A 222149-nucleotide genomic window follows, 5' to 3' on the forward strand; every position below is an offset into this window, starting at 1 on the left:
GGAAAATCCTTCTCTCACTACAAGCATTTTTTTCATTGAGACAATTTTATTTTTCTTTGCCACAGCAGGAGCAAGAAATTTCCTCTCACTTTACATCAAAGCAACCTTTCTACTACAAGCAAGAGACAGCATTTCCCCTTCCCCTCGCAAAGGAAAAGGATGTCTTCACTCATAAGACTCCTAAAAAATAAATTCACTAATGTCTTTCTTTATGTTGTTTAGAAGGCCACAAAAGACAAATCAGGAGGGCATTGGATTGCTGAGGGGAGGGGGGTAAGGAAGGAAATGGAAATTAAGCAGCACAGAAATTATAAGAAGCAGCTTTCATTCATCCCTGTAGGTTTTTGTTCCCAGCTGGTCTATTAGTTACTTTCCCTGTTACATCAGAATTTTGCAAATCAATACATTTGGAAATATCTCTGAAACCCAGAAATTAACTTGATGCACAAGCAGTTTTTTATATGGCCTTATAGCCCTTGGACCGTGACACTGTGGTATATTTTGGTTTTACTCTCCTACCTATATGCACTTTGTTATTATTTCAATTATTTGTTCTATGCAACAAAACAATCTCCTGGATATTTGTTAAGGTTGTGCAACTTTGAAAATGATTTGGAAGAAGTGATTAACATCTGCAGGGCTGCAACACTTATCTTCTGTTCATTAAATAGTTGGCTACATTCTGAGTCTGAGAAAAGTTATTTAATAAATAGTAAAGAAGACCTGCACTTGTGAAAATCTGAAGCACTTTTTTCAAATGGTTTCTGAAATATGCCTGGCCCACTTGTTTACACTTAAGCCATGTGATCAGTATATAAGGCAGTTACCTCCTATATATCTTTGCACTTGTCATATATAATAATACATGTGATCCATGCAGACAAAAAGAAGTTCATCAAAAATCAGAAGAGACCTATCTTTGGCATTTAAAATATACACACAATTGTGGCTCACTTTAGCATTTAAAAATTGAAATTAGTCTATGATATTGTTTCTTGGCTCTATATTACAATGTTTTATTTTCCAGAATTAAAAAAAACCCCAATAATAGATTAGCAAAACCACAACCAAGTAGATGGTTGAGTGAATAAGAATCCATGTGTCAAGCCTGTCTATTTTTTGCTTTTACTTCTTCATTGTTTCTCCTCTTTCTATCTTGTTTTTACACATCAAAGTTCTGCTTAAAACAGCATTTCTCAATCTTAGCAACTTTTAAGTTTTGTAGACTTCAATTCCTAGAATGGCTAGTTGCAAAATGCTGGGAGTTGAAATCCAAGAATTGTTTTAAGTTTTCAAGTTGACAAAGATTGCCTTAAAGGAATAAATTCTTGGGTGCAGAAAAATCTCTTGGCTAAATTTCTCAAAAAAAGAGGCTGAGCTAAAGATTGACAGTCAACGTCTTGGTGTGGGTTTGGTTGGGTTTAAATAAGTATTGTACTGTAGTAAGGCAGTCAGGGAAAAACAGGACAACCATACTTGACTGCAGAGTGTTCCTCTTGTCCCTAGGACTCATTTCACACTATAGATTACATACATATTTATAATATTTATTGTTTTATACTTGCCCAAGTCTATGTATGTTAAAAAAAAAATCTAATTCTATTCTCAGAATTGAAATGTTGCCATTTCCTTGGGAGAGTTAATGTACACTTGCTTACATCAACCAAAAGGAGAATTGGAATTGACTTGATACTAAACTACATTTGAGTGGTAGTAATTGAAGTTAAGTTAGGGAAAATAGAATTTTCAAATATCATATCTCAGAAAACATAATAATATTGAAAGATTTTAATTCTATTACTAATTTAAGGACCCAAACAGCTCTATCAGAGTGGGAACCTCTGGCACCAAATATTATAAAATTATAATTCCCATCATATGTCATTTTAGATCATGGTCCCAGAAGTTTCATAAAATCCATATGTTCTTCAACATTTGGGATGTCCCAATCCTGATATATTAAAAAATAAGGGATGATTGACCCAAGTTACATCATACTACTTTTTTACACCTCCGTCACTTCTGTAAAATTTAAGAAGTGTGACATTCTGATAAAAGATAATTTACTCTTGAAATTTCAGTGGAATTCTCACGGGAAAAGATGTTGTTTTGCATTTATTATGAGATAGCCAAAGGATTCTTATTAATGACTTTTTCTTTCACTGTTCAGCATACCCCAACAATATGCCGCTTCTCTAACTTTTCATATTTCAGTTAAACACAAAGACGTCAGAATGATATTTCTCTCCCTTAGCTTGTTTTGGAAGCAGAAAATATGGCAAAGCAAAGATGCTTCAGAGTACTAGAACAGAAAACAGCTGGATCAGCAGTAGCAGTTTCTGATAACTCTAAGAATAAAGTAGCTCAAAAATATCATACATAAAAAATTGAAAGAGAAGCATCTGTGAAAAACAAAGCATCAAAGAAAAACAAAGAAAATGTCAACAAATCTGCAAATCAGTTTTGGAACAACAATTTGTTAAATCGTACTTATAAATTCTACACAGATAATTATGGATATCTGCCATCAACTCAGTGCTGACTCTTATTAACCACATAGATTTTCTTGATGGTGATCTGTCCCTGATCTGGTCCTTCAAGCCTTCTGGTTGTCTTCTTCTGCTCTTTCCTTCCATCTTTCCACATTATAGAATTTTTCAGAGAGCTAGATCTTCATATAATGTGATAATTTGAGGCTGATCATTTATGCCTCAAGTAATAATTCTGGGTTTATTTGTTTGATGATCCACTTGTTTGTTTTCATAGCTGTCTGCAATACTCCCAGGAGTATAAACTTTCAACCAACATTCAGAAGTATCATAATACACTTCCTATTCTACTAAAAATTCAATTCATCTGTAGGGTACCAGTTTAAGAAGGCTATTAATTAAATAAGGTCAGCTAAATATTATGTTAATAATAAATAATATGAATTAGTTGCTACAACAATTAAGAGTACACTTAAGCATACTAGAATCAAGAATTGCCTTAATTTAAACATATTTTTAAATGAATAAGGCAGTTAATCAATTTAGAAAACCACATAATTTAAAAATAACTTGTAAAGTTAAACAGTGACAGAAATGTTTTCACCTGAAGAAAAAAAAATCAAAACATTCATCTGCTCAGCTAATCTCAAATGGAATTCAGAACATCAAGCTCTGATATGGTGAAACAAAAATGCAATGTTCTCTCTGGAATCTGCAGATTAAGATATGCATTTTCACAACATGTTGTGGGGTTTAGTGAGAAGAAGACTTCTGTAAAGTCCTCTAGTTGGATGTAAGACTCCATTCTAGACTCAGAAAACATCGATCCAACAGGTGTGTGAAACACCTAATATCATCATTTTGACTCAATTTATTGGCCCCACTAACCCAACCAGATATTAGTCTAAAACATGCATGGATTCTAACATAATAGAAAGAACCTATTGAATATCAATTTCCATCAGCCGTCATTGCAAAATAAGTCAGAGGAGCTCCAGTTTAACAAGCTTTCATTAGAGCTGCTTGTATAAATGCTGTTGATTTGGGTACAAGGGCCAACCAGATGGCTGTGCTGACAGATCTAGTGTCCATTAATTTGCTGAATTACTTTTTCAAAACATTAAAACCAGTGACCATCACAGCATCACATAAAACTAGGCTGTATAAAATTTTAGCTGGCAGACTGTTGCTGATTGCTGACAACATTTACAGCAACATGACCATCTTTTCCAAGTTTTCTTCTTCCCATCAAATAAATCCCTATCCAACATTTTGCTGCCCTTTTAGAGAATTTGTAAAAACCACAGGGCATAAAGTGGTACGACTTCAGATTCTAAAATTGAATTTCTAACTGGATTTCGAGTACCAAGTTGTTTTGATTTAGAAGAGAATTCTAGCTATCGTGTCAAAATGTATTACTTAATACAAGGTGCACTTCTGACTTATGGCATTTGACCAAAGGAATCTGCAAGCTCTAATCTCATTTTGCTTGCACAGGCATGAATCAAATGAATTATGAATCTGAACATTGTAAATTATGTGTATCACAAAATACAAAGCACAATGATCAACCACAATCCAGATTTTCAGCTTAAATAGCTTTACATTCATGCAAGCAAATTAACCATAAAATGGGGGGGGGAGTTGAAGGAGAGAAAAACAAAATATCCCAAGAAAGAATAAACTGCAGATAATAAGCACCAATCTGGTGTTGAATGCTGCCCAAGATACCAATTGTTTTAAGTCACGACAAAGACAGCTGAATGCTCATCTTGTGGATATAGAGCATGGATGATTGCTTGCCATGAGTATCTTCTCTCACAAATAACAGTTTTTTCGCTCTTAATTTTCTGCTAAATTGGAAGCTAACTGCTTCCCACATTGTCATTGGAACACCTGCAGCTGTGCTGGATTTCTGCGCACCATTTCTTTTAGGTAAAACAGCACTCCGCTTTCCTTCAGCTCCACATTATGCTTATGTCTTTCTTTCATTGCACTACAGTACTAATGATTCAGGCAGGCTGGTCAGTCATTAAGTGACAAGCAAATGATACTGTAGGCAACGTGTGACTAATCGGTCTGAACAAATGAAATCACAGACTTGCTTCTCTCATCATTCATTTCCCAAACAGTAGCAATGTGGCGCACAGCAGGTAGTTCGGTTAAAACCAGCCTTGTAAAACAAATTTCCTGCCACAGTTTTAAGTGTGCGCCACTGTGATGGGTTTGAGAAGCTGCAGTTGGGAGACCCAAAGGAATGAAGAAAGGTTGGGGAGGAGGGGAGGAGAGGGAGGACACAGTGGAGGAGGAGGAGGAAACTTTAGTACATACATTACTGTAATTAAGGGTTTTGTATCTTATTGATGTGGTTTCTGTTTGGATGATTCTCAAAACTGACTATTGTATTAGCAAACCTCAAACATGTTACACTTAACATGGAAACGATAAAAAATAAAACAGGCATTTGTTTCAACCAAAATTTCAAAGATGCTTTGTTAGTATTGTTTAGAGGTGGAACTAAAATCCTGAAAGTATTTCCTGCATGCTAAACCATGACATCTTTTTTAAAAATAGTGCAGAATTGAGGGGTTGAATCTAGCTTTATTTTTCATGTAGTTGGCTTATTTTCTCTCTCTTATAATTGATTTTATTATGATTGTACCTTTCAGTTGCCTCACTTGTCAGTGCTTATGCAAATTTGTGCAGAATATGCAGATCATACAGACTATGAACAGAAATGAGATTAGAACAGTGATAAATAATACAGAGTCAGGGCATCCATAGTCAAAATGATGAAAGAAGCATTGCAATAAGGGGAACAACTTCTGTGCCTTTCATAAATGTATGCACTGTCTCTACCAAAGGGATAGAGCCTGTGATTAAACCAGTAATGGAACAGGAGCCACACATGTACCACAGGCACACGAGCTGCACACACATGCGCACCCACTGCCTGCGACGGCGGAGCATTGCACAGGTGCTGTACGCTGCGTGCGCGTGCGCAGGTGGCCCATTTCCTTCAAATACAGGTAAGGAACAAGGGAGGGCAGGCGGGCCCTCCAAAGCACCATTCCGGTACGGTGGCTGCTGCTTCTGGCAGGCATCAGTGTGTGCATATTGGGGCGTATCACCTGCAACCCACCATTGAATTAAACATACGGAGTGCTGTACATCTATGAGATACCACATAACATCATTTAGCACCATGTCAATCACCTTCTCCCAAAATACAGACTGCATGCCACTTCCAAGTTGTTGGATTCAATGGTCCTCATTTCAGTGGCATTTTGGATTTTGCTGTAGTGACTGAAAATTTCAATGTCTCTCTCCTCATTCTAAGCCCTCCTAAAAAAAAAAAAGATCAACCATACGATAATAATAGGAAGATCATTTTAAAATCAGGTTTAGATAACACTGAATCAAAGATAGGCAATCTAGAGACTTTTTTCCCTCGGCTTAATGCATATTAGGATTTTACAAAATGGTTTTTTTGTCCTGTGAGGCTAGCTATTTTGCACTTTAAAGTCTCCTACCATCACCACGAAACAAATCCATAAATATTGCCACATTATCACCACACCCACTGAGAGGCACTGAAAATAATTTGAAATGAGTGATGAGGTTCTTGTTTCCTCTTTCTCTAAAACAGGGGTGCCAAACTCAATTTCATTGATGGCCGCATCAGCATTGTGCTTGACCTTGGGAGGTGGCGTGGGGGTGGCCAGCTATACGTCACTTGTGTCAGGGGTGCCTGTGGTGGCTCAAGAGCTCTGCCAGTAAAAATGGGCTGTTTCTAGGGTGGCCCTGCAGGTCAGATCTAAGCACCCCATGGGCTGGATCTGGCCCCCAGGTCTTGAGTTTGACACCCCTGATCTAAAGGGAGTTATTCATAGAAGGTTCACTAAGAATCATTTCTGGAAATAAACAGATTGTCTGAGTCTGATACTTTGCTTTGTAACATAGCAACTTGATGTCGAACTTTTTTTTTAACTGAAAGAATTTAAAAATAAAATCTTGGGGTTGAAGAAGCAGACAAACCCTGTTCACTTAGTGAGAAGATACCATATTAACCGTTATTGATGTTGATCCTCATTTAGTGGACCAGGAAATGAAACAATGAACTAGTGGAGATGACAAAATTGACTGTATTAATTAGGGACAAGAATATAAATAGTTTTGTGGTTATTTGGAAACCACTTTTTAACTTTCTGCATGAAAGAAAAAAAGTGAAATTTTGGCTTTGGGTTTTGATAATTAAGTGTTATGGAAATGACTTGTGATTATTATTTGGCATAACCAAAAAGTTGTTACTATAACTTTACTGTGTATTTTACTGCACCGAAGAAAGTCAAAAGTCACTGCTTTTTGTTTTTTTAATTTCTCCCGCCCTTTCTTCACTTATCTCCTCTATTCCTTTCCTTTCCCGTTTTCCCATTTTCTTTATTTCTGTTTCTATTTTCTAACAAATAAACTGTTAATTATGTGTGTGTGAGTGTGTGTGTGTGTGTGTGTGTGTGAAACTGTAGTTGTGTTTACAATCTTATTAAGTTTTCCTTTGTTTTACAGACCTGTGAAAGTTATAAATGTGAGGATTCTTCATAAAGTTATTTTTTCACCACCCTCGTAATTACAGTCATTAAACCAATTGTTCTTATTACTGATTCTTATATTTTACATTTCTTATAAGATGGGCAGTCATACAAATTTGAATGATCAATAAACAAATAAATAAGCCAGGCAGTTTCTAAACAAGTTCTAAATGAAGGACTTTATTCAGCAACTTTTCAAAGACTGAAGTTATTTAACCATAAATTTACAACATTAAAGTGAAGAGTGTCTGACTACAAGAAACAAATGTATGCTTTAAGATAGAAACAGGAATAATCCTACTTTTCACAATAACCATAAACATAATTTTATTATAATCATAAATTTATTCAAACTACAGTCTAGAAATCAAAATTTATAGTTTTCATCCATGCATGTACACATTTACACCTACTACTGGCAACTGGTTGAGAGGTAAAACCGGAGGGTAAGAGAAGTTGGAAACTACATGGAGCGTGTGATGATTCCTACCAACCACGCAGCAACTACTTTCTTTATAAATTACCATCAATAATATGCATACTCCTGATCCATACAGTGGTTTAAAAAATGAGCCCTTATAAAATCAAGATGGGTGCCAGGCAGAAAATTGTATTCCCTGAAAGTGTGCTAGTTTATATAATGTAAAATGTGGGGTTTTTTAAAAAATTAGGTGTTAGAAATCATTTACTCAATGCAAAATAATCATAGTCCTTCATTTCAGTGTTTAAACAATTAGGTTTCATTACTGTTGCTAATTGCCTTAACCATCATACTTCAATGAATAGACAATGTCTTAATTCAATAAATAGTAAATAAACAAAATCAAAAATCACACATTTTTAATATCTAAATATATTCTTTTATATTTAGTATAGTTTTTAGACTTCCCAAAATCTTAAAAACTCTCTCTTCATAAAACTTAATTTCAGAGCATGGGAAAATTTCGACAGGGAAAACATTACACATTAGATTAGAGAAGAGATTCACTCTTCTCTACTTATTTAGGTAAGAAATCAAACAAAGGGAATTTTCCAAGTCTTCCCTTCATTCTTATTCCTAATTCTTCAGACCAACTTCCTTTTGGTAACTATAATTCCAGAATTTAGATTAAATACTTTAAAACTGTTTCCAATCACATACATTTAAAGTTTAGCAAAAGAACTATTTTCTGCTCTTCCTCAGTGCAAGTAGATTGCAGATTAATGGATAGAAACAGAAGTGGGGCTTATGAATAGCAACTTCCCATCTAATGAAGCTGAATGCCACGTGCCACTGATTTTTTTCCACTAATAGAATAGAATAACAGAGTTGGAAGGAACTTGAAGGTCTTCTAGTCCAAGCCCCTCCTTAGGGAAGAAACCTTACACCACTTCAGACAAATGGATATCCAACTTCTTCTTTAAAATGTTTGAGCATTCACAACTTCTGGAGGCAAGCTGTTCCACTGATTAATTGTTCTAACTGTCAGGAAATTTCTCCTTATTTCCAAGTTGCTTTTCTCCTTGATTAGTTTCCACCCATTGCTTCTTGTCCTACCCTCAGGTACTTTGGAGAATAGTTTGACTCCCTCTTCATTGTGGCAACCCCTGAGATATTGTAACACTGCTATCATGTCACCCCCTAGTCCTTCTTTTCATTAAATTAGACATATCCAGTTCCTGCAACCATTCTTCTTATGTTTTTGCCTCCAGTCCCCTAATCATCTTTATTGCTCTTCTCTGCACTCTTTGTAGAATCTCAACATCTATTTTGCATCATGACGACCAAAACTGGATGCATTATTCCAAGTGTAGCCTTACCAAGGCATTATAAAGGGGTATTAACACTTCATATGATCTTGATTATATTCCTCTTGTTAATGCAGCCTAGAACTGTAATGTTGTCTCTGTATTTAATTAGCAATTCAGCATAAACCTACCTGTCTATGTCTATTAAATCTGAAATCAATACCCATTCAAATTCTTCATAAAACATGCTATTTGAAGAACTGGTGAATGATTTACCTGAATTTCATAAAGTACAAAAAAATTCTTACTGGCTAAACATTCCCATTAGCATTGTGACTGAAAAAGCTCAACAGGAAGTGGTTGCTCCAGGTATCTTTTTGGGAAATATCAAGGAACTGTGAAAACCCAGAGAAGTAGCAGGCCAACAGAAAGACAGTTGTATCATGAAAGTCAAAATATTCACTTATGCTTCATGGCCACTTGATTATTAAATAAGGGCAGCATCGCAGATTGCATGTGAATATTTGTTTGGAAATGTTATTTTCAGTTTTGAAAGAATTCAATTTTACTTTTATGAAATTGAATAAGAATTGGTAGGAAAAAAGGCAGAAGAATTTATCTGCCTATCTCTAAACCTCATACATATTTTAAGTTCTATATGCGGTGAACACAATTCTAATTTCTGTCTGGGGTCTTTTTGCTTTTCCATTAAACTTGTATTTCGGTTCAGTAACCTCAGTCTTTTGATGTAAGAATATTGAAAATAAATTCTTTTTAAAATGAAATGTAATTCAATTAAATAAATGCAATAATTTGATTCGTATGTCTTTAACCAACCTTCAGATACTTTTACTGATTTGTTTTTGTATATTCTTTTGGCAGACAGCTTTGCATTCTGAAATCAAATTAAAATCCCTGTGGGTTACATCCTGAAAATCATTCTATATTCAAAGAGTGAATATAGAATGATGATGAATTATTTTCATTTCATGGAATTTATTAATGTTACATATTGCAAATGAAGAAGGCTACTGTAGCCAGTCACAATGAAATGAACAGAAAAAATAAATTCCCCTTTTAAAAATGGCTAAAGACATCTCTTCTATACTTCTTTTTCTACAGAAAATTAGGTCCCCTCATCTCTTCCCCAAACCACTTCTGGCTCTTCTGGATTTGACACCCTTTAATTAACACTTTCCCTTTCTCCCTCTCTCTCCCTCTCTCTCTCTTTCTCTTCTTTCTTTTTGGCTGGCAGTGCAGGCTGTAGGTTGCTTGCGTGACTGGATTCCTACCCCTGCAGCGCGATTAGGCTCCCTGCGGTGCACAAACAAAAAAAAATCTCCCAAGAGCCTAACCCAACCATTTTCCTATGAATAGAACGCTGCGTCTTTATGAGGATAGAAAAAAGCTGTGAGTTTGCCTCCGATGCATATTGAGAGGAGGGAAAGGGACGGCAATATGCAGAGAAATAATGAGCATGCACCTGTTTGAAGCAATATTTGCTAATACACTGGTTGGTGGGGGAAGGGAAGGTGAACAGCAGTAATGTTTGATAGCCTGTTGGCCTTCAGTCCTCATCATGAAGTGCATTTAAACGATAACATAATACATATTCATTTTTGGGGGCAGATTCTCATTATGGCCATGCATCTAAAAATATGGCTCCTATCAAGAACAATTTGGAAACATTGGGGAAATAATGCAGTTACCTTCTTTTGGACAGTTTTTTTTCTGACCAAAGTCTTCCTATTGTGTAAAAGCATTCAGAATGCCTAACCAATCAAATGGATACACTTCTCTGAGCCAAAATCACAACATGGAAAAACAAAACATATTATTTTGATTATTTCTCCTTTTTCCTATAGTTCACCTCTCTGTAAAATATGTAAACTACTTCACGTGGCAGTCAATCTAATTTCAAAGATCTTTCATAAAATATAGTTCAGACAGGTAATATTTTTACCCCGACCCTTATAGCAATAGCAATAGCAGTAGACTTATATACCGCTTCATAGGCCTTTCAGGCCTCTCTAAGCGGTTTACAGAAAGTCAGCATATTGCCCCCAACAATCTGGGTCCTCATTTTACCCACCTCGGAAGGATGGAAGGCTGAGTCAACCCTGAGCCGGTGAGATTTGAACCGCTGACCTGCTGATCTAGCAGTAGCCTGCAGTGCTGCATTTAACCACTGCGCCACCTTGGCTCTTAATTGGCTCTTGGCTTCCTTATTGTTGTCTTCTTGGGATAGAAAGTAGCATGTGACAGAAAAAAAATTAGAAAGGAAATCAGAAATAAAGGTAATCCTTAACTTAAGATCACAATTAAGCCCAATATTGTTGCTAAGTGAGAAAACTTGTTAAGTGGGTTTTACCCCATTTTATGACTTTTCTTGCCAAATCTGTTAAGTAAATCACTGCAATTCTTAAATTAATTATACAGTTTTAAGTGAATCTGGTTTTCTCATTGACTTTGCTTGTCAGAAGGTGGCAGTAGGGAATGATATGACTCCTGAAACAGTGGTGGGATTCAAATAATTTAACAACCAGTTCTCTTCCCTAATGACCAGCTGGATAGGCATGGCTGGGTGGTCATGTGACTGGGTGGTCATGTCCAACTCAACATCACTCACATCAAGCAGCGCTTCACCTAATTGAACCTCTCGTGACCGTGGGGATGCTGCAACGATCGTAAGTCACTTTTCATAAGTCACTTTTTTCAATGCCATTGTAACTTTGAATGGTCAAAACACCTTGAGGAATTAAAATACTTAAAATGCAATGATAACTATCAGCAGCCAACTCTTGCTCATAAAGTGAAACCCTTTATCAGAGAGGTCATTTAATCTCTCCAGAAAGTGGGTGGGCATACTTGGGCTACAAAATGCCAAGCTAAAGAGACAAATTAACAAAGTATATAGGGGACCCAGTGTCTGCCTTCCCAAGCTTCTCAGAATCACAATAAAAATTAGTACATGCCACAGATATCTAATTAAACCACATTTACTGGTGCCATGTTACTAAGCTCATGAGAGAAAACTAAAATGAATTGAAGGATCCACGCCCTTACCTCCTGTTTAAAAAAATCTTACTCTCAGTGAGCAATCATGTGCCTTGGCCACTCCAAAGCAATGAAAGAGACTCCTGTCCCAAAGGTGCTCTTTCAAGAGGCAACTGGACTTTCTGTAAACCAAGAAAGTCCAGTTGCCTCTTGAAAAAAGCACCTTTGGGACAACCATAACTTGGATGACTGAAGAATCTCCATAGACAAGAGACTCCTATGCTCAGTGAACTGACAAAGCACCCTTTCCCACCCAGGAGAATGTTGAATGCTGTTTCTCTGTGCTGTGCACTTTCTGGATGGGACTTAGAGAAAAGTGGTGGCTCACAGCTGCTAAATTGCACAAGAGACATACTCTCTCTCAGCAAGAGCAGCAGCGGAGAGAAGCAGCCACTGCCCCAGAGAGCAGAGATGAAGTGGAGCAGGCCCCGAAAGGCTGCTCGGTCAATCTCCACTGCATGGCGGAAGCCGCACATGCACAGAAGCTGTGTGTGTGCGCACTCATATTTTCGGCAAACTGGTTGTTAAGTGGGTTGAATCCCTGCACTGGTTTTATTGTTATTTAGAGCTAATAGTGATTGTTTTCCTATCGCATAAAAATGTTTATGCTTTTAAAATGAATCTTCAACTTCTGAAACTACTTTCTGAACACCACTATAGACATTAACCAACAGACACTACAATTTCCAAGCACAGATTTTGGCTATGCTGGTTCTGGATAGTTCAACAAAACTATAAGTAACAATAGGCATAGCTTTATTCTCAACATCTTGTTGCTTTTGGGTCTCCCCATAGCTATAAAGTCAGCCCTAAGAATGATGAATTGACTCTTTTCTTAGAGAGCCAAAAAAAAGTTGAACTGAATCAGGATGAGCAGCTTGTACTTTGGTTTACTCTGTCCCATCAGTTGTATCCAGTATGGTCGATAATAAGGAGCTGCCCAATTGCAATCCAAAATGTGTAAAGAATATCAAATCCATTATTCTTACATTTCTTTTCCATTTAATAGGTTATCCCCTGCTCTCTTCACTATGTAGATATACATTTTGCAATGGAATTTTATCCTGGAAGACAATTTAATGAAGAACAAAGTCTTGGGCACAATAGAGAATAAAGTGCATGCTAAATAAAAGATAAGCCTAAACAATTACTAATTATGCCACAAATGTGTTTTGAAAGGGAATAAATACATTTTAAAAAATTTAAAAAATGCTAAGTAATTTGAAAGAACTGAACATTTTGCATTTTATCCTTGAGACACATTGAATCTTTGAGGAATGGCAACTAGAGATTAAAACTCCCTGGAAGCAGAAATCCCTGGGAGTTATTTGAGTAGGTCAACCCAGTTGATAGCTGAGAAAAAACAGTGCTGCCATAATACTTTACTGAGAATAGAATCAAGCCTGCGATCAGTTGGCAGCTGAGGTTTACAAAACACTTCACTGCTGTTTAAGTAGCCAGAATAAGGGAGAATAATTAAAAACTGCTACTTTAGCCCTCAGTGAAAAGTGAAAGATTAAAAGCTGCTTTGGCAGCCAGCAAGTGGTGCTGAAAGACACAGCTGGGCCAGGTGGGTGTTTGGCAGGAGCATCTGGCCAAACCAATGATCAACAGGAGATGGCGGGGGGGGAGCCGGGGGGGGCAGATAGAAGCAAAAATCACCGAGGCATTTCTTCTGCTTTGCGTAGATGTTGATATCATGGTCAGCCAGCCTAGATGAATAGGGTGTACTTGCAGATTCTGAAGCTATAGAGTGAAATTCCTTAAGCACTAAGGGTATCTATCTTATCAGTCTGACAAATTGTTAAAGGACTAAGTGAGCTACCTACAATAAAGAGGCGATTTGCTTCAGCCACTTGTGTCATTAAAAGTCAAATACATTTGCAATCAAATACTTTTCACAGCAAGTGAAAAAAGTGTTTTTGGGTTGAATATAACTAATTTATATAACATGCATGTTGGGGAGAAAAGAAGGGCTCACTTGAATTCAAGCTTGAGAGGCATAGTGAAGCAGGAACAAAACCATCAGAAGAACTCATTGACCACAACTACTAGTGGTAATAATATTTAATAAAATTATGCCTTGCTCCTATTTCAGTTAAACAGGACAGAATCGTTTTAGAAAGGAGCCTATGTCATGAAGACATAGGTTCTGGAGTAGATTCGTAGTAATGAAATACATGTAGGGAAGATCAAAGTAACATTCCATAAAATGTTTGTAGTATGTTTTAATTTGATAGGAAATAGTTTCTATTACTAGCTGAAAATAATACATATTATTCGATGCACATACATAACAAATACTTTCTGGAAATTTGGGACTTTGTAAAAATACTTATCTTTCCCTCTCCTGCAGTTAATTGAAGGAAAATGTGGGGGTGGGTTTTAATAAAACAGTTGTTAAAGGGGGGGAAATTATTCCACAAGTTCACATAGTCCTTGACTTACTTCCATCTGTTCAAAAAATAGTTCAAAGATATGACAGTGCTGAATGAAAGAATTTATGACGTCAGCCCAAAGTTATAACCATTGCCCTGATATCTTCATGACCCCACTGCTTAGTAACCAAAATTCTACTCCCAACTGGGTCATAAATCAAGGACTTCTGACACAGAATTCTTACAAATTCCCTCAAAGGACAGAAGTAGGTCAACCTGTGATATGAAATTGGAGAAGCAAGGACTTTATTTAGGCAAATAGGACTTCAGATTAAGCTTTTGGGTTTTTTTTTTAATTTTCTGGTTTGCAAAATGAATACAATGGGCCTTGATATTTTTAGGAGATAAAAATTGGACCTGACAAAACATATTGGATCAATAGGACAAGATTTAACCTTCAGATTTAAAAGAATTACTGGCTTATTTTATACCATAAAACATTTTCTAATGAATCCAAGGTAAAATAGATCCAGGCATTTGTGGCAGCTACAATATATTAAAAACAATGTAGAGATGGGCTAAATTGATAAATCTGGTTTACTTAAATTCCTAATTTTTTTGTTTTGAATTCAGTCTGCTCTACTTTTATATTAATTTTAAAATCTGTTTTCATTAAATCTGCATGCATTTTATCCCAATTTACGCGTGTTTTACCACTGTGCACAGTTGATAAAAGCATTTTTTTCCTGTCAATATGCAATGTAATCATCATAGTTATGAAGGATTGCAATTTTTTTTGCAAATTTTCTTCTAATTTGATGGCCTTCTGAATGAAAGCCTGTTTAACAAAATTTAAAGAAATGTGATTTGATAGTAGTTTGTTGAAAAAAAAAGTGATTCCAATATCTTCACATCATGTCATTTACTACTAAATATTGCAATGAAAACACAAGCAACAGGGAAAGAAATGTCATTTTTGCAGTTACTTTGATTGCAGTTTGATGCAATGACAAAGAATAATGATCCCATTACCACCACTCTTGGTATGGTTTTGACTGATTTTATTCCTTAGATTTGTTTTCTCCACAAATAATCAAATGTTCTTAAGTTGCATTAATATAAGAGAGTCAAGTCCTGCCTTAGCCATGAAAGTAATCCGGGTGACTTTGGGCTAGTTACATTCTCTCAGCCCAGTCAACCTCAGATGATTGTTGTTATAGGGAAAATAGGAAGAGGAAGGAAGGATATGTTTGCCGCCTTGAGTTATTTATAAAAATAATAAAAGCGGCCATTCAAGCAACAGTCTTCTGCTCATTAGAAATTTGCTAATGAGATGCAACAGCCATCTTCAAGTTAATATGAGTACTTGTTACTAATCTTACCTATCTTGAAGATACCAGATTAGAAAGGGGCAATTTATAGGATCTTCTGAGGATTCCTTCTCTTCCCCTACTCAGACATTATTCATATTCTGAACCATCACATCTTCATGGCTTTGATGCATAGAAATGCACAACAATTATAAATGGCAGCAACAAAATCTAAGCAAGATCAGAGAGGATCTCTCCAAAATTTTAAATACCTCACTTGACAAAAAATATGTTTATATGGCATTTTATGGGGTTTTTTAAAGTTTTCCTTCTGCATTGTTTTGCAGCTGTAGTATTGACCACAGTTTAATGAAACCACACTTTCCCTACCATAGTGACACCTGCTGAGAATATCTGGTACATGAGCTGAATGATAACAAGAACACTGTCCCTCTCTGCAAATGTTTCGCACTTATTACTAATATACTGCACCAGCACAGCTGCTGTGTTATCAACAAACACAAATCTTAGACATTGTCATTATAAACTCACCCTTTGGAATCAGATTAAGGCTTCCAAAAGAGAAAGAATAAGTGTATGGAATATATTAACTGATAAGTGCATGGAATATATAAGTGAAGAGAAGAGTAAAACTAAGTGTTCCAGCAGCTGTTATTTTCGAGAATAGTTGGTGCACATGCACAGACACTGTTCAGAGGAAATAAAATAAAATATAGATGTTGCAAACAAAATTGTATCAGTAACAGTATCTGGATCCTGATTATCTATTCAGTTTATGAAGCAAAAGTTTGAAGTCTATATTCTACTAGAGTATTAGAACAAACACAGTTCCAGCACCTGAGATGTATTTTGGGTGTAGATCTGAAGGCATCTGCTGCTGAACTGGGAATTTATACAATTCACACATTGTCTAAAATTGGAGCATATAACTAGTGGCACAAAATCAGACTGGAGAATCTAGTTTATGTTTTATCATCTGACTACCAAAAAAATGATTAAATGAATGATTTTATTTTTCATACCTATTTCATCTCATTATCTCTATAATACACAATTTGGAATTTTCCCCATATTAAAAATAATCATCTTACATCTTTTATTAATTTATGCTTCCCACTCTCTTGTGACTTTTTAAGCCCACACAATAAAGCAGAAAAGCTAATATTATAAAAATATTGATATCATTGCTTAGTTTAAATAAAGATAATAAAATATAGTAGATATGTCTCTTTGCATAGAATTGGCAACTGCAAAATGAGGACTGCAGAGTTCACTCATGAATTTGTTAATTCAATCAATTATTATTGCCACATATTTTAATTTTTAAAAATAATTACGGAAACATTTTTTAAAAATTACAGTTATAAACCCTTTTTCTTTTGAGGTGTCTACACACAAAATCTATTAATTTCCAAATAATTAATTTGAAGAATTTTATTTAAATTACTTGCACACTCCAAAGTATACACATTTAAACTAAAACCCTTAAAAAACTTAATTAATTTTCCTAAGCACTGGTTAGAGCTTTCAGAGATATTAAAAGTAATAATTAAAATGTCTTTGCATTCTCTACTATAACATCTGTATTGTTGTAGAAGAGCAATAAATAAAAAAACCACTAGATGGTGCTGAAGGATTCCAATTACACAAAAATATCTACTTTCAACCTTAGTTTGAAAGAAAGGGAAGGGCCAGTCATTCGTCCTTCCTAGGAAGTCCCTTTCAGTCACATACTGAAGATATCCCTCTTCATACACATGGACCTGGACAATAACACTCATTCTTCCTTTCCCTTTGCTTGCCAGGCGAGAAATAACTGCAGTCTGTTCTGATTAAAGCGACCTAGAAACCCTATAAAATCAAAACGGTAGAGTTTTAATTTAAGGTAGATGGTGTTCTGTGGACCCATTGCTTGTAAAATTGGGTGAGGCTGCTAAATCACAGAGGAAAAAGATTGATAGAAAATATGCACCGTTAGAAATGCTTTGCCAATATGCAGTGCAGCACTTTTAAACAGAAAGGCTATAAATTTGGTAAAGGTTACTTCATAAAATAAGGAAATAATGTGAGAAGTTTAAAACTGAGCCATGTGGTAACAGACAATGAATCCTTACCCTCCAAAAAAGGAGGTTAGGTTTGATTATTACAAGGGGAGGAGACCCCCTGTTGCTTGGTTGACCGGTCAGCCTTCTGGCACCTTATTCCTGGCTAAATCATGTTATTGGACTTTCTCCATTAACTATTGCAAATTTACAACAGATATATTTTCAGCATCTATAAATCATCATTCTCCAGTTCAAGCCAGTGCGCTCTGAATTACATGGCACTAAGAGAGTTCCATATCTATTTTACTGTTTTCAGGAATTATGTGAACCAAACAAGTCAGGATACTGTGTGTGAGGAAACATAAAAAGAAGGGGAAACTGATGAATGGAGGAAGCTGGTTCTAGATTACATGCAACAATAGAAAATATATCCTTACAAAATTATTTTATAAGCAAAAAGATGCAGTTCATAGAGTCAGTATGTTACAGATAATAATATTCATCACATGATACATGTTTCTATATGTATGTATATTGTATATTTTAATATGATTTTCACACTTTTATCGTGCTATAGGTTTTATGTCAAACAATATAAATATATCAGGGGATTCAGGATGAGACATAGGAAAATAATAACAACAACAACAACAACAACAACAACAACAACAACTCTGCCGTTGCGGTCCCAAGCCTGGATGAGAAAGGAGGAGGGTTGGGGTAAGGTTGGCAACCTGGCCCCATAAAAAAAAAACCACCAACCCATACAATATGGTGAAAGAAACGAATAAAAATTTTATACCACATCGGTTGTCGCGCGGGTTAACAAGGGCCATGGCGGATGTTGGGGTCCCTGGACATCCATCGACAAGTGGGCTACAAGTGGACCAGCCAACAATATAGTGCAGATGAAAACCGTGCCATAATGGCCTGTTACTACAACTCAGAGCCAGAAAAAAGAAGTTATTTAAAGCGAACATATGAATTATGGAAACAACAATATCCAGATTCAAATGTTAGTGAACAACGACTAGCAGATCAAAGGCGATTTATTATACGGAATAAAGTGTTTAGTGAAGTTGAACTTCAGGAAATTCAGGCAAATTGCAAAACCAAAAAAAATAACCCAATATCACAAGCAAAAATAACTGATATTCAAGACACAACTAAAGACATTATAGTAGAACTCCCAGAAGAAGCTCTCGGGGAGGAAATAACATCACCACCACTAGAACCAGTTATCACTGAACCAACTGATGAACTAACTCAAAAACAAAAAGAATTGAAGGATAAGATCATGGAGCATTTTCTGCTTAATGGGGAAAAGCAACGTTTACCATCACTAAAAACTGTGCCTAAGAAAATTTTGGCCTCTATCATGAAAAGGGTTAATGCAGTGTTTTCAACAATTGAATCGGAATCCATCTTGGAAACAAACCAGTTAATGTACAACGCAGCTGTAATAGTCACTAATGAACTAGGTATTAAAATCAAAGTACCAACAGAAAAAGCATCAAAGCCAAAGTGGAAAATCCGATTAGAACAAAAAGTCAAAAAATTAAGGGCAGATGCTAGCAACGGCTTAAAAACAACAAAATCATAGATCGGCTAATCAGAAGATATAGATTGGATACAAGAAACATCAATGAAGCTGTAGAGATTGTAAAACAGCAGATAACAGCAACAGCTAGAAAAATTGAAAGATATGAGGCACGAATCATCCAATATAAACAAAATCAGCAATATATATATATATATATATATATATATATATATATATATATATATATATATATATATATATATATATATATATATATATATATATATATATATATATATATATATATATATATATAATGTTTTCATTCTATACAATCACATATTCACTGTGCTTAATCAGGGCATATAACATTGAGTAATAAACACGGCCCTCACTTATATAGAAAATGCCCTCTACAATACAAACCCAATATACCACCTTGGCCCACCATACACCCTCTTTCAACCCCCTCCAACTTTCATTCTTCCTTCTCACACACCCCTCTACGCCTACTTCCCCTCCCCTTCTTTCTAACCCTAACCCTATCACTCCCTCTAATCCATTCCCTCCCTCCCTTCTCCTCCTCCTCTCTCTCACCCTCTCCACCCTCCTTCTTCTTTCACTCGACTCTTTCCTTCGGTATATTTCTATTACCTTCCAGTATATTCGGTTTGTTCTATTTTCGCACTAACATTGAAAAGCCACAGTATACAAATACAATCATGGAATTTAACACATATTGTATTTCCCCCCTCCCCCCTCCCCCTAAATCCCCACCTCCCTTCCCTCCCCCCGACTTCCCAAAGACCATACGTGGTATAACTTTGGGACAATCACAGTCTAAAATGTCTCTACATTGAACTCAGCTTCTTACTGTTACCCAAATTTTAAACAATTTAAATTGTTACTGATACTAAGCATAAGCTATCTGGAATTTCTTAGTCCCATATTTACTTTTTATGTAATCAATCCATTTTTTCCAGTCTCGTTTATATCTCTCGTTTGAATGTTCTTTGAGATATGCTGAAATTTTGGGCATTTCGGCTAAGTTCATAACTTTCAAAGTCCATTCTTGAATTGTAGGTAAATCTTTCTTCTTCCAATACTGCGCCACCAAGAGTCTTGCTGCCGTTATTAAGTACAGAACCAAATTAGTCTCTGCTGCTGTAAAGTCAATACATATACCCAGTAAAAACAACTGGGGGGTGAATTTTATCCTTCTTTTGAGGATGTTTTGCAGGATCCACCATATTTTTATCCAAAATGCCTTGACATTACGACATGTCCACCATATATGAAAATATGTAGCATCACAAGAACCACATCTCCAACATTTAGGTTGAACATTTGGATACATAGAGGCAAGCTTTTTAGGATCTAGGTGCCATCTATAAAACATCTTATAAAAATTTTCTCTCAAGTTTTGTGCTTGTGTAAATTTCACATTTCTTACCCAGATTCTTTCCCATGTTTCAAGCATTATTGGTTCCTCGATATTCTGAGCCCATTTTATCATACAATCCTTAATCAGTTCCGTTTCAGAATCCATCTGTATTAGTACATTATATATCCTCTTTATATGCATTGAGCTTTGATCTCTTATTTGTTTAAACAAATTATCCTCAACTTTTACAAAGCCAATTTTTTTATCTGTTTTCCACCTAGCCTGTAGTTGACCATACTGAAACCACGTTTGAACTACCTTCTCTTCTTTAAGTACCTCTAAAGATTTTAGTTGCATCACCCCTCTTTCTTTTTTCTTTTTTTTTCTAATCTGATAAGCCAACCACCTACCAGGTTTATTTGCATTGCAGAAAGTATTATGTTTAGCATATAATAAACTGGTGGCTACCTGGTCAGAGATCAGCATATCAAACTGAGATTTTAATATAGCAATTGTTTCCCTAATCTTTGTATCTCCTGGATTCAATGTTAATTCTGACTCTTTCCCTTTAATTTCCTCTTCCAATTCTTTTCGTTTTTGCCCTTGTTTGTGTCTATGTATTTTGTTTATATTCATTAATACTCCTCTCATATACGCTTTGCTTGCATCCCATACATATTCCATAGATGTACCCTTATTCATATTGAGAACAAAATATTCCGATAGCAATTTTTTACAATCATTAACATACTTTTCATATCTAAATAAGTTTTCATTCAACCTCCAGGACCTTCTTGCCTGGACTACCCTTCCCAATTCCATCCAGACTGGATTATGATCTGAAAGAACTCTCGCCATAATCTTTGTCTTCTTCACCCTGCAAAGTAAATCATTTGTAATTAGTATAAAATCAATCCTTGAAAGAGATTGATGTCTGTTGGGAAAAAAGGTAAAGTCATATTCTTCTGCATGCCTCTCGCGCCAAGCGTCTCGCAATTCAAAGTCGTCCAGCATGTCAAAAAAGGGTTTGGGTAACTTAGCTCGGAATTTGGTGTTCGGGCGAGATGTCTTCTTATCTCTTTTGGTGTCGATCACGCCATTCCAGTCACCCAATAATATACAAGACTCAAAGTCCCACTGTACTAATTTAGCATGGAGATTTCTATAAAATCCATCTTGTTGTTGATTAGGAGCATAAATTCCCAAAAGTAACGTCTTTTTCCCTTCTAAGATTAAATCTAATGCAATATATCTTCCAAAGGGATCTGCTTCAATTAGCTCAGCTTTAATGTCTTTTCTTAAGTATACTACTATGCCGTTTTTCTTTTCCATGGCTGAGGTCGCAAAATGTTGGCCCAGTTTGGGGTTAAACAAATATTTTTGATCAGTTGATTTGATATGAGTTTCTTGCAAACAAATTATGTCATTCTTAAACTGTTTGAGATAATGAAATATTTTCTTCCTTTTCTGTGGAGAGTTCAGTCCGTTAACATTCCATGTCAAAATCTTAGTTGTCATTTTTGGTTGTCTGAAGCTTTTTTAGAGCCTCCCGCAAGGCCTGTCTCACCTTTGGTTTGGCTCCTCCCACAGCTTCTGAGCTTGTTGCAGTAGCTCCTTGATCAGTGGCCAACGATTGTTGAGATTGTTGCATAGTAGCTTGTTTATCCGTTTGTCTGGTGGTCATACGGTTGGATCTTTTTTCCTTGACTCCTTGCCCTTCCGGGAGAGGGAGATGATACATTTTATCTGATGGTTGTGTGGTTTGCTGTTTATCTTGTTCGTCTCGTGGTTTTTCACCATATCCCGAAGATTCAGGGTATCCCATAAGAATCTTATGATAGAAATCACGAGCTTTCCATACAGAACTGAGACGATATCTTTGTTTGTCCATTGTAACTATAATACCGAATGGGGCATCCCATCTGTACTGTATCTGACGCTTTCTGAGCTCTTCCACCAGAAAAGCATAATCTCTTCTGGCTCTTAGCATTTGAGGTGGTATTTCTTTCAAAACAATCAGGTCCTGTCCACCAATTTGAAGCTTAGTATTATAAGACTCTTGTAATATCATATTTCTAGATTCTCTTGTAACAAAGTATATTACCACATCTCGGGGAAGTTGCCTTTGTTTTGCCGCCCACGAGTTAACACGGAAAGTCTTGTCAATCTGCCAATCAAAATTGGATCCCGGTTTTCCCACCAGACGGTCAAAAGCTTCAGAAAACATTTGCTTTAAGTTCTCCTGCTTTTCTTCACGCAGCCCCCTCACTCTTAATGCAAGCTCCATCTGCTTATACTGTATCATAATAATTTGTTTTTCAGCATTATCAATTTTTTGTTCCACCACTTCAGTTTTGGATATCAGGTTAGTTTTAGCTTCATTGAGAATTTCTAAATTATCTTCCATTCCAGAAATATATTCTGTTATCACATTTACAATTCCCATCATATTATCATTCATTTTAGTGACCCTAGTATCGAATTTGTCATATAGAACTTCCATCTCATTCCTTATTTCATCTTTGAACTCTCTAAGCATTTCTAGATTCTGTTCTCTGGATTCTCTAAACATTTCTAAGTTCTGTTCTCTGGATTCTTTGAACATTTCCAAGAAAAATTCTTTTGTTAGTACGTCTCCACTAGGGGGCATAGATGGTGGGGGCTGCAACTTTGTGCCAGGTATGGGAGACGTTTTCGGAGGTAATTTCACAGAGGTTGATTTGGATGCCATTATATTTTGGTTTTAATTATTTATTCTAAATTGCTAATCCACTGTGCTCTTTGGAGAAAAAGAAATTCCTCCCCCCCCTTTTTTTTTTTTACAAAGGGTTTTACGGAGGGTTTCAAAAGAGAAAGTCCGTTTGGAATGTTTGGAATGTCTCTGTATCAACAACAAAGAGTCTTTGAAGGCTCTAAGGGAGTAGGTCTAATTAGATTATAAGAGGTTATTCCTTTGATTCTGTACCAGGAAGCCGGAGATAACAAATGCAGAAGCTGTAAATGCCATTTTGAAGACAATTAAACAAAAGAGATTTTTATAACATTGAAGCTGGTATTTCAGATAGAGAAAAGTTTTAAAGTTCACAAGTTTGGTCTTTGCTCGTATTGATTTTTAATAGTCTGTTTTCTAAAGATTGTCCTAAGGGGGACAAGGGGTTCCTGTCTTGTGCTGTAAATAACAGCTGCGAAGTTCAGGTCGGAGTTGAATGACTCAGCTTTGGGTTGATCCTCCCCCTCCGTCCACAGCCCAAAAAGAAACAAACTGTGAACTTCAAAGAAGATTCTTACCAGCTGAGATTCCTCACTGCTTTTTTCTTGTCTGAAAAAAGAGTTATCTTCTTGATATTGAGTAGATAACGAACCAGAACTCTGGGGGCAGCTCTGTTAAGCTGCCGACGGTGACAGGCCCCTCCCAGGAAGTCACAAAATCAGCAATTTTGATCAGACCAACGGCATTTTTATCAAAGTCTTAATGTGAATGGTGACACCAAAAATGAAAAACCAGAAAAGCAGGCCACAGTTGAATTCTGGAAAGAATTGTGGGAAAATGCAAAGGACTACAATAAGGAAGCAAAGTGGATACATGACTTTGAGAAAAGCATTGGCAACAAACAAATGCAAGTATTAGAAATAACAACTGAGATGGTCAAAAATCGAGTAAAAAAGGTGAAGAATTGGACATCACCTGGAAAGGACCAATTACATGGTTTCTGGCTCAAATATCTGACCAGTTTACATGCAATATTGGTCAGACAACTGAATGAAATTTTACAAAAGGGCCAAATTGATGAATGGTTGACAACTGGAAAAACATACTTGATTCAGAAAGATGCAACTAAAGGAACAACACCTGAAAACTACAGACCAATAACATGCTTGCCAACAACCTTCAAATTACTCACAGGCATTATTGCAGATAACATGACGGATTATTTGGAAACAAACAACATCTTGCCAGTAGAGCAAAAAGGCAACAAAAGATGAAGCAGGGGCACAAAAGATCAGCTCCTAATTGATAAAATGATATTAGAAAATTGTAAGAACAGAAAAACGAACTTGAATATGGTCTGGATTGATTACAAAAAGGCATTTGACTCACTGCCACATAGTTGGATCATAAAATGCTTAGAAACAACTGCCATTAGCAAAAATATTACATCCTTTACTGAAAAGGCGATGAAACAATGGAGAACTGAGTTGGCAGTAGGGAATGAGATCTACGGAATAGTTAATATCAAGCAAGGAATTTTCCAGGGTGATTCACTTTCACCTCTTCTCTTCATCATCGCAATGATCCCACTATCAGTAATCTTAAAAAAAAATGAAATTAGGCTACCAAACAGCCAAAGAAGCTGAAAAAAATTCACATTTACTATATACGGATGATTTGAAACTCTATGGAAAGTCAGAAATAGAAATCCAATCATTGACAAACACAGTCCGAGTATTCAGCACCGATATTTCAATGTAGTTTGGTATGGAAAAATGTGCCACTGTATCCATAAAAAAGGGCAAAAGCACTGCATGTGAGGGAATTGAAATGCCCAATGGCCAACTAATTAAATGCAACAAAAATGAAGTCTACAAATACTTAGGCATTCTGCAGTTGGATAACATCAAGCATGGAGAAGTAAAAACTATTGTCAGGCGAGAGTACACCAAAAGAGTTAGGGAAATTTTGAAATCTAAATTGAATGGTGGAAATACAATCAAGGCCATAAATACCTGGGCAATACCAGTTATAAGATACACAGCTGGTATAGTTAACTGGACACAAGCTGATTTGGACATTTTGGACCGAAAAACCAGGAAATTAATGACAATGCACTACAGTTTACATCCACGTGGTGATACTGATAGACTTTACCTGCCCCAAAAATCAGGTGGCAGAGGATTATTACAAGTGAAGCAAACAGTTGAAGAAGAAAAACATGCACTGGCTGATTATTTAAAAGAAAGTCAAGAAAATCTATTAATTGAAGTAAAGAACAAAAATCTACTGAAGGCCCAACAGACAAAACAAGAATACAGAAAAGATGTGATAAAATCAAGAGTGGAGAGTTGGCAGAACAAAGTACTGCATGGCCAATTTCTGGAAAAAAATAAAAGATAAAGTGGACAGTGAACAAACTTGGTTATGGTTAACAACAGGTACATTAAAGAAAGAAACAGAGTCACTAATCCTGGCTGCGCAAGAACAAGCTATTCGCACAAATGCCATTAAGGCCAAAACGAAAAATCCTCTGATGATGCCAAATGCAGACTTTGCAAAGAAGCTGATGAAACTGTTGATCACATACTCAGCTGCTATAAAAAAAATCGCGCAGACTGATTATAAATTGCAGCACAATTCAGTAGCACAAATGATCCATTGGAATTTGTGCAAAAATTATAATATTAAAACAGCAACAAACTGGTGGGAACATCAACCTGAAAAAGTCACCGAAAATCAGATGGTCAAGATCTTATGGGATTTCTGTATACAAACGGACAAAATACTGGCGCATAATACACCAGACATCACACTGGTTGAGAAAAATAAGGTCACAATCATAGACATCGCAATACCAGGTGATAGCAGGGTCGCCAAGAAGGAATATGAAAAAATCGTGAAATACCAAGACTTAAAAATCGAAATTCAATGATTATGGCACAAACCAGCAGTGTGCTGATTTCCCGTGGTAATCGGCACACTGGCTGCTATTCCAAAAGCACTGGAATTACATTTGAAACAGTTAAAAATTGACAAAATCACCATCAGTCAAATGCAAAAAGCCGCACTGCTTGGATCTGCATGCATATTACGAAAATACGTTATGACGTCCTAGGCCCCTGGGTGGGGCCCGACTAGTAACCAATACCAAATCCGGCGAAACAACTGGCATTGCAAAGGCAAATTCACCATAGGTCAATTGCAATCATGCAATTATACCTGTAATGCCATCAAACATCAACATTTGCCTATCCCAGGGAAAATAGGTGGATATACATGACAAATCTAGTCTGGACATCTAGCTGATAGTGCAATGAACCATAAAATAATAATATGCCGGGTTCTTTGGAAGGACTTGAGATGGAGAAATCTCCTAGCTTACTTCTTTTAGATGGACAATCTGAAGCTGTATAGAAAAACACCATCTGAAATGTAATTACTGTTCAATATCAAATATATAGTTACGTTTGGATTGGACAACTGTGCCATCCTTACCATCAAAGAAAGAAACAATAATGAAAACTAAAGGAATCAAGATGTCCAATGAAAAATATAATTAAGAGTTTAGATGAAGAAGAGTCTATTTAAGATTTCTTTTTCTCTACTTGGTTTCCAGCAAAACTGCAGTGCATTTACAACCATTTATTATTACTGAAATAATTATCTGCAACCAAAGGTTTTAGGAAAATACATATAAAATTACCACAATCATATCAATTTAATACAACTTCTCTAATATTAACAGTATTATTTGTCAGGGTGTGCCTTGTATTTTCCTTGCATCCATTGGAAAGCAATGCAACTTCTTTCTGTATATGTTTGTTTCCATGAGACAAAAAAAACCAATTATTTATTTATTAAGTCTTTCTAATGTTTTTAATTACCTCCAGGGGAATTGCTCATTTATTGTTTCACACACAAATACATGCACATACCTCTCATGTTGCTCCCACTGCCACACTGGCAATACAATCACAGTCTTTGTGCTTATAATGCCTCTTTTTATTTTTTTTATACAGAGACTCAGGTGTATAGAAATAAATATAGACATAGAACTTTTATTGTTCTCTTTCTCAAATAAAATCTACACTTTTTCACGTGTTCATAACTTTCCAGATAAAAATCTAGTTGGCTAGATTTCCATTTTGGTGCATCACCAAAATGGAAAAGTCATTGCAATTGATGTTTCTCGTTTTTTTATATTTTCCAGCAGTGCACCAAAGCTTAGTCAATCCCACCTGGGTACTTTTTCTCAAATTTTCTTGTATTTGAGTACAAATGCCATTGTTAATTCTGATACTTTTTTTCAGGTAAACTAAAATCTTCCTGAGAAAACTTCTTGGGCTTCTTGTTCTGCTTTGGTTGAGTCTCACGTTTGTTTTATCTTTAAACCATGTCTATTCACACAAATACATGACATTCAAATAATAGATCATTATAGCAGAGCATAACACAATGGTTCCCATTATAAGCTAGTAGCAATGCACTGGCACCCTATACTGATCCATGATTCATTAATTAATATGGTAATATGTAACTAACTCATTCAGGCAATACTTGGGGTCTAAAGATAGGGACGCAGAGGCTCAGTGGCTAAGATGTTGAGCTTGTCGATCAGAAAGATCGGCAATTCAGCGGTTCAAATCCCTGGTGCCGTACAACGTAGTAAGCTCCTGTTATTTGTCCCAGCTTCTGCCAGCCTAGCAGTTTGAAAGCACCTAAAAATTGCAAGTAGAAAAATAGGTACCACCTTTGGTGGGAAGGTAACAGCGTTCCATGAGCCTTCAGCTTTAGTTCTGCCAGTCACATGACCATGGAGATGTGTTCGGACAGCGCTGGCTCTTCGGCTTAGAAGCAGAGATGAGCACCGCCCCCTAGAGTCGGGAACAACTAGCACATATGTGCAAGGGGAATCTTTATCTTTAATGATATGGAGGAGCCTTAAAAATTTTATCTTAGAGACAATAATTTATGAATCAGCCATGGAGAATTGCATTTCCACATCAGCCAAGGAAAGGATCCTGGCATCTAAGCAAAATAGTGTAGTGTTAGATAGAAAGTAATTATCATCTTGTCCTTGAATGTCCAGTTTCTTTTCCAAGAGCTTATGAGAAGGCAAGGAAAGAGAAATAGGCATAAAAGCAGACAATTGTAAATCTAAGAGGAAAGCTTTAAGAAAACAATTTCCCTTTTCTCTGTAAAGAAATACTTGGCTGCTGCTTGGACTCTTTGAAAGAGAAAACAAAGCAGCTGTACAAAACTATAGGAACCAGACACTCCTGTATAAATCTCAACAGATCCTTCTACAGTCACTTTAATTCACATTTTAAACCCTGATTTTCATCATTGGGTATCAGTAACATAAGAATATTGTTGGCAGTAAACTATTGGTAAACTGTAATTCACCAATTAGGAAATCTGATGTGCAGCTGAATTTGGTCAAATTAATCAACAGGTTTATATCCTTCAAGTTTTCATTATATTTTGATTTATTTACTGCCAAGTTCCCTTCCATTTCATGAGAAATGTCAGAGTAGAAGAAGTACAGAAACTTTCCATTAGGTACCCGAGTCTTCTCTTATTTCATGCTATTAGTCCAGTATTTAGTTGTTAAATTGTTGTAGCCAAAGAATGTATTAAACTAAGATAATTAACTCTTGTGTTTTGCAAATGGAAAATTTTGAAGTTTTTTTAAAAAAATAAAGTATTAATTTTTACAAAAAATATGTACTTTGTTTTATTTTTAATCCTTTATATTGCCTCTCATCTTAAATAAAACTCTAGGTAACTCTAAGGCAATATAGGCAAACGATGAAATAAAAACAGTAAAAACAAACAGATCTGGCACAACATAGCTGAACTTTCTGATGCAGCCTACAACACATGCATGCCATTCTTACCCTATTCCACACTTTGGGGTAAATCCAGGCCTTAAAGGCTTTATGGACAGTTTTCCCTATTCTGAAGCACAACCCAGAATCACCTATTTGGTAACATAGGTGGTATATAAATTTAATAAACAAATGGTTGGGAACATGCCAGATTCCATAGGGCAGGGACTTCAATGTTTGACCTAGTGGAATTTTTCTGTCCACAAAAAAGTTGTGACAATGGGTAGAGATAGATTCAGAACAGCAACTCACCAAAAGGAAAAAAGTGAGACACTTATTCCTAGCCTCCCAGAAAACTCTTTATCCTTGGCTTCTCTGTACATCAGCCAAAAAAAGTATTTTAATTACAAAAACATTTCAGAAACCAAAGTCAGATTGGTAGACAAAATTAGAAGACAAATTGGCAGACTAAAACACAGGTCTGTGACTAAAGCTGTTTGATTATTTTCATCTAAGTTCCATGTATTTTGGTATGCTAAAAACAAATAAAATATTGAAAGAACTCCTAGACGACATGATTTGCCACAACATGCAAAATTGTCTTCAAATTTATCATTTTTTTAAAAAAAATATTTTTTGGTATTTTTTTATATTATGGGTTTTTAACCAAATTTAAAGTCCAAATTACTTTTAATTAATTCATATAAGTGCATTTAAGATATAAAATGCCAAAAAAAACCTTAAAGGGTTTGTCCGAGTTATGTAAAAAAAATATAGCACTGTAAATCTGATGGTCAGCAATATATACATAAGTTAAGCAAGTTGTGCTTTTAATAGTAGAAGGGGTTAATCTTTCCTGAAGAATCCAGTGGGAGAGAGACATGGCAGACTAAAAATTGGGGATCAAGATAAAGTTTGGACGCCTCTTAAAGTGTGCAGACGGTGTGTTGAGGACCTCCAAAACTGGTTCAAGGGTAAGAAAAAATCTTTCTGTTACGGGATTCCTATGGTATGGCAAGAGCAAAAGGACCATAGTGATGACTGTTACTTTTGTTCATATGATGTGAAAGGGTTTAATTCCAAATAGAAGCATTCCATTTCACACCCCAATCTTCACTCAGCAATTCATCCCATTTTCCTTGGCAAAGATATACCAGTACCCAAGCCCCCTGCTACCTTGGAAGAGATACCTAGCTCCGATGAAAGTGAAGTCATACTTGAACCAGATGACGAATCAAGTTCTGATTTTGAAGATGATACAAGACTAAAATTGTTTTCTCAGGAGGAGGTGAATGATTTGGTAAGAGATTTGAATCTTCCCAAAGATGCCGCTGAGTTACTTGGATCAAGGCTGAAAAGCAGGAATTTATTGTTGCCAGGAGTGTCATCTTCATGGTTCAGACATCGTGAAAAGGAGTTCATTCCTTACTTCACCCAGAAAGACAAGTTGATTTTTGCATCGATGTCGAAGGTCTGATGGGTCAATTTAAAATCCAATATGATTCAGAGCAATGGGATCTTTTTATAGATTCTTCAAAAAGAAGTCTCAAAGCAGTTTTACTCCATAACGGTTTTTACGCTTCCATACCTGTAGGTCATTCCATACACTTGAAGAAAACCTACGAGAACTTAGAACTGGTTCTTCGTAAAGTTAAATATGAAGACCATGGTTGGCAAGTGTGTGGGGACTTGAAGATCTTGTGCATGCTGCTCGGTCAACAAGCTGGGTATACCAAATACTCTTGTTTTCTGTGAATATAGGATAGTCGAGACCAACAAAATCACTGGAGTTGGCAGCCGAGGGTGCTAACAGTCGGTGAAAAAAATGTCCTCTGAGAAACTTTGGTATCTTCCCATAAAGTTTTTCTACCACCTCTCCACATAAAATTGGGATTGATGAAGCAATTCGTAAAATCACTTCCAAGAGATGAAGAATGCTTCAAATACTTGGTCACCAAGTTTCCATGCCTGTCGGAGACAAAATTGAAGGAAAGTGTGTTCGCCGGACCAGACGTTAGAAGGCTTATAGTTGATCAAGAATTTGTCAATACCATGATGGAGCCTCAAAAAGAAGGGTGGATTGCATTTAAAGAAGTTGTACAAAAATTTTTAGGCAATAACAAAGATCCTCACTACAAAAAGATCATCGGAAGAATGCTGAAAGCATTTCAAGCTTTAAGTTGCCTGATGCATTTGAAAGTGCATTTCCTCCAGTCCCACCTTGACTACTTTCCTGAAAATTTGGGAGCTATGAGTGAGGAACAAGGTGAAAGATTCCACCAAGACATTAAATAGATGGAAAGGAGATACCAGGGAAAATGGAGCATTACAATGATGGCAGACTATTGGATGCTTCAGAGAGGCATTCCAAATGCTATTCACAAGCGTAAATGCACCAAGAGGAGCCTCACAAGGAAAAATGAGTTCATTTCAGTTCAAAAAAGGATTTTCAGAAAAATATTGTAATAAAACTTTAATTTTATAAGTCTATTTCCATTTATTTTGAGGTATTGCCTTATTTAACATATTTACCTAAATTGTCAGAAAACATGATGTCCTATGACAAAATGGAGGTCATTTTTGGATTCAGCACACCAAAACACATAAAGATTACATGGAATAACCAAAACAGCTCTCGGATTATTTATTTTTTTTTATTTTTTTTGCAGACCTGTTATCTGTTGGAATATTATATTGATATCAGAGGTCGGTATATCAATCTAACAGTTGTAATTCTCACCTTCATATATGGCCTGGAGCAGTGGTAGGATTCAAAGATTTTTACTACCGGTTCTGTGGGTGTGGCTTGGTGGGCATGGCAGAGGAAGGATACTGTAAAATCTCCATTCCCTCCCCACTCCAGGGGAAAGATACTGCAAAATTCCCATTTCCTCCCGATCATCTGGGACTTGGGAGGCAGAGAATAGATAGGTGGGGGCAGGGCCAGTCAGACGTGGTATTTACCAGTTCTGCAAACTACTCAAAATTTCCACTACCGGTTCTCCAGAACTGATCAGAACCTGCTAAATACCACCTCTGACCTGGAGTAATTATTCACAATGTAGTAAACTTCAGTTGAGTGCAAGGCTAACGTTTGTGAGTCATATCAGAATGACAGTATCTTTTCCCATTAGCTTTTAAACTGCATCTATGTGTGCTACTGTCATCAAGATAGAAAAATAAATCTAATGGAAACCATCCAGGAAAAAAAGCTTATTCTCATTAGTTCCTGTCTTTTGCGGTATCAGGGCAATGGTAATGTGAACAGGCAATTAGTTATTTTGGATCCAGCAACAATAATCACACCAATAAATAAAGGGATTTTAAGCTTTATCAGACAAGAATTAAAAGCAGAATGTAAAAAGCATACATAGCAAGCAAATGAGACCCAAATCTTTTATAAGCTGCCAGGAGCTCCTTAATAAGGACAGCCAATTTCCACAATACCTAATGCCAAGTTCTGGTGCAGAAGCTCCCAATAAACCACACAACTCTTAAGGTGTTTTTTTTTAATCAAAACCTGACACTATGACTTCATGGCTCTGCTATGGTTGGAAGACTGTAAGATCTGACCTTGACCTGGCTAGCAAATGACTCTGGGATGGGAATTGAAGATTTGAGACTTTCACAGCTTTGAAGTTAGGTGAAGATAAACCCACCTTTTTTCCTTTGTTTAGCAAGCAAGGGTGGAAAACAAGGGGGCCAGCTCAGAATTAGCGCCGAACTTGCTGTATGTTGTTGTTGTTAGTTGCAAAGTTGTGTCCGATCCATCGTGACCCATGGGCAACTTTCCTCCAGGCCTTCCTGTCCTCTACCATCCTCTGGAGTCCATTTACGCTCACGCCTTTGGTGACTCCATCCAGCCACCTCATCCTCTGTTGCCTCTTCTTTTGCCCTCAGTTATTCCCAACATTAGGCTCTTCTTCAATGGGTACTTCCTTCTCATTAGGTGGCCAAAGTATTTGAGTTTCATCTTCAGGATCTGGCCTTCTAAAGAGCAGTCAGGGTTGATCTCCTCTAGGGCTGACTGGTTTGATCGCCTTGCAGTCCAAGGGATTCGCAAGAGTTTTCTTCAGCACCATAGTTCAAAGGCCTTAATTCTTTGGCACTCAGTCTTTCTTATGGTCCAACCTTCACAGCCATACATTGCAACTGGGAAAACCATAGCCTTGACTATACACACTTTTGTTGGCAAGGTCATGTCTCTGCTTTTTAGTATGCTGTCTAGATTTGCCATAGCTTTCCTCCCGAGGAGCAAGTGTCTTTTAATTTCTTTGCTGCAATCCAGGGGTTGGTTTCAAAAAAATTTACTACCAGTTCGGTGGGTGTGGCTAGATGGGGGGCATGTGACTGATTAGGCATGGGCACCTTGACGTCACTCATGCACACTTAGTCACATGACCCCCTCACCATGCCTACCAAAGCAGTGGAGAAAAGTTTTGATGGGGGGGGGGGTTACCTCCGGCCTCGCTGGAGCTAAGGGAGCACCTGCAAATTACCCAGTAAGAAAAAAAGATTTTGTCCTCCGCAGCCCCCAGAAACACTTTTCAGGCTTCAGCAGGGTTGGGGGAAGGCAAAAACCTCCCCTCTTTTTGCAAAAAAATGGGTGGAAAATGGGTTGTTTTTTGCAAAAACTGAGACATTTTTGCCTTCTCCCAGCCCTGCTGAAGCCTGCAGAGTGCAAAAATGCCCCATCCCTGGGACCTCTCTGGGACTAGCATGCACACACCATTAAAAAAGGGTGGAATTACATTTTTTCAATGAAGATTGTTCTGCGCATGTGCAGAACAGTAAATAAGGATGGCGTGCCCAGGATAGAACCGGTCTGAACTGGTAAGAACCCACCTCTGCTACAGTTCCCATCTGCGGTGATCTTTAAGCATAGGAAAATAAAATCTGTCACTACCTCCATTTCTTCCCCATCTATTTGCCAGATATTGAGAAGGTGAGATGCCAAAATCTTAGTTTTCTTAATGTTGAGTTTCAAGCCAACTTTTTCACTCTCCTTCTTTACCCGCATCAAGAAACTATTTAGTTCCTCTTCACTTTTTGCCATTAGAATGGCATATCTGCATATCTGAGGTTGTTGATATTTCTCCTGGCAATCTTAATTCCAACTTTTGATTCATCTAGCCCCATTTTTCTCATGATGTGCTCTGAATATAAGTTAAATAGGCAGAGCAACAGCATACAGCCTTGCCGGACTCCTTTTCCAATTTTGAACCAATCAGGGGTTCTGTGATCTATTCTCAATGTTGCTTCTTGACCTGCATATACGTTTCTCAAGAGGCAAATAAAGTGGGCTGGTACCCCCATGTCTTAAAACAATTTGTTGTGATCCACACAATCAAAGGCTTTAGCATGGTCAATGAAGCAGAAATAGATATTTTTATGGAACTCCCTAGATTTCTCCATGATCCAGCATATGTTGGTAATTTGACCTCTAGTTCCTCTGCCTCTTTGAAATCCTACATGTACTTCTGGTAGTTTTTGATCCATATACTTCTGGAGCCTAGCTTGTAGGATTTTGAGCATAACTTTACTAGCATGTGAAATGACTGCAATGGTGCGGTAGTTTGAACATTCTTTGCCATTGCCTTTCTTTGGGATTGGAATGTAAACTGACCTTTTCCAATCCTGTGGCCAATGTTGAGTTTTCCAAATTTGCTGGCAAATTGAATGTAGCACTTTTACTGCATCATCTTTTAAGCTTTTATAGACTTTCTGAACTTCAGACTGCAAGACGTCGGCAGCCGGCCTCTGCGTATTGGGTTGACTGGAGGCCTCCGGGGGATGGTGGCGCCTCAGTTGATCCAGGTGGCACCGCCGCTCACTGCCATCGGGTAGGTGGACCCTGTAGGAGATGGGGCTGGTTACCTCTGTGACCGTGGCAGGCACCCACCGAGGGTCTCCTGGGTAGTTACGGGCCCAAACCAAATCCCCAAGAGAAAAGGAACGGGAGGGTTGCCCCAGGTTGCCAGGCTGAAGTCCTGAATAGAGGGGGTGAAGTCTATCCAAGGTGGTCTGCAGGCGCCAACCCATCAACAGCTCCACAGGGCTTTGCTGTGTGAGGGGGCAAGGTGTGGAGTGCTGAGCCAACAGGTAAGCATCCACCCTTGCCTGCCAGTCGCCACGGTCCATACAGCCCAAAGCCTCCTTGGCCGATCGGACCGCCCTCTCCGCCCGGCCATTGGTTGGATGGTAAGGGGCGACTGGGGTGTGGTGGATCCCTTGGGCGGCCAGGTAGGCCTGGAAGACTGTGGAAGAAAATTGCAGGCCGTTGTCGGACACCACTGTGTCCGGCAACCCGTGGGTAGCAAACAAGCGTCGCAGAGCCCGCACCGTACTCTCCGCTGTGGTGGAGCGCATGAGGACTAGATCCACCCAGCATGAGTAGGCATCCACAGCGACCAGGAAGACCTGGCCGTGGAAGGGACCCGCGAAGTCGAGGTAAAGGCGGGACCAGGGCCTGCATGGCATCTCCCACTCCTGAGAGGAGGAGGAGGGGGGAGTAGGGCGGGACACCTGCCAAGGGTCGCACGTGCCGACCCAGGCCTTAATGTCACTATCAAGGCAGGACCACCACATGTAGCTCTGGGCCAGCGCCTTCATACGCACGACCCCAGGGTGATCAGAATGGAGCCGCTGGAGAACCTGGCGGGGAGGGCAGACGGGATGACCACCTGGTCGCCCCATAGAAGGTACACAGAGTGGAGTGACAGCTCCAACTGACGTGTTTTAAAGGGGTGGCACTCTGGAGAGATGCCCCCTGTAGGCCAGTCCCTCAGGACCCATGCCATGATCTGAGAGAGGACAGGGTCAGCTTGCGAGTGGGCGGCCACGTCAGATGCAGTGAGGGGGAGGTCCAGCTCAGCGATGGAGAGGACGGAGAGACAAGGGACTGGCTGGGGGTCGGAACAGGGTAGGGGGCAGCGGCTGAGGGCATCGGCATGCCCAAGCTGCTTGCCCGGACGGTAGCACAGCACGTAGGAATACGCGGCTAGAAACTCCATCCAGCGGGTCATCCTGGGAGACAGGATGGGGGGGTCGGCCTATCACCGGCCAAAAGCCCAAGGAGAGGCTTATGGTCAGTGTAGAGGGTAAAGTGCCGACTGTAGAGGTAATCGTGGAACTTTTTAACCCCGGACACAGCAGCCAGAGCCTCCTTGTTGATCTGGCTGTAGTTCCTCTCGGCCGAGGAAAGTGTCCGGGAGTAAAAAGCAATGGGGGCCTCCAAGCCATTGGGCAGAACATGGCTGAGGACCGCCCCCAAGCCCACGGGAGAGGCGTCACAAGCTAAAGTCAGGGGCATCTTGTCACTATACTGGACTAAGACTGCCTATGATGTCAGCAAGGATTTGACAGCCGCGAACACATGCGCTTCACGGCTGCCCCATTGCCAGGCCGCGGATCGGTAGAGCAACCGATGCAGCGGCTCAGCTAGTGATGCCTTGTGAGGGAGGAACAGCACGTAAAAGTTTAAAAGGCCGAGGAATGCTTGCAGCTGCGCCTTAGAGGTCAGGGCAGGGGCATTCTGGATGGCTGAGATTTTGGAAGGGGTGGGGTGGATTCCCTGGGCGTCAATCATGAAGCCCAGGAACTCCACCCAAGGCACAGCAAAGGAGCATTTGCTGAGCTTCAATTTGAGACCTGCGCCCCTAAAACGGTCGAGGACCTTCCGAAGGACTTCGATGAGCCCTGAGCGGCTGCTAGCAGTGATCAGCACGTCATTGAAGTAGGGGACAATGCTGGGGAGCCCATGGAGCAAGCGCTCCATGAGGCTCTGGAAGATCCCCGGGGCATATCCAGTTTGGTGAAAATGCAGCCCTGCCCCAAGGAGTGGAGCAGGTGCTGCACGACAGGGACTGGATAGAGATTTGCCTGGAGGCCAAGGTTGATAATTGACTTGTAGTCAGCGCAGATCCTGATGGACCTGTCGGCCTTCACGGGGACCACTATGGGGGTCTCCCAGCGTGAATGGTCGACGGGCTCCAGGATGCCCTGCGCCAACAGCTTATCTAGTTCGGTGGCAACCTTAGGCCTCAAGGCAAAAGGCACCCTGCGGGCCTTCAGCGTTATGGGGGCAACCTGGGGGTCTAAGTTGAGGGAGATAGGGGTCTCCTTATAATGCCCAAGCTCACCATTGAAGACATCGGCATAGTCCTGGAGGACAGCCGTGATGTCAGGGGCCTCTTCGATGGCTATGGTCAGTGAAATGTCGGTTTTACCAAGGAGGCGCCACCTGAGGAAAATGTCCTTAAGGCCACAGACGAACTGCTCGGTCAGATTGTCCTCCAGGTCGGGGAAGTCGCATTGGGAAGCGGCGACCCGTAACGCCTGGAGGAACTGGTTGATTGAGTCAGCCGTCTTCTGGACACACCGGCGGAACTGAACCGGCGCGTAATTTTGGAAGGTGTTGGGGCATAATGAGCCTTGAGCCCCGCCATCAGCTCATCCCACATCAAGTCATAGACGGCCCGCAGGGCCACGAAGGAGCGAGCCGTCGCGAACATTTCGGGTCCACAGGCAGTCAGGAAGAATCCACACTTTCTGGCCTGTGAATACCCCTGCCAGTTGTTTGCGATTAAAAAACATTCGAACCGCTCCAAGAAGGCAGCCCAGGATTCACCGGCCGTCCCGAAGGGAACGAAAGCGGGCATTCGAGCCATGGCGATATACTGTTGAGGCGAAGCAAGGCACGAAAAGATTTCCCGGTAACGGGGTGCCTAATAATTGTTTGCTTGCCCTGTAGGTTGAACTCAGATCCCGTGATCCCACCAGCTCGTCGCTAGTGTTAAATTCTCGGAAAGAACCAGGTGGGAGGCTTCTGAGGTGAGGTAAAGTCAACCAACACTTTATTTACAGGCAATGCGAAACAACAGAAGTAGACCGGCACCCCCACCCTGCCTGACAGCTATTTATATGGAGCTGTCAGACAGGGAGCCAATAACCACGCATTAGACAGCCCGGCAACTGCAGGTCGCTCCTGATTGGCTCTGGCGCGCCAGGCTGTTGCCAAGCTGTCATTTGTAAGTCCGAGGACTTACTCAGGACTTAACACTTAATATAAAGGAGAAATCAAAATATGTCACTAATTCCTCACAATAACAATGGTCTTCCTTCCTCGACATTCACTTCCTTACTCAAATAAGTCAGAGCAGACCCATTTCACTTATTGAACACTACAGAACTGCTCTTCCTAGGAATTCACATCATTAAAGCAGTCAAGTGAAGACTTTGTTTTTAGACACTAGATGTCGCTCGTGCAGCACATTAGGAAGGAGTCCAGACAATAAAAATGCCATTGCAAAATCTCTTACTTGGACAAAGGGAACTCTCTGGAGGAAGCTTACCCCTGTCTTACTGAGGAAATTTTATATGGGGAACAAATGCCACCATGCCCCATTGTGTTGAATTACAGCTCCTTTCCAATCTTTTAGCAAGCAAACACACCTGGAAATGCATGTGAACGTTACTCTTTGTGAAAACACCCAGGATGCAAAAGCTGACCCTAGTAAAAAAGTAAAATTCTTTTCTAATTCTTGTTATGGTCAGTCTTTTCATCTGCTATTTAAAGTCCAAATGTAGGATGGTCAGTTTTCAAAAGTCACTCAAAGGGTAAAGTTCCAGTCTCTATTTCTGTTTCTTAACATATCTAATATTCCTTCCTCATCCTATTTTCGCCACAACAAGAATCTTGTGGGCTGAATGCTGACCCAAGGCCACCAGCTGGCTTTCATTTTCATTCTATTGTATTTTACCTGCCTATCAGAAGAGATCCCTGCACTAAATCATATGCTGATTAAAATAAAAGGTACAAGTAGTCCTCAACTTACACCAGTTCATTTAGTGATCATGCAAAGTTACAATGGCAGTGTAAAAAGTTATGTGACCCTTTTTAATACTTATGATCATTGTAGCATCCCCGTGGTCACATGAACAAAATTCAGCTTCTTGGCAACTCACATTTATCATGGTTGCAATGTCCCAGGGTTATGACATTACCATTTGTGAGCTTCTGGCCAGAAAAGTCAATGGCGGAGCGCAATTCACTTAACAACTGTGTTACTAAATTAATAACTGCGGTGATTCACTTAACAACTGTGCAAGGAAGGTCATAAAATGGAGCAAAATTCACTTAACAATGGTCTCGCTTAGCGACAATTTTGGACTCATAAGTAAATTACTACCTGTGTACAATAGAATCCCCACAAACCTTCCTTTTTATTTTCAAAGAATACTGGAAAAGTATGATGTCAAATGTGGAAGGACATTGCCTTTGAAAGTGTGGAGCATGGAACAAGTTTGATGGGGTGGAGGGAGAAACTTGGTAATAATGGAGGCTAAGACCTACAAAAGAAAACATTTCTTTTAAAAAGCCCAGTGCGCTTCCTTCCTCCCTAGAGGCACATGTGGACTGCTCCAATTTATAGTCGGTCTTCTGTCTTCTTCCTCCTAGTCTAGTGACCTAGAATTGAGCTATCATTAAGAGTTAGGAACAGGTGGGATTCAAATAATTTAACAACCGGTTCTCTACCTTAATGACCAGCTGGGTAGGCAGGGCTCAGTGGTCATGTGACTGAGTGGGCGTAGCCAACTCAACATCACACAGGTCAATGGATGCTTTGCCTTAGCTCTTACAATGTAATAAGGGTTAACCCGAGAGGCAGTTTTTGTAAGCAGGGTAATAAATATTAGGCTAGAAACAACACCAGAATGTTTCCTTCCTGCCTTCTTTACAGGATTAGCCCTGTAAAGTGGGGAAAAAACAGAACAAGATTTCTTCCAACAACCAGTTCTCTGAACTGCTTAGAAAGTTAACAACTGTTTTTTCCAAATAGGTGCAAACTGGCTGAATCCCACCACTGGTTAGGAACAATTTCAGAAGTCATGCCCTGCATGGTTTTCCCACTTCATTAAAAAGTAATGTAATGGGCCAATTTAGATTAGACTATGTGGCCTTGAAGAATGAGAGGTTGTTTCCTTTGTTAATGTCTTGATTGAAATCATCCTTGCTAAAGCTGCTCTTTTCATTTGAAACTGCCGACACTCCTACACACACATGGATGCAGGGCTTTTGGGAAATGCATTTAGCTCATAGAAATTACAAGATAAAAAAATGAAAACCAAACCCAGAATGGAAGTCAGAATCCAGTTCAGCCTTTATATTTAAATGTTTATGTTAAAATTCTTGCATATTGTCTAATTTACCTTGATTATAAGAAACATGCAGTTTAACACAGTGGTGAAATTCAATTTTTTTTACTACTGGTTCTGTGGTGTGGTTTGGTGGACATGGCAGGGAAAGGATACTGCAAAATCCACCCCACTCTGGGGCCAGCCAGAGGTGGTATTTGCCAGTTCTCCCAACTGCCCCAAATTTCTGCTACCAGTTCTCCAGAACCTGCTTAATTTCACCCCTGGTGTCAGGCCTGCAGTTATAGCCTTTTTAGGATCTTTGGCCTGCCACACTCTCTCTTATTTCATTATGCTGTTTCATTAGTGTAGTAGTGGGAGGTGGGAATAGAAAGGAGTAGAATTGTGGAATGTGTTGTTGTCATTCTTTTCTAGAAGCCCAAGGTCATCTTTTATCTCCACACCTCTGCACCTGACCGGAACCATCTGGGTGGAGATGCCAGCATGAAAGAAGAAGATTGGATCATGTGATGGATTTGTGGGTATGGGGACAAGATCATGAACTTTCAACTGGGTGGGAATCCTAGGTAACATCCAGAATTGAGATTCCACAGATGTGCTAAGATGTCTGACTTATTAAATTGGAACTTTAAGGATAATTTTGCCTTGGACTTTGATTTAATTCTGCATGATACTTGGAATGCTGACACCTGGTTTAACTTAATTAAATCAGTCCTGATGCCCGGGATCTGTATCAAACCTTGAAAATTAACATATAGGCCAGAATGGTCCAAAATAGTTTCATGTTTAGCTATGAAACTGTTGGTAATCATTTCAGCAGCATGATTACTCAGTGATAATTATAAACAGGCCAGTTTAAATCTACAAATAGTTCAAGCATCTGGCAGACTTTGGCAAAAATAGCTCCTATAATTGTAACCAAGAGACAATTTAAAATCTTCCATGTGATTTAATATAATTTGTCGTAGTAACTTCATCCTTTCTTGATATAGAATACAACCTGTTAGCACAAATGATGTATCAACAAGAATGAGGAACATTGGAACACATTTGAATATTTTCACACTGCTTTTTACAAATTTCTTATAAAATATTTTGTCCTATGACAAACTGTATCTTCTTGCGAACTCTAAGCAAGGTGTCACGATCCAACTTGTGACTGCATCCAGAAAAACAAAAATGCCATTCACTCAATGTTCCACCATTTCAGTTTGTGTTCCTTTTCCTCTACTCATGCTATTTAGATTGAAAGGTCATTATGAGGAGAAAATTCGAGGAGAAAATTACAAACTTGGGAAACATTCTTATTCTATTAAAGTTTCTTGCAGTCTATGATGCTGAAATTAGCAAATGTGCCTTATTTTTACAACTAGGAAATTTCCCCTGTATTCCTATTCATAATAATTGGATGCTACTAAGGCAGCTGAAGTGGAGGAAAAGCATTGATTTTTGAAATGATAGTAAGAGTGTAGCAGTTGGTAAATGTGGGTCACCTGGAATGGCAGAATTCAGTTGCATCATTCATTAAAGTGAAAGTTGCCAATGTAAAAGCAAAGTAGGGTCCAACCTATTCAATATAGGTTGGACCTTACTTTGTTAAGGAAATCACAGCACTATAAATGTGCTATATCAGAAATCTGTCTGATAAAATGATCCCCCCTCATGTCAATGCAAGAAATTTTACTTGGACCATAATAAATGACCTGAAAGATAGACGATACCTTACAAGTCCCTCAAGCCACATCAAGCCTAATTCTAAAGTATCAGGCAAAAATCTTTCACAGTATCTGCTCCAGTCCCTTTAATTATAAATATTTGGGAATTTGAAGTTTGTATTATTTATTGCCCAAAGAAAGTAGATTTGTCAATTATTTTGTTCATTAACAAGAATCAGGTTAAACTATAATGTACACTTTCCTGCCTACTTGTCAAGTGAGCAAATAATTATTTCATTGCTTGTATGATTAGATGCCAATTACTTTAGTATAGATCCAATATGTGCTTTTGACAAATAACTTGAAATACAGATTGTATTAGAAGGCTGTAATTGGGCCTCATAATTGGATCCTGAAGATGAAACTCAAATATTTTGGCTACCTAATGAAAAGAAAGGACTCACTGAAGAAGAGCCTTATGCTGGGAAAGATTGAGGGCAAAAGAAGAACGGGACAACAGAGGATGAGGCAGGTGGATGGAGTCACCGAACCAGTAGGTGTGAGCGTAAATGGACTCCAGAGGATGGTAGAGAACAGGAAGGCCTGGAAGAACGTTGTCCATGCGGTCGCAATGGGTCGGACACAACTTTGCAACTAACTACATTGGGTAATATGCAATGGTTATGTATTCTTAATAGCAGAAGGCTTTCTCTGTAGGATCTTTGCACCCTTGTCATAATTTTTATACTGCAGACCTTAATCTTTTAGATGGGGATGTGAAACTGGTGTTCCACAGGCCAGATATGTCAAGCCCAGGCCACAGGCTACCCCAGCTCTGCGAATGGGAAAAACGTAGCAAAACATCATGTGAAGCAATGTGATGGTGAGTTTGACATCCATGTTTTAGATTTCTTCCTCCATACTGTCTGATCCTGGGTAGGGTAAAAGAGAAGAGCAATGGGTTGTCCAAGATCACCCAGGGACATCATGATGTAAGACAGTTCAAGCACACACAATGAAACATCCGTTTATGGTAGACGTTAAATAAATACCCAGAGACATAATTTGTTAATATGATTTGTATTTTGAAAAGCATATCAAAAAAAGTTTTAAGTGTAACATTTTGCTTTTACAACTATTTTTTTGTATTGCTTATTATTCTGACATACAAATTGCTTGCTAGCTCTCATAAATATGCTAAACAATGATATATACAGAAATCAAAACAATTTAATTTGTAAAGGACTCCATTGTCAACTGTATTCTTGTTAAACCAGAGTATTTTATATATGCCAATAATGTTAGATAAGTACAAGTATGTCCCTGAGAAGTTAGGCAAATAACCTTAGCTTGGACAATCTTTCTGTTACCTTTAATGCAGATTGAAAAACAATGGTCTGAAGAAACTAACATTTGAAGAATTAAACCAACCACATCAGGGCTGCAAAAGTACAAGCAACGGCTAGTAACAGCCAGCAGTTTTATCTTATAGTGCCATCACAATTATCCAAACCTGTGCAGGAGAGATGTAGGTAGCCTTTTCTTTTTATCTCGAGAGTGCCTTTGTTCCTAACAATGTAAAAAGAACTTAATAAATAGACTATGCAAATAAATAGTAATTGCTACAAAGGTTAGTATTTACAAGTTGTTTGCTTTTATAGTCATCCAAATGTTCATTTATAGTGCTCAATACACTCCAAGAAGTCTTATACTATTTTGCAACAGTGCCTTTTTGTATATCTCTGAGTTTTTTCCCTCCCCCTTTTTTTAAATTGCTATTTGTGCTCCTCTTATGGGGCTTATAGCTCTTACAGCAGTTTGGGGACCAATTTATACTGCAATCCTATGCAAGTTTATTGAGGAATAAGTACTATTGTATTCAGTGGGGTTTACTCTAAAGCATAAGAAACAACTGTAAAATTTCGATTCTAATCTTCTTCTGAAGCAAGCAAGACTTGGAGTGTACACAAAAGACTCAATGCAGGGACTGTTTCTTTGTTATGACAACACTATAACTTAAGGATCTCAAGGCTGACAGTCATTGTCTTAGAGTTGGTCTCCTTTCAGGAGAAAGTTACATGAATGTATCAGGAGTAGGATAAGATGGAAAATATACACTACATATCTGTCTTCTGCTTCAGAGTCCTCAAATTGTGGCAAATTGTGTTCTTTTTTTTCCTGAACATAACCTTGGAGAGAAAAATGTTCATTTTTACAATCTACAATCAGAATGCACTTCCACAGAAATGCAATTATCTAGTTATTTAGTTCTAAAATAACAAATGAAGTTACTGAACTTAAAAAAACTGCTTAGTAGGTAATATGTTATTGCCATAAATCAATATATTTGTTTTCCCTTGTTTTAATATAGCTTAAATTATCTAAAGTCCAGTTGACTGCTGTATAGTCTTGCATAGGTAAAATGAGACCCAAATTATAACCCATAGCTTACTTTTAGGAAATATTTGGCTCATAATTCTGAATGGTCCCTTTGGCTGAATAATGACCAAGATTCCACTGAAATGAAGAAGTCAAGTAATGCTGCTTAATACATTTGGCACCAGACAGTCCAGCTCATGAGGTTTGAAAATAGTCCAGTTTTTGCTTTACTTCACTAAACATTCAGCTTGCTCATTAAAAGCAGTGAACAGTTTTCAGAATGTTAGCAAATCAGAAAAGCCAGATTTGAATTCCTATTAATCTTCTGTAGTCTTAAGACTGCAATTGCATGAAGCTGTTAATGGATCTGTAAAGGCAAGACAATGTCTAGAAATAAGAATCAGCCACCCCATGTACACATCATTAGTTTTTTAATCTACTAGTCCTTCCCTGCAAATCTCACTTTTTTCAGTTAATTTATTCTAGAACTACAAATGTAGAAGCTTTATTTTATAAATTTAAACTCAACCACTTAACAAACAGAGGCTCATCCTAATACATGGATTAAACAAAAGCTCTAATTCTTCTCTCCAAATATATCCTCTTAAGTGGTGTTATGAAACAATACAAATTACAATGCCTTTTCCCAAAATGTTCAATTCCATTCCTAAAGGTGTGGTTTGTTTGTGCGCATAGAAAGCTTATTTACAATAGTTGAGACTTCTCCAACTGCAAATGCTATTTTTGTGTGTGGATAAAAATAAAGCTTATAACATATTTTTACAACAACTCCTACTGCCAAACCAAACAGTTACTCTTCAGTTAACAAACATACTGCTTCTTCAGCTAAGTTGCTATAAGAAAAACATCCTGAAAATTCCTAAATAATTTGTCTATGCTGTTTTTAATTTTTCAACTACTTAAGAAAATAATGTGATGACTTCTATCAAATAATTCTAGAGCACATTGAATAACCAGTATAGTAAGTTCAGAATGTAAATTGTTCTCTTTATATTATACCTGTACAGGGTTTTCAATTTTATGAGAAAAGCCAAATCTATTGGAAAAACTCTCTACTTCATTGCAAGCAAACAAAAAGCATTCATTATCACTTAAAACTGATTTTGTCTGCAACAATAGTCAATCTTCTATGAAGGATCTTGTGTAGAAAAGATTCTTGAATAAATGTGATCTAAGGCAGTACAACAAAGAAAATAATTCAGATGTTTTCAAAAGGGAGACCTAATTTTTAACACAGCCTCTCTTGTCTATCAGTATAGTCCTGGGATCCTATAAAAGTCTGTTTTGTATAAAGCTGCATATAAATAATTTTCACAGTGAAATGCATTCCTTTACGCACAGTAGAATACATTCTATTTACTGCATTATTTAGGCAATTTCTTGAGAATACTTAACAGAAGAATAAAGAAGACATTCTGAAGACAGGAACAAATTGCAAACATGATTTCAAGAATGTAAGCCTAGTTTTGATATCTCAACGTGAAAACTGAGGCACAAGAATTATTACACCAAAACTTTCACTTTTAAGTCACATGTTCAAATTACATTCAAATACATTGCAACAAATATGTGATTGTTTCACATATTTGTCACAGAGGTTTTAAATCTTTCTCTTCAGAAGACCTTTTTAAAAAAAATCATAATTACCATGATGCATCCAGAATGAAAATGCAGATTAAAACAGTTATGCAAGTGTCATACAAGTTGCTAGAAAGTGTTACTCGTGAAATCAGAATTTAGTTTTCTGTGCTGCATTAGGCTGTGACTTTGACAGAATAACTCGTCCTTATAGCAACTTGAATGAAAGTCTGCTGTCAATGTGAAACCCCCAAATTTTCACCTTTTCTCTTTCGTAATTGCCCCTAGACGAAAGAATGCTAACAAAAAAATTTCTCAGACTTTGAGAATCATCCATTTCATTTCTAATGAAAGTTCTCTTACGGTAGAAGCCTCCTCAGCTTTTAAACTTGCAAGGAAAAAACAACAATATGTCTGTTTCTCAAAGTATAATTCCTCTATAGTCAGATTCATGAATTTAGCTTAATATGTTGTATGAACTTTTTTTTCATTTTGTTTGTAAATTATATTTATGACTGATAAACAAGTTCAGATTTAATAGCTATAAATTATACCACTTTGAATGTTAATAATGGCAGTGCCGTAGCACTTTTACTTTCATTTTTTAAAAAGTAATTGTGAGGTTCCACTGTAATTTTCCAAGTTGCAAGCAACAGCCCCACATTATGATAGTTTGCCTTGTTACCAATTTAGTGCTTATTAGTGCTGCAATAAACTTGCACCAGTCTGAAGATAAGAATAATTAGTAATAGCACAGTGAAGAGAACACAGAAGTAAAACTATATTCATTGAAATAAAGCTATAGGCAAGACACTGTTGTGACATTTCTTGCCTCTAATACTATTACCATACTAAGGAAAAGACCAAAAAAATTGAAGTGGTTCTAAAGTTTAAAAAGAATTACCCATAAGAAGTATTAAAGGCAGAGTGATCTAAATTCTAATCCAGCATGAAAGCACATCATACATTACCATAATTAATGCTGTGATATTTTACTTTATTAGGCAGCACATTGTGGAATACTGTACAAGATGTTAAATCAAGTATTAACTGTGCTTGTTTTAAATTTTACATTTTGTTAAATTGTTTTAGGTATCTATATTTTAACAATTTGTCTTTCTTTAGATTTAGTCTTAAAGTGGATGCCAGCACATATCTTGGGGATGATTCATCAATACCTGCCCTATTACTTTTTTTTTTTGGCACCACAGTCAACATTTTAGGACAGCTTATGATTAGTGAGGTATATCCCCATGTGCCAAATTATGAACACCTTTCTCAAAACAGTGCTGCTAGACCTTATAAGGTCTTATTTCAATTTAACACTGAATTGGGACTGAAAGCTATTTTGAACAAAATAATTCAAGAAAAATGAGCTTTTTAATATGGCGAATCATTTCTTCATTTTGTAGCTAAGTAGATTTGGCATTTTTCTTCTTGTAAGGTTGTTGTGAAGATCGTTTCCTCTTGCTTTGCATGAGAGGCCAACGCGTACTGTGGCACCAATTACTGATAAAACTCAGTAATCATCAATTTCTTAGGAAAACATAATGCTTGGCACATAAATATTCACTGAACTGAAAGTGCTGGAATTATGTAAGTATGAATTCATATACGAGGTTCTATCCTGTGAGAAAGCTCAAATAACATCTGTTGGTTGTCAATGATATGCAAATGATGGACATAGGACTTCAGCTCCTCATGCTCTTTCGAGGGTATATCATTTCCTACAGTTTTAACAAGAGAAAAACAATAGATCAGTGAACCCTGCAGCATTTTTCTGAGGGTATATTTTGAAGTTTAATCAACAATTTATCTTAAGGGACTCCTGAACTTCACATTTTTTATTTGTAGAAAATAATGGAAATTTTCTAATGACTTCTAATTTCATAGTGGCCTACAAATACTCTTTTCATATGATTTCTACATTAACAAAGAATATAAAGTAGGCATGTTTATATGTGAAGGCTTGTCAAGCATGAACAAACTTTTCACCATGAACTAAGATAAAACTGCATCACAAAAAATCTATAAAGATTATATTGAAAAAGCAATTCTCCAGATCTTTTCATTATATGCTGATTCATGTACTAGATAAAACACTCATGATAATGGAAATGATTTGGTGCAAATTAAAAATATTAACAAAACTATTTATGTGAATATATAGGATTTTAATTTCTTGACATTTGTTTTATTCCATGATTTGCATGTATTCTGTGTATGTGTGTTTATGTGTAAAAAATATGGGAAGCCAAACGTCATGAATTTAATGCCCATCAGCCATATTGGAATTGGGAATATGGTGGTATTGGCTGCTAATGGATATTGTAAATTGAAGTTTAAATTCCAAAATGAATTATTAGCTTATAATATTAATGTGATAGAAATAATTATTAATACAAACAAGATAATCATATTATTTCTTTTTAAGTGTAATTTAAATAAAACCAAAAGTTTTTATAACTCATATATTAATCTTAAGAGTATAGCCACCAATAAAAAAAGTTTGTCTTTAGGGCTAAATAAATTTTGTATTCCTGCTCTAGTAAGTAATAACAAAAACACAGAGAAGGTAGGCTCTGATTCCCAAATGTTTAAGACAGATGTATGAAGGAGATGTGGGGAACCTCCCAAAATATCATTCACTTACCAAATTGGTTACGCCTACAATGCCTCAATGATCGGACTGTGTCAGCAATCATGTGCTGTGAAGATAAAATACATAGATTAATAAGCCAATAAACATTTAAACTGGGAATAACCAGTATGTAGGAGGCATCTGTTATAAAATGGAAATCTGGATTGTATTTGCTCCGGGAATCCCTATACTGATTATTTCAAACATTAACTCATGGTTGCAGATTTTATTACAGGAGCTATAAGATATCATTTCTGTTCTGCCTTTTGTGGGCATTTGTGGGGGAGAGGTAGCTGAACAGGCATCCAAACTTTGGTTTTTCCAAAAAATCCCCTAACTCCCATTCCTTTCAAAAGAAGAGTAGTAATTCATATTAGAATTAGAAAATATTTTAGCCAGCAAAAAGTAGGCAATATCGTATCAGAAATTGAAGAAACTATGAAATCTACCCAATATATCTAGGAAATGGAGTTAATAGTTTTTTTAACAAAAAAAGGATAAAATTTTAATTTAAAATTTAAATCAGTTTAAAAGAATGAGTCCTGCGCCATTTTTTTTCCTAGGTAGATCACAAAGATCTATACGTTATCAAACAGAAAAAAAGTATACATGTATGATCAGATGTCAGGCTGATCTCAACTGATATATCTCTATTAATATTCACTGATTTATTCCTGGAGGAAAAAAAAATGTATTTTTCTACAATTATTATTCAATCACAGTTAATCAATGTGGCCAAATAATTTAATTTATAGAGCAATGAACAGATAGGACTACAAATTAGCCATATAGAAGCATATAGAATAAAAAGACAAAATGCCTAACTTCCTAAAAATAATATTTTCCTACATTAATGTAAACTAACAAAACCATAATTATTGGTTCTCTGTTAATTATGCAGATGTTTTCATTTCTTCAAATGTCTGCCTTCTATTTATATATAATCATCTAATAATCCTTGTTATAAACATTTACTCCAACCAATAAAAATATGAATATTTCTGCAAGAGAACAAACCCATGCAAAACAGAGAACTAAAAATAATAGCAATGTCCAGGTATTTTATTTTGTGTATTAAAGGAAGTATATAATTAGGAATAACACATAGTGATCAATTAACAATGTGTGAAATTTATTATCTAAGCTTGAATATCAAGTTAATTATTTTATAGGGGAACACTCAGTGGATTCCCCCTGAGCTGAAGCAAAGGGAATTAAATTCAATTTTAATTTGAAGAAATAAGAGTAAGAAGAAAGGAGGATGAGCAATAATATAGAAAAGGTAGTTTGTATTTTTATTGTTGAACTTAGTGGGGAATGATACATACCAGCTTTTCAAAATTTACAAGGTTATCCAGAAATGTTTTATTTCCTTCATGTATAAATGTTACATCTAAAAAAAGACAGATATATTTTTCAACTTAACTTTCCATGTCTACACAGTAACAATAATAAAATCCAATGGTAATTGTTACATTCTCATGCATAAGTAAGCATTCAGAAAATTTACCTGTGATAAAAAAAATTAAAATATCCCAAACTGTTCAATTTTTGGACTTCTAAGTGAAATATTTGAAATCATCAAATATGCATAAGGTAGTTTTCTGAGAACATAACCTAATGTGCATCAGACTCTAGTTCTTGATGGTTACTCTTTTACTGTAATCTAGTGATTAGCATCATCAAATTTTGCATTCCCCATTGTCAGTAGAATCAACACAACCACACCATAATATCTAATAAATACTGATATTTATTCCTCTTTTAAACTACCGCTCAGTCCTATTCAAACAGGTGTACTTTGGACATAATTTTCATTCGTAAAAGCTCAGCACAATTAAGTTAGGGAGGTGACTATTTGCTTGCTATCTCAAAGAAACATTTTCTTCACTAATCCTTTAATCTAAAGATCCCAATGCCCATCTCTCAAATGGAACGATCCATTTAACCATCCATTTAATTATTTATTATGATGACTTCCTCTTAATAGCTTTCCTCCTCTCAAATGCTATCCCTCTGTCCCCTTTTCCACAATGACTGGCATTTTTCTCTCCTGGAATTTATATTGTATTATGATATCCTAATACATATGATATATATCTTTTCATCAGCTGTTGTGTTATTGTCAATGTTAATAATGAAAGCTTTAACAGCTGTTAAAAATTGTTCAAATCAAGATACAACTAAAAGCTTTGAAAAGACTTAGAAGTTGAAATAAGGAATCTGCATTGCTTACTACATTACAAGTAGAAACAAATTCTGTGGAGCAGAAAACTGCCTCTGAGCTATAGTATAAGAGCAGGATAAATAAACTAGAGTTAAAAAGCAATTAATTGTGATTTTATTATAGAAATTTGATTAATTTAAATGCTGTACTACAGAACTAATAATCTAAAAAGGTAGCTCAATTTTCCTTTTAATATTATTTGTAAAAATATTAGGAAAACGGGAATACATTTTACTATAAATCAATAAAGCTGATTGAGTAGCTGTGTAAGATTCAAAAGGGGATCCTCCCAGTTATTCAAGAAGACCAAATCTGAAATTGAATCTGACTCAAAATGAACACATATATATCATAGATACAGCCTAAAGATGTACACATTTACTTAGAAATACAGCTCAATATATTTTGCCAGCTTCACTGGCTAGTAAAGAGGTTTGCAGCCATGAGCTGTTTGGAACCAAGCCGCTTGCTGGCTGATTGCATGGAATCATACTGCCCCCCCTCCCCTGTCTGAAATAATGGGAATAGTAGATCTTACCCTGTGTAGGCTGTAGATTGCAGCCTACGCAGGTATGTCTTAAAAGTTACTTTACTTTTCAATGCCTGAATTATAATCCTAAATATCACTGAAATTTATTAAAACCGATTACACTTGACTGAAACGAGGCCTCTAAGTTTAGGACTGCAAATATGCTTAAATTTACCTTTAAGGAGTAAAGGCATGAAAGGGATCTTTGGGGACTTCATTTTCTTGAATGCATCCCTATAGGCTTTGTGGTTCAGAGAGGGATCCTGTTAAAATGATTTGACTCTATTAGGAACAGCAGTTTAAATTGGTATAAGCTTCAATATATGCAGATACAAATGTATTTACTTCTTGAAAAATAAGGCAGAAACAGTTTCTTAAAGAGAACTGGATGAAGTAATATATATTCTTATCTAAAACATATCACATTTGTGTAAAGCTAGATGTTAAGTGCAACACATCCAAACTTAGATAATAATAGCACTTAGATAATATTCTTCCATTTAGCAACAATAATACATAGATAGGGAAAATAATGACAATTTTACATAAAGTCAACTTACTGTCAAACTTTCAAGTTCAGCAAAGAGCTTCTTAAACTTTCCAGGCATTCTCTGCAATAAAATACGACATATTAAAAGACTAGAACCAGAATTAAACATTAGATTCTATCAGTAACTCATTTGTAGTATGTTAAACACAGAAACTTTCTCTGGTAATATCTTTCTTAGATTTTTTAAAACAAATGTTTATGTTTGAGAGTGACATAAAAATGTGTTCCAACCCACATGTATTATTTAATGCTGTTTATAAACACCTGGATATGCATTTATTTAGTAATATCTTTAAGATTTATGTAAGAGGAGGGGGAGGGGGAAGTCATCATCAACCACATTATCACTTTTCTTGAAGAAAGAATGCTATGATCATTGATTTTATCACAGTAGCCTTCCTGGAATATTGAAGGGAAAAAATCACTGATGTTATATTTATATGATAAGATCAAATGCAATTTTTCTCAACCAAAATATAAAATAAAAATGAAGATATAAATACAAGAAAACTGAAATATGCAGCAGAAATATTATGTTAGAAAACACTTGGAACTCCAGTAATCATTATGTAAGAAAATTGTCCTCTGCATCAAACTGAGTTCAATTAAGCTTTTGAACTTATACTGGTTATACCAAATTTCGTCGTAGTAACAGTGTACAAAATTAACTAGCAATATCTCTATCTATATTAATATCTATATCTCTATCTATCATACACACACAAAAACATACATGAAAACAAATATATCTATATCTACCTACCTACCTACCTACCTACCTACCTACCTACCTACCTACCTACCTACCTACCTACCTACTTATCTATATATCTATCAATAAAGGTAAAGGTTCCCCTCACACATATGTGCTAGTCATTCCCAACTCTAGGGGGCAGTGCTCATCTCCGTTTCAAAGTCAAAGAGCCAGCATTGTCCGAAGACATCTCCATGGTCATGTGGCCAGCATGACTAAATGCTGAAGGTGCATGGAATGCTGTTACCTTCCCACCATGGTGGTCTCTATTTTTCTACTTGCATTTTTACATGCTTTTGAACTGCTAGGTTGCAGAAGCTGGGACAAGTACATAATGGGAGTTCCCTCCACTACGCACCGAACTGCTGAAAGGTTTTGTCGTATAACTTCCCAGGAATTAACATTTGTTAAATGGATAGAATTTTCCATGGTAGTTCCATGTCATGCAACTCATACTAAAAGAAAAACAACTTAAAGCCATTATCAGCTTCTTAAACAGTTTATAAATTTTGTTTTGGATTTATTTTCCTAAAATGGTATTTCTTAAATCTGTTCTTTCTATATCAATATCAATGATGAGAAAGTCAAGAATACATGGTTGCACTAAAGTGCAACTTTTTCTTATATACCAAATTGCTGAAAAATATGATTAAAAATAATTATCTAGGGGAAAAAATAAAGCAATAAAATTCTCATATTACCTCCCATGTCTGAGAAAGCCGGCTGATAGATGCAGTGTTGAGCCCCATGACAATGGCAAAAAATGAATTCAGATTTCGCTGGGCTTTGCAGCTATGAAATAATATCAGAAAAGTAATTTACTTGTGGTATTCAAAGTCACTTAACACTGTTGTTTAAAATAAAGTGCTGAATTTATATATATATTTTCAGATAAAATGTACGCAAAGTTATTATTTTCTAAACTTTGTAAACCTGAGGGATTTTTAAAAAAGAAAATACTGCTCTATTCTTTAAAAATCACCCCCTAATTTTGATAATTCCAAACTATACAAATTCAAAATTCAAATTTATGGGGATTTGCAAAAGAAAGAACAGTTTTTTCTCCTGACTGCCAGTTGTAAATCTGCAATTTCTTCTTAGAGGTATACATAATTACACAGAAACACACACATCCCACACGCACAGATCCTGGCAAATTATTATTCCTTACTGCACAAATGTCCCAGCAAGCCTGGGGTTGAGTTTCCCCCCCCCCCCGCTACTCGAATTTGCTGTGCTTGCTGTGCTTTTTTAAAGTTGTATCACTGTCCTGTTTGTCTTACTTTCTGTATTTGTTTTTCCCCTTCCCCTGGTTTTTGTTCAGCCGCCCTGAGTTCCTTCGGGGAATAGGGCGGCTTACAAATCGAATAAATACCAATACCAATACCAAATTGGATTTATCTAAATTAAATCTTTATCCAATCTTGCCTGCACAAAGCTTTCCAATGTTAAGGATATTCCTGTGTTTTACAGTCTTTAATATACAGTATTTTATAGCTTCATGTTGAAAAATTAATTAATGTGCAACCAATATATTCTAGTGGATTATTAGATATTATTGATTAAAATCACATGATCAGACAAGTACTTTTCTGATAGAGGTAGTCCTCGACCTACAACCACAACTGAGCCCAATCACACTTGGCCAACAAAGAATTTTATGCTGTGATGTGCTGTGCAGTGCTGTGCTCTGCTATGCTATTTCCACAATGAAGGATGGTGGTAGCAGCATTATGCTTTGATGCTGCTTTTCTTCAGCTGGAACTAGGGCTTTAGTCAAGATGGAGGGAATTAAGCCCTGAAGATGAAGAGGACATTTTCCTTTCAATATGATAATAACCCAGTAACCCATATAAAAGAATGGCTTCACCAGAAGAAGATCAAAGTTTGGAAAGGGGCTAGCCAGAGCCCAGACCGGAATCCAATTGAAAATCTGTGAGGTGACCTATAAGAGCTGTGCGCAGGAGATTCTCTCACAATCTGACAGATCTGGAAAACTTTTGTAAGGAAGAGTAGGTAAAAATTCCTAAGGAAAGGCATGCCATGCTGATAGGCTCCTACCCCAAAAGACTGGATTTGTCATAAAAACAAAAGGTGCTTCAATAAAGTATTAATTTAAGGATATGCACACTTACGCAACCACAATATTGTAAGATTTTTTTGTTACTTTTCCTCCCAAGAGATTTTGATTTGTTTTTAAATTGAATTGTGTAATTTATATTAGACGTGGAAAAAATTCTGAAGTGGTTTATTTTGATCTGATTTTTTTATATTATAAAAACCTGGCATTTTAACAGGGGGTATAGAGATTTTTTTTTATATCCACTGTATATAACTGAAATATGTCATGGAGAAATTAAATTAAATTAATATACTTTTAATAATAGCTGGTAGTTCAGTAGGACTTTCCTTAGCATCACTATGTATACAAAAATAGAGTTCCAAACAGAGAAGCAATTGGGGAAATAAATCATGTATATGTAGGCAAATGAAACTACAGTGAAGCTTGAAGGAATTATCACTATACAGCAAATTTTGGATATAGCACATAATTATTTAATCAAGCATTGCATGTTTTAATGGACAAAGTCAAACATGTAGAATATTTTCTTTCATTACCCCTTGTTAAGTGAATTCAACAGGAACCAGCTATCAATATTCATTTAATTTTTAACTTACTGAGCAGCAATTTTAATGAACTTTTTCACTAGTTGTACACGTTTACAAAGCTGGTTGCAGAGTAGTATTTCTGTGGCAACCCAAAGTTGAACTTCATTGCATCTTTGAAGCAGAAGACTAAGATTCACGGTGTTTTTCCCATTGCCTTGTCGGCTGAAGGTGAAATATATCAGTTCTTGCTGGAAGACAGTTTAAAAGAATGTAAAATGCAAATTAGAATTTAATAATCTGAAAAATGTAATTATTGTTGCTTGGTCAGATAACCCATATTACTTACTAACTTGAACAAATCTATAGTGATTCAGTAAAGTATTTTTGCAATTACTCTTTTAATTAAAACTATAAAAAATGTAATAAATGTAATAACCAGATTGTTTGTTACTTAATACTATTAATCATTGCCAGTTTCAGTTTGAAAAGCTTTTGAGAACGGGATTAAATTTATTTTTCTTTTTTTGTAAAAGACGTAACAGAAGGGTTCCCAATTCTTGGGCCGTGCCCCCCAGAAGCCATTCAGGACCGGGCTGTGGAAATGGTGAGAAAGCCTGCGCACATCCCCACTCACACAAGCAGCGGGTGAGTGTGTGCTCGCCATTTGCACGAGCAGCAGGTGCATGTGCCGTACAAATGGAATTTTGTGCACGTGCACACTTCTACATTACACAGACAGAACCATGCCATTGTCCTCCATCACCACCCCCGCAGCCAGTCCACAAAGCTGAAAACGTTAGTGAACTCTGAAGTAAAAGCTGCATTTGGCAATAAGCCTGTGGAATGACCCAAAATAATGACAAAGAAATAATTACATTAGAAAACATGTTGTGATTCATCAAAGCTAAACAAAACAAGTGTATACAATAGTTAGCATGCAGATTCATTATCTTACTTCATGAACCAAATTGAAAAGATTCCAGTCAAAAACTGTCAATTCTAAAGCAAGGTCCCAGGTGTTAATCCCCAGAATTTTCACCGATCGTTGTTGGATTTCTTCATTTTCAGTAAAAGGGATCTAAATCAAGAGATATATTAAAAAAGAAGCATATACAATTCAAAATTAGTTGCAAAGAAATGTTTTAAATATTTTTGCATTGAAATCATTATGGTCTCTAATTAATTTTAATATTAAGAGCGGTAGATAAATATCTATATTTGCCACTATATAAATATAAACAAAAAATAGTAATCAATAGGATAAATGAGAACCATTTTGAAGCAAACATCTCAAATTTGTCATACCAATAAAATTTTACTACAAGTAAATTATAAATTGTTTTTCTAAGACCTAAACAAGCTGTATTAATAGTATTCTGTTTTCTATTACTATATAATTAATCATGTGCCTTGGTTCTGCATCGGAAATATATCCCACTAAATTCAGTTGAATGTAATTCACAGTAAATCTGTAACAACATTAAAATGCCAAGGATGACTCAGAATCTCCATTAATATTTCCTTCAATACAGTTACAATAACATTTTTTGCAATGTGGAATTCCAGAATGATATAGGGCAACTAGTTAATCTGAATTATCATATACCACTATATAAGGGGAGTCAAACTTGATTTTATTGAGAGCCACATCAGGGTTGTGTTTGACCTTGGGGGCAGGATGGGAGTGACTATGGTGGGCGTGGTCACCTTGATGTCGGGGGCTCCTGTGATGGTCTGAGCACTTTGCCAGAAAAAATTGGCTCCTGAGCTATGTTTTCAGCTGCAACAGCCTCCTGCAACCTTCTGCCAGTGAAAACGGAGCTCGGGAGGGCTGTCCATTTTCACTGGCAGAAGCACTGCGGGCCAGTCTTTCACTGTTTCCAGGGCAGCCCTACAGGCCAGATCTAAGCACCTCATGGGTCAGATCCAGCCCTTAGGCCCTGAGTTTGACACATCTGCATTATATCATAGGCTTTAAAGCAAACTTTTCAGTAATATTAAAAAAATACATTTCTTCATATAAACTATCATTTTATATTAATAAAGATTTGATAAATTCATCTTAAACCTTCATATATTTTCTTAATTGGTAACAGATTTTCTTGATTATAAATACTTCAGGAAAATAGAGAGTCTGAATTTGTGCAAATATTTTTCTAGAAATGATATAATAAGGGAGAAAGGCACCCTTGGTTCTTCCTCTGGGATCTTTAGGTTCTGTGATAATCCATCTCTATAGCTGAATAGTGAGAGGCAAAGGAGGTATTCTTGCTTCCACTTTAGTCCCTGTCCTTTACATACATCAATTTCTACATAGACCTTTCGGAAATCCTCAACTTATCTGGCTAAATATAGTGGCAAAACAACAAGTAAAAGACCTTTGGGATTCAATAGCTCAGCCAAGTAGAAATGAATGATAGAGGCCAACTAGTTAATTCCAGGATTGAAATAAAATCAACTTTATTAAGGTTACCAAAAGGTAACACACACAATACACATTTTAAAAAGATAATATATAGAAGAATCCTAATGCAATTCAAATTATAGCTAAATAACTTTCAACCATGCCTGGGGTCAGCAGCTTCCCACTTCCTACATAAAACCTGACAGAACTCCGTTTCTTCCTTAACTGGAGATTCCTGGCAGTGATTCACTATGAACCCCTAAGACTAATTGGAAGTTTAAAGCACCAGCTGTTCCCCACCACATATGCATGTCACATATGAATAGAATAAGATATCTCGTTATCTAAAACATTGTCTATCCAAATCCAAACATTTTCACTGTTTAACTGTTGAAACCTCCAGCTCTCCAAAATGAATTCCCCACGTGACTTAGTTTATGATAAAATTTAAGTCCATATACCCTGAGGGGTCATATGGTGGGGAGAAACAGTCTAGTTAATGATTTACCTAGCCTCTGTTCATACTGAGTTTATAGGAGAGTAATGCAGTTAATACAGTTTCAAATTTCAAGCTACCTAAAAAAAGAACCACAAAGACTTACCAAAGTATCTGTAAGATCCCTTCGAAATACAAACATACGAGCAGATAACTCAAGAGATTTGGAGATTGCTAGATCATATGGTCGTAGTTCATGTTTTTCTTTAAGAGTAGTGAAAAGAATCATATAAGAAATCTTGATTAACTGTATCACATTTATAGCTACAGCCTTTTTCTGAATACATAATAGCAGTACCACGTAGATCTATTTACTGCTTTAGATGCCTTATAGCCCTCTCTAAGTGGTTTATAGAGTCAGCACATTCAACTATCTGTCAGAGTCAGTATATTCAACCATTTGGGCCTCATTTTACCCACCTTGGAAGGATGGAAGGCTAAATCAACCTTGAGGCTGTTGAGATTTGAACTGCCAAATTGCAGGTAGCCAGCAGTCAGCAGAATTAGCTCACTGTGCCACCAGAATTCATAATACTGGTCCCATAATATTGGGACCAGGATGATTCATAAATCAAGACTGAGTATTTCTGCGCTATATAATTTATTTCAAAAAGCAAATAATTCAACCTTTTTTTAAAAAAAATGGAGCACATAATTTATTTGTACACATTGATATCTGAAGTCTAAATTAAGAATTTAATTTTTTTTAAAAAAATATTGCTTACAATACAGGTAGTCCTCAATTTACAAAAGTTCATTTAGTGGACCATTCAAAGTTGCATCAGCACTGAAAATGTGACTTATGGCAGTTTTTCACACATACAACCAGTGTTGGGTTCCAACCGGTTCAGACCAGTTCAGCTGAACTGGTAGTGATTTGACAGCCTGGGTCACTGGAACAGCAGTGACCCAGGCCTGCCATGCCCCTGAATCGGTTCTCCCAGTGGTGCCATAAGTACCACCATCTTGCATTTTTATAGTACTGTGCATGCACGCACAGCACGCATCAAGCATGTGCGACCACGAACAATCCGGCAGTAATGGCTGCTGGAACTCACCCTTGCATATAATTGTTGCAGCATCCCCCTGGTCACATGATCAAAATTGAGATGCTTGGCAACTGAATCATGTTTCTGATAGTTGCAGTGTCCTGGGATCATGTGATCACCTTTTGCGACCTTTTGACAAGCCAAGTCAATGGGCAAGCCAGATTCATTTGACAACTGTGTCACTAACAAGAACTGCAGTGATTCAACTGTGACAAGAAAGGTTCATAAAAATGAAGCAAAACAAAAGTCTCACCTAGCAACAGAAACATTGGGCTCAATCATGGTCATAAATCAAGGACTATCTTTATTTAGAAAACATTCATTTTCTAAAAACAATATTTCCCACAAATATCTAAATATGACTTGATTTCTTAAAAATAGAAACCATTTTCCAGAATGCATTTTTGTTATACTGGCAGCTTTAAATTGCAAACCTTACAGTTTGCAAATCTTACAGTCTACAATTATCTGTAAATGCAAACCTTACAACATGTTTCTGAAGAAGTGAAATCCTTTTCGATATAGAAATGAAGCGAAATGTATTATACAGCAGAACTGAATTATTAGCAGTTGTCATGGAAACTACTTTTTGCTGAACAGCTCTTTATTGTAACTTTGGCCATCCAGCTGTGGGACCAACTGGAGGAGACCTACATCTGCACTAGAAAATAATTTACAGATAAGATACCAAATATAGTATTAAAATATTAACAGCTGAAAAGCATTTACCATCAGAGAATGAAAGAGCCACTAGAGCCAGATCTTCCTGAGAATGTTGGAGCTTCTCTGCTACAATTTTCAAAATCTCTTGAACTGAACTGGATAATTTAGTTTTTACACTGATGTAAGAATGTTGTGTTATATACACATGGCAAAAAACTGCAAAGAGAAAGGAAAATCATTCCATTAACAAAAGAAAATTCTTATTGAAAGCTGTAAAAACTTAAATTATTGCACTGTTTTAGATGGCTTGCCAGTCACTCTTTGATAAAAGAAATTACAGTTATTCTAAAATTTGGATTTCGAAAAGTGAATCTGCTTAAAGATCAGAGTACAGTAGTTGTGATTTCTGTAAAATAAATGATGACCTGGTGTAATATGTCATAATGTGATATGACATCATGTGTGGTTGTTCATTTGTGATTGTATTTACCTACTTTTAACAACTGGTATGAACCAGATGATTTTTATTATCTCCTGATATGTAAAACTATAGAACTCAAAAACAGTGTACTTCCCCCCCCCCCAAAATGAGTGTATTATAAAAGGAATTATTACTTCACCCATATTTTGTAAATGTTGTCAAAGATAGGTCTTACCTTGTTACATTTAATTTAGATTTGGAACCAGAGATGGGTTCCTACAAGTTCAGCCAAGTAAGTAGTAACAACCTGCTGTGCCCCCGAACCGGTTCTATCTGCAGTGCATGTGCAGAAGCATTTTTTAACTATTGTGCATGCATGTGTAGCACGCCCCTGAAGCACATCTCTGAGCAAACCGGCAGTAGAAGAAGCTGAAACCCACCCCTATTTAGAACCATTGGCCTACTGGTTTAAAAAGTTATAATATGCAAGAGAATGTTGAGTCTTATTAATAATGGTCAAGGCATGAATAATTATGTAGGAATATTCCTAATAAAACATATTGTTGCCAATTTAAATATTTCAGTCTTGTACACAAATTAATAATGATATTAACAGTGAAAATTCCTATGGTTTTAAAATGAAACATTCTTAAAATGAATACAACTTTAGCACATACACAATCACAAACATAAAGAGAGATCTTATCCCTCATATGTACTTAGTTTTATTGGATGGAACTATTTCCATTTATTATTCTACCTTGTATATAAGCATACTATCTGTACATGTAAAGGAGGAAGGTTAATTTATGTATTTTGAAGTTTTGCATTGGGCTTATATTTTAAGAATGTTTGTGTATACATGTGAGTATATGTGAACTACCAGTGGTTTTTTTTGCCAGAAATCATTTGAGCACAACTAAAAATTATTACTTGATTCGTCTTCCTTTAAGCAAAATTAACTTATTAAGGACTGAATACTCCTTCATGGATTACAACCTTGTTGGGGTGAAGGGGCTTGCATAGCTCAATGAAGCTAAGAGCTATACCCTGCCGGGGATACCCAAGACGGATAGATCATAGGAGAGAGCTCTGACAAAATGTGATCCACTGGAGAAGAAATGGCAACCCACTCCAGTATCTTTGCCATGAACAACAATGACCCAATGGAATACGCAACCCCATGGACAACAACAGTGTTGTCCATAGGGTCACGAGGGGTTGGACAGACGCTGTTAATATGATATTTCTTTCTTTGCAACTAATAACAACAAAAGACTGAATGATACATTGGGAAGGTTTTAGGATGAAGTTTAAGTTGGATACCAGATCATGAATAACATTTATATTATATATGGGATAATTGTAATTTGATAATTTTAAATAAATACACCTTTAAAAGTACTTGGGCAAAAACAGTATTAAATACTGTGAAGCTGTTATATTCATAATTCTTTCTTTGAAACAAGAGAAGTAATACAAGAATTTCGATTGTCTGAAACTGCAAAGTGGCAACACTTTGCATTAAAATACAAACAAACTAGCAGAGGCCAAATGGAGGCAACTGTAGGTCATTGGAAAACTCTCCAAGGACCTGTTGTAAGTCAAGTCAATTCATAAAGAGCTGGGGTAGACCAATCAAACAGGACTATCTTCCCGGGAAAACTACGAAACATTACAGTTGTTAATGTCCTCCACTTACAGACTATATAATTGTTCCAAAATGAAAATTATATCAACTGTGTAGCCTTCAATGTTGAGTTAAATTGGAAGGATGAGGGAAAAGTTGGAATAGGAATCAGTTTATTTTCTATCCAAATAGCAGACGCTGTTAATATGATATTTCTTTCTTTTTGTGTTTCATTCATTCTTACCTTCTTCTGTTTCATTCACAGATTCTCTGGTCTGAAGCCAGTTCTGCTTTAGGCTATATTGATGTAAAATGGCTTTATGCTATAAAAAGTTTAAAAAATGCAAAAAATTACTGGATGTTTTAAAAAAGGAAACAAAGAAAAAAGTCTATGCATAGTTTGTCTAAATAAACTAATCACATTCTGTTCATGAAAAACAGGAGATGTAAAGAAGAATACACAGAGAGAGAGGAGGGGAGAGAGAGAAAGACGAATAAATTTTATGAGAACATTCACAGAAACCTTATTTTCTGTTTCTGATACTTTTATTTTATTATTTATTCATTCATTCAATTTCCATAGCTGCCCATCTCAGTCCAATTTACTGCAGGCAGGCAGTGTCACAATAATTAAAAACATAAAAGAAAAAGGGTTACAAATTATATGTATAGGCAACAGAAAATTATCATAGCAATTACATAAAAATTAGCAATGCAATCAGATAATAAAGCCCCTAATACATTTGGAAACCTAGATTCAGGTGCATAGACAAATCCAAAGGAAGGATGTGTAAGGGAATGGGCTACTGCCAAGAAGGTATAACTCCTGTTTCCTACCAACCGACATTCCATGGCTAATGAGATCTGCAGCCAATCTATTAGACTGAATTGGATGGGTAGAAACTATTGAGAGAAGACATTTCCGTATGTACCCCACTCCGAAGCTATGTACCATTTGAAAAGTGACAAGCAGCACTTTAAATTGCACCTGGAAACACACCAGAAGCCAAAGCAGCTCCCATAGTAGTGATTTTACTTATGCTGCATACCTGGTACCATTAACTACTTGTGTAGCCTCAATTTGCACCAATTGAATATTCCAAATATTCATTAAGGGCAAGCCCACATAGGGAATGCTGCAGTAATCCAAATAAGAGGTAACTAGAAACAAAGCCCTCCCCTCCCAGTTCTGGAATGAGATTGAACTCATATTTTAAAACTATTCACAGTTACCCACTGTGTGTAGTGCATATACTGTATATAGTGTATACACACTGGAGAAGAGCCTAACGCTGGCATAGATTGAGGACAAAAGAAAAAGGGCACAACAAGAGGATGAAGTGGCTGGATAGAGTATCCAAAACAGTAGGCGTGAGCTTAAATGGACTCCAGAGGATGGTGGACAAGAAGGCCTGGAGAAACGTTGTCCTTAAGGTCATGATGGGTTGGAAACAACTTTGCAACTAACAACACAGCTAATCACACCCCTAGTCATTCCCCTCCCCCCATCTTGACTACTGCAAATGCGCTCTACATGGGGCTGACCTTAAAAATATTTCGAAGTTTCAAATGTTTAAAAATGAGGCCGTTTTGTGCTAGCCGAGATTTGCACATGTGTTATCATTCTTACAGGAACTGCGCTGACTACTGATTTGCTTTCGGGCCCAATTCAAGGTGCTGGCTGTCATCTTTAAACCCTTATATGGCTTGGGATCAGGTTGTTTGAAGGACTGTTTTTTTCTCAGTCATATTCACCCAATCTTTCAGAGTTCTCTCTTCTAAGGAGATCCATCTAGTGAAATCAAGAAGCCTTCTCCCTGATGGCTTCTGGCCCCTTGGAGAATATCGTCCCTGCAGAGATAAGACTGGCCTCCACTTTGACAATCTTTTACAAAGCCCTGAAGCCTATTAGAAGAATAGGCTTGGGGCCTCAAAGTGATAGGGAACTTTATTTACTTTTGTATGGAAGGTTTTACTTGGGGTTTTATCTTTGTAAGCTACCCAGAATTACTGGGAATGAGTTAGGCAGCCATATATATTTTCTACATAAATAAATATATTTTTTCTAAAAAGAACACACTTAAACATTAATTCTCTAAATTTGGGGATACATTACTTACACAGGTAAAGACATATATAGTATTTCCTTCTGTCGTTACTCCAAACATTTGCATTCAATAACTTTGTCCAGATTTTCTGTCAAATCCATTTAGATTAAACATTATCTACAGGAAATATGATGTGGCTTCCCCACAATGAATACCAACAAACTACACTTTAATTTTGCTAGAGACATCTTTTTTTTTACTTCTATGGTTGGAAACAGAGCCACATCATTAGCAGACAGATTTAACAACTTCAACAGAAAAGTGCAGCTTGCCTGTTTATTTTGGCTGTTTGTTTTCATTAATTAAAAAAATCTTAAGGTAAAGAAAAATGAAGTTATTAAATTAGAATTAAAATTATTTTAGTATCTTTTCATATTACCTTTCTGTGAGGTGAATATTCATCTACTGTGCTGAAAGAAAAATATGTACATTATTCATTTTTGTAATAAAAATGCTTTCGGTATTGGTATAGATTTCTATTAAAAAGTGGCACAGAATCTAATGGCCTGGAACTTCTCTATCTTTACACATTTAATTCAACACTTTTAACAATACACTACATTGACTCTAGCTGTATTACTATCATATATGACTAATAATATCACTTATTACTATATGTTGTTATTAGCAGTAATCTGTAACAGCAATTGTTGTGACAGTAATTGTTGGAAGAAGTAATATTTAAAGCCACCTAAAATAGCCCCATGGCAAGATAGATGGCAAATACATTTAACAAATAATAAATTCTATTTTTGAGTATCAGAAGAATATTCAAAATAATTGGGGGGGGGGAGTGGAGAGGAAAAGATCACTTGTTATACCCCAAAGGAAGCGCCTTTCAACCATGCATAGAACATAATTAATTCAACTTGTTTTTGAGAATCTCAGTTATGTTTACACAAAATTAATTGCCTACATAAAAACCAATCATTCCAGCCTTACTTTAGGGTGAATAGGATGCCTTTTTGTCCAGTATTGTCAACATTCAGTGGCAGGAGCTCTCTGAATTTCAGACAAAAGCTTTCCCAATCCTACACCGAAATGCCCTCCAATACTGTGCTATTTACCCAGTAAAATATATCAAAAATTATACATATACAGTATTATTTTCAGCCAGTCATTTTTAATAAATTATATAATAATTTATATAATAAATTACATAATAAATATATTATATAAATGAAAATATGTAATTACATTTAAGCAAATACAGTTGTGTTCATATAATAATTATGGGACAGAGGTTTTTTGTGGGTGGGGGTGTGTTTTGGGGATTGTTATGGGTGTTGCAACTGGTCTCTGGGTGTATGTATAAATGTACAATGAAAATAACAGCTATATGTTTTAGCCTCCAGTCCCCTAATCATCTTTGTGGCCCTTCTCTGCTCTCTTTCTAGAGTCTCCACACCTTTTCTACATTGTGGCAACCAAAACTTAATGCAGTATTCCAAATGTGGCCTTACCAAGGCATTATAAAGTGGTATTAATACTTCACATGATCTTGATTCTATCCCTCTGTTTATGCAGCCTAGAACTGTGTTGGCTTTTTTGACAGCTGCTGCACACTGCTGGCTCATATTTAAATGGTTGTCCACTAGGATTCCCTTTCACAGTTACTACTATTGAGTAAGGTACCACCAATACGGTACCTGTGCATTTTATTTTTCTTGCCTAAATGTAGAACCTTACTTTTTTCACCATTGAATTTCATTTTAGATAGTGCCCAATGTTCAGGTTTGAGGAGATTCTTCTGTACCTTAAGCCTATCTTCTGGAGTGTTGGCTATTCCTGCCATCTTGGTATCATCTGCAAATTTGATAAGTTCCCCATTTATCCCCTCATCCAGATCATTAATGAAGATGTTGAAGAGTACTGGGCCTAAAACAGAGCCTTGGGGTACTCCACTGCATACTTCTCTCCAGGTAGATGCAATTCCATTGAGGATTACACGAGTGCGGTTGGTCGGCCAGTTACGAATCCATCTGGTGATGATGCTGTCCAACCCAAATTTTTCTACTTTATCTAGTAGTAGGTTATAGTCTACTTTATCAAATGCCTTGCTGAAGTCCAAATAAATTATATCGATGGCATTTCTCTGGTCCACTAATTTTGTCACTTTGTCAAAGAATGCAATAAGATTAGTCTGGCATGATCTGCTTTTGACAAACCCATATTGGCTTTTGGATTTTACTTTGTTTACTTCTAGGTGTTCGCTAATTTGTTGCTTGATTATCTTTTCCAAAATCTTTCCTGGTATTGAGGTCAGGCTGATAGGTCTGTAATTTCCTGGATCTATTTTTTTTCCTTTTTGAAGATGGGAACCACATCAGCTCTTTTCAGTCCTCTGACAGTTCCCCGGTGCTCTGTGATCTCTAAAATATACAGTTCAGTGGTTCTGAGATCTCATCTGCCAGTTCCTTCATAACCCTGGGCTGTAATCCATTCGGTCCTGGTGATTTGAACTCATCTAGGGTAGACAGGTGCTTGTTTACCATTTTCTTCCCTATTTCAACTTGTGTTCCTAATCTGATTTTTTTGGGTGCCGTTTTTGGCCGGTTGGACTGTTTTTTCCCTTTGTGGGAAGTCAGATGCAAAAAAATATGTTAAATAGTTCTGCTTTCTCCCTGTTGCTTGTCACTTTCTTGCCATTTTCTCCCAGCAATGAACCAATTGTTTCCTTATCTTTTTTCTTGTTTTTAACATGTTGGAAGAAGCTTTTTTTGTTATTTTTTACTTTTGTAGCAAGCATTTCTTCATTGTGAGCCTTAGCTTTCCTCACTTCATCTCAGGCTATTTGCTGATATTCTGCCTTAGTTATGTCCCCCTCTTTCCACTTTTTATATTTATCCTTTTTGTCCTTCAATTTGTCAGAGAGTTCTTTATGCAGCCATACTGGTTTCTTTTGGGAGCTGTTATTTTTCTTCTTCATTGGTACTGTGCTAGACTGGGCTTTTATAATCTCACTTTTCAAAATTTCCCAAACTTCTTGAGTTGTTTTTCCCTTGAGGATTCTCATTCATGGAATCCTTCCCAAGCTCTTTCTAAGTTTATTGAAATTAGCTCTCTTAAAATCCAAGACTCTAGTCTGACTTTGTTCTACTACTTGTGGTTGCATAATGTTGAATTCCAGTATTGCATGATCGCTAGCCCCCAAGGTTGCTGTAGCTTCAACACCTTCTATTTTCTCTCTGTTAGTGAGAATTAAGTCCAATATGGCTGATCCCCTTGTTCCCTTCTCTACCTTTTGGGAAACAAAGTTGTCTGCTAGGTTTGTTAGAAACCTGTTGGATGTTCTACTTGGTGCAGAGTTTGTTTCCCAATTGATGTCAGGGTAGTTGAAATCCCCCATTACTATTATGGTGTGTTTCCTACATACCTTAGTTAGTTGACTAGCAAAAAGTTCATCTACTTCTTCTGCTTGATTGGATGGCCTATAGTATAGACCTATGGCAATGTCATCCCCCCCCCCTTTAATATTGACCTAAATGCATTCAAGATAGTTCTCATCATTGTTGTGCTCTATTTCTGTAGAGATGTAGTTATTTCTTATATATTACATTTTTACAATACTAGTAAAAATGGACTATTAGACTGCAATAATAATTTGTGTATCAAACCTATTATTTCATGTTATTCCCTTATAAACTATGCAAAATCAGTGCTTGACTATACAAACATTAAATACTTGAAACCAGATCACTTGAAATAAAAAAACCTGTTAAAATTAGGGGAAAAAACATAATTATAACTCTTTAAAGGAAGAAATACAAAATAGGACCAAAAAAGAAACTTACTGACGACGATGCATTCCAAGTAATTTCTGAAACTCTTTCAGGTCTTTCTCCAATATAGGGTATTCATACACATCGTCTAACACATTTCTATATATTGTCTATGGAAAGTGGGAGTTGAGAGAAAAAGGGAGGAGAAAGAATCAAATAAATAAATGCTACAGCTTTTTGGCAATTCAGTTAAAGCAATTACTCCAGAAATGTTTCACACAACCACCAGTCAATATTAGTTATCTTGAAAGGCAGTCTCTTACTTACCTTATTGCTGATGTATGCTGAAGAGGATACCTTTTCAAAGAATGCCTAAAAACAGTCATTGTGTGCTTCATTCATGATAGAAAGATCTTCAGCGTTGAGTATATTAAGATATGAAATGTTCTTAAGAAAGTGAGAATCCCAGAACACCTCACTGTCCTTATATAAAGCACAATCAGAAAGCATCATGGTGTAAAAGACTGACTGCATATTGGCAAAGAAGTGAAACACTGCTGCATGGTTTTATTTATTCATTTATTCAACGTATATACTAAACATATACTGAGGGAAGCTGAATTAGAGAAATGTTGCTTTAAAATTGGAGAAAGGAAATCAATAATTGTGCTGTAATGATGACAGTATTCTGAGAGCTGAAAACACAAGTGATTTGAATGCTTCAGTAATAAAAGTCAAGGAGTATGGTGGAAAAAAGGTCTATGATTAAGTATTTAAGAAACCAGCCTGATAACTGACAATGGAAACAACAAAGTGATAGACAGCTTCTGCCTTTTAGAACCACCTACTAATACAAAAGGAAATACACAGGAGACTCTCTGAGGGAGGCTAGAATGGTGGGAAAGATAAGAGGGAAACTGAAAAAGAGGATGACCAGCAGCAAGATAGATGGACTCAGTTACAGCAGTTGTGAAGGGATAAGTTGATGACAGATTGTCTTAGGAGAAAATCTATATACGTGGTTGCTAAGAATTGTTATTAATTTAATGGCACATAATCAATCAAATTTTATGACAACTAGTTTATCATCTATGTGCTTTCTACAACCGGTCAAGATTTATTACTCCATCTTAATCCTGTTTTTTGTATGTACGGTTACAATACCTTTTTCCATCTCATATAATTGTGAAAAACCATGACACTCCATGGACATTACATAATATGTAATGCATAAACCCATTATTAGAACACTAAATCCTCTGAACTCCGGAATCTTGGTTAATTGTTCACTTTTAGATCATAACAGAAGAGCAATTATTTGGAGATAATTTAAAGAAGGCTAGAAGCACCCAGTAGAGATATTACATTATAAATGTTGGTTCTATATTCAATAAGTGAGCTTACCTCAAATATACTATTACAGGTTGCACATATTAAGGTAGCTTTGGATTTTTAAAAAAATGTATAATTATTGTTCTGTATCAGAAAATATTTACGTAATCATACCTTAAGAAACTGCTTCAAATGCTCATCTTCATGCAACCAGTCTTTGTAGAGTGAAGTCCACTGTGACACCAAATGCAAGACTTTTCTCTTTCTACAGGGAATATCAACAATTCTTTCCTTGTCCTGATGGTTCTTAGCACAATAAGTGGAGGCAAGTTAAGGTTAAATCTCAAAAACAACATAATTTTTCATCCTATTGTCTGAATATACTTTTTTTTTCAATTTATTTAAGCAGCTTTGAGTACTTATTGATTTTACTGAAGCTTTAAAATATAATGAAATAAATAAAATGATTTGAATGTAAGGTTTATTCAGTAATAATTTAAAATATTTAAGTAATATGTGAAAGCATCTGTCTCTTGTCAGAAGCTAGATTTTAGTATACAACACAAATTTTTCTTATATACTAAGTAATGTAAGAATTTCCCATCTTATCTCTGAATAAAGAGAACATTGCAAAGATTGAAATTTCCCAAACATTGCAACTAATACAAGTATTAGTCTAGGTCAGTGATGTCAAACTCAATTTCATTGAGGGCTATATCAGGGTTGTGTTCTCAGTGGACTGGGGTGTGTGGCCAGGGTGTGGCCAATTCATCACTCAAGGCTCTGTTTTCAGCCATGACAGCCCACCCATGCTCTGTTTTCAGCCACGATGGTCTCCTGCATCTTTCTGCCTGCAAAAACAGAGCCCAGGCGGGCTGTGTGTGGCCTGCCCAAGCTCCATTTTCTCTAACAGAGTCACTGTGGGTCACTCCTTCACTTTTTCCAGGGTGGGCTTACGGGGCAGATCTAAGAGGGCCATCATCCGTATCCGGCCCACGGGCCTTGAGTTGACACCCCTGGTCTAGGTTGTCTTTTTTTTTCCTTAATACAAAAATGATAAAAAATAAATAAAACACAAACATAATTAAATATAATTATAAACCATTGAGAATCAGCACAAGTCTTTCAGAATGATTTACACAGTGAGATGGGTGGCATATAAATTTGATTAATAAATAATTTATGAATATATTTGATTTCAAATTATTAAACTAAAACTATGCTTCATGCAACACTGCCAAGTGAAATTCTCAAATGCTATTAGGCTGTGCTGAAAATTAAAGTAATGGCTGTATTATATTCCTGTAAGCTGAATAAAGGAAGTGGTATTATTGATTAAAGAGCCTATTGTCATTTTTATTGGGAATGGAATTACATTATTTTTTAATGCTAAATCTGACCTTCCATCAACTTTGGATGAAAGTTGAGATATAAGCAGTGGTACATAGATGTATCTACTCCAACGATTAATAAACTATCCTTAATAGGGCCAAAGAAGTTATGTAGACTTGCCCTATAGCTAACCTATAAAGATCACTAGACACAATGAGGCCTGAATGAATGGTTTCCCCTTGTTCTATAGAGAAGGATATTGTCTCAGCAGAGCTTGACACAAGTCATCTGTTGTCATGAAGACTGTGTATGTAAGGAGGAAGTCATCCAGAAGAGTTTCTACAAACAAAGCAGGAAAACAAAAAACAAATTTTAAAAATGTACAAGATAACTGGGAGTATTATGTAAGCATATTATTAATAAAGCTCAAACTATGACAGTGAAAAGTCACAATAAATATAAACATAGCAGTAAAGTTTCAGAAAAATACGGTATGTAAATCTGAAAAATGGATATGAACTTCAAAAGGATATGGGTCTCCAAAAACAAAATACAAGAGATAATTTTTCTTAAAAAGGAATAGCTACAGCACATATAAAATTTACTTCAGCTTTTTAAATACTTTACAAAACGTAATGTACTTTTTTGAAAGATAACTTATAATGTGGCATCGTGTATACTTATTCAAAAGCAAGCTCCATTAAATTTAACTGGGGTTACATTAGTATAGCAATGATGATTAACCTATATTTAAAGCCAGTCATCAACACACCCCAATCTACATCTAAAAAGTCACATATAATATTTATATATATATATATATATGTATGTATGTATGTATGTATGTATGTATGTATGTATGTATGTATGTATGTATGTATGTATATATATATATATATATATATATATATATATATATATATATATATATATATATATATATATATATATATATATATAGCATATGTTATATTTATGCTGATAAATAAATAAAGGGAGACTAGTATAGATCTATTTCAAGCTATTTAGCTCTCATCAGCTAGCCATACCCAAGTTTGGGAATCGAACCTGTGCTCCATTGCCTCCCAGGCAGGGAGTTAACCATTTGAGCTACAGAGAATGACTCCTTTATCAGCCAGCCAGGGTGGGAGGTATATAATTAAAGTCACAACCCCTGGTATGCCCAAGTATGGGCTATATATATATATATATAACATATATATAACATATATATAAATACCACACACTTGGTGCTAGAAGTCCCCAGAAGATGGGCTCTAGCATGAGTCCAAAAGATCAAAAGACAAAACCTCTGGTCTTCCAGAGGTTGATAGCTGCCTTCACCCACAACCACTGCTAGCTGGCTTCTTTACCATCTCCCTCAGGCTGGGGGCAGTGGGGACAGTGTGAAAGGCCACTGGGAAAGTGTGAAAAGGAGGAAGAGTGGCTGGCTGAGGCATCTGAGGCCAGCTCCTGCAAGGCCTTTGCCACTGACACTGATGTTGCTGCTGGGCCACCAAAAAGGGAGTGAGAGAAATGGAGGTTGCTCCTTCTTTGTCTTACTCGCACGCCACACCTCCATCTTGGAGATGGCAGTTAGGAGAGCTAGAGGGAGCATGGAGCAAGGGCCGGAGGGGATGCCAAAAGAGCTGCCACCTCTTAATCTCTTCCACTACCCCTCCATGGAGCACTCACCTCCCTAGGTGGCCCTGTTGTGGTGTTTAACTGCCACAGTAAACCTACAGCATAGGTATCAACATGGACAATAAGGGCCTTTCCAAGCCACATTCCAGCTTTTATTCACCACCTGCCTCCATCTGCCAGCCTGTCCCAGGCCGGCCTCCTCCAGAGGTGGTCTCTTGGGCTATGGATTTCTCTCTGCTCCTTCCCCCAAGAGCACTTTACATGTTTATATTGTAAAATAAAATGGCCTATTCTTTCCTTCCTTCTTTCTTCTTTTCTTCCTTTACTTTCTTTCCTTCTTCCTTTTCCTCCTTTCCTTCCTTCCTTCTTTCTTCCATTCTTTCCTTCCCTCTCCCAATGGCTCATATGTTTGGCTGCTGAGGAGGAAGGCCCCACTACTCTCCTCTACAGAAGAGGCCTTTCCCTTCCTCTGTGATTAAAAGTCCCCAAACCTGGAATGTGATGTGCACACACACACACACACACACACACACACACACACACACACACACTTGACTACTAGCAGTTTGGGAAGGAGAGGAGCTTGTGGGGCAAGCCATGTAGAGTTAGCCAGTGAGTGTTGGTCCATCCCAACACTGCAGTCTCAAGTCAGCTGCACCCAGTAAGTGGCTACACCCATTCAGCTATGCTCACCTGGCTACAGCCACATCTACCCAGCCATGCCCACCTGGCCACTGTGAGTCATCATAGTCTTACATCAACTGGCCCTTTGAGGACAACCATAATGCTGATGTGGCTGTCATTAAAATTGAGTTTGACACCCTTGATATACAGTATTCCTCACAATAACACTGTGGGGTAGCTTGGCTGAGAGAGAAAGTGACTGTCAAAAAGTGCACCCAACTGCTTTCATGCCTAAGGAAGGATTAGAATTAACAGTCTCCTGGTTTTAAGACTAGTATCTTAACTACAAGATCAAACTGGCTGTCTTGTGAAAATGAGGTATATTGACTGATGAAAACCAATAGAATTTCTAGCCACTTTGAATGAAAAATACACAGAAATCATAGCTTAACACTATTTTTAAAAATAATTCGAATTGTACCCATACTTCTGAAAACATAAAAATATCCTATTCCATTTCAACTAAGTTATTCAAAGCACAGAAACTAAGGCAAAATAGAAACCCAAAGAAATTAAAGATGAGATTAAAAATACAGCTAAATCTATCTTACATTACCACAATTCTGTTACCTTTTACCTTTCCAGAAAACTCTCTTTGCACCCACAATAACCACATTCCAAATTTGCTCTTAAATATCTTACCGTTTCAAAATATTTTTACTTTCTAAGTTATTAACTGTAAAGCACCTTGTTATCTTGATTACATTTATATTCTGAATTCTACTTTGTTTTGACCAAAATACAGGTAGTCCTAGAGTTACAGTTACATAATTGAGACCATAATTTTGATTACTAAGTAAAGCAGTTGTCTAATGAGTTGCATTCAATTTATAACCGTTTTGCTCATGGTTATTAAGTGAATCACCACAGTAAAGTGAATCATGTAGTTGTTAAGTGGATCTGACTTCTGCCATTTACTTTGCTTGTCAAAGTTGTAAAGATTGCAAATGGTGATCACATGACTCCAGAATACTGCAATAAGCTGCAATGTCATAAGTACATGCTGGTTACGAAGCATCCAAATTTTGGGGATGCTGCAACAAACATTAAGTGTGAGGAATAGTTGTAAGTCATTTTTTTGAATGCCATTGTAATTTTGAATGGTCACTAAATGAATGATTATACGTCAAGGACTACCTGTAGAACTAGAGTAGTCATTAAATATAAAACAGTATGTGCATACCAGCAATTGTCTTTACAATAAACAATTAAACAGGAACAGATCAAATGGATCAATTTATCAGACCAAGACCTTTGCAGGCTATAATAGCTATTAAGAAGAGAAGGGAAAGGGATCTGACCTGGATTAGGATCTTAGTATTGGAAATTGGAGTTAGTGCTAAGTCCCACACTGTATGTTTTTAAAAATATACCTCTATGAATCACCATACTGCAAGAATAAGAACCATTTTTCAAATAAAATGTCAAAGTTTGTTACTCCTAAGGTAAAAAAATCAATATTTTTACTAATAGTTTTTTGTTAGCTGCTGTCTGGCCAGAATATATGATATTATTTATCTATGTAATCAAATTGAAACCAGAGATGGGTTCCTACCAGTTCACACCTATTCGGTAGAACCAGTTCGTCAAATCTACCGAACCGGTTAGAAGAGGTTCCACCAGTGGACCCGGAAAGCAGGCCACACCTACAGAAGAGGTTCCAAAAATTTTTGAAACCCACCACTGGTCCTTGGATATGATTATTGTAACTATCATGCTCATATTTATAAAACTCAGTGCCTCTGTGAAAGGTAAGGATGACTACTGTGTTTGTGGTGCAATCAGAACATTGCATGTGTTGAAATTGTTTTAATGCAAACCAAAGATTCCTTTAAAAAAACAAGTTTACATCGGAAGAGGGGGGGGCTTAGCAGTGTGAAGATGGACTTTCAGGCTGCTCCTGAATGTCCATCTAAACTGGAGCATCTGGACGGTTCTTTTTGGACCCAAGCTGTCCCGAAGAGACAATGAAAGGTAGGGGGAGACCCAGTGGTCCCAGAGACGTTCGCAAAGTCTCTGGGGACCCAGGAAAAAACCCCTTTGCCAGTGACTTCCGGATTAGCCACAAGGCTATTGAAACTGCTGACAGCCCTAAAGAAAGAGAAAATATTTGTAGCTGGTAAGAACATTTTATTGTTTAAAGAAAAATGGACTGCCTAAAAATTCAAACTAATTTAAATTAAAGAATAGAAGAATCTAGCGGTAATTTTGATCTTTTTAATGGTTTTGGACAGTGGTTATCTTACTCTTTTAATGTTATTCACATGGATTGACTCTAAGTAAAACCTTTTCAAATGGATAGATTACTCCAACATCTCTTTTGATTTTATGCAAGCGGGCTGTAAACTAATTCACTACAATTTGACTGTTTACATCTTGACACTTTTATTGCTTGGTTGTTTTGGCTTAAGATCTGATAAGATTGTACAGCTTTCAGTCTGCTTTTACTTGCAAATACTTCAGAGCTCTTAAGAAAAAATACAACTGCCTATAAACATGGCGTCTATTCAAGCATCTCTTCAAGTGATACTCTCAGTTCTGAAGATGCTGTCTGATACAGAGGACAGAATTCAGAGAAAATTGGATTATTTGGTGTTTTTGGCAACAAGTATGAGGAAAAAACTGAGGATGTTTTCCAAATACAAAATAAGAATGAAAACAGAGATAAAGAATTTGAGCTTGTTGATATTCATGACAATTGGTTTACTTCTGAGGGAAGAAAGAATGGAATATTTGAAGAGGAGTTAAATGGAGAGTAAATTTACTTCAAAAGACAGGGCGCAGGAGGAGAAGAAAATATCAAAGAATTCATGGTTTATGAAATACTATTTGCAAAACATTTGATACCACTGCTGAGAATTAAAGACAAGCTGATAAAGAAAACAAAAAGAGGGCGTCAACATCATATGAGAGACACCACAGACAAGAAGGTGCAAAGATTTCTTCATATGGACCCACAAATGGCAGCAGATATAAGATTGTTCTGTTATTGGAGAGATACAGGTTGATAGATGGAAGAGTATAATCCAAAATTAGCTAAACTTAGTTAAATCCATTGGTAATAGGTATAGTTAAATAAAAATTGATAATGATAGTAATGTATACAATGTTGAGTTGATATGATAGTAATAATTGGATATGAGAAGGGAAGGTTAGAAATATCTTTGGACTATATATAAAGATTATTAATAACAATAATAATTATCATAAAAAAATAAAACTATATACAGTTAAATTTTAACTAATAAGGGGAAAATGCTATGATATAGGATATAATTAAATAAAGAAAGGATAATGATAATAAATTATATACATGGAGGATTAGAAATCTTTGTTATTAAATATTATGGATGTTTAGCTAAAACAGGATATGAGGACTTAATGTTAATAGAGTGTTTTATAAATAAGTAAATGAAATGCCAGCATATGGTTATGGATTGAATCTTGGTATATTTAAGGATGAAGGATGTTTAAATAACTGTAGTCAAAGAAAAGTGGAGGTATGATGATGTTAATATAGTAAATATTTAAGTTAAGACATTTGAATTAATATGAATTATATTTGATGACGGTAGAAGAGATGCACACAAGTTTTTTGTAACCAGCTGATATACTTTTTTACAACATATGTTTGTTGTGTTTTTTGTGTTTTTTTATTGTTGTGTGTATCAAATATATAAGTATATATACAACAGAGAGATACAAAGTGTGTCTGTGGGGGGAAATATAGTTAGGACAGATTAGCAAATGTAAGGGAATAAGAAATGATACTAAATTATGTCTGGGTTGGCGGAAGTACCATCCCAAGGAAACATAAACTGAGATTTAAAATAGACACACCAACAACAATAGAAAAAGAAAGGTAGAGAGGAGGAGAGAATGAAAGGAAGACGGGGGAAAGAAGAAAGAGGTAAGGAGAGGAGGATGGAAAGGAGAGAAAGAGGAGGAGAGAGGGTAGAAAGGGGAAGAGGAAGAGCAGGAGTAGGAGAAAGGTACGGGAAGAAGGAAGGGGAAGGAGAGGAGGAAGGAGGAAAGTAGAGAAGGGAGGGAGGGAGAAAGGAAAGGGAAAGGAAAGGAAGATGGAAGGGAGAGAAAAGGAAGGAGAGAGGGTAGGAAGGGAAAGAGGAAGAGCAGGAGTAGGAGAAAGGTACAGGAAGAAGGAAGGGAAAGGAGAGGAAGAAGAAGAAAGTAGAGAAGGGAGGGAGGGAGAAAAGAAAGGGAAAATAAGGTGGTGCTACAGCAGGAGGAAGGGATGGTAAACAAAGCAACCCAAATTGTACATTATAACCTATTAAATGAAATAATAAATGTATAAGAATGATAAATGTTAAAACACTTGTAACCAAATGACATGCTGTATGAAATGATGGGGGGGGGGGGTTTCGTGGTTTTTTTTTTTGTTCTGTTTTTTTTTTGTATGTGTATGTGTTGTCTATGTAATAAAAATAAAAATTTAAAAAAAACAAGTTTACATCATATTCTTATGCATGCCAGTTGGCATCTTCATATCCGGTCACATGGGTGGCAAGCCACTCCCATCCGGTCATATGGGCGGCAAGCCATTCCCACAAAGGAGGCCACACCCACAGAGTAGGTTCGAACAATTTTTGAAACCCACCACTGATTGAAACCAACTACTTTTCAATTGTTGATGGTTGCAATGTATCTGTACATGCCATCAAACTATTTCAAACAGCAAAATTTAAAATGTGATAATAGGTAAGCAGAAAAAAAATGTATTAAGTGTGGGCTATTTTCACAGTCTCACCAATCCCACTGATTTCAAAGAGAGCTTTCTAGTTTAAAGAATCAAAAGGCAGTCACTCTTTGGATGAAAAGTACCCTACACTGTAGCCATGAAACTCCATGGTTCCAATTTCCACATCATTGTGCACATTCCAGTTTCAACTGAACTCAACATGCAAGCGTGAAATTGGCTGGATAATAAGACCTCAGGAGGTTTAACTTTCAGGATTTCCTAATCAGCATTTTGAAAAAGAAAACCATGTTTCTCTTCAATAAGTGAGAGTGATTCTCAGAATGAAGAAAGAAAGAAAGAATTTTAAAAGATGCTCTTACATACATTTCAATCTATATTTTCATTCACTGGCACATAGTACTGAAACAAGAATCTTGCTTATTCCTTAAGAAAATACACAAACCCAATACTCAAAGAAGAAAAAATAGGAGTCATTTCCCACAATGTAAGGACTACAACAATCACTAAATGGGACAGAAAGGTAGAAGACTGCTGGACTGTACCCATAAACATCAATTGGCAATATAAAAACATGACAAAAATTCCATTTCTGCAACATATGGACAGCTCAATCACAGTTTCAACCAGAAATTTAAAATTTTAAATCAAGCCAAATCTAAAACTACTAAGGAATTTGTGGTAGCTTAGCTTTCAGACAAATCAGCTCTCCATGGACACACAGAAATAAACCCCTTTAAATACCATTTAAAAGATAGAACCAAAAGCCTAGGAAGGAAATAAACAGGCTAGATTTTACATCGTCCAGAAGCCCAGAGAAGCAAGAAATACCACCAAATAATCAATCAGGGAGGAAGTAACACCCTAATTAAGGAAACATCCAGGAGGAAACCATATTCCTACCAAGACTGGCAATAGCTTTTTATAAGATGGCCAACTATGCCCAGAATAGCATTTTTCAAGATGGACAACTATATAGAAAGTGGAAGGGGTGGAGGGGAGGGAGGGGGCGGGAGGGGTGGAGGGTGGGAGGGAGGGAGGAAGAGAGAGGGAGAAAGAGAGAGAGAGGGAGAAAGAGAGAGAGAATGAGAATGAAAATGAGAATAAGGCAATATCCTTACTTCCTTTCTAGGAAGTGGGCTTTAAAAAAAAGAAGAAAAACCTCTCTTAGCTAAATGTCCTCTGATGTTTTTTTCCCCCCTTTGCTCTTTAATGTTCTTTCATTCACCATCTTTTGCTGTTTAGCTATCTTCCAATATAACGATTCTCTTCCTATCTAACAAATGTTAGAAAAGAAAATAGCAGGGGTTTCCCTGTTTTAAAGGGTCCTATTTCTACTTTAGTTTATTTTGTGCTTTAAATAAAAGTATTCAAAACACAATTATTATCAATGGCATGAAATGGTAAGCCACATAAATGCAAATGTATCGTAATGGTGCATATATTAATACATAATTGTCAGAGACAACCTTTACAAATATAGAAGTATAATAAAATATGTATTTGTAGATAAGAATACAGTGACAATTTAAATTGCAGACTTATGTAAAAATTCATGATGATACTGCACTAGAGGGAATAATAAAACAAATATATTTGCTTACTGTGGAATGGTAATACTCATAGAATTAAGCAAGATAAATTTTAGTAGGAAAAGACAATTCACAACTGCTAGAGCTGCAATTTCAGAAAGAAAAAGCACAGTATTATTGTGAAAAAACCCCACTATGCACCCTTCATTGTTCCCTTTAGCCATCTGCTCTAGGCAATTGATCAATGTTACACCTTCATGAAAGAGCTCTTTTATTCTTATGTCAGTCAAGTTACATTTATATCTTTAAAGAGGTAGGAACTCAGATATGTGCCACATATGATATTTACTTAGAAGTATTGCTTCTACAACAGATAAAGCTTATTTAATTCAGAAATACATTTGTGATTTCATGTCACCAAGGCCTTAAAATTGATATATTGCAGTTAGTCATTTATGAACAAGGCATGTGTTTATATCATAGCCTGGGTAATATAAGCATAAACAATATTATATAACTTCTTCTCTCTATAGTTTTGCCATATAAAGTATCAGGAAGAAAATGTAATTGTAACGAAGTTGATTAGAGCAAAGAGTGTACATAGGACTATCTTTGAAGACTAAAATATAAACCTAGTTAAGAATCACTATTGCTAAACTTTCCACTATAATTAATTAGATAACATCTGCAATCCTATGCCCTGCTTCCTTTTTGTCTCTAAGGAAAATTCAAAGTGCTTACTTTAATTGATGAAAGTCTAACATCTTGGAGCTTAGATATATAGTTCCCAAAGAATCTCTTGTACTTTGAGATTTCATGCGATATCCTATATAGAATGGTACCTATACAAGACATATTGTGAAAGGCATAGGGTTTCCTTGGTAACACTCTGATGGAAGGTTTTAAGGATAGTGCTTGGAATTAAAGATATAATCCATTATTTTAATGTTATGGGCTGCTGTAAAATTATTTGTAAAATAACTAGCTACTATATTTTCCTCTTTGTCAATCACTTTTAATAAACACTTTTCAGGCTTTATTGCAGCACATTTAGATATAATTTGACTAAACCATCTCTAATTTTACAGTTTCAAAGATATATAACAAGATTTACTTTTCACAAAAGTGCACCCTTTACAGGAAGTCTGAAAATTAATATGCACTTCCTTTCTCTAACACATATTCCTCAGTAGTCTCATATATTTAAAAGTATAAAATATTCAGTCCAATGACTAGTTCAGGCTTTCCATTCAGATGTATGTATTATTCTCAGCAATTACCAGAGGGCTGAATACTTTATGTGCAAAATTCAACCTAGCTGAAGTTTAAAATTGTTGCATCTGAAGGGTCACACAGATCAAACACAGCAGAAATGGAATTTTGACGTTTTTAACATACTTTTAACCAGAACTAGTAACAGTCTGAAATAATGATGATTGGTTAAAAAGAAAAAGTGCAAGAAACCTGACAAGAAAAGGGATATATAATCTTGTTACATGGAAAAGGCAAAGGTTTCTCTAGCACATATGTGCTAGTCATTCCTGATTCTAGGGGGCGGTGCTCATTTCTGTTTTAAAGCTGAACAGTCAGCGCTATCCAAAGATGTCTCCTTGGTCATGTGGACAGCATGACTAAATGCCGAAGGTATACAGAACGCTGTTACCTTCCCACCAAAGGTGGTTCCTATTTTTCTATTTGCATTTTTTACATGCTTTTGAACTGCTAGGTTGGCAGAAGCTGGGACAAGTAATGGGAGATCACTCTGTTACGCGGCACTAGGGATTCGAACCACTGAACTGCTGACCTTTCTGATCGACAAGCTCAGTGTCTTAGCCACTGAGCCAGTGCATCCCTTTGTTATATGGTACCAATCGTTAAATCAGAAAGAGCAAATTGCAACATTCTTGCAAACTCCTGCTCTTTTTTGCAGTCCAGGAATCCCCAAAACTCATGCCAAAAAAGCTCAGTAGCAAGCTTCCAAAATACAACAGAACAATTTTACATCCTTTTTTAAAAATCCAAAATAAAATAAGGATGTATTTCATTTTAACTTTGACTCTAAAAGATTTTAAACAAAAAAGGGAATGAAACTCTGCCCGCTATAGAGTCATTTTGGAACGAGATGGGCAACAAATACATTTAACAAATAAATAGACAGAAACACAGCCAATATATCAGTCAAAATTCTGATGATAATAAGGCTACATAAACCAAGACGGAATCATAACTTTATTGAATTATTAAATCTTTGAGTAATCTGAGAATTTTTGGTTGATGATTACTACCTTTGAATAATATAAACCAGAACATAGGTATAAAAAGCATGTCGTTATATGTATGTATGCTAACTCAAAAAACAGATCTCTGACGATATATGTTGATATATATAGTATGTTAGAAAATATTCTATCCCCAATTGACAAAATTGAGATAATGATCTCAATTTAAAACCTATGCATAGACAATTTCAGATGGAAGAAATGGCTGAAAACATTGCAAAGGGGTGCTTTTTTAACTTTGCCATCTTTCACATGCTTTGGGAGGGAAATGAATATAGTCTTTTATTTTTCACAGAAAACATCAGAAACAAGAATATCTTTGTACTAAAAACCTTTGAGTACAGAAAACACTGGAAACACTGAAACAAATGCGCACAATGAACACAGTAACAGAGTTGTATTCTCTGCTTAAAAGTAAGGTTTTGTTCTGTTATTTGGTGTATTCATTATTCTTATATCCTGCAGTATTTTTATATATGATGAGTCAAGTAAGCTGGTGCTTTCAAAGCCCAAAAAGATTCCTTGCAGCTTTGAAAATTCTCAATCCCCAACTATAAATAGTTGAAAGATGAAAAGGAACATGTTCTACAATCTGTTGTATTTATTCATGCAACTTGCTCCAACTTAGAATATTGGTTAATATGAACAATGATATATATGTTGAATTTCAACAAAGGACATCCCTTTTCCAATGATTTCTGTCTTAAGACAGTTCATGCAGTATTTTAAGCACAGGAGCATTAAAATATATAAAGGAGGGTCACATATCAAATCAGCAAATTTGTTTTAATTAACAAGACAATTGTACTTGTACAACTAAAACTTTTCAGTGGGAATGCCATGTTAATGTTCAACTATCCCTGTTTAATTGCAATATCACAGAAAAGTAAAGGACCAAGGACCACGGGGAACAGCATTCTTATAAATGATCACAGCACCTTCTTCTTCAAATGTTTAACTAAATGCTTTAGAAAGAAGCAATGACAACTTCAAGGCAATTGACCTGATATGAAAAAATCAATATTCCAATCATTCTAAATGTCTCAATTAGCTATTTGAATTTTTCAATCATCTTTATTTTGAGGCTCAAAATAAAGGTGATTGCCATCACCTTTTGAGAGCCATTCTAACATAATTCAAAGGACCATCATGACATTTAATGGGGAATAGCATTTACATTTATTTAGCTTACTTCTTTTATTATATCCCAATTTCCTTGGATATTTCTACAGTGTTTTTAAGAAGATGCAAAGAAAGCATCTTCTTAATTATTATTCTGGAATTCTTTATACAGGTAATCCTCAATTTACAATTTACAATCACTTAATGATTGGTCAAATTTACGATAGCACTGAAAAAAGTGACTTCTGGCCATTTTTCACACTTATGACCATTGGAACATCCCCATGGTCATGTGATTTACCTTCGGATGTTTGACAACTGATTCACATTTATCCCAGTTATGGTGTCTCTTGGTCATGGAATCCCCTTTTGCAACCTTCTGGCAAGCAAAATCAATAGGAAATCCAGATTCACTTTACAATTGTGTTACTGATTTAATAACTACAGTGATTCACTTAACAAATGTGGCAAGAAAAGTTGTATAATGCGGCAAAACTTACTTAACAAATTTCTCACTTAGAAGCATAAAGTTTGGGCTCAGTTGTGGTTGTAAATTGAGGACTATCTGTACTCAGTTATTCTGCATGTCTATTTGAAATAGTCTTACCTAGTCTGTATTCTAATCTACATTCTAGTTCAATATACTATTATGAAACCCTTTATTTAATAAGCAACTATGTCTCTCTTCAATATATCTAGATGAAACTTTACATTGATAATAGGTAATTAATTCGGATTTTGGTCATTACCATATCAATATACCATTCAGTCCCATTTGTGGATTCTAGATGTGAATGCATACATTTCTGAAAACAAGAGCCAAACCTTATATATACAGTAAAATGCTGACAGAATGGTAGTACTGTCTGAAAAAAGACAACTGGATTTTTCGCTGCATACATTTACTAACAATCATTTAATATTATATGAAATTTCAATAATGTCATAAATCAAGCAGCAAACTGAATAGGTTTTTTATTCACATATGCAATTCACATACATACATACATTTAGACAGGTTCATAATTGTTTTAATACATTTTGGATTAAATGACAATATTGTCATCCGAAATAGTCTTACATTTCATGTAAGTCTCAAACCAAGAAAACTCTGTAAACTGTTATTATAATAACAGAATGAAATATATAAGAACACATAGTTTAATTAATAACACTATATACAACAACATGAAGACTTTTCTTTTTGTGTTATTATATTAGAATTGTGTTATTATATTCAATCATCAATACTATATCTCAGCAAATCCTTCAAAATAAATATTTCAGTTCACATGACACTCTATGTGGGCATGCGGTGTTTGAAATAGCTGTGTGGAAATGGCATGTCTATTTGCACAGCCCTGATAAATTGACACCAAATAGTTCATTCAATGGCATTAGTTCATTAAAAAACAAAATTTCACTTCTGAATAGAAGCAGCAATTCCCTAAAGCAGGATTAGTCAACCTTTTTATACCTACCACCCATTTTTGTATTTCTATTAGTAGTAAAATTTTCTAACCACCCACCGGTTCCACAGTAATGGTGACTTATAAAGTAGGGAAGTAACTTTACTTTATAAATTTTATAAAGCAGAGTTACAGCAAACCCCTACCGCCCACCATAAAAGCTGGAACGCCCACTAGTAGGCAGTAGGGACCAGGTTGACTACCACTGCCCTAAAATGTCCCACATTTTGAATATATTTTGAATTAATAGCAGTAGACTTATATACCGCTTCATAGGCCTTTCAGGCCTCTCTAAGCGGTTTACAGAGAGTCAGCATATTGCCCCCAACAATCTGGGTCCTCATTTTACCCACCTCGGAAGGATGGAAGGCTGAGTCAACCCTGAGCCGGTGAGATTTGAACCGCTGACCTGCTGATCTAGCAGTAGCCTGCAGTGCTGCATTTAACCACTGCGCCACCTTGGCTCTTGAATTAAACTTGTGTGTGTACCTGTACATCTAATGTACCAATTTAAAATCCCATAGTGTCTGACACAGCAGTTTCCGTACACATTTTGCTTATGTATATAAAATATGCATCATTTCTGCAGCTCAGAAATGAAGTATATTCACAATACACAAGTTGATTAAAAGAACTGAATTGCAATCTATTTAACATCCAGTTCCTTAAATATTGCAAAAGAAGGCATCAGATTGAAACATAGATAGAGTGGAATTTTGTATATGCACTATGATGCTGTAACTTATTATGATTCCCTTTCTGACAAATGACATCTGCTTGGTTCAGACTTGCCATTTACTCAATGGAATTGAGAAATTCTCTATTCAGTCAGTGCCAGATCTAATCAACAGTGTGATAACAGTGTAACAATCACAATACATTGAACAGTTCCAATAGAAAAGATAAATATCTGCAGCTCAGAATTGAATTATGAGCTTTTGGTGCAGTCTGAACTGCAAGTGTTTGCTTGCAGACAATTCATTGCCCACCTAAGTAACAACTGTCTTATGATGTTGGATAATGAAATGCCTGCAAACAAACAACCAAGCTCAGACAACATCAAAACTTTGCATTGAACTTTATAGGTCAGTTCAATGCCACTCAACGAACGTATAAACATTTTTTCCCTTTCTCCCTTTTTAAATCACCCTGAATACTTGCAATTATACAAAGAAATTAACTGGAATGAAAGCAAAAAATAAGCGAGCCAGTTTGGTTTAGTGGTTAAGGCACCAAACTAGAAAGTGGAAGACCATGAATTCAGATCCCGCCGTAGCTGTGAAAGCCAGCTGGGGAATGTTGGGCCAGTCCCTCTCTCTCAACACAACTCAATCCACCTCACAGGGTTATTTTGGGGAAAATTGGAGGAAGGAGTATTCAGTATGTTCTCCACCTTGAGTTATTTGTAAAAATAACAAGGGCAAGATGCAAATAAATAAATAAAAGAACAGAACAGAAACTTGTGATATATACATTCACAAATAAAAGGAAATAAAGGTAAAGGTTCCCCTTGCACATATGTGCTAATCGTTTCTGACTCTAGGAGGCGTGCTCATCTCCATTTCAAAGCCAAAGACCCAACGCTGTCCAAAGATGTCTCCGTGGTTATGTGGCTGGCATGACTAAACACTGAGGGCGCACAGATGCTGTTACCTTCCCACCAAAGGTAGTTCCTATTTTTTCTACTTGCATTTTTACATGCTTCCTAACTGCTAGGTTGGCAGAAGCTGGGACAAATAATGGGAGCTCACTCCATTATGTGATGCTAGGGATTTGGATCACCAAACTGCCAACTTTTCTGATCAACAACTCAGCATCTTAGCCGCTGAGCCATAATTGGAAAAACATTAAAATATCAATTTTCAATTATTTTTACCCACACTTTAACCGAGACAGATGAAGAAAAAGTAGCTGATAAGAAAAATCCTTAATAATATAGATAGGAGATTGTGACCACATCCAAAGAAAATTATACTATCCATAGGATACTACAAACTTCTTTGTTGTTGTGTTATATCTCAGTAAGCAATTTCTCAATATAAAAGATGCAAAAGATTTTGTGATTGGTTTTTGTGTGTGGAATAAATATAGCAGTTAAGAACAGAAAATTATTTAATTTATTTTACCTGGCATCAATTTATACAATTTGTTCAACAAACATATGTTTCACTATTTTGATTTCTAAAAAAAAAAAAAAAGCTATGTACTAGTTTGCCTACTATTCCACCACAACCATTTTAAAATATTACTATTTAGAGAACTAATTTTAGTGGATGTGTAATATGGATCATGGCCTTGTATGTTTGCTAAAACAGATTTAAACAAAATGCCTTATCACAAAGAATTTTCATATAATTCATCAAGTTCAATACTGAAATAATTATCTCAAAGATTTTGAAGAAAATCTCCTGTATCTTACTAGTATCTTATAAGAAACTTACATAATATTAGATATTATAAAAAGATTCCTTAGATTTGAATTAAAGATGATATACAGTACATTATATATTCTTCTAGTATTATAACTGGTTGTATCTGATAAAACATGGTAGGTTATGAAAAACCTTTGAACTTCTTTCATCTAAGACTTCAATCCTTTTCTCTTCCAAATACAATCAGTGGTGACAGGTTTTTCATTAGGGCTTTAGATTCAAACACAAAAAGGTGCTTAAAAATACATTTGGTTGAGTGGACGTCTTCAATTCTTTAAGCCAACTAAGTTCATGTGGCAGCTAGTTTACATAAATCTCTAATCCTCTTCCTTTTCATTTCTTATAATGAATAAATTTAATTTCATGCGGAAAAATAGCATGATCAAGGAATAGTGTAAAAGATCAAGAATCAAAGACTGTTTTCATTTTTTAAAGCATATACATCTTGAAACGGTGGACATAACTTAATGACAATTTATTTATTTGAATTTTCTAATGTCCAATATTTGTAATTAAACCTTAGGGTCCCAACTATAAATGACTTTTATCCATGGTTTTTAAAAATGTACCATCTATCAAAATAGTTAAAATTGGGTTATGTGAATAAACCTTAACTTTTTATGGACTTTCTATATCTTAATTCATAAATTTGCTGGGAAAATACTATGAATTTGCCTATGGTATTAAAACATGTAAAATGATTGCACAGATTTGATCTAGTAAACTTTTTGGAACTATATATAAGTATAAATATTGAGATAAATATTGTATAAAAGTTTTCCAAAAGATAAATTGGTGGTAGAACTCTGGCTTAAGTTTACTATATATTGTATGCACTCATTTGCTATCTTAAGGTAAATCTCAAATTACATAAATCACTGAGAAACAAAAAGGACAAAATGCTTCGAAAACATCATCAGGCTGTCAGGAAATAATCAGATAACATTCTGTGTGATTGGTAGTTAGGTTCTTTCCCAAGAGGGCCCATGCAACATAAGCAGAGAATGAACGTAAGAGAAGGCATAAGACAAATAAACCAAAAAGAACTGCAATGGCTAACCTCTACTGAAGTTAAAAAGCAAAAGGAGCATAAAGAATGCCTTCTAATACCTTCTCAGTGGTTGCATCCAGTTTATCATTTAAAAGCTCCTACGGCAGAGTGTTTAAAGTATAGTATTGCAAGCAAACTCTGCCCACAGGCAGGAGTTCGAACCTGAACTAATCAAGGTCAAGGTTGACTCAGCCTTCCCTACTTCTGAGGTCAGTAAAATGAGGATCTAGATTGTTCGGGGTGTATTATTGGATGGTATATAAACCTAAATGCTATTGGTATCATTTAAGTGTTCAAATCTTTCATCTCTCTGAAAGCTGCCTAAATGTATTGATCAAAGGCCCTAGAATGGATGTATTCCCAGCACTAATGAAGAATGCCTTACGTATTCTTTCTTTATTTAAAAGTACAGGTAGTCTTTGACTTACAACCACAATGAACCCAACATTTCTGCTATTAAGTCAGAAATTTCTGTTGTTAAGTGAGTTTTAAGATCTTTCTTGCCACAATTGTTAAATGAATCACTGCAGTTCTTAAGTTACACAGTTAACCTGGTTGTTAAATCTGGCTCCCCAATAACCTTGCTTCTCAGAAGGTTGAAAAGGGGATCACATGACTCTGGGGCCCTGCAACCATCATAAATATGGGTCAGTTGGCAAGCATCTGAATTTTGATCATGTGACCATAGAGATGATGCAATGGTTGTAAGTGTAAAAAAGTGGTCATAAATCACTTATTCAATACTGTTGTAACTTCAAATGGTTACTAAATGAATTGTTCTAAATCAAGGACTGCCTGTATTAGAAGGAAGTATAACTAATATGAGATATTGCTAAATGTACAGTGTAAGTTTTCACACTTCAACTGTTATGTTTGCAAATATACTGAGGCCAATCACTGCAGCTATTTAATTATTTTAATACATACATTTTGTGTTCTTTTACTATTATTAGGGCTACATAGATCATACATCAGGCCTGTCATTGTCAGCTCTTTTCAGAAGTAGAGGTATTTGCAAAAATGTTTAGGGAAGTATATCACTAAATATATTCCATTGCAGCCAATTAGGCTTGGATAGTTATTTTTCACCTTAATCTGAAAAAATGGCATTGGAATAAATGTGAGAAACGGGAGGGGGAACAGGAAAATAACAAAGGGTTACTGGAGAAATGAACATCAATTTATATTTTTTTCAGATGTTAAAAACAAATAACCATAATGCATAATTATTGGGGAGCTCAGTGTGTTCTATAAGATTTGTGAAAGATGCACAAATAAATATAACAGGAATCTATAGGAGAGATTACTCAATACAAATATTCAAATGTTAAGAACACAGTGGGGTTCATGGTACCTAGCTAAGACAATCCTGACATGGCCCACCACTTTTTATATAGCCTATGATTTGATGCTGGAGAAATTACATACAACATTACTTTGATTATGCCTGAGGAAGCACAGCTATTACACAGCCATGATTTCCATGCACAAAGTATTAATCCCTATTCATAGAGAAGTAGATCAGTGAACAGTACAATAAATCAAGCATTAGTTCTTTCTTTCTACTTATAATTTAGAAAACCTACATAGTAAGCACAAATACCTTATGCCTAACTATGTCCTATTGATTTACAGCTAGAAAAAAAAATCTGACACAGGAATGCCTAAAAATTCATCAATGTTATTTAATCTTTTTAATTCTTCCAAATGTGTTTATTTTTTTTAATAATCTCATTTGGGAAGCAGCTGAGAACAATAAAAAATATTAATTCCATTTCCAGGTTTCTGTATTTCACAACCCATCTTCAACTATGGAGGGAAAGCTTCAGGACAGCTAACTGTCTGCTTTAATTAAAACTGTAAATAAATTGTAGGTGGTCTTGATAAACTACCGAAAGAGCATTGGTGACAGTATTACTGTAAAATAACCTGCCCATCAATCAACCTGATCAATATAATAATTGTTCCAGGCTGAAACAAAAGTACAATCTTTAGCTGAAGGCAGCCAATTACTAAAGGAGATTATTTTGTTGTACATTATGTGATGTAGGTAAGCTATTTATGCTAAAAAATTAAGAAACAGTTGGAACTAAACAAGTAGCTTTGGAGTACTTTAAATAATTGCTGACTTATAAACCCTACAGCTATATAACTCGGCTTGCTATCTTCTGATTGCCTCATTATCCCACACCCATTGCTAAATTGTTTTCTTTTATCTATCAAGATATATATAGCTACTGAAAGTTAATGACATTTTTTTTAAAAAAATCCTCATTTTCAAGTTTAATGTTTTTACTGTTAAATATAGATGATGAACTATATTAGCATAACAAGATGATACTATGAATGCTATGTATTTGAAACAGCACTATACAAAACATTGTAAAATTTAATAATTTTAAATAAAATGCTGCTAGGAAAAATACCATATTATACATATTTGCATAGTAGCTGATCAACTGTGTCTGCTAAGAACACGAATGGATACAGAGAAACTGCTTTTCGTGAGCATGATGTTATTATAATGTACCTGTGTCTTTGTCCTGTACTTCTTCCAGGTGCAAGTCATTCAGGAGATGCTCCAAAATCTTCTCTGGTGTCCCTGACACCACAACATATCTGTCAGAAAGGAGAGAGTCCACAGAGTCATCCTCTGTTGAAGACTGAGAACGGCTGCTCCATTCATCTTCCTCATCTTCTTCATCAATGTATTTAAAATAAGGCACATCAAATGTGTGCAAAGGCAATTCTCTGCCTGGAAACAAAGCAGAATCCTTCTTCTCTATGTGAGGGTCAAAGATCCTCAGTCTCGAACTTCCCATACTGTACGACAAATGAAAATGACATTCCCTCAATGCTGCCCTCTCACTTTGGTTGCCAGCAACCAAATTCAGCCAGCTGCCGAGAGGTCTGCGTCAGCATGACTCCAGCTGAGTCTGAGCACCCAAGGAAAAACTCTTACCTCCAATCATTCTCGGCACTCCCAGATGTGGGGGTTGGGCTTTGTGACAACACTCTCCTAAGCACCAGCACATCTTGGTCCAGTTCCTTCACTTGAACAGTGGTCGCTTCATCATCCGGCTTTAATTTGGAGAGGGAGATAAACAACAAAGAGAAAAATGAATAAAATCTCAAGGGAGTGAAAGAAAAAGGGGTGGGGAATAGCTTTGATTAGAGCTGCATTTTCTCTCTATTGAGGCTGCCATCCGCAGCAGGCACTGCCTTTGATTTACATTCAGAAAATTCACAATGCACCAGAATTTGAGCAGTACCTTCTTTTCCCAGGAGCACTGATAGCATATAACAAAGCTGTTAATTACAAATTATTAGATTTAACACTTAAATGAAAGGATGACAGTTAATAGAAAAAGGAGCGTTCTTTAGTTTGCTTTTTGCTTGATGGAAGTTACATTCTGCTCTTGCCTACAACTTAAAATTGTTAAGGAAGTTATAACCAATTTACAGCATTTCAGTGAGTTTAACTGCTATGTCAATATACTAGACCATCCTATAAAACTACTCAAGCAATGAATATGTCAAAGAATACAATATTCACTCTTGCATACGGAGCTCACGTAACAAAAAATTAACTTCCAAAAACCAAAGCCCACTAAAAGCATGGGATTCACAAAAGATTGCCTCTTGGAAAATTAGTATTGCTGCTTGTTGTACTGACTTTTTTCTACCCCAAAGCCTAATAAATGAAGGGATTAGTCATAGACATACAGCCTATTAGAACAGGCTATTATAATCTTAAAAGAGTGACTGTATAGAGCCAGGACTGTTGACTAAACAGCCTGCAGGAACTATACTGCTTGGAGAAGAATTTTCATTTCTTCCAAGACCTTCCTAGAAAAATCTTGCATAAAGCACCTTCTGATATTATTTTAATTAAGTGTGGTAATCTGCACTCTTTCTGGCTATGTTCAAATGTAAATACTTCTCACATCCTATAAGACAATGCAAAACATAGATCCAAAATCAGATGACAGAAGCAAACTGGCTGAATATAACAGAAAATGCAAAGAATTATAAAGCAATGTTATTTGATGTTTAATCTTCTTTTAGTCATCGTTTTTCCATAACATGAAGGAATCTGAAAACAAATCATGCCAGAGGAGTCACAGAAATAGGAAGTCTTGTCTGCACACTTTTAATATTTATATATAGGAGAGAGAGAGAATAATTATTAATTTTTTGCAGGTTCAGATATGCCGGTACTAAACCAATTAACATAAACCTTTTGTTGAAAAATTCCCTTGGGAGATCAAGACATCATGTTTCAGGAATACCAATGTACAACTGTAATTTTCTATTTCACGGTATATGCTTTTGTTGCCCACAATATGCAAGACAGACATAAAACAGTAAGCTATGTAAAATCACTAACATTATTCAATTAAAAAAGATTTCTCCATACAGCCAGTTCTCATTTTATTGTTTTCCAACCATCCACATCAATCTTGTGCCAGGGTTTCCCAGGAGATGGTGTCGATATCCAGGGATTTGAAAAAGGTTTTTAGCATGTCCTTGTATTGCTTCCTTTGTCCCCCCCCCACCCTCCATGCAATTGCTTTCCTTGAGAAAGCTCACCATAGCTCTTTGGGGATGCGATCGTCTGGCGTCCTTACAACATGGCCTGCCCAGCATGTCTGGGCTTTCATCAGCAGGGTGTAAACTGATAGCAGACCTGCTCTGAAGAGGATTTCTGTGTCTGGCATCTTGTATTGCCATCGGATCCTCAGAAGTCTGTGGAGGCAGGTCATGTGGAAGTGATTGGGTGTCCTAGTGTGCCTCTTGTATACAGTCTAAGTCTCCACTGGCATACATCAGGATAGTTAGCACTACTGCTTGGTAGACTCTGAGCTTTATAGCAACGCTTATTCCATGGCCATCCCACCAGTTGGCCAGTACTTAGCCAAATGCAGAGCTTGCTTTGGCGATTCTGCAGTTGACCTCACCATCTATTGTCACCATATAGGAGAGCATTCTGCCAAGATATGTAAATTGTTCCACTACTTGCAGCTTTTTACCCTTCACTGTGATGGTGGGTTCTTGGTGTTGGGCTTTCGAAGCTGGCTATTGCATCACTTTGGTTTTCTTTGTGTTGATAAGGAGGCCGAAGTTGTCACCTGCTGCTTCGAATTTGTCCATACTGGCTTGCATTTTCTGCTCTGATCCAGCATTCAGGGCACAGTCATCAGCAAAAAGCACAGTCTCCTTTATCTTGGGGACAGCCTGGAATCTTCACAGGTCCTGTATCTCAGGCTAACTCCCAAGGAACTGTTCTGGAAGGCGTCTGACAGCATGGCTGAAAACATTCTACTGAACAGCATTGGCGCCAACACGCACCCTTGCTTGACGCCATTGTGATGGAAAAGGCCTCTGAACCTTTTCCGTCATCCAGAACATGAGCCATCATACCATCATGGAACTGATATGCCATCAGGATGAATCTATCAGGGCACCCAAACTGATAGATTTGGGTTCAGACAGGCCTTCATGACTTACAGTGTCAAAAGTCTTGGTGAGATCCACAAAAGTGCTGTACAATTCGCGATTTTATATTTACTACACTAAGAAAGACATAAAATAGTGCTTAACTATGGATCACATAGATCCCATCCAAGAGCACCTATATAATACTTGCCTGCCTGTGCTGTGCTGGTTATAGTATCTGGCAGTGCCTTGTTTGTGTGTGTGTGTGTGTGTGTGTGTGTGTGTGTGTGTGTGTGTGTGTGTTGTGTTTGCGTTTTGAGTTGTGTTTATATTAACTATGTTGTGTATACCACAGATATTGTGCCTATTTCTCTGGAACTTGCCAGGTAGATTATTTTTCTTTTGAAATATTGCTTTTTGTGAAAACTCTTAAATGGACAGAACAGAGAAAATCTCACCCTGCCTATTTAAGAACTAGCAAAAACAAAAATAATTTAAATTATTACTTTAGTTAAATATTTTCAAACTACATAAATTTTTCCTTAAATTTCTAAATCATTAGTGATTTCAAAAAAGGCTTTCCATGAAGGACTAGCACAATAATTGTTTAGGAACATAAATTACAATATGAATTCATTAACTTCAGTGAGACATTTAGTATAAGGACACAGAGAACAGGAAAATTTATTTCACTGCTGCATTAACTAAACTAACACTGATACATCTAGCAATAATCTATTTTTTATCTTCCCACAATGTGATGCTGGTACCTGGGCATGACCTTCGGCTCAAAGCAAAGGGTACATTTGCAGAGCATGCCAACAGCTTCAAAATTTATAGAGGGCCCCTATTGAAAAGCAGCATGTTTAAGAAAACAAAATATGCTAATACAGTCTTGTATTTCTCTGAAAGCAATGTGGAATTAAATTTCTGTGTTTATAAAATTTGCTGTTTTGACTTGAAAACTCAAAAATATATTTCAACCTGCTTTGTGAAATTACAACTTTTCTTATTTGTATTCTAAAAAATTACCCTGGAAAATCAGGACCATAGTTCACATTTGCAATTTTATCATTTTTAGGGAGAAGTAACTAATAATGATTTCTAATTGTGAATCAAGGACTAGAAATATTGATGGTAGTTGATATTAGCTGAAATTAAACAATAGTTTCTCTTTGATGAGAGAATTCTGTTTGTTCACAAGCAACTCCTCCAATGAAGAAAATGCATAAACTTACAACCTGCATTGGTAGTAAATGTAAACATGTATACACAGAGACATACAGACCATATATACGCATGAATACATCCACCCACAATTTTATTCATATTTTTAAATCTAAATCCATAAAGTATTTGAATCAGTTATAAATAAGAATCCTTTTATCTAATATCCCAAACATATTGCAAACATATTCCAAATCAGAAAATCAATAATTATATGACAGACATATCAATGATAATAATCATTATTGCCTCTATTGTGACAGATTTGTAAGCATTTGCTGATGATAGCAATAATCATATAATAATAGTCAGACTCATATACTGCTTCATAGTTTACAGTACTCTCTAGGTGGTTTACAAAGAGCATATTGCCTGCAAAAATCTGGGTCCTCATTTTACTAACTTCAGTAGGATGAAAGGCTGAGTCAACCTTGAGCCAGTCAAGATTGAACTGCTGGCAGTGAGCAGGGAGTTAAGCCTACAAAATTGCATTCTAATCAGTGCACCACCACAGCTCCTTATGATAAGGTGACCAGATTTTCAGATTGGTAAAGAGGGACACCATTGACTGGGGAGGAGGGGGGATTGATTAAAAATTTTATATTTTGTCAAAAGTTCACAAAAGGCGATTAATGACCACAGGACACTGAAACCATCATAAATACAAATCTGTTGCCAAACAAAATTTTGATCACGTAACCATGAGGATGCTGCAACAGTCGTTAAGTATGCAAAAATGGTCGCAACGGTCGCTAAGTGTGAAAAATGGTCATCAGTCACTTTTTTCAATTGTAACTTTGGTCACTAAACGTTTTCCTCCTCCTCGAGACACCTCACTTCTTCCTTCCTTCATTCCTCTTGCTTATCTACCTTCACCTTATCCATCTTCTGCTCTTTCCCTCTCTTCCTTCCTTTCCCCTTCCATCCTCTCTTTCCTCACTCACTCCCTTCCTCCTTTTCTCTTCCCGGGTGCCGTTTGGAAGGCATTGTGACCCAGCTTGGTTGGAGACGTTTGGGTGACACCATTTGGGAGTTTTTACGATCTAGTTTTTACGATCCAGCTGGCCGAGAGAGCTTCGACCCTTCTCTAACTGCTGGCTGAGAGAGCCTCGCCCCCCCCCCTACTGCTGCTTTGTCTGCCGCGACTGCCGCTGTGCCCTGGTTTGCTGAGGCCGTTTTGAAAATGCCGCGGCTCAGCTTTAGAGAACACCGTGGCCTAGCTGCAGAGGGGGCTTGGTCTCCTCGCGACTACCATTCTGGCTTGGTGACTACGACCATTGCAGGGCTGCTGTTGGCTTGTTAGACCTTGGTTTGCCGATGTAACTGGGAGAACGCTGTGGCTAAGTTCTTTGGAGGACACCCCCCCCCCGTTTGTTGACTGCTATGACTGCCGCCCTGACTATCTTAATCACTGTTATGCCGATGTTGGCTGCTGCTGGCTTGCTGTTCTATTGGCTCGCTGAAGCCACCCTGAAAACGCCCCGGCTTAGCCGTCTGGTCTGTTTTGTCAGCGTGGACTGGGTGAAGGGGTGGCTAGCCTGGATGGGTGGGTTAGGGCCTAGAGTGATCGAGCGGCTAGTCTGTAGCCGCCATTACGGCCCTTTTGAACTTTTCCCCCATCCAGAGTTTTTCAATCTACAACAGCCGTCTTTCCATCTTATTGGGCGTGCAAGGCCCCCCCGGTTTGCCCTCCTTTGTGGCTGGGGGGTGGCTTTCTTGTTCACCATCTTTACCATCTACCCTAGCTGGCTCCTCCAATTACGTTTCATCTTTATGGACCTAGCCCGCTGGACTTTTAGTTCTGCATCTCTCCCCCTGGACTGCGTCTATTACCGTGGCTATCATCGTCCACTATTACATCAGAAACTTTACCCTAGCCATCTCGACTATTATTCTTTCTATATTAGACCTTTAGAGAAAGAGGTCTTTTTAGCTCCCTCATATCGTGCCGGCCTTGACGGTTTATTGTGCTGTTGCTCTATGGACTTTATATCTTTATGTACGGACTGCTCGCTTATTTTATCACCTTTTTTATACCTGCGCAATTTTTCTTTGTAAGTAGTGAGGATGTGTATGATTGTAAGTGAATGATCCCACTTTTTTAAACTTGTGTAATTCCCTTTTATATTATATTGTTGCATTTTAAATCTTTGTGGGGGTGTGAGTGAGTGAGTGAGTGTTTGGGTGTGTAAGCGAGATTGGGATGGGAACCGGGTTCCTCCACACTGAGTGCTTTGCAGAAGTGTTGGGGGGATCTGGGCCTACTCCAATCTCAGGATGACTGATTCGAAGGGCCTGTTGGGAAATGCGGGGGCTATGGGGGTGGGTGGAGGGACTACGGACACGGGAGTGGGCCGGAGCATTACGGTCTTAACAGGGAAGGGCAGATATGGCGGGGACTTTAGGGCTGGCCATTACCGGGGAAGGAGGGCTCACTATGTTACAGAGATCCCTCCTTCCGGCCCTATGAGTCCCACTCCAAGGCCAGATGGTGTGAGTAATCAGGACCCTGGTCTCAGGCTGCTGTCGCTAAATGCCAGGTCTGTAGTTCACAAGGCTCCCCTCATCCGGACCTAATTTTAGACGAGAGGGCAGACCTGGCATGTATTACTGAAACCTGGCTGGGCCTGGAGGGAGGAGTCCCCCTCACTGAAATGTGCCCAGAGGGTTTTCAGGTGCTTCATCAGCCACGACCCTAAGGAAGGGGTGGGGGTGTGGCTATTGTTATCCGAGAGTCTCTAGTACCTCGTAGGATCCCTGCTCCAGAGCTTGTTGAGTGTGAGTCCTTGCTGGTGAAGTTGGACCTCAAGGGTCAAGTGGGCTTGCTGTTAACGTACCTGCCTCCCAACAGCGTTGCAGCAGCCCTCCCCTCGCTCCTCGAGTCAGTAGCTGAGCTGGCAATTGAGTTCCCCAGGCTTATGGTTCTGGGGGATTTCAATTTGCCTTCACTCGGTGAACACTCTGATGGAGCGCAGGAGTTCATGGCTTCCATGACAGCCATGGGCTTGACCCAAGTAATTCGGGGCCCAACTCACTTGGTGGGTCACACGCTCGACCTCGTATTCCTCTCGGAGCAGTGGAGTTGTGATCTTGGTTTGAGGGGTAATGAGACCTTACCCCTGTCATGGTCGGACCACTACCTACTGAGGCTTGACTTTCGGAGACCAAACCCCCACTTTAGGGAGGAGGAACCGATTAGGTGGTTCCACCCCAGGTGCCTTATGGACCCTTTGGGCTTTCAGACGGAGCTTGGTGTTGTTCCTGATACCCTCGCCCACAGTCCGGCAGAGACTCTGGTTGCTGCTTGGAATTCAGCAGCGGCAGAGGCTCTTAACTGGATTGCGCCTTTACGGCCAATCCGAGGCAGTGGATCCAGGAGGGCTCCTTAGTTTACTGAGGAAGTCCGGGAGATGAAGCGCCGAAAGAGACGCCTAGAGCAACAATGGAGATCCAGTAAGTCTGAGTCAGACCGAGCGCTTTTAACATCCAGCATCAGAGTCTACCTCCGGGCAATCAGGATGACAAAAAGAACACACATTGCCTCTCTGATAGCTTCTGCTGAGTCGCACCCAGCTGCCTTGTTCAGGATAACCTGTTCCCTCCTAAACAGGACGGATACGAGCGATCCTTTGCAAGGCAGAGCTGAGGACTACGTCCAATTCCTCGTGGATAAAGTTGCTCGGCTGGACTCCAATTGCGCAGAGCCAGCCGAGGCACCAGGGGAGAATCTGAATGGACATCACTGGATTGATTTTCAAGCTGTTACCCCTGAGGACGTGGACAAGGCCATGGGAACCGTAAGTGCCTCCACATGTGTGCTGGACCCGTGCCCCTCCTGGCTGGTTGCTAACAGCAGGGAGGTGACACGGGGCTGAATCCAGGCGGTTGTTACCACCTCCATTTGGGAGGGGTTCTTTCCCCCTGCTTTAAAGGCGGCGGTGGTGAGACCCCTCCTGAAGAAGCCATCTTTGGATCCAGCCATTTTAAACAACTATCGTCCAGTCTCCAACCTCCCCTTCGTGGGGAAGGTTGTTGAGAAAGTGGTGGCCTTTCAGCTCCGGTGGTCCTTGGAGGAAACCGATTATCTAGATCCTTCCAGTCGGGATTTAGGCCTGGCTACAGCACGGAAACCGCTTTGGTCGCGCTGACCGATGATCTCTGGAGAGCCAGGGATGGATGTCATGCCTCCATCCTAGTGCTCCTTGACCTTTCAGCGGCCTTCGATACCATCGACCATGGTATCCTTCTGTGACAACTGCGGGAGGTAGGGGTGGAAGGCACTGTTCTACGGTGGTTCTCCTCTTACCGCTCGGACAGGTCGCAGTCAGTGTTGGTCGGAGGGCAGAGATCGACCCCTAGGCCCCTGAATTATGGGGTGCCGCAGGGTTCGGTCCTGTCCCCCCTCCTGTTTAATATCTACATGAAGCCACTGGGTGAGATCATTCCACGGCGCAGGATAAAATACCATCAGTATGTGGACGATACACAGTTGTATCTGTCCGCCCCGTGCCAACTCAGTGAAGCGGTTGACGTGATGTGCCAGTGCCTCGAGGCTGTTAGGGCCTGGATGGGGGTTAACAAGCTTGTACTCAATCCGGATAAGACCGAGTGGCTGGTGTGTTTCCCTCCTACTAATTGGCCAAGTTTTCCATCTCTCAGACTGGGGGGTCAAACAGTATGCCCCTCAGATAGGGTTCGCAATTTGGGAGTCCTCCTGGACCCACAGCTGACTTTTGAACACCACTTGTCGGCTGTGACCAGGGGGGCATTTGCCCAGGTTTGCCTGGTGCACCAGTTGCGTCTCTACTGAACCGGCCCTCACAACAGTCACTCATGCCCTTGTGACCTCTAGACTGGACTACTGCAACGTGCTCTACATGGGGCAGCCCTTGAAGAGCATTAGGAGACTTCAGCTTGTCCAGAATGCAGCCGCACGATCGATCGTGGGTGCACCTCGGTTCACCCATGTAACACCTATCCTCCGCGAGCTGCACTGGCTGCCTATTGGTCTTCGGATACGCTTCAAGGCGCTTCGTCACTTATAAAGCCCTTCATGGTATTGGACCTGGGTACTTGAGAGACCGCTTGCTGCCAATGACCTCCAATAGACCGATCAGATCCCACAGATTAGGCCTCCTCCGAATTCCATCCGCTGGCCAATGCCGACTGGCGACTATCCGGAGGAGAGCCTTCTCTGTGGTTGCTCCGACCCTCTGGAACGAACTCCCCGTGGAGATTCGAACCCTCACCACCCTCCAGGCCTTCCGCAAAGCCCTTAAAACCTGGCTATTCCGACAGGCCTGGGGCTAAAGAGCTTCTGCCCCCCTCCTTGAATGGTATGGTTGTTGTATGTTTTAAATTGTGTACTGTTATGTTCGTCTTTTTATCCCCTGTCTGTACCCCTTTCCCTGACTGAATTGTGAGCCGCCCTGAGTCCCCTTTGGGGAAAAGGGCGGCATATAAATGAAATAAATCCAAATCCAAATCCAAATTCCTTCCTCCTTCCATTCTTTCAGCTTCCCTTCTTTTGCCTATCTACCTTCTCTGTCTTTCTGCTCTTTCCATCTCTCTTTTCCCCTTTGCTTCTGTTCCTTCCTCCTTCCATCCTTTCACCTTCCTTCCTTCCTATTTCTTCCTTCTTCCTTCCTTCTGCCTATCTACCTTCAGCTTCTCTGTCTTTCTGCTCTTTCCCTGTCTTCCCCTTTCCTCCCTCCTTTCTTTCCTTTCTAGTTCCATCTTTTCTTCTTTCCTCTCTCTCCCTTTTTCTTTCTTCCTTCCTTCCTCCTTCCATCTTCCTCCTTCTCCTACCTATTTTGGAATTCTGTTACAGAGGCCACTTAGATGTTTATGGGAAGCTCAGAAAAGACACAAGCACAAAAGCACTTTGCCATATATATTTCCTTACAAAGTGACACTTAGAAATATACGACTGTATCTGTGATATTGTCTGTAATATATTTGAATATTACAACTAATTGCCATTAAGAGGTCTGTCATCCTGGTCTTTAAAATCATTTAATAAGAAACAAAAGATAAACTTAATTTGCAGTGCATTGCATTACTTACAGGATTTGTGATCAATATAATCTGGATCAATAAGATGAAGTAAGTATCAAAATAAAAGGTGAGCAAGTAAAGGATACAATGATAGTATGGGCTAAAAATTTGGTTATACAATAGAGTTAGATAAATGGCAGAAATTGTGGAATAGGAATTATTAATTAACGATGTCAACTGCATTTAAAGAAAATCTTTATAAAATGTTTTATAGATGGCATTTTTCACCTACAAGGTTGGCAAAGATGTTTAAGGACATGTCCGCTAAATGTTGGCAATGTCATCAGATACTTGGTTCATATTATCATATGTGGTGGACATGCCCAAAAGCAAAAAAATATTTGACAAAAATATATACATAGTTGGAAAAAATGATAAATCAACATACAGATTTAAAACCAGAAATATTTTTGTTGGGCATTTTACAGATAAGTGTAATAAGATGAGCACATATTTGATTTTACTTGTATTAACTGCAGACTAGAACAATGAAAAAGTGAAGATGAAATGTGATTAAAAATACTAGAATGTGCAGAAATGGTAGATTAGCACAATTGAGGAAAAGAAAGAAACTGAGCACTGTGACATGGGGCTTGTTTTATCAATGGTTAGCTTATAAAAACAGAAGTTAGATACATGGAAATATAAGAAAAGGACTAATGATACAAAGAAGGTTTGTTAAAATGGATAAGCTATTATTATTATTACAATTTATTCATTAAATATTAAACTCAGTCAATTAAACATTCAAAAATGCATCACAAATACCATTGACTGGTGCTAATGGTTGATACCGGTTGCTGCCAGCATCCTAGGTATCAACCAAGTACCTTAAAATATGCAATTGTTGTTGTTGTTGTTGTTGTTGTTGTTGTTGTTGTTAAACTAATATCAATGTAATGAACCTTGTTGTAAACACTTTGATTATTATTTCCTAAACTATTTGTACCCAGACAACAAAAAGTTTAACTGAAAATGGAATTTTATGTTATAAAATAAAAAAACCATTATATATAAAAAAGATATCACAACCTACATTTAACAAATCATTTCTCCAAGTAGCTTTTTTCACTCCCCCTAGTAAAGCCATCCAAGATAGTGAGCACCTTCCAATGAATTTCATGGTTAAACTGTGTTACATGAAGAACTGCCTTCTTTTATATTTTCTGAAGTTTCCATTATTGGATGATCCAGAAGTTTTAATTTCTATGTAAAAAATATATATGATATACCGGTATTTGTCATAGATCTATTTTTATTTCTAAGATAAAAGGCATAGTTGCTGGGAGTTGGGCAACATATACATGAATTATCATTATAGAGGAACTGTTCTTCATTCTTGATCATTATGGTTCTGCTTTCTGCATTATTCCCATTCTATTTAAGGCCTAATATGTGTTCAAAATTCCAAACATGGTGATATTACAGATGTACAATGCACTTTTGTGCTAATGACATTTTAATTGGCAATTTCTTTCTAATGAACCTTTGATCCACAAAGAATTTCAGGATATGAATAATTTGATGAAAGTCTCTCACTGTTAATATACATTGTGTATTGAGATTTTCATTTAAAGTATTTATTGCCTAGGCAAGGCACATCCATTAGGAATATTTAACCTACTATTTCTATTTCTAATCTATACCAACCTATTCAAAAGGGTAACTAATTAAATAATCCAAACCTAACATGTACACGCATATAGCTCTTAGTCAATCATCACTTTAAGACTTTACTGTTTTCAAGCAGAAACTAGACAGCCGTAGAACCTTTTAAGACTGAGTTAGGTTCTACTAAATTGACAGACTTGTTTATATTCACTATACATAAAGAGGGGGATTATCCATATTTTTTCACATTTTCCATCTTGGTTGAAAGACAGTGGCTATTTTAGATCCCTATACTAGCTATGCAAATACAACAGATTGTCTTTATCACATAGCACTCTAGTAGAGATTAAAATAGAGATTCTTTAAAATACTGAATACCCACTGTTTTACTGCTAGTGTATCTAGAAATCATTTGTGCAAAATGTGGGCCACACAATTATGTATGGTTTAACATAATTATAGAAAATAAATATAATAATCTACTTACAAAAGAAACAATTTTGCCTTGCCAGCTAGCATTTGATTTTGTCATTACAAAAGCTTTATATATGACAAACAATAAAATGTATCCAATTAAAATATTATAGGACTCTATAATATATTCTCTATTTTCCTATAGAATATAGGAGTAAATGAGATGGTGGGCAGATTTCTGTTTTGCATGGAGAGGATTCCTATTAGCTTTCATTTTTATTGGATTTGTATAAAAATCCAACTCATTTAATACAAGCCTCTCTTACCGAACAAAGTAATTCAGTTGAGGTACATTAGCTACATTGTCTATGAAAAGAAGCAGGGAGTTAGGCATGGTGAGTACCACATGTACATAGAATAATAATAGAGTAGGACGTAAAGAAAATTGGAAGTAAACTGCTATAAAAGGATTGAAGCTATTTTCATAAAAATTATACTGACACTACCTTTCTGACTCGACTTCATCCAATATGGAATGGAAATGGAAGCCTGGTATCAATTCCAGTTATTTTACATCCGGTTATGCTTTCAATATAGTTTTTAAGAAAATAAAACATTTCCATTCTACATACAGTATAATAACAATAGCATTTAGACTTATATACTGCTTCACAGTGCTTTACAGCCCTCTCTAAAAAGTTTACAGAGTCAGCATATTGCCCCCAACAAATCCTCCAAGACTTTGGAAGGATGGAAGGCTGATAGGTTAAACTATCAAACACAGTAAATTCTCACAACAAATCATACTTCTTATTCCCAAAATAAGAAAGTAAATCTTAATTAGCTATAATTTTGGGAATACCACAAATATAATAGCAGTAGACTTATATACCGCTTCATAGGCCTTTCAGGTCTCTCTAAGCGGTTTACAGAGAGTCAGCATATTGCCCCCAACAATCTGGGTCCTCATTTTACCCACCTCGGAAGGATGGAAGGCTGAGTCAACCCTGAGCCGGTGAGATTTGAACCGCTGACCTGCTGATCTAGCAGTAGCCTGCAGTGCTGCATTTAACCACTGCGCCACCTTGGCTCTGTATGTTCAATATACAATAAAGCTGTAAGCAGTGGCACCTCCAATATATTATGTAACATGCATCCTTTAAAACAAGATGCTTGTTAAAAATATCATGTGCTTTCTTGAACAAATAATGCTTGTGATATTAAAATATGAAAACGGGTACAATTCCAGAAAGCAAATCTGTAGAGAACATTTTGTTATTCATGGTCCAATAATCTATAACTATAACACATATCACCATTTGGTAATTATACACTTGATACACTTTTCATGGTATTTCTTTTCACATATACATGTTTTGTTATATAATGTTCCAAGCAATTCTCCATTTTGCAATGGAACAGAAGTATTGATCCCTCATAATGAGGGCTCATCATTACAGAAGTCTCTCTGGCACAGGGATCCCTTAGTGATTCCAGAACTATCTGCATTCTTGAACAAATAATGCTTGTGATATTAAAATATGAAAACGGGTACAATTCCAGAAAGCAAATCTGTGGAGAACATTTTGTTATTCATGGTCCAATAATCTATAACTATAACACATATCACCATTTGGTAATTATACACTTGATACACTTTTCATGGTATTTCTTTTCACATATACATGTTTTGTTATACAATGTTCCAAGCAATTCTCCATTTTGCAATGGAACAGAAGTATTGATCCCTCATAATGAGGGCTCATCATTACAGAAGTCTCTCTGGCACAGGGATCCCTTAGTGATTCCAGAACTATCTGCATTCTTGAACAAATAATGCTTGTGATATTAAAATATGAAAACGGGTACAATTCCAGAAAGCAAATCTGTGGAGAACATTTTGTTATTCATGGTCCAATAATCTATAACTATAACACATATCACCATTTGGTAATTATACACTTGATACACTTTTCATGGTATTTCTTTTCACATATACATGTTTTGTTATACAATGTTCCAAGCAATTCTCCATTTTGCAATGGAACAGAAGTATTGATCCCTCATAATGAGGGCTCATCATTACAGAAGTCTCTCTGGCACAGGGATCCCTTAGTGATTCCAGAACTATCTGCATTCTGAGTAATCATATAGTAATCCGGCATGGTAGTTTCTTAAAATTGAGCAGGCATACAACAGAAATTTCAGTTTCCAAGTGATCTACAGCAGTCTTTAGAATTCCAATAGAAAAGTGCACAGCAGAAAATGAATGTTTGCACAAAAGGTTATCCTTTCAAAATTGGAAATACCTCCTTATTAAAGCATAATGAGTTTAATATACAATGCAAAAAAGGTGAAGCTATAAATATGATATCTGGCATGTTACTTTCATTGGGATGCTCTATCCACACAATTCCCATCTCAACAAATGAAAAAGGCCCCCCGTATATTAACAGAAATCCAGATGAATACATCACTAAGTGGATTAATCTATGATAAATTTATGTAGCTCTATAGTAGTTTGTGATGGAGTTAAGCATGATTTGCAAGTCAGAAGGTGCGGTTTCACAAATTGAAGAACACTACAGCATCAACAATATCAACTTGGCATAATGATTTTCTCAGGGGATCATAAATCAGCAGACAGATACCTCTAGGAATTCCAGCAACTGTTTGATTCTAAAATTACAGGCCACCGCAAGTTTTAAATGTGGTAATGTTCTGTTCTGTAAGCAGATGTCATACTCTTCCTTCGTCAATAACAAAAAGCAGATTTCATCTCATTCCTTCATCAATAACAAGAAAAATGTGCTTATTATAGTTTCAAGGCTACCATGGATAATTTCACTTTTCTGATGCCAGGAACAATGCAAGAAAGCCAGCAGTTCATTGAATAAATCTCCAGAGCATTTCAGCTACATAACAGGTGATAACACTATATACATGCATCTCAAAACGAATACTATTATTTAAATCTAAAACTAATACATTAGGAAGATTAAAATATAAGCCTAAAGTTTTTAATCTACATGAATTAACGTTTTAAAGTATTAAATATTAAAAATTTAATATTCTTATTTGTTTCAGTTTCAGTTTATTAGGATTTGCATGCCGCCCACTCTCAAGAGACTCAGGGCGGCATACAGATAAAGGCAGGAAGGGGGAACATATAAAAATTAAAAAGAACAGACATTAAAATTTCACAAGATTCATATAGTTTAGAATGGGGCTGGATAAATCAACAGCCTCAGGTCTGCCGGAACAGCCAGGTCTTAATCGCTTTGCGGAAGGCTGGAAGAGTAGTAAGGGTCCGGATCTCCATGGGGAAATCGTTCCATAGGGATGGAGCAGCTACAGAAAAGGCCCTCCCCCAGGGAGTCGCCAGCCGACATTGATCAGCAGATGGAATCCGGAGGAGGCCTAGTCTGTGTGATCTTATAGGTCTCTGGGAGGTAAATGGCAGGAGGCGGTCTCTAGGTAGCCAGGTCCTAAACCATGTAGGGCTTTAAAAGTAATGACTAGTACCTTAAAACGTGTCCGGAGACCAATGGGAAGCCAGTGCAGCTCGCGGATGATAGATGTAACGTGGGTGTACCTAGGTACACCCACTATCGCTCGCGTGGCTGCATTCTGGACTAACTGGAGTCTTTGAATACTCTTCAAGGGCAGCCCCATGTAGAGCGCGTTACAGTAATCCATTCTTGAGGTGACGAGGGCATGAGTGACCATCTGAAGGGCCTCCCGGTCCAGATAGGGTCACAACTGGTGCACCAGGCGAACCTGGGCAAAGGCCCCCCTGGTCACAGCCAACAAGTGATGTTCTAACGTCAGCTGCGGATCCAGGAGGACTCCCAAATTGCGAACCCTCTCTGAGGGGCGTATAGTTTCGCCCCCCAGGCTAAGAGATGGAATAGCTGGACCATCCTTGGGAGGGAGCATCAATAGCCACTCAGTCTTGTCGGGATTGAGTGCAAGTTTGTTCGGTCCCATCCAGACCCTGACAGCCTCCAGGCACTGGCACATCACTTCTACCGCTTCGCTGAGTTGGCATGGGGCGGACAGATACAATTGAGTATCGTCCGTGTATTGGTGGTATTTAATCCCATGCCGGCATATGATCTCACCCAGTGGCTTCATGTAGATGTTAAATAGGAGGGGGGACAGGACTGAGCCCTGTGGCACCCCATAATTGATGGGCCTAGGGGTCAATCTCTGCCCTCCAACCAACACCGACTGTGACCTGTCCGAGAGGTAGGAGGAGAACCACCATAAAACGGTGCCTTCCACTCCCACCTCTCGCAACCGTTGCAGAAGGATACCATGATCGATGGTATCGAATATGTATTACACCTATTAACAAATTCAAACTCCTGTAATCAACACAAAACCCATGTATCCTAAAATGGAATAAGGAATAGCTAACCAGGAGGAGAGAATGGATCACCTGAGCACTCTTCTCTTACTTGTCTAAAAAGATTGGTTTTTTCATCATTTTTCCAAGACACTAAATTCCACCCTTTAATCCCCGCTTAATAAACATTTATGGCTTTGTTATCTGCAGGTGAATGCTGGTAGGTAATGCATATAAATAAAAACTACCTTTTATGTGATATATATACGCAAGTATTTATACATTTTACATCAGAAATATCACTTGGTTTATTGAATATTTAAAGTAAAAAGAAATAATACAATTATTTATATAAATCAACAGAAGTAATGTGAAACACATAAAAATAATAAAATTAATGATCCAACAGTAATGTTTTTCACATTTTAAAATGGCATTAGATTAGATATGAGCTAAAATTAGAATCAAAATTATTAGAATCCAATGGGATACGTTTACAGTGCCTAGTCTAAATGCCATTGATTAAAACATGACTAATCTAATTTAGAAATGGAGTACAACAGTTCAGTGATTAAATAAACTGAACTTGTCAGCTACAAAGTTGATAGCCAGGTTTGTGACCAGAACACCACAATACTTGCCCTACTCCTCTTGCCAACTTAGCAGTTCAAAAGTATGCAAATGTGAGTAGATAAATAGGTACTACTTCAATGGGAAGATAGTAACTTTCCATGCACCTCAGCGTATAATCATGATGGACAATGTGTATAATATGTGACAATGGAAAGGTCTTCGGTCAATGCTGACTCCTTCAACAAAGAGCTGGATACAACTGGACAGGGGAACCTTTACCTTGCTTTAATCTACCATATTTTTTGGAGTATAAGATACACCTTTTTCTCTCAAAAAAGAGGCTAAAAATCTTGGTGTATCTTATACACTGAATATAGCATTATTTGCCTCCCAAAACATTGCCCCCTTCACCAAAATGGTCATGCAGAGCCTTTAGGAGACTTTCAGAGTGCTCCTGGGGGCTAGAAGGGCAAAAATGAACAAAAAAGGGCTATTTTGCCCAATTATGTCCTCCCAGACCCCTGGAGCCTCCTAAAGGCTATGCATGTGTGTTTTTGAGAAAAAATGGGCCTGTTTTTGAGAAAAAAAATGGCTTTTTTGTTCATTTTTGGCCCCCAGCCCCCGGGATCACTCTACAAGCCTCCTAAAGGTTATTCATGCCCTTTTTAAAAAAAATGGGCCCATTTTTTGGGAGATTTGCAAAATGCAAACACTTTTTTTTTTAATTTGCCTCTTCAAAATCTTGGTGCGTCTTATACTCCGTTGTGTCTTATACTCCGAAAAATATGGTAGTTTTAATCTAACCCACTGTATGATAGGGTCACAGAAAAAAGTTTTATTTTCAAAGAAAAAGAATGTATTTCCAGTCATGATAATTTTAATTTTTGTTACAGAGAGCTGACATTAAATTTAGAATCATTCAAGAATTTCATTGAAAATGAGTATTTTGTTCAAGAGAAACGAATATGTTAATAGAGATTATATTACCGTAATAGGATAATGTTTTCAGTACATGGGATTGCATTCTGTGTACTATTTTATATATATCAAATCCAAAAAAAATGTAAAAGCACAATTATTCCTAAATGTGTGGGGAAAAGCATGATCTTAATGAAAGTTTTAAAAGTAAAGCTATTTTTATCTGTTTTGATATTAAAAATATTACCCACAAATTATAAAAATATCTTATCGAAGTCCTATAAATCGTATGACATAAACTGTTAAAATTATTTTTGTACAGAAAATTAAGCCTCTTAATAAATTTTCTTCCTTTCTGTATCAACCAGATTTTAAAAAAAATTAAAAATAATTGTCAGTGAATTAATGTTACAAACAAAAAGGCTTGTCTTGAATGGAACCACAGATTCCAGTGACCTTCCCCTTATTATCTTTCATGCTGAATCTAAACACAAGAATGTATCCAAAAAAATGAAATGACAGCCATCCCCTTCAAAGATCGTTCAGGTGTGTGTCCTTGGTTCATAGTATAACAAGTACTCCCCATGGAGTCTGTCAGTCTACGGACAGTCTTTCCATGTGCATTTTAATAAAAAGGCACAACAGATGAGTCCAGAAACACTAATTAAAAAATAACAAAGGATTTTACATATTAATTCAATGTAGTAAATCCCTATTGACATGGAAGGACCAAATCTTCCCTAGCCTTGCACCTGATGTCATAAAACTTTATAGCCATGCAACAAAAATGCAAAGCTAATTAAAATTGCCACATGTGTACTTTATAGTCTGAGAACACTGTAAATCAAGATGGAATAGTTTTATAACTAAGAATCTACATAATGTCAAACAAAAACTCCTCAAATCAAAGATGGCTCACCATGTAGATTCAACAAGGAAATGCATACTACGTACATCAAGAGAAGAGCTTTAATATGTATAAAATCAATCCATTCTTCGCTTGTAGGAGTATTACATCAACATCTTTAAAAATTCTTGCCTTAAAAAATATGAAATCAAGTTTTATAGTTAGCAGATTTAACATAAAGGCAGTTGTTCAAAAATATTATTCCTTGAAGCTTTCTAAGTCTTTTAATTTAGATAATAAATCAAATAAATAATGATTTTGATTTGGAGTTCATTGAGTAAAAAGAGTGGAATCATTATTTCTATTATCCTTCACTTTTTTTTACATCCAATGCCTGAAAATGTATTGAGTCATTAATTGAATTACTGATTGAAACCTGCTAAAAATAGCCAGAATCATAGGGTATCAGAACCAATAGTTGACAAATGTTACTTATCACTACCAGAGAAAGAATTTACTGAAAGTTATTTGTTTCTGATAAAAAAAAACATGTTTCAAAATAAAGCAACATTAAAAAGACACTGAATGTTAATTAATCGGAAGAAATATTCATTTTAGAGATCTTGAAAAAAATGTTTTTAACTAATGGACTAAATAATTTTTATTTAGTTTGCATTTATTAGATGCAAGATTAGTATTTAAACACCATTCAAAATGAAGAATATAAACTATCTTTCCAGAATGTGCTCACAGACGGTGCAGGACTAGGTGGATTCATAGAATGTAGTGAGACATAATTTTGTTTGGTTTCAATTTTTAAAATATACTGAATAACTTTAGGTTCACTTCCTCAAATTGAATTACAGAATTTGATAATATTTAATGATGTGTTCTGACCACCACCCCTCCGTACGCCGAGGCACGCAGACACAAGATTACTGCTAGACAATTTTTTCACAGTAAATTAACACACCGACAAGACTTTGGCAGCAATTCCAAGAAATACACAGAAGAGCTTCTCCAGCGTTAGCATATTAGTTGAATCCTGCAAACAGCCTTCTCCCAAAGTCTCTTCTTATATACTCTCTTGGGAGGAGCCTAATTACAACCACTTGGGTTCAATTATCTTCTGTATCTGTGTAGTTGCTGTCGGTGCTTATCTGTTCGCCTTTGCCTGACATCTGGGACCAACTCCCTTAGCTCCTCCCCACTGCTCCAGGGCCTGACATCAGGGACCAACTCCCTTTGGCTTTCACCGCTGCTCCATGCCTCAGGCGCCTTCTGGTGGCCAACCAGCCTCTCTGGTCCCTGCTTGGAGTCTGAACCCTGTCCAGGATCCTCCACATCTTCCAGAGCTGACTCATAGGGCCCCTCGCTGTCGGAGTCTGTTTGCAGCTCCAACAGCCACAACAGTGATGGATACCAACTTGAATGGTTTTCAATAGGGTGACAAATATTGTATCAATGGCTATTTATCATGGTAGTTAACATTGTGTGTGTTTGTGTGTGTGTGTATGTGTGTGTGTGTGTGTGTGTGTGTGTGTGTGTGTGTGTGTGTGAAATATCATTTATACATCATCACAAAATCTCCAGAACCATAAAACCTACAAACTTGAAATTTGACACTTATGTTCCTCTTGGCTTCTAGGTGCTTGTTAAGAAAGGATTTTTCAAAATGACCATCAGATCATTAGTATAGCTTATATTATTATTAAGATGCTCTGATGCTAAGAAGTTAGACATTCTACTCCCCATCCCTACCTGAAAAGGACTCTGTTCCAACTGCCAGTTGGGTGTGGGCGTGGCCAGTGCATGACCTATCTGGCCTGTGAGCTGGAATTTAGACATTCTATTTCACCTCATCATCTGAAAAATGCTCTGATGCTAAGGAGGTAACCTGAGGGAAGGAAGGAATAAGATAGGAGAGGCTTCTGTGGGGCAAGCCTGAGGGAAAGAAGGGGATAAGAGAGGAGAGACCTCTGTGGGACAAGCCTGAAGGAAAGAAGGGGATAGGAGAGGATCAATGGGGCAAGCCTGAGGAGAGAAGGGAATAGGAGAGGATCAATGGGGCCAGCCTGAGGGAGAGAAGGGGATAAGATATGGGAGACCTCTGTGGGGCAAGCCTGAAGGAAAGAAGGGGATAGGAGAGGATCAATGGGGCAAGCCTGAGGGAGAGAAGGAGAGAGGAGAGGCCAATCATAACTACTCATTTATTTTCAAGCTGTAAATGTCGATTTATCAAGCCCAATCACATGGTTTCATAGCAGACCATGGGTATTCAGCTGGTCATTAATGTTTTAAAGATAGAATACACGTAAGGGCTAGTTGCTCTAGAGCAGTGGTAGTTAACCTTTTTGTCTTGAGTGCTGAAGGCACGCACATGCGCACCCAGAGTGCAATGCATGCATGCCACTCCCACACTTCACCCCAAGCATGTGTGACCCCCCCACATGCACCCCACCTCTCTGCACATCTGCATGCAGCCCTGTGTGCCTCCTGCCCCGGTGTATGCATGTGACTCCTCCCATATGCTCTTTGCCCTCTATGTATGCACGCATACCCTGTGCATGCATGTACCCCACACACACATGCACATGAGTCTCTCGCATGCACCCCCCGCAGCAGAGACCCCCAAACCAGCTGGCCAGCAGGAAGCACACACGTGTGCAGTGCAGCTGAGCTGGGGTGACAGCTCACATGCCCGCAGACAAGGCTCTGCATGCCACCTGTTTTTCATCACAGCTATAGAATAATACTCATATTCTGACAATGTACATCCTATTTGACTGGGAGATATATTAGACTTTACAGAATTTGACTATGAAAAAGGCATCTTCATTAAAAACTGATGTACCTTACTTGGAATCCTTCTAAACTTCAATCTATAATGTGACTTCATACTGAATAAATTGCTAAAAAACAGTTTCGTACAAAACTCAATCTGGGATGGGACTGAATACCTACCTAAAAGTAGGTCAATATTCTTACATACCAACATTATTAATCTCTTCTGGGTATTAAATCTAGCAACTGCTTAAGTCCACTTGATTTCATTTGGTCTCTTCTGACTAAAAGTACATCAAAAATTTAGCTCTAGAAATATACTTAGATGTTAACATTTAATTGATAAGCTTAAATTTTTACAGCTTCTCATAAAAGCTGTAACCAATTAAAAGGTAAAGCAATCCTAAACTAGTTTTTTTCTTTAGAATGACAGCTATTTTTTTTAAGATACCTATTTCTTAACTGTTTTATATTCTGAATTAGAACTGAAAAGTTTTTCTTTCAGAAAATACTTTATATCTGCTAGGGAGAATTAATTTAGCAATAGCAATAGCAATAGCAGTAGACTTATATACCGCTTCATAGGCCTTTCAGGCCTCTCTAAGCGGTTTACAGAGAGTCAGCATATTGCCCCCAACAATCTGGGTCCTCATTTTACCCACCTCGGAAGGATGGAAGGCTGAGTCAACCCTGAGCCGGTGAGATTTGAACCGCTGACCTGCTGATCTAGCAGTAGCCTGCAGTGCTGCATTTAACCACTGCGCCACCTTGGCTCTAATTTGAGATATTTTTAAAGTAAGTTGCAACAAACAATTCCTAAAAAATGTGTGTATATTCAGAACATAGGTTTACTAGTTTGTAATATACCTTTTAGCCTATTGCCTTATATTTTTCTTAATAGGAATTCAAAGGAAGCAACTTTCATACAAATCAGAAACAACCTAACTTGCCCCATGGCTGGTAAAGTTATCATTACATCAGTTTACAATTTTGATATCCAGAAAACATTGTCAGGTAATGAGATTAGAAGCAGTTTGATAATGTGCCCATTTTCCCACCCTTCCTTTAACATACAAAAAGAGGGATGTCTAAAGTGACAGGTCACTATTATGTGAATGCAGGATTTCCTTTACTCAGGAAATTGAATGCTGCAACACACAGCAATGTTATCAGAGTCTCCTCTGCAAGAATAATGGGACAAGCAATTAGCCTCTTACACAAATCAATGACTTCTCATATATTGGGTAGAATTTAAATTTAAACTTTGGGTTTCTCTGGAAGAAGCAAGAGAGAGCATGGAAGTTCTGCAGGATTTCCAAAAATGAGTTCCTTGTAGTAGCAGCAATTTTTGAATCATTTGCTAAATCACTTTGAAAGTTGTTCTATGTGTTGTGCACGCTCACATAGAACTTCCAATTGGTTATAAACACATTTTCAAAAAGCCTACAAAACATACATACAAAGCTTCAAGGGGCAAATGTTTAATACTATTTTAGTGAAATCATGCAAGATTTAATAGTCTTAAATTTCCTCTCTAACATGAAAATACCTATGTGTACTGTATGACAATGTATATGGGTGAATATTAAAAATTAGCCCTTCGGGAAGGTGGCCTGCTCATTTGCTTAAAGAAGTTTGTCTTCTGCTCTGAAATCTTGAGATAATAAAATCACTCTCATTACTGAATAGTGTGACCAACAGTGACTCTGTAATTTTCCCTCTAATCTTCCCCAGTTTTCTGAAATTCTGAATACAATTATTCAGAATACAATTCTGAAAATATACATTTACAATTTCATACAATTATGAAAGTTTGCCTTTATCAAATAGTTATATACAAAATTACTAATATGCATTTTCAACATATGCATTTTTCTTATGTTCAAATCTAATCAGTTGTTTCAGTAATTTGTTTATTTCATTGTCACTTGAATACTATAAAGAAAACAGGTAGAATCAACAATCCAAATAGAGATATCAAGATGCAGAGAAATTGTTCATTATGTGACAGATTGAAATGTTAATTCATAGGAAATTTACATAACAAATATTGTCTTCTATAATAGGCACAAACCTGTATTGATATAAACAGCTGTTCGCTGGATGCAAAACTTTGATCGAAGTAATATTTCATATCAACTAGCTTTTAAAATGAGTTTCATTTAAACCTATACTATCACATCGTCTTGCATTAATTCCTAAATAATTAAAATTATACTTTTTTCTGTTATTTTCACCAAAAAATGTCTTACTTCTTAAAGAAGCCTCACATGGAGACTGGAGAAATAAAAGCTAAATAATTTCTAGAGCAACATAATGGGCCATTTATAACAAATGTTTTCATGATGCATCTAGATCACTTATGCAAATCAAAGAAAATATATTTTAAAATTAACATTTAAGAACAAGTATAAAACAGTGAAAAGAGACCCTAGAATTGGATAAAGAGTAAACCCTCAGGGACTTTCAGGCGAATTAATTTACGAGTCACTTCCTCTTGTAGCAAGTTCTGGTTAAGCAGAAGAAGAGCAGAAATCACATGATTACAAGCGCACATTGAGCCCAATTCTCTTGACAAAGATTTTAACGAATGTATTATTAGCAAGCAATGTCTATAGTATGTTTTATTCAACAGCTGAATAAATGAAACCAATATTATAATTTACTGCTCCCCTTCATAAATAGCAAATTAATTAAAAAGAATAGCAATGTCTTCAAAATATAGTGATCTTTATGTTCAAAATAGTACTTTCACCTATAACTTAAAAACATTACAGGTAATTACTTGCTCAGGGTTTAGAATGCATAGCAAATGAAATCAAACATATTGCAATTTCGATTTTAAATATTTCTTAGTGTATATTCAGTGTCAGATATCAAAATCTGTAACTTGCTCCAAATGAATGTTTTCTCATCATGCAAATGTAATTCTTCTTTATGCATGACACTGAACTCAAGGCTAATATAATGGTCAAACACCATTGATTTCTGTTCGAAGAACTCAAATTCTGCATCCAGACTTAATTATGTAAATTAAGTAGAATTGTTCTTAGGCTAATGTTGCATACATTACTTTGCTTTAAAAGCACGAAGTATTATTCTTTAATATGTTCCTCATTGAATAATTACCTTTAAGTATGCTATTAATATGCAGCATTAGATTTTTTTATTGATACTTGATTTGGCCCAGCTTGACTAAGCTCTAGATCTTGAACATCTATGAGGACTGTCAGTCATCCAGGTCATGGTTGTTTTCAAAAGGTACTTTTCAAAAGGCTACTTGTCTTTCTTATTTATTTATTTATTTATTTATTTATTTATTTTCTTCACAATGTTTCACTTCTCATCCAAGCACAAAAGTGAAGAGCACTTTTGGGACTCTGGATTTTGAAGATATCTCTAAAATGGTGGTAGACCTGTAAACATAAAGATAGGAAACCACACACCCCTTTTTGATTTCTGGAACTGAAGGTCCGTCATCCCTCCCCCCACCCCACTTCATTTATCATCCTATGCTGCTTTGAGGCTGGGCAACTACTGATTATTGACATATCTTAAAAATCTTTATTTTTTATAAATTTATTATTTTTATGAATAATTTAAGGTGGCAAATACATACACCACACACTTTCTTCCCCAGTGTGCAGTGAGTTGGCTGAGAGGGAGTGACTGGCTCAAAGTCACCCAGCTAGTATTTCATGGCTGAAGTGTGACTTAAACTCAAGGGCTCTGCTTTATATCCTCTCTCATGACAAAATCTGAGTCTCAACAACTTTCTCGACTTACAATCACAACTGAGCTCAAAAATTATGTTGTTAAGTGAGACATTTATTGAGTTTTGTCACATTTTACAACCTTTCTTGCTATGGTTGCTAAATGAATCAATGTTACGTTAATCACATCGTTATTAAGTGAACCCCATTGACTTTTCTTGTCAAAAGGTCACAAAAGGGGATCATGTGAGCTTGGGACACAGCAACGCTCATAAGTATGAACCAGTTGCCAAGTGTCTGAATTTTGATCACATGAGCATGGGGGTGCTACAAAGGTTAGAAGTGTGAAAAATGCCATTGTAATGTTGAACTGTCACTAAATGAACTGTTGTTCACTTAGTTGGTCACTTGGTTGACTTGAGCAGCTATAGAAATTAATTAATTAATTAATTAATTAATTAATTGAACCCTATTCTGATTATTTCTGATGCTACACTTAAAAAAATATCCCAGAAGTTGCAACTGCTGCAAAATAAATTAAATTAGGCTAATGGAATGGAGACTAATGGAATGTACAGGATACCTGTAGTAAAAGATAAGACATATACTTTCTGGACTCAATTTAAAGTTTTATACTAATGCCTAAAACCCAGACCCACTTAGAATCTGATTGTCTTAGTGCATCCGCAGCGTGCCTGGTCTGATCTGCAGGATCATCAATAGAGGATGCCATGTAAGCAGTGGGGGTTGTGGTACATGGCCCATAGGTGGAGCTGTGAGGGTAGAGCAGACGCTATATAATATGTTTTCTTCCTAATTGTCACTCTGTGCCCGTTATCTCAGTTTCTTGGATAAAGTATTACAGTTAACCATCTTTGGCTCTGTTTAAATTACTTGCTGAATGCTGGAACATGACAGTTACGACTATAATTCTCAAATTTATAATTCATTTAACAAAATTTCAGGCATTGTAATACCAAAACATCCATAGAGCACAAGGTTAAAGAAAGATGACACAAATTGTTTAAAAGTTACAATACAATAGATCAGCAAAGGATAATTTTTCATCCAAAGTCACAGAAACAAATGAAGCAATTCTATGTCCTTTAGTGTGATTTCATTTCCTGTGTTTGTATAGTAAAAGCTAAATGCTTTATTTATGGACAGTTATTTCTACAGTTTGCCACAAAAATTTTGTGAGACCAGAAAGAAAAGAATGGGTGAATATTATGCACGTTCTATGTTTCTAGGATTCTAACAGTTTTGGTTTGGTTTCTGGGAAGCATCCTAAATTAGTATGTAGCAGAAAAAGATATTTTCCAATTTATAAATATAGTACTCGCTTGGGTAGCACATATACTAAATTTACAAATATATATAAAAAACTGGAAGCAAAAAACACTTTATCTAACAATGCAACTATAAGTTTTAAGTATTTTTATTTTTCAGCTATTTCAAATGCTACTTCTTCCATAAAAAAGCAAAATAAGGCAACTATTGTTTCCAAATACAGTGTGAGAAAAAAATAAAACAAACTCTCAGCAATTTCAATAATATTTTTCTTCAAAACAAATTTCAATATGTCATGGTACATAATTAATACTGAATATCTAATGAGGTGAAAATTAAAATCTACCAGTTCTTTTTCAGACAATAAATGTTAATAAATGGCACAAGCTTTCAAGAACCACAATTCATCCCAATTTAAATTTAAATTGGGATGAATTGAAGGGAGGAAAAGGGAGGAGAAAATTGGGTAGTTTTGCAGATGTAGGTTATATATGAGATTATAAATATTGAATCAATTAACAAATGTGATGTGTTAAACCACATTCAATTTGTTGAGACTTTCTAAAAGACTTGAAACTTTTTAATGTAAATGAGCTGAGAATCATTGATATAGTTTTATACAATTTTATGGGTACTTGCAAGCATCTGGATCCAACTAAAGGTTCAAAGGTTTAGCCATAAATCATCATACAGTTTGGGACCAATATACATTATTTATTTATGTTACTTTCCACTAGGGTCTACGGCATATTGACAATGACCTCTCAGCACTGCCATCTTGCCACAGCCATGTCATCACAGCCACCTTGGCTCAGCCATCTGGGCACAGGACAAATCATCACAGACAACTTGATGCAGGGCAATTCAAATCACTGAGTCAGCTGTCACTATCCCTGCTTGCCCTCTCTCTGCCTGGGAGCCATCAGGGCAGTGTAGTGAAGGAGAAATCTGCAATGCCGAGATTGGAATGGATGCCACCCTATCATGAGTGTCTGCAGGGAAAAATAAATGGCTGAATGTGGCATGGGCATGCACTTCTCTAATGCAGGCAGCAATTTTGACACAGCAGATAGCCATGCAGAACAGATGTGCTCTGACCCAACGAGCAGATGTACCCATGGGAGGTCAGATCCAGAGATGTCGTCTTTTACAACAAGCCAATGGCTGCCTCCAGTGAAAGGAGGTACTGTAGGGGACCCGTAGAATTGTCCCATTGCAAGTTGCACATGGCATTCTGTCCCAAGCTGAGATGACTGCCCCAAATTCTGACTGTGGCATGGCCATGGAAGCTGGTTGTGCTGAGATGGCAGAGCCAAGTTGTCCAATTCCATTTTCAACATGCCACCATTTCTCAAATAATTTAGATACTACCTTTCCTTTTTAAATTATGCTAATTATGACCCATATTATGTAAATTATTGAAGCATTCGCTGGCCATTTTTTGTTGCACATTGGTACCAAATGATTTCAGAGCATAGCATAAACCACCTGAGTAAGCAAGCTAAGTGAGGGTTTTTTTAGCATTTTTAAATGTGTTAAGTGTATCTACATGTTTATGTATTATTTTGCATTGTTTCCCACCAAAGGTTAAAAAGTAATCATACCACTATTGCAGAAAAACAGTTTTGAGGAAGTGTATAAAACAAACTATCAATTACTCCACTGTACTCTCCTTGATTTGTTTCTGGTAGTTTTTAATGAAATTATTTTTAATATCATGTAAAAGCAGCACTAATTTAACAAAAATTATCACATTGCAAAAATATGACAATTTTAAAAAACCAAATAAATTAAATAATAATGGGATATCATAGAATGGGATATTTGAGGGATCTTTTCTCCATTAAATCTCCCTATTCTATGTGCTCCAGTGGGAAATGCATTTTGTGGGAGTTTAATCTGGTAGGACCCAGAAGGAAAACCATTTGTGCTATGCCCCCCTCCCATTCTGTGAAACATCATTCCCTCCCCAAAGTGAGGCTGGCCCCAACCCTATCAGACTTCCAGAAAGCCCTAAATCTATGAGAAAATGGAGGCTCCTAGATGACTATATGGCAACTAAATGCAATTTTGCACATTTTGACACCATTCTCTGATTATTTTCTTTAATCTTGCTTTTATTTTATTTTTTAATTTCAATTGGATGTCTTAATGACTTAATGTATTTTTATTGTTTATTGTATATACTTCCCAGAATCACTATGTGAGCTGGGCAGTTATACAAATGTGATTAAATAAATATATGAATAATATAAACAAGCAGCATTACTGGGGGGAAAGGGAGAGGAAAAAAACAAGTGAAAAAAACACACTAAAAGTTGATAAGAGAAATCATGGGCTTGTGGAATACTATAAACACAAAGACATTTTGCTTTGCAGATAGAAATAGGGCTCCACAGATGTCCCTTTCTAGAGATCAAGACAACACAATGTACTCCCAAATATGATTAACTCATATTTAAAAAAAACTTGCAGTCCTTTGCCAGTTTTAAATATTTAAAAATAGATTCTCCTTGCCATCACTATCACAACATTTGCAGAAAATATTTATTCCAGTGTTGCCCAGTAATGCAAGTATGCTGCTCATATTAAATTAATCCTAAAAATACTCTAATAAACATTATTTTGAATTACCATCAGCCCCTACCAACCTAGGCAATAATAAGAAAGGATTGGGATATAAAATCCTTCAAAACCTAGTATATTAAATGTATTAATAAGAAGGACAGGATTCAAGCATGATAGGAAAAATGATCTCAACTGAGAGAAGAAGATAGACTGCTTCAATTTAAATGCCTGGGGTTCAAAGTTAAGTAACAATATTTTGCAGGAACTGTCAGTATGCAAGAATACAGAGTCCATCACATTTTTCAAGAATGTAAAACTTCTTAAAATACCTAACATCTTGGTTGGATTTCCTAAACCAAAAAAATAAACCCACCTTACATTGGTAATCAATAGTTAGTGTAATTACCACACATCTTTAGTTTAAATGTTAAGCAGAATCCTTTTGAGTGTCATGTGAGTTACAAGTAATTTGATTCAGGCTTTTTTAACTTGGACTATGTCCCTGAGACTATAATTCTTAAATTCCTAGCCAGTACAATCATGCCGACATATCAAATAGATAGCTGGAACACTTCAGAAGCATTATTTTATGTCTATTTCTATAAACAGCTCAAGAAAACTCTTCCTCAAGAGAACTCTTCCTCATCCTAGCACCTAACACATCTGGAAGGTGCCAAGTTGGAAAGTTTGGTTGATAGTTCACTTTCATTGTGTAGGGGAAGAAACTGAAAAAAATTTCAGATGCAAAAAGTAAACTATGAGTATCATTTAAAGATATGAAATGCCATCAATTATCATAAATTCTCTCTCTCTCTCTCCCTCCCTCCCTCCCTCCCTTTCTCTTGTGCATGTAAGTATGTATGTAGATTGAGTTATTTAAATAGCCCTTACTTTTCAATAAGTATTCATAGAATTACATTTAAATTTCAATTTCATTGACTCTACCATGAATCATTCCTGGAATGTGCCCAATTACTTTACTATTTGAGAAAAAAAGGGGAAAATGTCCTACCTGATCTGTATTCCCTGGTTCTCTTTCGTTTGCCTGTGAAACATGAGAATTTTCTTTTGCAAATTTCTGGACAAGTTCAATGTGCCCAATATCTTCTCGTTCTTGAAGCTTGCACATAACTCCTGCCTTCAATGTTGGTGGAAAAGGAAAAAGATATTTAAATCCACAGTCCCAGGACATGACAGTCACAAACTTTGAATTTTACCAAAAACTCATCTTGTCCATTTCACCCTCTGAATTGTCCCAATTTTATGCTGAGCAAACTGTTGTTTCTTGCTTAAAAAAACAAAAGAGGCACCAAACGAACACAATCTCTTCTTTCTATGCGATGCTATCTGCTTAACATAGCAGAGGCAATGCTGAACTAAGTAAGCGGCTATTATGGATGCAGCTGATATGCAGGCAGTGCGTTTGTTCCCGTCAACTTGTTTCCTGTTACATAAGAGAACCACAGTAAAAGTTACAAATTCATTGGAAAGTTAGCCAAGAACAGCCCTGGAAAAGGATGGAGAGCAAGAGAGTCATTCCTAAAAATAACAGCCTAAGCTTCTATTTCACACACTCCACCCTTCTTTGTATGTATAGCATATAACTATTAAAGTATGTTAGATTGTATGTATATGTGTATGATTTTTGTTGTTTCAGACATGACTGTCTATAAAAATAAATGTTTTGAATGGAGATATTATCAAGTATCTGTGAAAGATAACTAGCAGCATTTTGATGTACAGATGTCTCTCTGTGCATATAGACACAATTTAAGCATCTAAAAGACACCAAATGTCTTTTCATATTGATAGCATAGTGATAAAGAAATTGTGCTTATTATCAAGAAGCCCCAAATTCAAGTTACTTCCTAGATTGCAGAATTCATTGGGTAATTCTGATCAATTATTCTTTCTGAGTCAATCTCATCAGAGGCAATGAACAGAAAACCTCACGTTAAACTTATAAAAAGTTAGAATATAAATGCAACAATAAACAATAAAAATGGTCCAGAAATTTTGCCCAAATGTAGTAATTTAAATCAGATATAAGAAAGTAGTAAAACATGGGGAATAATGATACTTAATTAAATATCATTGATACTTAAGTATCATTGATATTTAAGTAATTAAGTATCATTGATATTTAATTAAGGAATGCATTTTGTTTCTGTCATGATCCTGTTTAGTCTTTGAAATACTAAAGAGTCTGGAAAACCAACTCAGAAATAAAGTCTACCCTAAAGTGGGTGTGCCACATTTTTTTGGAATCAAATGCCACATGTGGCTTTAGTAGTAAATCCTAAGATGTCAGGAGGTTTATGTTAAGTAGGATGAGGGAAGAAATCAAAACAATGCAGATCAAGCATATTACAATTTGATGCCCAGCTTGCAATTATGACATCACAGTATCTTGGAGTCGTGTGATTGCCACTTGAAACATTTTCTGCCAACTTCCTGTTAATGGGGAAACCAACAGGAAGTCTCAAGCATGTACATGTACATAACTACATTACTTTGGTAACTGGCAATGATTCACTTAATGACAGCAACCAGAAGTGCAGTGATTTCTGTCACTATGCACTCCAGTCACATCATGTTTTATTACCACATCATGTAGCAACAAAACTCGTCCAAATTACCATTGATAAATGAATATTTTAAACAAGTTTTCCGCAGGTTCTTTAATTCCCTACAAGATTACATTTATCTATAATTTATTTGTCCTGCTTTTAATCACCAATTATATCATGAATAGATTCTGAGACTGAAGGAGAGTGTCTGGCCCAAAGTCACCTAAATGTATGATCATTAATGTACACTTTAATTATATTCAACCAACTGGATGCCCTAACAATTTGTGAGGAACGCTTGAAACAGCATACGTTTCTCTCTCTCTCTCTCTCTCTCTCTCTCTCTCTCTCTCTCTCTCTCTCTCTCTCTCTCTCTCTCTCCCTCCCTCCCTCCCTCCCTCCCTCCCTCCCTCCCTCCCTCCCTCCCTCTCTCTCTCTCTAATTTTCTTGTTCCACCTTTATTATTCTTATAACTAACACCAACGTATCTAATACTTGAATCTCTTTCTATTTCCCCCCATAACAACAAAACCTGTGAAGCGATTGGGCTGAAAGAGTGTCACCAAGCTGGTTTCATGTCTAAAACTAGACGAGAGCTCATAGTCTCCTGGTTTGTAGCCTAGCGCTTTAACCATTAGACCAAACTTGCTTGAAAAGAAAAAAAAAACTACTAATAGTGATATTACTATAGCGATACTAAATACACAGAAAAATGTTGTTATCTTAATAATAAAATGGCACAGAAAATTATGTTTTTAAAAGCAAAAATATCACTAATAAATCAATAAGCCAAAAGTGATACAAAGATAAATAACCTGAATCTCTTAGAGAAAACTCAGAAAAAAATATTTTGACCCCTTTCAGCTCAATGTAACTACAAAAGTCTGTCTGTCCTCAGAACTATTCTTGCTTTATCCTCAGACCTTCAAAACTCCTGCTGACAACCATAAAAATCACAAAACACTAATTTCAGCTTTCTCTTAACCTTGAGATTTGCATTCCATTTAGGAACATGCAGAGGCTCATTTGTCAGTTTGTAACTATGGTATGTATATATAAAAAAAGAATCCTACATAATAGTAAACCATGTAGTTATTTCTCTGTGTTTTAATAAATGAATCAGAATTGGCTAGCTTTGTGAATCAGGCTATACTGTTAACTACAATGGTTTAGCATAAGATACAAATGAACATCATTATTATGAATGTTGTCTATGGATTCAACTACCTCTGTATTGTTCTGTTAGGTAAAACACTCCTAAATATAACGAGAAATTTAGAGAAGCAAGAAAATTGTTAGGATTCTGACTCACACTTGGCAAACCAATAAAACCTACTGCCTTATTGAACAGAATAATTATATATATACAATTGCTAAAGTATTACTTTGTAAACAATAATTTTTTTACAGGAAAAATACATTCATTAGTGCTACCAAATGGCCAAATATGCAAATTAATACATGGTCTTGTGCTGGCCTTATCCATTTCATTTCAGTTTAACACCCCCAATAATTTCTATAAATAAAAAATGGGGTATTAGCTAATATGCATGTTACCAATTTTGCTAAATGTTCAAAGTAGTTTTCAGACCAATTAAATGTCTGGATTCACTGAAATTGAAATACTTTTGTTTTCTGTAATTTACCCATATAATCTTATTACCATGCTGCTTATTAGACCAGATGAATACTTAATGAATTCCTTTGTTTTTAACTCTCAAACAACAAAACCTTGAAATGTCATTTATATAAACTCAACATGGACAACAAAAAGAATCTAATAGTATGGACATGATATACAACCAAATGATAAATTCGTCAACTGCTCCATAGCAAATATTTTAAATATGAACTACTCATTATATAGTGAAATGAATAACATGCTATCATTATTTATAGTTTTCCTATTCCAATTTTGCCCTTCCTGAATAAATTGGTGAAAGCTCTGGACTAACTCAATTATATCACCAGATATAAGGACTTGGGCAGTTAAACAGAATCTTCCAAAAGATCCTGTATATTTTCTAATATGGACCAAATAGAAGAAATGGATTAAAATTAGAAACATTGAATATATACATATATTCAATTTATATGGCTTCTTAATTGACCTGAAATTTGGGGTGTGTATGTATTAAACCAAATAATTTAAAAACTTATTAAAATATACCAAAGAGTTAAGCTACCTTCTACCAGTAGTGAGAACTTCACTGGTAGTATTTACCTAAAGCAGAAACAGTCAACACAGTCTGTTATGATAGGTCAGGCTTGATCTTATAAATTTTTACTGCAATTACAGTCATCAGCCTTCTTCAAACAACTTGAGCCAACTCCCATAATACTTAGTTAATGTAGTCTAATCCACCCCATCTGTTCATCTCAATTCAACATTAAGTTGAAGGCAGCTATCATACATTAAATAATGAAGGAGGCAAATTTGTTTCCATTTTATTGAATTTTAAACAGTCAACAGGGGAAATCATCCATATCCTCAAGGGCTAGGTTGCCAAGTCCTTTAATTCAAAAGCACATCTTAATTAGCAGTGGAGTCAGCCGGCTACATGAAAATAAATGCAATAAGGTTTGAAGAAGAAATTTAAAAAAAATACTGCTGGAACTGACAATTGACAAAGTATTACATCATTTGTTTCTTTCCAATTTTTCCCAATTTTTCTTCCCAATTTTTCTTATTAAGCATTAAGAATACATTCCAGAAAAATAGCTGTGATATAATTTCTTGCAGGAATGGACAGGTATCTATCATCTTGCAACAGAAATGCACTGTCCACTTGATAGGGATATGTTTTTTTCACTTTCTACCCAACATCAGATTATATCTCAATACTAATTATAGCAAAGTTTATTCCTTGAGCACACGTTTCCAGACAGGTCCAAATTTTACATTCCTTTTCAGGAATTAAACTATAAACCGTTATATTTTTATATGGTGTTAAGAAGATTTAATCTTTGTTTTTCCTACAACACCTGCAAATTATATTGCCCAAAAATAATGTATTTAATTGAGTCATATTCATTTTAATGAAACAAATCGGAATATGACAATATTACAAATTGATCTAAAAGAATAAATATAGAATGTAAACCACACACCTGATTTTCAGGTTAGACCCTTAAATAGCAGAAAGTCCCAAACAAAATCATGTAGTTTTGTATATTATATATTGCAGTGATGGCGAACCTTTTTCTTACAGCATGCCAAAATTGCATGGGTGCGCTTGCCCACACCAAGTCAATCAGGGAACAAACTTCCGGAAGGACAAAAAGTCAGCTGGCCGGCATGGCCATGTGTGCCAGAGCTGATGACTGGCGTGCCAGCAAATATGGCTCCGCGTGCCACCTGTGGCACCCATGCCATAGGTTTGCTATCACGAGTATATTGCATAGCTGGATTGTGGGGTAGTATATAAGGTTAGCAATGACATTTGTAAAAAGAGGATCCCCAATCTCTTTCATGCATGAGTAATTATTTTCTACCTGTGCATCACAGATATCCTTTGGGGGGTTTTGCACTGTTGCCTCTCCACTGCAGAGGTCATAACTTTGATTCATTGCTAAAAAATAAAATAAAACGAAAGATACACATAAAAGCTTCTAACAAGAACTATGAAAATTAACATTATATCCATAGACTTGCCAGCAATTTTAAAAGCACCGTATTACCACATTCAATATGATTCACCATCTACAAGAAATATTTTGATTACAATTATAGCAAATAGTCATATTTTAGTACTGTATGTAGTCATAGAATTGACAAACATACAAGCAATATTCTATATATATTTATTATCTATATATATTTATTATATATATTTATTAGTACTTTCCTCCTACAGAGACCAACAATATACTGTAGATACATATTTAGCTACTAAAATTAGTTAATTTTCTTTTTAGTAAAATAATAAAGATAAAGATTCCCCTCACACATATGTCCTAGTCGTTCCCAACTCTAGGGGACGGTGCTCATATCCATTTCAAAGCCGAAGAGCCAGCACTGCCCGAAGATGTCTCTGTGCCCATGTTTAGCCGGCATGACTAAACACCAATGGAGCATGGAACGCTGTTACCTTCCCACCATGATGGTCCCTATTTTTCTACTTGCATTTTTACACGCTTTCAAACTGCTAAGTTGGCAGAAGCTGGGGCAAGTAATGGGAGCTTACTCCATTACATGGTGCTAGAGATTTGAACTGCCGAACTGCTGACCTTCTGATCAACAAGTTCAGTGTCTTAGCCAAAGAGCCATCACATCCCTTAGTAAAATAACAAAATATAAAAACATCCATCAGTAAAAAAAAAAATTAAAGGAAAAACAAAATTAAAACAGTGAGTTACCACTACAAGATTTATTAGTGGGCAGTACTAACCATCAGGAAAATATCTGGGACAATATCAGTGGTGAAATTCTTTTTTTTTTTTTACTACTGGTTCTGTGGACATGGCTTGCTGGGCGTGGCAAGGGAAGGATACTGCAAAATCTCCATTTCCACCCCACTCTAGAGAAAGGATACTGCAAAATCCCCATTCCCATTGTAGGGACAGCCAAAGGTGGTATTTGTTGGTTTTCTGAACTACTCAAAATTTCCACTACTGGTTCTCCAGAACCTGTCAGGATCTCTTGAATTTCACCCCTGGACAAAATCTATTATCAGTCATCAGTAAAGCCTCCCCATGCTATAAGCATGCATTATTTTAAATTTCCCCTCTTTTTACCTTTACAAGAACTCCTTCAGGAAGCCTTGTCTGCATCTCATTTCCTAGACATTTCAATCCAGAAGAACCCAAGAAGATATTTTTTGTGCCTTGGTGTTCAACCTTTGGAGTATCATCTTCCCTGATATTAGACTTGTTGACCTTTTGCAAAGCATTAAAAATCTGGTTTTGCCATATAGTTTGGCACTTTACCTGTACAAATGAACCCATCTTATGACTGATTTGAATGGGCTAAATGTTCTCATCAGGTATTCAATGCTATTGACACTGTGTGGATTTTTTAAATGGTTGTTTTATTTTGTTTCTATTAATAATTGTTAGCCACCAAGAATCAAACATAATATTTATTACAGTTTTTTTAATGACAGCCAAATATAGGTAGTCCTCAACTTATGACTACAATTGAGCCCAACATTTATGTTGCCAAGTGAGAAATTTGTTAAGTGAGTTTTGTCCCATTTTACAACTTTTCTTGCCACATGTGTTAAGTGAATCACTGCAGTTGTTAAATTAGTAACACGTCTGTTCAGCGAATCTGGTTCCCCATTAACTGCTTGTCAGGTTGCAAAAGGTGATTGCCTGACTTCAGGATACTGCAACCGTCATAAATGTTAGTCAGCTGACAAGCACCAAATGTGAATTACATAACCACAAGAATGCTGCAATGGTTGTTAGTGTGAAAACTGTTCATAAGACCTTTTTTCAGTAATGTTGTAACTTTCAATAGTCACTAAGCACACTTTGTAAGTCGAAGACTACCTGTATTATCCAATGAGCTTCACAGCTTCCTCCCATTCTACAGTAAAAGATGAATTTCCTGGGTCCTAATCTAACATTCTAATCATTAAAGAGATTGCTGACTATATAAAGACACATACTTTTTGTAGTTAGTCAGCAATATAAAGTGCTAACCATAGCAGAACACTAGTATACTGATATGGTTCACACATTAAATTAAGCTACAAATATTCTTTACAATGACTGCAGCACCCAATGTTCTATATTAAAGTACTTAATACGTAAGTACTTAATACGTAAACGTTTTAAAATTCTAGATAATTTCTCTGATGACCTATACCAACGATAGATTTTATTTAAAAAATAATGTAAATTCAAACCCCTCAACCACATATTTTCCCATTGTTATATTTGTATATTTTAACCAAAACTTTTATTATACACTTTCACTTCTTGTTCTTCTGTTCTAAATTTTAGTACAAGTTTACATATTTTATTAACTACATATTTATTATTTGTACATCACTCTATTTCAAACTCAGCCTTACAATGTTAAAAACTACAAATTCTTTTTACTTTCTTTACTTTTTACTTCAATTAGAAAATTTTTGAAATTAATATACAATTGAAACTGGAAATCTTGGGGGGAGAATAGACAAAAAAGTCATGGACTTTTGTTTTTATATATGCTTTTATACAATTTTTAGAACTACACTGAGATTATTATTATACAATTGTATCACAGCGGCCAGTTGTTTCACCGGATTTGGCATTGGTTACTAGTCGGGCCCCACCCAGGGGCCTAGGACGTTGTAACGTATTTTCGTAATATGCGTGCAGATCCAAGCAGTGCGGCTTTTTGCATTTGACTGATGGTGATTTTGTCAATTTTTAACTGTTTTAAATGTAATTCCAGTGCTTTTGGAATACCACACAGTGTGACAATTACCACTGGAATTATCACTGCTGGTTTGTGCCATAGTCGTTGAATTTCAATTTTTAAGTCCTGGTATTTTGCAATTTTTTCGTGTTCCTTCTCGGTGACCCTGCTATCACCTGGTATTGCGATGTATATGATTGTGACCTTATTTTTCTCAACCAATGTGATGTCTGGTGTATTATGCACCAGTATTTTGTCCGTTTGTATGCGAAAATCCCACAAGATCTTGACCATCTGATTTTCAGTGACTTTTTCAGGCTTATGTTCCATTATTATTGTTGTTGTTGTTGTTGTTATTGTTATATGTGGTTAATTTTTGGTGAGATTCACAGCCTTTGGGGCTGGTAGCTCAACAGCTTGAGTCCTAACCAAGGACCTAGGAACTGTTGTTGTTGTTGTTGTTATTTGCAAAATATGCAAAAATGTTACTACACACAATGAATAAATAATTGTTAAAGATAATTAAATTTACCGAGATAACCAACTTGACTACTTTAATCAGAGAAAAGGTAATAGTTTATTGCTGACTTAAAAACTTTTACTGGTTTTTTGAAAGAAATAGACACAATTAAATGTATGATTTATAGTTTTGATTATTGGAAATAATCTAGAAAACAGAGTTTGTCTTTCTTCTATTTTGCAACTATAGAGCATATATAAATTTATAATTGTAATAACTGCTCTAAGGAAAATAGAAAGTGGCTACTTCGCATCTTTTTTTCTTCTTTGCTTTCAAACTTTCAGTTCCTTCTTCGATTTTGTTTTCCTTTTCTTTTTCTTATTCTAAATTAGTTAAATTTTCTTAAATTAATTAATATGAGTGCCTATATTTCTCTGTGAGTCTCTGTGTGTATGTGTGTCTGTCTGTCTGTCTGTGTCTGTGTCCCTGTGTACATGGTGCATATGTGCATATGTGGGTGTATAAAAGGAAAGTGGTAACAGTGCAGATCATCAAAATCAGTTAGTTCTAAATATTATTTTCTAAGATTCTGAATATATATAGGCAAAAAAAGCAGTCACGTAGCTTGAATTCTAAATTAGTCCTGTTTCCTTTTCTGCATATACAAGGATAAATGAGCCCACATATAAATATTCGTGGGAAATGACTGAATATATATAGATACCTATCTCCATTGTAAAACTCCTTTTTCAGGGCTGTTGTAATGGTTGCTAGAATGTTCAATAAGTGAGCACTGTCTGTACTCCAATCATGTCTCATTTGTATCCTAAGTTGTCATAAAATAAGTGAATTTTGGCAGTTAAAGAATTCTTTTGAATTCTTTAATTTCAAAATTGAGAATGTGCTCCTATCTTTAAATCACATTCCAAATGACTCACATATAGTATTTCAGACTAATTTTGGCCCAAGTTTGATTAATGCAGGTATGAATAAATTTGGGGAGCCTCTGAGCAGCCAAATCTTCTCTTATGTAGGCCATAAAATGCCTTTCAAATTGTTTCAAAATCTTGATTTTCACAAACGTTGAAAATTTGAATATTCTGGAAAACTTTGCCTGTAGCAATGCTTGAAAATCTTTGGGTTGTATTAAGATTTCCAATAGAAATGACTATTATGGCATCTGAAAGAATCTGCTCGTTCCCTTGTTGAAAGCAAAAGAATGCATTTTTATAATTGGAATACAAAAACTATAGCCTTACATCAGTTCAATAATTCCAAAGAACAAAGAATCCAGCCAGTCACACTTTGTTTATACCTACATAATTTTTTGTTTTATTCATGCAATAAGGCTCAGCTCCATGAATAAATGAAGGGTAGAATGTTAAACAACATCAGTTGCTGAAGTATAATTTCAAATGAATTCATATTCCCATAAGCCTAAGGAATTGAGGATGCTGATTTTTTAATAGCCACTTAAGCAATTGGGATGCTATGCCTTGTTTTTATTTCATTATTCCCTTGTGGGTAGCAAGAAGTATTTTCCTTCAAGATTTTTAACATAAAACAAGTAATGGAGTAAAGGTTTGCTCAAAAAGACTCTGGGTATACATTATTAATTGCTATTCTTCCTAAGCAAGGTTTGTTTAATTTCTTCAATAAGAATAGTCTTATCTGTTCTTAATGGAAGATTCACTTAAGATGCTTGATAATCATGTATTCTTTCACTTAAAATGAAAATTAAAGGTAAAGGTTCCCCTCACACGTATGTTCATTTCCGACTCTAGGGGTGGTGCTCATTTCCGTTTCAAAGCCAAAGACTCAGTGCTGTCTGAAGACATCTCCATGGTCATGTGGCCAGCATGACTAAATGCCGAAGGCGCACAGAACGCTGTTACCTTTCCACCAAAGTTGTTCCAATTTTTCTACTTGCATTTTTACATGCTTTCGAACTGCTAAATTGGCAGAAGCTGGGACAAGTCATCGGAGCTCACTCCATTATGCAGCACTAGGGATTTGAACTGTCGGACTGATGACTTTCTGATTGACGAGCTAAGCGTCTTAGCCACTGAGCCACAGCATCCCAGAAAATGAAGATTACTTCCTAATAATTCCATTATTGACTTTTATTGGTTTATCAGAAAAAATCCTATGCCAAATTGAAATCTATGTAAAACTGAATTGAAATTAAACTTACTTCCACAAGATGGGTTACAATGGATTTAAAAAAGAAACCCTCAAGTATATACCCTTGTCTTTTATCAGAATTATCTGCAATATGTTTGAAGAAAAACTTCAATTATGAAGGGTATCTTTCATAAATTTATGTGCAGATTCTAGTCCCAAAGATGCTTTTTAAAACCTAGATTTTGTTTAAATGTTAGGATTAAAAACTCTGAATAGAAATTATGGATGCTACCTCTAACCAGTTATGAAAGCAAAGAGGAACTTTTAACAAAGAGAGTAATCTGGAATTGAATGCATGAAAAATGTATACCCAAGAACAATGTTATGATACATGAGTGACGGTTATCATAAAAGGAATATTTTAGTGTATTGGGTACTTTCACTCAAGAACAGAATATGTTTCTCTAAATATCTGCTTATCTCAGTATTAAAATTTAATCTATAGTCTTTGCTTCTCCTACAACGGCCTTCCCTATCATCATTATGCAGATAACCTGGACCAGGAGGGCACCAGATTGGGAAACACAATTCTAGTATATTGAAATGAATAGAAATGAATTTTTAATTTTATAATTTAAACTTAACGATAGACTTCAGAGATAAAATTTTAAACACAAACGAATTACTTCTGCCCTATATGTTCTGTAGCCAAACAAAAAGTGACAATATAACCATGGAAAGTGCCAACTTCCTTTCTTTAGGTTTTACAAAGTAAACATTTAATATCAATGCTAACTACTTTGTAAAGTTCATAATAAAATGCAAGGCAAATCAATTGTTGGAAACGTTAATTGGAGAAAGTTTCCCTTCACTGACTCACACAGGAAAAGAACTCAAAAGTTTTCACAGCTAGCATGAAGAGTAACTTATCCAGAAAGCACCAGTTTGTGTAAACTGAACTTTCCAATTATTCTATAGCTCAAATTATATGTAATCCTAAATAAAAACATGGGAAAGTATCTCATTTCCCACCAGCCATATCAACTGTTTATTTTATACATTACGCTCAATATTAAAGCATAAAACAAATATTAACAGTGCTGACAAACTGTATTTATCACACTGCTTCCAAAACACTATTAACAATCCAAACAGAAAATAGTTTTGCTTTGAAAATAGTACACAATTAACTAGAGTAGCAGTAGATAGATAAATTAGAAGAGGAAAAGAAGATTGCTGGATTAGCACCATTCATTAGTTGAATGGTCATTTCTCATGTCAAATTTTCATATTTTTAACATTAATAAAGGTGTACAAAAATATAGTCCTCAACTTACGAATCGCCATTAGTCCAGCAACCATTCAATATTATAATGGCACTGAAAGAAGGGACTTACAACCTGCACAGGAAGTTACACCTGCTGCAATGCCACCACGGTCACGTGAACAAAATTCAGGTGCTTGACAACCTGACTGCCCTCATGACTAAAGGTATCACCTTCTCACTTCCCCCCCCCCCATCCCACCCTGCTAACCTTAAGCCTGCTTCCTGCCCTGCTGGTCCCACACCTTCTCCTCATTACTGTTTTCTTTATTTACTTTTTTCAAAAATCAGTTTGGGAAGGAGAATTGGTCAACCTGCTTTGTAGCTTCCAAAATAAAATAACTAGCCAAAAAAAGGCTTTGAAATTCAAATGTTTAAAATAGTGATGTGGCTTGTTTGATACTCTGTTATAAAGAATGTACATTAAGATAATTTTCTTAACTCAGATTCCTTGATCACAAGAGAATGAAGCCATGCCTGCAGAGTATCATTATAATGCTTTGCTTATTTAGAAAGAACGCATTCCAGCTAACATGGATAATTAACATTTTTTTTATTTCCTTTTATCAGGAACATATAAATATATAATATTTATATTATAAAAATATTATAAACAAATATTTTACTGCACTGGCATTTGCATTCTTTGTTCTCCCATGGGTTTTTGGGATAATATTTTCTTAATAAATTCTCTGAAACACATTGAATTCTTACTGAAGCTTTCCCTATCCTGTCATCTTCCAGATATGTTGGGATAAAACTCAAACTAGGCAGCTCAACTGAAAGGGATTTTAGAAATTACTATCACAGAATATTTCACAGTATTAGCTTTGGAAGTCCTTGACAGCTGGCTGGGGAATTCTGGGTTTTGGAGTCCTCCAGACCTAAAGTTGCCAAGGTTGGAGACGCCTGGTCTATGTTACAGGATCTGAGAGGGAATTTTCTTTTGTGCTTTCAAAGGATACAAAAATTTGCTTCTAAATGCAACTGATACAGATAACCCACAGGAACAGGGATAGAACAAGCTGATCTCATTCTTTTTAGCTTTCACATTATTGTGAAATGGGCATTTCTTTTGTGTATCCATTTCAAATTTTTAACAGCTTTTCCTTTGAAAACACGCTCTATTTGAATGACTTTACATGAGATTAAAAGAGATCCTGTTCTTTATAGACAAGCAAGGTTTCCCCAATAACTAATATCCCAGAGTTCCTACTTTGGCTAATTTCTACAAAACCAGATAAATATTGACAATTTTTGAAAAATATGCTTTGGATCCTAGATAAACACTGAAGATAAACATCACCTTCAAAATTGAAATATATATTTCAAACTAAGACAATGTACTACCATGTTTCCCCGAAAACAAGACATGCCCTGCTAATAAGCCCAATCGGGCTTTTCAGAGCATGCACCGTAATAAGCCCTCCCCTGAAAATAAACCTGCCCCAACTATTTAAGTGCATGCACAACCGGTCCCCGCCATTACCACTGTACCATCTACCGGTACAGCTTGCAGGGCAAAAAAAGGGCTCACTGCAAAAACAGCGGCAGGCGAATCAAAGTGCTTCCATCGTCGCCCTTCCTGCCTGCTCAAAAAGAGCCTGCTGCAAAAACAGTGGCAGGCCAGCAATGCGATCACCCCCTCCCGCCTGTTCCTTCTCGCCAGTGGTGGGTTTCAAAATTTTTAAAACCTCTTCTGTAGGTGTGGCCTGATTTGTGGGAGTGGCTTGCCGGCCATGTGAATGGGTGGGAGTGGCTTGCCAGCTATGTAACCAAGTGGGAGTGGTTTGGCAGTCATGTGACTGGGTGGGCATGGCCAACTTGTAAAATGTGATGAAACTCACTTAACAATGCTCTTGCTTAGCAATCAAAATGTTGGCTCATTTGAAGCACGCAAGTCTTAAAGCTGTCAAGTTACAAAAAAAATCCCAGGGGTGTTCAAACTTGACAGCTTTAAGACTTGTGGACTTCAACTCCCAGAATTCCTCCTCCAGTAATGTTGGCTCAGGAACTCTGGCATTGAAGCATGCAAGTCTTAAAGCTATCAAGTTACAAGATCCTTGCACCCCTAACCCTTTAGGGAAAAAACCCCAGGGGTGTTCAAACTTGACAGCTTTAAAACTTGTGGACTTCAACTCCCAGAATTCCTCCTCTCACTCTTCATCTTGATGATGTGTGGACGGACGGGGAAGAGAGCTGGAACCTCTTCTGTAGAAGAGGTTAGAACTGGCAGAAACCCACCCTTGCTTCTCGAGCAAAAAAACACCGCCCACCCCAATGGTAGAGGCAGCCTGCCTATTCCTCACCATTGTGCTCAGGGAAACGGCTGGTAAAAAAAAACCCTTCTCGCGAGCACAATGGTGAGGAACGTGACTAAGCTGGAAAGGTAAAAGGTGTGCCTCCCTTCTCACCTGCCCCAGAAAATAATAAGCCTTCCCCTATAATAAGCCCAAGGCCATATTTCATGGGGCAAAAGAAAATAAGACCCTGTCTTATTTTTGGGGAAACACGGTAATTTATAAAATATAAAAATGCACACAAACAAAATAAATCAATAGGTAGCCCCTGATTTACAACCATTCATTTAGAAATTACACTACCACTGAAAAACATTGCAGCCTCCCTATGTTTACATGTTCAAAATTTAAATACTTGGCAACATATTTATGACAGTTGCAGTGTCCAAGATCATGTGATGACCTTATTTTTACCTTCTAACAAACTCAATGGGGAAGCCAGATCCACTTAACAACCATGTTATTCACTTAATAACTGCAGTGTTTCCCTCAACTGGAGCAAGAATGTGCTAAAATGGGGCAAAACTCATTTAACAACTCTCTCACTTAGCCACATAAATTTTGGGCTCAATCCTGGCTGTAAATTGAGGATTACCTATAATATATCAAGCAAATACATAAAGCAAATATTAATTGGCTGAATACAAAATGAAAAATATCTGACATATTTCATATATCAGATACCAAATATAAGCAATATTCACATTCAGACAATCAATTCTAGTTTTTCTTTCTGTGATTAACCAATTTTGTTGTATATTTTGTACAATGACAATAAAGGCTATACTATTATATTAAAAATGTTGTATATAGATAAAAAGTTAGTATATTCACCTGATTTTCTTGCCTTCATAGCCAGAACAGTTGCCAGTTCTCTCTGCATCTAGCACATCAAAAAAAAATTGTGTTATAAATATGCTGATGGAATATATATATATAAATAAATATAAATGGAATGTGTGTGTGTGTGTGTGTGTGTGTTGTGTTTATGCTGATAAATAAATAAAGGAACTTTATTGTGACTTTAAATATATATAGTATGTATGTATGTATGTATGTATGTATGTATGTATGTATGTATGTATTCATACATACATACATACATACATACATACATACATACATACATACATACACACACTATTGTTTCCAATGGAACTGCCACATAAATTGTCTGCTGCCTATACAAGGAACAGTAATGCAAACAGACGGAATTTGCTTTTTCAAGAATCCTGAATTTAAGACTAGAATGGAGTTCAGATTCAAACCTAATAATATTTATTGAGATGGATGTTCCACTGAATGCAATAAAGATGAACTATAGCATTAATTACATGTTATAGGTATTAGCTTCATGAAAAAAGTATTTTAACTTCAGAAAGGTTATGACCAAGCTATAAATTAAAAAAAAATGGGTAATATGTGGGGGAAATATATAATTTTCATCATATTTGGCACATGAGAGTTCCCTGATTTCATCAAATATCTTCCCAGAAATTACTTATCAACAAACTCGATCAAGCCAGCTGCCAGAATAAATAGAAAAGAATCTCCAATATAAATCTCAAAATAAGCAACTCACATTGGCCCAATTTATGAAGAAATTTGAAAGATTAGAGTAAGCTACAGCATTATAATATTAATATGTATGTATGTATGTATGTATGTATGTATGTATGTATGTATGTATGTATGTATGTATAATATATCCTTTTAGCAGTTTACTGACCTAACATCATTCATTGCCTTTCATTGTCCATTCATTACAACATTTACATATTATTTTAACTAACTGAAATAAACTATCTTTGACCAAAAGTGCACCTTTGCCCCTATTTCCTGCACTTGAACTAACTTGGCATTATTCAACACAGCTGTTCTCATTCAACAGTTCCTCGCCCTTCTATTGTTTGGAGAGAACATGCATTTCCTTTATTTACAGGTTTCAATCTGACTCATCAAGAAATAAGTACTTAGGGAAAAAAGGACTTTTAAATGTACATAACCAAAAGTAGACCCTGAATTAGAGAAAGAAAGAAGTTGAAGTTGAAAAGTCACATCACTCACACAGGCATATTAGTTATACATAAACCTTCTACTTTATGTAGCTACAATTAATTCAATTAATATTTTATATTTAGATTATTATTGGTTAACAGTGCTTAACTTAGCAAAATGACTACTTAGCAAATAGACTGGGCCTTTGGTAAGCCCAGTCTATAGATTCCATATAGCAGTAGTCTAAACAAATAAATGCATTTTTTTACTTTATTTGTATATTACCCGTTCCCTGAAGACTCTGGAGAGCTTTATATTTAGCTCCAAACAAAATCCATCCACAAAAACAATAATAAATTCTATCATGAAATAAACTAAAAACAGTATTCAAAAAAAAGGTGTACAAAAACACAAGTCTGGCAATTTAAATGTTCAAAAATAGCATGCACTTTGGATAGAATAATAATGCCTTTTCTGAACTCTGAAAGAAGAGCACTCTAAAAGAAGGCAAGGGGAAGAGTATGGGGATAGCCATACACTCTGCAACTTCAATTTGATGAATTTCTCAGTTAACGAAGGATCTATGAGAAGAGAGTTACTGCAATCTGGTCAAACACCTTAGTTGTCCCTTTAACTAATGTTCATGGTCTCAATCAAACTGCCTATCAGAATCTCAGTTCCTAAGTACCTTCTGAAAAACCAATAATTCTTTAAGGATCTGAGACAGACTGATCTAACAGGTCCTTCTTCACAGCAGAGAGAGTTGTACATTAAACTCGGCAGCCATTAGTGTGTGAACTATCCATGATAATGACCCAAATGCAAAGTTTAGAAGATCGAGGGTTGAAGGGAAGACGCGAGAGCCAGGACTTCAAACACGAACAAGGTTTATTCTTAACAGCAGTGACAGCGATTCAAATGTAACAATTCCGCGCCAAGGTATTTATACTCGGTAGTTCAAACAGGGGAACCAATGGGAGGCCTGGTAGCGTCTAGCAACTGCTGACGCAGTACCCTGGCCAATCAGGTTGGCTCGGCTGGCTAGCAACAGGCTATGCTGCGCCTCAGCCAATCAGGGCACAGCCTAGACTGTTGCTGGCCTCCCGGTCGTAAGTGGAGGATTTTCTTAATCCTCAACACTATCCATGATAATGACCCAAATGCAATGCCCCTCTGCATCAGGTCCATAGTTAACTGGCCCACTCCAGATTCCTCACCAGGGAAGCCTGGTTAACATGTCCTAACATTCCCAGTCTGGCAAACAAGATCATCATCTCAACAATTAGGTTAAACAGCCTTGACAGAGACATACGGATGACTACAACTTCCCCTCTACTTCCCCTTAGTTAATGCTAAACCTTAAATCCCAGGAGCAGACTTCCTAGAAACACTGGCCCCTCCTCCAAGTTTTTGAAATAAAAATCAGAGTTAGCCTCCTAACCACAATTAAACTGTGGGTGGGCTTTGTTTTTTTTCACAGACAAACCTGGCATTCAATAACGATGTAATAAAAAAGTCGGCAGAGTTAGAGGGCAAAATTAAGTATGTCATCAGCTTAAAAGTCTAAGTCCAACTTTTCCTGAATTCTGTTGACGCTTATCTGGCACCAGTTTAGCACTGACCTTTAGTTAACTAGATTCTTGTGTATAGACTTGAATAAGTTTTCTGTGCCACTACTTAACAAATGATTCTGATCCTTTGCAATTTGCAAGCCAGAACCCCTGGTTCTTGTGAAGAAAACTAAGAACCTGAGGGTGGGGATTAGTAAGACTTATGAAACCCTCCTTCTCCAAGGGTGGCCTGGTCTCAGAGTTCCATTTTAGCTTTTAGTGCCAACTATAATCTCATTTTACTCATTTTTCATTTCACAAAAGCCCTCCTGGACTGCATCACCCACTACAGCCCAAAACCCTCTGCAATCTAGTACCAGGGCCAAATCAGTCAAAATATTTCCAGAATTTGAAGTCCCTCAATCAGCCCTCTAACCCCACTTCCAACTACTCCCCCATGCTATTCTTATTCAAAATTCAAATAACAGTGGGAATCCTAATGTCATCCAGGTATAGCTCTCTGACTCCAAACCAAACTCCAATCCTAAAGATGGCCTTTTGAAATTTTTAGTGAGAAGACATAACAATTAAAGTCAATGGAATCCAAAGTCTTTGTTGTCAGTAACTGCACTCTTATGAATCATGTCAATGTTTATATATAACCTGAATGTCACAGAGTTTTCCTAGAGTGGAGACCAACTGAAGAAAGCAACCAGCATCTCAGACTTTCTATAATCAAGGTAAAGCCTTATTTGGAATACTGTCTGTCTCAATTGACTATCTATGGATGTACATAAGTCAGGAAGGGGAAAAAGAGAGATAAAATGGCAGCCACCAGTCCAACGCCATTAGCCTCAGAAAATACTTCATGGCCCAAGTGGTGCTCCGAATCCAGGCCATAGCACTACACTGCTTTCAAAAGATCATTAATGACTTCAGCTGATCGGCTCCCTCTTTACATCTCACAATTTATTTCCAATATCTTGTAGCTGGTAAAAGTCTTGTCTCACAATGTGCCTTAATAATTTAGCTTTTTTCCTTCTGTTTCCATGTACCTGATGCCTTGGATGTGTAATAGGATAGTAAAATCACCCTGAGAAGTATCAAGGAACAGCCCATCATGGTTGCCATTTTTATTATTAATCAATTTACTATTTAATCATCTTCTAAACATTTAGATTTTATTATTATGGGGCGTTGCTTTATTGACTATAAAGATCAACTAGAGACTACTATTCCTAACATGCCATGAAAGACTACCATGTGGTTCTTCAGATTTTGTTAAACTTCAATTTAAATCTGCTCTTAAAATAGCAATAGCACTTAAGACTTATATGCCGTGCTTTACAGTGCATTACAACCCTCTCTAAGTGTTTTACAGAGTCTGCATATTTTCCATAACAATCTGGGTCCTCGTTTACCAACCTCAGAAGGATGGAAGGCTAAGTCAGTCTTGAGTCTGGTGAGATTCAAACTGCCAACTTGCAGGCAGTCGGCAGTCAGCAGAAGTACCTGCAGTACTGCATTCTAATCCCTGCACCACCACAGCTCTTAATCATAGCAAAATGTGAGGAAATGTGGAACTTGAAACCCAACAATACCTGAGGACCATTTTATCAGTTTCTGATTTATAAATTAGTATGCTGTGTGTAGAAGCAGTTAAGAAAAATACGTGTCAGGGCAATATTTCTTCCTCTTTCCTAACATTCCTTCTCAGACTGATATGAAAGCAGTTTCCTAATTTTATTGAAGGTACTGATTGGAGTAATGCAATGATTTTGTAATGTAATGTAATGCAATGTTTTTCAGACACAGCAACTTTAAAATGTGTATACTTCTATTCCCATAATTCCACACCCAGGATTCTGACTGAAAAAAATTGGAATCTGAATCCACATATCTTAAAGTTGCCAAGTTTATAAAACACTGACCAAGATTGCATGATCAGTTCTGCAGTATTTAATTTTTCTGCCTAATTCTGGCATAAATATCCATGACAGGAATAAGAAATGAGCAGTTCTCAATATTTTTGAACCTAGATGCCTCCAGATCTCTGATAAGTGCTAATCATATTGCCTATTTTGCTGCTACCTATTCAAAACATAAAGGTTTCTTTTGTTAATAATTTATTAATAATAAATTAATAAATAATTTATTCTTTAGTTTTATAATGCAATTAGAGTTTATTCCCTTCCCTTTCATGAAAAAAAATCATCCTCAATTGGTTCAATTTTGTTTTAAAATATTTATATCTAGCTTTCCCTTCAATATTAGGACTAAATATACATTTAACAAAGGCAGCATTAAAGTTTTAGTTTTTAAAAAATGAAAGGGTGGCAAGATAAGCATTAATGGGCAAAGTTGGCAGGACTATCTTTTTAATTAAAATTACAAAATAAAGTGTTTCTCTGATGCATTAAGGGAAAAAGTCTGCAAAACTTCATTCTGTTAACGACACATTACTGGCAGCTCTAGCAATAAAAATAAACAATTCAGTCTACATGCTAAGCAAAAAAAACAGTGTATTTCAAAGCTATCTAAAATCAAAGAGATCATTATAACCATATTTAAAAATAAACACTACAATGTCCATCAACACCAGCATGACTGATCAGGGATGAAGGACACCATAATCCAAAAGAGCTGGAAGACATGAGAGTGAAAGCTATTTTATTAATGAAAGTTAAGCACATTCTCTTGTGCACATGGCTTCTAATGCTGCCACTTGATAAACAGGAAAAAAAACTATATGTTTTAAACCTTTTTTTAAGTATAACATTTTTACGAGATACATAGCTCAGGATATTTCTTTACATTTTCTGCTGGGGTTTTGCTTATATAAGCTTATATAAGTACTCAATTGTTAAATGGGGTTTGCATGGAACAAGAGCTGAATTATTAAACCTTGATTTCAGTTGAAATTAAACAAAAGGTACAGCAGAAATACTGGTCCACGGTGGTCATTTTCAGATGTCTTGGTCTAATTCTTGGTATTAATGTTTATTTTCATGTGGATAGGAGTCTAAATTAATAGTTTAATATCTGGTCTTCCTGCACTCTCTTCTGCAGAGAGCTGAATAATGTCCTGCCAAATGAAGATATTCTGGGAGCTTGGGATCTTAAAGTCAGAATGAGCAAAGATGTTCCAGGCTAATGCAGACCAGTTGTACATGCCCAGTTCCTCTTTAACTGGCTTGAATTCAGTCGGAATTCAGTCGGCAATGCCTTAAGTACTCTAAGCAAGCAACATGTATTTTATATTCTATTATTCAAACATATCTCCCAACTTCAGTAATAATATCTCTTACTGTCCAAAGATTTTTAATACTCTTGCTTCTCATTTTAGCTACATTTACTCTGAGTTTCTTGATTTTAATAACTAGCACTGTCCTACAAGTAATATTAATTACTATTGCTGTTTCCTTTTCCACTGCTAATCAGTAGTGGAGGATTTACAGTCCAGATAAAAATACAAGAAATGCATTGTTTAAATAACTAATTAAAATCATCCCACAAATTAATCTTTAAGAAAGGCTTACTGCTGCTGTAAGACGAGCAAGAATTTCTGCATTGCTTTCAGCTGTTTCTTCTATTCTTCTGTTATCCCTTTTGAAACAAAAAGCAAATAAAAGCTCATAGTATATCTGAGGTGTAAGGTTGGTCTGAATTCCCTGAAGACATAGGAAAACAGAGAATTAGACTGCTATGACTAAGACATAATGCTTAGGTTTGCCAATGTAATAACTCTGCTATACAAATTGCACTGGCTCTCATTTTCCTTCCAGATACAATGCAGGGTTCTGGTTATCATCTTTAAAACCCAACACAGGGTCAGGTTATCTGCATGAGTGCTTTTTCCTAAAGATATTTACCCATTCTACCAAATCAGATAGGTGGGCACGCTCCTGATCCTTTCTCTTAAACATTACCATATTATGAAACTAGGAAATGTGCCTTTTTCATAGCAGTCCCTGCCCTGTATAATAACCTTCCTTTTGAAGTTTGGCAGGCCTTTACCCTCCTAGTCTTCCAAAAAGCTCTTTTCCCATATGTGCTGGAAAGATATGTGGTCAATGAGAAGACTTTATGAGGAACTGTATGTTGAAAGTTAGCTTTAATACTAGAGGTTTTTTATTAATGTATATGGTTTTAATATATTTATATATTATATTATTTTGTTATTGGTGTTTTAACTGCTGATTGGGAACCGGGAAGATTTTGATACAAGACGGATGGCTCTATAAATCTTGTAACTAAATAATATAAATGATTAAAATGTTCCTAACACCAGTACAACTAAATGCCTTTATTTTTATCAAATATGTTTATATTAAGAAAATACAATGTTGTAGGTTTGTTATTACGTTTCCTGGAATGGCATAACTGAACAGCAACTTTAATTTAAGAATGGCACCCCAAGGAAATAAACTCTTCAGTTTAATTTCAAGGAAGAAGAATTAAAGTTATAAACCTCAATTATTAACTTCTGATCAACAGCTGGAATCAAGAAAGCCACTAACTTTGCCTCCAGCGAGTACATGACATAAAATACAGGAACCCAACAGATTATTGTATCTTATGTTTTAATCTCAGTTTGTCCAATCAGTAAATTTCTTATGAGATTTCTTTTAAATCTCATGTTCTGCTGTCCTTTCTCTATTTGTCATTACCTGCTGATTATTTTAACAGTCCTGCTTTTTAATTTGTCATTATTTTAAAGTAGCATGATGTGATAAAGCTCATATATTGTCCTAATCTTGATTCTTTAATCAATATTATTAAATAACCACGAAAATACAGATTTATATTATGGTGGTGGTAGTTGAGGTCACAAGTTAAATTAAGCCAAAACTAAACAGCCTCGATTATGACATTAATGCTATCTGTATAATTTTGTACTAGGTTTGATGTCTTTTGCCCATCACTTAATGCAAAACTAATTTCTAATTGAGACCGAGATAGTAACCTTTTAGTTTAACTAAAATTGCTTTAAAATGAGGAAAAATATAACATGCATGCTTGTTAGATACTATTGTATACTTGATTACGAAGATACATAAGTGGCACCAGGCTTTATAAAATGTAGAAAGCAGAAAATAAAATGATAGGGTTTATTCTTATTCACAAGCAAATATCCTGTTCATATATAATGTTACGTGTTAAGTTTATACCTAATGTTTATATCTTGATTCCTATATAAAGCTAAATCATAAGAAAAGAAATACTCTTTTTTAACATAATGGGTAAGATTTATTTTTATAAATGTAAATACAGTATATAGTCATTTTTATAATGGTACTTACGGTATGTTGATATTTATATATAATATTTCACATTGATTTAAGTTTTTAAAAAAAACAATTACTGGCAATATTTTTAAATTTTATTAAATTATTTGAAAAGGTAAATCATAAGAAATGGACTCATAACATGCTGTAAAATTCAAAACATATGATGTATATGTGAAGCAAATCAGTCAGTAATGAATAGAAATATACTTACAGCTTACACATATTCATCCTTGGAGAAGTAACAGGCACCATCTTCAGTAGAAATTTCACACCGTTTTTCCATCCTTTTTCTCCTTCATATTCACAGAATAGGTATGTGCATTCATCAGATGAGAACTGGTAGAAAACATACCTGTCTAGAAAATATATCTGCTTATCCACTGTTTAAAGAAAAGAGGGAAAATGATTATATATTTATATCGATAAGTAATTATATATATAAATGGTTCTTTCCTGATTATCGCAAGTCAAATATATGCATGCAAGTTTAGTCTAAAATTCATCAAGTGGAAAGATCTGGCAATTTGTGTATAAACTTGAAAACTATCCAGAGTTAGGGGACTATTTGTATGATGGAACTCCCACCCCAAGAATTCTAGTCCTGTAGACTATTCAGAAAATGGCATAAACCAAAAGGAAACAAAACTTCCAAACTACTGCAAGACAAATAACATGAGTGTGTTTACATCATGTTTTTAACCACAATAACCTCCAGCATGCTGGCTAAGGCTCAGAAACCAACTGGCGTATGTAGTCAATTTGAAGAAGATTACAAAGACCAATATACATATGCCAACCAATTATTTCTTCACAAGTTTTTGTGTAGGTAGAAGACCAGTGAAGCTTTCCCCAAATAGCATTTTATTACTTATCAACTACCAGTGAGTTATGCCTTTTTAAAAAAAATCATTTTCTAAAAAACTCTTTCATGATAAGCCACCTATGAAGACTATCTGTTCATTATAAGATGTTAGGAATATTATAAAGCACTCTATTCAGCAAACAAAGCCATGTTAACTAAGAAACTATTCTAACAGTATACACTCAAATGAAATGGTTCCGTTTTGTATTGTAGAACTTCTTCACTGAGAGGAAAAAATAAACTGCATGCATATTCTGAGCATACAGCTTACAATAGGATTGTAACAAACTGTTACTGAAAGGTAGCTCTACTTTAGCGTGGCTTGAACAAAACAAAACAAAACTCAGCCAACAAATATGCTGATGGATGAATCTGAATTAATTATATTTCTATTCAAGCCCCATGTTGCAAAAACTTCTCATGTTAGTGAAGAAAAAAATATCTTAAGTGTTTTTCAAGATTCATGCTGAACTTTCAATAAAGATTCAAAGCATGAAACAGTGCATTAAGCAAGTCATACTGAAGAAAAGATAAACACCATAGCAAGTATCAGTGTAAAAATATAGAGAGGAGAGATGAACAAGAGGTTCAGTTATAAATAAAGAAGGTGGATGGAGAGGCCAGACTTAGATGTGGATGGGTCCAAGATAAATATGGTAACACATGAAAAAAGGTGAACACAGATATATATCAAAGCTATATATTTGTTAATGTGTATGGACTTGTCTACCACCTTTGAATACAAGAAGTCAGCTGTTTTCCCCAAAGGGCCTTATTATCAAAAGATATCATTAAAAATGATTGAAAAGGAGGAAGAGGTAAATAATAGGAAGAGGAATGCATATTGTCAAAAACATATTTACAAATACTGTAAGCATACAGTGAAATTGCTATCCAGATTTTAGAAATTTAGTGGAAATAATGTTTAGAAAAAGATGATAAAAATAACCAGGGTGATATATTTTATAAAAATTGGCATGTACTTTCATGGGCATCAATATCTAGCAAACATATCATTGTAATTATCCAGAATGTGAAAGATACAAATGTATGATAAAGGGAGACTATATTCAAAATAACGCCCCATTTTTTTTATTTTTGTATATATTGTAAATATAATGCTCCAATAAAGAGGAAAACAAGAGAAATCTACTGCTTTGCACAACAGATTGGACTTGCTACTGTAAAACTGACCTGTTAACACAATTCCCATATTCAGTAGTAGCTGCCAGATACCAGCTGCTGTAGATCTGCTGTTAATGAAAGTACAGCACTTCAAAAGCCAGTCTACCAGTTCAGATCCAACGCAACTTTGCCTAACAAAACAAAGACCAAAGTTATAATCCTGAAGCATTTACAATAAAATATGTTCATGCTGATGTCAGGCTTACATTTTAATAAACATACATTGTACTTTATCACGATGAAAGATACTTACCTAAACTGAAATCCAGCATATATTTAATGAATCCAGGTGACACAAATGATGAGCATGCTTTTATATCTAATTTTGCAGCTTAGTATAATTGTGTTCACTCCAAAGATTGGTTACATGACAACATCTGCCATGGAGTTTACATATTCAGAAGAAGTAGTTACCAAAACAGCCACTTGAATCTGTGTGGCTGCTGTGAGTCATTTCTACTGGAATAGCTGTTGAATTAAAATCTATCTAGAAAATGCTGAGAGCCTTGCTGTGCTGAATTTTCCAGGAGCAAATCCAACACTAAACTTTTTGCAGAGGCCTAATAGCTACAGTACACCAGCTGTACTTATTGTTCTCCATACAAAGACCCAAAAAGAGATGGCTGTTGAGATTAACTTAGTTCATATATGTACATCATAAATCCTTTAGCCTTAATTCTTCCTTTTGCTTTGTTTTTCATAATTCATACAACCTGATAAGGGACCTTCGGGTATTCTAATCCAGCTGGATAGTTAAGAGTGCCACAAGAAAAAAAATCTGTCTAATTTGGGGATTTTCAAACTGTAGATCAGGGCTGTCAAACTTGATCGTGTCACGGGCTGTTTTGTGATGTATTACAATGACTTTTTTCCTTTGCTGAGCTGGGGTGGGCATGGCTTCCGCAGGATCTATCCAGCCTGTGGGCCACCAGTTTGACAGCCTATTATAGATCATGACTCAAAGCTTGAAGCAAAGTCTGACACAGCTTTAACTCTGCCTCCAGAAGTCTCATGCATTATTCCCTCCTTCCTACATTGTCCACAATGTCTACTAGCCCAAATTCACAAGGTTCATCAGATGTTGTGTGCTGTGAACCTGGAATCACTAAATATGATTCCATACAAATATCAGTTCCCTTCTAGTTATTTCTCATTGCCTTTTGTGCTTGCAGTTATAGGGGGAAGAATATGAAGGAACAAGATTTCCACATGATCCCAGGCAGCAAATATGCTTGGCAACAGAATTGAAAGTGCTTGCCTCAAACAGGGACACCTGCTGCATGAAAATTGGAAGAGGAAGGGTGTATGTGATACATTGGCCCAGTGGTGAACAATTTACTCTGAGCGATTGGTTTCCTTGATATAGCACTCAAATGAAAGATGAGATGAATCTACCTAGTGCAAATATGCTTTTGCTGATTGGTCACCTACTTATTTGATCAACAAAACTGGTTTGTTCTCTTTTCTATGCATATACACTGCACATACACACCAGACACTAACTCACAATCAAACACTATGCTATATTACAGCAACAAAATCCAGATAAAAATCACTAAATGGTAGCAAGATATTAGACTTTTGAATCTCTTTCTAGTGATTGCACACACTTCCATAGCCCAGATCCAATTCTAATTCAGCTATTTAGCACCATTCAGTCTCAGTAATCAGGTAGATATGTTACGAAGAAACCTGCTAGTGTTTACTGTTGTCACAGAAACCCTGGTTGGCTGCAATCCCAATGTATCTCCTCCCCATCTTTAATGCATCTTACTGTGAGCATTTCAAGGAAGGGCCTTAACTATAAAACCACTCAGCTTTGTGGGAGGCTAATAGTATATCTTTTTAAGCATTTGAGTGGTTCCTAGGTTGTTGGAAAATACTAATACCAACAAATATCCTCAAAAGACCAATTAAAGTACTATTTGGTAATGATTATTTGAGACACAACAGGTGTATACATTACTTGGACCACTGTCAGAACTTGTTCTTATTCTGCCTGGACACATATGGAAAGTTCTGGCAAGATTCTGCTTTTGCCTGTGCAAACCTCATGGCTTTGAAACTCACATTTGAATCCAAAATGCAGGAATGCAGGAACTACCAAAATTAGGAAGGGAGGTTAGATAGACAAGCTACCCTATAGCTTGTCTATTTAACCTAAGACTTAAGGGAGTTCTGGCAAGGCTTCGACTTTGGGTTCATAAGCATTGTATGAAACACAAAACTGGAACACTGCCAGAATTTGTTCTCACAAGCCAGCAAAGTCAGAATTTTCTACAGTTATTGGAATAAACTGCTAATGTTGATCCAATAAAAATGTATAGTCAAAATGAGACTGACCCTTTCAAAAATAAAACCCAAATTTCAAAATTATACAAAACTGATCTGGTTTATAATTCTCATTGAAAATATGTTTCTAAATCTATATTTACCACCCCCAGAATCCAAAAAAAGTATTCATAGCACACTTCTTACAGCAGTTTTGGTAGGCCAGTACCCCAAAAATACCATAGAAGCTGAGATTGGGCTCCTGTGGTCATTGAAACTGTAGATCGTGTCCTGCTATACTGTATTTTCTGTAATGACTCATGGGATCAATTTATAACACCTTATCTAATAAACTATCTGGAAAATATTTATCTTTTTATGTGCAACTACTATTATCAGCTCAATATGAAGTAATTTCTATGAATATGGCCAAATTCTGTTGTGCTGTATATAAAATTAGGCAAGCTTTAATGCCTCACTGTTAATGCACCACAAATTGCAACGTTTTGTTCTGTTTTGTATTTACACAGCACAATAGGAATGCTCTGGATTAAAAAGTATCAACTTGGAAAGAAATCAGCCAATGGTGGTCATGGTGATGCATGGTGACCAATTCAGATCCAATGCAAGTGAATGAACGAGCAAGCACAAGATGATATGTAGTTAAAATAAGAAATATATTGTTACCTGCAAAGCCCCATTAGAGACATTCTGTCTTTTATCAGAGTAGAAGCTTGTAACACAAAAACATTTCTGAGAGCTCTTCCAGCACACAAGGCATCCTCTCCATAAATCTAAAGAAGATAAATTGGATGGACAATAATTTTTGCGGTTTAGACAGTTATATATAGCATTAGAACTAGATATAAGTTTCAAGACACAGAAAACTAGTGCAGCACAATTTCATTAACCTTTTAAAATATGTTTTAGTTGTCAGTAATAATTACATATTAAATTTTAATTTCACACAGAAATTATGTGCTCAAAAATAAAGAGCTGTTAATGCTTCTGCATTTAAATATAAAATAGCTCAAAACAATGAAGCAATGTGACTAGTAATAATAATAATAATAATAATAACAACAACAACAATAATAAATAATAAACAACATCTTGCCAGTAGAGCAAAAAGGCAACAAAAGAAGGAGCAGGGGCACAAAAGATCAGCTACGAATTGATAAAATGATATTAGAAAATTGTAAAAACAGAAAAATGAACTTGAATATGGTCTGGATTGATTACAAAAAGGCATTTGACTCACTGCCACATAGTTTGCTAACTGACATTAGCAAAAAATATTACATCCTTTACTGAAAAGGCGATGAAACAATGGAGAACTGAGTTGGCAGTAGGGAATGAGATCTACGGAATTGTTAATATCAAGTGAGGAATTTTCCAGGGTGATTCACTTTCACCTCTTCTCCATCATCGCAATGATCCCACTATCAGTAATCTTTAAAAAAATGAAATTAGGCTACCAAACAGCCGAAGAAGCTGAAAAAAATTCGCATTTACTATATATGGATGATTTGAAACTCTATGGAAAGTCAGAAATAGAAATCCAATCATTGACAAACACAGTCCGAGTATTCAGCACCGATATTTCAAGGCAGTTTGGCATGGAAAAATGTGCCACTGTATCCATAAAAAGAGGAAAAATCACTTCATGTGAGGGAATTGAAATGCCCAATGGCCAACTAATTAAATGCAATGAAAATGAAGCCTGCAAATACTTAGGCATTCTGCAGTTGGATAATATCAAGCATGGAGAAGTAAAAACTATTGTCAGGCGAGAGTACACCAACAGAGGAAAATTTTGAAATCTAAATTGAATGGTGGAAATACAATCAAGGCCATAAATACCTGGGCAATACCAGTTATAAGATACACAGCTAGTATAGTTAACTGGACACAAGCTGATTTGGACATTTTGGAATGAAAAACCAGGAAACTAATGACAATGCACTACAGTTTACATCCACGTGGTGATACTGATAGGCTTTACCTGCCCCGAAAATCAGGTGGCAGAGGATTATTACAAGTGAAGCAAACAGTTGAAGAAGAAAAACATGCACTGGCTGATTATTTAAAAGAAAGTCAAGAACATCTATTAATTGAAGTAAAGAACAAAAATCTACTGAAGGCCCAACAGACGAAACAAGAATACAGAAAAGATGTGATAAAATCAAGAATGCAGAGTTGGCAGAACAAAGCACTGCATTGCCAATTTCTGGAAAAAATAAAAGATAAAGTAGACAGTGAACAAACTTGGTTATGGTTAACAACGGGTACATTGAAGAAAGAAACAGAGTCACTAATCCTGGCTGCGCAAGAACAAACTATCCGCACAAATGCCATTAAGGCCAAAATCGAAAAATCCTCTGATGATGCCAAATGCAGACTTTGCAAAGAAGCTGATGAAACTGTTGATCACATACTCAGCTGCTGTAAAAAAATCGCGCAGACTGATTATAAATTGCGGCACAATTCAGTAGCACAAATGATCCATTGGAATTTGTGCAAAAATTATAATATTAAAACAGCAAAAAACTGGTGGGAACATCAGCCTGAAAAAGTAACTGAAAATCAGATGGTCAAGATCTTGTGGGATTTTCGCATACAAACAGACAAAATACTGGCCCATAATACACCAGAGATCATACTGGTTGAGAAAAATAAGGTCACAATCATAGACATCGCAATACCAGGTGATAGCAGGGTCGCTGAGAAGGAACATAAAAAAAATCTCAAAATACCAGGACTTAAAAATTGAAATCCAATGATTATGGCACAAACCAGCAGTAGTTTGTAGTTTGTAGTTTTTATTAGAATTTGTAGGCCGCCCTTTTCCCTGAGGGGACTCAGGGCGGCTCACATAAAACTGGGAAGGGGGGGATACAAACAACAAGATAGAGACATATAATAAAATGGTAGGCAACATACATTCATCATTCGGGAGGGGTAACTATCCTTATCCCCAGGCCTGACGGGCGAGCCAGATCTTCAAGGCTGTGCGGAAGGCTTGGACGGTGGAGAGGGTACGAATCTCCACAGGGAGCTCGTTCCAAAGGGCCGGGGCTACTGCTGAGAAGGCCCTCCTCCTTGTGGTTGCCAGCCGACACTGGCTGGCCGATGGAATACGGAGGAGGCCTAGTCTATGGGATCTTATTGGTCGCAGTGGTAATTCCAGTGGTAATCAGCACACTGGGTGCTATTCCAAAAGCACTGGAATTACATTTAAAACAGTTAAAAATTGACAAAATCACCATCAGTCAGATGCAAAAAATCGCACTGCTTGGATCTGCACGCATATTACGAAAATACATTATGATATCCTAGGCCCCTGGGTAGGGTCCGACTAGTAACCAATGCCAAATCCAGCGAAACAACTGGCTGCTGTGATACAATTGTATAATAATAATATAAATATAGAAGCAATAAATACCTTATTAGGAGGATTTTCCACATAAGGATTTGAAATTCTCCTAGATACAATCTGTAAATAAAAAATAAAAAGTATAGCAATAAGGAATAATTTAAAGATAAATAAAAGCATTTCTTACCAATCACTTGACACTGATATTTTGCCTATAAAATACTGAAGTTCTTTTTGTAGTACTTTTTAAAAGAAGTGCTTAAATCTTCCCTAAATTCCAGAGAATTTTAAGGTCCCTTTAAACTGATTTATTTTTATCAACACTTTTATTCATTTCATTTCAATTCATTTACTTTTATAAATATTTGCTTCATTATTACTTTATAATTATCTTAAATTAATAAGCATTACCCTTAAAGTGGTAAATACTTCTACTTATCAATTAATCAAATTTTTAGCAGCCTATTGTTTTAAGTTTACTTTTTTGTAAGGTAAAAAGAACACCATATGATTTTTCTTTTTTTTTCTTTCTCCTACCTTGGTTGCCTTCTAAAAGGAAGCTACTACTATTGCAAAGGTCTGCTTAATATAATATCTTTGCTAATAGTCTTTAGTCACCATGTTGTTACAATGGCTATTGCTAAGCTATGTAGTCCTAAAATGTGTCATCATGTGACTGCATAACTTAACGATAGCAATCCTGGCACTCCCTTTTATCATCATTAAGTGAGGACTTCATATACCTGCAATGTGAATCCCTCTCATTTAATGACTTTCTAACTTTAAATGGTCACTGCAGGTGTGGTCATACACTGAGGACTACCATTTGGTTCCCAACATGTATTTAGAATAAAGGAACATGAAAGAGTGCAGACAAGAGATCCACTTACAGTAAATCATAAAGACAGAAGGGTTTGTTCTTGTACATTTCAGTTTGTGTTTGAGACCTTTGACACCAATCTGAAAGATTGGTGTCAAATATCTCAAAACTCATTATTTTCAAAAGAAAAAACAGTTCCCAAATAAACTGAATGAGGAAGGTGATGGAAATGGAAAAGTGCCACGTGGTATGAGATAAATACCAAGATGATATTGGCAAAGTTCTATGGTGTTATAAATATCGTCTTTGTGACTGTCTGTGTATGATTATAAAGAGAACCCTCATGGCATATTATCTTTGAACATTATATAGCCATTAGCAGAAAATAATTAATAGATCTGTCTAAAGAACAGTTATCTTCTTTAGTGTACTCTATCGTGCTCATTCCAGTCCTCGCAATGAGTTAGCCTGGCCCTGTAACTGGATACTTATTTGATCAGACTAGTCTCCTATGGATCATAGTTACTATCAAGACATAAACCATATCTGGCAATTAATGGCTGGAGTTACACATTTTCCTAGGGAAAAACCAAGCTAATTTTTATTAATATGATGTATAAATGAAATTGATTTATGTATCATTAAGCAAGTATGCCTGTAGCTCTGTACTAAAACTGCTTTAGGCCAAAGAATTGAATAATTTGATCCATCTCAATGTAATGTTACAACCACTATGGCAGTGATGGCGAACCTTGTCGGCATCAAGTGCCAAAAAGGTCATGCGGGAACATCAAACACACATTGGGGCTATGCTCCAGAAAAGCCAAACCTCCGGGTTCTAGTGTGCCTGCAGACCCAATGATCAGCTGGTCAGCATGCACGCACAGGCCAGTTTTCAGCACTGCTGCACGTGCGAAGGGATAGCAGTCCAGAAAAGGTGAACCTCTGGGTTCTGGCATGTATCTGCATCCGACAATCAACTAGCCAGTGCGCATGTGCACACTGGTTTTCAGCACTGCTGCATAGGCAAAGGGTAGCTGATAATTGCATGTGCATGCATGCCAGAAACTGTCACATGGACATGCGCCAGAAGACAAACAGGCAAGGCCGGGTGTGCTGGGTGACATAGCTTTGTGTGCCACTTTGGGCACATGTGCCATAGGTTGGCCATCACAGTGCTATGGTTTAGTTTGTCATAATATCCAAGTTGGTATTTCCCTTCACTTCCCAATGAATGATCTTGGTCAAATTGGTACAAAAACAGAGCGACTATTTATGGAAATATATCTACAGCAGACCATGTCCAGGTGAAATATACATTTCTGAGCATTTTAAAATATTTTTAGACATAGCTTATAACTCTTAGACCAAGTATGTTGATAGAATAACATAGATAATACATATCTATCACCTCAGCTTCTGAAGGAATGACTACATGGAAATGTAATATAATCAGTGAGTCACAAGCCTTCCAGGGAAGTAAGAAGTGGCAGCATGTAATAACTGATCTTGAAATAAACCCACAGACAATAGCCAGAAAGAGGACACAGAAAGGAAAAATCAATCACTTTCAAACAATTTGGATTTTATTGTTTCTTATGACATCAACAATTATGAATGAAAGCAATACAGATGATAAATGTTAAGGCCTAGCTTGTCAAGTATGGTCTACTGAAACACATTGGGCTGGATTGAAATGAACAGATAAATCTAACCCAAACAAACCATTTATGGCCCAGTGCAGTATGTAAATCCAGCTACTAAATACATCAGTTCCCAAATTTAAATGCAAGAACTTTCAACACTTAGAGATAACAGAAATTGAACATGTGATCTACCATCATTGTGCTTTCTAAAAAGCAGACAAAAATTGGGCAAATGAAAACAATTCTGTTAATTTTTTGGAAATTAGAAAAATGAGATTTGGGGGGAGGGAATAAGGATTTTTGCTCCCAATTACTTTAAGAAGTTTTTAAATTCAAAGGATTATTCAAAATGCATCTTATTTGACTAAAACACTCAATTCTCAAAAAAAGGTATCATGTAGAGAAGACCAGGATAGAAATAATTTCTGTTCATTCTCTTCAATATTATATTTCAGGTTTCATTTCATAGTATTTTGACCAAGAAACTAAATAACTTTCAATAAAATGAGGTAAAATATGTTAAAATATAAAATATAAAATATGCTATCATAAACTGCTTAGAGAGGGCTTGTAAAGCATTATGGAGAAGTATATGTCTAAGTACTATTGCTATTAGAAGTTAAATGCAATGAAGCAAAAGAGATCAAAAGAAATCTAAGTGTGTTACTGATTTATGGTTTGTCCCTGCAACAAACTATCAAAGATTTTTCTTATTATATGCTACAGACTTTAAAAAATGGAAATCTGGATAACTTTTCTATGTAGATTAGAAAATGAACGTAGGAGGGGAAACTATGTAAAACAAATGGTTTGGAAGCAAAATGTTTCATTTCCTGCAAATAGATGGGGAAGAAATGGAAGTAGTGATTGATTTTATTTACCTGGGCTCCAAAATCACCACAGATGGGGACTACAGTCAAGAAATTAAAAGATGCTTGCACCTGGGGAGGAAAGCTATGGCAAATCTAGACAGCATGCTAAAAAGCAGAAACATCACACTACCAACAAAAGTGCGTATAGTCATGGCTATGGTTTTCCCAGTTGTAACGTATGGCTGTGAAAGTTGGACCATAATGAAGGCTGAGCAGCAAAGAATTAAGGCCTTTGAACTATGGTGCTGGAGAAGACTCCTGTGAGTCCCTTGGATTGCAAGGCGGTCAAAGCAGTCAGTTCTAGAGAAAATAAACCCTGACTGCTCTTTAGAAGGCCAGATCCTGAAGATGAAATTCAAATACTTTGGCTACCTAATGAGAAGGAAAGCTTCACTGGAGAAGAACCTAATGCTGGGAATGATTGAGGACAAAAGAAGAAGGGAAAGGCAGAGAATGAGGTGGCTGGATGGAGTGACAGAAGCAGTCAGTGTGAGCTTAAATGGACTCTGGGGGATGGTACAGGAAGGCCTGGAGGAACGTTGCCCATCAGATCACAATGGGTCAGACATGACTTTGTGACCAACAAGTTGCATTAGAGCAGGTGTGTCAAACTTGATTTAACTGAGGGCCACATTAGGGTTGTGTTTGACCTTGGGGGGTGCAGGGGCCATGGCCACGGGGTGTGGCCACCTTGACATAATTCATGCCGTGGGTGCCTGTGGGGGCTCAAGTGTTCTGCCAGTGAAAACGTGTGTGAAATTTTAACAGACTGTTTTTATGTATTGTTTTCATTGTTGAATGCCACTCAAACTCACTTTTTGTGAGATGGGCAGCTATATAATGGAAATAAATAAGTAAGTAAGTAAATTGGGGGTCCTTCTGGACTTGCAGCTATAGCTGAAAGACATGTGAAAGCTGTGGCCAGGTGGGCCTAGTCTAGGTTCACATTGGCTATCCTTTGCTTAGGAAGCTCTTGATACATGGTCTCCTAATGATAGAATAATTGCCATACAATCTACATAGGGCAGGAGTTAAACATCACATGGAAGCTACTACTAGTTCAGAATGCCGCAGCATGATGAATAATGGATGCCTGCTGGGTATCACTATAACTGCATAACTCATTGCCAGTTGGCTTTTGAGTACAATTAACCATGGTTATTAACCATGAATACTCCTCAGTTAATGACATTGAACAAAAGGTCTACAAAATTACAGCTGGCCTAGCAGCCTCCTCTTATGAAGTTGCAGCATCTTTGATCACGTGATTGTGATTTGCCATTTTCCCTGCTGTCTTCCTACAAGCAAAGGCAATGGGGAAGCTGGCAGAGAAGGTTACAAGTCACTTGGATAAGTTTTTCTCACTCTGTAACAGCACTGCAGACAGTGTCCCATGTATGCTAACTCCTTGCACTCCTTCCCATACTGTGCAGCAATCACCCCAAGTCCCACTGCACTCAGAATGCAGCAGCCCATCATTTATCCTAAGCAATCACTTACCTGCCCATTAGCCTGCTTTATGAGCTGCCTGAGATTTCCAACTTCCCGCCAGCTTTGTTATTGACTTTATTTGCTAGAAGCCAGCAGAAAATTGCAATGAGGTCCTCACTTACTGACCCACAATCCTCTATAATGATAAGGATGTGCCAAGATGTGTCATGCTATCATGTGCCATTGCACTTAATTGAAATTTCAGTCCCAATTACTGAAGTACCTACCCAGAGCCGTCTAAGATATTGATATATACCATCAAGTCATTTTTAATTTCTAGTAAGCATTTAAGATTTTTCTATGACAATCCATCTCCACTATATGGCACAAAGTCTGGATTCCTGAGGGACCACTTTTCTCCAATTGTTTCTGTCCACCCAATACATTCTGGCAGAGTGGAAATGCCCCTTCCATTGAATATTTCCATCTTGTGAGACACAAGGATACAATACAATACAATACAATACAATACAATACAATACAATACAATACAATACAATACAATACAATACAATACAATAGCAGATTGGAAGGGACCTTGGAGGTCTTCTAGTCCAACCCCCTGCCTAGGCAGGAAACCCTATACGTTTCAGACAAATGGCTATCCAACATCTTCTTAAAGACTTCCAGTGTTGGGGCATTCACAACCTCTGGAGGCAAGCTATTCCACTGATTAATTGTTCTGTAAGGAAATTTCTCCTCAGTTCTAAGTTGCTTCTCTCCTTGATTAGTTTCCACCCATTGCTTCTTGTTCTACCCTTAGGTGCCTTGGAGAATAGTTTGACTCCCTCTTCTTTGTGGCAACCCCTGAGATATTGGAACACTGCTATCATGTCTCCCCCAGTCCTTTTCATTAAACTAGACATACCCAGTTCCTGCAACCGTTTTTCATATGGTTTAGTCTCCAGTCCCCTAATCATCTTTGTTGCTCTTCTCTGCACTCTTTCTAGAGTCTCCACATCTTTTCTACATCATGGTGACCAAAACTGAATGCAGTGTGGCCTTACCAAGGCATTATAAAGTAGTATTAACACTTCACGTGATCTTGATTCTATCCCTTTGTCTCTCTAGTGCAGCCTAGAATTGTGTTGGCTTTTTTGGCAGCTGCTGCACACAGTTCCACCACAAAACCGCGATGTCCTTATCCGCGCCGACATAAGTGCGGAGGCAAATCCGCGGCATCCGAAGCGCTAAGAAAAAAACGACCCTACCGCCGCGACAACAGCGCGGTGACAGAAGGGCGTTCTACATGCTTCGTTCTTTGCCTCCAAAGGTAGCCCTCCTCCTCCAGCTGACAGCGGGCACGGGGCAAAGCGGGCTGCCCAGCAGCAGCAGCCCGCGGGAAGGGTCCAGCTCAGCCGCGGGGGGCAGCAGGAAGCGGAGGAGGACGAGGCAGCGGCGGCGGCTGAGGCTCTCCCGGGCCGGCGAAGCGGGCTTGCCCGGCGGAGGCAGGCTGCCCTCTTCTTCCTCAACAACATCTCCTTGGACGGGCGGCCTCCGCCGCCGGCGCCTCCCCCGGAGGAAGAGGCAGGGCGGGCGGCGGCGGCGGCTGAGGCTCTCCTGGGGCCGGCGAAGCAGGTTGCCTGGTGGCGGCGGCCGCCCATCTAAGGAGATGTTGTTGAGGAAGAAGAGGGCGGCCTGCCTCTGCCGGGCAAGCCCGCTTTGCCGGCCCCGGGAGAGCCTCAGCCGCCACCGCTGCTGCGTCCTCCTCCGCCGCCAGCCTCGGCGGCCCTGCTCGGGCCCCCCGCGGGCTTCCTGCTGCCCCCCGTGGCTGTGCTGGACCCTTCCCACAGGCTGCTGCTGCTGGGCAGCCCACTTTGCCCCGTGCCCGCTGCCGCTGTCAGCTGGAGGAGGAGGGCTACCTTTGGAGGCAAAGAACGAAGTATGTAGAACGCCCTTCTGTCGCCGCGCTGTTGTCCCCGCGGTGATGACGCGCGATGATGACGTCGCGACTTTAGTGACGCGATTTAATCTCCGCTATTTTGCGTAGCGCGGTTTTGTCGTGCCACGGCTGCACACTGCTGGCTCATATTTAAATGGTTATTCACTAGGACTCCAAGATCCCTTTCACAGTTACTACTGTTGAGCTAGGATCTATGTCTTCTATGCCAGGTGATCCATAGCAGCGGGCCCCAAACTTTTTGGCACCAAGGACCACTTTTGTGGAAGACAATTTTTCCACACACTGGCGGGATTGGAGGAGTGTGCAACCTAGATCCAATGCAATCAGATGTGCCATTTACAGTAGGTTTCATGTTTCTATGAGAATTTAATGTCTGATGATCTGGGATGAAGTTGAGTTGGTGATGCTTGCACTAGAGAGAGGCTGCAAATACTGATGAAGCTTCACTTGCTTACCTATCACTTACCTCCAGCTGTGCAGCCCAGTTCCTAATAGCCCACAGATCAGTACTGAGCCACAGCCAAGGTATCACTACTGCTCTATGACATGATACCTATTTTATGGATTTTGTCTTTTTTTGTTTTGTGCACTGGCCAGAATTCATTGGAACTGGGTGGCTATAATAAATTAAGTTTTTAATCCATGACTGGAAGTAACATATTGTACTATATTTTCAGTTGTCACTCAGCTGCCTTGTTTTAGAATTTTATTTTCCAAAATACGGTGTGGCCACAGTTATTATATTTCATACATCCTAGAATAACAAAGAACAGTTTTAACTAGAAATGCATTAAATATATTATTTGCAAGCCACCTCATCACGGAGCTTTACAATACCATGTAAATGTAATTTTCATAACTAATTATTAATATAGAACTATGAGTACAAACATATTTAAAAAGAATCATCTCATGAATAATCTTTATGCTATTTCAATACCATGTACAACCTATCCCTATACAGAATTTAATATCCACCTTCCCTTCAGGATAGTGTTAGAGGACAGGCATGCTCAAGTTAGAATTAATCCTTCAAAGCTTTTACCAATTTCACACAGAGATTAAGGATAGCATATGTATCTAAATTATATTTTGAATGTACATTGAGACACTGGATTGGAAGATGATCACAATTTTGAAATTGGAAGGAACATCAATAATCTACACTGTGCACTCTGATGATTAAAAATGATCTGGAAGTTCTAATGAAGTTAGTTTAAAAAATCCAGTGAACAATGTGACTAAGATTAAACTGCCAGCAGGCACAGCAATAAGCCATCGTATTGTCAATGAAATAATTGAAGTTGGTGAATTAATTCTAAGTTTTAAAATCAACTGTAAATAAAGCAGCCAAGTCAAGAAATACACTGCAAATCAGCACTTGGCAGGATAGCCATGAAGGCTTTGGAAAGACATTCAGATGCCAGGGTATGTCTTTATCTGCAAAGATTAAAATTAAGGCAATGGAATTCCTTGACTATAAAAATGGGGGGAAATGAATTTTTGAAGAAGCAGGATAGGTCTGTATTAATATTTTTGAATTCTGGTGATGGAGAAGGCTTCCAATAATTCCATGGATAGCTAAAAATACAAACAGATTGTGTAACAAATCAATCAGAGTTCTCACAAATGTTTGGGATGTATTATACAAAGGTCTAGCTGTCAAGAAATGTGTAACAATGGAAAAGATGGAAGAAAATAGAAGAAACCTGCAGCAGGGTGGACAATTACAGCAACAATTGAAACATTGCTGGAAGACCCAATGGATCAAGTTGGGGACAGGTCATTCTACAAAAGGACTATCTATATCACAGGTATCAAACTTGCCATGTCACATTGCCATCACGTGATATTTCACAAAGTTTTTCCTATTCATGGAGCTGTGGTGGGTATGGCCTGTGCATGACACATCCCGCCCATGAGCCACCAGTTTGACACCCCTGATCTATATGGTCAGTTAATAACAATTGGATGACATATAATCATTTGTTTAAATTGACAAATGCTTACTTTCTGTAGATTCCAATGCGGGTTAGTTGTCTTAAAACAAACACACACACACACACACACACACACACACACAAGTCCTCAGGCTATTGCAAACACAATAGAATGTTCATGGATGCATCAATTTGACTTCTTAGCAACTTGGTATTAAAATGATTTTTTTCTCAAAAACAGGATTTTTTTTTCAATTATTAGTTTAATTAGAAATACCTATGAAAATTGCTGACAGGAAACATCATATTAGGAGACATCCTCCATTTATCTTACAAGAGAATCTTCTAATAATGCACAATGTAACACATGCTTGCTTCATGTAGGAGGGAAAGGCAAGAAATGACCCCAGAGATTTGTCTCTTCAAGTTCCACCCTGAGAGGATATTCGTTTTTTTGTCAACAAACATCAGGAAAACTACATCAGAGCTAGAAACACAATAGCATGTTTTTGTTTTTGTTTTTATTTAAAAATTATGCTAAAGTCTTAATGTTGCTTAATCAATAGTGTTTTCTATACTATTTATTCAAAAATAATTTTGGCTAAATTCAATATTTACTTCCTAGGTGAGCAAAATATTAATTATAAACTAAAATCAATGTGTCAATTATTTTTACTGCAGCACTGAGATATTAGTATTTCTTCAGAAAAGTACAAATAGTTCTCAACTTACAACTGTTTAGTGATCTTTCGACATTCCAACAGCACTGAAAAATAGTGTCATGACCATTTTCCACACTAATGACTGTTGCAGCATCCCCATGGGTCATGTGATTAAAATTCAGATGCTTGGCAACTGACTCCTATTTATGATGGCTGGAGTATCTCCTGCTGCCCTGTGACCCTCTTTTGCAACCATTAGACAAGCAAAGTAAATGGGAAAGATAGATTCACTTAACAACTGCAGTGATTCACTTAATGTGTCAAAAAAAGCAACACATTTCGTGCTCAAATGTGGTAGTAAGTCTAGGACAACTATGTATAGTAAACACAAAGTATGGAGCAAAATAGAAAACTGGTAATTAATAGCTTCAGGCTACTCTGTATACTACTGATACTGGTACTGACTTTACCAATCAGTTACAATCCCTAATTCTAGGCATGTTGCCCACATCCATGATTAAGCCGTGCATATTGTTCACAGAATATTTTCATTAAAGCTTCTTCAAGCTGGCCAACTGGCATTTAATTTGTATTCCTTGAAAGCTTATATGAGAGGCCTGGGTTTGATTAGGAAGACTAACCATTGCAATGGATAGCCTTAGCAATTATATATAAAATTAAATGGTAAATCAATTAAAGATATCAATATATATTGATTGATGTACCTCACAGATTAAGTGACTTATTTTAGTGTAGATAATTACAGTAAATATTCCACTGAATCAAGAAATTGATTAGAAATGCAAAACTACATAGCCAGCTAAAACTTGTTACCTTGATAAATTGATTAAACTCCAAGACTGTTCCAAGACTGTTTCAACACTCAGCCCATGCTTCAAGGCCATTCGTTGTTTTTTGTTTTGTTTTGTTTTGTTTTAAGTTACATTGTTGGCTACAATCTATGTCTACTTAGGATACAATTTCATTGAATTCGGTGGTGCATAACCCACAGCTGCAAATCTAGCTGCTCTTGAGTGAACTATTATTCCCGAAGAACTGCGTTATCTCCTCACATCTGCTCTGCAACATGGCCTCCATTCCAGCTGCAGATGTCTAATTTCAGCGAACTCAGGTTAATAGCCCCCTATACACACACACCATGCTACATAGATTACATGGTATTTGCAAATCTCACACGGATTAAAGGCAGGCTTTCCTTATGTCACAGGTAGATTAAAAACTGGAGTTTAAGAGAATACGACTCTCTTACTGTATACCATTACTGTCCGTTCTAATGGACAGTAATTGTTTTATTTTCCTAGTAGTTATGCACGAATATCAAGGTATCAATTTCGTGTAGCGGATTTTTTTTTTAACTTTGAAAATAAGCAAAGTGCAAAATGCCCCACAGCACGCGCGCGCGCGCGCGGACACACACATAGGATTCTTCCTTGGGTACCAAGTCACCCACCGTCTTGCGGAGGCCAAACCCTGTAACAGAGATGAAATTATTGGGATCACGCGGCCCCCGGCGTCGTTCACTCACCCGGCCTCCGCCATCTGAGCGCTTTCTCCGCAGCGTCAGTCCACTCCGGAGCAGTGTCGGTAGTTCCCTCAGCTTCTGCCGCAACTGCACTTGCTGCTCCTGGCCTCTGGCGTCCGTAGAGTTACGGTCATGGAGCAGCGAGTCGGCCCTGTCACACGCAGGTTGCATCTTAACGGAGCTCCCAGCCATGCATGCTACTTGCCGGAGAAGCCTCCTCCCCCGCTGCTTCAGCGCTTGTCCCCGGGAATGCACGGCGCACACCTTTCTCTTGTTATGCAAAACACGACTTTCAGGCAAATGAATTGGCCGCAACAGCAGCAGCAGTGGAGGCGGCGTCCTCCTCCTATTCCTTCTCCTCCTCACGGGAATTGGGAAGGAAAACAGAAAGAACCCTGCACATACGCTGCTCTCCAACGGCACGAAAATCAATTTGTGGGAGAATGTCGATCCCCTAACCAAAATATTCAGGATAAGACGTTTACCACTCAGGTGCAGATAATGCGCCAGGAACCTAATCTTTCTTAAGGCCTCCACCTTTCCCTACTCTCGTGGCCCCTCCCCCTTTGACGCTGTTTTTCCTCAACTGCTACGACGGGAACAAACAAAAGTCAAAGGAAGGGGCTCGGAAGGAGCAATGGTGTGCTGAGTTGTACGTTGTGGCTTCTTGGTGTGCTACTTTTCAGAATACACATCTTTCCAGGAGAATTGCAAATAGCATTAACAGGCAATTAAACCATAGCAATAAGCGGATAAAAGTTACAACGAGTGATACAATGTAATGTATCACTAGTGTAACTAAGAACTAAGAAATGAGCCATAATTATCTGGGTTATTATATTGGCTGTTTGGATAACATCCAGATGATTGGAAAGAAATAAAAGCTTAAGAGATACTGGGCTAAACAAAGCGTTAAGTGCATCACTAACTAAAATAGTTAGCTTGGTGTACAGATGTGATGGGTAAATTTACAAAGCAAGATTGAGTATACGAACTGCAGCTCATTAGGTCTATGCAGGCACATTTGAAGATGCCTTGGAGCAAATAAAGCACTTCTCCAAACTGTTAAGGAAGGAAGGTTTTTTTTTTCTAGTCTTCAGAAGCTGTTTCTTCTTACCAGTGCATGTATAGACACAGTTGCATATACAGCAAAGATTAATGCTTGCAGAAATAGCCAAGAACAGTTTTCAAAGCAGCTGTAGCAGTCCTGCAAAAGTCACGAATATTCTAAAAAATGTATTTTAAAGTGTTATAGTTGGTTGACAAAGAATCAAAAGCTACTGAAAGACTCAACGTGTATGTATTAGGCCAACACACACAGCTGTTACTGTGATTTGCAAAACATGACACAATAATTAAACACACTATGCTGAAGCCAAACAAATCATAACATTGTGTGTTGTATGAACTCAGTGGCCATAGTTATGAGAAGACCCTGCTTTCCATTTTATTTATTCCCATTCCTCTATTCCTTCTAACTGATCTGAAATTTTCCTAAGTATTCCAATCAGGTATAGAATTGGTAGGCAATATTTGCATGAAATTGCTTCCAAGGAAGATACTGAAGTAGATGCTTTGATTATTTGGGACATTCAGAGAACTCAAACCATGTGTGAAAGAAAATCCTTTTTAGTAAATATGCTTAATAATACAAAACCTCAAAAATTCCACCTAAGTACTAGTTTTTTCACCTTGTAGTCCAATCTGATGTTGTTCATTACAGTTCTGTATTCTACAAGAATTGTTATTTGGCTTTTTTCTTATATCTGTTTTTCTCTACTTATTTGTTTAGATAGTTAAATTTCTTCCAAGTGATACATTCAATTACCCAACAATTCATAAAAGATATAATATATTGAATCTATTATGATGCATGTTACGTACGGACGGACGTTGTTAAACTTACATGTTTTCATAAGCTCACCGGGGATTGGTTGCTCAAACCCTGGGAAATTTAAACAACTGTCATTGGCCAGCTGGGCTGCTGGAACTCCTTAATTTACATGTTTTCACATGCTCACTGGGGATTGGTTGCCCAAACTCCAGAAAGTTTAAACTACTGTCATTGGCCAGCTGGTTTGCCAGAGCTCCTTAAAGGCAAGCTCCAGCAGCCCAGCTGGCAGAGCGCAGTCACTTACTCTTGCAATAAAAAGTGCTGAAACTCACTCGTGCCTCTTGCCTGCTGCTTCTCACCAATCTAACACTGGCAATGAAGGACAAAGGGACCTGACAATCCTCATTGGACAAGCAGCCATTTTGCACAAGGACCAAGACCCTGCACCACAGCACGAGATGGCATCGCAAGCATCCCCTGCACCAGCGATCTTCGACCCATAGACAGAGGATGGGCACACATACCTGGGGCAATTCTGGATGTTCCTGGAAGCCAACGACTACCAGGACCAGCCGGACAATAGTAAGTGGGCATTATTCCTAACTTACTGCAGAATGAAATTCTATAAGATGGCACAGATGTTGCCCTACCAAATGTAGAGACCATCGCATGGACAACTCTACAATGTGCCCTGGAAGACCACTATGCGCCATCTGCCGCCCACATGGTGAGCCAGAACAAGTTTTACCATTGGCGCCAATGGGAAGGAGAGACGGTGAATGATTTGGTGGCCAGCCTCTGAGAAATCACAACCCGGTGTGAATTCATCAACCCAGAAGAAATGATGGACTGGATCATCCTAGGAATGAGAGACCTCTCCTTGAAAAAGAAGTTGCTAATCAGAAGGGGAGTCTCATTCAAGGATGTGGTCGAGGAAGCCCAGGCAGCTGAGGTGTCAGATAACTTGGCAGCACACATAAGGAAAACCAGTGGGGTACACCAAACATTCAGGGAAGCAGGCAGCCACATTGCCATGGCTGCATGGGATTCCACTCAAGAGCGGCATGCCATTTCTGGGAAGTCATCTGCCACATATGCCAGCGAAAAGGCCACTTTGCCAAGGCATGCAGAGCATCCCAGCCCACCCTGTCCCATCCAAGACCCATGACTCCGCAGGGGAGACCAAACAACCCACAACCTGGCCAACAACTGAATAGGCGGAAAGAGGAACAGTACCAAGCCCAGAAGGAGATCCATCACACCACTGTGTGCCACTCAGACGCCTACAAAGAAGAAAAGTTCCATGCCAAGGTGACCATTGAAAGGGGACCATGCAAGATGGAGCTGGAGACAGGATCATATTTTATGATTGTGTCCTGGCAGACCATTAAGAAATTGAACCCAACAGCCAGCAAGAAGCTCCTCAAACCACCAAACGTCCAGCTCAACGACTACCTGGGGAACCAGATCCAAGTCCTAGGAAGAATGGAGGTCGAGGTGGTGTTTCACAAATTCCAGTGCTGTCTATCCCTCATGGTTATCGCCAGCCACCAACCGTCCCTACTGAGAGTGGAATGGTTCAAGCCCCTGGGGCTAGACATCACCTGCCTGCATCAAATCTCAATCCACAATCTGTATTGGCTACTGGCAGAGTTCATGGACGTCTTCAACGGGGGTCTAGGTAAATATACAGGGAAACCCATTTCATTTAACCTAGACCCCCATGTAACCCCCATCAGGCTCAAACCCCGAGGGGTCCCTTTTGCTTTATGGCCCAAGGTGGATGAGCAATTGGACAAACTAATTGCCCAAGGAATTCTCGTGCCAACCAACCACGCAGTATGGGAAACCCCAATAGTCACATCTGTGAAGCCAGATGGTTCTGTCCACCTCTGCGCAGATTACAAGTGTACACTGAATAAGGCCTTACCTTATGAATAAGCGCATACCCATGCCAGTTGTGCAATAGGTGGCACAGTGGTTAAATGCAGCACTGCAGGCTAGTTCAGCTGACTGCAGTTCTGCAGTTTGTCTGTTCAAATCTCACCGGTTCAGGGTTGACTCAGCCTTCCATCCTTCCGAGGTGGGTAAAATGAGAACCCGGATTGTTGTTGGGAGCAATATGCTGAATCTGTAAACCGCTTAGAGAGGGCTGAAAGCCCTATGAAGCGGTATATAAGTCTAACTGCTATTGCTATTGCTATTCCCTAGGAAATGGGAAAATATTCACCAAACTGGACCTGGCCAAGGCATACTAGCAATTGTCTGTGGACGAAGCCACCACAGAAGCACAGACTATTGTGACCCACAGGGGAGGCTTTCAAATGCACCAGACTGCAGTTTGGAGTCAGCGTAGCCTCAGGACTATTTCAGTGTTTAATGGAGCGGCTACTGCAAGGAATCCCAGGGGTGGTGTCATACTTTGATGACATATTCATCTCAGGGGACTTCATAGAGCAGCTGATGGAATGCGGGCACATGACTTTGGGGAGGTTCAAGGAGAAGGAATTTAAAGTGAACCCAAAGAAATGTAAAATCGGTGTGAGGCAGGCAGAGTTCCTGAGATACCTCATAGATGGGTCTGGCATCCATCCCACTGACAGCAAAGTAAAGGCCATTAGAAATGCCTCACCCCAAGGAACAAGACAGAACTCCAAGCCTTCTTAGGATTATTGAACTTTTATAGTATTTTTTTTAAAACAGAAGGCCACTGTTGCAGAGCCGCTGCACAAGCTCCTGGGAAAAACAGCATCGTGGACCTGGGGACAGAAGGAAGACTGGGCCTTCGCAGCAGTAAAAGAACTCCTATCCTCCAACATTGTGCTCATCCAGTTTAACCATACTTTGCCAGTTCAGATCACCTGTGATGCCTCCCCCTTCAGAGTTAGAGCGGTCCTCAGGATTGATTGGACGCTCTCATAGCCTATTACTCCAAGACCTTGTCCTGGCTGAACGCAACTACAATCAGATCAACAAGGAAGCCTTGGCTGCAGTCACAGGGATAAAGAGATTCCATGAGTATATGTATGGCAGACATTTTGAACATGTCACAGACATAAGCCACTGCTGGAGCTCCTTGCCGGGAACCAACAAACCCCACCATACATGTCCCCAAAGATGACCAGATTGCCATTTTCCTCATGGCTACGAGCTGATCCACTGCCCAGGGAAGGACATCAGCCACATCGATGCACTCCACCATTGCCTGCTACCAGAGCTGGTGGAAGACCCTGCCCCCACTGCCATGGTACTGCTAATCAACATTGCCCCACCCAGCCCGGTCACCGCCAGGGACCTTGCCAAGCACACACAAAAGGACAAGGGGTTGCAAAAGGTTCTGAACTGGGTGTTGAGGGGGTATCCACAGGATAAACTGAGTGAGGAGTTCTAGAGCTACCAGAGTAAGCAAGCAGAACTATCAACTATCAAGGGTTGCTTGCTGTGGGGGAGGGGACTCATCGTACTCCAGAGGCTGCGGAGGCGAGCCATTGAAGCCCTCCACGAGGGTTACCCAGGATAGTACGGATGAAGGCACTAGCCTGGAGCTACATCTTGTGGCACAATATGGATAAGGACATCACAGAGTGGATAGCCACTTGCAAATCCTGCCAAGAGACATGACCAGCCCCACCCCGGGCACCCGTGCGAGAGTGGGAAGCAGCCAAGGAACAGTGGTCATGCATCCACATTGACTTCATGGAACCAGTGGAAGGGCAGATGTTCCTGATCGTGGTGGATGCTTACTCCAAATGGCTGGAGGTCATTATCATACAATCAACCATGGTAGAAGCCACCATCAGAGCTGTCCGGAAACTTTTCACAACCCATGGCCTACCTGACACCCTGGTCCTCGACAATGGCACACAACTGACTGTCAAGATGATGGAGGCATTCCTCGCAAATCAAGAAATCCGGCATGTTCTCATCTCCCCATTCAATCCGGTGAGCAATGGACAGGCCGAGTAAATGGTGAGGCTCACAAAAAAAAACCTCACCTGCATGGGACCAGGAAACTGGCAGGCAAAAGTCCCAATTCCTTTCACCCAACACATCACCCACTATGTGACCACGAAAACAAGCTCAGCAGAGCTGTTGATGGGGAGAAGACTGAGGTCCATACTCAACTGGTACCACCCCGGATTACCTTCCAGAGAACCCCCTGGATTCCACTCGACCAACCTGGGAGTTCAACTTAAACAACCAGGTATTCACCCACAACTACACCGAGTACCCAACTTGGCTGGTGGGCTGAATCTTGGCCGTCACCGGGCCAAGGTCATACTGAGTGGAGCTAGAGGACAGACAAATCTGGAGGAGGCACATCGACCAACTTCGACACCGCCTGGGGGACACTGAATTGAGAAACCAGGGTGATTGGACCTCACCCACCAGCTCAGAACAACTCCTGGAGAACCCCAGGTCTCCGCCCCACGGAGCATGCTCAACTGCCAGCCAGGAAGCAGATGGGAAGGAACTGGCCCCACCAAGCCAAGAGATTGGGTTGGGACGACCATCCAACCCAAGCCGCGAACATGTAACTGTGCCCAAAGCCATCCCACAAAGAAATGGCATCTCAGGAGCCGAAGGAACCAGGCCGGAGCTCGACTCGTGGGCCAAGGAGCGCCAGAAGTTTCCTTTCCAGGCAGCCAGAGGAACAGCAGGCTAACAGCAGTGTGCATGGGCGGAGCTCCCATGTGCAGTTCAAGTAGGAGACCGGTGTGCTCCGCCTACCTGAAAGACTACGTCTCTTATGGAGGCCGTGGATTGGACATTGTTCATCCTAGGAGGGCAGGGGAGTTATGTATGTATGTACATTGTTAAATGTACATGTTTTCACATGCTCACCAGGGATTGGTTGCTGTCAATGGTAACTACTGTCAATGGCCAGCTGGTCTGCTGGAGCTCCTTAAAAGGCGAGCTCCAGCAGCCCAGCTGGCAGAGCGCAGTCACTTACTCTTCCAATAAAAAGTGCTGAAACTAACTCGCACCTCTCGCCTGCTGCTTCTCGCCGATCTAACAGTTCAGACTTAAAAACCTAAAAATCCTGTATTTATTTAACTGAGAATAACTGAATTTGAAAAGACAGAAGACAAGGTGATGGCAATGTAAAATAATAAAAAATAAACTTTAGCTTCTGAATCATTGTCTGATTTATGATACTTAAATAGAGGATGGTATAAGAATTTGTGCTAAAAAGTTCATTTTCTTTTATCCCCACTGATATTTCAAGTTACTTTTACTTTGGGTCTTCCTGGTGTTATTAGTCAGGAAGTCAGAGATACTTTTTCTCACTTCCTCCAGCCTTCTAGAAACTTTTGCATGTGCTTTGAAATTCAACACTCTTATATTACCAATCTAAGATATTACTTGGGATGATTTCTTTCTTGTTTTCATTTTACTCCTTTTTTCATTTTACCTGCTCTTGAATAAAAACACAAAATCGCTTAAATTAGGATAAGATATTTTTCAGCCATTTTAGTCCTTAGATTGATTGTGTATTGAATCCATTGCTAATGGTGATGGTATCAGATAACATCTAGCACTTGCAGTCAAAACAAAGCATAATGAGTGATGCAAAAGGACTTTGAAATGCTAATTAATGTGGCATTATTGTTAGAAAAATCTGAAACAGCTTTTCAGCAATCTGTGCTTGGTGCAGCATTTCTGTTTATAGATCTAGTATGGAAAGGTTAATCTTAAATGTGTTCAATTTTTATTTATTTGCATCCTGCCTTTATTATTTTTATAGAAGGTTCTCAATTTACAACCACAATTGAGAATTGAGACTAGAACCTCTGTTGTGAAGCAAGTTATTGCAGAAGTTAAGTGAATCATGTGATGATTAAATGAATCTGGTGTTCCCATTGACTTTCCTTGCCAGGAGCCAGCTGGAAAGTTGCAAATGGCAATCACATGATCTTGGGACATGCAACATTTTAAATACATGCCGGTTGCCAAGCACCCAAATTTTGATTATGTGACCGTGGAGATGCTACCTTGGTTTTAAGTGCGAGGGTTGGTTTTATGTCACTTTTTTCAGTGCCATTGTAACTGTGAATGGTCACTAAATGAATGGTTGTAAGTTGAGGGTTATCTGTAATTCAAGGTGGTACAAAACATCTTCCCCCTTCTATTTTCCCCACAACAACAATGAGGAGAGTTGGGCTGAGAGACTGACCAAAGTCACCCAGCTGGCTTTCATGACTAAGGTAGAACTTGAACTCTCATTTTCTAGCATGGTGCCTTAACCTCTAGACCAGGGCTGTCGAACTTGCAGCCTGTGGGCTGGATGAGTTGCATGCTGCCCACGCTCCCGCCTGGTTTAGCAAAGGGGTGAAAAACCCCAATACATCATTGTGACACTGCCATGACAACACAAATTTGACACCCATTCTCTAGACCAGGGGTAGTCAACCTTTTTATACCTACCGCCCACTTTTGTATTTCTGGTAGTATTACAATTTTCTAACCACCCACCAGTTCCACAGTAACGGTGATTTATAAAGTAGGGAAGTAACTTTACTTTATAAAATTTATAAAGCAGAGTTACAGCAAACCCCTACCGCCCACCAGGAAAGCTGGAACGCCCACTAGTGGGTGGTAGGGACCAGGTTGACTACCACTGCTCTAGACCAGTGGTTCCCAAACTTGGCCACTTTAAGACTTGTGGACTTCAACTCCCAGAATTCTCCAGCTAGCTCTTCTGGCTGGAGAACTCTGGGAGTTGAAGTCCACAAGTCTAAAAGTTGCCAAGTTTGGGAACCACTGCTCTAGACCAAACTGGTATTCCAATTTAGCATTATATTTAACCACACTTTGTACCCAAACTGTTTTACGTCCTATAACTTTTGCTTGATTCTTAAATTCGAATAGGGATTAACCTATTTTAATTATACTTCAATATTTACATATAGATTTCAGTGGGCTCCTACCCACTTAGACTCTATTTTCATAATATATATATATGAAACATAAATACCCAAAATAACAGAGTTGGAATGAGGGTTAAAGGTCTTCTAGTTCAACCCCCTGCTGAAGCAGCAGATTTAAACCATTTAAGACAAATGGCTGTCTAATCACTTCTTAAAAACCTCCAGTGATGGAATACCCACAATTTCTGGAGGCAAGGCATTCCATTGGCTAATTATCACTTCAGAAAATAGTTCCTTAATTCTAAGTTGGATCTGTCCTCAATTAGTTTGCAAGCATCTTTATTTTTCTTGTCCTGCCTTCAGCTGCTTTGGAGAATAAACTGACTTTCTCTTCTTTGTGACAGCTCCTCAAATATTGAAGACTGCTATCATGTCCTTCTTTTTATTAAATGTAAAGGTTCCCCTCGCACATATGTGCTAGTCATTGCCGATGCTAGGGGGGGTGCTCATCTCCGTTTCAAAGCTGAAGAGCCAGCGTTGTCTAAAGACACCTCCGTGGTCATGTGGCCAGCATGACTAAACCAAGGAGCCAAGGAGCCAAGGTGGCGCAGTGGTTAAATGCAGCACTGCAGGCTACTGCTAGATCAGCAGGTCAGCGGTTCAAATCTCACCGGCTCAGGGTTGACTCAGCCTTCCATCCTTCCGAGGTGGGTAAAATGAGGACCCAGATTGTTGGGGGCAATATGCTGACTCTCTGTAAACAGCTTAGAGAGGCCTGAAAGGCCTATGAAGTGGTATATAAGTCTACTGCTATTGCTATTGCTATTGCTAAACACCAAAGGTGTACAGAATGCTGTTACCTGCCCACCAAAGTGGTCTCTATTTTTCTACTTGCATTTTTACATGCTTTCGAACTGCTAGGTTGTTAGAAGCTGGGACATGTAATGGGAGCTCACTCTGTTACGCAGCGCTTCTGATTGACAAGAAAATCTTAGTCACTGAGCCACCACGTCCCTCTTTTCATTAGCTATACCCAATTCCTGCAAACATTCTTCATGTTTTAGCCTCCAATCCCCTCGTCATCTTTCTTGCTCTTCTCTGCACTCTTTCTAGAATCTCAACATCTTTTTCATATTATAGCAACCAAAGCTGGACACAAGAATCCAAGTTTGGTCTTACCAGCGCATTATAAAGCAGTACTAACATTTCCTGTGAGCTTGATTGTATGTTTTAAATCCATTTCAATCTATTTCTAGTAAAAGAAGTAGGTTATACAAAATGTATGAAAGGGATATTTTGCATAGCCTGCTAGGAAACATAAACAAATTTAAGATGTGTGGACTCTGAGAATTTCCAGCCAGCATGGGAAATCCACGTACCTTAAAATTGCTAAGGTTGAAAACACGTATCCAGAAAGGTTGGGTGACTATTTTAAGTTGCCCGTCTGTCAGCATGTTGCTTTTCTTCTTGGCAATGCAGATACAAAAGGTGGAGGGCCTGTAAGACAGCTTTGCCAAATCTTTTAAGGTCTTATAAAGCAGGGATGACTGATTGACTTTTTGGTACATTGAGGGCATGGCAGGAATGCAATATAGTTTTTATTTTATAGTAAAAACTAAAAAAAGTAATGCCAGGATTTCAACCTTGGTTTTTTACTTGGGGTTTCCCCCTACTTATTATTTTTTCACTAGTTTTCCTTAGTTTCCACAATACTGAAGTTGATGGGGAGGGGAGTATAAAAAATACCAAAGACATTTTCCAGCTTTCCTCTTTTTTTGTCTCAGAACCCATCCAAAAATTTGGAATTCTTTTTTTTTTTTACTGGGGGCATCAGGAGCAAATTAGGTGTCTTAAAATTTGAGGCACCCATTTCATCGCTTTCACAAATAGGATCTGCACCAGGTGTGAAATTCAGCAGGTTCTGACAGGTTCTGGAGAACCGGTAGTAGAAATTTTGAGTAGTTCAGAGAACCTTCAAATATCACCTCTGGCTGGCCCCAGATTGGGGTGGGAATGGAGATTTTGCAGTATCCTTCCCAAGCAATACCCATTAAGCCAAGCCCAAAGAACCGGTAGTAAAAAAAAAAATGAATTTCACCACTGCTCTGCACCAGTTATTTTGGAAGTCCCTCAACATGCCATGCAAACATGGAACATAGGGACATGCTGAGCAAACTATAAGCTACCATGCATTGTTGTGCTAATTTCAACATTTACCTTTATGAGACAAAAAGCTGATGGTTTGGAATATTAGTGTGGGAAAGGGCACTAATGGTATGTATGCTGTATACAGTAACTTTTAAAACAGATGTGTTAATGGTGCAGTAAATTATGTCATAGAAGCAGGCCGTGTTCTACAATACAAACGTCTAGGATGTAGTGACAATGATACAGGACTGATTACATTTCCTGGATGACCTCATTCAAAGAGTTCTGCAAGCTGTAGATAAGAATCAGGGAACTTTGGCTTAACATCTCAAAAGGGAAAGGGAAGGGAGGAGAAATAACTTTCTGCCCATGTGTACTTCTTTTGCCATTCTAAGTTCTCAACACCTGCAATAATTGTGGCTCTTCCCTACTAATTTAAACAAAAGAAACCAAATAGGTCAAGCACACAGGTGGCTGGACAAGAAACAACCTTGAATTAAGCTTCTTTGCGTGGCTCTGCTTGCTTGATGCTTCGTTTCATGAAAAAATCAAGACATTGCATTAATTCATGCAAGATATCTGTATACGATAAACTTCTTAAATATTTCATAGCCTGATAGATGCTTTCTTGACTTATTCTACAAGATAATTAAAATCTTTTCAAAAATCAAAGTATAATAATAATAATAATAATAATAATAATAATAATAATAATATTGGCATGGAAAAATGTGCCACTGTATCCATAAAAAGGGGCAAAATCACTGCATGTGAGGGAATTGAAATGCCCAATGGCCAATTAATTAAATGCAAAGAAAATGAAGCATACAAATACTTAGGCATTCTGCAGTTGGATAACATCAAGCATGGAGAAGTAAAAACTATTGTCAGGTGAGAGTATATCAACAGAGTTAGGAAAATTTTAAAATCTAAATTGAATGGTGGAAATACAATCAAGGCCATAAATACCTGGGCAATACCAGTTATAAGATACACAGCTGGTATAGTTAACTGGACACAAGCTGATTTGGACATTTTGGACCGAAAAACCAGGAAACTAATGACAATGCACTACAGTTTACATCCACGTGGTGATACTGATAGACTTTACCTGCCCCAAAAATCAGGTGGCAGAGGATTATTACAAGTGAAGCAAACAGTTGAAGAAGAAAAACATGCACTGGCTGATTATTTAAAAGAAAGTCAATAACATCTATTAATCGAAGTAAAGAACAAAAATCTACTGAAGGCCCAACAGACGAAACAAGAATACAGAAAAGATGTGATAAAATCAAGAATGGAGAGTTGGCAGAACAAAGCACTGCATGGCCAATTTCTGGAAAAAATAAAAGATAAAGTGGACAATGAACAAACTTGGTTATGGTTAAAAACAGGTACACTAAAGAAAGAAACAGAGTCACTAATCCTGGCTGCGCAAGAACAAGCTATCCGCACAAATGCCATTAAGGCCAAAATCGAAAAATCCTCTGATGATGCCAAATGCAGACTTTGCAAAGAAGCTGATGAAACTGTTGATCACATACTCAGCTGCTGTAAAAAAATCGCGCAGACTGATTATAAATTGCGGCACAATTCAGTAGCACAAATGATCCATTGGAATTTGTGCAAAAATTATAATATTAAAACAGCAAAAAACTGGTGGGAACATCAGCCTGAAAAAGTCACCGAAAATCAGATGGTCAAGATCTTGTGGGATTTCTGTATACAAACCGACAAAATACTGGCGCATAATACACCAGACATCACACTGGTTGAGAAAAATAAGGTCACAATCATAGACATCGCAATACCAGGTGATAGCAGGGTCGCCGAGAAGGAACATGAAAAAATCGCAAGATATCAGGACTTAAAAATCGAAATTCAACGACTATGGCACAAACCAGCAGTGGTAATTCCAGTGGTAATTGGCACACTGGGTGCTATTCCAAAAGCACTGGAATTACATTTAAAACAGTTAAAAATTGACAAAATCACCATCAGTCAAATGCAAAAAGCCGCACTGCTTGGATCTGCACGCATATTACGAAAATACGTTACGACGTCCTAGGCCCCTGGGTGGGGCCCGACTAGTAACCAATGCCAAATCCGCCGAAACAACTGGCCGCTGTGATACAATTGTATAATAATAACAACAACAACAACAACAACAACAACAACAACAACAACTCCGCCGTTGCCGGTCCCAAGCCCGGATGAGAAAGGAGGAAGGTTGGGGTCAGGTTGGCATCTGGTCCCGTAAAAAAAACCCACCAACCCATACAATATGGTGAAAAAAACAAATAAGAATTCCATACCGCATCGGTCGTCGCGCGGGTTAACAAGGGCCGCGGTGGATGTTGGGGTCCCTGGACATCCGTCGACAAGTGGGCTACAAGTGGACCAGCCAACAAAACGACAAAAATATAGTGCAGATGAAAACCGTGCCATAATGGCCTGTTACTACAACTCAGAGCCAGAAAAAAGAGGCTATTTAAAGAGAATGTATGAATTATGGAAACAACAATATCCACATTCAAATGTTAGTGAACAACGACTAGCAGATCAAAGGCGATTTATTATACGGAATAAAGTGTTTAGTGAAGTTGAACATGAGGAAATTCAGGCAAATTGCAAAACCCCAAAAACAATATCACAAGCGGAAATAACTGATATTCAAGACACAACTAAAGACATTATAGTAGAACTCCCAGAGGAAGCTCTCGGGGAGGAAATAACATCACCACCACTAGAACCAGTTATCACTGAACCAACTGATGAACTAACTCAAAAACAAAAAGAATTGAAGGATAAGATCATGGAGCATTTTCTGCTTAATGAGGAAAGGCAACGTTTACCATCACTAAAAACTGTGCCTAAGAAAATTTTGGCCCCTATCATGAAAATGGTTAATGCAGTGTTTTCAACAATTGAACCGGGATCCATCTTGGAAACAAACCAGTTAATGTACAGCGCAGCTGTAATAGTCACTAATGAACTAGGCATTAAAATTAAAGTACCTAGTCACACAACAGAAAAAGCATCAAAGCCAAAGTGGAAAATCCGTTTAGAACAAAAAATCAAAAAATTAAGGGCAGATGCTAGTAACTTAAAGAACATGCATGAGCAACGGCTTAAAAACAACAAAATCATAGATCGGCTAATCAGGAGATATAGATTGGATACAAGAAACATCAATGAAGCTGTAGAGATTGTAAAACAGCAGATAACAGCAACAGCTAGAAAAATTGAAAGATATGAGGCACGAATCATCCAATATAAACAAAATCAGCAATTTCGATCAGACCAACGGCGTTTTTATCAAAGTCTTAATGTAAATGGTGACACCAAAAGTGAAAAACCAGAAAAACAGGCCACAGTTGAATTCTGGAAAGAATTGTGGGAAAATGCAAAGGACTACAATAAGGAAGCAAAGTGGATACATGACTTTGAGAAAAGCATTGGCAACAAACAAATGCAAGTATTAGAAATAACAACTGAGATGGTCAAAAATCGAGTTAAAAAGGTAAAGAATTGGACATCACCTGGAAAGGACCAATTACATGGTTTCTGGCTCAAATATCTGACCAGTTTACATGCAATATTGGCCAGGCAACTGAATGAAATTTTACAAAAGGGCCAAATTGATGAATGGTTGACAACTGGAAAAACATACTTGATTCAGAAAGACGCAACTAAAGGAACAACACCTGAAAACTACAGACCAATAACATGCTTGCCAACAACCTTCAAATTACTCACAGGCATTATTGCAGATAACATGATGGATTATTTGGAAACAAACAACATCTTGCCAGTAGAGCAAAAAGGCAACAAAAGAAGGAGGAGGGGCACAAAAGATCAGCTTCTAATTGATAAAATGATATTAGAAAATTGTAAGAACAGAAAAACAAACTTGAATATGGCCTGGATTGATTACAAAAAGGCATTTGACTCACTGCCACATAGTTGGATCATAAAATGCTTAGAAACAACTGGCATTAGCAAAAATATTACATCCTTTACTGAAAAGGCGATGAAACAATGGAGAACTGAGTTGGCAGTAGGGAATGAGATCTACGGAATGGTTAATATCAAGCGAGGAATTTTCCAGGGTGATTCACTTTCACCTCTTCTCTTCATCATCGCAATGATCCCACTATCAGTAATCTTAAAAAAAATGAAATTAGGCTACCAAACAGCCAAAGAAGCTGAAAAAATTTCACATTTACTATATATGGATGATTTGAAACTCTATGGAAAGTCAGAAATAGAAATCCAATCATTGACAAACACAGTCCGAGTATTCAGCACCGATATTTCAATGCAATTTGGCATGGAAAAATGCGCCACTGTATCCATAAAAAGGGGCAAAATCACTGCATGTGAGGGAATTGAAATGCCCAATGGCCAATTAATTAAATGCAAAGAAAATGAAGCCTACAAATACTTAGGCATTCTGCAGTTGGATAACATCAAGCATGGAGAAGTAAAAACTATTGTCAGGCAAGAGTACACCAACAGAGTTAGGAAAATTTTAAAATCTAAATTGAATGGTGGAAATACAATCAAGGCCATAAATACCTGGGCAATACCAGTTATAAGATACACAGCTGGTATAGTTAACTGGACACAAGCTGATTTGGACCTTTTGGACCGAAAAACCAGGAAACTAATGACAATGCACTACAGTTTACATCCACGTGGTGATACTGATAGACTTTACCTGCCCCAAAAATCAGGTGGCAGAGGATTATTACAAGTGAAGCAAACAGTTGAAGAAGAAAAACATGGACTGGCTGATTATTTAAAAGAAAATCAAGAACATCTATTAATCGAAGTAAAGAATAAAAATCTACTCAAGGCCCAACAGACGAAACAAGAATACAGAAAAGATGTGATAAAATCAAGACTGGAGAGTTGGCAGAACAAAGCACTGCATGGCCAATTTCTGGAAAAAAATAAAAGATAAAGTGGACAGTGAACAAACTTGGTTATGGTTAACAACAGGTACATTAAAGAAAGAAACAGAGTCACTAATCCTGGCTGCGCAAGAACAAGCTATCCACACAAATGCCATTAAGGCCAAAATAGAAAAATCCTCTGATGATGCCAAATGCAGACTTTGCAAAGAAGCTGATGAAACTGTTGATCACATACTCAGCTGCTGTAAAAAAATCGCACAGACTGATTATAAATTGCGGCACAATTCAGTAGCACAAATGATCCATTGGAATTTGTGCAAAAATTATAATATCAAAACAGCAAAAAACTGGTGGGAACATCAGCCTGAAAAAGTCACCGAAAATCAGATGGTCAAGATCTTGTGGGATTTCCGTATACAAACCGACAAAATACTGGCGCATAATACACCAGACATCACACTGGTTGAGAAAAATAAGGTCACAATCATAGACATCGCAATACCAGGTGATAGCAGGGTCGCCGAGAAGGAACATGAAAAAATCGCAAGATACCAGGACTTAAAAATCGAAATTCAACGACTATGGCACAAACCAGCAGTGGTAATTCCAGTGGTAATTGGCACACTGGGTGCTATTCCAAAAGCACTGGAATTACATTTAAAACAGTTAAAAATTGACAAAATCACCATCAGTCAAATGCAAAAAGCCGCACTGCTTGGATCTGCACGCATATTACGAAAATACGTTACGATGTCCTAGGCCCCTGGGTGGGGCCCGACTAGTAACCAATGCCAAATCCGCCGAAACAACTGGCCGCTGTGATACAATTGTATAATAATAATAATAATAATAATAATTCTTTATTGTCAGTGCACAACATATGTACAATGAGATTGGTTGAACTCCCTCAGTGCACACATATCCCAACACAATACAACTCTCAATGAAGATAAAAAAAGAAAATATCCCTAACCCAATAAATCATATTAACAAACACCCAGTCCCATTACACCAGTGTGAACATGTTACACTTGCCCTGTAAGTCCATCATACTACTTAGTTATGATGTTACTTCACATTCAGCCCTTGGATAAAAACTGTTCTTCAGCCTGTTTGTGCGGCTATCTGTGCTTCTATATCTCCTTCCCGATGGTAGGAGGGTAAAGAAATGCTGACCAGGGTGTGAGTCATTCCTGAGGATTTTTTTCAGTATATCTTGCTGATCAAAATAATAACAATAGTATAATAATTATTTTTATTCTCATGAGAATGAAGCTTAATAATGATCAAGGGTACAAGCCATGGTGGCACAGTGGTTAGAGTGCTGTACTGCAGATCACTTCTGCTGACTGACTGCTGACTGCAATTTGGCAGTGTAAGTATCACCATTCTCAAGATTGACTCAGCCTTCCATCCTTCTGAGGTGGGTAAAATGAGGACCCAAATTGTTGGGGCCAATATGCTGACTCTATAAACCACTTAAAGAGAGCTGCAACGCACTGTGAAGCAGTATATAAGTCTAAATGCTATTGCTCCTCAAATGCTTCTTAGGGTTTGGACAAATCCTCAGCCCTCTTTTTTTTAAGAACTAGCTGGTTATAAAGAATGGCTGAGGATCATTATACGTAACTTTAATCTAATGTAATCTAATCTGAATGTTAATCTGAATGCATATCATTTACTATAGCATTCTGTTTGCTGAGGATAGACATGTCTTTACAACTTGTAGGCATCTGACTGCTGAGGCAGAGTAAAATTGGTCCAGTTCTTGCATGAAAATAGTACTTTCCTAGGAAAATGGGAGCATATCTATTCAGACAAGGCCTGTGAAGACATCTTGAAGTTATGCACTTAGGGGAAGTGATCTGCTTGGCTTCAACTGGACCATATGTCGGCTTGTCAACTTGTTGAACCCATTTTCAGTGCATAGCTCATGAAAATGATCTTGGGCTATTCAGATAAACCCTTAGTTTTAGTGTAACATGATTATTATATAAATATTTGAAATTTAGAAGAGTGAAAACCCACATGAGGAACTATTTCTTGACAAAAGATGGGCAAATCCCTTCTAGTGATCTGCAGACTACTATTCAACTATTCCAAGCCGGATAAGACTGGGCTACACACCTAAATGGATTTAGTAGAGATTTCCTTTCTCAGATTGCTGATTTATCATATGATTCAGGCCCAGATACAGTTGCTATATTGTAACTGTGTGTGAATTATTAGCCCTTGTTCTCACATGCTGATTGGATAATTTAGATGATTTGATAATTTAGGGCTCATAGAATTGGTACTAAAGATCAACTGCAGCTACTGAAGGCAGTGATAGTTACACTTAGCAAAATGTCATGCTGTAGCTTTCTCACTGAGAGCTGATGCACATTATGGTTTGGCAGCTCTTCAAGATGACTACAAGAAGCTAATTTATATTATTTGCAAGGGCTTAATTGCAAGATACTCTCACAAAACTAAATAAAGTATGCCTATGAATCTTTTCTTCTAAAATATAAAAAAAAAGAAAAAAATTGTGCAAGCTTCAAACTCAAGTAATAAAGAAGGTCATCAAAACATAGTGGGAGCACCGGGGAAGAAAACAAATTCTTACAGATCCTGGACTGAAGCTCAGTTCCTACCAGCAATTCCCACAAATTACAGCTGATGCAAAAAATAGTTCATCTTATTTGTGAAATAAAAAGCGAGAAATAATTGCACATGAGTTTTTGAAAAATGCAGATATTTGTTAAATGATTCCTGAACTTAATATGACTTTAATACCAAAATTATATCAATTTCAAACATAAGGAATAGATAAAACATATACAAGTTCAGGTAGAATTTTTTTTATTTAAAAATAATTAGAAAATTAACTACAGTAAATTTAGTTAAAATCATTTGATCTGGGCACTAAAGATGAAGGTGTGTTGAGGATTGGGAACACAGCCAAGACAGTGAAAGCTGCATAGATATAATTGCATTTTACACAAAAAGTAAGGAAAGCCCTACATTTAATTATAAGGAACATTCAATTAAAATCTTTCAAGATGCGTTACTTCAGTACAGGAAAGAAACTTTCAGCTCATATCCTAGGGCTCTATATTACATGCTATCAACGGACATACTCTGTTAGTAATTGTCATAAAATATGTCATTGGTATTGAGCAACATATAACAGATATTTTCAGGCAATTAAATCTACAGGATAACAGGCACAAAAATTATTTCCCCAGGGCTCTACATGGAAGGATAAGCAATGAAACAGGAGGCAAAAAGAGATTCAGTTAGCTTCTAGTTGAGACTCTCAGGCCTGAAAAAAATGAGTGTTGACTATAAAATTTAAGCTGAATAGATGACAAATTATTAATGATATCTTCCCACGTAGTCATATGCATATTTATATAAAATTGTGAGTATTTGGAAGGAAATATCTGCACTTTTATGCACAGAGGTGTGTGTGTGGGTGGGTGGGTGGGTGTGTGTGGGTGTGTGTGGATGTGTGTGTCTGTCTGTATTCATTTTCATAACATATAACCACATGTATACTATTACATAGCCAACATCGTATTGTATTATTAAATGTTTACATCAATTCATCCTACCATCAACTCCCCAAAACAATTATTGGCTCTTCTGCTCTCCATACACCAAATTTGTCACTTTCTTCTCCCTCTCTCCTCCCCTGATCTTCTTTCTTCCCTTTGTCACCCTTCTCTTCTCTACTTCCTTTCCTCTCTTCTTTTCCTCTCTCCCCTTTCCACTCCTCCTTTCTTTCCTCCTCTCCCCCCCCCACACCCTCTCTCCTACCCTCTCTTCTTCCCTTACCTCTCTCTTCTACTTCACACTCTTCATCTCATTTACAAAAAACTGTGCATGTGCAAGGAATGGAAGATAGCAATAGCAATAGCAGTAGACTTATATACCGCTTCATAGGCCTTTCAGGCCTCTCTAAGCGGTTTTACAGAGAGTCAGCATATTGCCCCCAACAATCTGGGTCCTCATTTTACCCACCTCGGAAGGATGGAAGGCTGAGTCAACCCTGAGCCGGTGAGATTTGAACCGCTGACCTGCTGATCTAGCAGTAGCCTGCAGTGCTGCATTTAACCACTGCGCCACCTTGGCTCTAGATGGCTGCTCGAGTGAAATGCTTGAGCTGTGTGAGGGGAGAAGAACAGAACTGAGAGGGACGGAGCTCCTAGAACTTCGAAGGGAGAAGCCCCCCGCCAAGGTTACCCATTGGACAGTGCAGGGGAGAGTTTTGGTTGGAGGGGGGTCGCTCAAATGGCCCCTAGATGCCTCGAACGCTCCGAACCTTTCCATCTGCATGCAGGCTTGCGGCAAGACAACGGCGCTTAAGACCGGCTTTTTGAACTTGGTGGCAGCGGCAATAGCGGCATTAGGATGGCAAGCCTCTAAACTTCTGGCTGCTAGACTTTGAAGAGAGGAGTAGGGTGCGCCAAAAGGGAGGAGTGGGGGAACGCTGAAAGGGGGGTCGCTCAAGCGGCCCCTAGACACTCTGAATGCTCCAGAAACCTTTCCATCCCCACGCTGGCTTGTGGAAAATAGTGACGGCGCTCTGAACTCGTTCTGAATTCGGTGTTTTTAAATTTAGCGGTGGCGGCAATGACAGCGCTGGGATGGCAAGACCCCGGCCCCTAGTTTCGGAAGGGAGGAGTCCCCTTACTGTGAGATTGGGAGCAGTGGCAGCGACGGCGCTAAGGCAGTGGGCGACCAGGACTGGGGGGTGAAACTATACGCTCCTCAGAGAGGGTTTGCAATTTGGGAGTCCTCCTGGATCCGCAACTGACATTAGAACATCATTTGTCAGCTGTGACCAGGGGGGGGCCTTTGCCCAGGTTCACCTGGTGCACCAATTGCGACCCTATCTGGACCGGGAGGCCCTTTGGATGGTCACTCAAGCCCTCGTCACCTCAAGACTGGATGACTGTAACGCGCTCTACATGGGGCTACCCTTGAAGCATGTTTGAAGACTTCAGTTAGTCCAGAACGCAGCGGCACAAGCGATACTGGGCGTACCTAGGTACACCCATGTTACACCTATCCTCCGTGAGCTGCACTGGCTTCCCATTGGTCTCCGGACACGCTTCAAGGTGCTAGTCATTACTTTTAAAGCCCTACATGGTATAGGACCTGGCTACCTGAGAGACCGTCTCCTGCCATTTACCTCCCAGAGACCCATAAGATCTCACAGACTAGGCTTCCTCCAGATTCCATCTGCCCGCCAATGTCGGCTGGCGACCCCCCGGGGGAGGGCCTTCTCTGTAGTTCCGGCCCTATGGAACGATCTTCCCGTGGAGATCCAGACCCTTACTACTCTTCCGGCCTTCCGCAAAGCGACCAAGACCTGGCTGTTCCGGCAGGCCTGGGGCTGTTGATTCATCCAGCCCCATCCTAAGTTATGAATGTTGTGGAATTTTAATGTTGTTTTTTTATTTTTTTGTATGTTCCCCCTTCCTTTTTATTTGTAAGCCGCCCTGAGTCTCTTGAGAGTGGGCGGCATACAAACTCCATAAATAAATAAATAATAAACAAACAAATAAATAAATAAATACTTGGTGTATTTCAGTTTCTGAGTGAGCTCCATTTTATGTTGATGGTATTTATAATATCATTTTCAATATACATATTTAATATTAACATATATCTTCCTCCTTTTAGAAAAAGAGAGAACAAAAATGTATACATATATAGTCATTATACTTTTAACCACCATCCAACCTAATTTTGGCCAAGATGTGGACTTGGTTACAATTCCCAGCTATTTTCCTCATTATGTTTATATAACAATACATCCTTACATGCCCCCATTTTGTAATTCTGTCTTTAAATCGCAATAGTTTCCCATTGTAAGTATATTTCATGTTCCCTCTCCATTTTTCCATATCTTGATTTAGATTACCCTTAGTTGTTTATAAATGACAATACTTACTGTTCAATGTTCATTGCAATACCCTTAATCTACTATATAGAATAACAAGGGGTACACATCTCACTTTGTTCATCATCTTAAAACTTCTATATATGTCCATGTTTAATATATTTTAACCCATGCTTAATTGTCATTCTATTGTCATATTCAATCAATTAGCAATTCAGTTTAATTATAATGTATAAAAGTGAATCACAAACCTCTGAGATTGAGAGATTGAGATTGAGATGCTTTATTTGTATGCCGCCCTTTTCCCTGGGGGGACTCAGGGCGGCTCACAACTCAAAGGGAGGGAGGACAAACAAGTCATAACATAAAAACAATACATAATTAAAAACACGACAGTCATACAATTCGAGTGGGGTTGAAATCTTTAGCCCCAGGCCTGTTGGGACAGCCAGGACTTAAGGGCGACGCGGAAGGTCTGGAGGGTGGTGAGGGTACGAATCTCCACGGGGAGTTTGTTCCAGAGGGTCGGAGCAGCCACCGAGAAGGCTCTCCTCCGGGTAGTTGCCAGCCGACATTGGCCGGCCGATGGAATTCGGAGGAGGCCTAATCTATGGGATCGTATCGGCCTAGTGGAGGTTATTGGCAGTAGGCGGTCTCTCAAGTACCCAGATCCAATACCATGTAGGGCTTTGTAGGTGACAAGTAGTACCTTGAAGCGCACTCGGAGATCAACAGGCAGCCAGTGCAGCTCGCGGAGGATAGGTGTTACATGGGTGAAACGAGGTGCACCCACGATCGCTCGCGCAGCCGCATTCTGGACCAGCTGAAGTCGCCGAAGTCTGCTTTACAATCTCCCCATTTCAGTTTCATATTTGTCCATATTCCATGTTTTATCTTTTATTTATCTTTCCATTATTATATTCAGTCAGTTAGCAACTCCATTTTATTGTCATATTTAAAATAAACCCCTTATCTTAGCTTTATATTTTCCCATATAATAATTTCTAGTTGTCTGATTTTTCCTAGTAAGTCTTTTGTCCCACTTCTCTATTCCTGCCTTCTCCCTTTTCTTTGTTTTGACATGTCCACCCTCTTCATTTTTCCCCAAGCCTCCGTCAAAAAGATCTTTTATATTTCCCTTTACCTCCTATTTCAGTTTTCCTTATGCCACTGTCAACCTCCAAAACATCTTTTGTCTGATTTTTATTCCCTTTTGTTGGGACAGATTCCCCCCTTTACAATTTTCCCTATACCTCTGCCAAGCCCTATGGAGTTTTTTGTCTGCTTTTTATTTTCCACCGTTTCTATCTCTCCATTTTCTCTCCCCCACCCCCACTTCCTTCCCTTCTTCCTTAAATACCCGCTTCTCTGAATTCCATATCTTGCTTTGCCATTGCTTCTAACCACTAACTTCTGAATAGCTACTTGGACCAACCTAAGTGGTGTGCAGAAGACCGGCAAACCAGTGACCCTTCCTCTGTAAATAGCTGTCTTTATTGCTGGGTGGGCTTTGTGCTGGGTTCATCCTTGCTTTCTGTGTCTCTTCTTTGTGCAGGTTATTGGAGCAAGGTGGTGAAGTGGTGGTGCAGAAGATGCAAAAAACAACAGTAATTTTCCTTTTCTATTATTTTTTGTGCTTGTTTCATCCTAATGCAGTGCATGCAATTAAAGTCTTGTTTTCTGTGTCTTTCCTTGGGGCAAGTTATTGGAGCAAGGTGGTGAGGTGGTGGTGCAGAAGACCAGCAAGGCAGTAATATTCCCTCTGTAAGTAGCTGTCTTTATTGTTTTGTGTTTCATCCCAATGATGGCAATGAAAGAGTTCATTTCTGTGTCTTTTCTTTGTGCAGCACATTCATTGGAGTCAGTGATACTGAAGACTGGCAAGAACAGTCATTTTTCTGCTGTAAGTAGCTCTTTTATTGTTTTTGTACTTATTTTAATGTTATTGTAGTTCATCCATTGGGGCAAACAATTCAGTGACATCATCTTGGCCACTCCCACCCGGTCACATTGGCGGCAGGCCATTCTCACCCGGTCATATTGGTGGCAAGCCACTCCCACCCGGTCACATGGCTGGCAAGACACTCCCACCCAGTCACATGGCCATCAAGCCATTTCCACAAAGGAGGCCACACCCACAGAGTAGGTTCCAAAAAAATTTGAAACCCACCACTGGTCTGATGAGACACTGCCCCTTCTTCACACACACACACACACACACACACACACACACACACACACACACACACACACACCACAGGGGGATTCTGATCCAAAAACGGATCCCGGAGACACATTTGTCATACAGGGTTCATGCGAGACTCTTCAGAGCTCATGTCCCCCATGTCTCCAACTGGAGAATTTCAGGTCGACTCGCGTATGTGTATATTTTGTGTTTGTGTGTGTGTGTGTGTGTATGTGTGTGTGTGTGTATTTACTTGTGTTTCCATGAAAATAAGACTGGGTCTTATTTTCTTTTAGGCCCCAAAATAAGCACTAGGTCATATTTTTGGGAGATATCTTATTTTTTTCCAGGTATGGGAGGCCCACTTCTTCTGCTTGCTCACAGTGGGGCCATGCTGAGCACCAGTGCCGCCACTGTGAGGCAGGAGGGGATAGAGTCTCCCCATGCGCCCCACATCAGTTTACCTCAGGGCCTCTGCAGCCACGCCATTCATGCCCCTAAATCTGCTTTGCCTTGTGGCCAAGGCACCAGCACACCACTCAGACTACTGCTCCATTGTGGCTGGGAGCAAGAAGAAGAAGTGGGCTCCTGCTGCACATGGCTGCTAGTGCTGGTGCCGCGAGGCAAGTATTGGGATGTGGATAGCCCAGCTGTGTGGCCTCTGAGGTAAGCTAGTGTGTGGCACATGGGGCAGCACCACACCTCCCCATCTCGTGGCAATGGCACCGTGAGCAACCAGATGGAATGTGCAGGTGGCTGGTTATGCAGGCTCTTAAGTAGGGCTTATTTTGGGGTAGGGCTTACATTAGGCACACACATAAAAACATGCTATGTCTTATTTTCAGGATAAATCTTGTTTTTGGGGAAACAGTATGTATGTATATGTATAGAGGTACATTACTATATTACAATATTAATACTAACAATTAGAAATTGAGATTTTCTAATAAATTTTATATATAATAACCATATCAACAGTTAATATTAAAGAGTAGTCCATGTAAGAAAAGGATATTGTTTTATTTACATTTCAGTCAACTAAGAAATTGTACTGCCAAATCTTACCTCCTCCATTTTTCCAAAACTCAAATGGAATACATGATTCATTGTCCCAAAAAGCTTGACTCGGTTAGGAAACGCTCTTCTACTGGACCATCATCAAAAATATACATTATGAAAACATTTACTTAATGTATTATTTTTGTCCATTTTTAATAAATTTGGTAGAGTTTTCTTGTTAGTATTTTTAAAAGTTTAGTTTGGCTTTAGCATTGTAAAAGCATTATACAAAAGTTGGACAGAGGCAGGAGTTGGTGCCTTCTAGTGAGTGCTGACTCCTGGTGACTGCTGAGGCATGTCCCTACCCTTTTCTTGGCAAGACCTATCCAGAAATGGTTTGCAAAGGCCCCCTTCATATAGGAGACAGACAGACAGACAGACAGACAGACAGACAGACACACACACACACACACACACACACACTGGCTCAAGGTCATCCAGCTAGCTTTGTGCCTAAGATGGAACCAGAACTCACAGTCCCCCTTTATAGCCTGATACCTTAAATAGTATACCAAACTGGCTCTTCTACACAAAAGTAGGAAGTCAAAAATAGAGCTGTAAGATATACAGGTAAATCAATCTACTTCCAGATTCATTCATTCATTTCCAACAAAGTGACTGTTGAATTCTGATGCTTCCTCTCCAAGAAAGGACCTAAATTGCCTCTCTGGAACAAAGACATATAGGTAGCCATCATCAACATATTACTAATTTATCCCACGCCAACAGCGTGGCTCTATAGAAATGTTTAACTATTAGGAGAAAAGGGATGAACCTTGTGCCGTATCAAATTAGACCATCCAAAGACTTTACTAGTTCCCATCACTAAGTGGAACAGATTATTTAGCAAGAAAAAAGATTACTACAATACAATGCAGTACTCTCCAAGCCTCCACTTTAGGTCTAGAATCAGACCCATTTATTTCAAATAATATTTCTAGTTTTTATTCCCACTTATCTGCATGTATCAGAGAAGACCATTTTTCTCCTTTATACGCTCAATTTAGTTCTCATACAGACTTGCAGCTACATGCAGCCTCCTTGTCCCACTAGCCTCCAGTGTCATGCTCAGAAATTAAAACCATAATTAAGCAGTTTAAGCCATTAAAAGCCCTGGATCATATTTCATTATTTATAAACAGCAATGTGGAGCTGTGGGCCCCAGTGCTGGCTTCTCTTTTTACCATAATAGATCACTTCACCAGAGTTCCCTTGACTGAGTCTTAGTTATTATAATTCCAATATTCAAGAAAGATTTTTAAAAACCTGTCCTACTAGTTTCTACCCAATTCTATTCTGTAGAATCACATCAGTAAAATGCATGCTAAACATATTAAAATTTTTAACTTGATAAAATCTGAAGCCTCTTTAGATTTTCACACCACTGTACGCCAAAATATTTACCTGGATGGTTCCACCACAATACTGCGAAGCCCTTATCCGTGGAGACATAAGCGCGAGTGCTAATCCGCGCCGTCCGAATCACTAAAGCAAATGCGACCTTACCGCTCTGACATAAGGGCGGAGGGCAAATCCGCGCCTTCCGAAGCACTCAGCCTAACCTAACCCTAAACCTAACCCTAAACCTAACCCTAAACCTAACCCTAAATCTAACCCTAAACCCAACCCTAAACCTAACCCTAAACCTAACCCTAAACCTAACCCTAACCCTAAACCTAACCCTAACCCTAACCCTAAACCTAACCCTAAAGCAAACCCCTAAACCTAATCCTAACCCTTACCTTAATTTAAATCAGCTTTCTGCCGCCGCACTGTTTTAAAGCGCCCTTCTGTCACCGCGCTGTTGTCGCGGCGGTGATGACGCACGGTGATGACATCGTGGCTTTAGCGACGTGGTTTTATCACCGCTATTTTGATGAGCGTGGTTTTGTCGTGCCACGACCTGGATTATGCTTCTAAAAATAAGGAAATTTAACTATTAGGTTAATTGTTCTGCTTGAAAGTACAATTTATATCTGAACTTAATTTGGAACAAAACCTCTAACAGAACTGCTATCTGGGCTCAACTAGGACCAAATACAGCACTCCATCGTAAAGCCAAACCCACTTTCTGGATAAATATTTTAAATACTGGCTAAATTATTCAATAATCCAGTTGGATTGGCCTATTGAATTCTGGCAGACAGTTTAAAATCCACTTGGGAAAAAATCAAGAAATTGAATTACTATGGTTTCATCTGTGATGCAAATTTACCCCTAGAACCAGATGAAACTAAAACAACTTTAAGACAAAGTATTTGTATCTCTAGAAGATCTGTTAGAATCTGATGTTCTTTCATGGGCTATATTCATAAACAAAAATGTTTTGAATTCTTATTTATACTAAATTTTAATCCTTCTTTTAATATTCTTCTCACACCAGTTTTGGAGAATAAATACAGGAAAAATCTTTTAGGAATATCACACTGTCCCAGGGGCATGGTGCCATAGAAACTATGATCCACAACCTCCTTTAGTATCCCAATTTTACAAAGATATCTGACATTTATGTTGTTTGTTTCATTTCAAAGCTATGCAGACATTCTAACATTTTTTGTTAAAGGAACAGACCACTGCCACCTTCTCATTGCCCTCCCATCCATAACCTGAGACAATAATGGTCTCATGCAGTATATACTTTTTTGATGGCAGTTTATCTGGATAGGGACACCAGAAAAATAATGATAATAAATCATGCCCTTCATCCTTGCAGACTCCATTTAAGTGGGCATTGAATATTGTAAGTACATCAGAATATTGACAAAGAGAAAATGGTACTGATAAAGCATTAACTCTATATTTCCATTCTTGGTGATCCAAGTGATGTTGTGACTGAACTCTGGTAAAGTGAATTGATTTTGGTACGTGGGGCTCCACCGGTTAACAGTAGTTAACAATGGACATGATTTGTCACTGCCCTTGGTCAGCCTTTATACTCTGCCAGTGAATCTGATAATTAAAAAGCTTTTTTCCTTCTCTGCATTTTTTCCTTTGCAATCACATTTTATTAAGTTATAAAGTGTTGTAAAATACAAAATACAAAAATAAATAAGAGAACAATGAGGAGGAAGGGGAAAGGAGGAAGAAAAGTGAAGAAAAAATAGAGAAAGAAAAAGAAAATAAAGCATTGACTTCCATCTCTCTCTGTTAAGTAGAATAAAGCATTAACAACAGATCACAGCATTTTGCTTTTCCATAATAGTATGAACAAGTCATTTCTATAAAGATCTAATAATCTAATCTGTAAAACCCAAAGTCAAAGTTTCATTCTTTTCCACATCAAGCACAAAGTTCAAAGTAAAATAAAATAATCTATTGCTGTAAACTATGATAATTATAATAACTTGTAAGCTGCCCAGATTCACCTTATAGGAGAGATGGGCAGCAGAAAAATATAGTAAACAAAAATAATCTGGCTCCACAGTATTGGACTGAAAAGAAAAAAAAGACAAGCAATCTAGAGCTAAAAATATATATATATATATATATATATATATCCCATTAATTCCAGCTGCCCCATGGGGAACATCTTGCTGATTGATTCTCTGTACATTTTTTTTCAATCTGCAACAAAAACTTATTTAATTTTTTCGGGCTTTAAAAATGTTATGTGATTACATTTCCTTAAGGATCATATTCAAAGTTACTAAAACTTTGTTGTACTGTGACATAAAGTTAAATATCCTATAATAATTTGGACATTACCATGTCACTGTGGCCACAGTTGAAGTAACAGAACCTATATGATATAAGTTCATGCTATCTAGTTTTGTTTGTACAAATCAAACTTTTATTACCTTTTTTAAGAAACCAGATTTTAGCCTTTCTTTCCTTCCCTTTCAAAAGGAAGCTTTACATCTAATTGATGTATAGATTGCAAAAATTATGAAATAACGTGGCTTCTGCACAATTTCATGATATAAATTATATAATATGTAGACAGAACACAATTACTATAAATGTAGAATTGTCTTTCAGTTAGAAAAGAATGTAGACTTTCTTCTTAGTCTTTGAAATAATAACTAGCACCCTCTAGTGGAATGAATTTTTAAAAAATGTTTTCTGTTTGAAGTCTATGAGACTGCTACAGTAATATTTATTTTAAATTGATTGTACAGTACAAATGTGATCAAAATTTAGAGCTTCCAAGAGAAATGTTAACCTGTATATTTTTGTATTGTAAAACATTTAAAATAATGTTTTATTCAATTTCTTTTGAGCTCTTTGTTTTTTTACATATTTTTTAAATCCTTCCCTGTCTTACAAACACCTATACTCACTTTTATATAAACTATATTAAAAATCATTACTATTGATTAGAAAATAATCTATATTACCTCACTTAGGATAGGAGCTGAAAAATGTCATATCTTAATGCAACAGAGAATGAAAGATTTATATTACCTGAAAGTTAATATAACTATAGCTTATAATCATTACTGTTACTATCACGGTGTCACACTATCTCAGAAAACGTCTTCATAGTGTCATTCACAAACTAAAGTAATGTTAATTTATGCAGCCTATGTATATATATGTAGCCAAGATAAAAAATAAAGCAAGGACAGGATTTTATTTGTTGGTTATCTATACGCTATTAAAACTCGCCTACTTACCTGTGTGTAATCTTTAATTGAACTAAGTGCACCATAAGATAACAATTTTTGAACCAAAGTACCTAAAATGGGATAATTTATAGAATGCATATAAAATCTAGAATCCATGATTCCTGTAGAATTGAAATTTGGAAAATTTCATAAAACCAATATCACAAAGTTATAAAACATTTTATTACATATCATATCACATATCACATTACATATCAGATCCTTCTGTTGGCTGTACTATGCAATTCAATTATGGGCTATATATATGAATATCTTTTTGAATTTTAAGAATTTTTCCGTTGAAGGCCATCCATTAGAAGCTCTGCCATTGTTGAAGGCATTGAACAATCTGGTAAAGAAATATTTCTGAAATGATGGCTCAATGAGAGCCCTTAAAGAACAATAAAACCCTAAAATAGTACAAAGTGGTAATCCAAGAACTGATATAGGCCAGGGGTCCCAACCCCCGGCCTCTGAATCGCTACTAGCCATGACTATTCCGAATTGGGCTGTATAAGTGGCTGGCTGGATCATGCGTATATAAGCACAGCTCAATCTGCACAAGCAGGGCGGGGGCACTTGAGTGTGTATGAACCAGCCTGCTTCTCATGCTGGCCCAGCACATGCACACCAGCCTACCTCTCACACAGCCCAGTTTCCCTTCCTTCCCCCACCAACTGGGCCACCAATACACCAAGATTGGGAACCACTGATACAGACAACTCGTCTAAGGAGGAAGAAGAATTAAAGAATTGTCCAGAAAATCTATCTTCACTGACATGTTGCATTTTAGGGTCTTGTTTGTTGTAAGAAATTTATCAACCAGTTGAATGTAGTTTGGTGCTCCATATTGCCAAGAAAATTCTGAATGACATTCTTAAATGCTTTCCAGTAAATTTTCTCTGGCTCCACTAGCACTTCCTTGAACAACTTGTCACTGATGATGTAAATGATCTGTGTGCTAATGAAAATGGCTTTTTTTAAACCTTGGTATCAGTTATTCTTGGAAATATCTGTTTCAAACAATAAAAATCATCACCTTCCTTAATCTTGTTGCTTTCACAAAATTTTCTCATCAGGCCACATTTTATGTGAAGCAGAGGCAAAAAATATATTTGTCAAGTCAACAAGTGGTTCATGTGCCACAATTTTTTGTCCTGGAATCAAATTCTTTTAGAATGGACATTTCTTTTTAATGTAATATGACTCTTGAATGCTATCCCATTCACATATGGAACAACAGTACTTGATATATCCAAGCTGCATTCGAAACAGCAGACAACTAATTTTAGATCGGCACAGATATTCCAGTTATACTTGATGTCCTGGATAAGCTTCAATAACAGTTCTAAAAGTGCAGCATAGCAAACTTATTTTTGTGACAGATTCATTAGCAACAAAAAAAAATCTATAAAATATACTCTAAAGTGTTCAGGAAGCAAAGTCTTTGTTGTCCAATGCCTTTTTTCCTTTTCTCAGACATTTTCACTCTATTTACACAGCAAGTAATTTTAATTACATTAATACTCATTATTATTATATCACAATTCTGCAAAATTATATTTCATTCTTGATGGGTATACTGGTTCATGGAGTGTAGTGTTAATACTTTTTATTTTTTAATTTTTTATTTTTCAGAAATCTCTTTAATTTTGATTCCACCTAAAATTTGGTGCCTGTAGGCTGTTACTATTCAGCTTTAGCCTACATCCAACCCTAATGACAAGCATTCTACGCTGGCAGAAGCAACATCCTATATTCCTAGAATGGCTTTTGCATTTCCTGCTTACTGGTTAATATTTTTCCACCTCTTCATAGTGGCAGAAACAGTAGCGTAATTCATGCCTTGCCCAACTGTGTATAAACCATATTGCCTAATAGGAACATGTAACATTGTCCCTTTAAACTGAAAATAGATAGGGACAGGGTAAGGGTAAGAGGAAGAACATTTGCCAATGAAGAGAAATGTGAATGAATTGAGAAAATATGTTATTCAGACATTTGAATCATTCATAATTTCAGTTCTCCTTTTTTTGCAAAAGGATTATGCTTAAACTAAGTATTGTATCTCAACCTCCTGCCCTTCAGAAGATCTCAGTTGTATTTCCTGTCATTCATTCATTCATTCATTCATTCATTCATTCATTCATAATTTATTTGAAATTAGAATTTTTCAATGCAGTACAAATATATAAAACAAAAAATACATTAAAGGTATGAAAAAGAAATAGAGAGAAAAAACCAGTTATGCCTTCTACCTTCCTTTTTATTGAGTAATTATCATCGTATTCTTTTTCCCCATCTTCATTAATCTTTTTAATCCCCAAATCCAGAAATCATTAATTCAATCTTTTATTTTAGCAAAAAGTCCATATGAGATTGCCAGTCAAAACATTCTTTGCTGGGGGGGGAGGGTTCTGATCTACTTCAGCTTTTATGAAAGTTTACTTTATATAGATTGAATCTTTCACTGTATATACAGAACAAATAGTCCTTGACTTACAACCGTTTATTTAGTGACCATTCAAAGCTACACTGACACTGAAAAAAACGGCATGACTGTTTTCACACTTATGACTGTTGCAGTATCCCCATGGTCTTATGATCAAAATTTGACTGCTTGGTAACTGGTTCCTATTTATGACAGTTGCTGGCCTGGAATCATGTGAGCACCTTTCGTGGCTTTCTGACAAGCAAAGTCAATGGGAAATCCAAACTCACTTTGCATTCAGGTTACTGACTTAACAACTGCAGTAATTCACTGTGGGAAGAAAAGTCGTAAAATGAACCAAAACTCTCATAGTTAAGAATCTTACTTAGCAGTAGAAATTTTGGATTCAATTGTGATTGTAAGATGAGGACTATCTATATTCCATTACTTTTCCAACTTTTTGCATACAATAATTTTGCTGCAGCTACTTTTGATCATTCCTATCAGCACTATTATGCAACAAATAACACTAGATTGGCTTGTCTGTGGGGGTCAAAAAGATTAAGCTTAGAAAGGCTTTGGAGATAGATGGATATAAGATTTCAGTTTAAAAAGATAATATATGTCACCAGCATTTAATTCTAACTGGATAAACAGAAACTGCCCATAGTTTGTTTATAAAATTTATTGGCCACCCATCTTACCATAAGGTAACTCTGGCAGCTTACAGTCAAAAATAAATATATACATTAAACATTAAATAAATTAAAAGCAAGAATTAAAAATCAAGGACACATGTGGAGGACTGGGGCAGAATGGGGAGGTGAGATCTGTTATTACTCATTCAACCACCTCTATTATATTGTTGCCTCAGTGGGACCCTGGGTCTTTACGAAAGGATAGGACAGTTGGTGCCAACCGCACATCGAGGGGCAAGATATTCCACACGGCAGGAGCAACAGCAGAAAAGGTCCTTCTCCTGGACCCCGTCAGCTGGAATTCATCAGAATTTTGGAGAGGGTGTTATCATACAGGAAGGAAACATACATATTTGAGTTGTGAAAATGATGCCTTACTGAAAAATTTTATTCTAAGACAGACAGACAGATACACAGACAGGTGGTAGAGGAGGAGGAGGAGGAGGAGGAGGAGGAGGAGGAGGAGGAGGAGGAGGAGGAGGAGGAGGAGGAGGAGGAGGAGGAGGAGGAGGAGGAGGAATCAAAAAGTAGTTGTTCCAGAGTTAGAATTATTACATATTTTAGGCAGGTAATTCTAATTTAAAGAAATAGGAGTTTATTGTATTCTTACCCCTAGCTGCAAAATTAAGAATTGTTCAGAACTGAACATTTCTGGATAAGCTATCTTTGAATAATTGGCATGCAAATGTATGGTCCAGATAGGGGTTAAAATAATCCATTTCATCCAGAAACCCCTGCAGCTGCCGCGTAACCACCTTCTCAACAACCTTCCCCAAAAAGGAAAGATTGGAGACAGGTCGGAAGTTGTCCAACCAGATGGAGTCCTGCCCCCTCATGTAAGAAAGCATTAATCACTGCCAGAGTCCACCCACCTCTCATCTCTTGGGAAGCTTTCACAAGCCAGGAGGAACATGGGTCTAAACACAGGTGTTGAGCACATACTACCTAGGAGCATGTCCACTTTCTCGGGAGCAATAGGGTCAAAAGTTAAGGGTTATATATAATATATAATTGGATGTTGACATATATTATTCTGGGCTGTTACCTTGTATTCTTGGGTCTTTTTGCATATAGAATATTAATATTGAAAAATAAATTTAAAAATTGATTATCACATGGAGATCACTATTGGTATATATGATGATGATGATGATGATGATGATGATGATGATGATGATGATGATGATCCTTGAAAATATACCAAAAAAGAAATGAATCTTCACACTTCAATTTTACTTATAGACTCTGTTTGTTTTAGAATTAAATAACTGATTAGCTGATTCACATAGCAGATTGAACTGAATAAACTGAACTGAACAACTATAACTATTATACACATAGATGGAGTGTATTTTGACCCCAAAATCTACCTTATTATGGCTTATCATGAGGACCTTGTTCACAACTATGAAAACTTGTTGGCAGAGTTCCCATGACACACTATATTACAAACCACATAATATTTTAGGCAAAATCTAGCCTTTTTGTCCACTGCTAGTTTTACAAAAGGCCAAGACACCCATACATCAATCAGCATCCATTCATATGTTCAATGCAGAAAATTAATTGAGATTACATGATATTCATGTTGAAGTGGATTCTGGAATTACCATGTTGCTATCTGATTAAATAGAAAGAGTTGCATGTTCAATTCATTTAAAATTGTACTATAGTCAACAAAAGGACATGAAACCTGATTAGAAGCTGTCCCCATAAATATCTGATAAAACCCCAAAGATGGGCAAAACATCCACCATATATATAAGATATATGAAGAGAGTTCTAGTTGTTATTATCTAGTTCAGAAAATGTATAGAAGAGTGTTGAAATATATGCAAAGTTTAATATTATTCCATTTGAATCAGTCCTGAATTTGAAGCCCGATGGGAAAGAACCTGAAGTCTGCCTAAAGCTGGTCTGGGCATTTCCAAATTGTTTTCCAGCTTACCCAGGTTGCTCTTAAGACACCATCACTTGTTTTTGGTTTTTTTCTTATAAACATTCCAGATGTTAAAAATAAGTATGTAAATAAGTCTTGTGGTTCTGTTTTCTGATACAAGATTAGAATCAGTAATTTAGCAAAATGCTCTCCTCTCATCTGCTATTCAACAGAAAATAAAAACATCATGGATTTTTTCTTATCCCACTGTCAACACAATTGCTCCGAAATGAGAACTGGAGGACGGTTCATTTCTCTTTCATGGAAGACTGCCTTCTCCAATGGGCATCTCATTTCATGGAATAAAAAATATTTTTTGCATTTTTTTTCAGTGAGGGGTTCTAAAAATATGTGGTTTTACACCAAGAATTCATATCTGCTGCTATTTTTGCAATTACACAATATTTAGTTTGGTATGGTAAATCCATGTCTGATCATATACCCCACAAATACTGTTAACTTTATCTGCTCAAAATTATATCTTGCACTATAAAAATTAATTTTTGGCATGAATCTTGACTAGCTAAGCAAAAAATAATCCATGCAGTCATAAACTAACATCAGAAAAAAATTATTTGAATTACAAAAATGTTTATGCAAGTTTCATCAAGTCTTATTTTATTCATTCTTCGACATCAGCTGCTGACCTGCTTCTTGGCCTCTAATATAACCCTCATATTTCTCATCTGTACACACTCTGCTTGCTGCCCCTATGACCTGTTTCACACATCTATTGATTGGGCATGATGGGGACCCGGTGATACTTGCACTGGTTCATCAATGAATTTCTTTATTTCCACTGTAATCAGTTTGCAGAGGTGGCTCATATACACCTTCAGACCAGTTAATCAGCTCCAGCAGAGTGGATGCTCTACCTCTACCCAATGCATACACTACCTTCACAGTCAAAATTAACATTTGTAGAATATTCTCCAATGGCCTTTAAGCTTTTCTTCTTCATGAGATACACGACATTATCTGCAATCACTTGAACATATTTTTGTGTTTTTGAGCCTTTCTCTGGAATGAAATGATAAAGATATCTTCCACCTAGCTCACTGATGCAGAATAATGTTGTTTGATGATACTGAGGAATTGCTGATCTGAATTGCTTGCTGGGGAATTGCTGGTCTGACAAGTTACGATATTTATATAGTTATTTACCAAGCACACCTAAATTAAAGTAATCAAAATATCTTTACAACCTCCAAGGCATGTCACAACTTTTGAGCACCCCGTTTGGAAATTGAAAGTTGAAAAATTTGATATGCCCTAGAAATGAAACAAACAAAATGTTTAAAAGTTATGATATTTATGTAGTTACTTACCAAACACATCTAAATTATATTAAAGTAACCATAAATATCTTTATCCTCCCCAAGGCATGTCACAATGTTTGAGCACCCCTAAGGTTTGGAAACGCCCTACTTCTCCATATCCTCTCAATTTCACCAGCTAACAGGAAAACAAGATGTTGCAACTATCAGTCAGAACTTGTCCTCTTATTACCTACTATATCTTACATCCAGGAGTCATCTGCCTGGGGTGAAAAAAGGGACAAATGAAGGGGGAAAATATTATTTATCCCAAAAGTCTTTAAATCAGTCTTTAGCTTAGAGATCTCAATCAGCCAAAATAGCTAACAACCTGAACAATGGCTGGCAGATTTGAGGAGAGGTTGAATCCCTTTTTTATGCTTCCCCACTATACAACCCCTGCACAATTTAGCTTCTCTTGGCTGCTTTCAAACACAATTTTATCAACCTTTTATCATATGAGTCCCATTCCCTTCCAATACATTTCATGAAGGAGACAAGGATCTATAAAAAGCTTAATTTAAACATTCCTTCTACTCAGAAGCAAAAAGATATCCATAGGGTTGAATATTGATCTCTTAAGCCAAATATATTTTATATTTTAAATGTGTTTTATTCTTCTTATGTACACTGAGAGCATATACACCAAAGACAAATCCCTTGTGTATCCTATCACACTTGGCCAATAAAAAATTCTTATTCTATTCTATATTATTTTTCAGCTGCCTAACCTCAATACCTACATTTTCTAAATCTTGATGATTATATATAGGGCACTACAGGTATCTTTTCTAAAATCTTGGCGTAACTAGAGATCAAAAAAGTTTAATGGAGCAAACACTCCTCAAAAAAAGAAAGAAGTTACTATTTGAAAAAAATGAACAAGATATGAATTGCTTAAAATATAAAATCTGATTGAAGAATTCATTTCATTATGTAATTGAGTAATTGAGTTTTTTGTATATAAATTTTCAATTATATCCAAAATTTATATTGACTGATGATTATGACAGATGTGTCTACAATGTGTCTAAACCACAAGAGGCTAAGAGTTTTTTATTGGGAATTGTTGCCCCATATGAAATAAAATAGCATTTTATATAGAACATATGAGTAATTTACTCAATTTTCTTATGAACATTAAACTCTCCTTGGATGGTGGAATGGGATGGTTTCCTCCTAAAAAGCTGAAACCTCTGGGAAAAATAGTAAAAATACACAAGGAAACAAAGACCTATAGAGATTCTCAGTCATCTAGGTTATGGTTGTCCCAAAGGTGCTTTTTCAAAAGGTAACTGGACTTTCTTGTTTTTTCTTTTGAAGACATTTCACTTTTCATCCAAGAAGCTTCTTCAGCTCTGATAAGATAGTTCCCCACTATTCTGTCACAGCTGAAGAAGCTTCTTGGATGAGAAGCAAAATGACTTCAAAAGAAAAAACAAGACAGTCCAGTTGCCTCCTGAAAAAGCACCTTGGGACACAAGGCAACTTACAAAATGTTTTTTTTTTTAATTTAAGGACAATTTGGAGCTTGTTGATGTATGAAGATATACAAATGATGACTCAAAAATATACTTTTTTAATCTTTTTAAAGAATAGATACAATTGGATATCTAAGACTTTGGCTACTAATGTTCATAAACTGGAAATGTCTCAAATGTTTTTTCCCTGACGAAGAAGACATTTCACTTCTTATCCAAGAAGCTTCATCGGTTCTTGCAAGATGATTCGTCTATGGAAGTATTAGTCCTCACAGGTTTGAGGGATGGGGTGGATGGTGGGTTGGAAGGATCATATTTCTTTGCAGTCATCTGGCCAAAACTGATGAAGCTTCTTAGATGAGAAATGAAACATTTTCTTCCTCAGGGGACCAACGAAAGTTATCTTTTGAAAAGGCACTTTTGAGACAGCTATGACCTGGATGACTGATAATCTCCCCAGATATAAACTGGAGATACTACCAAAAACTTTCTCAGACCACAATCCAGAATTTAAAAGGGGAAATGGCTCTTTTAGTTTGAAATTGAATGAAATATTGATGCAAAAGGAAATGATGGTGGAGAACTTCAAAAAGAAGTTAAAATATTTTTTTCAGAATAATCTTAATGAGAGCACAAAAGAATGGTTTACAGTGCAAGCAAAACTTTTATAAGAGGATACGTTATACAACGATAACCCTGTTTTATCAGCAATTGTTTCATCTTGCAAATTATGCAAAGGCTTATTGCTGCTAGTGGTGTTTCTCTTCTCTCTGAGCTGCTTAGGCTCTTCCCTCCAAGTAAGAATTTCTGTGATCAGCAGCAAACAGCCAATCTTTGATAGGTCAGTTAGCTCAGTTCAGAGAGGAAAAAGGAAGAGGCAGCCCTGATCCAGCTGCAGTTCCTGATTCATCACTTCTGGCTAGAGAAACTATTACTTCAATTAAAGTCTCATCAGTCCCATAAAATATATCAGTGTGTTTGAGGCAGGTGAGCAGATGTATAAGAGGAGGGACAGAAAGACCTGATCATTAGCAGATTTTTCTGGGATGATTGCTTGACAACTTAACATTGAATTTTAAAAGAAAATGCAAGAGAAAATGCAAATGATTTTGAATGCAATAGTTCAGAGAGGATAATTATTACCCATTAAACTAACTTTCTACAGAAGCAATTATCCATATTAATTGCTGAATGAGAGGGATGGAAATAAAGATGAATTATGAGAAACAAAATATTTTGATTTTGTAAATAAACTGGGGTAATTGTTGGCATATAAACTTGTGAAAAGAAGAAGAAAGTAATATTACAATTACAAAAGGAAGTACTGTAATAATGGACAATGCAAATGTGAGAAAAGAATTTTACCAGTATTATTATTTTTTTATTTGAAGGTCAGGACATTTCCTTGGTAAAAGTGAATGGATATTTAGATAAACAGAATTTAAAATCACAGAAAATCAAAAACAAACTTTGAATGAACTTATAACAATAAGAGAAGTTTGAAAAAACCAGAAAGGGTCTGCCATGTTTTTACTATAAATGTTTTGATAATGAAATTTTACAATTTTACAACAAAGAATGAATATTATTTTACAGAGTGGAAAAATTCCTGATAGGTAAAAAGTGGTAGCATTTAGCATTGATTCCTGAAGAAGCTCATAGAAAACAATGATTTTGGCTAAAAAGGTGAAAATAATTTTATAAGACTTGATTCATGTAGATCAATGTGGGGTTTTATCAAAAAGACAACTGCAAGATAATATTAGAAGTGTGTTAAACATTGTGGAGTAATGGGAGCAACCTAATGAAAAACATGCTGCACTGATATACTTAGATGCAGAGAAAGCCTTTCATATTTTGATTTTCTTATTTAGAGTTCTGGATCTTCTGAGACATTGTTTTTAATGTATACTGTAATTGTTTTCAATTTATATTTCAATGGAAAACTAACAAAACACGTGAGATTCAAAAAGAATCCCCATTGTTTCCAGAGGAAATAAATAAAAACATAAGATAAGATGAAAGATTCATGGGAGTTGTTTTTTTTTTAAAACTGATAGGTTTTAAGGACATTTGCACACTGATTCATTAGAAGAAAGAATAGATAGATTAATTGAAAAGTGAAAGCAAATAAGCAGATTTTAAGATTAATTATTAAAGATGAAAATATTAATAAATAATGAAAGATGAAAGATCAAATAGAATTGATGTAGAAAAATTGTTTAAGATTGATAAAAAATAAAATACTGGGGCATTATTATGACAAATATGAATTGTATGTGATTTCAAAATAATTATTTAAGCTATAAAATGAAATTAATGACATATCAAGAGAAATTAAAACTGACATGTTATGTAGAAGTTTAGGGATAAAAATGAATGTTTTGCCTAGATCGATGTTTTGACAGCAGATGTACCATTTAGGCAAAGGCAAATTTGTGCAGAAAGGGGAAAAACACAAGTAAAATGTACAATGTGAAAAGGAAAGAGTACAATTGGATTTACTGGATTTGAAACTATTTATTACAGCTTGTTATTATTTTTGGATAATAGAATGGAATTGCAGAGAAACAAAATATTTTTAGAATTAAAAGATCACAACTTGAGATTTGTATGACATGGACATTTAATCATGATTTTATAAACCATTTTATTAGATGTACCATATTCCATATAGCATGTGAAATAGATTCAAATCCATCTGATGTTCAATCCCAGCGCAAGAAGCATTTTATAAAAGAGAAATAACAGACAAAGTTAAATGGTTAATGTACGAGAAATCATTGTTAAAATAACCAAGGCAAATATCAGATTAAGTAAGGAGAACAAAAGAATGCTAATGGCAAAGTATGCAGCTATCACTGATTTTCAGTGCACAAAATGATGTATGATGTAGAGGAAAGTAAGATAGAATGTGAAGTGCAATTGTGTATGGACATATATAATTGCTAAAATGTATACACTTTTGTTGAAACTGGAAATGGAGAAAGAATAGTAAACAAATGAATGATAAAGTGGATCAAGGATATTGGTTATAATATGCAATATATAGGTGGATAAATGGGAAAATATGAGGTTAAAAGATTGAAATCATGTTATGTTAGAATCTTTTTTTTTATTTTTATAAAATGATGTATCATTGGTGTAAGACCACAGAGAAATTATGTAGAATATATAAAGGCATTTCAAATGTAAGTTACATGTTTGGTGGGCATGTAGAAAAGCTATGTAAAATCTTTTACTAAAAATCATTTTAGGAAATGAAATATTTTCTCTTATTATTTTCTTATTATACAGTGATAATATTTATCTTGTGTCATATAGCAGCTTTGATGATGGATGTTAAATCATGAAAATTAAGGATTAACTTTACTTATATCATGTTGTAAACAAAGTAGGCTTCCCAATTCTGCAATCATTATTATATACCTCCTTTTAAAATTTAAAATAAATGCAGGACTTTATTGATTGGAATTTTCTACTCGTGGGTTCAGACAATTTTTATTAAGTTACAGTTTCACTTAAAAATAAACTACCCATTCCTGTTATCATATCAATACAAAAGTTTCACCTCTGAGGGAGATGGACAGTTTAGAAATTGGATAAATACACAAACAAACAAAAAAATCTAAAGGTATTCATTCCAACCACTGAAAAGTATGAAAGTATAATATGTACCAGGGTGTCTGAGAGATTTCCCTGGGCAATCCCCTAATGCACTCTCTGTGTATCCCTTAACTGTGAATTGCCAAGGATTTCATTTTGGGAATTACCAAAATGTGTTAGTCATAATTTCTATAGTGCCTCTGTTTTGCATGAAGGAGGCTTTCACAAGCTGATGCCATTCAAATCTATCAGATTTCCCTTTGACTGCAAATAGATAGACCAGAGTATAATCTGCTTGAAAAGCTCTTTATATATGAATATGCCTCCTTTTCTAACTAAGTTGTATTTCCCTCCACTAAAGCAGTGTTTCTCAACCTTGGCACTTTTATGTGTGGATTTTTACTTCCAGATTTCCCCAGCCAGCATATTAGCTGGGGAATTTAGGCAGTTGAATCCTATGAATCTTAATGATGCTAAAGTTGAAAAACACAGTAAAAAAAGTTACTGATCATTTCATTGTCCCAATATTTTAAGACTAAACTCTGAAAGGGGGGGTCCTCTGGAATATGGATTGTATTTCTTCAAATCTGAGGGGAATTTGTGCCTTTACACAAAAAGTTGAAGGCTATTTGGAACCAGCAACCACACATTTGAGGGGAATTTGAGGGGAAATTGTGCCTTTCTTTACACAAAAATTTGGAGGCCATTTGGAACCAGAGAAGAATTTTGTCTCACCCCAGCAGTTCTTGGACTTTTTACTGATTGGACCTAAATGAAATCATACATTCCTATTTATAAAAATAAGGGGCTAAATGTTCTGGATATTTGTAGTCAAGAAGGCAAAATCACCTATCACTCTTGATCTCACCTATCTCAGTCTGTTCTAGCCAGGATAAGGCAAAATGTACATCTCTGACATTTTTATAGAAATTGATCTTTTATCCAATTTCAGGAAAATGTTCACACAGAGGCATACATACACATTTATTTATAGTAAATCACATACAACATACCTGAGACACAATTGGTTTGGAATTGACAAGGCTTTTTTCTTATTATCATTTTAAGAAACCAGTTACAGAAAATTCTGCCATTCCTGTCAGGCACCTTTTCTATCAAACTGTGTTCAGTCTCATTAAATGACAGTAGATGATGATTCAAAACTGAGGTACTTAGCAGCAGCACTCAGCTGGCCTTGATAAACCCCAAAGACCCAAGCATGACTCAACCTGATTAATATTTGTGTGAGATATGACCAAGAACGTTCAGGGCTGCGATCCAGAATGAAAAAATGAACATACTTCTTATCAGGATGTACCATATTAGCAAAATGTCTAGGTGTTCAGTTTTACTCAAGGAAGTCTTTCCCTGTGCTTAAAGGCCCTGCTAAATATGTTCAGTTTGGACTTCATTCAATTCTTTTAAAAATTGCTGCAATAGAATCTCCCAGAAGGTGGCTGCAATTCACTAGCAATGACACAGTTCTTATACATTATTTTACCTCATTTATTTTGAATTGGCTACCAACATTTTGAATAGAGAACAAATGAGAAAAGGTTTACTAAATGGCAATCATACTGTGAATTATGAATCAGGCATAAGGTTTGTCAAGAATCGTGAGAGGAATAGTTTGTTATATAAATATGAGTAATTATTGTTTTAAATACCGAACTGGGCTATGGATTTCTTTTAGGCGAATGAGGGTTCTCTTATATTGAAATCTGTATATGCAGGAATAATCCTGGGATTTAGGGAGATAACTATAATTTGTTTTAGAATTAACAGTTTTGACTTTAAAATCTTTATTTTAGGGGGAAACCAAGACAGCATTGATTCATCAACTGTCCATCTATATTCATCAACTGTCCATCTATATTCATTTCAGTGATACAATAATACAATAATACAATAGCAGAGTTGGAAGGGACCTTGGAGGTCTTCTAGTCCAACCCCCTGCCTAGGCAGGAAACCCTATACCATTTCAGACAAATGGCTATCCAACATCTTCTTAAAGACTTCCAGTGTTGGGGCATTCACAACCTCTGGAGGCAAGCTATTCCACTGATTAATTGTTCTAACTGTCAGGCAATTTCTCCTCAATTCTAAGTTGCTTCTCTTCTTGATTAGTTTCCACCCATTGCTTCTTGTTCTACCCTCAGGTACCTTGGAGAATAGCTTGACTCTCTCTTCTTTGTGGCAACCCCTGAGATATTGGAACATTTCTATCATGTCTCCCCAAGTCCTTCTTTTCATTGAACTAGACATACCCAGTTCCTGCAACCGTTCTTCTTATGTTTTAGTCTCCAGTCCCTTAATCATCTTTGTGGCTCTTCTCTGCACCCTTTCTAGAGTCTCCACATCTTTTCTACACCATGGTGACCAAAACTGAATGCAGTATTCCAAGTGTGGCCTTACCAAGCATTATAAAGTGGTATTAACACTTCACGTGATCTTGATTCTATCCCTCTGTTTATGCAGCCTAGAACTGTGTTGGCTTTTTTGGCAGCTGCTGCACACTGCTGGCTCATATTTAAATGGTTGTCCACCAGGACTCCAAAATCCCTTTCACAGTTACTACTATTGAGCAAGGTACCACTTATATTGTACCTGTGCATTTCATTTTTGTTGCCTAAATATAGAACCTTTCTCTTTTCACCATTGAATTTCATTTTATTAGATAGTGCCCAATGTTCAAGTTTGTCGAGATCCTTCTGTATCTTGAGCCTATCTTCTGGAGTGTTGGCTATTCCTGCCAGTTTGGTGTCATCTGCAAATTTGATGAGTTCCCCTATTATTCCCTCATCCAAATCATTGATGAAGATGTTGAAGAGTACTGGGCCTAAAACAGAGCCTTGGGATACTCCACTGCATACTTCCCTCCATGTAGATGAAGTTCCATTGAGGACTACACGTTGAGTGTGGTTGGTCAGCCACTTACGAATCCATCTGGTGGTGATGCTGTCTAACCCAAATTCTTCTACTTTATCTAGTAGTAGATTATGGTCTACCTTATCAAATGTCTTACTGAAGTCAAAGTAAACTGCATAGATGTCATTCCTCTGGGCCACTAATTTTGTCACATTATCAAAGAATGCAATAAGATTAGTCTGGCATGATCTGTTTTTAACAAACCCATGTTGGCTTTTGGCTATTACTTGGTTTGCTTCTATGTGTTCGCTAATTCATTGCTTGATTATCTTTTCCAGAATATTTCCTGGTATTGAGGTCAGGCTGATAGGTCTGTAGTTTCCTGGATCTGTTTTTTTCCTTTTTTTGAAGATGGGAACCACATCAGCTCTTTTCCAGTCCTCTGGTAGTTCCCCAGGGCTCCAGGAGCTCTGAAACATATAGTTCAGTGGTTCTGAGATTTCGTCTGCCAATTCCTTCAGAACCCTGGGGTGTAATCCATCCAGTCCTGATGATTTGAACTCATCTAGGGTAGACAGGTGCTCACTTACCATTTTCTTCCCTATGGGATTCAAAAAAAATTTACTACGGTTCTGTGGGTGTGGCTTGGTGGGCATGGCTTGGCGGGTATGCAGGGGAAAGATTCTGTAAAATCTCCATTTCCATCCCACTCCAGGGGAAGGTTACTACAAAATCCCCATTCCCTCCTGATCAGCTGGGACTCAGTAGACAGAGAATAAATGGGGCCGGGCCAGCCAGAGGTGGTGCTTCCCAGTTCTCCGAACTACTCAAAATTTCTGCTACCAGTTCTCCAGAACTGGTCAGAACCTGCTGAATACCACCTCTGATTCATTTTCTTTAGAATCAAATATTATTTACACATAATTACCCCCAAGTTGTAAGTATACTTTGGGGCATGCTACCAAAAAGCTAACCTTCAAGGTTAGACCAAGGTTAGCCTGTATTTCCCACCCATCTACTCAAGGGCAGTAACAAAAGGAATAATAAATTGAAGACTTAAGAATTACAGAAACTACAGAGGTGCTTAAGACATTTCCTTGCTAGGAGGAAATGAAGAAATTTGTGGAAAATGTATTTCTGATTTCCAGGAGAAGAGATCCAGATAGGAAAATGTGATTCACTGGAAACACAACCCAAACACATAAATAACCCATGAAGCAGTTGTAATTGGCCATTGATTTCTAGAACAGTCCCATTGGCATTACTGTATCAAAGCCAAGCATCCTGATCTTATATTCAAGATTCAGTATCTATGAATTCTTCAGACTCTGAAGGAGAGGGCATCTGGTTGCGGGGAAAGATGGCAGATGTTACCCTAGAACAGAATCTTCTTCCCCTTTTCAAAGCTTGGGGAAGAAACTGCTGGATTAGGAAGGCTGATTGATGTTGATTTAACAGTCATGGAAATTCTTCCTCTCTTGGCTGTTGGCTTTTACATGGAAATGGGCATTGATCCTTCCTCAACCTCATTATGTAAAGTTGAGGGGAAAGACTCTAGAACTAAAAGCTTGCTGACAACAAGTTACCTGGAGTGGGTGTTTTCCACTTGCTGTTTGTTCTCAAGAGTCAATGGTCAACCCCATCCAACTTGCTCATTTCTGAGAGGAGAGTTCTGGCCTTGTTCCTGGCCAATATGTCTCTATCATCTATTGACATCTCATTGGAGAACATGAAAATCCTTTCCCCATCACTTCTCTTGGTTAGAAGGTGGTAGGTAGAGGGAGAAATTTCAGTTCCGTCCAAATAAAGAAGAAGATAGAGGGACAAGGTCAGAAACAGGACCAGATAGATTTGCTATAGTCACCAATGTCAACTACTACTTCCACACAGCACACACAAATTTTTATCCTACGTATTGTTTTGTATTTGCTTTCTTACAAATGCAATTTCATTTTATTCTGTCAGCTCTTCGAGGTAGGGAAGGTCAAGAAACAGGCATAGCAACAATTCCAGGAATGCAGTTTATTATTCTAAGCAGAATATTGAAAGCCTGTCAAAGTTTCTCCTTGCCTTGTCTTAAACTAACAGAATAAAGGTGGAATTCTTTTAAGTTTCTTTCTCACACTTTCCACTTTATGATGATTCTGTAATTTTTTCTGAATTTCCTCCTCCACCAATCCACACATAACAGTTTATTCATTGCTTCCTCATTTCAGAGACCAGGTCTATATTATTTCACATATTCTTACACAATATCAGAGATGGAACTATGAAATCCTGAGGCAAATTGGTTTTGCCTCTGAATGGTAACACAAACTAATCTGGGTGGAAAAGAGAAGGAAAACAGTTAAGCCCAAGTAAAAGCTTAAGATTGCCTTTGTTTTCTTTTGAGCCAGAATAGTTACTGTCTTGGCCTTCAAGTAAAATGCTCCAAATCCTATATCTATGTACATGAGTGCAGGAGAAAAAGAGAAAATTATTTGTGTGTGTGGACACACAGACACTTAGGCACATAGTGTGTGTGAGAGAGAGGGGAGGAGGAGAGAGGAAGAGAGGGAGGGAGAGGGAAAGATTATGCACATATAAGAAAAAATATTCATATCTGAGGATAGGAGAGAAAAGAAACAGAGAAAGTGTGTCCCTGCGTAATAGATATAGTGCCCTTGCTAAACTTATTAGGGATACTAAGGTGACAGTTTCAACTGTTTCTAATGACAGTGGTGACTCAACTGAACAGGGGATTGTGGTCTGTGAGGAAAAAGGTGTGAATTAGGTATTGCAAATCAAGTAAGATTAGCAAGGTATCTAAAAAGAGGAGCCACCTTGTAAGAGGTGTCAATTAGGAAATGATGTAGAGGTCTTGAAAATAAGCAATCAAATCATTCTAGCAAACAAATAAAACAATATAAATCATAGAGATACAAGCAACAAGGTTACAGTCATAAGTGGGAGGAGATAGATAATAGGATGAGAAGAAGGATGAGAAGGATAAGAAGAATAATAGTAATACAGTCTTACTAAATAATTTGACAGTTTTGTAGGAATTAGTTGTTTAGCGGAGTGATGGCATTCGAGGGAGAAACTGTTCTTGTAGTCTAGTTGTACTGGTGTGCAGTTCCCTATGCACCATTTTGATAGGCTGTAATCTTATTTTTCAGAGGTTTTGCCAATATAGGTAGTCCTTGACTTACAGCAGTTCATTTACTGACCGTTCAAAGTTACAATGGCACTAGAAAAAGTGCCATTATGACCATTTTTCATACTTATGATCATTGCAGCATCCCCATAAACATGTGATTTATATTTGGATGTGTGACAACTGACTCACAATTCTGACAATTGCAGTGTCCAAGAGTCATGTGATCATCTTTTGCGACCTTCTGACGGCAAAGTCAATGGGGAAACCAGATTCACTGAACAACACTTATACTAATTTAAGAATTGCAGTGATTCACTTAACAAATGTGGCAAGAAAAGTCGTAAAGTGGGACAAAACTCAGTTAACAAATTTCTCACCAATATAAATGTTGGGCTCAATTGTGGTTGCAAGTTGAGGACTGCCTGTATATAAGGAGCAAAAAGGAAAAAGGCAGCATATAACAGAGTGTAGCTAAAAGAGTGGTGTAAAGCAGAGAGGTTTAGTTATGTTAATCATAATGCTTATAATTTTTCTGATGAAAAATCCATGAATGGAATATACAACTAGAGGGATTTAAATTATCTAAAAGAAACAAATGTAACAAAAGTGGAGGTGGAATTGTGCTATATATTTAAAAAAACGGTATCTCTACAGAAATACAGCAGAACAATGATGAAAACCATCCTGAATGCATTTGGATCAATATAAAAGGAAAATCCTGGCATTGCTATAGGTGTATATTACTGGCTACTCAACCATATAGAGAGAATAGAGTCAGTAAACTAATAGGAAGCAATAGTAATGGGGGACTTTAACTACCCTAATATCAATTGAGATACAAACTCTGCACCTAGTGGAAGAACAAACAAATTCCTGACAAACCTAGAAGACAACTTTGTCTTTCAAAAGATAGAGAATTAGAAGGTCAGCCCTACAGGACTTTATTTTCAGTAAGAAAGTTGAAGTGATAGAAGGCATTGAGGTTACAGGAACCTTGGGGAGGGCAGGGGAGTGAGCATATAGTATTGGAATTCAATAGTATGCAAGCACATGTAATAAGTAATAAAACAAATTCAAACTAGAGTTTCAAGGCTGATTTCAATAAAGTTAGAAAGACATTGAGAAAGATTCCATTGATGAAATCCTAAAGAAGAAAACCACCCAAGAAGCATGGGAAGTGGGACCCATATCATACCATAAGTGGCCATCACTTGTGGGATGGTATGTTCTAAAGATATGTTCTAAAGATTTCCAAAGAGCTGGAAATCTTCAAAAAACAAGGGCACAATGGGGGATGGAGAAGAAGCCCAGGCCCTGCAGAGACCCAGTAGGAGGGAAAAGGCCTGTGGAAACCCAGTGGGATTGGGGAAGGTCTTCAGGAACCCATTAGAGAAAAAGATGGAAAAGCAAGCCCAAGGGCTGTGGGGACTCCAAGAAATAGGAAGTAGAGCATGGGGGGGGGAGGTGTTTTGTGAAGGCCTTAGGAGGCCCAGGGCAAATGGGCCAAGGCATGTACAAGGCTTCTCAGGATCTCTTCCAACCATGAGGCACCCTGTGCTTCACTTAATGTTACACATTCATTTAACAACACATAAGGGAGAATAGGAGATGAGAATCATTAAGTGTCACGATCCTGTTTAGCAGCTGTCATCACTTGGCCCAGCTCCATTATAGTCGTAAGTAGAAGACTATCTGTAGCTTTTTTGAACTTTTAAAAGAGCTGTAAAAAATATTTACACCTTCCTTTCTGTCATCATATCTTTGTTTCTTAGGTTACTGTTCTCTTTCTTTAGGATATTTCATCTGTTATCCATTCAACCTCTCTGTTTTCTGAGTCTCCTTCAGAAAAGCTTATTCTTAATTTACAGTAAATTCAGTGAGATTATTTTGTTCTTTTTTCCTAGCCAAAAATGATCTAAAGAACTCTGAATCAGAGTTACTGGGTTAGTCTTACTGATTATTCTAATATTTGCTTGAGTTCTGTTTGCCTTACTAATATGTTTATATATCTTCTGGGATTAGAAACTTACTTTTTTTTTAACCAAAAAATGATGAGTCATGCTAAATTTAAGAGAACATGCTGAACTTTTTTTAATGCTATGCCAAGAAACGGCCCACTTCTATCTAGCAAAAGAGATAGCTTGTACTTTACAAACTGTAGGCTATGAATCATGTTGGAATAGCAAAAAGGTACCCGCTAAACTTGAAAATCCCTCAGAGAAGTAAAAGAAGAAAGAAAAACATGGAGCAGGGAATTGTTCATATTTCTGATCTATAATCATATCATTCTACAGACAATTTCATCCATGGAATTGACTATATTTTAAGGTAAAAATGGATTAAAATGAGTGGATATGCATTTTGTGGCTACATTTGTGCAATTTTAATGATTAATTTAATTATGTTTGGGGAATTGGATTCATATAACTTTCTCAACTGTTAGCAGCAGTTCCTTTCATACTTTCAATGAAATTAATATCACTCTCTTAGATTATAAACCAAAGTGTAGTACACAAAATTATCTGATACAACATCCTACTTTTCAATGAATATTTCAGCTTCAACCGCAATAATACACAAGTACACAATTGATACAAACTGAAGCTAAACCGCACCAAACTCAATTGCAGAAAATATGAGTTCAGCAACAGAGTGGTTAATGCTTGGAATGCACTACCTGACTCCATTGTTATATCTTCAAACCCCCATAACTTTAACCTTAAACTGTCTACTGTTGACCTCATTCCTAAGAGGTCAGTAGGGTCGTGTATAAGCGCACCAGTGTGCCAAACGTTCCTGTCCTAGTGTCCCCATTTATTTGTACCCATTTCCTGTGTTCTTATTCATGTTTACTCTTATTCCTGTTAAGTGGTACATGAGTGACAAACTAAATAAAATAAATAAATAAATAAAATAGTAGGATCAAAATTTAAAGGTTATCTGAGTACTTGGACTTACACATCATATTTAAGCCAAGAACTATAGGTTTACAAATCAATTTAGGGCTCTATACATTTGTTTGTAGCCCCAAACAAATGAACACAATTTAGCAGGGATTTAGCATGGTACTTGACCAACAACAGCTTCTTGTACCTAGCTATTCAGTGCAGGGGTAGGTTCTGGCAGCCACTACTGCCTGTTTGCTCCTGGGTGCACCATGCACGTGTTCTTCATGCGTGCTGCGCAGAGCTGCACAGTATAATAAAAATTGTTCTACGCATGCGCAGAACCAAAAAACAAGATGGCAGCACTGTAGGCACCATCCAGAGAACTGGTTTGGCGGCGTGGCAGGCATGGGTCGCTGCCAGTTCCAACGACCCAGGCCCCCAAACTACTACCGGTTCGGTTGAACCGGGCCAAACCAGTAGGAACCCACCATTGATTCAGTGACTCCAAGCTCTTTGTAAGTAATCATTGAGAAGGAATGGCTATCCCAGCCTCTTAAATGTTCAAGTCATCCTCAACTTACAACAGTTCATTTGGTGACAGTTCAAGGTTAAAACAACACTGAAAAAAGTGACTTATCACCGTTTTCACACATTTATGACTCAGATGGTTGGCAACTGGTTTCAGAATCATGTGATCACATTTTGCAACCTTCTGATCAGCAAAGTCAATGGGGAATCCAGATTCATTTACTAACCATGTTACTAACTTAACAAATGCAATGATTCACTTAACAACTATGACCAAAAAAGTTGTAAAATGGACAAACTCACTTCACAAATGTTTCACTTAGCAACATGGGTTTTGGGCACAATTGTGCTTTTAACTCTAAGACTTCCTGTAAAGAATTGTCCTTATAAATATTTACAAATACTCAGACAAGTGAAAATGAAAACATTGTTTTGAACTTGAATTTGTCAGATCAGAATATAGTGAATAACTGAGTTATTTATATTGGCCAGAGAAGCAGCAGCTACAGGAAGTTGGCTTGGCTTCTGCCTGACAGGCAGAATATTTAACTCCAGACAGAGTTGGACAAGAGAACTGAAACCTAGCACATTCTGGCCTTATCCACTGACTCAGGGACTAAAGAGCATTTGATTGTTATTCAAACAAAAATAGTAGCCATGGGAAGATAATCTTGACCCAGAATGTTTACAAATCCTAATTAATACTTTACAATCTTGAAGACTTACCATTTCCTTCCTCATCCTGTGTCTTGTCTTTTTAGACTACAAATCTAAAGCAGGGTTTCCTCTCTTTTAAATTGATATAAATTGCACTGATATGTGTATAGGTCTATAAGTTTTAATCATTATTACATGGATTTTCAAAAGATACTGTGAATATTGACAAAAGAACAAGAGTATAAGAAGATATCATTTATTTTGATAATAAACAAAGACAGGAATTCTGAAAACTGTCTTCTATTCTCTTTCCTCCTGTTTTTAAACTGTTGAATGTTTAATATTCTCAAGAAAGAGAAAGCAAAAAGAATTGTGATTACCAAAAAAGTGATAAAATGAGGAACCAAAATTTAAATTACCTCAATATTTGTAAATAGAATGTGGAAAGCAGACAGTTTCTCTTGAGTAAAGGAGTAGAGTACATTGAGGCTTTCTCAAGAGCATAGTCATTCATTACATAGAAGTTGTTGCTGCTGATATTCAAAGAATGGCTAAAGGAAGTTAGAATGACATAAATTAAAGATCGAAACTATTGTTGACTGATACTATTCATCTTCAGGATATTTTAGAATTTTGAAATCCTTGTTGTTGCTATATTTCATTCATAAAGTTCTTCCTTCTGTGTAAGCAATACAAAATGATCCTCAATTTGTCTGTCATCAAAGTAAGCATCCTCACCACAGAAGAGAATAAATCTTCTATGTAGATCCTGTTTTTCTCCTATTGCTTTTTAATAGTCATACCGCTAGTGTCAGCTTACAGAAGCAATTGTGATCTGAATTGTTGTTGCTAAGTCATATGATTGTAAAGCTGTATTTCATTGACCACATAGTTAAGTGATGGCAATCCTATATATGGAACTATCATAAGAAATAGTTACATACTACTATTTTGTACAATAAAATTAATCTCATGTTGTCTAATAAAATAATATCCACATTAATTTAATAAATATGCTATATTATCATATATGGAGATTCTCCATCATCCAGGTCATGGTTGTCCCAAAGGTACTTTTTCAAGAGGCAACTAGACTTTCTGTTTTTTCTTTGAAGATGGTTTGCTTCTCATCCAAGAAGCTTCTTCAGCTCTGATTGGATGGTGGGAAATAGAAGGATATATATTCCTTGCAGACAGCTGGTCATTTGCATTCTTTTAGCAAGTGATTAAGGCCACCTGGAGGTTTATCTGTGTCATCAGGATCACCTGTTGCAGGTGCAAATGGTGTGGAGCCCTCTTGAGACTGTTGAAAAGACGGTGGAGATAGATGATATCATATATGTCCCCCTCTGTTGAGAGAAGGCTGCTCAATTTTGACATAGATGGCTTCTTTAACACCTCTTTCAAATCAACAGTCCTCTCTGTCCAAAATGTGGACTCTGCTGTCTCCAAAATAGTGGCCATTATCTTTTAAATTCAGATGGATTGCTGAATATAGTCTTGATGGGTTTGTTCTCCTATTTTGTGCCATGCATTTATGAAGTGGTTGTTCCCCCACCCCCCCAATATACAGATCTGCATGTAACTCACTGAATTGTACTGCATATACCATGTTCCTCAGTTTGTGTCTGGGTGTCTATCCTTGGAGTCAGAGGTGCGTTCCTACCAGTTCGCACCAGTTCGGTAGAACCGGTTCATCAAATCTACCGAACCAGTTAGAAGAGGTTCCACCAGTGGACCCAGAAAACAGGCCACACCTACAGAAGAGGTTCCAAAAAAATTTGAAACCCACCACTGCTTGGAGTGGATAAGCTTCTACCTTAGTGGTATTAGGTTTGAAGTGTTCACTTATGTTGTGTTGGCTGAAGATATTCCTGAGCTTTTCCAATATTCCTGCAACATATGGAATGATAATTATTATTTTATTTTATTTATTTTTTTCTTCATCTTCTGTTATGGAGGAGCTCCGATGGAGTCTTTTTTTGAGATTTGATGAAGGCCCACTTGGGATAGCAACACATTCTGAGAGGTTCGTTAATGTATTTTCATTATGTTTTTATACTTTCTCATCTTTGCTGGTAGATAGGCCTTCAGCTTGGTTGTGTAGGGTTCCGATGATTCCTATTTTGTGCTCCAGTGGGTGGTAGGAATCAAAATGTAAATATATCTGTGTGAGTGGGTTTTGTGTAAACGTTGGTGTTAAGGCTTCTGTTTTCCTTAATGTATACTGCACAATCCAGGAAGATTAGACTATTTTTGTTAATATTTTCCTATTTGTTAAAGTCAATTGAGTTACAAATAAACACAGACCCTTATAAATTTTGGGCTGTTTTGCAAGGGGGAACTTGTTATAGTTTCAATAGATTTCTCAGTGCTCAACTCGGAATTCAATAGATTTCTCAGTGTTCAACTATGTAGAGGGGAGGTTGTTTTTTAATTCATACTTTAATGCTTTTGTTTAGTTTTGTTTTCTGTTCATTTTTTCTTTTGTATTTTTATCTTTTGAATAAAATAAAAAATTCTAAAACCAAAAGAAAATTGTTATTTCATTTTCATTGTCAAGCAACAACCTATGTCATTGCTTAATAATGTTATTACCCAGGTCATGTATTCTAATTACGAAATACTAATTCCCAATGTATTTCTGGGTATATTTGCAAAGCTTTAAAAGTAGAAATAAATTTATTTAATTTATTTTCCACTTATCTCATATATAAAAAACCTCTGGCTGGCTTACAGCAGTTCAAATTATATGTAAACATTTTATTGAAAAAGAGGAAATAATTTGCTTTAAAAGAAGAATTAAAATAACTGAATCTCTGTTGGTTTCTGTTTCCTATTTTTTAATATTCTTAATTAATTAAACAAAATAATTGTCCTTTCAACTGATTAGGGCTTTTTTTTTCCTCTCAAATTTCAGTTTATTCAAGGGGAAAAAAATACAAAACACCAACATATTTTTAAAAAGGGACAAAAGAAGGAAAAACACAACAAATGTTAAAAATGAAACATATCTTTAAAAAAAGACTAACATGTCCTCCCTAGTTGAATGCTGGTTATAATAATACCACATTAGTTTCCCACCCCTTGCAAAACAGGTTTAAAGAATTGCAATTATCCAACTTCTAAAACTATTTACAAATTATTAGCCTGTCATATTATATTAATAATAAAATAATAAACATGGAAACAATAATAATAAAAATATTTTATAAAAAGATAGAAATATGAAACTATTAATAATAATAAAAAAGAAAGATAAGATTGAAATTCCATTCCAGTAGAAATTCCTGCTAGAATCAAAAGAGCAGAGCAAGATATTCCCGCACATAATCTCTTGAAATCAAACAGTGACTGGATTCACAGATTTCAAAAAGTCGCAATGTGTTTTATTTAGTTTTTGCTTAGTTCATTGTGTAAACAGGGCCAATTAGGGAGTATTTAACTGAATCCAGTCAACAATCAATAGCATTCACAAAAATAGTCCATGTCATCATGTTCACATGCTAGAAAAAAGAAAAATATTTTATGACAAGTCTGATTAATTTGCAATAACTTCCAAGATATCTTAGTATAGGAAATGATAAAATATAGACTGGTCTATACTAACATTTGAATTCAGGGTAGACTAAACAGTAAAAACCAATAAGTGTACATTAGTGGTTCCTGGGCAAGCTGGAAGGAAATGTGTACAGGTAGTCCTTGACTTACAACCATCCGTTTAGTGAGCATTCGAAGTTACAATGGCACTGAAAAACATGACTTATTATCGACACAAGTAACCAGGATCAGGAGCTGATCAAAGCACTTTAAGTTTATTACATTCTATATCCACACAAAAATCTGATCTACTAATGGTCAAGGCAAAATTAGGTGCTGGACTTAGTTCTCTTGTGGAAATATAGTGATTCCAAATTGATGATGCATTTGACGCAAGGGTGAAATTCACTTACCTTCCCTACCAGCTCACAAATACGAGGGAGTCATGTGCAGGAGGTCAAAACCAGGATATAATGCTCTCAAGATCTTTTTTCCAGGTTTGATTTATGGCTGTGGGTTAGATAAATTTTCTAACTGGTCTTTCATCTCTTCCTCACTCCCCTGCTCATTTGCTTTTGACTGGAAGTCAGCATCTTGTCAGCCATATTGCAGACTGCCACCCCCACTCCAATTAATAAGGCAAATCTCTGACCTGCAAGGGACCTGTTGCCTCCCTCTGGGTCTGATGAGACACTGCCCTTCTTCACCTCCCCCTTCCAGGAGGTTCTGATCCAAAAAAGGATCCCGCAAAGTAGGTTTGTCAGATAGGGTTCATGTGAGGCTCTTCAGAGCTCACATCCCCCACGTCTGTCCAGCTGAAGAACTTCCTGTCACTCCCAGCTTGCCGAGTCTCCTGTCGCCGCCGCTACCAGCTTGCGCAAGCCAGATAGAGGTGGTTGAATTTCACCACTGATTTTATCCTGCCTTTGGGCTTCACCTAGTTCAATGTTTCTCAACCTTGGCAACTTGAAGATGTCCGGACTTCAACTCCTAGAATTGTGAATGCTGGCTGGGGAATTCTGGGAGTTGAAGTCCAGACATCTTCAAGTTGCCAAGATTGAGAAACATTGACCTAGTCATTTCCCACGCTTATGACATTTTTCATGCTTATGACTATTACAGCATCCCAGTGGTCACATGACCAAAATTTGGACACTTGGCAATTGGCATGTTCTGATGACAGTTGCAGTGTCCTGGGTCATGTTATCACCTTTCCTGACTTCTTGACATGCAAACTCAATGGGGAAGCAGATTCACTTAACAGCTGCATTACCAACTTAACAATTGCAATAATTCATTTAACAACTGTGGCAAGAAAGGTTATAAGATGGGGTGAAATTCACTTAACAACTGTCTTGTTCAGGTGTGTTCATAAGTTGAGGACTAGCTGTATACTAGATTTTGTTATAAGTCTCCTGTTGTTAACATATTTATAAATGAGTAAATAAAAGATTAGAATATAATATAAAAATATAAGGAAGAGATTAGAAAAATAATTTTGTCCAAAGACACTTGAGGATACTGGATAAATTTAGCTTGAAGACATAATAGTTTTCTTCAAGTACAGAAATGCTTGCCAGATAGAAGATGAGGTGGGCTGTTCCCTTTTGTTGCAGTAGACCAGAAGCAATAGGTTGAAATACAAGGAAGCAGGAAATACTAGGGATAAATTCCTGATGATAAGAGCTATTCAGACTGACTTTGCTTCACTAAAGAGAAGATAAATAGCTGTCTATTGTAGATCCATACCTTGGGTAAGATGAGTTGGGTCACATGTAAAGGTCTCCAAAAGTCTTTTACAACATTATGTTGTATAAATTTATTATTTTAACAAGTTTCTCTTAACTCCAAATTATTTAGAATATTTATTGATTTACAGAAATATTAACTGATGCAATGATTTTAGTCATATGAAATGACAAATCCCTGCAGGCAGCAAACCACAAGGCGGAATAATATTCATATATCAAGAATGTTTTTGATTATATTTTCTGCTTTGTCATTGTTCTGTAGACAAACCGTTAAACAGAAATATGTGCACATGCACATTTTAAAATAGCACCATACTTTTAATAGCTTTACATATTATTTAGAATACTATCAAAATATAAAAGCACATTTCCTAGCTTTAGTTAGGCCCCCAATCTTCTGGATTTAAATAATAATCGTTTCTATTATCTATCCTGGCTGTGCTGATTAATTTTGAAGTACAAAACATTTTAAGAACTTAACTCATGTAACTCATACATAAATATTCCAAGATTGTCTCATATATTCTTCTGATTTATAATGTGTTGTTTGTTTGTGTTTAAACCAGTGAGTAAACCTTTTGGACTTTTTGTGTCAAAAATTAGAAAAATGCCTAATATGACTCGCTCTCTCTCTCTCTCTCACACACACACACACACACACACACACACACACACACACACTAACTCACTCCTCCCCCCTCTCTCATTCACACACACACAGAAAGAGAGAGACAGAAACAGAGAGAGAGCAAAAAAGAAACAATTGTTTATATATTCATTAATTTTTTTTAAATGCAATCCAACTATGTGAGTGATGTTCAGGATGTTCAGCATGCAGCTTATCTTCAGATGCTGTTGACAGGCCTCCTCACCTAACTGAAGCAGTTCCAGGTTGCCTCAGGTCTTTGTTCTTGAAATGGCTTTGAGAATGCTCTTCCATGGCCTCTGCAAGTTCCAACAATGACACAAAAGTATATATGTTCTCGTGCAATTTTTGGAGGCTTTGGAGGCTGCACATAATCCTTGTGTGTAACATCTGGAGGGTCTGGAAGTCATGTGAAAACCACATCCCTGTGGCATCTGATAATTGAACAAGGCATGTTTTCGGGAATAATTATCAGGTATTAGTAAACACTAGCATGTCATCAAAATGTTGAGGCATGTCACCTTTGACACAAATGTCATAGGTTTCCCATCACTGATTTAAACCATCCTGCATGAACAAGCCATTGTGATTTATAAGACATGGGCCTAGAGTGTTGTAGAAATACAACATAGAAGATAATAGAAGATATTAAACAATCATATCCTGGTGAGATGCATGAAGCTACCAGAAATATGACATCTAAATTTCATATACCAAGACTGGGAGTCAGTTTCAAGAAAGATAGGTGAATACAGTTGTGCATAAGCATGCCTAAGCACACGAGGGGGCATGCATAGACACACCAGCGTGTCTAACATCCCTGTCCTACTGTCCCCATTTATTTGTACTCATTTCATGTGTTCTTATTCGTGTTTACTTTATTCTTGTACATGAGTGACAAACAAAATAAATAAATAAAATAAATACAGTCCAAGCTAGGCTCCTCAAGAGTTATTATGAAAGCGAAGAACCTAGAAAATAGTAAGGGGGAAAGAAATTCTGCAGAGTGGCGGTGAAGAAGAGGTGAAGAAGGAATTGGTTTTACAAAATGATGGTATATTTGGTAGTATTCAGTTCATTAGAAGTTGCTTTTTGTAAAGAAAATGGAAAGTATGCTTCCTTGGCAAACTTTCTTAAAAAACATTAAAAGAAACAGTTCCATGGAATAGGAAAAACCCTCCCATGCACAATTATACAGAAAACATGAGATGTGTCTGATAAACATTACAATAGATTATTAAAGCAAATGGTATTTTCAGTCATTGTGACTAATCATTCCAATGAATACATGTGAGGAACCTGGAAAAAGGATAGCCATATCTTTTTATATATGCAAGCTATTTGAGGAAAGGATATTTCTAACTGTAGCTCTTTGCCCAACTCTACTTATTTCACAGCCGCAAGTTGTGAACTCACTTACATTTGAATCTATCTAAGGCTATTTATCTTTGGCTACTCTCATATATCCATGAATGTATTATGCAAGGAATGTATTATGCCAACAATATTATTGCTTTTGCCTGTTGCAAACATCAGGGTACATCAGTGGTGAAATTCAAATGTTTTTCTACCTGTTCTATGAGCATAGCTTGGTGGGTGTGGCAGGGGAAGGATACTGCAAAATCTCCATTCCCTCCCCACTCTGGGGCCAGCCAGAGGTGGTATATGCCAGTTCTCTGAACTACACAAAATTTCCACTATCAATTCTCCAAAACCTGTCAGAATCCGTGAATTTCACCCATGGAGTACATGCAATCTAATATATAAAGAAAAGCTTACTGACTAGGTCTCTACATTTTGCTATGCCAAACAATATTTTGTTTTACTTTTTACCTTACCATATTGTATAGATCTAGGAGAATGTTTTTTAAATTATGGTGTATGCCTTAACATTTTTTTGTAAATTCAGCCACTTATGCTGTATTTAATGAACCACATTTAAGTAAACCATGTTTATTGTGATGTGCAAATCCAGTCCTCAAATATCCCTTGAAATGTTCTGAATTTAATATTAGAAACAATTGACCTGAATATGAAATCTTCATTTAGATATCAGTATGAATTCTTCTCCTGTGATAAATCTTTACTTTCACAATTTATGTTCTTGTATTTATTAAGGGACACAGATTTCTTGGAGGGGAGTAAGGAAGAGTTGTGCTGGAAATGCTGAAGCACTTCTGGGTTGAAAGCATTGAACAGTGACATCACCATTGTTCAGGGTATGCCCAGTTGGTGGCTCCTCTCATGTCCATATTATTTTGCCCACTGAAATGGTATCTATTTACCTACTCACAGTTGCCCACGTTTAAACTGCTGAGTCAGCAAGAGCTGGACCCTGTGATAGGAGCTTACTCCATCAGTGGCAGCAACCAGTTCTCAGATGTCAGCCTGCTGATCATCAGCTGGCAGCCTAACCTTGTGAGCCACTATGCTCACATAGAGCAACAGATGGAATGTATATTGCAATTCCAAAATGCAGTCAATCTTGTCTTATTTATGTGCAATGTTAGTTATATGTTTGAAAGGGTGGATTTGCATTGTTTGATCATGACATTTTTGTCATTACTGAAGTCACCAACAGGTCTATGTTCTAGGGATATGTTAACTCTTCTAGGTGATATACAATCAACTAATCATGCTATAATTTTATCACTATTTTCATCTTTTCAAAACTCGGTTTTTAAGAAAAAATGGTATTTTTAGATAGGTAATAGCAAAAATGTGAGTTGAACAACCCCACCCACTATCTTGGTTTTTGAAACTATAACTACATCATGCAATGTATTCAGTAGTGGATTGAAAAATAGTGATTTTTAAAGATTTCATAACATTAAAATATGTAACGAAAGTTCACAGTTAGGGGATTGGCTTTTGTTACTCACTTTAACCTCAATTTTTTTGTAGCAATGAAACATCATTACAAGATTTCTCATGACTCTATAATAGTTTCATATTGATGGTGGCATGTTCTTTCATTCTCTCTCTTCTCTTATTTGCCCCCTTGTCTGATTAAAAAAATGTAGAGAATTCAAAAGCATACATTATGTTTTCTCAACATGTGTTGATCTAACTGCCATAATATGAATTTTGGAATATATTTTTCCCATATTGGTACAGAAAAATTACAGGTAATCCTCGACGTATGACCACAATTGAGCCCAAAATTTCTGGAGCTAAACAAGACAGTTAAGTTAATTTTTCTGTATTTTATTACCTTTCTCACTACAGTTGTTAAATGAATTGCTGTAGATGTTAAGTTAATAACATGGTTGCTTGTCAAAAGCTTGCAAAAGTGATCATATGATCCTGGGATATTGCCACCATCATAAATATGACCAGTTACCAAGCATCTGAATTTTAATCATGTGACCACATGATTCACACGGGAATGTTGCAATGATTCTAAGTGTGAAAAACAGTCATAAGTCACTTTTTAAGTGCTATTGTAACTTCAAAAGGTCACTAAATTGTAAATCAAGGGCTACCTGTATTATGTGTCATATACACACTAGAATTTACTTCTTAGC

General features: G+C 37.3%; 1 protein-coding gene across 2 annotated transcripts; it reads right to left on the bottom strand.

Annotated features, from left to right (window-relative positions):
- Positions 1-46854: 46854 nt before the first annotated feature.
- On the bottom strand, positions 46855-162050 carry RAPGEF5 (Rap guanine nucleotide exchange factor 5). Of its 2 annotated transcripts, XM_014055104.2 has the most exons (26): positions 161615-162050; positions 150804-150854; positions 148046-148152; positions 145097-145218; positions 143252-143420; positions 141289-141355; positions 135036-135084; positions 125134-125210; positions 120081-120206; positions 90239-90357; positions 89807-89895; positions 70607-70685; positions 69189-69333; positions 67755-67852; positions 64340-64370; positions 62097-62175; positions 59868-60017; positions 58196-58293; positions 56145-56267; positions 55259-55437; positions 53281-53371; positions 51836-51886; positions 51451-51538; positions 49848-49912; positions 48532-48586; positions 46855-47605 (listed from the first exon to the last, which is right to left on the bottom strand). In XM_014055104.2, exons 1-26 carry the CDS (start codon positions 161801-161803, stop codon positions 47487-47489), a joined length of 2616 nt encoding a protein of 871 aa, XP_013910579.2. In that variant the 5' UTR covers positions 161804-162050; the 3' UTR covers positions 46855-47486. The 2 variants fall into 2 exon arrangements, with proteins under 2 accessions (XP_013910579.2, XP_087568904.1); XM_087712778.1 differs by lacking the exons at positions 125134-125210; positions 135036-135084; positions 141289-141355; ... (3 more) ...; positions 150804-150854; positions 161615-162050 and having other exon boundaries at positions 89807-90099; positions 120081-120377.
- Between the last annotated feature and the right edge of the window lie 60099 nt (positions 162051-222149).

Source organism: Thamnophis sirtalis, unplaced genomic scaffold (genome assembly GCF_051295495.1).
Source record: "Thamnophis sirtalis isolate CommonGarterSnake01/CBP01778 unplaced genomic scaffold, rThaSir2_p1.2 scaffold_4, whole genome shotgun sequence".
Taxonomy (NCBI): domain Eukaryota; kingdom Metazoa; phylum Chordata; class Lepidosauria; order Squamata; family Natricidae; genus Thamnophis; species Thamnophis sirtalis.

Bases quoted from the DNA above. Each gene is read 5' to 3' on its own strand.
- RAPGEF5 (XM_014055104.2), bottom strand. From the start codon at position 161,803: ATGGCTGGGAGCTCCGTTAAGATGCAACCTGCGTGTGACAGGGCCGAC. The intron at 125,211-135,035 runs GTGAATATACTA...TTTATTTTTTAG, and splicing joins TATGAAGGCAAGAAAATCAG to CAATGAATCAAAGTTATGAC. The intron at 51,539-51,835 runs GTAAGTTGACTT...TCATTTTAACAG, and splicing joins CTGAACTTGAAAGTTTGACA to GATCCCTCTCTGAACCACAA.